Source organism: Leptonotus elevatus, chromosome 3, assembly GCF_054856555.1.
Source record: "Leptonotus elevatus isolate MCC_2025b chromosome 3, RoL_Lele_1.0, whole genome shotgun sequence".
In the NCBI taxonomy this organism is placed as follows: domain Eukaryota; kingdom Metazoa; phylum Chordata; class Actinopteri; order Syngnathiformes; family Syngnathidae; genus Leptonotus; species Leptonotus elevatus.
Window position 1 is genome coordinate 5,273,826 of NC_141241.1, and position 231,815 is coordinate 5,505,640.

The following is a 231,815-nucleotide window of genomic DNA, read 5'->3' on the forward strand; positions in this document are numbered from 1 at the left end:
TTGGATCATTTCCCATAACACCCCTGGTGAGCTCTCACGGCACCCTGCGGGAATTACTGCACGTCTAGATCTTCGTCATCGCAAACTGTGAACATTTGGCTTGTGTATTTAGGGAATTTCTCAAGTTGTTGACATGCATGTTGACTCCCATGTTTGCGGGAGCAGATCAGTGACAGACCGGGCTTGTGGTTCAACTCATGGGAATTGCATTCCAGAACATTTGCATCATGTGAAACTCGGCCTTTGCTGCTGCCCCTTTGTCACTGCCGAGCTTTGCTTCCAGCAAAGAAAAACATGCCAGATTGATCTTGTTTTCTTTTGCTCATAAAATGAATCTTTGTCCCATCTGTTAAACAGAAATTAGCAGCACAATTTAAAAAAAAAAGGTTCAAGATCCAGGGCTAACAAGATTATGCAGATAATATAGTTTAGGTTTTCAATATTCAAATTATAGTCACTTTGAGGGAAAGAGACAAAACCACATGATTGAAAAAGGAAGTTCAAAATGAAATGAATGAGTACTTAAATTCGTGTTTGCTTACCCATATGCGTTGTGCTTATCTTACAGAAGAGGGCGCTATATCCCCAACCATATCCACTGAGCGATTTAATCTACGAGGAGCAGTTAATAGAAAATTAAGAAAATGTCAATCAAATCAATACATTTTCAGCCATCTGAAAAAGACCCGTGTCATCGAATTAACCCAGTGAACCATTTGTCAACACGACCAAATCAGTTTAGTGTTCTGTGGGACGCAGCTCTCTGCATATTCAGTGCTCGATAGGTGAAATAAAATAACATGTTACAATCACCGCTATCACTATTTTTTTTACAAAGCAATTGGGATTTCACTGACATGATACCCCCCATGCATAATTTATCTTACAATTACACCCCCCCTGAGGGGACCCCTGATATAATTCCTCATGTTTTCTTTTTTGCGAATTTAACATTGCTGTCTTTGTTGTTACAATCCTCGTTGGTCCCCAAATATACAGTATACATATATATATATTAGTACTTGTGCAGTGGAGAGGGTGTGTGCGGGAGAGGAGGGGTTAAACTCGGCAGGGTATAGATTGCAGTGGGAGCCCTGGTGGGCCAGGCTGCATTGTGATAGCGACAGATGTCTGAGGGGCACTCCTCAAACCCACACTGCACCCTCGGAGAGCAAGACCGGAATCCGCAGCTGTCACTTGCAAGGCTTTCACCTCCATTATCACATTCAAGCGGAATCTGGAGACCGATTGATCACTCTCCTCACTTACAGGTTGGTCAAACCGATGCTTTTTTTTGGAAATGTTATTTTTGAACGAGATGCGTCGTTGTTGTTTTTTTTCTTCTTCATTTTCTCAATAGAAAGAGAGTGAATGAAAGTACCAGTTCTTCTGTGCAGCTTTCCTATTGTTCTCGCTATTCCTTTTCTCTAATTATGCAAATGAATTTCAATTTCAATAGCCGGGGAGGTTTTTTTCCCCTTTTCTTTTCTTCTCCAGACTGGTTCAGCCTGTGTGCGCTTTACCGGCAGCAGCTCAGATTTTTTATTTTTTTTAAGTAGGCCATCCAATGAATTAAAAATGCACAAAAGAGAAAGCGCAACAAAGTTCTCGAGTTTCGACTTGGTTATATACCGGAGGACATTTTTGCTGAATATGACGTTTGAAAAGACTTCTTTTTTTTTTTTGGTGTGTGCGTGTTCAAACCTGTGAACAAAAAGAGCACAGCAAGAGAGAGTGCGAGGTGGGGGATGGACAGTGGTTGGAAAGTGCTCAGTCTTATCTCCTAATTCCATTATTACTCTCTACCAATTTGTTGTCTAAACCCACTTGCTCTCTCATTCCTTTGTTACCAACCGGCAGACACATTCTGCTTCAATCTTTGAATTCATCCTTCATAAACCAAATGTCTTTCAAAAAAGAGCCGCTGCGCATTATCTTGTTGCTTCCCCATGATATCAAATTGGGTGTTTTATCAAAAATGCTAACTACTGCAATCACACTATTGAACGTGGAGACAAATGATAAATCATCCACATTAAAATGAAGTTGTTTGAGATGTGGTGGGTTTTTAAAGCAGACACAAGTCAGTTTTTAGTGAAATGGCGTAGTGGGGAGTGGCCATAGGTGAAATGGATTTGCAGCCAATCCCAGCACGGTGCTGTGTGGCCACGGTGTGGCTTGATTGCTCCACTGCAGCACTATGGACAGTTCCCTGGTCTTTCAATTTGGTGCCCATATGTTGCCCTCACATGGGTTCTATATGTCAAGTTTGCCCCCCCCCCCCACACACACACATAAAAGTATGGTTGTCATATATTGCCATCATTTTTAATACTGTACTCAAATCGTAATGTAGTATGTTGCTTTATAACCCTATCATCTGACGCAGGTTTGATACAACATTTTAAAACATTGATTCATTCTCACTCGGTTGAAAAGCAGGTAGCAAAATGGAAGGAACAACCAGTTCTCCTTTTTTTTTTTTTTTTTTTTTACACCGAAAGGAAGTCCAGTTGTGTGGTAATGAGCTGCAGCCTTTGATACATCCTCATTGAACGGTCATTGTGCTCACAGACAGTTCGCTCGTGTTGCGTACCAATCTGTAGTTCCCACTGAAAATAAGGCTGTTATATGTTATATTTGTCATCATAAACAATACAATAATGCAAAAATACTGTCCAAAAAAAAGCCATCTAATTTCCTGTTGTAGGGTAGGATGAAGAGAACATTTTCATCGGATTGTTCTTTTGGATTACTGGGACATACAGCTGTGGTGCACAATTAAATACAAACTTCTTTATTTTATTTTATTGAAGAATAAAACATTATTCAAACCTCCCAATTCAAAATAGAGCATGTAATGAATGTTAATTGTGTTATGCTAGTATGGTCATGAGTCTTACATCAAGAGGATCCTGTGTTTAAACTCATGTTAGTCAGGTGAATTGAATTATCTAATTTACCAGTGGAAATGAATGTGATTATCCCCGTCTATTTAATTAAAGTCAAATTACGGCATGTTCCAAGGTTATGCAATGCCTTAATCTTTATCACCTTTTTTTTTTTAAACATTTTTTTTATAGGTGACACCATGGGAGGAAAACTGAGCAAGAAGAAGAAGGGTTACGACGTGAGTGATCCCAAAGAAAAAAAGGATGAGACTGCAGCACCAGCAGCAAGTGCTGAGGAGTCTGGCAAAGGGGACGACGCGGCACCGCCCACAGAAGCTCATGTGACAACTGGATCAGGATCAGTGGAAGAGGAAGCTGTTGGATCGGATGTGGCAGCAGAAACTGAAGCAGCCAAAGCCCCGGAAGAGCCAAATTCCGCTCCACCTGAAGAACGAGCAGCTCCAGTACCCGACGAACCAATCGCAGTGAAAGAAGAAGCAGCTGCAGTACCAGAAGAACCAGTCCCAGTCAAGAAAGAAGCGGCTCCGGTTCCAGAAGAACCAGTCGTAGTCAATAAAGAAGCAGTCTCTGATCCAGAACAACCAGTTGTAGTCAAAGAAGAGGCAGCTCCAGAATCGGAAGAACCAGACACATTCAAAGAAGCAGCAGCATCAGAGGAATCATCTACAGCAGCGCCAGAAGAAGTGGCTTCAATACCAGAGGCAGCAACAGCTCCAATTCAAGAGGAAAAAGCTGCAGTAGTAGAAGAACCTAGCGCAGCACCAGAGGGGGCGGTTTTCATTCCAGAGGCAGCATCACCATTACCAGAAGAAGCTACAGTCAAAGAGGCTGCCCCAGCTGAGACAGAACTGGAGTCTGCAGCTGCACCTGAACCCGTTGAAGAACCTTCTACAGTTAAAGAAACGGTGACAGAAGCAGAGGCCGTTACTACCAGTCCAGAGGAGGCACCCAAAGGGCCAGAACCCATTCCAGTGACTGTTTCAGAGACTGAGATCATTTTGGAGGAGACAGCCCAACCTCCCCTTGCTCAGGAGCTTGAACCATCAGCTGAGCCCGTAATAGCGCAAGAGACCGTTTTGGAGACTAAAATAGAACAGGTAGCAGAGCCTGAGCCAGAATCCGTGACAGAGAAAGAACCGGAGCCAGAGCGGGAGGTTGACGCGCAGGAACCACTATCTGAGGAGCAAGGCCAACAAGATGAGCCTGTTCCAACAGCGGCCACAGATGAGAGCACAGAACTTGAGACCGTAGATGCTGAGGAAATCCATCTTTCAAACGATGAAGCGGCTGGACCACGCCTAGCAGAACTTGCAGAATCTGATGCGACAGCCCGAGCCCCCACAGAAGACGTGCCTTGCCCAGAGAGCGTGGTCGAAACGAAGATGGAAAACGGCGATACAGAGAGCTCTCCTCTTGCAGAGGATGTGACGGAAGTCGCAGATTTCCCGGCCGTGAACGGAGAGCGCACAGTCCCCGCCCACCCGCAGCAATGCGTTAATGGGATTGAGAAGTCGGTGGAGTCACCCGTCAAGAAGCTGAGTGACTTTGAACTGAAAACGGACGTTAACCTGAGTGGGGACGACCAGGAAGTCCCAGAGGCCGTCGCGGACATGGTGGAGGCTCTGAGTACTGAGGTTACACAGGAAGTCTGAGCTTTCAATTTTGAATTTTGACAAAATCTTCCGGCGATGCGAGAAAGGCGTCGAGGAATCGCAAAAGCGGCAAAGGGTTTCCGAAAAACGTCAAAATCATGGTTGAGTTTTTAACGGTAACTCAGGCAACGATATATTTTGTTTTGAGTAAAACACAAACAAACAAACAAACAAACAAACACGCAGTCGCATGATAATAGACACAGCTTGGGTAGCTAGCAGATAAAATCAAAGTACAAGGACAGACTTGTGTTTAGAATTTGAGGGGTGACCCAAGACAATTAAACCACACACCTGAATTAAAATACTGGACAAACGATGGACATGTTATTAACGAGTGAAGTGATTCAATCAATGTCTTTGTGTGTGAGCCCGATTAATATGACAATATTAGCTGACTTTCATATATTCTTTCTATTATGTGCAGAGCCATACAATGCTTTGGCTTTTTATAACAAATGATACTTGTGAGATCTGTTAAATTTAAAATGATTAAACAGAGAATAAAAAGATTGTCATAGCCCACAGTGAGCGTCTTGTCTTTCCGTGTACTTCGCAGCACTAAAGGGAAAGTCCACCTTGAACATTTCTTGACAATAATACGCTACACGTGACCTCACTAGTCTAAACGTGACATTTTGATCAATATTATATTTGTGTAATATGAGTTGTGAAGCAAATTCCAGTTGTTTTTATCCATCTCAGTAGCTCAGGCAACGACCAATCACAGCTCACCTGTTTTCTGAAGCTGAACCGCAATTGGCTGTTACCAGAGCAACTGTGATGTCATTTTCACTCGACAGTAAGTGGCAAAATGGCCGCCATCTGATATTGATAAAAACTGCTAAATTTTTTTGCCGCTTAACTCATATTCCACTAACGCAATATTAACCAGATTACCATATTTAGATTTTTGGGTGGGTTGGCTTCCACTTCAAACAAAATTAACCCCTATCATGTCATTTAATGCAAGTTTATTCAAACTAATCACACCATGCACGAGGCTGTAGAACAACTAAGGTACAAAATACACTAAACATTTTAAAGTACGGTACTTGGTGACATTAGCAACCTTTCTGGTTGTAATGCAGGTCACATTTTGTCTGATAATGGAGAGCAATGTCCTGTCGGTCCAAGCTCACTGCAAATATTTTGGTTTGTGTAACATAGCTGCCCATTGAGGGCTCACTTTCGACTCGCCTTCATATTTAATCTCATGACAAAGTATTCCAACACAAAACTTTGGCTACATTGAAGACTACCAAAACAGGTTTGCATGGCACCAGTTGACAAAATGTTTATTTAAGATAATAAACTTAGCCTTCCTTCTGATACAAGGTTTGTCAGAAAACTTTCAGGAGTGGTGTCACGGAAAATATTTCCGAATTCAGATCCAAAACTACAAAGTGTATCTTACCCAGCCTACTGCCACGCCTTCATGCACTTATGGGAAAATTCTTCTGGTATCGTCTGCAGCTTCGTTGTCAGGGCTCTGATCCATATCTTCAAAACGAGTCTCCTTGATGAGCCCCTCGAGCTTGCTCAGGTGAGTAGGGAGGTTGCTCTAGCACAATGATGTTCTTCTAGGGTATTTTTGTCATGATGTATCCATGAGTTGTCCTACAAGAACTCTCGGCTTCTTTCATCATCTTGCCCACATTTAATAGAAAACTCCCAGTTTGTAGTTTGGCTTTGAAATATCTTTTTGTGACACCAGCTCTGGAAATTTCCTGACACACGTTTGTCACCGCGGCTATAGTTAGATCTCCTTTTTTAGTGAAGGCGGCTCACAGCGCCGTACTGGCATGGATCGAACGGCGACGAGGCATGAATGCGAGCTCGAGTAATGGAGGAAGGGGGGGGGGGGTTGTGCTAGTGATGAAAGGGAGCACTCTGATGCTTCACAGAGCCAGGAAAGACAGTCTGGCTGCACCTCTGGCACGTTCACACTATAGCAGAGTCAAATGAGGCTTTAGATGTCTAATGATGTGCTTTTTTTTATTATTATTATTTTTTTTGTATTGACCATACACTGTATTGTAGGGTTTTAGTATGTTGCCTGACCTGCTGTTCACATCACTGTCAAAAGTCCTACGGTCTTTGTCACATAAACGCTAACGCACGTACATTAGCACGGGGGAGTCAAAATGTGTGTGCACGCTCGCGCGGACAGTTGGGAGGCGAGTGCACACGTGTGTGTGAAGTGGAAGAGAGAGGTGGGAGGAGAAGGGTGATGATCACCCGACCTTGAACAAACGACTGGACCTTGGGTCAAGGCATATAGGAGGAGATCTGATAGGGATCATGAAAACCTCCCATTGCTTCTTGCTAGGCCAATCCACATAGCAGCTCTCTAGTTTCTTTAAAAAAAGAAAAACTTAAAAAAAAAAACTCTGCTGCATATTTATGAAAGGAATGTTGTGGAGAGGGTTTTCAAGGGGGTTGTGGAGGGAGAACTTGCTGACATGTTGTCCTCTCTTTCCCAACATTTATTGGAAAGAATACTTGGCATGCTCGTTGATGGCAGACAATTCTTATTTGTTCTCTGATAATGTGTCAAACTAATCGGGAAGCCACCCCCCCCCCCCACCCCACCACCAAACATAACAAATGCTAGAGTCATTGTCAAAATAAATGTTTTCAACGCAGAAACGACCACCAGTGCATTCACAATCGTACATTTTGTCCGAAAACAACTAATCCCTACATTTCCCTCGATCTTTTCCCCTCAATGTCTTTTGAAACGGGTGAACGGGGCTCTTGTCCTTTGGCTTTTGATTTAAAGTAGCTTCTGTGAAAAGGCCAAAAGGCCAGCTGCACTGCCTGGTTACCCCAACACTATGCGCTCTATATGCAAAGGCCTGCACAAAGCACAGACTGTGTTCCAGCTTCTTTCTCAGCCTGCAGGCGTTAGCTAACGCTGACTGATACTCTGAGAAGCAAACGGGGGGGGGGGGGGGGGAGCCTTGAACTAAATCCAAAGCCGCTATTTGATGAAGAAGAGTACGAGGCACCAATCCACTGTGGCTTCGTTGAAGCTTTTGGGGTGACTATCCCAACGGACTCTGAGCACGAGGAAGGGTACATCCTCGATCTGTCACTCGTCAATCACAGCTCAAATAGCCAAACATCCATTGAAATGCTAACCAGCTATGCTAACCACTATACCACCGTGTTAGCTCGTAGCTAGATTCAGTAAATATGCATTTATTATTGTCAATTTCTTGAATTGAAGGGCACCAACAACCTCAGTTCACGTACAGTATGTTTCTTCCCGCAGCAACGTCGATGTCCTTTTAAACAAACTCATTGTCAGAATGCTCTAATGATTGATTCCCTGACAATGTATAATCCAGTTACAATAGGACATTTTAACCTATTTTAACCTAATGTTCCCTGGAAAATTCGTGACAATATGAACTAACAATGGCTTCAGTGTATTTGTTGGCACACGTGAGACGCAGTCATGTAGAAATTCACCGTTCACGTCGGAATGGCTGACAAATAGTTAACCACAAGCTCTGATTAGAAAATAGCATTGGTATGTCCGGGTGAGTCACAAAATGTTTCCAATGAAGGAGTGAAAAAAGGGGGTGACATATTTGAGTGTTCATAGCAGAATAAATCGGATAAATAGGAATACACAGTATGGACAAAGGTATTGAAGGAAGTTAAAAAGTCAAGTCAATCTTTATTCATATATCATATTATATTCTAGGCATCCCACCAGTCTAAACAGGGCATTCCGATTAATATTTCATTTGTGGAGTATGAATTAAGCAGCAAAATCCACTCATTTTTATCCATGTCAGGGGGGCAGCCATTTTGCCACTTGTCAACTGAAAATGACATCACAGTGCCTCAGGTAACAACCAATCACTACTCACCTGTTTTCTGGGTTTGGTCATGTGACATTCGCAAGCGGCAAAATGGCCCCCAACGTGGATTTTGCCATTTAATTCAGATTCCACAAACTTAATATTGATCGTGTTTAGACTAGTGATGGCGTATAGAACATATATATATATTTTTCAACTTGACTTCGCCTTAGCGCAAGTTCAGACCTCCTCGTTCCATGAGTATTAAGGAATGTTATGGCGTCTGGAGGATGTGAGCAACGTGAAGGAAGAAGAATCGGACTCAAAATGTGGCCAATAGACAATCACAGCTGACCGCTGTTTGTTTTCCAAGCGAGAGGGTGTCAGAAAGAAACGCGCAGGCAAACACGCAGACGGCAAAGCCAAAAACCAAACACCAGACACAGCACACACTCACAAGAAACCATTTTTTATACACATTAGCAGCCTTGTTGTCTTCCCTACTCCGTTAAACAGCTTTTATTCCCCATTTTCTGCTTTTTCTGACCGTGCTTCACCCCCCTGAGTCCATTTGGACATGTGCGCTAATGCTCCGTCATTGAACCATAGCGGGCAGAAGCCTATTAGACCGAGCTTGTGGTCGTGAGGATCAATATTGATCCACGGGGCTGGTCTAATGGATGCTGAGTGTAGCTGTGATTCCCCTCCTTTGTCTGCTCCGAGATCCCCATCACCCTTAACTCCTCACATGTGTTCTTTCTCTTAACACGCGCACACACACACACACACACACACACACACACACACACACACACACACACACACACACACACACACACACACACACACACACACCCCCACACACACACACACACACACACACACACACACACACGCACACACACACACACACACACACACACACACACACACACACAAGCAAGCAAACAAAGACACTGCTTTCTATTCTGTCTCACTCTGCTGATGCAGCTGCTACGCTGACTGGGCACTTTATAGCGGCTCATTTTCTGCGCACTGTGTGTCAGCGTGTGTATGAGTAATGGTAAAGTATTTTCATAAACACGTCGGCCGGTGAGCAAGAATTGTATGGATATTTGCTGTTCTTAGGAAACGCTTGCAAGTCTAGCTATCATAACTAGCACGTTAGCATAGCTAATTTAGCAGTTAAGTTTTCCTCAAAAACAAACAAACTTGATTGAACACACAATCACGTAAAGGAAGTGGGTGTTCTTAGAACGCTTGCGAATATATTGAGTTCAGTATATTTTATTTTTATTTGACAGGTTATGTGTACAGTTAGCTTTATTTAACTGCCACGTTGTCACACATCATTTTAAATGCCGTTTCGATGGCAACATTCATGGAGTATTTGGTGCCAGTAGAGATGACCCTTGAACATTATTTTTCTTTTGTTTTGAGTGACTCGCACAGCTGCTTCACAGCACGAATATTCTGCAATCAAATGAGTCTCTCTAAAAAAATTGTCATCACATGACTTTTCACATATCGGGCCAACAAGTTGCATTGGCTGTGTTTTATCCCCAAAAGGCGAGCAACCCACAACGTCTCCCGAACAGCATTCCTGCGGTACATTGTTACAGCTGCAGTCACCAGAACCGCGGAGGTGTGTCCTCCGCCACGGCAAAAGGGGATGACCTTCACTGTTCCTCTAGTGGCAAATCTGCTGCTTGCTTTGAAGACAACCACTGTGTACTGGCAGCGCAAGCTCTGGTGAATTATTTATTCTTGAAATTATACAACCTCTGATACACGCTGAGAAGGGGGCGGGGGGGGGGGGGGTAAATAAGAACTGATGGAATGAAAACATGCAGTACAGAAAAAGGAAGTTGCAGAAAGATTACGACCTTTGTGTACAGTTACTGCATGTTTGGAAGCCTTATGTACATCCTTTTTTTGGGGGGACAATTTATGATCAAATACTCAAGCGTAAATAACCGACGTGTCAGTGCAGCATAAAGCTGGGGAGAAATCCTCTGTAGATGAATTCCAGAAAAGTTAATGCTAAACTGGCAAAAAAACGGCAAGGTCAATACCACTTCAGCAGATAATGTTGATTACCTAATGAACCGGAATATTGTTTCAAATCAGCTGTAGCGTGTTCTTGGTGTGCTGCTTGTCATGCCGTGTCAACATGCGTTTAACTGCGGAGGACTCTGAAGTGCCGCGACAGATCAGCATCACAGCTTTTCTGCTTGTGCAGTTGTGTTGACATTGTTGAGGAGAAAGAAGTAGACAACATTCCACTAATTAAAATAGGAGGATGGCGGTAGATAGTTGAAAAAAAATAATAATTTGGAAATTAAAGATGATAGAAATAATGTGGACATCTTGTTTTTTTTATTTTATTTTTTACATTTGCAAAAATGAATGACGAGTGTAGTTATACATTTTTTGGGGGATTGTCTTATTTGAAACTAGATTTAAAGTCTCTGCTGTGTGAAAAACACTTATGTCCATATTTTACCCCGATTTTGAAATGTTTACGTTTTGGGATGTCTGCATTCAGTTTCATCCCAAAACATAAAAATGGTAAAAAAAATAATAAATTGACATAAGTGTTTTTCACATAGCAGCGACGATTTATTCATATGATAGCATATTTACTATTATACAAAGATGAATGGTTTGTGTAAATGTGAGAACGGTTCACTTGACACACAAACAAAGGTCCAGTCGAAAACAGGCCACACTGCAACTTGCCTAGCACCTCTTAAAATATTTATGCTATAACTGGAGTGTTCACTTTTTTTTTTTTTTTTATTGAACTGTGCTGAGATTTTTTTTGGTCACAATTTCTCCAAGAACTAAAAATGGACATGAAGGCAGTAAACAACCTAACTGACGGAAAGTGGGGATCAGAGACAAGTGGGGAGGGGGGCCCCATTGTGTCCAAACAACAAGGACTTCAAACCGACTCCTCCCTCCAATGCACTGGGCGAGTGCCGGAACCTCCTTCTGTTGCTAACCCCCCTGCATGCCTCATTAAACCCCTTAACTTTGTCACAGATTCATCGCAAAACACACACGCAAGCACACAAAATGAAACGCATAAGGCATGCAAACCCCCCCCCCCCCTCCCCAAATGACGCCCCAGGCCACGGCATTGCCATATGTCCACCTAACAGGGACTGGCAGCTCCTTGCTGCTTTGTACTCTCTGCTTACAGTTGAAAGATGCAAGACCCCCCCCCCCCCCTTCACTCCCCCTCAGACTTTTGGAGGAGCAGCGACGATTGCTTTGGAAAATGTCGATCAGAGGTCTCTGACGCAACACAGTGTCTACACCGGAAGCATGTTGCTGGCTGGGTCTTTCATCTATTTTCCACATAAGTTAATGGATTATGTATTGCATTTTGGTATCCTTGCGGTATTTTAGTCAAATAAAGAATGCTGCTTTAGAGTTGCAAACTAGTATTCCCATATTCCCTATTCATTTGATTTTATTTAGGGGAAATAATTGGCATCTCATTTAAGAGTGAATGCAATCCTTTTTTTTTTTTAAATATTATTATTTAAAAAATAAAAATAAAAATAAAAAGAGAGAGAGCAATGATGATGACATGTCAAATCGGTAAAATTTGAAAAAGAGGTAATGATTTGACAAAAATAAGTATTTTATCATCTCGGTCATGACAACCATTGACAAGGTGTCAGTATGGACTCTGTTCTAGTATGGAAAAATACAAACTGCGATATAAACCTAAAACCCTAACCCATACTCCATTTTTTGTGCAGTCAAAACTCCGCATATGGAAAGCAAAGATAAACGACTGAACTAATAAACATTTTCAATTTGACTGTAAATTTTGGACCATAAACACGGCTACTGGTTGATCTCATCCACCAAGCGACCCTGGTGGTCTCTTAGCGAGACCGAATACCGGGTAGGATAAGGCTGAATGACTCAGCACCGGGAAGTGATTTAGATCCCGCACTGAATTTGTGATGCCGTACTGTCAGGCAAAGCAGGTCAAGGCTCCATCACTCCAAACTCTCAGCGGCATGACAGAGGCAAAGAAGGAGAAACCGCTTCCCTCTGCACTACTTAGCAAAAAAAAGCCAACTCAGCTGATGCTCAGTGGAAATCGGAGAGGAAGCAGGAGAGAGGTTTTGGAGGGCTGCCCTGGTGGTGTGCCCGCCCGGGCATGTGTGGAACGACTGAGCCTCCCACAAAGATTCCCAATAAACGTAGTTCCCAAAAATAACAAAGAGTTATCCTTCAAAATATTGCTGCGCGGTTACCTGCTGACTTTGCAATGACCCTTACATGGAGGCTTAAGAAGATTGCGCACATGCAAAGGATGCGTTCAGGTTCTGAGCGAACGCGTGATGTAAAAATTCAAACTAATCCGACATTACTGGTCTTCATTGTTTTGTGTTCAAAGCAATTGGACATTGGACCCACGCCGATAGTTGTGTTGCATGGTCACGGGGATGCTATTAAAAATATTTTAAGCATGATAATAATAATTCAATGACTTGATTTCTACAATGATTGAGAGGAGTTGCCCAACACTGCTCGCATATTTCAAAATGAAATACGATGACATCCACCGCACATGTCCACGGAGCTCAGAATCTGTCTGCTTGCGTGTCTTGATCAAATCCACCAGAAATCGCGCTACACTAGCTGCGTCACCACTTAGACCTTGTTTTAGCGAGTCTAAACTCTAGTCTACTTTTTGTCCCCAAATTGTCACGTGCAGAGTGCGTGCAAAAAAATACACCGGAACACCTATGGAGGTGTAACGCAGGCTACCAAACTCACAAACACGCTAAACGAGGCTTGACCCGGCAGGAAAATGAAGATGCGGCCATTTTTACGCACAACGAATTGTCAAATACATGTGGTACGTCCGCTGGAATGCCCAGCAAGGTGCCACACGGTTTAATTAATGGTAACCTACAGAGGAAATTTTTTTGAGCAGTAAACACAAGTGGCAGAGAAAGATAATAATCAATTCTTGTTTTTGTAGGGAACAAATAGCAAAAATCTGCTATTAATTGTCTACTCCGTAAAAATGTTATAATTACTTTACCTAGACATGCCTCAATATTGAAATAGCTTTTGGGCATCAGGTCTTCAAAAAGGCAAATTGATTGAAATGATTAATAACCACAACTCCAAGACAAATAAATAAACGTGAAGAATATAATTTTTAAATCAGTAATATCCTTTTATGTTTGACATCCTCCATGAACTATTAAGTAGTCTGCTAATAATGAACCGATACAAAAAAAAAATATATATATATATATTAGGGGTGTGAATTGCCATCGCCTAGTACCTGGCGATTCATAGGTCACGATTCGATTCGATGCCGATTAATCCCGATGCAAATCTATAAATTGATTATTGCGATTTTTGAAACTAAAATTTAGAAAATACTAATCAGTAAACTTGAACGTGTACACTGTAAGATTTTTATGAAAATGTATTTATTTATACTGTATAATGTAATTCAGGCTTATAACTGAGCCACTGCATTTAACAAACAGGTTGCAGTCTGTTTCATGTTTGAACAGCACTGAAATAAAATATGAAGGCTTAATGTTTCATTAATATAACATTCTTCCATGCTTAATGTGTGAACCCTAACCCTAAGTAAGACGTTTTGTTGAATATTCCCATAAAAAAATGGATGTTTGAAAATCGATTCGGCCGCATATCGAATCAATTCGAGAATTACGCGCTGTAATATCGCGATATATTGCTGAATCGATTTTTTCCAACACCCCTAATATATATATATATATATATATATACATATATATATATATATATATATATATAAACAAACACGGTACACCTGCCTGACAATAGCTTACCCCGAAATGATATTGCAGTTAACCGCAATTTACAAAGACTCGCTGTGCCACTTGATTCGACTTTTCTGCTGCGTTATAATTGTCTGTGTTTACACAGCATGACTGAGGTGATGCAAATGTATTGGTATGCGTGTCTGCATTCGTCTTATTGTCCCTGACATCTGCCGCTGCGCCCTGCCAGACTTTGGGCCCGATTTCATTCCAGCAAAACCGCTACCAACGAGAGGCTTCGACTCGACAATCCCTTGCTGAGGTTTTCACTTCCTCCGCATCTCTCTCACCTGCTCTTCCCCCGCTCTGCATGTTTCGTCTGGTCACACGCGCATGCGTCTATGTGCATAAACGCCGCCTCCCAGAGGACGCTTAACACTGGAACAATATTTCTGGTCAAAGTGTTCTGCTTTTTAGGATTTATAGCGTTGGATACAAGAAGTTGAATAGAATGAGGTAGTGTAATTAAATGCAGGAATCTGAAGAATGTTGTCATCTGAATGCTGATTGACGTTGACCTTAGGGGTGATGTTTGCTGACTATTGTATTCTAACGTGCAACTTTGCGTAATACAAACAGTGGAATCGAATGTTTTTGCTTTTTAAACTCACTTTTAATGACCGAGAATGTGAGCTCTGTTTAGTGTACGTTTCGCAGTGTCTCCATATAGGGAGGTTGCACGCTCCTCTACACCCACAACGAGAGCCCTCGTGTCACTTATCTGAGGAATTTACCCTGAGCATCTCCTCTTAATAAACACTCCCATGTGGAGCTAATCACTCTCAGTGTCTCTCAAACACACGCACACTTCTTCCCTCTGCTTGGGCGACCACCAGGACCATTTGGACGAGGAAAAAAACAAACAAATAGTGATAGCCATCACGCAATTCCTCCCACAGTTCCTAAATGACACCTGGAACTTCCCGAAGCTCGGCTCACATTGTTGACAGTTCTCCGTCTTTATATTTTCAATGCTATCATGGCTCCACCCGGCAGACAGGTGGTCTTCATTTAATGCATTTCTTAAAGAATGAGACGGCGCAAAGAAAACATGCAAGCGTCACCGTGAAAAAGAGATTACATGTCATCATGCTAGCTAGATGCATTTATTTCGATTTGACTTCACAAAATCTGATCTGTTAAAGTACACAAACGGTAAGAGTGTGCTTCAAACGAACAGGCTGAATTTCCCAGCGCCTGGATCTGACTGATGTCGGTGAGTGGGCGAATGCCAGAGAGGAGCGACAGAGATAAGAATGGCACCTGGAGAATGCAAGTAAATCATTCCGTACCAAAGCGAGCACACGCTCACATTCAGCGGTACTTCGGGAATGTTGGCGACTTATCAATGTTAAGGAAGGAACAGATATCAAACAAAAGGAAACAACGTAAAAAAGAAGGCGCACACTGTTTGAATTAGGTCCCGCATCTATTAATCCCCCCACAGTGACTCAATAGGGTCCAGCTTAGCTGAATTCTTGCTAACATGCTAATCTTTACTAGTTTGGTAACACTCACTGGATTACATAGTTAACTGCACCCCTGCTAAAAACAAAAACAACTAGCAGAGGTGGCAAATCCAGGCCCAGAAAGTAAAAACCCTGCCACAGTTTGGCTTTAGCCCCAGGTGCTAGCTAGCTAGCTAGCTCCCTAATAGGTAAACAAGCACCATGGGAGCCAGTTAGGGAGCTAGCTAGCTAGCTAGCACCTGGGGCTAAAGCCAAACTGTGGCAGGGTTTTTACTTTCCTTACCTGAATTTGCCACCTCTGATAACTAGACAGAAAATAAATGTAGTTAGAGCCAATAAACAAAGGAGAATGTTTGAAAGATATTACAGCTGTGTGAATGTTTTTGAAACAATATGTGCCCCATTTATCAGGCTAATGTGGCGTAGAGTGTGTTTATGTCCCCTGAGAGTGTACAGTGTGAACATGTGAATGATGATCTGCTGGTGTGTATGTGATTGTGTGTGTGTGTGTGGGGGGGGGGGGGGGGGGGGCTGAGTGTAATGCAATACCATGATTTCCCAGGAGGGAGGGAGTGTGTCGCTTTTTGACCCCATCTGGACAAACAGACTTCTTGACTCTGTCTGGTTTACGCAAAGCCTACCATACAATTTGTGTAAGCAAATTCCAGTTGTCTGCCAATGAATGACTTAAATACTCAACACAATCGGTTACACCTCCATTGTGTCAGGCAAAAGAGTGAGTTTCAGGTTGCTTCCCAAGTGATTATTGCTGTGTTTCACGTCACAATCGCATAGTCTGGAGCTCGAGTGTCCTCAGTGACGTGTTGAACACAAGATTTGTGATCACAAATCAACATGTTTCAAATGAACAATTTATAAAAGTGGCAATTTTAGGAGCTGATCGGGAACAAATGTTGGCATTTGCTAACTTGGTCAAGTTTTTCTGGGGTGGATTGGGATCAAAATCAGTCCGATTATAGAGCAATTAGTAAGAAAATTATCATTCCTGGTTAGTGCCCTCTGGCTTGTGGCGATGGTTGTTTTAAAGTGCTCTATAGATAATGCGTTTCTAAGTATTTTTATACATTAGCATTAAGCATACAGTATTTTGTTCAGGCATACAACCCTAAAGTAAATTACAATTAATAAATAAAAGTTTAAAAAAAAACTGTAAGATGAAATACTATATACTGTATAGCAACTTTTAAAAGTGGTGGATACAAACAATATTTTTGAATAATTCCAGTCAGGTTTTAGACATGATCATAGTACTGGACATTAGTTCTGCATTTGATACAGTCAACCATATTATTATGATTGATTGGGCTCTCTGGCACCGTTTTGGAATGGTTTATTTCTTACCTATCGAATAGGAATTTTTAGGTTTCCCTTGGTGAATATGTATCCTCAACTGTGCATCTTAATTCTGGTGTACCGCAAGGCTCCATTCTGGGTCCTATTTTAGTCTCAATTTACATGTTACCGCTGGGATCAATTATTCGCCGTCATAAAATAGCATTTCATTGTTATGCTGATGACACTCAGTTATATATCTTAGTAAAACCCACTGATTCTAGCAATGTATTGGTTTTACAGGACTGTTTAACTGATGTTCAAAAGTGGTTGACAAAAAAACAACTGCTCACTAGAAATAGTAAAATAACTCATATCACCCTGATTTTGGCATCTTTACATTGGCTGCCGGTACAATTTAGAGTTGATTTTAAAATTGTATTAATAACTTTTAAAGCACTCCACGGCAAGGCACCAGAATATACTAATGAGCTTTTTAATCCGTATAGACCAAAAAGATTGTTACGATCCGCCAATCAAACATTATTGGCAGTCCCAGAGTCCAAGTTAAAAACTAAGAGCGATCAAGCTTTTGTTAGAAATGCAGAGTCCCTAACATCTTCTAAATACCTATTTTTTTGGGGCTTGCGTTTTCTGATTACATTGTTTGACTTTTATTGTATTAGTACATTTGTATGTATGTCCTTTTTATTTTTTTAATCTTCTTATGTCTAACTGTTTTAACTGCCTGTTGGCTTTTATGTGTTTGTATTTTATTTGTTTGTAAAGCACCTTGTGCTGTGTTGCTTGAAAGTTGCTATATAAATACAATTATTACTATTATTATTATTATATTATCGTGTACCTGTTGCAAAATCAAGAACACTAATTATTGCAAAAGACTGCACCTCAGAGGTATCAAAACGCATCTTGAGAAGATTTCATCACAGAATACTGTGATTGCTTTTGGAGGCAAGAAAATCAGGAAAGACAGGAAATCGTTTTTTTCCACTGCTTCTCCTACAGAACAGCGGATTTACATGGAGAGATCAAACAATCTTTTCCTGATACTCATTTTTTTTTTCTTCCCATGCACGGCAGTGAGATGTCTGTGGGATACATTACCTGATTAACAATGCATTTGGAAAGCATATGCATTAAAGTAGATGAGGCACGTCTTCCACGAAAGACTTGTTTAGGCTGAATTGTTGTAAAGTGTGTAAGAAATGTCACACAGAGACCAGCTGCTAACATATTGCTGCAATTAGGGTTGAAAAATTGTACTCCTACATGTTATTTTAGCAAAATCATTCTCTACTCTAATATACAAATTACAGAATTTATAGTGACTTTATTTTGCTGCAAAACGTGCATCTTTCTTTTTCATTCGTATTGTACTTTACACATTCCAGTGTCACAGGCTCCATCTGTTTGTAGGAAGAATGGAGAGGCCCTCGGCCCGACCCCTGAGAGGTTTAAAGTATGCCGGCCTCCCGCAGTCTCCCGGCAAACATTGAGCACTCTGCTCTGCTTTGGCAGGGTGCTTTCCATTCAGCCTGGGCCTCACGAAGAGGTGAGGGCTGAACTACGTCGTTGGATGACAGCCAGGCAAATGGCTGAAAGTAGCAGAGACGAGCTATCAGGAAGCACGTTCTTAATCGTTGGCGCTTTCTGCCTTTAGTCCTCATCAGCTACAGAGAAAGCCGACCACCTTTATGGCACAATTACGCTTTATGTTTGCAGCTGACTCATCTTGTGCCCGCCCACGTTTCCTCTCCTTTTATTGCTTAAAGCTTCCAGGGAGAATCATCGCTGGCTATGTTGCGCTTTTGCAGGCGGTACCGCTGATTTAGATTGATTTTAACGTTAACTGCCCCTCCCCCAAGCACAAATAGGGATCCAATGGCTTTTCCTGCGGGTTGAAGATAACACGGTTAAGTTCAGTTTATACACTAACATTTTGATCATATGGATGCAAAAAAAGCCAGAAGGCCATTCAAAACTTAATTTAAGATACAATAAGCCTTGTATTGACCTCTTGAGGTCAAAGTATGTATTCATGCTAACAGGGCCATTGAGCTTTTATTATAATTTAACTTTATGATTACTTTATAATGAATCTCGTAGAAAATCACCCTTAATCTCTAATTGTTGTTCAAATCTTGCAATATTACGGACATCTATTGAACGCTAAATTGTGTGCAAAATATGATGACCCTCCTCCTTCCAGTTAATCTGGCAATGCAAATTTTCAATAATACCAAAATCTAAATGTAGCAGCTAGACAGCACAGTCAACTTTATTTGTGTCATGAGCTGACGAGAAGCAGAACAAACAGTAAGTAATAAAGGGAAGTACACCAAAACAGCCAATAACTCCTCTTACAAATCATTATAATGTATGTTTGGCAAAATAACATTATACTCCAGAGGCCATAAAGTTACACATAGATGTTGTTTTATTATCCTACACAATTGATTCAGATCTTTGTTTGGTAGCTACTAGCTAATATTAGCCAGTACTGGTACTCTTGTTTCTGTTTGATAAAGGAGCTTGATGATGACACTTGACACATTCTTTTTAAAGTCGATGACGCACGCAGACATGATAAACAGAGTAACTGTTCCCATTTTGATAGTAAATTACAGTCAGACATCAATAACTGAAAATGACAGCCACCATGTACTGTATGTATAAAACATGAGTTCCGTCATGTCTCAATAGCATAAAAAAAGGATGGCGTGTTAAAGGATTAATTATTGGACTCTTTTTCTACAAAAGTCTGGGAAACAATAGCAATTTCTCAATGACCTTTATATAAAAGAAAATTGAAATACATCTTCGGGTTCTATGGATCACTTGTTAAGTGTACCTAATGAACTGACCATTGAGTTTGAACAGAATGCTAACCGGCGAACGGAAGTGTGCCATCTACTGTTGAAATCCAAGAACTCTCAAATGCTTTGACGCAGCACACCACTCATGTTGCTTTATTTCAGCAGTACACAATCCTGCCTGTTTTCAGTATCTCACTCCACTAACACGCCTGATTTGATGAACAAGGTCGTCATCGGGCTTCTCCAGAGCTTGCCGAGGAGCTGATCATTTGAGCCACCAAGTTCTCAAAGACCAGGGACATTTAACCCTGCTTTAATTTCTAAAGAGAGGAGTGGCTGAGATTGGATTACTGAAGTATTGTGCAGTAATGCATAATAACTGAGCATATTTTGACGCACTAAAGAAAAATATTGGGCTAAACAAGGAAAGTTTGGCAGCTATAAATTATTTTTACAATAAAGTCCTCCTTAATCACACAACAGAGATAGAAACAGTGACACTAGTATAATATCCGATCGAACAGTTATTATGTAACCTACTGTAAATGGTAAATTATATAGTACTTTCTACACCATGTATATACATAGGTTCTCCAAAATGTATTCCCGAATGTTAAATACCGGTTTGGCCAAAATGACGTTCAAGTGCAGATATTTGAGTAAAAAAAGAAAAAGAAAAAGAAAAAAAAAAGCATCCTGAAGGGCAGCAACAAGAAAAAATGAAATCCATAGATGTGTTTTTGTGAATGAGTTAATAACGAGTACCTGTCTCACAGCTGTAAAGTAGCAGAGGTCTGTGACATTGTATTGTAGATGAATGTGTTGCTGAATGGCACAAACTGGTGGCTGATGATCTTTATGGCTTCTTGAGCAGCTGAACCTGAACAGATGCCATGTTAATGAAAAAGAAATGACGGTGGCATATAATGCATTTCGTGTCAGCTTTACATATTACCTCCCATAAACGCAGAAACTGTATGGGGCTCTGCTGCACCATATCGACAGCTACAAAAAAAAGAGAAAGAAAAGAAGAGATTTTAAAACATCACAGCTAATGTCACTTTCCCAATATAAAAAGAAAACCATCCAATAAGGATATAAATCAGCAACTAGGACTTACAACTCGTGCACGTAATCATCCTTAATGTTGACGTTGAGGTTGTACTCCTGCAGTAGGCTGGTGACACACAGCTTCAGCTTGCTGATGTCCTCTTCGACTTGATAGTTATACACTCCTGAAAAACACAACATGTAAACAGAGTCCACCTTTTATTTGCCACCGAGAGGAATCATTCAAAACTTAATTAAACATAACCCCCCCACCAAAGCACTGTACCAGGGTAGCGGGAGTGCTGCTGGTAGAATCGGTCGACGGCTCGAAGCATGAGGTAGAAGACCATCTCGCTATCGGGATTGTCCATGCATGAGGCTGCGGAGAAACGATAATAGTTCATATATTGCCATGTATGAAACCAAACAACAATGGACTACAGTTACTTAAAATAGTAGCTGATATGACCATCATCATATGATGAGCCAAAGAACATATTTTATATCAACAAAAACGTCACATGCTACAAAAATAATCTCACTTATTATTGTGGAATCTCCGCCTGTTAAATCATACGCAAAGCTACAGGTGAATACAGTACACATAAATTAGCTGCACTTTCTGCCACCTTGTGGAAAAGCAATGAATTGTTCTGTCAGTCACAACGTGTCAATAGCATAGATGAGCAAAGATACAATATTTGTAGTTGTTATTATTGTTAATCTAACTGATTGAGTGAATTTGGATACTTTCCCGCAGCACAACTGATAATCTCTCACGGCACATGGGAGACTAGGAATCACAGCGATATGGGAAGTGAGTCTCCAACGTACTGATTTCATCTCTGTTGACTGAATCCACGTTGTACTCCGCTGCTAGAGACCGACAGCGCACCACCCGTAGGAAAGATGCATTCTTGCCTAGACAACAACACACATGGCAACAGGCAGGAATATTCAATCTGCTTGTAGTCAGTGGTACAAGTCACAATTCAAATGTAAAAAATCCGGAAGAATCCGTTTTACAGGTGAGTTAGCGTTAAGTTCCATAACCAAATAGGGACAGTCCGTAACACGTGACGGCTATGTTTAAAGCTTTCAACAGACTAAAACCACGTCAACATTTAACTGTGCTTGCACAAAATATTGAGTTGAATGAATTTTGATAACATGCTAAAACCAGTAACCACTACACATATTGGATGAGTGAGTGATGCTTACAGAAGAGTCTGATGTCACTTTCAGAGATACTTTCAGGTGCCTGTTGAGGGAAAAAAGCTCCAATTAAATACATTATTAGTATTTGGACATCCAAGTCATTCTTTTTTTTTATTCTTTTTTATTATTGCTTATTCTGTTTCTGTGGGCAGAAGCCTGAGTACCAATTTAAGCATAGCATGAACAACCAATCATCTACAAAAGTCAGTCAATCATCACCACGTATTCCGTAAATGGGTGTCAGCAGAAGAATGGAAAGTATTACTTGCAGCATTCAATAATTAGTGTAAACATGTGAAATGATTAGTTTTTCCATATCAGGATTGGCTGCATGCTCTGATTATTTACAACCGATTTGTTTTCTTTTGAACTTTTATGCATAATAATTATGAACACTATTTTTTTTTTCATTTTACAAAAGGCTTTGCTCAATTAAATCAAATAAAATTGTTGATAATGAAAAAACTATTTTGACTTTAAATCACATTGACTATTTAGGATAATGAATACAAATGCATCTAGCTAACATAATCAGGAACACAGCATATAACATTTCTGCAGTTGATAATTTATATTTGACATTGACGCAAAAGCAAACAAAAGGGGAATTCACATTATTGATGTAATGTATTTATAACAGGGCTGTTGCAGGAGGGGAACGCTACTCCACTGCGAACAGCACTGAGACGAACGTGAATGGAATCCGAGCTATGTTATTTTTTCCCTGCGTTTTTACTGAGAATTGTGCCTATTATTATTTGCAACTGTTGTACTGTAGTAGTTTCACACAGGACGATAGCATACCTTCCCAACAGACTGCACCAGACTTTCAACGTATCTGCCAACAGACGCTGCATCCTGTAAGGCCTTTTCCTTGTAACTGAGGGAAAACATTCATTTCAGCTGGAGCGCATACGCAAATATGAAAATACAATGCATGAATTGTTGGATCGTAGTTATTGGCCGATTAGGTTTTCATGTTTTAAATTGCTGCCATGTTCTTGGTGAGTGTTTTTATCGTTACTGATCAAATTATATGAAAATGACTCATATATTGTGAATACTGATCTATACATTCATTTTCTTACACATTTTGAAGATTGATAAACTTCTGGGAGTCGGCGATCATATCTGGGATGGTGCCCCGTACAGGAAGGCTGCCACAGCCTTCATTGTGTACAAACTCCTTTACAGCTCGTAGCATAACCCAAAAAGGCGAAGTCTGTCAACAAATACCAGTGGATTGAGTTCCACCTTACATTTTTACACATAAATGTTTGTATGATTTATGAAAAGCAAGATAAAAATCCCAAACCTGTGACGTTATGTTGTTACATTGATCATCATTGAAGAGATCTTTAATAGCACTTGGGATCTGAAAACAAAACAAAAAAAACAAGCAGCATCTGTATATTTAGGTTTGTAGCTTACTGGTCCTACAGAAAGCTGCCATAAAGATTATTTTTAAGTGAAATAGGTATGCGTTGTAATAGTATGTGATTCGAACTGACACCTTGGTTGGATTTAAAGCAGTATTGACATTCTTAATGGCTTCCTCAAAGTTTTCTTCATCCTCAAGGGCACCATTCGCATTCTTCAGAATTCCTAAAGTAAAACACAGAAGTTATAAACATGTGTAAGAGATGCACAGGTGGGGGATTCCACTAAGTGAAAGACTGCACACAAATACCTTCCCGTATAATCTGTCTGAAGGCCTCTTTTTCCTTGTAATTTCTGGGGAGCTGGGAGTCTTGCTAAAAAAGTACAAGGGCATGTAATAATTGCACATCATTACAAATACAACTACCAGTGTTGTTCAAGAATTGGACTGTACCTCGCTGAGCCATTTTTCAAGAAATTTAGCAATGATGACAATCCAAGGTGTGTGACTGTGATCCTACAGAGCAAATATAAACAACACCATTAGTTGAGCGAAGCAGTACAAAAATGCACCGTCATGAAAAATACGTACCTTTTTGTCCATGCTTTCAAGGTCATAGGAATGAATGTGCTTCTTGAATTCTGCAAAGGGCTGGTCTAACCTTAGATCCTCTAAAGCATTGTCGGGGTGTGACTCAATCACTGCAGAGATAAGTCAAATGTAAACACGACAAAATATAAAGCAGAGGCCACAGATGAGTTATGAAGTACTGTGCTTACAGTATAAGACATCACTCATCTTATGTCATTATGCCTCTGAACGGCAAAATCACACTTGTGTTGAAAGGTGAGAAGTCCATGTGTTCATGCATGTATCTCAAATGCTACTAACCTGTGTGCTCTTGCACAACCAGCCTCATGTAGCCAATGAGGCCGTAAGTTTTACAAATCAGGAACGGTACTGAGGCACTCCACAAAACTGAGCCTAGCCTCAGACTCGTGCTATTAAGTTTCAGGAGAGAAAAAAAAGGAAACAAATGTTTGAGTAAAAAAAAAAAGAAGGATGTTACTGGTTTAACAATAAAAAAATAAAAATGCAATGATCATTTTTTTTAGGCACTGCCGTGGCCTGAAAAAATATTTCAAAGAGATACATTCATTTAAAACTTTTGTCACACAGTCAGAAAATCTACTTAGTGATCTTGTACCATTTTTTCATTCTATTTTAAGGGCAGTAATGGTAAATAGTTACTAAATTTCATACCTTTCAGACAACTGCACCCCAATAACAATTGTAAATCTATGGAAAAACTCTGGATTGTTGTCCAAGAGCATGTCAGGACTCTAAAAATAGGGACAGCACAGAGTGAAAGCACAACGGTTATTTATTTAATTATTATTATTGTTGTTGTTAACATTTCTCATACTGTATTTCCTCCTATTGTTTATCTTTGTGTTATAATATCCACTAACCTCCTCAACAAAGTTGCCCGATACATCAGTGTTCAGTTCTTGGAGCAGCTCGGTGGCAGCCTGTGCTCTGTTCTGCAACATAAACACTCAGGTCAGGGCCCACTGTCATATTGCGAGCATAAAAAAAATGCAAGTACTGTAAACAAAAAGATTCAACATTGGGGAAGTTGTGTATACACGCTTATTAAACATGTACCTTTCCAATGCTGTTGTGGCTTAGGAAAAAGCTGCAAAACAAGATAAAATAGTGATGAACAGACAAAAAACTAATACTGTAGTAAGACCTAAAATCTAAAATGTGTCTTACTTGTGCCCTACATCTTCCCCAGAAACTGTATGACCATCAACTATGGTGAACGCTCCAATACCTGATGAACACAAGTGGGTTACTTATTCTATTCATTGAAAACGTCAGTATTTCCTAGTGCAGTTTATCATTAACCCCCGAAACATTTTACCAGGAAGCACAAGGTTTTTCAGTATCTCAGTCCCAGTTGCTGTCGCATTGATCAGGCAAACATGGGCATTTTCAAGAGCTTCTTGACCGTGGTCCCCCCACAATCTGCAAGCACACAACATGTGTCCATCCATAACAAATTGACGTGGTACTGCTACAAAGAAATTAGACAAAATTAGACTGCAATGGACAGGTGAGACACATTTTTTGAGTAGAGCAAAAAGTCGATGATTCTTCTGGTTCCCAAAAAGTCTGAGCAAGCAGGTGAAAGAAGTGGAACTGTAGTAGTAGTAAAGTAACACATTATATACACATGTATCATGCTATCACGTAACAACAACCTTACTAAACAGTGCGAAAACAAACACCAATCATGGACACTTTAAACTCAACCAATGGCGCTCATAGTAAATAGAGTCGACAGTTTATGTTAGCCGAGGCTGCATGTAGCAACGCGGCTAATGCTAGCACTTCATGTCCGAGCTCCTGTATCACCGTTGTTTTTGTGCAAATCGAAACCACTGGGAAATAATGTTACAACCTAATTCAAATATGAATTACCTGAGTTGCCGGTCGTATTTCTGTTCTTTGGCTGCTTTGGTGGCTGCCATGGTATCTGGCTGGCATCTGTCACTGCTAGGTAAAAGCGAAACCGCTTTCGCTACGTCAGATTCGACACATATTTCCACACAATGTGATTCACACTCGCATTTTCAGCACATCAAGCCGTCTCGATTTTATTGGTAAATTATAATGAAACATTGATTTAAAAATGTTATAGAAAGAGGTGAGACGTATTCATAGCAAATATGGGGAATAACTATATTTCTAAACACAAATTCTGTATTCTGTATTCACTAACAAAAAGGGTCTCATATTTATTTGTTCATTGTGTATCTGTCAAATATATTTTTCGCTAGTGTACCATGTACATTGATAATCATCATAATAGACCCCGTTAATAACAACAACAACAACAACAACAACAACAACAACAATAAAAATAATAATACTAATAATAATAATAATAATAATAATAATAATAATAATAATAATAATAATAATAATAATAATAATAATAATAATAATGTGTGTACAATACGCGTTGTATGGACGAGGTAATTAAAAATAGGGATTTCATAGTCGGTGGCTGTAAAAGCACGTGGTTGGCTCAATTTAGTGGGCGTGAAGGGGGCGTCTCCAGGAGAGGGGGGAAAAAACTCTCTCTCCTCCTGCCTGTTACTCTAAATCTTCTTCATCATTAGCTCCAGCGACTCATCCTAGTCCCACCACATGTGAACCTGAACCCAACGTAATCTTGCACCCTGAAAGCACAAGATGCCGATCAGTAGCTGGGGATACGGTACAGAAAACGGTAAGACGCCAGAGCATCATTTGCTTTCCTACCGTAGTTGCTCGAGTTCGCAGATGACAGTGCGATGGAATTTATTTGACGGGGGCACGTTGTGTTGCTGAGGTTGATCAGTTCAGTTTAGGTTCAATGCGAGATTAGCTGCACTCCAAGGGATGAACTGTGTCCTATGTTCACAGAATCTCTCTTGCACGTTCTTGTTTTGCTTATCGGGATAATGATGGTCTCCTCTTGGGAAAACAAGTCTGAGTTTTTCTAATTTGCATGAACTAAAATGTGCATGTCAATAAAAATAAAATGAGTAGAGACATTTTGTCCCTTCCACATAGTTAGACATACAGCTAAAAGGAAAAACATCTTTGCACAATCACACAAAAACATTGACAATTAACACTATGAGTGTTGTTCGAGTCTGAACTTTACATTTGTAAATGCAATTTTATGATAGTTCTTGCATTTGACCTCATTAGATCAGGGTCTTTTTCTTATGCTCGCTGTGACTACATTTGATTTTTTTAAATGGAGATGTGGGCCAGATCATTTGTGGACAAATTAGAAGTTATAATGTATGTGTAAAACAAATGAAATTGTGTCAAAATATAAAAAATAATTAATTAAAAACAAGCGTTCAGTATATATATATTTTTACTTTATTCCATTGGTATTTAATTATGATTAATTAACCATTATTTAATACAATCAATTAAAAATACTATGTATTTTTGATTTGACTATTTTTTTAAACTCACATTTAATAATCGAATAAGTTTGAGCAACATACATTATGGGGGTCGTGTTCATGTAAATGCTCTGTGGTGGGACAAATGAAAGTATGGAGCAGGCCGTATGTGTGAGCTGGGAAATACTTTGTGTTTTTTTTAATACCACAGAATATTTAAACTGTATTGCTTTATTTGCTTGCTTGTGCTTTGTTTCGGAAAAGGTCCATCAGTATGGCACAAGGATTTCCCTGTAGCCCAGGGAAACAGGCAGTCTCCCATCGATATCATGCCTCATCAGGTTTCATATGACCCGAGCCTGGAACCCATTCTCCTCAACTATGATCACTGCTCCTCCATTAACATCTCCAACAATGGGCATTCTGTTGTGGTCGACTTTGATGACTCAGATGACCGTTCAGGTAAGAAAACAGCTGATTTCTTTAATTTCTTTCGTTCATTTTTAAGAGGTTCAAACGCATACAGTCGTCTGGCATTATGTTTGGTTTCTTAACAGCCTGGTCAATTCAAAGATTCAGTAATTTCTAATCTATACTTTTACTCTACCGTAGTTCAACCTTTTCAGACGTATTAGAGAAATCTATTGAATCGCATCATTTTGCTAGGTATTGTTTATTGTTTCTTGAACACTAAGTGCACATCGGCGTCAGAATCTAAAAACATATGTATGCTGCAACTCACCATAAACAAAGTTTGCATGTGTGCACAGTTTGCAGTTGAAGGTCAGTCCAATCAGTCAGCCAGGCAGTCAGGTCAGTCTAAAGTCAATCCAATCAGATTAAGTGTACAGTATCTGTTTCGTGGGAAAGAGGTATAATAAGCGGAGCTGATCTCTGTGGCTATTATGATCCAATCCTATCGTGCTTTTTTGTGGGTGGGACCATGTATGTATAACCCCATCATAACCATCAATAACTGGCAGAAATATAGGACTTGAAGTTATGGGTGGTTTCCACGCAGCGTAAATGAGTGGTACAAATCCCTTAAACCGGCTGGCTTTGTTGATCTGGTGTGGCTGAATTTGTTGTGAACGTTCTACTTCAACGCGTTCTACATTGTTGTTAAAAGTATTCTTCACGTGCACTTTTTATACAAACACACAAAAAAAAAACATGAGTTAAAATCAACCTATTCCACAACCACTTGCCGAAAAGGATACAGACACTCACATGCTGCATACAGGTAAAAAAATGATCCTGTACTTACATACTAGTTAAAAAATAATACTATAATGATCTAAGAGAACTCAGGCTGGGCACAGAGCATCCATGTGTCGTAAACATCATCTCAAGTAGCCGCCTGCACCAGGACAGGACCACAGGACCCAGCCACAATGAAAACAATGACAATAATAAAATACAAAGTCATTGTGATAATCAATATAACAAAAAACTGTCATAAAAACATGTATATTGGTATAAGTAGTTTCAAATCAACTCTTATGTTTCTGTTCCGTGATTTTAGTCCGGCTATTTCCCTTTTTTTCTTTTTCAAATTTGTAATTTTTTTTTATTTCTACCTCATGTTTATTTTGAGTGTAATTCCACTCTCGGCCACTAAATGAATAACAGTTATTTGTTTTGACACTGTAAATTTGAAAGAAGAAGAATGAAAACAGGAAGAATTTCAACTCAGCCAAATTTTTGCTGAAAATTCATGTCAAATCCTCTTCAATCCTGCTTTTTACGCCTACAGAAAGCGAATGTACATCTTTGGGCATGATTATTGATGTATACTGGATTATGAAATGACAAATTAAGTTTGTTAGCTATAAAAGCATACCTAGGGCGTATCTGATTCTGAATAGGGTATTTCTGTATCTTGACCCTCGTGAGGATAAGCAGTTCAGGTAATTGATGAAATTGACTTATTGTGGGGGTGGTCTGGAATGTAAACACATGCCACGGAGGAGAAATTACTGTATATCTATGTTACCAGTTCAGATGTACATGCAGTCAAGAACTTCTTAGACAATAATAATATTTACACTTGCTCTCATGTCGGTTTATTTTATTATAATAGAACAGATTTAGCCTAACTGTACATTGTTAGATGTATCCGGCCCTTGTGTCCTTTCAGCCAAGATAACAAGGATGTCAGAGACATCAAGCCGAATAACATTCAGGTTAGAATGGTGTGGATGTTCATGCCCAGCAGTCCAGGATCCTGCCACACATAAAGTCTGAACTTTCCCTCGGAAATGCGTTGTTCAGCCACACGATAGCTCAATTTATCAATGGCCATCTTGGCCAGTCGACAGGAATGGAACGTTTGACCCAGCGCAGCGATATTTGACCTGATGTGCATTTTGTTTTTTGTACCTGAATCCTATGGTTGTAAGGAGCAGCTATGAAAATCAACCTGTTTGCCGATACCTGTCGTCCCACCAAAGAGTGAGTATCTGATAAATTGACAAAGTGTCGACTCCTGTCTTTTTGCAGTGATCCAGGGAGGCCCGCTTGACAACCCATATAGACTGAAACAGTTTCACTTCCACTGGGGCGGAAAAGGCTGCCATGGCTCTGAGCACACTGTTGCAGGCCACAGCTATGCTTCAGAGGTCAGTTTTTTGAGAAATGAATCCTTATACGATGCAATGCTGTCAGGTATATGGACGAAAGGATCCTGCAAAGGTCACAAACAATTGGCAACACAAGAATGTCAACCTTCCTACTCTACCATTATAATCTGATTGAATAACTGTCTTTTTGTACTGTAATTTGCATTTCTCAATCTTATGGACATTTACAGTCTATCACCTCCCACACTGTCTGTATAATCCTTCCAGCTTCATTTGGTTCACTGGAATGCAGTCAAGTACAAGACATTCGGGGAGGCAGCAACAGCTCCTGATGGACTTGCTGTCCTTGGTATCTTTTTAGAAGTAAGACACTTATTTTGGGTTTTTAAGACATCCACTTTTAGTTAGGTAAGATTCCATTGAACATTTTTTTTGTTGCTTGTGTAATAGAACTTGTTCCAATCATGACACTCACCTGTAATAATATTTTTTAATACTTAGATTTTTTTTTTTCTGTGTTGCAAGACTGGTGATGAACACAGACGGCTCCACATGATAGCGGATGCACTGTACACGGTCAAGTTTAAGGTGAGTTTGCTTGTTTCTGGCTGGTTCTGCTTCAAAAACGTCAAACAAATATATTGCCTGCTTTTGTTGTTGGTCATAGGGTAGTGTCACAGATTTCAAAAGCTTCAACCCCAAGTGCCTCCTACCAAGCAGCCTCCACTACTGGACCTACCTTGGATCACTGACCACACCCCCGCTACATGAAAGTGTCATCTGGATCGTCCTGAAGGAGCCAATCACTGTATCAGAAAGGCAGGTCCGTGATCACGTGACCACACTATTGACAGCACATGGTTGACAGAAGCTCTCTGGTTTCTTACATCTATACTAATTTTCTTCTTATTTTGCTTATCGTGATAAAACGTACGGTGTTCCACAGGGTTCAATTCTGGGGCCTCTGCTGTTTTCATTGTATCTGCTGCCCCTGGGTTCCATCTTAAGCAAACAGCTGTGGTTGTTTTAAAGTGCTGTATAAATATTGAGTTAAAGCGGAAGTCAACCTTAAACATTGCTTGACAGTAATGTGTTATATGTGACATCACTCGTCTAAACATGACATTGTGGTTAATATTACATTTGTGGAATATGAGTTAGGAAGCAAAATCCTGTCATTTTTATCCATCAATGGGGGCAGCCATTTTGCTACTTGCTGTCACCTGCAGATGACATCATTATTGCAGTGTTGTTGATTGGTCGTTGCCTGAGCCCTGAGCAACATTGATGTCATCTTCAGTCGACAGCAAGCGGCAAAATGGCCGCCCTCTGACATGAGTAAAAACTGCTGGATTTTGCTGCTTAACTCATATTCCACTAACGCAATATTAACCACAATGCCATATTTAGACTAGTGGGAGAGTATAGAACATATTATTGTCCCAAAAAATTTGGGGGGTTGACTTCCTCTTTAAGTGATAGGAGTCAGAACCACAGGATTCACTTCATTGGAAGAAATATTAAATACCAAATTAGATGTTTATGATATACTGTAGTAGTATTTGTAGACTATTGCCAATTGTTCATTTCTGCATCTTAACAAACAAAAACTAATGTTGACAAGACACAGCGGCTTTTACTTTGAAATAACAACTACACAAACATGCTCATCAAAGAATTGAGCATTCAAATGGATGCCACAGAATTACCAGCCTGTTGTGAAATCTGCTTTGCCCCTGCAGGGCGGGTCCTACGAACAGCAAAACATAGTTCGTCGTGTTGCTATGTCACAGGGTTAACATCGGGCCCCTATAGCACTGAAAATAATCACAAAGTTTAGGTGTGGTAAACCCAAGCTGTTGATACCTTAAGCCGACTACGTGATTGACCTTTTGAGCTGTCCTGATAAAGACTACCATCCACTTGGTTGATCTCTACTTGCGCCATTCCTGTGGGAGGAGCCAAGTGTGATCTTTGATGTTTTTTTGTGAATTTGTGTGTGCAGTATGGTTCAAAGTAGGATGTGAGCTCAGAAACCCACAATTTATGATTCAGGGTCTCAGTCCATTGATCCTGCCTGGATGATTACGTTGATGAATGTACGTGTACGTGTTTGGTGACAGGGTTTTAAGCAAGGTCAGAGCAGGGTCAGCGCAAGCATGCAAGCATTATTTTATGACTTCCCCGTACCAGAAACACTGTCCTTATGCCACAGGGCCTCTGCTATTATTGGTGTGTATATTACAATATAAAGTAATAAAAGAATATCATGGCTGACCAAATGTATTGGATTCAGGACGTTACAAATTCGGAGGCTTTTATATAAGGCATCTTTTAATCTATCCCAGGTGTCACTATTGTTACTACAGCTGTAGCTAAACAGTCACAAAAAAAACAAAAAACAGCTACGCCCTTTCTTGAAAACCGCTGCTTTGCTCTAATATCGTTTAAGAAAATAGTCATTTCCAACTGCAAATAAATGCGACTCGGATCAAAAGCCAAAAACAGGTATGACAAGAATTGAGATGACTCATGTTAGTTTTGTTTTTGCATGGACTTCGTAAATAAATACTGCACAGAATTTAATGAACCGTATTGTTTAGATAGCAAGATAGAGCGATACTTAAGGTAAGGGGATTATGCTGTAACGTTCGTTGTAAAAGATGCTTGACTAACCATTTCAACTGTATTGCAGCTGGGAAAATTCCGAATGCTTCTGTTCACTGGGGAGGAGGAGGAACAAATGATACACATGGAAAACAACTACAGGACTCCCCAACCCCTGAAAGACCGGGAAGTGCGTTCGTCCAATTAATGGAAACCTTGTGACGTAGAAAACTCTTGAATGCAACATTACCAGAATCATTTTTTTCCTTTTGACTTTAACTCAGGGCAAGTTGTCAGAGAAATCGAATCATGCATGGCTTGTTCCGCTGGTAAGCTTTAATGCCAAAAGAAATAAGTACTGTAGGGCTGTTTAGGGACTTATTGCACAATAATACTTGAATTACTTGACTTGATGAAGAATTAAATGTTTGAATTTAGACTCCATTGATGTTGCAAATGTTAGAACAAACGGGAGCTCAGAAAGCTACCGAGTCTTGTTTTGTGGTAAAGTATATATTTGTTTTCATGGTTTCATTTAATTTCTTTCTGCTGTTTAAGAGCTTGCACCATACCATACTGCTGCCGAAGCTCCTTGCTGGTGTCAAATGATCCATGTGGCCAGTGATCATTTCCATTGTAACAATCCCAACTGCAGCTGGAATTGGATTAGTGCTGCTAAAAGTGCTCTGTTTGGCTGTACAGTGTTGTAGTTTTATTTTTAATATGTCATCTATACTTCAGTGAAACCAGTGTTTACAATCATTTCTTAATTGTGTACAGAGTTTTGGACCAAATTGTACATGAGAACAAGGGACCTCAAAGCTTATTTTATGAGTGGTTTTAGTTTGAAATACAATATATGCCATGTTTGCTGGCTAAAATGAAATGTTTCAAAAATGGTTTCATTGTTGCTTCTTTTGTTTTACTGAGGACTAATTTCGTGTCATAAATACTGATAACTGAGTAAAAAGGAAAATCTGCTATTAAGATTGCAACACCTGCACCTTGTACCTGGTATCTACGTACATTCTGTTCTTTTTTTTGTTGGATGACAACATTCAAGCAAATGTTTAAACTCAACGTTGCAGATTAGAGAAAGCCCCCAAGGGAGCTTTCCAGGTAATTAGTAGCCAGATTGCAGGGCATTTAGACAACAATCACAGTTAATTATTAACTCAATGTGTTCATTGGGAAACTTGGGAAAAGTCATGAACCATTGTTTAAAAAAAATTATAAAATCTATTTCTTTATTTCTTCACGAGGGAGGTCACTAAATAGTCAGTTTAACTCATTGATTCGGGGGGTTTGAAAAATTAATTCAAACCTCAATTTTGTGTAAAAACAAATAAAGACAGAATACAATGATTTGCATATTCATTTCAACCTACATTCAATTGAATACACTGCAACATTTAAATATTCAATGTTCAAACTGAGAAACGTTATTGTTTTTTTTTTTGTTTTTTTTTTAGAATATTATCTCATTTTGAATTTGATGCCAGCAACACATTTAAAGAAAAAGAAAAGCTGTTGAGGAAAAAAAAAAATATATATATATATATATATTTGGAACATTACACAGGCGAACACATTAATTGGTGTGTGTCATGATTGGGAATAAAAGAAGCATCCCTTAAAGGCTCATGGGTCGAGATTCGTCATTTTATGAACAACTGTGTGATGATTTGGATAGTCCAAAAGTTTAAGAACAACATTTCTCAACGTACCTTTACAAGGGATTCAGGGATATCGTATCTATGGTACCTTAAAATTGTATCATCAAAATAATCAGAATCTGGAAAAATCTCTGCAAAAAAAAAACGTGTCATCAGTTGGTGAATGAATAGTTTATGTATACATTTTGCTGCCTGTTGGAATAATTACGGCCTTATTCCATTTACCATTCAATGGAAGGCTTATACAGTAGTCTACTGTACTGTATTTATTGCTGCGTACTTGAGTCATCCTGTAGATGGCAGCCTCTCCCCGTCTTTATTTGGATGCAGTTGAGTCTAGTTTACCTTTGCAAAGATTAACTGTAATAAGCTGTTAGTACCGGTTAAGTGCCAGATTTGTGTTTTATGCAAATTGGATACCGTGCCCATCAACAGAAGCAAATTGAACTGGCAGGGTCATTTTCAAAACTGTCTATCACGTTTGACCTTGCCATTGTCTACCTCCTTTATATTGTGTATTTATATAAATCCATGTTATTTTTTTTTGCATCGGTTTCCTTAGCATCCAAATACTGATGGCTATGAAAATAAATATGTTAGCATGCTAATAAATAAGGAATGAGAGTGGGCACGTGCAAAGTCAATTTAACACACATTCTCAAATAACCCTACCAAAATAGCACCAGGAAGCTTTATTGAGACTGAGAATACCCGACCGAGCACATCATCCCCGGCCAAAATCGATGCGCTATGTTATAAGATATTACAGTCAGACCTCAGAAATAGAAACAGTCATGTGTATATTTAGCACAGTTTTGTGCTTGCGGGGGGCAATATTTGCTCGCCATAACCTCTGACCAAGTAGTTAAGGTCAGATATGTGATAATTGGAAAGACAAAGACAACTGGTGCCCAAAAATGATGACAAATAGTTTAACATTTTCACCTCATATTGTATCAGAAATGTGTGTATGACACTGTTGAGCTCCCTAATATTCCAAGTTCCAAAAAAAAAGGGAAATAGATTAAAATAAAAAGGCACATTACAGAAGGTAATTTCTAAAAAGTTTTTAGTAATTCACTTTGACAACATTTTCAAGATTAAATTAAAAACATTAGTAATTTATGTAAGCAAAAGTGAGAGTAACTTCTGTAAACACAAGCGTATCACCAAACATGCAAAAAGACGCCAAGAATTGTTCCTTTAAAACATTTTGTTTTCTCAGTATTGGCAAGGACAGCGACTCTATCTGGCAGCAAGAAGAAGTAGTCACAGTGCAGTTGCCGTGGATACAAACAACAGAGCAACAAAGCACAAACTCTGGGCCCACTACTCCTATCTCCCCTACTTGTCTTTAAACCAGTGATCCATCCGCATCACCTTGTCAGGAAATAAAACCATCTAATAATAATATCCAACCCATTAAAATCCTTGTGGTGACAAGTGTTTCTGTTTTCGTTAGGATGTCTTTATTTAGTAGGGTGTGATCTATTTTGTTTGGGTCGATGTTCAGTAAAGCAAGGCCTTAGGTTTCCGTGCAAACCCCCCCGTCCCGCCGTCTGGATGCTGACGTTTTTGGTTCTCAGCCACGTTCAGGGTTAAGTTTAAGGTACAGCGATAACAACTTGCCACATTAACAGTTAGGGTGTGTGTAAACAGAAGATGGCATTAAAGTTGACAGCCAAGGGCCTTGGTTCACTCAGCATTATACAATAAATCGCAGAGGTCACAGAGATGAGTTTCACCCGTCCTTCTCCTCTTGGTGGTCTGTTTAGAGAATAGAGTCATAGAGGCAAGGTCATGATTTGTTATTCCGCCATAAATGTTTTGATCTATGGACTGCTTTTCTTAGACAATGCGGCCTTGGTTTTATTTGATCTTTTTTTCTGGTTGGTCCCTCCAAGTATTGATGGGACACGGTGACCGAATTGTGGGCACAAGTACAACGATCGCACCCTGACATGTGAATGTGCGCAGGTGTCTGGTTACACATGATGTTTGTAGTGGGCCTTGTACATCCATGTGGTCTTTAGGAAACTCTACTGACTTCAATGAATGCCCCCTAAACCTTCCTGAGCAGTGAGTAAGACCAAGCTTTGATATTTGTTCCGGGGTCGCTATAGCAACGCACCCAGAACTGCATTCAAGGCTTATTCATTTCATACATGTCTGTTTCAAATCGTCGTCAAACATATTTGCCTTACAGATTTCACACATGAAACTAAAAAAAGACTTGACAGTCAAATGTATTTATATACATTCTAGGTTGATTCAATAAATGTATTGGCACTACTAGGCCTTCTTAACTCATTCACTGCCATTGACAGCTATAAACGTCAAAAATTCATTTGAACTATTTCTATTAGTTTAACATTCCCCCCCCCACTTTTGTTAACAAGAGTATGAAAACCTAGATTTTTTTGTTGTTGTATTAGAACAGATATAAAATTTGTGATTAATCGTGAGTTAACTACTGAAGTCATGCGATTAATTACGATTACAATTTTAATCGCCGGATGCCCCTAATTTTTACTAATCTTTTCTTAAAAAAAAAAGATGAGTAAAAAAAAAAAATAATAATAATAATAATAATAAATAAATAAATAAATAAATATATATATATATATATATATATATATATATATATATAATTATTATTATTATTTTAAAAAAATAAAGAAAAGAAAACATTATTAAAAATTAGGGGCGTAAGGTGATACATTTTTAAAAATCATAATTAATCGCATAACTTCACAAGTTAACTCACGATTAATCACACATTTTATATCTGTTCTAAATCTACAATATTTTTTTCTAGGTTTTCATACTCTTGTTAACAAAAGTGGAAACAATGTTAAACTAATAGAAATAGTTCAAAATAATTTTTGACGTCTATAGCCGTCAATGTCAATGAATGAGTTAATAACAATTAAGCAGTCTAAAAGGTATCATTATTTTTCCTATGATCATGGAGCGTGCCAATGAGAGTACAGCTTTGTTACCTCTCATGGAAAAACATGACAATAACATAATAATTTGAAATGTTTGAAAGACCTTCATGATATAAAGTAGGATAGTTAAAAAAAAAAATTCAATAAAGATGATAATGATAATAATGTGTTCAATGAATTGATTTTTGCAATAACTCAAAAGGTTTGATATACATTGTGGTCATATTTAAGAATGAAATATAATGTAATCCGCCACACATGAGCTCAGAATCTGTCTGCCTGTGCCTTGATCAAACTCTCAATCTTAGTCTACCTGCGCCAATTCTTAGACGTGATTCCAGCCTGTTTTTCAAGTTTCAACAAATTTTGGCCACCAAAATGTCAGACGTATGCCGCATCCCAGAGAGGAGTGTCAGTTGGGTTTCCATCCACCCATTTTTATTCAAATTCTCAACAAATGCGAAAATAAAACTGAATGGAAATGCTACAAATTCGAAAAGGGCCCAATTTTTATTTATTTCATTTAAGCGTATCAAAAAAAAGGAAAATGCTAATTTTGTCTATTGAAACAGGTTTCGCGAATAACCGCTGGCAAGACCGGATCACGTCACACGTTTTGACCAGATTACGTACATTTGCAGTCTCAAAGCAATGTCGGACAATATAAGGAAGGTATGTTTGGAGGGGGCAGGGGACGACTCTTTTTGGAATTAATGAAAGAAGAGAATTTAAGTATTAAGGGTCAAGAGTCCAGAGCAACGAAGAGTGTGATAAAGAAGGGATGAAGCGTGTGCAGGCAGGCAGGCTGGAACAAGTGTCAGGTGTGATGTGTGATAGAAGAGTTTCAGCTCAAATGAAAAAAAAGATTTATAAAACTGCGGTGACACCAGCGATGTTGTTTGGTCTGGAGACACTGAGGAAAAGACAGGAAGCAGAGATGACGATGCTGAGGTTTCTCTTTGGGAGTGACCAGGATGGATAGAATCAGGAATGGGTACGTACGTCAGAGGGACAGCACATGTTAGAGGCTTTGGAGATAAAGTCAGAGAGGCCAGACTGAGATGGTTTGGACATGTCCAGAGGAGAAATAGTGAGTACATTGGCAGAAGGATGCTGAGTTTCCAAATGCCAGACCAAAGAGGAGGTTTATGGATGTAGTTAAAGAGGACGTGAAGGAGCCGAGGATGCAGAGGACAGGGTTAGATGGAGGCAACTGATTCGCTGCGGCGACCCCTGACGGGAAAAGAAGAAGACAAAAGAAAACTCATACGACGTCATTGCACGACGCAGTCGCTTCCTGGTCTTCTTTTAAATTACTGGTGGATCACATTTCCAAGTTGTATACCGCCACCGACAGCGGCGGAGTTCCCTCTCAATATTTGCAAAAGAAGAACAGATGGAAATGGTCATAAGTTGCATGTCCGTTTTGCGCATTTTCAGTAAATTCGCTTAAGAAAATCGAAAACCATTGGATGGAAACCTGACCGGGGAGATGAACGGAATTCCCAGACAGGTTCAGTGAGGCCTGCGTGGAATGGAAGCGAAAATCAAGATGCGGCAGTATTCTATGAAAATACAGGCCACAGAATATTGAACTTGTATTTTGACATCCATGACACAAGACATTTCAAGAAAACCTTTATCAGTGGCTCATTCCCAGACAAACCCACCATAAGGAGAGGAGGACCATGTGATCACTCTCTTGGACCTTCTCCAGGACATCACAGGATTCTGCCTCATCCGTTATCTGCTGTGACTCCAACAAGGCACCGCACCAACACGTTCAAGTCAGAGGGCTCACTCATGCTCGCAAACGCATCACAAGTTTCCAAGATTACTATCCCGCAAGCCCGTGGGGTAAAAATAGTCCCCGTTAGCCTTTTATAAATCAGAGTGTTTCTATTAAAAGCCTCCGTCTGACCAGAAAGCTGGGCTGAAGCCACATTGCCCTATCTTTAGCTTTATTTATGTCCTGGTGTTGACAGCGCCACTTGCAAGGCTTTCCAGTCACTGTTCATTAGGTCACATGTGTGGCAAACCCTTGGCCCCATGTTGGAAAGCACCGTCCAGTAAAAACGATAATCAGAGGGCCTCCAGTCTGCATGACTTTGAAAAACAAACGGCAAAACAGCTGCCGAGTTCACAGCCTGCTGATTCTTCCCCTCAGATTCTTTCCATCCAATTAGTGCTCATGGAGCTCCGTCCTGCACGGCAGATGAGCGTGCACTTTGTTCAAACCGTGATTGGCTTTATTATAACTGGCCCAAACTATTCTACTGTTACAAAGGCTGTAAAAATAGAGAAACGAACAACTGGGGCTTTATTTAATTATTAGGTCCTCGTGTCCACTTCACTGTCCTTTGTTATGTTTGCTTTTTAGCACATGAAGCTTGGCAACGGGTAAACAAACCTGCGCCCAATTTTTGTTTTAAAATAATATTGATACATTACGCCAGTGAAATGTTTCACTATTAAAGCTGCAGTGCATCCTATTTGCCGTCTTATAAATCTAAACTTTCTTAGTGGCATCAGGGCTTCGGATGAATGATTACTTCAAAAAATTGTAAATATAAATAATATTCACTTATGCATACTTTGTAAACATTGTGACAAACCTCAAAAATTTAAATTGGACCAATCCACTACTTGGGTCAATTTCTAGTTTTTTTTGGTACAAAAATAAAAATTTGGTTTAGTACAAAACTACACTATATATATATATATATATATATATATATATATATATATATATATATATATATATATATATATATATATATATAGATGGTTATGTTAAAGTTAGCACAGGTATTGAGCAATAAACATAACTTACATGCATTTAATAATTTTTTGCATATGACATTCAGAATATTTGTTCATGTCAAACTATTGGGGGTACATTTTTCCCCATTTTAAATCATGCAAATAATTAACTGATTAGAAAAAGAGGAAGATGAGAGTGCAGTGGATCAAAAAATGTTGAAGACATCGACATAACATTGAATGTCGAAAAAATTCACATAACAGGTGGTCTTTAAATTTGGCGGGGAAAAAAACTGTTTTTTTTTATTAAGTGATTAATTGTGGTTAATCAAAATTCTAAAATGTTTTTAATCTGATTTTAAAATACAAGCATTGGCAGCTCTAATTCATACATTAGTTTTATTTGTTAAGATATAGTGCAGAAAATTTATAGTCATTTTACAAAGAATAATATTTATTTTGGGTGTGACATTAATTGAAATGGTAGCACTTCCTTCATATTCCCCAAAAAATGCTAGTTAGCTAAGCTTATTTGAAGATGCTGAAATTGCCCATAGATGTATTCTGAGTGAGACTGGACGTTTGTCTATATGTGATGAGGAAAAACAAGATCACATGGAAGAATGAAAAATATCGAAGGTCTCGTCCCACTCGAGGATTAGTTCATGACTGATGCCAAGGCCACTTGTCTTATCTTGTGTTCACTGACAAAATGGTGGATTGTGTGTGTGTGTGTGATGTCGGATGTTGATTCTCATCTTTAGACAAAGCCACTCTCACGATAAACACTGCAGCGGCCATGTCTCATTGTAGCTGTTACTTTATATGTGTGAATGATTTTTTTGTGGGACTGTGGAAAAATTAGTCACGGTTGCTATTCATAATCTTTTGCTATTAAGCGTGAACAGTGCAGTCATACACGTGCTTGTGCCAAGATGGAAACGTGTCATTGCCTGCAGATGATGGATGAAGGCGGGATGAGGGACTCTGAAACTGATTGGAATGATTGGAGCCCTCTAATATAAAAAAAAAAAAAATACTATAATAAATATAACATATTCCAAATTTAATTAGTACAATACACAAAAGACACTCGGAATAGTAGGCAGCAGTTGGGGGGGGGGGGGGGGGGTATCGTCATGAATATTCAATAAGCCTGTCAGGGGAATCAAACCTGGGCCCTTTGTCCACAGGCCACATTTGTATACACTTCAATATGTATGTGAAGCAACTGTAAATAATTTGCATTACTTGAAAATTACTCCTAAATATCTGTCGCGTGATGCTGCAAGCGCATATTGCAGTGTATGCTGCAGTACAAAGTACAGCTAGATATTTGAAAAAAAAAAAATGAATTAAATGATTAGTTAACCAACTAGAAATTAGGGCTTAGTATCAATTCTAATTTCCTCAATCGATTCGATTTTGTCTCACAAGGGTTCAGTCTGATTGGATTTCGATTTTTTTTCCCCCCGATTCGATTCACTTCGCTTCAATCCGATATTGATTAATAATGGAACATCAGTTTTTCTTAAATATCAAGGATATGATAAAAACTCCACAAATATTAAATTCCAAATTAAAGTTACGCAACATTGACTTCAGCAAGGATCCTAATTTCCTTTCAAATTATTTTTTTTATGGGAAAAATAGATATTAAGATACTAGATTCTTGCTTTTGTAAATCAATATCAGGCTCGAAAAGGAAACTCCATTTGATATCGATTATTCGATTTTTTAAACACAGCGTTACAAATGTTTTTCTCCAAAATGTTATTGTGCTTATTTCAACTACTCCAGTTACTTACTCCAAAAATTCCTTTTTGATTCAGGTTGATTTTTTTTTAAATGACTGATTCTAACCATTTTACAGGTTAGATGCACTGTGCACTAATCTACCGTGCCGAAGCGACTTTTGTTCAAATGAATGTAATTAAACATTAAATAGGTCAATTAAGTTCTGATCTGCCTCTGATTGGAGGTAGTGGGTCGGACTTCCAGAGCGTTAGGCCTCCTGCCCACTTTCCTCGTGCGTGCATTTATTCCTGCTGTGTCTCGATTTAAATTGTTGATTTCCAGCTCCCTGTCTTGTAGTCTGAACGGTAAGAGTGATTGCAGGGTCTAAAGTGCCTGAAATAGCACACGAGTGACGCACGTAGTGTGTCAGATATCCGTTGCGTTCGTCAAGCAGTTAAAAACATTTTCAACAAAATTATGCTGTCACACGGGGAAACATAGTCAGGGTTATAATTGCCTTTTTTTGTGATTTTTTTTCAAAGTACTTTTTTTTTTTTCACAGTCCTCATTATTTGCTTCATTTTTAGATTTTAATATCATGGACCTTTGCGATATGCTTCCTGCGGGTTTCAAATAATTGATGGAACTGATGTAAACAGGAGAAAAGAAAAGGCTATTTATCTACAAAACGGTTGTTTCAAGTTACATTCTTATAAATTATGGTTCTACATTAAACGTTCTTGTATAATGTTTGTTAAAGTTTGTGAGTCCAGATTATTCCAGTATCTGGACAATTACGGATTTCGTACATATTATTGCCGCTAGATTACGAGAAGATTATGTTAATTGTTGAGTGGACTGCTGTAGCAATTCTGCCACTGAATGCATTTTCTGTTGACATGGAAAGTCAGAGTGACCTTTGAACCTCCCCAAATATCAGTAATTGCAGACGATTTAGTCATAACTGACTAAAAGAGTGAGGGCTGGTGAAACGAATGTTCCAAGGGAAAATGTGAATGTTTTAACCTTTTTCGGGTATAATTTGGTAGCTCAGCCGCTTTTGTTCGACAGTTGTCTAAGGGAGCATACTGTATAATCAATATATGCAAATGGTAAATGTATACAGTATTCATGCACCTGATCTCCCCTCTTCAGGACACTACAATGATAACAGATTAAGTCATGAATTTATTTTTATGTCGCCAAAAACATTTTCTTTTAAAAACTATATCGAACATCTTGAGTCTGGTTGCTTGGCAACCTCAAGGTCCAGACTGCAGATGTTTCAGCAAGGATCAAAATACATATTTCTAATATAGAGTATATCCACACAACAACATGAACTTGCATGTTTTTCCAAATGTAATGATATTTACATTCAATCAATCATATACTGCTGTACACAATATGCTGCTGGTGAGCATAGTAAATAAATATTCAGTACTGGTCACAGCCCCAATCGCAGGCAGACTTGGGGTCGTCAACCTAAAATGTTGAAAGAGCCATATTGGACCCAAAAAAAAAACATGCTAATATTCACACCATGATGACTGAGTGTGCCACCATAGAAACAACAAAGCTCATTCATATTCGCACAACATGATAGCCAGCTAGCTAGCTAGCCAGCTAGATAGCTAGCCAGATAGCCAGCTAGATAGTGTTGAGTTATTAACATTGTTTTTCAGTTTCAATTTATATTTTAGCCGTTTTGGATTTAGTTATAGCTGTGTAGCTCAATGAATAGAATTGTCTATTGTATTCTTATCTGTCTCTTTCGCCTGAGAAGAAAAGGGCAACAAGTTCTTTTTACTGTTATCTAGAAGGGAGTGTAGTCTGGTACCGGTCTCAGTCGGAAGAGGGGAGGGACAGGCTGATGTATTATTGTTTTTCTCTAATCTGATTTATACCTATGGGAACTTGCTGAACTTGCTGATGGGAGGAGACTTTTCGTATTCACCCACTTTTCAATAAATAATGATGTGCAGGAGGAGGAGGAGCACACTTTTGAACAGAACACTGTTTGGGTGACTTCATTTGTGTGACCAGAAGCTTCTGTTATAATGATACCTTTGCATAGGGACTTCTTCACCAGAATCTCACCATTCAGTTAATTGAACACGCAAAGAGTAGAATACAAATATTGTCTAGTCTAACAATAGCTAGATAGATAGATGGATAGATGGATAGATGGATAGATGGATGGATGGATGGATGGATGGATGGATGGATGGATGGATGGATGGATGGATGGATGGATGGATGGATGGATGGATGGATAGATAGATAGATAGATGGATAGATGGATAGATATACGTTTAAACATACTTGCAAATATGTTCTAAACTATTTAAATATGTTTGAAAGTACTTGAAAATATGTGTAAAAGTATTTGAGTAAAAAATCTTGCTCCACATTGGCAGTTAAATATAAATCTGAAATATTTGGTATTCACACCCCTTAAATAAAATCCAGTGCAATCAATCAATCAATAAATCAATCAATCAATCGTCTACGGGTACTACGTATACTACCAGCAATCTTCCATTTGCAAGACAATAAATACCTCCACCCCCATGCCGTTCATGTAATGAAAAGAATGTGAAAAGAAAACACCTCATTTGAGAGCCAAGAGAAACAAGTTTACATGCAGGGAGCGCAACAAGGCCAGATTATTGTTTCCTTGACTACAGATGTGTGAGTATTGGGCCCAGTCTGTTATTAAGATTTGCAAATATGTTCTAAATTATTTAAATATGTTTGAAAGTACTTGAAAGCTTGATATGAAAAAAAAAACCATATTAAAATAAAACAAATATTTTCCCCATAAACCTTTTTCCATTTTCTTTTTTAAGCTCCAGGGAGCCACTAGGGCGGCGCTAAAGATCCACATGCGGCTCGAGGGCCAACAGCCATTCACACTCACATTCACACCTATGGACAATTAACTAACATGCTTGTTGTTTTCTACTCCACAAAGGAAGGCTGTCGCCGAGAACTGAACATAAGTACGGTGAGGCACGTGTGCTAATCACAATTAAGACCAAAGTTAATTACAATTTAAAGAAGTTAAGTGATTTTTATTCGAATATTGGGTAACATTTGGCTGAAAACAAACAATAAATAAATTTTAAAAATCTTAAAAAATGCACTCAAAGCGTTTGTTTTTTTGTAAAAACAATGATAATGATGGATATTTTTCCTTAAAAACGAATTTCCTAAAATAATATGCTACTTGTTTTATGTTGCTTATGTCCATAAGACACCTAAACAACCAACCAAATTCATCTATTTTCTATATCACATGTCCTGATCAGGTCCGATGGGCTGGATTTACACTGCATGGTTCATGATTCAATTCCATTTTTTTTTTGTCCTCAAGTAACACAGTTTAGATCCGTGTCATGTTAGCAGAAATTTAAAAGAAGAAGAAGAAAAAGAAAGATGAAAATACCCAGCGCTGTGATGGGAACAGAGGGTGATTATATTTGTTAATCAGCAATGGAAAATAGACCGGCCACTTGGGGAAACGCCAACACCGCTTCCGTCCCTCTGTATCCAACCTTCACCCCTTTTCTCTCTGTGGCACGGCTCATTGCCTCCTAGAACTTGATCCCATGCCACCAACTGCCCGATTCCCCTCTGCCCTCTCATCTCAGTCGAGGTTCTTTTCTTCTAGGGGTATAAATAGTCTATCATAAAAGGGGGATGGCCGTGTGGGCTGTCGGCAGCTTTTGTCAAAATATTTGGTGAGTCATAGCACATTGAAAAATGTGGTCGAAACGTATTTACAGTATATTAATAGATTGGATTATCTACGGTGACCATATTTTGATTTCCAATAAAGATGACAAAGGCCCAGTCTTGAGATACTTAAACAATACTCAAATTTTACTCAAAGATGCCATACATCATACATACCACATCTTTTATTCTAAATATACTTTCTATTTGATGATTTTACATGAATTCCAAGATTTTACTCAAGTAAATATCAGTTAAATGTGTTCAAGAAAAAAAAGTAGAAGCAAAAGTAGACAAATGTGATTAATCGCGATTAATCACGATAAATTATGAAAAATCGTGAGATTAATTAGCTAAAATAATTGAATCGTTTGACAGCGATGTATATTATATTCATATTTCATCCCATTTTAGCAGCAGTATTTTTCGGGCATCCACGTAATCGGAACAAAACAGTCTATCGTTGTAGCTGTCCTAACTCTCACTAGTTGCCGTCTTTTCCGGGTCCTTTTCCGCCATTCGTGTTCATGTCACACTTTGTGTAACAAACACTGTGCACAATTTCAACAGATGCTAATTGATACAATGAAAAACACTAAAAAGTTTTCATGGCTTTACAAAAGGCGCCCGATGAGGGTGTAAAAAAGTGCAGGATCTCCTTGGCAGAGCAGCTCGATCATTTCTCCACCCGGTTTGAGGTGGATGCATCAGTAACTGTCATTCCAGCTTAAAACGCCAACAGCCAGCCACTCATTCTACAGACTGCTGATGTGAGATGTACTCTTCAGAGTATCAATACCCGGGAAGTGCTGCTGAGGTATTCGCTTGTATCTTCAAACTCAGGCCCCGTCCACACGAAAGCCCGTTTCAATGTATCCTCCCAAGTTTCTTACCGTTTAGGCCGTTCGTCCACACAAGGGAAAAAAAAATAAAAAATCTAAATCAAAACTAGCCTTTAATGTTTTCGTTTAATCTGATGATGGGTTTACACCAATTTGTTATCAATTTCAGAAGACAAGGAATAAAGTAAAACTGAAATTGTGCCTAATATAACAAACTACATATTTGCAGCATAAAGAAGGCACAGATGTAAACAACTACACCTAAAATGGCATTAAACATATATAACAAACAGCATCATATCTCAAACAAAAAATTTAAACCTTAACATAGCTTTGACGCCGCAAATACTCTACAATTGATCAGAACTTGAAATGCAGCGTCACTTTCCGAAAGCAGAATGGTTCCATCAGTGCACTGGGTGGACATGATCATATTTAGATAGCCATTTTCAGAGGAACTCTTTCCTGGTTTGTGTTCTCTGGCTGTTTGGGGCTCTGGTAGGACAGTCGCACAAACACAACAACGAGGATCACACCTACGGTAAAAAAATTAAATAAATAAAAATAAGCACAATAACAAAACCAGTGGTAATAACATATCACAATGTCACATATTGAAAGACTATTATGAGGAAAGCATAAAAAAAAAAACTAGCAACAGTATCTGTATTTGACGATAATTGTGACGTTGACCCAATGAATACTGACCTATGACCCCAAATGTACCAAGCAGAGTGCCCACTGCAGACTGGATAGTTGGCATGCCCTGCAGCTGCTTGGCTGCCATTTTGCAGTTCCCCCTGATGTTGCAAGGACACACCGTCACTAAAAGAAGACGATAGAACGACTCGGTCATTGCGCAATAACCATTCGGGTCAGGGGCAGGCGTATGAGATCGTATTAGAGTGATGTGTTCCATTCCAAATACATTCCTTATTAAATTCCTTTATTAAATTTCCTGGAAATACATCATTTTGTTGTTGATGAAAAAAACGTCCTTGTCAGAGGCTCGATTGGAACCCTCCTGCATCACGAGAATAGAACAAGGCTAAACTACCGCACTGTTTTGATTTCCCCCCCCCCCAAGTGTCCTATAATGTCCAAGGCTGTTTGCTCACCAGTAGGATCGTGACTACTACCTGGTAAATTTATGAAGGTGCTCCTAGGAGGAGAACTGCTGTCAGAGATGGTGAAGGGCACCGTGTAAACCTCGGGGGCCAGATACGGTGTGTTCAGGGAGAGGTTGGTGTGAGTATCTAAGGAAGGAAAAAAAAAAAAAAAAAACACGCTTACATGCATAGTCTGCCTGCACTTCCATCACCAAAATAGTTTTACTACCTGTGCCAATACTTAGACATGGTCCCAGCAGGCGTAACGGTTTACTTTGAGCCACCAAAATTGGCATGTGCGACTTGTGCATCTCAATGGAAACGGCCTCGTTACGTCAGACTTGCAAATTCTCAAATAGGCCAAACGGGGCTCGTACCGGCGGCAAAATCAATGATGAATCGACGGCATGCTTGCAGTGCAAACGCACGAGCAGTTGTGCGCACACATGCCCAACTAAATATACACACACACACACACACATCAAAATCTTGCTGTCCGTCAACCCTGCAACAAACTCACTTGACGTTCACTTCGCGACAGAACGCCGTCACCCGCACACTTTTGTGGAGTGTGCTGGATTGGAGCTCTTTATCTTATCGGTGAAAATCAGTTTTAAATACACGGCTGGTCTGTATGACGTGAGAGCGGGCCCTGTAAGGGGAAGCGTTTGAACCCTTATCTGAGCTTCTTACACTTGCACCTTACCGTCATCCCCCCTACACACTTGCCAGTCCAAACAAGCTATGCAACGCTTTTAGAAACTGTTTACCTGTTTAGTTTTTCTCCTCCGCGTGCTATTTCATATGTGGCTTGTACCATGCAGGTTTGTTTTTGTAGGCTTTTACAATGATGAAGGTTGATCACATAAAATGCATCAAATACAGGGTGAGTCATGACCACTTACTGCGAAGGAAAATCAGACATAAGTGGAGCCTCATTTGCATCGATGGGCACGTCGACACAAAAACAGCAGCCATTTGATGGCGAGGTACAACACTTTGTGCGCGATTCCTCTTTTAGCCTCCGTGAGCTGGAAGGAACGACGTCGATGACGCCAAAGAAATCACGCAGTTCAGCTGAAAGTTATCATTACTGCTGCAAGCTCAATCAAAACCAAAAAGAGGAGGAGGCGAAGCGGGAGGGGCGGCACCTGAGAGGAAAGCGGTTGAGATGTGGTAAATGGACTGCTTGCCTTGTTGGCCTACCTGTATATTATTATTATATACTAACTTTCTACCATAAAAATAATAACAATTAACTCATTTCATGCTAACATTCACACCATGATGACTGAGTGTGCCACCATGGAAACAACAAAGCTCATTCACATTCGCACAACATGATAGCTAGATGTTAGCTAGCTAGCTAGCTAGCCAGATAGATAGATAGATAGATAGATAGATAGATAGATAGATAGATAGATAGATAGATAGATAGATAGATAGATAGATAGATAGATAGATAGATAGATAGATAGATAGATAGATAGATAGATAGATAGACAGATAGAGAGAGAGAGAGAGAGAGAGATAGATAGATAGATAGATAGATAGATAGATAGATAGATAGATAGATAGATAGATAGATAGATAGATAGATAGATAGATAGATAGATAGATAGATAGATAGATAGATAGATAGATAGATGGATAGATAGATAGATAGATGTTTAAACATACTTGCAAATATGTTCTAAACTATTTAAATATGTTTGAAAGTACTTGAAAATATGTGTAAAAGTATTTGAGTAAAAAAATCTTGCTCTCCGCATTGGCAGTTAAATATAAATCTGAAATATTTGGTATTCAGAGTCCTTAAATAAAATCCAGTACAATCAATCAATCGATCGATCGATCACTCAATCAATCAATCAATCAATCAATCAATCAATCAATCAATCAATCAATCAATCAATCATTCATTCATTCATTCATTCATTCATTCATTCATTCATCGACGGGTACTACGGATACTACCAGTAAGGGTAATTTGACCAGCATTCTTCCATTTGCAAGATAATTAATACCTCCACCCACATGCCGTTCATGTAATGAAAAGAATGTGAAAAGAATACGCCTCATTTGAGAGCCAAGAGAAACAAGCTTACATGCAGGGAGCGCAACAAGGCCAGATTATTGTTTCCTTGACTACAGATGTGTGAGTATTGGGCCCAGTCTGTTATTAAGAAAAACATCAGTGCTCTTATTGCTCAGCCTTCTTTTCTTTGCTGTCATAATCATTTCAATAGTGTCATATAAAAGAAAGGGCACAGAATGGCTCTTTTTAGGCAAAAGTGCATTTAAAAGCATTATCCCAGCAACAGAATGCAAATACAATATTACACTTTTGGGTTATAAAATGGTAGGTTAGGAAAATTGGCTGAATCTTAAGTTTTGGTGACCAGTAGATGACACTTTATCAGTTTCTTTGGCGCATGGAATATTGTGTTTTTCTTTGTAGTCCTTTATCTGTTAAAGATATCATTTTTACCTTGAAGGTGACAATTCACGTCATTTCTTACCATTTGAAACGGTTCCCAGGTATCTTAATGAGTCTGTGAAATGCATTGCGCAAATTTGTCAAATTGTGATGTCACAAAAACGGGCAGCAAATAAAATATTTACTTGTCCGTTTAATTTCATACTTGATGAGTGGGAACACACTCCCACTATTTGTATACAAGCAATTAAAAAGCCATTATTCCATAATTAGTCTTTAATCTTTCTCAATCAAATGCCTATAATCCACACTACTGTCACCAGCTGTTTAAATGAACTAAAATGAAACCGTCTTTTAATGTCACAAAACGTGAAAAAAAAAGAGTTAAAAAAAAAAAGAAGCATTATCAAAACCAAAAGCGATACCTCACCGTTGATGGGAGTGAGCTTCCAGTTGCGTCGTACCGTGGCGTCGCTCCTCAGCGAGAAGTTGAGTCTTCCTCCGTGTTGCGGGCCATCGCTGTCCCGCGAGGCCAGCACCAGCGCTTGGTCTTCCCAGCGAGGGGTACACAGGTACTTCCAGGAGTAGTCACCCACCAACACTGGACTGTTGTCATTCACATCCAGAATTTGCACCGTGACCAAGGTTGATGCAGATAAGGAGGCGTTTCCTTGATTAAAAAAAAATAATAATAAAATGAATATTCCATGAGTAGATTTAGAACAACTACTAAACACATAATTTAATTTCTTAATGGCATTAATCTACTGTGTACTGTATACAATAATACACATAAGTGTGCATATCTGGTTGGCATGGTGTGCTGGTTGGGGCTGATAAATAAATTACTAAAATTACTAGGAGTGCCACAATTATTATATATTTTTTTTTACGCACAATTAATGAGTAGTTATAGGTTTAATAATAATGCATATAGTTGTGGAGACTGGGGTCAATGTGTATTTTACAATTTCAAAAATGTGCAGAATTTCACAAATTATTTCATATTAAAGATTAGATAGTTCTTAATATGAAAAGAAAAATGCACAGAGCTGTCCAACGTCCTACAAAAGCAATTATGCCATTTAGTGGCAGAAAAATGACCTCAACACAAATCAATATCACATTCGTTTTTTTTACAGTACAGGACATCTTTTTAATTTTACCAAAATTTTTATGAATTTTGAAATTACTTTATCAATGACTAAAAGATGAAGTCATATTTGTATTAATTTTGCCACTTTTATGTTAAGAGTATGAAAACTTAAAAAAAAAACATTTTATTCTACATTTTATTGTACAGTTAGAACAAATATAAAATTTGCAATTAATCGTGAGTTAACTATTGGAGTCATGCAATTAATTATGATTAAAAATTTGCCAAAAAAACCTAAAATGTACGTATTAAAAAAAAATACATTTAGTTATACATACAGTACAAACAAAAGTTTGGACACACCTTCCCTTGCAATGCATTTTCTTTATTTTTATGACTATTTACATTGAAGGCATCAAAATTATGAATGGACACATGTGGAGTTATGTACTTTAAAAAAGTGAAACATTGAAAACATGTTTTATAAATCAAATTTTTTTTTTTCCAAAATAGTCACTCTTTGTTTTGATGATTTTTTTTGCACACTCTTGGCAACAGAATTGAAGGAGGTAAGAATGCCAAGAGTGTGCAAAGCAATAATCAAGGGTGGCTATTTTGTAGAAACTTGAATATATAACGTTTTCAGTTATTTCACCTTTTTTTTACATAACTCCGCATGTGTTCATTCTTAGTTTTGATGCCTACAGTGAGAATCTACACTGTAAATATGAGAATTCAATAAGGTGTGTCTAAACTTTTGACCTGTACTGTATATTGATTATGTATTGGATTAATCAATTCATTGTGGTGCAGTAATGACTGATAATGAAATCCATCTTACGTCCATCCACTGCAATGACCTCCATTGTATATGTACTGTTCTCCTCTCTGTCCAATGCTTGCACAGTTTTCAGCTCACCCGAGTACTTCCCTATTGAAAAGTGCTTCTTGGTGTCCCCCTGAAGGGAATATCTAAAAAAACAAAACACACATTTATCTCTGTGGAACTTCATTGACGATAATTTTTGGGTGAAAATTACCTGATTGGGTGAGAATCGGGGTCATAGCCTCGGATGGTGGCAATAACCCGCCCTGGTTCTTCACCCTCTCTGACGGTCACCTCATAATGACTTTGAGATAGAACTGGACCTTCGTTTACGTCGTCAACATAAATCGATACGGTTGCTGTTGATGAAGGACCATAGCGGCCACGGACCAGAGCTACTGGGTTCTGGGCACTGAGAACCAGGATGTACTCACTCTCACGCTCAAAGTCAATAACCTGCATAACAGAGGGAAAACACAGACTGCAGTTCAGTTGTTCTTAATCGTAATTTTTTTTTTTTTTAAACGCAAATTGTTTAAGACCACTAAAGTGTATGGGTTAGACACTGCAAAGAGTTCATATTTGACTCCACATTTGTTTAAAAGTCAAATGAGATGTAGTGGTGTCAATTTTTAATCCAACGACTTTTTTCTGGTGTTCTGGAGACTTAAATTTGATATTCTACCATTTAACAATACAGGACAAGATGAGGGTCAAGGGGGTCAAACTAATTTTAATTCATGGGCCACTTTCAACCAAATGTGATCAAAATAACCAATAAATGATGACAGATGTAAATAATTATGTGTACATTCTGAAACTATTGTCATTTGTTATCTTACTGCAGAGTAATCTGAAATTTATTAACAAGATTTTTGTATCAAATCCTGAGCAACTGCTTAATTTCAGAATGTCATTGAAGTGGTTGTCAGTGCGCTCTCTAGTGGACAAAATTAGTAACGACAATAATTTTACTGAAAACTGCTGTTTGTGTTGTCCTCACGGGCCAGACTGGACCCCCCGACGGGCCGGTTCTGGCCTGCAGGCCGTATGTTTGACACCACTGGTCAAGACAAAGCATTGAAGTCACGAAGTTATTTTGAGAAGCGATGGCTTATTTCAAAGGGAAAATAAAAAATAAACAAACCAATAGAAGAAAGTTCATTTGTAGTTCTAAAAATATTTAGGGTGGTTTTTTTTTTTACTCTCTTTTTTGCCTCTCTCATAATGATTTTCCTCTCTCCTAATGATTTTCCTTTCTCCTACAGGCCATTACAATTACATACAAATGACCAATTATGTAAATTAGGCGATGATGTCATTTAGTGACTTTTAGGACCGCCAATCACTTTCTTTACTGGGGGAGTTGGCAACACTGATGAGATGTCATAAGTGGGGGAAAAAAATTACAAATATTTTTGGGAGGTGAGAGTTAAGAGCAGGCTAAGTAAGTACAAAAAGGCCAAAAAATAATTCTGAGCGCTTTAATGGTTACAAAATTGGAGGGACGTCAAAAAGGATGTAACTCCAGGAAGACGAGGTAAAGAGACTCTTGGAAGGGGTGACGAGACGCAGCCGGCGCACTCGCAATCACGAACGCGCGCACTCACTCGGAAGAGCTGTGTGAAACAAGATATTATCGAGCAACTGCTGTCTGACATCAGGCTGCTCGCGCCGAGTGCGTCTCTGTTGCCAGGGAGCGAGAACGCAGACCTTTGGCGGGGGACGTATGGGTAACTGCCACTGACTGGAAGTGACGCATCAAACTACTCATTGTGCATCAGCACATTAGAACATCTGTGATAAATATCAGTCACCTAAGCTAAACTCCGGTCCACGGTGGCTTTTACTTGATGCCAAAGGTATTTAAAAACACATAATACAGTATACTGAATCTCTAGCAGTCACTCCCAACAATCAAAAAGCCATGTATGATGTTTGGTCTGTTGCAAGTGTGAATAAGCGTGAATATAAGTGTGAATGGTTGTCTCCACGTGTCAGCCATTGCAACTGGTACACGAACAGACATCTACAAATTTCGGTTGAACCATTTTCACTGCAGATTTCATTTTTATGAGTCATCTGAAGTGTTGAATTCATTTCCATGTCAACTGAATTATTTTTAGATTTATATTCAGCTCTCATTCTCAAAATCCGGCCCTCTGGCCTGTGTGCTTAACTGCCATTAGTCTCTGCACATACAATCGAATTATTCTCTCTGGCTGTGAGCAGAGTGTGATTTCTAGTAATAAATGCGTCTGCCTTCCGGCAACGACCTCGCTTGGTGACGCAAAAAATTAAAGTTAATTTCGAGAGTGTGTGTCATTTTTTCTTTTCTTTTTTTTTCTACTTGTGAAGGATGCATTCAAGTAGTTAATCACAATAAACAAATAGCATTTGAACATTTTCTTTTCCATCTCATTGTTAAAATGCTTACAAACAATTAGATATGGCAAAGCTAAACACTAAAATAAAATTAACATTAAAAACAACAATAAATCAAAGCTATTTGATATCGCCTCTAAAAACAAGTTGTAATCTGAAATGAAAGTTAATTATTAATAATTGAACCATATTTGATGTCCCTGAAATATCCTGAGCAAATGGTGCAGCGTTTATTGAGACTGAATTTCCCTCCTCGATCTGATTAAAAACAGGAAGGGCCGGCAATCGTAAACGTTAAAACACGTTCAATGTCCTTATGTGTGTGGTCATCATCAAGTTGCAGCCAGTCAACCGACTGATTGTCACATGAAACTGAATAATAGCTGCTGGACATGAAGAGAGAAGCAACTGGTGTTTGTATAGCGTGTCTTAAATTATTCGCTATAATAGAAATGACAAGGAGAAGAGTTTGCAACCGCAATGCACAGCATTACCAAATAAGCTAACAGTTATCCTAGCTTGTTTGATTACTTTTGCTTGTCTTCAGTATGGAAATGAACACCACATGAAAGATGCTGACAAACTAACTAACTAACTAACTAACTAACTAACTAACTAACTAACTAACTAACTAACTAACTAACTAACTAACTAACTGACTGACTAATTAACTAACTAGCTAGTTAGTTGATTGGCATCTAACTAACTAGCTGTGTTAGTTAGTTAGTTAGTTAGTTAGTTAGTGAGCTAGTTAGTTAGTGAGCTAGTTGGTTACCAATTGGTTAGTTGGTTATTTAGTTAGTAAGTTAGACAGTTAGATAGTTAGTTAGCATCTAACAAACGTTAGTTAGTTAGTTTGTTAGTAAGTTAGTTGGTTACTAATTGGTTAGTTAGTTAGATAGGTAGATAGTTAGTTGGTAACTAACTAACTAGGTAACTAACTAACCAATTAGTAACCAACTAACTTACTAACAAATAACAATTTCTCCGTTAGTTAGTTAGTTAGTTAGTGAGATAGATAGATAGATAGATAGATAACTAACTAATGGAGAAATTTGCATCTCAGTATTATGAAACTGTCAGCATACATTTTTGATACTCCTGTCATGAGAAGAATCCGAAAAAAATAAAAAGTACATTGTAAATCATGATGACAATCGATTGGAAATCAATACATTTTCAATGTCAACAAGAATATTGAATGAAACTGTTTACCTTTGAAAGGACAAGTGAAACCTCATTTGTTTGCCTGTCTGTCAGCAATGAGAAGACTTCTTCCTCGTTCCCGGACTCTAAACGATAATTCACTTGCCAGCTGTCTCCTCCTCGAACATCAGCATCTCCTGCCAGCACAGCTGTTACTGTGGTGCCTACTGGAGCATCCTCAGAGATGTGGAAGGGTCCATACTGCCCGGAAAATGACAGAAAATGTATTACTGCATATCAACGGTGAGGTTTTACATGGCTAATGATTATTCACTGGCATTGTACCCAACAAAAGTTAACATAAACTCAATGAACACTTTGGAGATTAAATTAGCTTTCTTTTAGGTCCAACATCAATGAAGTTGGCTTTTTTTCTTCTTCTGAAGGGTTGAAGAAAAACGCACCACGGACACTAAAATCTTGTACAAAGTCGTTAGAACTACTTTGGAATCCACAGTCTTTCAAAACAAGTGTCGGCCCACCCTGAATTGTGGCCTGTTGCCCTCCTGGTGTTGGCTAACCTTTATTAACGCACCAGTTTAGACAGCCTTTTAATCTGCCACTCACTAATGTCCTCTCGTGAAGCAGCATGCCTCTGATCTGGCTGCCCCAGCTGCAGGGTGGCTGAACCCAGCCCTGTCACCACTCACCTCCCACATCAGCCGAGTTGCCGCTGCCTTCACAAGGCGATGGAAAATGCTGCTCTGCTCAGGCATGACCTGCTCAAGAGCATTTTCCACCTCACTGTTTGTGTGTAACTGCGGCGGTGACTATGGACTGCAGGATTGGGAATTTATTGGCAAATGCAGTGGGACGTCCTTTTATCTGTCCATGAATTTATATAGAGATTCATTTAGCAGCAAATCCCAGGTGACGAGGTCACATATAGGCGCACCCATTTAGTCTAAGGTCGCGGTCAAGACTCGAACTCAGAACCTCACAAATGTGAGGAATACTTGTGAACCACTTATTACGCCGTGCTTTAAAATGTTTATTTTTTACTGCTCAAAACAAGGCGCAAAAGTGATTTTGACTTTTTTTTTTTACAATTCTATATTATAGTTATTTCAGTCTTTTTTGTTTATTTGTATTAATTGTTTTTGTTATTTTAAACTCCTGTTAAAGGTGATAAGCCAAACAGTTTAGGATTTTTCATGATTTTGGGGTGGCCCACAGCCCTGGCTGTTTCCCACGAGAGTAGATCCGCCCCTGCCCTAAGCACATCTTCATCAAAAATGGACCGATCCACTTTATGTGCCAGTTTGACCCAACTTTCTGGGTTGTTTTATACAAAATGAGCCAATTTTATGACTCAAGTAAAGCATCTGGCCAAGTTGTTTTACACTAAGAGAGCCATTTCTTGACTCAAGACTGACCCCAAGTAGCGGATCTGTCCATTTTTGACCCAAAGTTGGGTTATTTTTGACCCAACTGCTTTTATAGTGAAGTGTAATCGGTAACAAGACGACAATTTTTCAAGCAGCGTTTACTTGAAGATCTTAATTAATAATTAATGTGGCGCACACAGTATGTTCACAAATCAGACCTTGATAGAGACAGCACAAAGTAAATACTTTCGCTTCTGACACCGAACTGTATTCATTTATGAGGTACTTTAAAGAGAAATGTTGTTGCTATTTTCTTTTACTATACCTAGTTTATTTGCATATTTAGAAAAGCTCCATAGGTTAGATTTCTTCGCAGTATCAGGTGTGTCGCGCCCCTGTTGGACGTGGGTGTCGCAATCACGCACACTTTTTCAACACCCGCACGTGTCAAAAGTTATGTTTTACATATGCCGAAAATGAATGGCCCCCGGGGCCGTAAAATTGGACTAAAAGCAATCCAAATAATGAATTTCTAGCCTTCAAGCATATTCTTTCGTGGCTCCAAATGCGCGCGCAGGCTGTCAGAGTGACTCCAGACTGACAAAGAAAAGCAGAATGACTTAACAGCGTGATGGCTCTCCCACGCATCACTCAACCGTCATGACTTTTCTCTTTTCTGTTAAGATGGCACACGTGGGCGGGAGCGCGCGGGCTCCGTCTAACGGCCTCAGCATGGTCCAGCCGTCCGTCGTCAATAACATCCATCCTATGCAGGGGGTCACAGCCTGGAGCCTGCCGTATATCTTTGCTGAGATTGGATGAGAAGCTACAGTCTTAGTTTTTTTTTTTTTTTTTTTTTTTAAGAGCTCAGTATTGTTCATTCGGAAATGTCATCATCATTGCTCTTTTATTATTATTATTATTATTTTTTTTTTTTTTTGTGTGTGTGTGTGTGGGTGAATGTGTATGTGCGTGCGTGCGTGCGTGCGTGCGTGTATTTGTTAGCTCACCAGAAAACCTATTAGAAAAAATCTCATACCGTTCACCTAAACCGAACACCAGGAGACCCGAGGGGACCAAAGAAAACCAAGGAAGGTGAAATCCAGCACCGACCAGACACCCCGCACCAGAACTCCTCCCCAGCCCAAGAAACATCCAGACCCCAACAAATCCAAAAAACATAAACAAAACACAAAACAAAAAACATAAAATCAGGGAGGCCTACAGTCTACAGTCTTAGTTTTGATTCCGATTCTGAAATAATTTCTGATGTCACTTTCAACGTGGCGGTGCTCTGCTGCGGGGTGGTGGGCTGCTCTAAAAATACACCAGTGGAAACTTTCTCTCCAAAGGAAGCTAATGCGATTAAACTATAAGAGCACTGTCTACTTAGAATACAAAGAAGAGAATAAAACTCAGATAACACGTTGCCATCTCCATGAGCCTTGGATTTAGAGGGCACGCTTTATTTAGTTCCCCCGCCAGGAAAATTAAATCAGTGACCTGCAGAGTCATGGTCTTGCAGGCATCGAGCCGCTTATATTGGTCAGGGGTTTGTTTTTGTTTTTCTCTTACCGATGAATATTTTCATTGCAGGCCGTTTTTTGTCGTACCTCGTGTTGGGAGAAGACCGGTGGGTTGTTGTTCTCGTCTTGCACTGTCACCACCACAGTGCATGAACTGTTCAGACCTGCAAAGGGACATTGTTACACCTTTTATTGGTGACTCGGGGTCAGGCCGGAACGCCAATAAAAGATGAGGAAGGAACAGCAAGTACCTCATCTTGCCTCCATCTCATCCTCATGCATGACTCACGCAGCAGATGTTTATACTTCGTGTTTATTGGCCAATCTTTTAGCGGGCTACCCCGCTGTTGTTGATGCGCTGTGATTTGGGACTTAATATTTGATATGTTTGTCTTTTTTCCAATCACTAATATGTTAACGAATTAACCCAAAAACAGTATTTACAGTATCTTTTATTTTTAGGATAATGGCATGCTCTAGGAAAAATTTAGCCGTCATAACTAAGGTAAGAGATCCACAGTAATAACTAATAATTGCGATTCACTCGAGGGAGTTCTTCACATGATCAATCTAGGACTCGACTGCTCCACGGTGACATTCTGTACAATACTTCGAGCTGATTGGTCGATGCGGCATCTTACGCACGTTTGTTTTGACCAATCACGACAACAGATGAAAATGTCGTCTTCGGTTTCGTCTTAGGGAGAAAAAAGGCACGAACATACCCAACAAACATGTATGTTTCACGTTTTGTAAATATTGATGACAAATGTTCTTTTTGTAAAGTTGTACCGGAAAGTCTAACACATTTATTTTTTGATTGCCGCACTTAGATGCTTTTTGGAAGGATATTGAAAATTATTTTATGTGTCAATCAAAAAATATTATATTGGATGGTAAAACCATTATTACCCTTTTGAATCTAAGAATAAAACATTTTCAACTTTGGTCCCTTTGTACGTTTTATTGGGAACATTTTATATCCATAAATGTAAATTTCTCTCCTTGAAACCTTTATTTAAATTATTTTTGATTGAAATTGACAATTATTTGAAGTCTCTTAAATTTGTAACAAACAAGAAATGTTGTTTGATAATTAATATCCATGCAGAATTTTATATATATATATAAAAAAAACTCTTGGAGCTAACTGAATGTTATTGTTTATGTTAAGTTTTTAATTTTATTGAATTTTCCCCCGTTTTTAATTTTATTGAATTTTCCCCCGTTTTTAATTTTATTGAATTTTCCCCCGTTTTTAATTTTAATTTTATTTTATTATGTGGTTTATGTAAATTGGATCAACTTCCTGGTTTCGTCACAGCGGCATTTCCTGCCCTAAACAATGCCTGATTGGTCCGACCTAAAAAAGGTCGGTTGCGAACGTATCAGCGGGAGCGGTACAAGATGGATTCTCGTAGTATTTGTGAACAAATACCGCGAGAATTCAGCTTGCTGGCACGGTTAAGTAATATCAGTAGTTGTTTACAGTGAAATAAATAAAAACTCTTCTGTCACCTTTTGCATCTTCAGCAGTGATGGTGAGCGTGTACTGCGGTGCTGTTCCTTCCATGCTGTCTGCTTGGACCGAGATGACACCCGAGTCCCGGTCCACTCTGAAGAGAGCGCGGGGACTCTCTGGGATTTGGCCAACCAAGCGGTAGAAGATTCGCACATTGTCCGTCTTGGGATCGTCATTATCAGCTGCCTGAACTGTCAAGATCTCCGTTCCTGGAGATAAAGTAAAATATGCGCCAGTCAGTTTTGAGTCTCTGGTCTTTGCAACAGGTTTGGGAGATGACTTTTTCCTTGAAATAATAAAGGCAAATGCCAAAAAAGCTTTTATCACAGGACCTCATGTGTCACAACCCTGTGTGTGTTTTTTAGAAGGTTTATACAATGGATGAACAAAGGGTTTTTTTTATGTACTGTACCTTTCTCTTAAAAGATAGGTTATTTGGTATGGAAGCGTATTGCATTCACTCAAAAAAAACAAACTTTTTCTAACAAATTTTTTGGGGGAGCTTTGTTTTTTTTAGGGGTTTTTTTCTGTTTAATTTAATATTTTTCCCTGTTTTAAAAAATATATATTCTGTTTAAATTTTTTTATATTTTCCTCTGTTTTTCTGATTTTTAATTTTTCTGAGTAATTTCCCCCTGTTTTATAAAATAATTATTTTCTCTTTTTTTGAGTATTTTTTTTAAAGTGGGTTTCCCTCAGAGATCAGAGAACAAACCACAATACAGTATACACATTCATTCCTTTATTGAGAGCCAGTAAGTAAACATGACCATCTTATTGCATACGGAGGTATGCGGGAAAGTGTCTGCTTCCGCTATTAGCGAGTCTGCAACAAGTCACTTGGAGTTCAGAGGTAATTATTTTTTTTACTAATAATACTAATAATTATTCTGTTCTTTTGAATATATATTTTTATATATTTTTTAAATACTTTCCCCATTGTTTTTCAGAGTAATTTTTCCTCTTGTTTTTCAGAATATTTTTTTTCAGCCTGTTTTTTTGAATATTTTTTTGGCAGAAAAAAAATTCAGTAAAACAGAAAAAAAAATCTGAAAAACAGAAAAAAACATATATAAAAAAAACCAAAGCTCCCCCCAAAAATTAGTCAGAAAAACAGGTGGTTTTTTTCCCCAAGTGAATGCATTACGCTTCCGTAATTTGGAATATATTATAAATAAATTAAAAAAAGAAAAGAAAGGTTTGCTGCTGATAATTCCCCAAATTAAAAAAATACTGTAAAAATCGCACAATTATTCAAACGTATTGCTAAAAAAAAAGTTGACTTTTGTCTTTTATTAGAATACTGTACAGCTACGTCACCTATCGCAGTGACACTGTATGGCAGATTTTTCTGTGAGACATACGTTTCTTGAGCTGAAATCTGTTTACAATGGCGCAAAGAAGTGACATGAAAGTGACATAAAAGTGACAAATCTGTTGACAGTGGTTACCCACCTCGAGCAGCCAGTTCCTTGACCACGGTGTGATACTGAGCCTGTGGAAACGTTGGTCTGTTGTCATTGGCGTCACCCACCATGACTCTTAACTCCACCGGCTTGGCGATCTCTCGGCCATCTGGACGCTCCACCACAATGTTGATGAGGAACTGACTCAAGCAAAGAGAAAAAATATTTTCAATAGTTAAGTTCTTTAATACTAAGCCTGTTCATGAATAAATTAGCAACACTAGTCCAAATATGGTGTGCTGGTTACTACTGCTTTAGTGGAATATGAGTTAAACGACAAAATCCAGCCGTTTTTATCCATTTCAGAAAGCGGCCATTTTGCCACTTGCTGTCGACTGAAGATGACATTAGTGTTCCTCAGGTCTTAGGTAACAACCAATCACAGCGCAGCTGCAGAAAACAAATGAGCTCTGATTGGTTGTTTCCTGAGCTCTGAGCAACATTGATGTCATCGTCAGTACACATAATATTGTCAAGGAATGTTTAAGGTTGACTTCTACTTTGAGGATTGACCTGTTATTTTTTCCACAAGTGGAGATGTTGGCAACGGGTGTAAATGTGGTGGACGTCGGATGTTTCAAAGAAAGTTCAGCTAGCTCTGATGGATTTCACTATTGTTTGTACCAATCTTTAGAGCGCGCTGAAATGATCCAGGCGCATGGAAAAGCTGAGTTGAAAAGGACTTTTGTCATAGGTGATATGGCATGACTCCTTCTTGTGATTGACTCCACAAGTTTTACACAAGCCTCTAAAATGTTTACACTAGCATAACAGTTCTTCCTGCCTCCTCTCATTTGGTCTGCATTACATGAGCGCTGTTTTGTGTTCTGGTTAGCAGCTGCCTGTCAGACGCACTATTTTAAGGAGCATAATCATCAATCGCAATTTGTCTCAGGTTTGATAAATCACATTGCGAGTGCTAAACTTGCAAATACTCCTCCCCAGGATGTGCAAAATTAATTGTGCGGCAGAAGCGATCTTGCATGCACCCAGTTAGTGGATCAGTTTCCACATCTGTTCGTGTAAGCGGCAAGGTTTTGTAGACAAGCCATAAAAAGTTAATCGTTTCATGAAGTGTCCCCATTAAACTGTGTGCAGAACAGAAGAAATGTGTAAATGTTTGAAGATCAATAAAACAAATAAATTAATCAACTGACCAAACCCAGAAAACAGGTGAGCTCTGATGTTTGAAATGTGAGCCCCTGGGCACTTTGACGCTAATTTCAGTCAACAACAGGGGGCGGTGCTGCATAAAATGTTTGTGTCCTTGGATAGATTAAAACGTTTGGATTATTCTGCTTAATTCTTATTCCATGGATGCAATATTCATCAGAGTACAGTGTTTCGACTAGTGGAGGCACATTTTTGGACGTCCCCTTCCTAAGTTGCACATTTGTTGTGAACCCCTAATGCACGTGAAAGAAAATAGGTTAGAGCAATTAAATTTAATTGATTTACTGCAATGAATTGGAATGGACTTATTTCAGTTCAATTCAAAAATAACATTTTCCTTTGCCATGGTGTGCTTGTTGGTCATGAAGGGACCATATTTAGACCAGTGGAGCTGCATAGAACATATTATTGCCCCCCCCCCCAACAAAAAAAGGGTTGACTTAGCCTTTAAAAGTGAAAAGATTGTGATTCTTAACTCATTCACTACCATTGACGGCAATAGACGTCAAAAATTCATTTGAACTATTTCTATTAGTTTAATTTTTTTTTCCACTTTTGTTAACAAGAGTATGAAAACCTAGGGGAATTTTTTCCTGTTTAATCGTGAGTTAACTATTTAAGTTAACTCACTAATAAAACCAATTAATAGTAATTAATCGCATGACTTCAATAGTAATTAATCGCATGACTTCAATAGTTCATGAGTTAACTATTGAAGTCATGTGATTAATTACAATTAATTAGTTTAGTTTTAATTGTAATTAATCACATGACTTCAATAGTTAACTCACGATTAATCAAAATTTTTATTTTTTCTAGATTTTCATACTTTTGTTAACAAAAGTGGAAAAAAAGTTAAAATCATAGAAAAAGTTACAATTTATTTTTGACGTCTAAAGCCGTCAATGGCAGTGAAAGAGTTAAGAGTAACATACTTCAAGTAGAGATTTCTGCTGCTTTGGCGCTCACCACAGTCAATGACACAACATTACTACCACACTTAAACAGAGGCTCGTAGCTACATTAGAGTGTTTACATCTTTTAAACATCAATTCTAAGCACAGCATTCATTATTTGGTGCAGGAGATGTTTAGCTTGCAAGTTTACAGACCTGGTCTTGGGTTTCTCTGTCCAGAGGTGCGTTGAGATAAATGACTCCTTCTCTACTGATGGTGAAGAGCATCTCTGGAAACTCCCCCGCGAGACTGTACTCGGCTTGACTTCCACTCCATTTCACCTTGATAAACATACACACGGGGGCACTCAACATGCAGTGTAATTCATTTAAGAAATCATGTTGTGCAACTTTGAAAAGGACACAGCACTTTAGGATAGGACCGCGCTTCGCATGTGTTATAATAAGTGACTATTTATGATCAACTCTTAGAGCAATTCAAGAGGCTCTGTATGCGTAAAGCTAAGCTACCAGTTGTTTACATGATAAGGAGCCAGCTGATGATGTGAAACAGAGAGCGTAGCCAAAACTAACTCTGCTGGCTGAAGGGGATTTTCCGTTCTTCTTTACAGCCCTTGACGGAGTGCTGTGCGGCGTGGCTGAAAGGGCCTCAGACGCAGTCCAGCAGCACCCAACAAGGAGCGGAGGCTAGCGCAGCCAATGCACACGCACAAACGACACAACACACGTGTATCTCCTCAAGTCACCGTCACGCTGCCTCCGCAGACGAGTGGCCAAATGCTTTTGTGTACATATCAAAACATTACCCAGCTGGCCGCCTTTCATTGTTAGCGTGTTTTTGGACCTTTTGACACTAAAGAGTCTGTATTATTGTTTGAAGGGTTCCTTCTGTCTCCCGTAGATAATTTGTGCGTGGGTTGCATCATTTCATGCAGAAAAATGCCCAACATAAAACATACGGGTAACGAGGTAAGCAAATAAGTGTTTTTGTTTTTTCCATTTCATATTTTCAAGATGAAAATAATTTACAGACATAGGGCGGAGGTTTTACTTTATAGTCGTTGAATTAACATGATTTCAACAAATACAATTTAAATTTTTTTTTGTGCAAATAGGTAAGCAATCATAAAATGCAATAAAGTACCAATAAAGTATTAATTGAACCTACTATTGACAATTGACAAGTTGTTATCATTACAAGAGACAGGAGAAATAATTGAGTTTTTTTTTTTAAACAGCTATACCTAATTCAATGACTAGCAATATTATTATCACTGACGGAGCTAAAGTGTTGACAATTGATATTACACATAATTCCAATGAGCATAAAAATGTTCCTACATCTGTCTTTTTTTTCTTACTGCTGTTTTATTTCCTTCAAAACAACCACGCATATCAAAATTTCTACTATGTTATTTAGTCTGCTAAAATGAGTCTGAAACAACTGTATTTTACATTTTATGTGTTATATAATATGAACCATTGCCAAGAGCCACTTTCTTAATGGCATTCATATTTCAGATAGCAAAAAAAAAATTATTCTTAATGCAACTCTGAATCCTGCGTGATGCAAATAGCTTCAGCCGCACACGGATATGAATATCATTTGGGATTTAATCTGAGTTTAAGTGCCGATGGACAAATGTCGAGAGCCGCACATCAATTTTGCTCCCCAAAAAATTGCAGTGGAAGTGATTTAATGTAGTAAAGAACCTTGACTAAACCATTCACAGAGAGCGACGCTTCTCTTCCACTCCAAAGTCTCACTCGATTGCATTACTAAATCCAAGTGCCTTGACTGATTGCTTTCCACAATCACACATTTAGGCAGGAAATTTGACGCTTGTAAATAACAAGAATGAAATAAGTCGTCACAAGCCTGCATGTAGATTTCTATTTCAGTTCAATAACAATGTACATACTGTACTGTATCCATTTTTCCTTGTTCACCTAAAGAGGGAACGTTACGCTGCTATTAACGCCGATGACGGCCAAACCGAAATGAAACATGCAATTATTCGCGTCTATGACAATCAAACGTGCCTACACTTGTGATCCACACACTTTGAGTGGGTGGACGGGACTGTTATACAGGAGAGATGAGAGGCGGAGGGCGAGTGTGGGGGTGGAGACAGAAAGCAGGAGGAGGAAGGGGGCTGTTGTGATGTTCGCTACCTGCTGGGCTCCCTGACTCACATTTCAAGCCATATAATTCAAAACCAGCAGCAATATCGGAAGAGGTTTCTTTTTCATCATAGACTCGATCAAATGACTTTTTTCTTTCACAAATGATTATCAAAGGCCTTGTGAGATATTTATACTGTACACTCTAAACAACAGTTGGGTCGAAAATAACCCAAATTGGTTAAATAGATAAATAAATAAATAAATAAAATTAAAAAATTGACCAATCCACTACTTAGGTCAATTTGACCCAACTTTCTGGGTTGTTTTGTACAAAAAAAAATATATATATATATATATATATATAATTTTTTAGAGTGAAGACACTCTCTAAAAATATTTGGGTAAAAAAATAGCCCAGTATGGGTCAAATAGGTACTGACCCAAACCCCCAGAAAAAAACAACAAATTACAATAATATTTTCCATGCAGCCCCCACTAGCCTCAAAATGGCATTCAGATTTATGTTGCATTTGCGGAATACGAATTAAACAGCAAAATCCACATGTTATCCATCTCAGGGGGCAGCCATTTTGTCACTTGCTGTCGAATGCAAATGACATCATAGTTACTCAGGGCTCGGTTAACGACCAATCATGGCTCAGCTTGCGAACGTCACATGACCACACTCAGAAAAACAGGTGAGCCGTGACTAGTTGTTAACTGAGCCCTGGGCAACTGTGATGTCATTTTCGGTTGACAGCAAGTGGAAAAATGGCCGCCTCCAGAGATGGAGGTCATTTTGATTGATGGATTGCTGCTTAAAGAATGTTCCACAAACGCAATATAAATCTGAATGTCGTGCTTAGTCAAGTAGGGGTGCATAAAACATATGATTCGAGAGGAATGCTTTGGTTTGACTTCCCCTATAACTTCTTTTAATACTTTTTGAGTTTAATACAAAACAACCTCTTTTTTTTGTACACAACAACCCTAGTGTTTGAGGTTATATATTTGGTTATTTTTGACTCAATTGTTTTTAAAGTTAAGTTTGTGGTCCAGTCAGGAATCAGCCATTAGCTGCCGTGATCAGCTACATAAAACTCAAAGCTGTGAACTTGTAGAATGTAATTTGGAACCTTGAATTTCATTTAAACAAATGACATTTTGAATACTGTATGTAAAAAAAAAAACCTCACTGTGGTAGGAAAAGTGATGGAGGGGGAATGTGAATGATTATTGTGAGTTCAAGTGACTCAGTCAGGATGTAGCCTGAAAAGATCCATGGCATTCAAATCGCATCAATAATTCAGAATTTGGTCTTTCAAGCAAGACCCGAGAAGCCCTAAAAACAGCAACCGGAAATGTGATACCAAGATTATTGACAGTTGAGTTCATTGTAATTTGATATCATAGATGCAACTGCACAAACTCTGCAATATGGTTGAACGGAAGATAAAAAATAGCTTGAATGTTGCGGCGTTGGGAGTGTTTCATTCGTTCTCATTGTCAGTCTACTCGATTACAAGCTAATGAGCCGATGGGCGGATTTACCTGAGAGATGGCGATGGGGTACGGGCCCGGGAGGTTCTCCTGCAATCGTACGGGATCAGGTGATGCCCAAGTATTGCCCGTCACCTCAACGGTGACAATGCCAGTGGTGAAAAAAGCGTTTGATTTCCCAGCCATGTCCTTGACCATCACCGATAGTTTATATCTGCCGCACATCTCCGGGTCCAGTGTTGAGGCTCCTGGTAATGATTTAGTTTAAAATTTCATTTAATTGAAAGAGATGGCAGTGAGTGAGTGGTTAGGAATGCGGTCTGTGAATGAAGTTGGTGGTTCAATCAATGGATGAGATGATGAAATGAACCCATGCTTGCTCTCCCTTTGAGTGCCCTTTTATAGTCACAGGGCACTAATTGCATGCAAGTCGATTTGAAAATTATAATCTTACCTTGGCTATTTTGTTCTAAGTGCCATTGAAAATGAAGATTGTTCATGGTTCGGACATACAGTATCGCATAATCAGGCTTGGGGAGTAACGGAATACACGCACCGCCGTTACGTAATCAGATTACATTTTTTTTTTTAACCGTATTCCATTACAGTTACAGGAAAAACATGTAATCAGATTACAGGTACATTTATTAAAAATGGGGATTACTTCGAGGCATTACAATTTCTACGATGAGAAAGAGTGCGAAAGAGGGCGAGAGACAGAGAGAGAGAGAGCGCGTGCACGCCCGCGCGAGTGGGACCGTTGCTACATGTCGGTCTGAACGAACTGACGAGTCGTGTCCTCCACACGCGGGCTGTTTGAAAAAGCTTCACGGACGGGAGGAGGAAACAGCGACCGGTATTCATTGGAATTTACTCGGAGTAAAAGTTTGAGCTGAGAGTTCAGCGACATGCTACGCGCTGTAGCTTTTTAATTACACAAGGATTTTTGCTATTTGTAGGCTGCCCGGGTCCCTATCACCCGCAGGGGCACATTGTATAGAATATATATTGTGGTGATATTTATTTTTATTTTGTCTTCATGAGCATACTCAATATTGCAGTAATCCAAAAGTAATCCAGTTACATTACTTTCATATTATGCTACTTCGATTACTTAACAAAAATTTTTTAGCAGGTAACTTTTAACTGTAAACGGATGACATTTTAAAAGTAACCCTCCCAACCCTGCGTATAATATATGCATGACATTTCCCAGCTGCGACTTTTTATAAGGACTGACCGTCCTCTGTGAGAGAAACCTCGCCAGTGATGGAATCAATGAAGAACATCTGAGGGGAGGGGATTCTGGGTGTCTGCTCCATGAGGCGCAAACGCAGCTCGGCGTGGGCAGTGTTGCGGTCATCACGATCCAGCGCCTCCACCTGCATGAAGGGTATCCCTGAGACACGCACGTGGCGGGTGCAAAGTCAAAAGAGATTTGCATCAATGTGGGTGCCAAGTAAGCACGATAGTGTGAGGTGAGGTATTACATTACAGTTAATTAAATTCATAATAGGCAGGATTCAAAAATATATATATATTTTTTTAAAGTAAATAAATAAATAAATGTGTGTCGGCTGTTGGTTCCCAATTTCTCACGTGGATTTCATTGACTTGTGTGGAACTGTATTGCTGAGCACTGGGGTGTCCAAACTTTTCCATCCAAGGGCAACACATTTTTTTTGTTTACGTATAAAACACAATAAAATAATGGCAAGGCAAAGAAGCATATTTACATAGTGCTTATAATACACAGTGCAGTGCTTCACATAGTTGAAAATACAACACTCAAAGGCAGAACATTTTTGGGAAAAAATTATTAAAAGCAGCATTTTTTATCTGGATTTAAAAGCATTTTGGTGCTAACTTTAGTTATTTGGCATCTAATTCCATTGGAGTGCAGCATAACAGCTAAATGCTGATTCACCATGTCCTCAATCAAACAAACAAACAAACAAACAATTACTATATACATTCTTTACGTAATGTATTTATTTTGGGAGACTGCTTCGTCAAGGCTTTCTGTTAAAGGTCATGAGGAAAATAGTTTCAGATTTTCTAAAATTCAGAATTTTGTTGCTATTTTAGCTGTAAATTTATGTCTTAGCCTATAGAGAAAAATTTAATAGTAGTAATACCCATTACAAATTATTTTTTTGACAGCTACACTTCTGACACTATTTTTTTTTAAACTCATTCACTCCCAGCCATTTTCACTGAAGCAACCGCCTTTGCTCCCGGCTTGTTTTACTGGATTTTGACTGATTCTGCAAGGCCCACAGAATATTATGTTCTATTGCTATAAAAACATGGAACCTACCAAAAGAAAGATTAGAGTCTCTTCTTTCATCAGGAAAGAAAGTATATTTCTATCTGTTTCTGTTTTGCAGCAATTAGCATTAGAATATAGCTAAGTGTCTTCATTATTCACAAATGTGTTTAAAAACTGTGGGTAAATGAGCTTTGTTGCAACATGGCCCTGGTTGATCTCTTATACTCTGCTGCCACCTGCTGGTCGTTTTTGCAATAACTACCAATGCTTCAAGCGTTCTCTTCAGTTCAGAGGCTGCATCAAAGCCTTCTGTATGCTGTAGCATAAAAACAACATTAAAAAAACGTATAAATATGTTTTTGGGACCGTGGTAAATTTACAATAGGACTTACTTATACGTTTTTGGCCCCCGAGCCGTAGTTTGGATGCCACTGGCATAGCTCTTCTTGACGATCAACTTAAACAATGTCAAGCAAAGCCTTGGCAGAGGTATGCACACTAATGAGTACCATTCTAGTTGAAGTGTGTCTTCAGTCAATCGGACGCATGCAATACGTCATATCTACGTAAATGAGACATTTAAATAGCATATTCAAATGTGAGCCTTGTGGGCGGGGCTCCCTTACCGTTCAGAAGGCCCAGCTGCACGCTGCCCCTCATGCTCTCCTGAATGAAAGCGGGCACATTGTCGTTCTTGTCGATGACGCACACTTCGACCGTGAAGCTCTGGCGCTGCCCTGACATTCTGAAGGACACCTTGGAAGACCCAGAAACAGAATCGGTGACTTTCATCTTTGCATGTTCCATTGTTCAACACATTAGTGTGATTTGGGAGTTGTTTATTTTATTTTATGCCATGTCATGACCAAACTTAGTTGGGGTGATTCAACTTTGGAATGTTTTTCACAGTCATAAGGACACACCATGGAAACGGATTGCTTTTAATTACACGGCATTATGTTTTTAAATGGAAGTAGATTGCGTAATTGTGATGTTTTAAGAAACACTTCTTCATAAATGCCTAAATACCTGCAGAGAGTAGGACGGCTGCTTCTCCCGGTCCAGTGGTTTTAGAGCATAAAGAAACTGAGAGTCCACTCCAAAGATCCCTTCATCGTCTCCTGTTACCACCAAGTCACTGTAATTGCCTGGAAGACTGTGAAGCTGAGGAGCACACAATGTTAGTCTGAAAAGCAAACCATCACAAACTCAAAAACCTAAATTTACTTGTCAACGGGGAAAATGTCGTTTTAATCCACTGGATGTTGCCATTTACCGTCGTCACATATTAAAAACAAGCAGAATGCAAAATGTGATGCTCTCGAGTCTCTACTGAACTCAGTCAATTTAATTCAAGATCGGCTTTTAGAAATGTAAAAGTAGAAAGATGATGAAAAGCAAATTTAAACACAGTAGCCTACAATTATTAAACCTGTTCTATTTATAGAACCCCAAGTGGGTTCACTAGTTGAGAAGTGAACAACACCAATTCTTTCCTCAAAACGTGACCGTGATGACGCGAAGCGAACAAATCAAAGTGCCGTATCACAAAATGGTTGCACACATTGCAGGGGGGGGGGGGGGGGGGCGTTTGAGTGACAGGCACGCACAAAATGCCGCCTGCCCACCGGACCAGCTGGACCGAATGAGAACGCTCAGTGAGAATTCTTTAAAGCGAGCCGGGTGATGACGGCAGCGCGCGCACTAATCTTCAACCTTGAGTGCCGAGTGAGACTAAAAGAGGCAGATGCTTTTTTTGTGCCTTCCTATAGACTATTTGATTTGTTAACTTAAAAGGTTTGCAATATTCGGGAAAATTTTTATTCTGCCACTGTTGGATGGATGGTTTTCATTCTGTGAGAAAGGACACCGATTTTTTTTTTTCTCTTATTGTTTTTGACGCTGATGTGGTCTATATGTGGATTCTCCTGCCTCGGTCTATGTACTGTATACCAGATCGAATGAAATTCAATTTAAAAGTTCTCTATTTATTTGATATCTCTAAATTTTTATTGACACTGTCAGAGCTGTATAATATAACCTTGAGTTTACAGTATTTTACTGTATTTTATTTATATATATATATATATATATATATATATATATATATATATATATATATATATATATATATATATATATATACGTATTTTTTTAAATTAAATTTATTAAAGTACATTTTGCACAAATAAGTAGACCCCGAGAAAAAGACTGACAACTTGTTAAGTTGGTATCCATAAAAGTCATGGAGGTCGTAGAAAATACTAGAAGTTGTCGTTTTCGTTGTGGGATGCATTCATTTTTTGCATGAGTTCATTTGATTGAAACTGAACATTTTGTAATCTATGCATTCTATTGCAACCTTACTTTCATATTGTGAGTTAAGCGCATACTCCACAGAACACATTTTGTCAAAATTTTGGAAATAATTGTTCAATGAGATATGGAATAAAATCTTTACATCTTTCGAAAGGGGTTTACTCATATATGCTGAGCACTGTATATATATATATATATATATATATATATATATATATATATATATATATATATATATATATATATATATATATATATATATATATATGATAAATGGATAAATGTAATGTACTAAAGAAAACCGTCTTACCTTGGATAAATACCACGGGAAAATGCCATCGTAGTTCTCTGGAACGCCTATTTTAACATTTGCTCCTAAGCAGCATGCAAATATGTTTATCAGCACCTGGAAAGCAACCACATAGAATGTATTTCGGTAACAATCTTTTTCACACTACCTTTCCTATTCCATGTGGACCCCCCCCCCCCCCACCCCCACCCCCAATAGATTAAAAGGTAAGGATCTTACTGTGAGCGCCAAAATGAGTGTTGTCCCGGCCCCGCAATCAGCCATGACTACCTGTAAATGGTAAAACGGATCGCTTGAGACCCGGAACAGATTGTTCTTGTTACTGAATCACAAGCATCGTATTGTTTCATCAGAACGTATAATAATAATAATAATAAGTAATACAAGTAATCCAAGGGAATCCGAAATATATTCAAGACGACCTTTAAAGACAATGTTTTATTTGATTCCTACCTCCTTCAAAATGATGAGTGCGTTCCCTTTGAGAGGTGTGAGCAGAGTTTAAATTGGCTGGAAAAAGTCTCGTTCTTCTACTCCCTCGGTGGATTAATGGTTAACACAATCAAATATCCCCGCTTAATTACCATGTTTCCTTCCTGTGAAACCAAAGCCAGAGTAGAACCATTCTGCTGATGAATATTCAAAAGGATGCTAATTCTACTAACCAACTTCACTGAACCGAAACATTTTTTTATCTTGCCAGAGGAAAAACAAGAGAGTGTTTTTTTTTTTTCATTTGAAATTTATTGAAAAAAACGCAATTATCCAAAAACAAAGAAAACTTGAATGTCTACAAGACAAATATAACGTATTGCTTCACAAACGGAACTCAGTGTTGTCGTTATTTCTCTCAGCGCTGCAGCTGCGTTTAACTTGTCAGAGGCACGAACCTGCGTAGCGCCCTTCAAGTAAATGCCACTCCAGACTACATGTGACGCTTAATGTCCTTGAGCATAATGAGATGTATGTATGTTTAATTCTTACAATCGCTCCCTTCCAGTAAAATAGGAAAGGCCATATTTGCAATCTCTCAATTTCTCATTCGTGACTGCAACATTTGACGGCGGACAAAAGGAAATAAATACGCAAAGCTTCATGCACGTGAACACCAATAAACATGATATGACAAGTTTTCTATTAACCAAGACTTCTTTTTTTTTTTTTGGTGTCTGAAAATCAAAAATATATTTCTGTACAGCTCAATGAGTCCATTTTAGTGTTCAAATAAAAAACACACAGCGTTGGGTCTTCAGAGGCCAAAGAAAAGAAGGAAAAAAAAAAGTCCTTGTATCCAATCTGGTTTCTCAAAGAACCGTGAGGTCGTGGCAGGATTTGGACTTCTGCCGAAAAGCCATCTTCTTATTCTTGCGTGCGACCATGCGGCCCAGGAATCTTTTGGCTTTCTTGCTGATGCTTTCTCTGCGCCTGCAGTTGGCCATGCGTCGGGCGTTCTCCTCTTTGCTGTCCTTCCTCAGGCGGATTTGCCTGACGATGCCCTCAAACAGGTCCCGCACGTTGTGGTGGAGGGAGGCTGACGTCTCAATGAACTTGCAGTCAAACACCACTGCGCAAGCACTTCCCTCTGGAATAGCAATGAAGGGGGGGGGGGGGACATGTACGTTTAGTTCCAAGAAAATAACTCAATGAGTGGTTGTGGTTTTGTAACTCTTCTTTTAAATGTAAACATTTGCATTGGCCTTAATGGGAACAATTTGTCCAGACCTGAATCAAGTGAGATTTGCTCATCGAACCCTCAAATGATTAACATGGACTTCCTGTTTAATATTGCTTACTAGTCGGCCTATACGTAGCTCAGTGGTTCTTTACCTGGGTTCGATCGAACCCCGGGGGTTCCGTGAGTCACTTTCAGGGGTTTGCCGGCCCTGCTTGGCCATCATTGGTTGCAGGTGATCACACTACATGTATATCGGAACGTAAGGTGTTCCACAGGGTTCAATTCTGGGGCCTCTGCTGTTTTCATTGTTTCTGCTGCCCCTGGGTTCCATAGCGGCGCTTTGTTTTGAATATAGAGTTGAGTCGAATTGAATGATGGGATTCAGCGTCCTATTTGCATGATTTGCAATGCTAACTTTAGCAATTCTAGTCCAGCGCAACTAGCTCGCTAGCAAAACCAAAGGTGTACTTTCTGAAGCTGCTAAATGAAAAGGCTACTCTCCCTGTTTATTTTGGTCACCAGTAAATCCTAACCCCTTGAATTTGAAGGAAAAAAAACTATTAAAAAAAGGGTTCAGTGAATGCACATATGAGGTTTAGCATCTCCAACAAGGCTAAATTGGAAGTTAACCCCCCAATTTTTTTCCCTTCAAAATATGTTCTATATGGTCTAAATATGTTATTCTGGTTAATATTAGTGGAATTGGAAAATAAGTTTAGCAGCAAAATCCAGCCGTTTTTATCCATCTGAGGGGGGCGGCCATTTTGCCACTTGCTGCCAAGTGAAAATGACATCACAGTTGCTCAGGTCTCAGGTAACAACCAATCATAGCTGAGCTTCAGAAAACAGGTGAGCTGTGATTGGCCGTTGCCTGAGCAACTGTGATGTCATCTTCAGTCGACAGCAAGTGGCAAAATGGCCGCCTCCTGAGATGGATAAAACTGGCTGGATTTTTTTCATAACTCATATTCCACAAATAACATATTATTGTCAAGAAAAGTTCAAGGTTGACATCCACTTTAAGAACTTTAAGAACCACTAACATTGTTAATTTTACCGACTTACCATCGACTGACACTTCTCTGGACCGCACCAGGTCACTCTTGTTGCCCACGAGGATGATGGGAATATCCTCAGACTGTCTGGCCCGGCGCAGCTGAATCCGCAGCTCTGACGCCTTCTCGAAGCTTGATTTGTCCGTCACTGAATACACGATGATGTAAGCGTCGCCCATCCTCATGCACTGCTCTTTCAGCCACTGGCTGTTATCCTTCATAGCCACAAAAGATTGCACTTGTCAGCTTTGCGCGGTGATGGTGGATATGAATTTGTGTAAGCGGAAATGATCATGAAGCTCACCTGTTCCCAGATGTCATACAGGATGATGGCTGATTCCTCTTCATCCACCACAATAGATCTATCGTAAGTGTTTCCTGAAAGGGAGGAAATAAATATGTTACACCAAAACAGTCTATTTAGCCTTTTTTTTCCCCCCCTGCAATGTATGTTTTTGGAGGCAATGACAGCTGGTTATGGCCTGGCCTGTGAGCACAAATTTTGCTTCGTGTTATACACTACAGTGATGTGTTTGCGACAGCTGAGAGCAGCCCTGGTGCCTGGCTGGAGATGGAAATAGCAATAATCAATATGTGTACACTCTTGCGTGCGGAAATAAGAAACCAATCCATCAGAGCAAATTTGCCATCGCGGATTCACACAACTGTTAGATGCATCCATCCAACCGTCCATTTGAGCACTTATCATGTTTAAGGATAACGGAGATGGAGCCTATCTCAGCTGAAAGGCAGTCAGAAGAAAATAAGAGAATATTTTTGTATGTATGTATGTATTTTTTTTTTTATTATGTTAGTTTTATTTCTTATTTTTATTTGATTTTAATATTTTCAGAAGAAAATAAGAGACCAAACGCAAGACTCTGGACATTTTGACAATTTAATTTCCTGCAAATTCTAATTAACAAGATTGGCTGATTTACAGAATATTTTTTTCCATTCATTTTATTAGACGTCTCCTGTACATTGTATTGAAAAAAGCAATTCTGTACAGACAGAAAGCTAACACTAATTCACACCTTCACTGAGTGTGACCTGACTTTTTTTTTTTTTTTACTGAGAGAGCTCAGTATTGTTCATTCAGTAATTTTACCGATGCGACATGTCATCATCACTGCTCTCTCTCTTTTTTTATTTTTTATTTTATTTTGTATGTGCATGTGTGACCTGACCTAATGGATGCATTGAAGTCAGACGAGTGAACCACTATACAAATAGCCTATACCTTCCAAACCACTGCGCTTATATCAGAACTCCATAACCCTCTAGCAAAAAAATTTGAATAGTATATGAATTGACCTTTGGTGACACAAAGGGCATGACCGTGAAATGGTTGATGACTCATCCCTCTGCATGCCATCATGTACCTGCTTCATCGCAGTCGTGGCCGGCGTCCTCCACTCCGCCGAAGACGCGCGCCAGGCTCGACTTGCCCACGCCGTGCTCGCCGAGGAGAACCACCTTGTGCACCTGCGAGTCCGGGTCGCTGCCGGTGGAGATGACCGAGTCGGAAGAGTCGGAGGCGCAGCTGCCCCGGTGCTGCTCGTTCTGGGAGTGGGAGGTGCAGCGCAGCAGCTTGGACAGCTCGTCGCTTTGTCCGTTTGGAAGGACTGCGGCGGCGCGCAGGTCCCTGTCGTCCACCGGCATGCTTCTCCGGTGCAGGTGGGTCATGTTCATGGGGAAGGGTGTGCTGCCTCTCCTCTTGTCCATGCTCCGCAGTTTGTCGCTCTTGTTCAAAGTCATCGCTGTTAAGAGGACCTGTGGATACATCGAGCGATTCTTTAGAGTGGTGTAATCCGGTTTTTCCACAATTGTCTTAATTAAAACTAAATAATGTATCAAATCACTTACTAGGTGATGCCAATAAATCCGACGAAGTCCGCTCCAGTAATCCCGCAGTAGTGTCTTTCTTTCACTGGCAGCCGCTCATCTTATTTATACAGAAGCGAATGTGACGTCACAGGGAATCGCGGTCCATGCTTATTATAGTAGTGCGTAATGGCACCATCACCGGAGCGGAGGGGGCCGACTGGAAGAGCGGAGGAATTTCCCTTCCGTAAAGCCAAATGGAGCATCCTACTCCTACGAGGATATTTGTGAAGGGAAAGCCCACTAAAAGCTAGACGATATAAATATTTAATTTTCGAGGTAAATTTAGAGATCGCTGAGCGGCATCTCCTCGTCGTGCTGGCAGTTCATAAAACGCAATGTGCACGTGAGTCATCCGTGCTCTCTTCTCGGCATATCAACAATGGCAACAAAAACAGGCATTATCAGATCGGGTTAAGAACAAAACAACTGCGCAGTGTTTGCATATGTCAAATCAGAACATCTGTTTGCTAATTATTGCCAAATATTACGTTTGGCTGTCTACTCATTCACAACAGCTGCATGATTGATCAAACAGAAAAAAAATGTATTAAAAAAATCGGCCTTTACAAAAAAATAATGCTAAATTTAAATGGACACCATCAATGCTATTGTTGCGTTTGTAATTCGCAGTGACGTACAATGGCAGTGAGTGTGCCACACGAATCCCATTTTACTTATTCTATTTAGCTGCATAAGAGAGGCAAAATCCAAATTTCTCATGTCATGCAATTCTACTGTCATAATCCAGCAGGCTAAGATTTATATTTTTAACATCTTCCTGACGGTGAGCTCAAAGGTAGAATATTTGATGGATCTCGTTTTTCTGGTATACCTAATGTTTCGGCTCGTGAGAATACGTCATCGTTTTGTGTTTTTCTGTTACTGTACTTTACCACTGAGAACCGGTTTGGTGAATGGCTTACTATCAAGTGTGAGCTGTTGCTTCCCTCTTGTGGCAACATGATGTACTGCAAGCCATGCCAACGTGCTGCCAATCATTTCTAACTTTACTATTATTATTTTTAAGTGACACAATGGAATTAGTGGCAATGAAGTAGCTCTAAGTAACCTAACGTTGATGCAAATATGACTATTGGACATGAAGTGTACTTGCATTTCATGTATTATGAGATCTCTAACACGAATTTGATTCAACTTCCATAACAATTTTACAAGTTCTTTAAACACCTGCAGATGATTTGCTATCTGCTGGAAGAATAATAGAACTCAAATGAAAGACCATGTGTTAATCTTGAAATATCTCAAACACACCAATTAAAACGCCCACACCGAGTTCACAGACTCCATGTTTTCTTTTATGTGATCTTTAACAAAAACATTTGATTAAATATACAATATAATAGCAAAAACCATTAAAAATGGTTGGTTTGCCAACTGTTCACAATCATTACAGACAAGGAGGACTAAGCACCATGATTGTACCATACATGGACGTGCAGACTGCTCATTCTTGGTATCGTTGTGACACGTCCCTGGCTGCAGATATCTGGAAATGGGTTACATGGCAAACAGAATGAGGAACGCCACCATCAGACAGAAGAGACCCATGGCCTCGGAAAGAGCAAAGCCCAGGATGGCGTAGGAGAACAACTGTTGCTTCAGAGAAGGGTTCCTGTGGAGAAAAATATGCAGAATTGACATATTAAGACGAGAAAAAAAAAACATCCTCCATCTTTCTTTACACATTCCAAAATATAAATAATCCATGCAAACTGTTAAATATATATATTTTTTTATATTTTGTCTTACCTGGCATAGCCAATGATGAGGCTACCAAACACTGTCCCAATACCGGCTCCAGATCCGGCCACTCCCACAGTGGCAGCTCCAGCTCCAATGAACTTGGCAGCAGTGTCGATGTCACGGCTTACAGCGCTGGTCTGAAATCCACGCAGCGCCACCTGCTGCTGGGAAGCGGCGATTCCCTGTGGTGGGAGGAGTCCAGCAGTCTAGGAAATAATAGACATGCAATTAGCTAGCGCCGAGACCTCAAATATGAAAAGTTTAATATTTCAATAATACAAAACCAGGGTGATATGGATTTTCAAAAAAAAAATTCTTATCAGGCTAGCAGATTTTTCAATAAATAAAAATTACAAATAAAAATTGTAATTTACAAACAAAACTCAATGTTTTTAACCTAGCTATGATCCCATGATGACCCTTACAAGTTCTCAAAAGTAACAGAAGAATTTCCACTTAAAGGACAACCATTCCGAAGCACTTAAGCAAAAGGTGCTGCAAATTGTTTGGAAAGTGTTCCAATTGGTTACTCTGAATTTTGAACACCAAATCCCATCTGACAAAAATGACATTAACCCAACAAACGTTCTATGTTGTCTGCTGCTCACCTCTGCCCTCTTGGCATCTGACACGACAGCTGCTGACAGCGGCCTGTAAAGACCCCGAGATCCTGCACGGACCTATATATATAAAAAAAAAAGGGAACAAAAAATGGTATTGTTTATTAAATCAGTGCTCAAATACAATCATAACCCCACTGCGATCAATAGTCACCAAAATGTATGTGGACATCTCTACGTGTGTCTACTTCCACCTCTGAAATTATTTGGCCAACCTGTTCACTATTTTGGATGTTATGACCTTAAGCTTTTTCAGCATGAAGTGGCATAAGTTATCGTGAGTGCCAACGGAGATGAAGATAATAATGTCCATAAAACCCCAAATTATTAATACGATCATTAAATTTGAAGTTGTTGAAGGTGGAAGTGGTTGTCCTCATCCATTTTGGTTTCGTCGTCCTTGTTCACACAGGCTAACTTTTTAGCAAAGGGTCAATGCCAGAGCAACACTACGAGCAAGTGCTAACAACATCAAACTAATGCAGTAGTAAATAACTAAAAACGACTCATTCACGTGTACACGTTGTCATTTATTTCCATGCACTTTGTGTAGCCTCACCAGAGAGGGCGTTGAAACGAATTTAGCGCAGGCATACATCACGACAGGACGTCCTAGTTGGGTCAAGTGCCGGAGCTGGAGAAGATTAAGATCTGTGCGATGACAAACAAAATCCATATAAAAAAAACATCACAAGGTGCACATTCATTGAGACGGCGAATGTCTGCAACAATTTAGGTATGAACAACGCAAGTACAGAATGCACACAAGTAAGGTCAGCGTATAGGTGCAATCGAAAAGGTGGCTATCAAAATCAAGCTAGTGGAACACAACAGAATAATGTCGCATGTTTAAAATCAATATGTAGCGCAGAGGCGACGCATACTGTTTCTAAATCATAATTTAAAACGCTGTATGGCAGAAGAGATTAGCCCTTACCGGTGACGGGTGGAGGTCGAAAGCACGAGAGGATTGCACATGCGCAAAGTCCCTTTAGGATTTACTTCCGGTGTTATTGGTGATCTATAAAGTACGCGCATGCGCGTCAACAATGTAAACCTAACCGCCATCTTGAACCGGGAGCCCCCGGCCAGTTCTTGCTCCCCCCCCCCTTTTTTTTTTTGCACCAACGTAACTCGTTGATTATTTTCTGACTTTGACACAAATTGTTAAAATATACACGTGGGTCTCATGCATCTAAATTTGGACAGATTTTCAAATGACTATGAAACACTGACTAATCGTAGCCATACTTCATACTCCTGTCCACATTTCGGCGCTATCCACTCTAAAAGTGCATACCAACAACCAGCCTTTAACGTAGAACAAGAAACAGTGACATTACCCATGCTTGATGTAAACTATTTTGTTGAAATTCACTCCTGAGCTTCTGAGGTCTTCATGACATGGAGTATTCAAATGTTTCCATTTCCAGTTTACCTACGGAGGACATTAACAGACAGAAGTGGGAAGCTAACACCGAGACGTCTATGTTCGTCAGTTGATCACGATGCTGTTCTAAAACACAAGCCAAAACAAGCATCACAGGTAAAACAAATTAAAATAAATCACCGACTGTCAATATTACTGTCATTATTTTATGAACCAACGGTTTATTCTCGCTCTCCATTTATTCAATTATATACAAAAGAGAAGAATATATTTATTAATTTCAAGCGTGTCTCCGCGATATATATAATTATATATATATATATTATAAATATTATTAACTGTCAGCGTGTACATGTCGCGTTTCAGACAGTGTCCAGCACGTGTCGCCACTGCATTACTCATTGAAAACTGTAAAAGTAAAAACTGACATGAATAACCAGTACGTAAAAAAAAAAAAATACATCTTCTTCAAATATTTATTATTATCATTATTAATTGTAGATATACCATTACTTTTAGTTTTTTGACTGTAGGACAGACTGTCAGGTGCACAATGACATAATATTTTATAATGCTAATAACAGAATGAAAGAAACGAACTGAAGTATAACATTATTTTGTGTGTTTTTTTTGTTTTTGTTTTGATGGCTCTGCATCACACACTGAGCTGTTACTTACTAATATTTTAATAGATTTAAAAAAAATGTTTGGCAAAGCCCCTTTTTTACTTCTTAATCTGTGGTTCTCAAACTTTTCACATTTCCTTAATAATTCCAGGTACATCTGTTAAAACCAGCATCTGCATTTAAATACTGTTCAAGCAAACATTTAGACAATGATTCAGTTTAATTGCATTGAAAATATAGTTTAATAAAAATTGTGCCCCCCCCCCCCCCCCCAAAATCTAAACAGTTAAAAATGAAATCCAACTGGATTAAGTACACCTGACCTGCATTTAGTATTTCGGCAGTGATTATTTTGCATACCACTAGAGGGAGCCTGCATACCAGTGGCCTGGTACTAGTACAAAATTTAAAGAATGTCAGCATGAGATGTAGCTTGCATAATAATAGTGTCCACTTGTCAGTTTATGTAAATGTACTTTGGCCTTAAACACAAAATACCTGTCTGTCCTTGGAGGAGAATTTTCTGAATGTCAAAATATTTACTTGTCTCCTCCTGGTAGGGGATCAAATAAGGTTACGCGGATGGATGACTCATCCCCGACTATAAACATTCCGAGTGCTATTCCTATGGGATGCTGCTAGTCAATTCCATCTATGATGATATCTCTAAAAAAGAAACTTTTGGCATTCTGTTCATAGCAGGTACTCAGAAGAAATAACAAACAAAGATCGTCATGCCAGCTAATTCTGGACCATTTTGACCATCAGTACAGTGACGAGCTCGGGGACTTGTGGACATCTGTGAGGTCAGTATAGTTGTCGATATTAATGCATTTATTTTTATTGCCTGTATCTTTGCTTACTGGTACTATTTCTGTTTCACAGATCTGTGCTGCTTGACCCTCCTTCTTGGCAGTACGGGGTATTGCTCAATCGCTTTACTGTAGTGACAGACATCAAGCGTGTCCTCTTGTCAAAAGGCTTTTCCACTCTACTGCCTCAGAAAGAATCCCTGACATCGCCTGGTGTTTTGCGCACCGTGTTCACTGCTGAATGTCAAACGTCCAAAGAGTCTCTCGCCAAATGTCCAAGTGCTGACTCCCATCTCCAGCTTGACGACAGCTCTCCAGCTCCCATTCAGCAGGCTCAATCAGAAGCCGGCTTCAGTCCGCCCTCGTCGCCACTGCAGTGTTATATCCACCGCCATCCGCTGCGTTTTCCATCGCAGGCTCACAGGCCCGGCCAACTGAAGCAGTACTACCTCCTCAACGCCGCCTCCTTGCTCCCAGTGCTCGCTTTGCAAGTCCGAGATGGAGAGAAGGTTTTGGATCTTTGCGCCGCTCCCGGGGGCAAAGCTTTCGCTATAATGCAGTGTGCTACCCCAGGTGACTCTGCTTTACTTAAGCGTCCTTTTAAGAATTAATCCTCAAACACAGCTGCGCAACTTTAGTGCAGCACAGTTTGTTCACTTAATTTGGGATTCATAAGTCATATGCGGTATCTGGCCCAGCTAAGAAAAACATAAGCAATTTGAGGATTACTGTTTTGTTTTTCTTGACACGTAGTATCTCATTAAATTGGAATGTTGGGGGAATATTTATTCCATTATTCCATTCCATTGAAGAAGTGAGACTAATGTCAAACATAGATTCATTATACACGTGAGAAAATACTTTAGATTTTTTTCATATAATTTTTTTTTACTATTGTGAGTTTTAAATTGCACTTTTAGAAATAGCGATTTAAAATCGACATTCACACGCAATTTATGGAAAAATTGCGTGTGAATGCTGTAAAACGGAATAAAAAAACATTGAAGCAAATGGAATAATTTGGAATGATAGTGAATGACATGGGATGAGCTGGATATGTTGACTTTGGAATAGTTTTAATTGCTTAATATACGTGGAAACTGGAGGTCAATATGTAAATATTTGGGGCTTTAGAAAATTAGAATCAGCCAAGCAACGTTGAGAGAGGAGTGAGTAATGTAGAATATGTCCTAATATGGCAATCTTTTGTGGTTAAAGAAAGATCAAATGTTTGGTATTGCAAAATTTTGGCATGTTGAAAATTGTTCATAAGGTGAATTGGATAAACAGAATGATTTAAATTTCAAATAGGAACACTGAATCTGGTTGTGTGACTGTACCAATCGAAGTGAATGGTAAATATGCATTGGATGGGAATTTGGCATCCGTTGGAATGAATAGTACATTTTTAGGTGAAAAATGGTAAATTATGGTAAAACGGTGAATTTTTGGAATGGAAAAAAAAATGGAAGCACTCAGGCCAGAATTTTTGGGATATGTTGAAATTGTAATGATGTGAATCGGATGAATTATGAGGAAGGAGAAGGGCGTAAAAAAAAAGGCCTTCAGCCATCACACAATTATTAAAAACACAATCATTAAATATTTATTTAGTTATTTATTTATATTCATAAATATAATCTACTTAACAGTTTTACATTTTTAACTACACCTGAAATAAATTATGTTACACATTATTCTAATGTATTGAGTTTTTCCTGTATATAAATATAATTGGAGTGAACCTAACGCCACATCATCCTACCTTTACCGGAATAGCGATTTTTCTTTTCATTTCTGAAGCATTTATTTAAATGTTTTTATTATAATTGTGTTTCCAGCATTCCTTTGCTGTAATGAACCCGATCGTCACAGACACGACAGACTGACTAAAACCTTGGAGTCTTTCCTGCCGCGCTCATTGAGCAGCAGAGTGGTCGTCTCGGCCCAGGATGGACGGTCCTTTGGGCAAAGGGAGCCGGGGATTTATGACAAAGTAAGCAAAAAACTGCTGTTATGTTTGTATTTTGCATGAAGGTAGTGTTTCATTGTACAAGTAGATTTTCTTTTTCTTCTTTTTTTTTTAGAAAAATAAGAGCAACCAAGTATAAAGTCAGTATTATAAATGATATGTACAATGAGACTGATAATCAGAGAAGATATATTTGATCATATATTATTTTTTTGCATTTTATTTTATAATATAAATTTACCCATCAAGGTAAATTCAGAATTCAGTGCTGCATATTTTTGTTTCAAACTACGCACAGGACTGGACTTAACATGCAAAGAGAGAATTATGGTTATTATTGTTATTAGGAACAGTATTGTGACATTTTCTTGACCTTTGGCTACATATTTAGTTTTTGACTCGGAAGATATTAATACAAGAAATGTCTGTCAGACAATGCATTGTAATTTAAAATCCCCACAAAACAGTACCACACAAATATTTAAATGATCGTCCTGTGGTTTTTCTTTTTTAAGACAAAAGAAAAAAAAGAAAAACCACAGGACCATATAGTTATGTAGACAAGATGATTTTTTTTTTTTTGCCATATTTAAATTATGTTAGTTTCAAATATATAAACATTTGTAATGTTCACTGATGATATACATTTATTTTGCTATGGTGATAACATGAAAGAACTAATAAGAACTGTAGAAAAGGAATTGATCAAGTTAAAAAAAAATTGCTTGATTGTAATAAGTTTAATAATCAGCCTTATTTTTTTTCTAAAGGCAGACTTTTGCACCTTTGTTGGATTATTATATAATTTCGAGGTATATTGATTGCAAAGGTCTTGCAGAGAAATGTATCATCAGAATGTTGCATGAGATTGCATTTACTAAGGATACAGATCAGAGTAAAAAAAAAAAAAAAGAAGAAGAAGTGGGCCAGTGGCAGGATAAATGTGTTGGATGGGTTCTGATTGGGTACGGGGTGTCATATCTTTTCATGTCTGCGAACAGAGCGTGGCTTTGAGCAAACCAATGGAAAAGCTGGATTAGCAACGGAGCATGAACAACATCTCACTTGCATATGTCGCTGTGTGTGTGACAGGTCCTGGTTGACGCTCCATGCTCCAATGACAGGAGCTGGCTGTTCTCGTCTGCTGGCCAGCAGGTGGAACAGAGGTTAAGGGAGAGAGGCAGGCTGCCGCAGCTCCAGGTCCAACTTCTACGGCAAGTCAAAATGTCTCCCGAGTCTTTGAAGAATTGATTTCCAGGACAAAGGTTGTACTTTTGTAACTAACTACTTATTTGCTTTGGTCCAAATGACAAATCATGTACCTGAATGCCCGTGAATCCCTCAGGAAGAAGGATTTGGTGAAGGGTGATCGAGGGAAATTACGTTTGAGTCACTCAATTGCAATCACTGGCCATTAGGTTAATCAAAATAATTAGAAACACGTCAGAGAGGTCATAATTTAACGTAATGTGTTTATTATTGAAGTTGAATCTTGCAGTGCTGTGCAACTGCACTGCATCATATTGAGAGTTTTTGAAATATTAATCAATGAGTCAGAATATTAGAAACAGCTCTCAGCCTGATGTTTTGCAGTAATACATACTGGACATAATATTATTAAAATACATAATACAAAATCCACTTTTAAAGATCACGGGTATCCCACAGGGTTCAATCCTTGGTCCAGTTCTGTTTTGTCTCTATACCATCTGTGTGCCACGGCTACGAGGTCATTATGTATGCAGATGATTCTGTGATTTTTTTATGAAGGGTCCTGACCATTAGGTTGCTACACACATTACAAAGGTCATGATAAACGTTTCCAACTGGCTAACTGTCATTTACAACTTAACTCCTACAAAACTGTTGCTATGTTGTTGTTGTTTTTTAACTAAAACAAATAAATCACTCATAGAATCTGATATTTGCATTTCTGAGCAGAAAATGCAAATTGTAAAAGAATATAAATATTTGGACACTATGTTTGACCAATCTCACTTTTAAACATCACATTGCTAAAGTAAATACAATCCTCAAATTTTTACTTACAAATTTTAGGCATCTTAGAATTCACATGCCGGCAGAAGCTGCCCAAATGTGCATGTTTTCCCTTTGAATATCTCTTATTAAATATTGTCTACCCACTTGGCCCACTGCAAATTCATTCCTCAATCTAAATAGGCTGCTAAGCTGGAAAAAAACCTCGTTATTTTTAAAGATTGTTGTCACCCAACGTTGTCCGTCTTCAACAAACAAACAGAAAAATAAATAAATAATAATAGACATCGGAAAATGAATACCACTCTGAGTCTTATTATCCACTTATATCGGATCGTATTAGATGTACAGTATGCGATCCTATGGTTGGTAAGCATAGTATAAAATGTTGTAAAAAGTTTGTTGTCAGACTATTTGTCTTGAAGTGCACTGTTGATCCTCTCCCTGCAGGTCCGCGCTGTCAGCAGTGCGTCCAGGGGGCTTTGTGGTCTATTCAACATGCACCATGTCCAGCGCAGAGAACTTTGCCGTGGTCGAGGCTGTGCTCAAAGACTGTCCTGAAGCTGAACCCGAGGACCTCTGGGAGGAGATTGCTCTTCCCTTATCGAGCTACTTCACATTTAGCCCTGCTCACCGTGAACCGGTACCTAACACCCAATCTCTGCAGCCACAGTTTGGCCGCGTGTCCTCGTATGACCGCAAACTGGGCATCCTTGTCGTCCCGCAGCCTTGTAAAACCTGGGGGCCAATGTTTTTGTCTCGGCTTAGAAAGAGGAAATGATTTGTCTTCGGTAGAACGTTTTTATGTTATTACATTTTATGCTTTCTTAAAAGCAATTTTTTTGCCATCCAATTTTACTAGCAAGTTCCAATTTTGCACAAAACAATTTTTCATTATTTTAAGGTTAGTCAATAATTTAGAGAAGCTGTTGCATGTATTCCCTTTTCTTTCAATTAAAAGTAAGACGCAGTTACAGAAAATAAATGGAGATTTCCTTTTGTTTGCAGCTTTTGATCATTCAACCCAATTTAAAAGGATCATTCTTAAGGGTTGTGAGCCTTTAGTCAGGAAACCGAGTTGCACTTTTATCAAAATAAAGTGGCACCAGTGCTTGCAAATATGTGAAGCCGTTCATGGGGTTTCTAAAACATGTCCTCTCGTTCTACCAGAAAATGTAAGAGCGGTAATCATGTCAAGAAGTTAAAGCTCCCCTGTGCTGTCCTACACAAAATTAGCACCACTTTTAAGTACCACTACATCAAATTATGCACCCTTCAACAAGTCATCAAGTTCTATCATCCCCCAGAAGCTCATTACCTGAATGCTGTCATGCCAGAGTGGTCAGTGCAAGTCTTAGTCGGGTAGAAATGCTCAATGTCTACTAAATGTCCTTGAATGCAGCAGCATACAACCGCCTGTGTTTTAACTTCCCAACACTAAACTGGCACCGAATAGCGTGGCCCCAAAAAAATCCTACTTTGAATAAGCACCAAATACGACACCTTTGTAGATGCCCACTACCTGATTTATGCCATTTAAAATTCATGCATTATAGCCTGCGGAAACTGAATACGAGTTTGAAAAATATGTGTGGGGGAATCTGTAATCATCTGTAATCCTTAATTCAAACAGCCTTGTAGGCATGGCTGGCTTGTGGTGATTTTTTTTATTTTTTATCTCTGCTTTCTCACTACAAATTTGGCTTGATGAGAAAATGTATTTAAAATGTTTTGTTGACTAGTAGGCTAATTAGTAGGGATATGACGATATCCCAGCGTCACGGTATGATATGAACCTCAAAATACAATAGTTAATATTGTGGGGAGGTTGGTGTTGTTGATATAAAAAAAAGTCACAATAATAACATAATATTGCTTTTGTGCATAATAACAGCAGTGACAAACAAATAGATTTGGCCAGTCATTTCATTGTCATGTCCTCATGTCTGCTTTTTAATATTGTAACATGATGATGATGTGGCAATCTTAATATATATATATATCGCTATATTGCCATTATCGTTACATCCCTGTTAATTAGTTGTAGCTTTTTTTTTTTTTTAAAGTTACCTATTTTTGTAATGAATTAAAAATGATTTGAGTTGTCTGGGCGTTTTCTAATGTTTGGATGATAAGCAGGATACAGATTTTTATGTTCCTGGTATGTAGCCTACCTAAGTGGTTGGTGCCCCAGCAATGATTTTTTTCAAAACGAAAAATGACACAGGTGATAAAGCAGGCCCTATTGAGGAAAACAATCCCCGCATCTGCTCTGTCCACCTTCAATGGGTGAACACACACTGTTGAGTACATTTCTATGGCTATTATTATTGGCTGTTCTATTTTTGCTGACCCACTTTGAAATGTAGCTGATCTCATCTAAGCATGTCTTGCGCCAAGGCAGAAGATATACGGAGATGATACGAGGCGATGAGTGAGGGTACAAAAATGGTCAGCCATCTTGCTGACCTCTGTGTGAACTCTGGTTTGTTGATGTTCCCCATGTTGCCGCGGTTCCTCGAGGGGGGAATCTCTAAGCAGCTTACCCTCCACTTCAAAGAGAGAGAATATAGGCCTGCTTTGCATAATCAGGTGGGGAACAGCTTTTTGCCAGAGAGGCAGGAATTAATTTGTGGCACCGCCAGATGCAATCATTAACACCCTAGTCATCGACAATAACGAGAGGAGGAGGGGAAATTAGAGCAGGAAACGTAGCTTGAGTTGAGAAAGCTACTAACACTCACTTGCCTTGCCAATGAAGTTAATTTGTGTTGCTCTCGATCCTTCGTATTCTCGTCTTTTGCGACAATGTAAAGGAATAGTGTAACATCTACCTCATATTAAAAGGTTTTGCGTACAGATATGCTCTTTTCTTTGCTGACCATCATTTTGTTTGACATACTTAGGACGACTTGCAAAGAAGTGGGACGCGGGTTTGGAGAAGCATTCAGAGAGAAAATGACGTTCTAAGCTGCAGTGTCAGGTAACTCAGGCTGAAATGTGGTCTAATGACCAAAGTGAGTACTTTTTGTTTATGAAACCAGGAAATAAGACACAAAGTGGGTTTAACGTGGGAAATACATTATTATGACTGACAAAAAAAATGTATACTACTGTGATTACGCTTAGTGGCCAACTTAGATCAAATTTGGGTGAAAGTGGCCCTTGATTTAAAATGCGTTTGACACCCCTGAAGTAGATGGAGCTCCGGCGTTCCTCAGTGAAAATGAAAATGTCTCTGCAGTCATTTACCAATGTGACCTTTATGTTGGAGTGCCCTAGACTGAAGCCAGTCCTTATTAAAAGGTGTTTGATTGACAGATACCATGGGAAATAACTTTTCTGAAACCAGTACTGCGCTCTTAGGTGTCACTGTTAAGTGTCATTTAGAAAATGAGGGCCCAACTCCTGCTGTGGTGAACTCAACAAAGTATCGAGTAAAGAGTGCAGAAACTTGGGCACGTTGGAAGATTAATGAAATTTGGTAGGAAAAATTTGGAGGCGGCCGAAGCCTGGTGGCGTGCACGTCTCCCTCACAGCTCTTGAGATTTGAGGATCAAATCGCAGCTCTGGCCTCTTGTGTCACACTCGGACTTTAAGCAACGTGAGAACTCACTACGCAAATTGGATACCAACATGAGAATTGATCGCCAATTGATGCCCTTTGAGATCTTTGGTGAAAGACTCAAGGCTGACTAAAATTACTGTTGGCTTGTTCAGATAAAAAAAAAAACATGATTCAATTTGATTTTTGTTTAGAAGCCAGCGAGGTTGTCTCCATGGGAATGAGACGATGTGTTTTTGGTTTGGTCAGGCTTCTTTTTCTGTCTACATCTGTTATGGAGGTGACTTTTTTTTTCTTTTCTTTTTTTTTTTAAATATGGCATATTAAAATGTATTTGTACAATATTATTCTGGCATCATTGGAAATGTAAATACTCTCAGGTGTAGTGGTGAAAAACTGCTTTGGAAGATCAATAACGTCATCATCCAAGTTTAAAATACAGTCAATAAATCCAACAGAAGCTAACGAGCGAAATCTGATCAGACACACTTGTGTTAGGTTCATTGTTTATACAAGAGTCATGATGTGATAAAGTTTCCAAAGCTTTGTTATTTGTCTGTCAATCCAGCGTTTTTCCAGCCAGTGAGTAATGCTTGACTCAAAGCATTCGAGTCAGTGGATGCGCTGGACAGTTAACAAGTGGCCTCATAGATTTACAACATTTCAGGGCACCCATCGTTCTTTTCAAATGTCGTAATTTGTCAATATTCCATCAGTGGATGTGAGAGACAGAGCTGGCTTCTCGTGATTGATCGTTACATGGCGAACCTCAGAGGGGAGAAACAGCAAGGAATCAATAATGATAGGACTAAAGTCCCACCACATTTGATTTCTGCCTGTAAAACCACAGGCCGCAGTTATTCATTAGGCCATGTTAATTGACAAAAAAAAGGATGTTTTAGCGTTATGTGCCATTTCTTCGTGAAAGGCCACTGGGGGGACCGTCATACCGGCGCCTCGAGCTGGACAGACGTATGATGAATTGGCAGCGTGACACCATCACTTGTTATACGTCCGGGGATGTTAGATCATTTTTAATTTTGTGCTGAGGGAAAAAGAAAAAAGAAAAAAAAGAAACTATGGTTTCAGTTTATGGGACGACACTGAACACTGTTTTCCTTTTTCTTTGGAAGAAAACATTCCTCTTGTGTTTTATTATTGAGACATCAGGTAACATCAATGTCAGCACTGACAGGCGACGCCAGAGGAAAATTAATGGAGAGGAGGGAGAAAGTTACTGATGCAACTTCAAGTTCAAGGAAATGAAAAGACAAACGCCCTCAGTTGGTTTCTGTCACATGCAGACACCAAATACACTCAGATTATTCATTTTCCTGCTCTATTATATGTCGACTGGCCACTCTGACTTGCAGTTGTTTATGAGTTGAATCCAATCCTCCACTTTTCGGTATAGGAAACAAAAACAACTTCACATTTTTAGGTCAGTATCCCGGGCACCGAAATGTTTTAATCAGAATCCACACGGAATGGTTGGAGTGGTTTCGAGTGTAAGGCTGCATCCTTAATTAGCATAATTCAGGCCTACTTTTACTCATCCTCTGCTCCACTTTGCATTTCATTGTGAAGAGAAGATGGCCTACTCTTCAATATACACTAGAAAGAATGCAGGCAAATTCCTTTTTTCCTTTTTTTTTTTTTTTCTTGCCTGCTTAGTTTTATTTTTTCCAATCAATTTTGTTTACTCAATAGATGGATGGAAGTCTGGACGGAGGTAATCTGTAATACCTTTAAGTCTGCAGAATGTGCGCTTTGTCTTCTCATGCAGCTTTTATGGATGTTCTCTCTCTCTCTCTCTCTCTCTCTCTCTCTCTCTCTCTCTCTCTCTCTCTCTCTCTCTCTCTCTCTCTCTCTCTCTCTCTCTCGGTACTATAAATCTATGAGCACACTTTGTCAAGTACAACACTACAGTTAGCCTTGTACGAGCACTCAAAACAGTTCCTGTACTCAGGTGAGTTGTTTATAGTGTTGTATGTGGACATGAAAACGCACACACAAAAACCCCACATAAATATTCATGCTTTAATTACCTTTTGAGTCCGACAAGGGTCGAACATGCAACTGGAGTCTACTTGGGTCTCAACTGCTTTGAAACCTGATTTAATTTGAGACTGCCTTCCTTTAAAACCAGCCCAGTCCTGAATGGTAGAAATCTCAATTTGTTATTATTTTTTAACTTGCTCCCAAACCAATGAAAAACGAATAAGTCTGCAAGTACTCGCATGGCCGCACGCCTTGATATTCAATTATGAAGTATTTGTTATAAAAACACGAGTCTGAAACGAAAGTTCACATTTCATGTCATTTTTATTGCAAGTATGAAGGCTTGGAGCTTGACTTGTGACTATCTCAAAGTTAATAATGGCCATTTAGAATCAAAGGCCACCCCTAATGATGTCAAATACATATTGTAAAAATGGGAACTAGTTGATTAAGTGTGCCTGCCTGGACTGCAGCGAGCTTAGGGTCATTTCCCTTTTGTACCACTTCCCTCTCTCTCCGCTGCGGTCCATGTGAATCTATTCTGGACCACAAAAGGAGTCACGTGTGTAAGACTTTATCCCCGGTGTAGATTGACACACAAATAACGCATTCACCCACAAAAGATGTCAGAAGATTGAGTTCTCGCGTTTCACTTTTTATTTCATTTATGTCATACTTCCAGACTTCAAACATTCTTGGACTGGGCCCTCCTGGTGTGAGAAGAAAGTATGAATAATAGATTCTGAACCCAAAGGGAAAAGGCAGAAAGAAAGTCAAAAAGGACTCTTTTATAGAGCACAACTTTCAGTTTAAAGTAAAAATGTTAGGGAGGGCAATAATTAATAATTAATACAGTAGGTGAAATTACCATTGTTTTCCTTGGCAAAGAATATATACTCACCAAAATAATAGGTAGACACAATTTAGAAGAAAAACAACAATTCACATACATTTGGCGGGATTTCATGCATATTCGTGGACCCGTATGCTATTTTAGACTGAAAATATTTAAGTTTGACATCAAAAGATGAATAATTTTTGGATTTATCTGGACTGAATGCACAACCTAAATGTTTACCATTTGTACATTGTGTTTGAACTTGAAGTATTCGACTGTGACTGATAGGTGTGTTTTGCTGCACAGGTGTCCTATTACTATTGTTTCAATATGGGTTTAGCCTGTAAAAACTACATTTAGCAGTATAACCAACATGAAAACCAGAAAGCTGAGCAATTGCGAATCTGACAGAAAAGATGAAAATGAATCAGTAAATGTGCACAAACATTGGCCACAGCCAATGTAATACTTGAAAATCCCTGAATAAGAAGAAACTGAAGTCAATTTGCCAACAGTTACAGCGATGAGTCTCAAAAAGTTTGGAATCAAGTTTTATGGAGTGATGAGACAAAGATTAACATTGATGAAAGTGATTGAAAGTCTTACATTTTGTGAAAGAAATGATCTGATCATGCGCCAACATTTACAGTCATCTGTGATAATTTCATGGCTAGTAGTTGCATGGCTTCTTCTGGCATGGGCTCATTAATCTTCATGATGGAAGCAGCAAAATGAACTCAGATGTCTCCAGAAACATCAAAGAAAGACTGAATTGATTGGAAGAAGTATACAACTGCACTGTAAAAAAAAAGAAAAAGAGTACTATTTACTTGAAAAAATGTAGTAAAGTTTTTTTTCACTAAGAAATTGTAAGTAAATTTTACAAGGATAGTTTGAGTAATTTTACTGGTTTATATTTAAAAAAAAGAAAAAAGGAAGCTACTCAAGGGTTGAGGAACACACCAATCCTGCTATATGTATATTGATAGTGTCAGGTTAAATCCTTGTACCTCCAAAATACCAGTTTTTGGTCTCATTTTGGACACACCAGCAATGCAGTATATTGGCAAACAGCAAAAGTGGCATGGCTTAGGTGGTAGAGTGGCTGTCTCACAAGCTGAAGGTCATGAGTTCGTTCCTCAACGCTTGAGTAAAATTTTTTTTTTTTTAATAAGATGGTGAAATGTACACAAAACTCCCCTTGTAAAATTGTCTTTAAAAAAAAGACTTTTACTAGAATTTTTCAAGTAAATATTGCTCTTTTTTTTTTTTCAGTCAACGCAACACTTTTGTTTTTGCTCCAATAGATCCGAGACTTGTGCTTTTCCATTTCTCTCAAATATGTTGTGCACGAATCTTTCAAAATCAATGTTAGTGAGAACTTCTTCTTTAACAAAATAATCCAGCCAACATAATTATTGCACAGGTGTGCCTTAACAGCCACTCTAAAATGGTTAATTCAATCCCCAGACTTAAACCACGTGTGTAGCATGCAATTTGCTTGCTTTGACCCGCCAAGCAAAACAAACAACTAATAGGAAAAAAAACGAAAGCCACTCAGTTTAATGTGTTTTGTGTTTTCATAGAGACATCATTAAATCTAAGGACATGACACCATTTGAGATGAAGATGAGATCTTGTACTATTACACAAAAAATGTGAACACGATCCAAATAAATAATCGTGTATGTCTTGGGCACCCAAATATTCCATTTTGACTCCATTATTTGTGCAATTACTACTTCTCTGACAGTATCAGATGAAGTGTTTATTGACTTGTACTAAATGATGCGTAGCGAAAAGTCAGTCAGGGAGATGTTATCCCAGCACAGCTTTCCTAATTCCATTTATCTCCTCAGTGACTTCAATAATAATCTGGATACAGTTTTTCCAACCATTTCCAGAACTTGAAACCTTTTGCTTTGAACTCTTTCCTTATCTCGGCGAGCACCAGCAGTTTATCCAAACCCCCAAGGGACGTCTCCCCTTCACATCACAAGGACGGACTTCATTCACATAACTGCTGGCTGCCAAACTCTGATCTTCATGTTAACATATAATTATAATTACAATATTCCAAACAGTCAGTCTAAAGCCTACATAAAGTTTGCTACTGTATATATTTCTTTCTTTTTCTTTTTCTTTTTTTTTTTACCACAATCATGCACCTTACAGAAAGTTTTGTCTGACTGAGTTGTCAGTGTGCCGGCCATATGCATTCACTGCTTGGCTTTCGCTATGTTTTTCACGAGGCACATACACAAGGTGACACGAGGCCAATGAAGCGCATAATCTGGAGTCAGCAAAGGCAAGTGGCAGAAGGAACATGTCTTCTATTTATCCTCCCTCCCTGTCAGTGTTTTCTTTACCTTCCTCCCCGGCCCCTTCTGTGCTTCTCCCTCTGTCTCCTTGTCACGAGGTAACTTTTTCCCTTTTCCTTCTTCTGTCTGTATCTGCGAGCATCCCTTCCCTCCCTGTCTGGCTCACACAAACTCTCTGATCTTGCAGGGCCATGCGCAGAGGCTGACATTGACGTTGCCTGGCTTTTCTCTCCCCATTAATGTCTTAAGTCTTACCCGGCTCCGCGGTGCCGCTTTACTAAGACATCACTTCCCCATGCTGCACTGTCTAAATGACAGGCGCGGACATCTCCAAACTCAGGGAATCTTATACGAGCTGTGTACGAAAATCTTCCTATAATCAGGAATATTCAAAGTAAATTTTTACATTTTGTTACTGCGATGCATCGTACTGAAAGTTGTTGGTTTGGGTTAGTTTACTTACAGCTTTGACCTCAATTTAAATAATGGATACTTACAGTAAGCATGTTCTACATTTTTCACACTTCCAAAGGGCCTTAATTACATATCTGTGGTTTAAAAACAACCACCGCTGTTTTCTTAAGATGGAACCCAGGGGCAGCAGATACAAAAAAAAACAGCAGAGGCCCCAGATTTGAACCCTGTGGAACACCATACATGTTTATGTGATTAATATTGCACATATTTGTCCAACCACTTTCTTTTTCTTTGCTCTACATAGTTTGTATGAATCAATTACAATAATAAAGAAATCACTTAAGTACACCAAATTCAACGCAGCACAGATTGGCCAAGCAATTTAGTGTGATCAGCTGCAGCCAATGATGGCCAAGCAGGGCGGATCATCAATCATTTGAGTTGGATGTGTGTCTTTACCTCCACCTTCGATCGAACCCAGGTTAAGAACGACTGGCTTAGAATAATGGTGTTGAAAAATAAATAAATACATAAATTCGTAAAAAAAAAAAAAAAGAAGCAATTTGACCATAAAATTTAAAGTCACAAATCAAGGGAATTTTACTAGGAATATTACTATCAAAAAATCTTATATTGTTTTCTGACTATTAAAACATATTGCTGCATCAAGCTAAGTAAAGATTGATAACAAAACTCAGATGTTATAGGCTTTACATTGGTAATAATGAAAAGGGGACGATTTCATATAATGTGTTACGGTACAGTAATTTTAAAAGGTTCAAATTGTTGCTAAAGTGTTGACAAGCTCTGAAAAGACAAAGTACAAAATAAAAAAAAAGCTTTCAAAAATAAAGTACTTGTTAATAAAATAATTTAAAATAAATTAACTACAGAAAAAAAGCACTACGTGGGTATATGTTTATTTGCTAAAATGCAATACAGACGAATGCATTTGCACTGCCACTTTTCAGGCCCGTTTTCAAAATGGAGGAGAAAAGACTGTACAAGCTTCTGCGTTAATATTTAGGGGTCAAAAGTAGAGTCTTTCCCGGATGAATATTAAGCTATAATATCAGCAAAGTTACTTTACTGATGTATTTTTAAATTGCACCTCTGTTTTCAACAAAGCCATCAATTATACACAGCATTTTTTTTTCCCCATTCATCCATTTTCCAACGGCACATTCTTCTCCTTTTTGCCCTAATACCTTCAACTCCTTTCCATCCTCCCTCGATCCCCTCTTACCCTAAGTGCTGACTCCCGGCTGCGAGCCTCGGGGATCCACGCAACTTGATTGTGTTTTGATGTTCTTGTGAAACTCACAAGTGCACTCAGCACTCAAGACCCATAACATACATTTTCAGGCCCTGCACCCAGAGGAGAAGAGACTGAGGACCAAGGAAGACTATTTACTATGACTCCAGTCAAAAGCGTGTACAGTCACAGGACCATAAATGAACTCAGTGTATACACGCGAGAGCCACAGCAAACACCATGTACAGTATAATCATTGACAGTATGCTGCTGTATGGATCCCTGTCACTCCTGTGTAAATAGTTGTTGCACTGTGAACTGAGTGAACCCTGAGCACTTAACTTGTGCGTTATCTCACAAAAATCAGTACACGCTACACATTTCTGCAGATATTTAATTGGAGCTTTTCACGGGGCAACATTGAACCAATGAGACTTTGAGACAATAATTCAAAATACGACCATTAATCGCTAACCCCCTTGCAACAAAAGTGGGTAAACCCCTAAGTGAAAATGCTCAGAGTCTCAATATTTTGTGTGGCCGCCATTCTTTTTCAGCGCTGCCTTAACTCGCTTTGGCATGTTCACAGGATAATCGCAGGATGCCACTGGAATCCTCTTCCACGCCTCCATGATGACATCCTGGAGCTGGTGGATATTTGAGACCTTACGTTCCTCCACCCCATCGCCACGCTTGACCGAAGGTAAGACACACTTGTCTTTGCACCATCTGAACCAAATAAGGATATATTGGTCTCATCAGACCACAGCATTTTAAGAATCTTGTATTAGGTTTTTGCATCGATTGAAGATAAATTAAACATTTGATTTGGAGAGCAAAGGAAATTAGCATTTCCAGTAATTAAAGTGGTTACTTGGATTGATCCTTTCTGAATTCATCATTGTAAAATACATTTATCAGCCATTTAAGTGTTATTTTGGGAATGAGTCTTTACATTTTATAATTAAATCCTACAAATGTTTCCTTGATAGCTAGAAGACTGAGAAAAAAAACCTTATTTTACAAGATACAAAACTTGAAATTGCAAAGGTACAAAAACATACTTTTAGACAACAAACAAAACCACAAGTTGATGTTTCTTTGCTTTTCCTCCACACGACCCAAAAAACACAACCAGCCTTCATTTACTGAAATCAAACATGAGATGAAACAAAAAAAAAAAAACGTTTTGTTTTATGTTTTAATTTGTGTCAAGACACTATATCAGGCAAAAAAATAGCACCTTGGGGGTAGCACGGGTGTAATCAAAAGAATGAGAGTGAAAACATAAACAGACACTTCTTCTGGAGTTGCTGCTGATTTGCCACATTCATTATGTGCAGCTCATTCACATGAATAATGCATACGAATAAATGGTTCTACACAAGTACTTCAGTTATCATCATGAATAATAAATTTATAATCAAAAGGTGCTTGGAGATTTTAGTGACACACTTAGGCGGTGTATAATTATTCTCAGCGAGCCTTATCTGTGTCAGCTTTTCAAAACTTTCCACCTGTTGCAAGGTGAAACAATAACCAGGAAAAGAGGATCATTAAGAGTATGCGTGGTTTCTTACACCAAATGCCCTTTTTGACAACCCATTCTTTTTTTTCTCGTCCAGTTTTGGGGTTAGCCAATCAAATCCACACTATTTATTTTCACAAAAGGAAGCAGCATGTTGCAAGTGTTTTCTCTACATCTTACCCTCCAGATTAGCCCAATTCCATTGCTTAGCTGTAGAAAGACTGTAGTAAGAAAAGAGCTGATTAGAATTGAACTCATCTACAGCAACTTGTTTGTGCAGTCGCAATTGAGAGGTGTGTGTAGCTCCCAATAGGTCAGTACTATCAATATATGCTCACAGAAAGCTAGCATATTAGCAATTAAGAGAATTAGTGTTGGCTTTTCTTTTAACCTTATAACCAAGGGCATACCGTTATAAACAGTGTTGGGAATAACGGCGTTTAAACTAACAGTGTTTTATGAATTAATTTTTAATTTTATAAATGGAGTAATCTAACTGATTATTTTGTAAAAGTAAAAAAAATAATAATATACAGTAATAATATAAAAATTATTTTTTATTTTTATTTTTTAAAGTAGTGAAATATAGTTTCTTGCCTGGTAACAAGTTAATTTTATTATGAAGTAATTCAATTACTAACTCAGTAACTTGAAAAAATAATGAGTAACTATAACTTGTTAGTTTATTAAAGTGACGTTCCCAACACTGGTTATAAGTTTTATTTCATTTGAAGCTGTTGTTTTAGTTTTCAGAGCTTGTACCTATTCCATCTTTTACAAGAAAACACGGGGATCCTGCAGCTCCAAAACTTCATGTGATAGAGAAAAACTGAGATTCGTTTTCGATTCCTAACACAAAATTAGTTCAAAGCAGCTTAGACTAAACTCAAAAAAATGTTTGGTCACCAGTGTAATTGTCGCATTCTTGCAATAACATAAAAGTGCAAAAATATTAGAGGTGTTAGATGATTAAAATTTTTAATCGCAATTAAGCGCATGACTTCAATAATTAACTCACAATTATTCGCAAATTAATCGCACATTTTACATCTAAATTTACAATTACATGTACAGTATGTTTTTTTTCTTCAAATTTTTCCTACTATTGTTAACATAAAAGTGGGAAGAAATGTTAACCTATTAGAAACATGGTTGCATTTTTTTTAGTCACGGATACAATAATTTGATACTTCATAAGATTGTTTTAAAATGAGAAATATGTAGTGTACTGTAAAAAATATTTTTTGAAATATCGTGTAATATCCATCTATCACTTTTTTCATAACCGCTTGTCTTGTCCAGGTTCATGAAACACACACTGGAGTGGTCAGCATTCAATCAACAGGGCACATACTGTACAGCATCAACGCTCACATTCACACAATCCCTGAACTCACTGAAGTCAAGCGAGTGAACCGCATTTCTATGTTGCAGTTTTTTTTTTTTTTGCTCACATCAGGAAGAGCTAGCGGAAGAGGAGGGATTGCGTACTCTCTGTTGTCTGGGATTTGGAGCATTGCTCAAGGGCCCCTTGGCAGTGCTCAGCAAACAAACTGGCATCCTGTTAAGCTGCTAAGTCTATGGTTCGCCTTTACCCAAATTGAGCTGGATTGGCTCCGGGGTGCCCTGCGAGCATGGATGGACGGCGTACTGAATGATTGAATCATTTTTTTAATAGAAAATACCAACCACCCACAATACTTTGCTATTTCTAGACCTAAAATATTGAACAGCTTGACTCCTTTGGTGTAGGTAGGAGCTTGCTGAGAGATGCTGTGTCGGCTGTCTATGTGGTCAACGAGAGGGCAGGATCCTGCTGCCACCATTTAAAGCTCTCCCCCAGAGAACAGACACACGGGTCTCACTGACTCTTCTTTATCAAACCGACGCTGCGGCTTAATCCTCATCACAGCACATTGCTTGGAGAGGGAGAGAGAGAGCGCAAACAAAGAGAAACAAAGCTGCCAAGGGAGCTTTTCAAAACGGACAGGTCTACCTTGTGCTTTCTGCCATTCAACTTTAAATAAACAGAGCTGCTGTGACATATAACAGCAACATCCTGGACGTTGCGGAGATTGCCTAAAATGATTGTATTCAGGAATTGGGCACCATACATACAATGTAGATGAATCCCTGTAAATCATTTACATCCAGGAGTCAGGATACAGGAGTTGCCAAAAATGTCTGTCAAAGATGAACTCATTTGCTCTCAAAAACTTATAAATATGTTATTTTAAATGTTTTAAGTGTCCCAAAGACATACTTATACGTTATTTATTATATTTTTTTAATGCTAGATCATACAGAAGGCTTTGATGCAGCCTCTCAACTGCACGAAACAGTTGAAGCAATGGTAGTTATTACAAACGCGTCCAGTAGGTGGCAGCAGAGTATAAGAGATCAACCAGGGCCATGTTGAAAACAAGCTGATTTACTCACCATTCTAAGCAGATTTGTGAATATTGATGAGACTTGGCTATATTCTAATGTTAATTGCTGCAAAACGGAAACAGATCGAAATATACTTTTTTTCTGATGAAAGAAGAGACTCTTTCAATTTATTTTGGTAGGTTCCATGTTTTTATAGCAATATAACACAATATTCTATTGGTTTTGCAAAATCAGTCAAAATCCAGTAAAACAGCCGGGAGTGAAGGGGATTGCTTCAGTGAAAATAGCTGGGAGTGAATGAGTTAATGATTTGTGTTTCAAGTTTTGAAGGGCACAAAGCCTTTCATATCCCATAATCACAGGAAAGTATTTACCATCCTACTGGGCAATTTGGACACAGCGACAGTCAAAAGTCTTTAACCACAAATCTTGCTTTACTTCCTGCTACCAGGATCGATGTTCAAACAACAGGTGCCCAGATCTGGTCGCACATCGACTGAAAGCCTCGCTGGGCTTTAGAACAAAGGCAATCAGCTCAGTGGGACACAGAGAGGGAGGATCACACTTTATATCAGGTCCTCTGGAGAGCCGATGTGTCACCTTGACGCTTCACTGTAGCTAACGAGTTGAATACCGAAAATGTCCTCTGGCCATGAGAAGGATAGAAAATTTTGAATTCAGACATCAAGTCTGAACTCTCTTATGATTCAGCACACCTATTCAGTCGACTATTTCATACAGAATCTGTGTTTTTTTTGCAATGTAATTATTTGCTGATCGGTTAATGACGTCATTGATCGGAACCGCAAAATAAGACACTAAAGCAGTCCTTTTCAAGCAGCCCCCCCCTCCTGTCGGTGTGTGGTGCGATGCCAGCGGCGACATGTGTGACCTCAGTGAACATTTATTTTTTATTTTATTTTTTATTTTTTGCCGTACTAGAGAAAATTGTAATTGCACATCCACTGCAGTAGGTGGCAGTGGTGCTTTCATTGTCAGAGTGCGCAAGGAGTATTCGCTCCAATGATGAGGTGTAGTCCGGGCAATTTTATAGACAAATGAAGCGATTAATAGTTGCAGTGGGGAGTTGAGTGGGGCGGGGGGCGCAATGTTTTCTTCTTCCTGGGAGGTGGGGGCGTGACAAAAAATAATTGAGAAGCACTGCGTTAAAGCAAATAGTCTTCTTCACTCCAGGGACGTTCTGTGCTGCCGTTGTTAATAATCCGAGGTTTGTGAGTATATACAGCCCAATTTAAAAAAATAAAATAAATATAAAAAATACAAATATTTTTCAATCATTTTGTCTCTTCTTGGTGTCGGGGTTTCCCCCCATTTTCCGTGGGTTGAAGTTTGTCAGCGTTTTGGGGAATTTTTTTCCTCTGTGTTATAATTTTTTTGCAACGTATTATCATTTCAATTAGGATACATTGATCCATCTTCTGATTGGATCGGAGATCGGTTAGTGTTTTAGTTCATGCTTGAGCAGCACAGTGGCGGAGTGGTTAGCACGCTTGCCTTACTGTTCTGAGGATTTGGGTTCAAATCTTGACTACGGCGGGTGTTCTGGCTTCCTATCACATTCCAAAAATGTTAAGTTAACTGAAAAATTGTCCATAGGTCTTAATGCATGGTTGTTTGTGTATATGTGCCGGTGATTGGCTGGCAACCAAATTCATCTTGGCCGAACTCACACATGACCCGAATGAGGACAAGCGCTACACAAAATGGATGGACGGATATTTGGCGCTGATCCTGGAACACGATCATGACACAACAACCTTAAAGTGTGGATATGTCATGTCGACATCTTTATACAGTATTTACCGGGATAACAAAATAAAACACATACAAGAAAACATTGACAAAATGTTAATTGTGACCTTTTTGTTTTTAAGAAAACTGAAATATCAACCTGGAGGGAGGTAAAGTACATGTTATATTAATCAAAGTCTTCAGCCTGGCAAAAGGGCACCATGATTCTTATGGCTATGAAACTCAACGTACGGATGACTTTATTTAGTTTTTTTTTTGTGGTAATAAACACATTCTAATGAGAACAGCTGCAGAGATGTGAAATCTTGGCTCTTACTGTGAGTCAAATCAAAGCTCGTCATTGCTTGAACAAACAACACTGCCTTTTACACTATAATTTGGCGCAAATACCGGTGACACGTGACAAATAGGTGACAGAAAGTGGACTAGACCGCTCGGCTAAAAGCAGGTCTAAGTTGTGGCGTTGGTGGTGTAATGCGATTTGGTTGGATATGTTTCAAGAGTGGGCCAACAGATTCTACTCTCCTCTGATATGCGTGGTGAATGCCATCATATTTCATTCATCGATATGATCAGTGTGCATGGAACCCATTGAATCATCGGCAGTGGCGCGGCTTTTCCCTCTTGCAGACGCTTATTTGGAAAATTACCAACATCGAGTCTAACCCGCCTCTGCACAGTTATGCTACGTGCTTCACAGGATTTACGCCAGTCTTGAAAATAGACTCCAAAGACTCAATATTAGCCTTGTTGACCTGAGCTCACCCACCCATTTTGTGTCCGATGTTTCTCAAAATGACCCATGTTCTTGTTGGGATGCGGGACAATAATCAATTATTGTCTGAAGATTATCAATTGAGTAATGTGACCAGTAGAATGCTGACACGAGGCATCCACAGACACATTGGACTGGGTCCATAACCTTCCCTCGGTCTAACTCTAGTACTTTGTAAGGCTTGTCTGTAATAATCATGTAAAGTATGGAAAGTTTTCCTCCACTTTAAAAGCAAAGCAAGCATGAATTGATCGGGCATTGTCTCTCGTCACATTTAGACTTGCAGGTGGTGAGAATATGAAGCCTGGGGATCACCAATGTCATTAGCATTCATTCAGTGGCCACCAAGGGTATCTGCACTGATGGAAGTAAATCCACTTTATAATGTGATGAATCTGTAATAAACTTAACCCAACCTATTTTCTTCTTTTTACTCACACATAAAGCAAGACATGCCATCCAAATGATTGCTACTTTTCTCTCACTTCTCCATTAATAAAATACAATTATTTCTCTGAGCTTCTCTGTCAACTTCCCCAGAGCCTCCCGCACTTGTCCTTCTCTCTTTGCCGAGCTCCACTCCTCCTTGCGTGTCCTCACTCTTCTGCATCACCGCTTCCATGTCAGCCCTTAATTGTGTTTTGATGTTCTTCCAGACCTGCAATTGAGCTTCACTTTTGCCAGCCAAAATAGAAAAGACATTTGCCAATGTGAGGCCTTCTTTGCCCTCCACCTTCAATTCCTGTCTTCTGACCTATCTACCTGTCTGTCTGTCTTGTCTTGTCTTGTCCTGTCCTGTCTGTCGATCGTACACTAGCTAGCATCTATATAGCTACAGAGGGAGCTGTCTGTCTATCTGTCTGGAGAACTTGCTAGCTCGCCATATTAGTATCCATTTACTGTATCTATGTGTCAGCCTGTCTGTCTGATTGCACCAGTTAGCATCTTTTTAGCTACGTAGCAAGCTGTCAGTCTACCTGTCTGCTAGCTAGTGACATTATTTCTGTCTTGTCTGTCTGTCGATCGTACACTAGCTAGCATCGATATCGCTATAGAGGGAGCTGTCTGTCTATCTGTCTGGAGAGCTAGCTAGCTAGCCATATTAGCATCTATTTACTGTATCTATGTGTCTGCCTGTCTGTCTGATTGCACCAGTTAGCATCTTTTTAGCTACGTAGCAAGCTGTCAGTCTACCTGTCTGCTAGCTAGTGACATTATTTCTGACTTGTCTGTCTGTCTGTCGATCGTACACTAGCTAGCATCTATATCGCTACAGAGGGAGCTGTCTGTCTATCTGTCTGGAGAGCTTGCTAGCTCGCCATATTAGCATCTATTTACTGTATCTATGTGTCTGCCTGTCTGTCTGATTGCACCAGTTAGCATCTTTTTAGCTACGTAGCAAGCTGTCAGTCTACCTGTCTGCTAGCTAGTGACATTATTTCTGTCTTGTCTGTCTGTCTGTCGATCGTACACTAGCTAGCATCTATATCGCTACAGAGGGAGCTGTCTGTCTATCTGTCTGGAGAGCTTGCTAGCTCGCCATATTAGCATCTATTTACTGTATCTATGTGTCTGCCTGTCTGTCTGATTGCACCAGTTAGCATCTTTTTAGCTACGTAGCAAGCTGTCAGTCTACCTGTCTGCTAGCTAGTGACATTATTTCTGTCTTGTCTGTCTGTCTGTCGATCGTACACTAGCTAGCATCTATATCGCTACAGAGGGAGCTGTCTGTCTATCTGTCTGGAGAGCTTGCTAGCTCGCCATATTAGCATCTATTTACTGTATCTATGTGTCTGCCTGTCTGTCTGATTGCACCAGTTAGCATCTTTTTAGCTACGTAGCAAGCTGTCAGTCTACCTGTCTGCTAGCTAGTGACATTATTTCTGTCTTGTCTGTCTGTCTGTCGATCGTACACTAGCTAGCATCTATATCGCTACAGAGGGAGCTGTCTGTCTATCTGTCTGGAGAGCTTGCTAGCTCGCCATATTAGCATCTATTTACTGTATCTATGTGTCTGCCTGTCTGTCTGATTGCACCAGTTAGCATCTTTTTAGCTACGTAGCAAGCTGTCAGTCTACCTGTCTGCTAGCTAGTGACATTATTTCTGTCTTGTCTGTCTGTCTGTCGATCGTACACTAGCTAGCATCTATATCGCTACAGAGGAAGCTGTCTGTCTATCTGTCTGGAGAGCTAGCTAGCTAGACACATCTAGATCTATCTATCTATCTATCTATCTATCCATCTATCTATAAAAAGTCATCACAGAGAGGGTGAAATGGAGCTGTATCATCAACAATGTATGATGAGACCAAAGTCCTTCGCTCCCCTCTGGGAGTCATGTCACATGTAATCACTGTTACATAGATGACACACACACACACACACACACACACACACACAGTTTGTCCCGACACTCAACTAAGCCCAGTTCAGAGCGTAAATATTTGTGCTGTGCAAGCTCGAGACAGGCTCCTCACCTCAGCACTTCGCCACCAAATCATGAAATATTCAGAGCGAGAGGGAGGCAGAAAAGAGCGGCAGCATAGCGGGCGAGAGGGAGAGAGTTCATATAGAAGAGAATAAGATGGACTGAGGGTAAAAAGTGTGTGGGCAGGTGCCTCGGCGCTGCAGCAGAGGATCTGAGGGGAAGGAATGGGTTGTTTGTGGAAAGGAAGAAAGAGGGGAAAGAAGCGCAGAGGAAGGTGCTGAGGGAGGCAGGATGAGCGAAGGCTGCAAAGCGAGAGAATAAGACGCAGCGAGGGGCAAGACAGAACGAGGGGAAAGAGCAGGGGGGAGCGGACGGGTGGCTTCTTTAATATAGATATCAGCTGACAAGCCGATGAGATCCGTAATAATCAGGTAGTACATGCACTTCATGGTGCACTTCAGTGAATAAGGGAAGTGAAGGTAGCCTGGTATGGTCAGCAGTTGAGTGGTAATAGTGCCAAAGCTTTATTTTGTCACAGGTCACAGGTCACAGGTCATCTTGCACTTATATCTTAACAGCTGTCACAGTTGTTCTTTAGACCACCACTGTGCCATCTTTAAACCAATCATTAGCTTAATTATTGTCATTTAAGATCTTATTCTTCGGGTCTCTCACAATGACCACGAGTGGAACTTTATGCATAGGAGTCATGTTGGATTGAACGTAGCATTGTTGTGATGGAAACGTCCAACACGCGAAGACTTCTGAAGTTATTTTCAGTGAAAGTACAATATTGGCATGTCAGCAGAAGAAAACAAAACAAAACAAAACACGTGCTTTTTTTTTTTTTAACGCCCTCATTTATTGATTCGTTTACACGTGTTAGCACAACTGCTGTGGATAAGCACATTTGAATCATTTGACGATTCTATTTCTGTGCAGAGAATAAGACGGCCTTATGGAAATGCAAATATGGTCGCTGACTTTTGCATGAAGTGGCTTTGCGCCACAATGCGCTGCAGACGTCTCACACAGCTCCCGAATTGGTCAATTACAGCAAAGCTGTCTGTCAACAACTGCTTCCCACACAACAGTGCATGAGAAACATGTTCGCAATAGGCAGGTGCAGATGCTTGTGTAATTCTGGAGCAGGCGGATCCAATTTCGATTCAAAGGTATGACATCGTTTCAGCTACGAGGGTTTTGGCGAGCTGATGTAAAATGACTCTCAACCACCGGGGAATGCAGGATTGATGATTGACATTCCTCCTTTTTTCAAAGTGCAAACAAAACCCAAGATGTATTTTCTAATCCATAAGTATTGGAACAGTGAGGCCAATTCCTTTATTTTTGGTTAGACTGAGTATATTTGGATTTGACATTGAACCCATTGAAAGCTCAAAATCTTCATTTCCGCCACCGCTCGCTCTAATCCGTACATCAAGGCTGGCCTTACTACTTGTCTTTCAAACGAACACCCCTGACACCTTTCTCCACCCGTTCCAACCTGCTTGGATCCGTTTTGGTCACCTCCTTGCTCTGGACTGTTGACGCTAAAGCTCACCTTTTTAAGTCCTCCGCACTTGCTATGTCTTCACTTTGTAGCCTCACCCCTCCTCCATCTCTTACTTCTGCTAATTTTGATTCCTCTCCTTTCCGGCGTATGCCCTCATCTTTCTAAATGACTATGTTTACATGCAGTCAATATTCCTTGGATCCATTTTGTCTAGCTCCATCCAAAATTTCTCTTGATCTTATACTTCCATAGCATCCTTGATTTCAAGTTTCAGCCTCATCACACTCTTTTCACTTCCAGGACATTCTTAACTAACTCTTCCTCTTTTTTTTTCCTAGAGCGTAGAGAAGGCTTTGATGCAGTCTCAGAACTGAAGAGCATGGTTGAAGCAATGGTAGTTATCACAAAAAAACGGCCAGCAGGTGGCAGCAGAGTATAAGAGATCAACCAGGGCCATGTTGCAAAAAACTCTTTCCCCCACTGTTTGTAAATAATGATGAAACTTAGCTATACTCTAAAGCTAATTGCTGCAAAACGGAAACTAATAGAATTTTTCCTGATCAAAGAAGAGACTCTAATCTTTGTTTTTGGTACGTTCCATGTTTTTACAGCAATCGAACACGATATTCTGTGGGCCTTGCAAAATCAGTCAAAATCCACTAAAACAGGAGCGAAGGGGGTTGCTTCAGTGCAAATGGCTGGGAGAGAATGAGTTAAGCTTTTAGCCTCACTGCCTCTCCAACGGGTCTTCTGAACACACAATATATCTACCTTTCTCCTAATTATCATGTCAACCAAACCCCCTAGCTTTTCCTATCATAGTCCAAACATTCAGATATGTTTGTCTCTGCTTTCCACCTCTCCGTTATCCCCGACCCACAGCTGCTGAATTTCCATTGACGCCTCGTAAGTTACTGGCGCTGATGGCGGTCGTTGTTAACCCAGGCCGCGACCGATCCGATAGGGATTTTTCTTCGGATGAACTCTCAAAATTGTCTGTCAAAGTTTTAAAGACGGTTGCCATCCCGACGCAACCTTCTGCATTTATCCGGGCTTGCGACCGGCCTATAGTTTGCACTTGCTTGTGCACCCCGTAGGGCTGCATTAATACTTTATGCTTGTATCAAAACACTACACAAACTTCGGTATATTTTTCATCATACAGTCTGAACACAAAGAACAATGTGGGGTCAAGGTGCAGGCAACACAATAGAAATAGAAATACAAAAGGCGCTTTGCACCCAAACAATAAATAAATCCCTGCTTGTAGTTAGTGAGGGCTGCAATATTTGTCTGCTAAGAGCATTATCAGGAGCAAGCCTTAAAAAAAAAAATCCACTGTTTCCGCAGTCAAAAAGGCCTCCACAGAAATCAACTGGCAGTGTGCCTGTTTCTTTTGTTTGTGAGGAAAAGGCTATTTTGTTCTCTTTTGCGATGGGAAAACTCATTTGAAATTGTCACATCCTCCACTAAGCACCATTGGCCTTGGTGTGCATGTTTATCTAATTTCATTCACGGTTTACAAAACATCTCCACGTAACTACATTGACCGTCAACATTGAAACATGTCTTTACTGATCACGACTATTCGCACATTTCTTACATCAGTTAAAATGCCATGCTGTGAACAAATGCACAGATCCAGTCATACATCTGCTCAGCCACTTTAAGAGCAAAAAATAGAATTGAATGAATACAGCATGTAGGTATGCTACACAGCAGGAATTAATTGGCTTGGAATTGACCATTACAGTACCTAACTACATGCTAATAGTCTCTCAAACAGCAGGTACACCTTGGAGAGGAATGAGCACAATTTTGCAGTGAAACAAGTCGTTTTTTCTACACTATTTAAAACTGTTCCAAGGTCAGGAATATGATTTTGTCTGAAATATCCCTGAGATCAAGAATGAGAGACACATCGATTTCACGCTTAGTGTGTCGGCAGTTCATTTTGCAAAATATGTCCACTTTTTAAGGTCCATTTTAGCCTAATTCTTCTACTGCCGTGTGTCGCTGTCCCTGGTGCTGAAAGTCCAAATGTTCTCCGAGTTGCCACAAAGGTACCTTTGGAACAAATGTGACAAGTGGCAAAGATAATAGTTGGATATTTTAGTGAATATGATCATATTATATGAATGAAACTGTGAATTAATTGACATTAATTACACAAAAAGAAAAGCCTCAGCAAAAAAAAGTCTCACATTTTTTATTTAGAAACGGTGCCGAACTTAGACATAAAGAAACCAAAGCTTGAATAAACATTGTGAGGGTTACTCCGTGGCAGGAAGGGCCCGGTGGGCATAAACAAGTCGAGATGCACGTGTCAATCCTTATCTTGTTTTCTGTCACAGATCCCCCAAAGTCACTGCTGATATGATCAAAATGTTGACCAAATGCTTCTTCATCAGTGCAGTGCCGTTATCCCAAACACACGACAAACAGTCACTTTATCTTTATTTGTCAATAATATGATTTCAATTGTTTAGCAAGCAACAGTAAAATAAATGTTTGGGAAAAGGTCCTATTTAAGCATATACTTGATCACCAGTTTAATTTGACATTGCATTGTGTGTGCGCGTGTGTAAAAAAAAATATATTTTCTGTTCTAACTTCATGGCGTGCTGACGCTGGTGATAGAATCATATGCATGGCTTCACATTCAGCACTGCCCTTTTTACTCCTGGGTGACCACACATGACTGTTTGCACACAAAGAGAAGCGCAACAACTTTCTAGAATTTACTAATGGATGATTGGATCTCCGTTGGAAAGCAAGTTGACTAATTGCCTTGCAAGGGGCATAGCGCATGTTGCACGTACAGCTTGCAAACACAGTGTGATGCAAATGGTATCTGCTTGTCCGTGTTTAGTGCCAAGTCCCGAACACATCCCTGCTCTAAAACTACAAAATTGAAGTGAACATATGGATTATTATTTCCATCCTTCACTAAAATAGAAACCCGTTGTGTCTCGATTAAATTATTCGCGTGCTGTAAAGCAGAAAATGCGAAAGAGAAATAAGAGAAATAACATCACGTTCGTAGCCTACTTATTCGCTTCTGTTCGCGTGGAGGGAGCGAGAGGGGAGAGAGCGAGGCAGAGAGAGCGAGAGAGACAGACAGACAGACAGAAAGACAGAGAAAGAGAGAGACGCGGTAAGTCGGGGGTCTTCGTCCTTGTTCTGCCTCTTGCTTGTTTCTACTTTTTGGATAAACTCCTTCGAATGACAGACGCTACTTTGCCCTGAAAAGTTCGCCGTTGATCAAGACTCCGTACGAGCCCGCCAATTCTTTTATTTTGGAAGTTGCTACGCCGAAGTATTGTTTTTTATTTATTTTTTTATTTGCGCGCGCAATGGCATCGCGTTTCCATCGGCTGTTGGCTAGCCTCCACCTGGAGCTCCAGATGGGCGACAAGCGATAAAAAAAAACACAAAAAAAAAAAAACCCAACTCGTGTGGGACCCGACGACGACCTCGTGCGCGTGGATACAACGGCTTCTTTTCATGTAAAAGCCCGCAGCTTTTATTTTGGAGGGTCTTTTGAGGGCTCCGAGCGCGGCTTTGGCGGCTCCAGAGCTCACCTGTCTGACTCAACCATGTTCTCCTGTGGGAAATACTGCCTGCTCCTGGTCCTGCTTGCCAAAAGTAACCTGGCCGACCAAGGAGTCTCAAATCAAGGTGAGAACACGTGTCCTGCAACCGTATTGACATCAATTTAAGTCCGTTCAAATAAAACAACAAAGACACAAACAGACTAATTTACCGTAACAAGTCTCTGTGTTCATAAATAATGCTATAGCATGTTATATGTTATATGTTATGTTATATAATCCCACTGAGACGCATGATTACATTTAACAATGATCTATGTTTCTCTTTACACTATGGTTCACTCATCATTTATAATGTGCGCATATAGGCTACAGTAGCCTACAGGGCTAATGTGTAAGGTGCGTCTCAATAAATTATAATCTTGTAGAAAATTTGTTTCAGTAGTTAATTCAAAAAGTGAAACTCGTGCAAATTCATTAAATAGGAAAATACAAGGGATTTCGCGTGGCCAATTAATACCTATTAATGCATTAAAATCATTTGGATTGTTTCTTTTGTGACACTGACATATACATTTAATTGAGAAGCACCTGTACATATATACACTGACTGAAATTGAGGAGGCGGTAGAGAAGGTAAATAATAAATACACAAATATGGTCCTTTAAGCATACTAAAAAATGTACCTTCCATTTAGACCTCAAAACGATTACAGTTAGGTTACATTTGACTATATCTATTTAGTAGCACAGGTGCGCACCATGTCTACCTAACAGTCAGGAGGTCAGGGTTCGAATTTTTTCTGAGTACGTCACTGTGTGGCGTTTGCATGTTCTCCCTGGGTTTGCAGTTTGTTACGCATAGGCAAAAAAAAAAAAATGCTTCATACAGTTAATAAATTAAATTATTATTATTATTATTATTATAGCTAAGAGTCAGCTGGGATTGACATTAGAAAATCTCTTCTTTTTTTTCCTATGAAATATTTTCAAGATTGTGCTCGATAAAGTGGCCGTTGATCTCCACAAGGACGCTGCGGGTTAAATGATGGGAAATGCCATGACATTGTTCTCCACCTCTCAAAGTCTCAGGGCAGAGAAACATTGTTCCAATGACAGGGAGTGCGAGAATAAACGGAAGCCTCTGGCGACTTGTCAGTTCCTCCGATGCTTTGGAGCTGCCTTTTCCCACCTCGGTGCCAATTTTGTTGATATCAGACGTGTTGGCTGCTGCAGTCCCCGCAAGAATCCCCTCACAAACTTGATGTCACCTTACAGAGGCGGATTTGAACGTGACCGTCTATTTGCGCACTTTTCGCAACATATTGCCAAGCCAACGGGCAGTACGAGTTGCATATATACGAGGAAGGATCAGATATCGTGATAAAGTTATCAGCTCTGACTTGTACTCATAAGCCACATGAGTAAACGGTCCCCCTTCATGTAAATCTCCTCTCGAAAATCTCCCACTTCACACATTGGCAGAGGTCAGTTTAATATTCCCGGTCGAGGGTTTTGATGTTTAGGATACACATTTTCAAAGAGGACAGACAGCTCCTTTCACTCGCCAAATGTCAGAGTCTCCTTCACTTCATCTTAGTGTGCACATCACTTTATGTAAGTGCGCCGAGTTTTCCCCACAGGATGCGTGTCTGCCTGCTCGCCTGCCTGTGCTGGAGACAGGCTTGAAGGGGGAGGGAAGGCATATGGGGGGGGGGGGGGGGAACTTGATAAAACTACAACGTGAGGAGTTTCAAATGGACTCGCAAAGAGGCAATACTGACGAGGTGCGATGAGTCTGGAATATGAAGTAGGTGGGATGCGTTTGGGGGGAAAAAAACCAGCTCCGAATTCAAGTAATTAGAAAGTCAGCAACATGTTTTTTTCAAGCACTGAAAAAAAAAAGAACTTTTAAAAAACTGAAATAATCCATCACACATAGCATTTTTTGTGGTTTTCTTTTGAGTTTCCTTGTAAATATACATTGCAGTAATGTAAAAAAAAAAAAAAAAAAAAAAATTCAACCATCAACATACATACATTAGAAAATTGACTTTAAATGAGCAAACTAATCATTTTTCAATAAATGTCTCCTTTTTTTTTCAGTCTATGACCTTTTTACTCAGCGATATCAATAAACGAGTACGTATTTCAGTTGGTCCATTTCATAGTTGCTAAGCCGTCAAAAGTCAAGAGCGTGTTGTACCAACACAAACATGAAGGCTTTTATGGGGCAAGCAACCACGTTAGGTAAAAGTGAGGACCCTCACTGTAAAGCAAAACATACAGTATGGTACTGATTACTGAATACAGTAAAGTTTCTTTTTCATATCAGGTGAAATTTAAAAGCGCTAACTGGTGAGTACTAGTACCACTACTACTAGCAATATAAAAAAAAAGTGGCAGATAATATTGTCTTTTCTTCCAGTAAGGTCAATAAATAGCAACCAGTACTTTTATGTGTCATGCGTGCGGTCAGTGAGGAACAGTTCAAACAATGAGTCCATATAATTTTTTTTTATTATAGTGCGTTGTGTGATGGTGAATGCGTGTTCATGACGCATCGGCAAATGCATGATTAAATAATGTTTGGATTACATGACCATGTACTGGTATTATTCAGTGTTAAAAAAAATCGAAAATACAATAATAAGATTTTTTTTATTTTTTATTAATATATATATATTTTTTAAACTATTCAATTGCAGTCCATAAGGTAAATACTGCAGTTCATCTCTTTATCAGAAATGTTTACACTTTATGATATAGCAATAAAGCAGTATTGGTGGATCCCCCCCCAAAAAATAAAATAAAACTTATTTTTCATTTTCCAACACAGACATGACCTCTTGTTTTAGTTTGGCATAAATATATGCAAGTACAGTTGCAGCTGCAGTCCTTCAATTAAATCATATTATATTTGAGCACAATCACAATTTGGCCGAAAACAGCAAACATCTGCTGGTGCCGACATCTGTTTCACGTCTACATTCCATTGCCTCTTTGTGAAGGTTTTCACACACGTTATCTTGCTGTAGTTTTTTTTACATACAGTGGTTAGCATAATATAATATAATGTGATATAACATTATGGAACGTAACATAACACAACACAGACCAGACGAGGCAAAAACAAATACATAGAAGGAAAAAAATGAAAATTAACCTAAATAATAAATAATTTAAAATGCAATACGTATATATCTATCGGAAAAGCACCTTAGATGAATGGAACTGTTAAAAATGTAATGCCATTTGGAATTTAAGTACTTAACGGGTCCAATTAAATCATTTTCAGAGGTCATTTTTTTCTTCTGAACAGCGCAGTTTTGTTAGCAGAGGGAATGCAACACAATAAGTTTACAATATAGAAGTCCTTTGTACAAACAGCCTCGGTCAGAGCAGATCAATGCCAGAGTTCAATGATCATTATCAGTGAGTGTTTCTCACAGTTGGTGATGGAAGCCGAGCGGCCCCGCATTATCTTCGTACTTAGGGGGCCCGCGTCCTCCCAATGTTATTTGAATTGACTGATAGCTCTTAAAGAATGGGGTCATTGTAGTATAAAGGATGTCATTGATTGGAAGAGGTAAATAAATTGGGTGAGTGTTACCTTCTTAATTGGATTGATTTTCCCTGTCCTGAACATGGGGGAGTTGAAGTTTGCCTCACTTTGAGAACAAAAATTTGTAACATTCCCGGTCACCCTCGGCAGATGAAAGCTGATCGGGTAACTTTTTGTCGTTGTTGTTTCTTTGTTGAGTTTGCACTTATGGCCTTTTTTACAGTCAAATATTTGTATACAGTAGAGTTGTTGGTTACCGATCAACAGTGCGTATGCTGCACAAGTTAATGAGATTCAAAGGAATAATTTTATCTGAATGTTTTATTTGAGACTTTTAACTCATTCACTGCCATTGACGGCTATAGACGTCAAAAATTCATTAGAACTATTTTTTTTATTAGTTTAACATTTTTTCCACTTTTGTAAACAAGAGTATGAAAACCTAGAATTTATTTATTGTACATTTAGAACAGATATAAAATGTGTGATTAATCTTGAGTTAACTAGTAAAGTCATGCGATTAATTACAATAAAAAAAAATTAATCGCCTGACGTGATTTAAAAAAAAGATTTTTAAAAATTAGGGGCGTCAGACGATTACAATTTGTAATCGTAACTAATCACATGACTTCACTAGTTAAGTCACGATTAATCACAAATTTCATATCTGTTCTAAATGTACAATAAACAAATCTAGGTTCTCATACTCTTGTTAACAAAAGTGGAAACATTTTTAAACTAATATAAGTAGTTCTAATGAATTTTGGGCAATGAATGAGTTAAAGAGGTGTTCATTTTGGAATATATCAATATCTTTGTTATTGTTGGCTCTAGCGCAAAACTGCACTGAAACATACTTGAGGGATGTTTCTAATATGTGCCCCTTTCATAAAGTCAGATTAGATTACCGAAATATTGAAAATATCTGTCAGTATGCTCATTGCAAGTCACGGACACAAACTTTGGTAATATCGCTCTGACTGTCAATTAAAACAGTTAAAAGTATTGTGTAACAGTAAAAACATTCATTGTGACAATGTACTGTACTTCAAGTTGTGGCTGATGAACATGTAATATCTGCATTCATTCGAAATTCCAATCAATCAATCAACATTAAAACCAGATACGATCTTTGGTAGTAAATTAAATGGTATAGAGATATAATGATTCTTTCCGGTAAAGTTTTGTCTGGCGTTCCTGTGCGTCAATGTTACCAGGGGCTTACACCATTTTTGAAATGTATATTTATGAAGCCATCACGAGTGCCAATTTTGACAGCGATATAGACTTACCTACTTGCTGTGGAGTATTCTTGACGTCTGCTGATGTAGCGAAGAGGTTTGCATCACCATTGCCAAGTCAGTAGCCCGACCTTAAGCCGAGAGAGAGTGGACAAAAACAAAGGCCTGCGGAAAAGCAGAAATTGAATGTGGGTTCGGTGACGGCAGGCAGCCAATGAAGACATTTTAAAGGTGGTTTATTATGGATTTACAGTTGTATAAAATGGTTTGAAGCCCCGAATAGTCAATTCCAGATTTACGATTTGACGGTTTTTGATACTTGGGATACTTGGGGTGCGAAATGATTCAAGGACGGAAATTGGAAGTGGAATGATTCGATTCGACTCAAGGGGATTATGATTCGATTCGACACAGTACGGCTCAGTTTGAGAGGGTATGATGCAATGACTTTTTTTGTTGTCATTTGATATATATATATATATATATATATATATCTATATATATATATACATACAAAGCATTATATGAGCAAATTATTGGCACATTGCCGGCGTTTTTTTCTCTCCTAAATAACGACTAACTGCTTGATTTAGCCTTACAAAAGGTTATCGGCTGTGTTCTGCGCAACCAGTGCATTCATCCACATTTGGAAAATCCAGCTGTAATGCCGGAGTGGCAGGTCATCTGAAGATGTGACTCTCCGGTCTATGATGTCAACCACTGAAGTGGGACTAGCTTTATTGATAGACATTGGAATTAACTGTCTGTGTAGAGACAAAGGAAATTGCACATTCATCATGTCAAATTGGCTCACAGGGCTGAGCCAGATAATGAATCTCTTCAAACCTGAGCCGTGACCAGAGAGCTGAGCTCCAGATTATTCTTGTTTGTACTCGTGCATTAAGAAAAAAATAAGTTGTTGACACAACTACCTAGTCCTAAGGCAGACATCGTTTAACTCATTCACTGCCATTGACGGCTATAGACGTCAAACATTCATTTAAGCTATTTCTATGAGTTTCACATTTTTTTCCCCACTTTTGTTAACAAGAGTATGAAAGCCTAGAAAAAACATGTATTATACATTTAGAACATATATAAAATTTGTGATTAATCTTAAGTTTAAATAATTAAGTAATGAAACAAAAAAGAAAATATCTTTTAATTGTAAATAATCACATGACTTCAATAGTTAACTCATGACTGATCACATTTTATATCTGTTCTAAATGTATAATACATGTTTTTTCTAGGCTTTCATACTCTTGTTAACAAAAGTGGGAAAAAAAAGTGAAACTAATATAAATAGTTCAAATGAATTTTTGACGTCTATAGCCGTCAATGGCAGTGAATGAGGTTTGGGGTGAAGATGATAGTGCACCTCTGTGATTAAAAATGTACAATATATTTTTCTAGGTTTTCATACTCTTGTTAACAAAAGTGGAAAAAAAATGTGAAACTAATAGAAATAGTTCAAATAAATTTTTGACGTCTATAGCCGTCAATGGCAGTGAATGAGGTTTGGGGTGAAGATGATAGTGCACCTCTGTGATTAAAAATGTACAATATATTTTTCTAGGTTTTCATACTCTTGTTAACAAAAGTGGAAAAAAAATGTGAAACTAATAGAAATAGTTCAAATAAATTTTTGACGTCTATAGCCGTCAATGGCAGTGAATGAGGTTTGGGGTGAAGATGATAGTGCACCTCTGTGATTAAAAATGTACAATATATTTTTCTAGGTTTTCATACTCTTGTTAACAAAAGTGGAAAAAAAAAGTGAAACTAATAGAAATAGTTCAAATGAATTTTTGACGTCTATAGCCGTCAATGGCAGTGAATGAGGTTTGGGGTGAAGATGATAGTGCACCTCTGTGATTAATACTGGATTCTCTCTTACATCAATTTTGACAAAGTGAAAATGTATGTCGCGTGCTTCATTGAACAAACTGGATTTTTGAGGCCAAATCACGAGGTAATTACCATCTTTATTGGCGCTCTCGTTTTCTGATTGGACAGCTGATTGCTTTTGGTTTTGGTCCAAGAGTCTCCCGAGAGGAAGAACAACACAACTACTGGTACGCAATAAAAACAGGGAATAGTGGAGTTCAGAACATGCTACAAAACCTACCTACAAGTCTAACGAGGGTTCATTCTGAATTTGCCACCTGTGCAATAACAAGGAGACGAGAAAAGACGCTGTTTGGACGCTTTGTTGAATTATTACCAAGAGAAACACTTAGACCCGTAAAATGTAAATACACAGACCTGAAGTTATAAATAAAATGCTCTTATGTGAATTTAATATAAAAATGTACACTAATTAAAGTACTATATTTTGTTCATCACCATTTTTTTGTCCATAATTAATATCACTGCAACTTCTGTATACAGCATCTTAGTGACGCACTCCTTTAAAGAATTGTGCTGCGGAGGATATTCCCAGTTATAATAATCATAGAAAATAAATCATAAAAAAAAACATTAAAAACAAAACATCTCATCAGTGTGAGTATTGGATGTCAACAAATGGACTTTCAGGTGATTGCAATAGCCTAATTTGCAAACGCTATTTGCAGCAATGACCTGAGAGAAATGGAATGTTTGTAATTTGCAGTAATTGTCACTGTAAATGCTTAAGAGCGCTTTGCAATTTTGGATTTGAGAAGGCTTTTGTCTAAGCGTGGATCGCATATGCAGTCCGGGCTGGCTCCGTACATTTCATACTGTCGTGAATAGATGTATTTTTAGCGGAACGGATTCTGCTGCGTCTCACTCAGACACAAGTGCTGCCTTTCTGCAGTCTCGTCTCACAGACGGCAGTGAAAAGCCTTTTTCCAGTCACATTTGTCTGCTTGGATGACGTTTTATTGGAAAAGTCATGGCGGATTAAAATATTTGTTATTTATATGCGGTTGAATGAGAGTCTGGGTGCAATGAGTCATTTTTGAACCAGTAGTCTTTCTAGACTAACTAGACTAAGTGGGAATGCTGAACGTTGAATGCTAATGGCTGAATGCTAAGATGAATGCTAATGAAGGAAATTGAAGGACAAATTATGTGAAAATTATCAAATAAATAACTATTAATTACTAGTAATAGTAGTAGTAGTAGTATTAATTATTAAGTAGGAACTTGTAGTAACTCAAACTGCAATCTGGTGAAGGTGGGATTCCAACGAAATGATAATGGAAGTATTTCTGAATTAGCTGTATAATTATTTAGCAAAAGTAAATTAAAAACAGCAATTAACATTGTGATATAGTAAATGTTATGTATATTGTATAGTGATGTCGTGTTGCCCTTATAGGCGGATGTGTACGATACCTTATTGATACATTTTTTGTTATTGGACATGTGTGCTCGCTGCGTAGTTGTTAAATAATTTTCTCTCTGGACACGTATTAAATTAGCTCTCTGTGACGCAATTACAGCCACAATTCTGTCAAAAGTGAACTGTACAACCTAAGCACTTAATATGCTGTTTCGCGACATCATTACTCGATAGCTTGGCAGTTAGCATGGCTTCCCGTTAATTACTCTTCGTCCTCCTATAATAAGAACAACGCTTGTCGGAAATGTTGCTTATTTATGCGCCACGGTGGTGATGATTATGGAGTATTACTCAGGAGACTTTTTTTTGGTTCCTGTCCCAACTTCCACACTGCTTCGCTCCATTCCCGAGGGATGTGCCACTTCCGACTTCCGTAAGTCACACACCTACGCTGTTTCCGGCTGCTGTTGCGACTTGTCTCAGTTCTCCGAAGCACTCCGAGTCGCACTTGGAAAAATGAGACTCCCTACACACTCCCACCCAATAACGGGAACAATTGAGGGGCACAAGGGTGGCAGTGCGAGTATTGGGACACGGCCTACTACGTCGCAACAGTAACCGGAAACAGTGTATGTTTGTGACTTACGGAAGTTGGAAGTCCCACCTCCTCCGTGGCATATACCCCATTGGTCAACAATTGTAAAGCGGCCACGCCATCGCCAACTCCTGGAGTCACGATGCCTCGGCTGGTTCTTTCCTCTCCCGTATTACAACATCCACACTGCTTCGACGGCTCGGCATGGGCCGATATTAGATTTTGATGGTATGATAACTGCGCACAAAATTTTGTGGTATTTGTTATTAAAATTATAGCTCTAAAATGACCTTTTTTATTTTATATAATCGTCTTTTGTTTTGATTCTTCTTAGTAAATCACAGTGTCCCATTACTGGTGAGCTACTTTTAGAACACACCGGTGGGCTACTCATGTTGTCCTCGGGGTGAACTAGTACCCACTGGCACCATAAAAAAAAAGAAAAAAAGAGTATAATGCACATTAATCAGAGTATTGTGCAGTGTCTCTTCCATCTTGCTCATTAACCTCCTCCGTGTGTCACCGTTATCTGCTGCTGCTGAGAAGGGGGACAAAAAAAGCTAATTGGAAGAAATTAACCTCAAAGACGGACTGCGGACAGATACGACGTTGTCATCAACAAAAGTTATCACAATTGGTCGATTAAAGAAGCATTAAGGAACTTTTCAACCTTAATAAAATATTTTCATAACTTTTCTGATGAAACATCAACTTAAAACTAGTTGAATGGTACCTTTGCCATGGCCTGAGGGGGTCTGTATCATTTTTACTGGCAAGAAGCAACTTTGAGGAGGATGGTAGGAACACTGCCACACAAAAAAACTACAAATTGTCAAGAAGGCCAAGTTTGGTGGAGGACCCAGTCACAGGGAAGCAGGGCAAGGAGGCAAAGGTGATGTCTAAAAGGGACTTTAATTACTACAAAACAAAAGCAAACTCCAAATGGCAAGAGAAAACAAAACGTGGGGAGGACAACAAGGCAAAAACTGGTAGCATGACGGGAGGAAAATGACAATGAACCCACACAGACAAAGGGGAGACAGGAGACTAAATACATAGACGCTAATGACACAACAAGACACACCTGGGGCAAGACACAAGTGGCCGAGGGCACTGATTGGTTGACACGAGGGAGGGCAGGATTACACTTAACAAGACCAAGGGAGACACACAAGGAAAAACAGAACCCAAACATGACACAAATGTGCTTACTGCTTTATGGCATATGTCACTATCCCCTTTCCCCATTCGTTACAAAGACGGTCAGGCAGAGAAGTCAATTTGAATGTCGGCGCACAATTACTGCTTTCCTGGCAGAAGCTGCAGAACAACTAAAAAGTTTTGTCTGAGGAGACACCAAAAAATTTGGCCCGGCTTTCACTCGCTGGCGTGAGCTAAAAAAAACAACGCAATGCGCTTGTCCTCATGGGAAATGTGGTCTTCCTTCAGGCGTAATAACATTACCGCTTTTGTCCATATGGCGCCGCCATAAACAACGTAAACTGAAAGTTCTTTGGTGTAGCTTTAAGTCCAAATCTATAGCAAGGACCAGATTTATACCGACTTCGATTTATAGATTTACACCTTTACTTTAGTCTTTCAATCTTACATATTTTTGTTCATCCGATTTGGAGCAATCCCCCCCCTGACCACTTCACGAGTGTTCCTGAGTTTCTCTCCAGACGGAAGCCAGGCGTCTATTAGAGCTGTGTTGTCCTAGACCTTGAAAAGAGCTGTTATTTCACCCTTGGTTGAATCTGTTAGTGCCGTTACGACTCGTTCTGCTGCTCATTGACAGCTTGATAAGTATTGTCTATTCTTTTCCCATTTTGTCGTTTCCATTACTCTTCTCTTTAACTTCCTCATCCAAGCCCTTTCGCATTCGCCCTCTTCGTATTGTTTGTTTTTTTCGCCGCACTTGTGCCGCTCGCTGCGTTTGTCCCGCCGTGCTCTGGCTCTTTCTTTCTTTCTCCATTTTACATGACTTCCTCTCTCGCTGCTCTGCTCTTTCCAGTGATTCTTTTGGACACCACTGCGGTGCTGGGGGAACTGGACTGGAAAACCTATCCTATCAATGGGGTGAGTGACATTAGCGTCGATGGAAGAAGGAAACCCCGAGTTGAAAACCTCCACCACTCGATAGACTACAAACGATTGAGATGACCCAACTGCTAAAAAGCTCCCCGCTTTATGTAAACACACGATAATGCTGATATGTCTAATGGTCATCTGAACTTGCACTCGGTTTTGTACATCAAGAGCAGACAAAATATCCAGACATCAAGGTGACCCCCCCCCCCCCTTTTCTCTCCTCAGGCAATGATTTAGATGAAACATTTTCAGAATATCACATGTCATATCATCCATCTCTAAAATAGCAGATCTTATGAAGCAACATCCAAACAGTGAGACATCTTAGATTCAGCTGATTCAGGAGATATTGCAGGGTTGATGACTTTTATCTTCTGGCATGATGTTCCCATCACGTGGACACGTAAATGTAGTTACGCACTCGTTGGATGCTACATGTCAGGTTGACGTGCACAGTGTAACAATATCAAAAACAAAAAGTATTAGCATGACTTATAAATGTATGCTACGGTAACTGACGAGACTACGAGGTACACCTGGACAAGAGACAAAAGGCTAGAGGGAGCTGATAGATTAATGAGAACAGGTGGTGGTGGGGGGGGGGACTAACGAGCAAGACGGGAAAAAGGCACGCAAGGAAAACGCAACAAAACAAAGTCAACAAAAACACATGGAGCAAATTCCATTCAGGAACCGAGGTTCCAATCTATTGGGGTTATTTGTTTGTTTTTATCGTTCTGTTCTTCAGATGATTTAAGAACGTATACATTGATTCACAGTGCTGCTTTTGATTGTAGAAATTGAGAAAAACAAAAGCAACTAAAGTATCAACCCGTTGTAACCATTGTTTTACCCACAATCACTTAATTGGTTCTTCTTTGGCTGGCAGGTGTACTTAATGGTATTCGTTAGGATTTAGGACACAATACACTCATATAAACATTGCACTAGCAAGTGTAGTCTACCCTCTTTGGGTCCTTTTTGCACCTGGCTGGACGTTTCCAATGGACCGATAAAAAAGAGACGGGGATTTTAGACTCAATAAAACCAGGTCTATCTTGTGGCGCAGGCGGCATAATGAGATTTTGGTGTGTTCGGCCGAGGCACAGGCAGATGGATTCGACGTTCCGCAGACGTGTGGTTGGATGTCGTTACATTTCGTTCATAAATATGGCAACAATGTGAGACAATCCCTTACGAATCACTGCAGAAATCAATTTATTGAACGAATTATTATCATTATCATCTTAAAATCTTTGCTTTCTTTACAAAATTCTAAACACTCTGTACATGTTTGAAACAGCGACAGAATAAAAGCACCTTAGCATCTTTTTTTTTCAGCAGGCTTGGAAAAAGCTCAACTTAATGAGAAATCACAGTTGATTTCATTCTCATCAACGTATGAAGATGAAACTGCAACCATCGGCACAGAGCAGCAGTAATTCTTCTAAAAATGTCAGGTCTAATTTAAGGCATGTAATGATAGCTGAACATTTTGTGCGCTTGGCTTTTATTTAAAAAAAAATATTTATATATATATTATAAATATTAAATCCTTTGCAGCAAAGCCAATATGTAGAAACAACATACAGAAAAAAAGTTTGTGGCCAACTGCTGTAGCCTTTGGAGAAGAACGTCTCTCAAAAAAAGCAACTCGGGAGGTTTGGCGGCTAACGTTGGCTGTAATTGGTTGAACAATAACACAGAACGTCACCACGCAGATTCACATCAAATCAATAATTCATCACAACTGCAGAGATTTAACGTTATTTTCATAATGTTTCTCTCGCTCCCGCCTGTGGGGAGACGATGACAAATTGGGCTGTTGTCATTTAAATCTCACTGCTCTTTGCCAGGTTGACTTGCTCTACGGTTGTTATTGATATAACCACTGTGTGTGTGTGTGTGTGTGTTAAACTGAATATGAATAGTAAAGTCATACATAACCTCTCTATCAATTAAATGTCTAATATCTTAATCACGTTTTTTGCATAATTAGGTTTATGATTCATAATCTGTCAAACTTCACTTTTTATGCCTTTCCTGCCATGATATTATTGCGAGGATAATCAACGATAATAATATTGATAATAGTAATCTTATTTATTAGTCTCATTTATTAGGCCTTCTTTAGACACTGATATTTGTCCTTATTTAAAAACTGTTCTAAAAATTGAATATGTCACTTTATTGCTCGTGCTCAATTCCATCATCCAAAATATTACGAGTGTGTGTGACTTTAAAGCTCCATCTCATTCAGTTTCTTGCCAGGAAGAAACTCTTTGTTGTTTGAGCTGAGTTGTCAAAGATCCCTTTCGCAAGCTGGATCTTACCACAGTTTGTTGGAAGTTTACAGAATTTGAATGTTTGTACAATGATCGGACTTAATTTCTTCCCGACGCCACAAAGAAGTCTCAGAAGAGCGCCATGAATTTGAGGCCACATTTGAGAGAGAGCATTAACGCGTCAGAAAGCAATCTTCTGGAACAGCCTTGTCTTAATGGAACTAATTCCACTTCATGGAGTGCTAACAAATCGGGTGGCCATTTTTCATTTTGTGTCGCCGAACCGTTGGCAAAAACCTTGCTAACTCGCGTTCAAGCCATTCTGACTGCTTCACAAAAGCAGGCCGCTAAATTGAAACAAAAAAATGTCATCTTTGGGAAAGTGGCTGAATTATAGATTCATGAACACGTTGACAAAAAATAAAGCTGTTAAAACTGATGGAGGCGCATTTTTGTAAATGCATTATGATACTTTATTATTGTACTCCACTGCTGATTATGAATGTAATAAAAATGTCAAATTAATAACACCGAAAGAAAACAACAATTATTTTTGTAAAAAAAAAAAAAAAAGTTGTTAGTCGTATTGGATTTGATGTGTATACGTGCGCGTGTGCGGGTGTGTGTGTCGAACGGTTAATAGGCTCCGTGATTAGTCGGTGCATATCTGATGCAGCCCATCTTTCAGACGAGGTGTCAGAATTGTTTTTTCCCTTCCTTTTTGAACTATGTCACATCCCAAGGGTGCATTTTGGAACGCCGAAGAACATACAATAACAAATCATAGTCATTTTCACTTTGAGAGCATAATGGAACTCGCATTACTTAATGCTGAACTTATGCAAAGTGTCTGACATCCTATCTGAGTGACTCTTTTTTTTTCCTAGAGAAACAGTAGTGTAGTGACTAATTAGCAACATTTACTAATAGTTATTTTGATTTGATCGACCTCTTTTGGTTTATGAAATACATATGACTCAAGCCTTCCAATAACAAGACCAAATAAATGGTATAAAGTCATTCTGAAATTTAATCTGGTTTTTCTTTAAAAAAAAAAAAGTAGGTCACTTATTTCCATTGACAAAGCAGTGAAGTGCGCAGAGACAACTGCCAGTCAATCTGACTATTTTCATCTCTTCATCACTTCTAGGCTGTAAAACAGACAGATAAGACCCTCAAGGTGTAAAAAGCTTGCATGGTGAGAAAAGGGGAAGCTATTTAACGGTTAGCGAGACAAGCAGCTGATTTGATTCAACCCCTGCAGCGATGATGTAAAAAAAACTTGAAGCCGCTTTTTAAATAATCTTTATGTCACAGTTACCACAATTAGAATGTCATTCAATTCACTAAACACATCTGGAAAGCCAGCAGTACTTGGTGATGAGAAATTTGCTTTTATTCAAACCCTATATGCACGTTGCATCAATGTGAATAACTTGCAATTTAATTGTATACATCAGCGAAGTCTTTAAAGCTACTAATAATTTATAGCTAAGAATCTCAAATGTGGCTTAGGAAAAAAATCAGGAAAAAGTAATAGTAGACAAAATGTTGTCGTTTTTTTTTTTTTTACTTACCGCAATCAGTGTCTTCCACGTTAAACTCTTCACGGGCAAATTTCTCTGCAGTTGAGCGAAATATCACAACACTTTGTCATATTTATCACGTGACACGTTGCAAGATTGCAAGATTAGGATCAGGAGACGCGGCTGGCTGGCATGTAAATCTGATCCGGTGAAGAAAACATCAATTCCGGGCGCAGATCTCAATTGATCCTGCCGCTTTACAAGTGAGATACCCCCCCCCCCCCTGGATTATTTTAGTCACAACATTGTAACCTTCAAGACGTTAAAGTGTCATCTCAGCAAAAAAAACAAATGAGTGAATAAAATATAAGAATTTCAATGATGAGCCCATTTCCAGTATGTGTCTGTGTGAGTATTAGTTGACGGCATTGAGAGGCTGTTGGACTCCAGAGACACTAGTAGCGAGTAGCTACTAGCTTCACATACCTGCTTACTGCCCATCTGTGTCTTTTCATCAGTTTTGACTTTTTATACCATTTGCCTGACAGAATCATTCCTTAATACGCCACAAAAGTGCATATTGATTAACAATAATACATTATTCTTAGTAAATAAATAATAATTCTGGAGACCAATTCATTAAATTGGGGCCCATTTCCCGTGACACAACTGATGACAGCGCATTTCACAGAGGTCCGGAATGATTAATCTAAACAGACAAGAGCACCAACAAATGCAAAAACTGTCAGATTTGAATAAAAACAAGAGGATTCCAAGAAAAGAAGGAAAAGAAAGCCAGAACAGGAAAGAACTACATGCCATACAATCCTACTTGCATTGTTTAGAACACCGTGATTGTGTGAACCCCACCACACACACACACACACACACACACACACACACATAAAAAAATAAATAAAAAAAAAGTGTCTACGGTGCAACATACCTGAGCGGAGAGACATTTCATCAATAAACATTTGGTTTCATGAATACACACTGTCGAAGTAGAGCAGACAAATAAGATCTGGCTGATGCAACGTCTTGAAAACATTGGTCAAACTGACCCAAAATTTTGTTTTAACATTTCGACGGAAATGACAAGAGGGAGGTACATGAGTTGAACATTTCATACACGTTGGCATTTTTGACATTGAGGCAGAAAAATAACGTGAAAATGCCGCATTCAAGTTTGGTGGCCTTAGTGAGTGGCAACGTAAGATGGCCGCCTGTGGCGTCACTTCTCCCAACAGCAAATAAGCGGCATTGTTCGTCCATTCATACGGTTTCGACCTGGTTGAAAACGAACCGCGCAATCAAATTTGTTTATTTTCTGTGACATATTCTCACTCTTCAGAAAATTCAAAATGGCGTGCTGCAGACTATTTTTTTAAATTTTTTATTTAGCATTAAACTCAGTTAAATGACCAGAAACATAGTGTCATTAAAAAGCCTATTGTAGATAACGTGTGCCAAAAGCGCGAGAAGTGAAGTCACCTGCAGCCATCTTAAGTCGCCACCTGCTAAGGCCGCCTAACTTGATTGATTTCTCCACGGTGTTTTCACGTTATTTTCTACCTCTACGGTGAAAATGCCACCATGTTTGGCTGTAATAATAAGACTGGGAAAATATTTGTTCACTAACTACGGAAAGTCCATTAGGTCAAAATATGTAGGACATGCCCACAAGTCACGTTTCTAACGTCATGCCCAGCGCCCGCTCTCCACCGATTGGCGTTTTTTCCCACCGTCGACTTGATCGGGTTTGCTTCGTCTCAGAAATGCGCTTGCTGTGACCAAACTCATTCGCTGCTCCAGCGATGAGTCTGGTTTGCAGGCTTGATGACTCCTTTCTTACAAAAAAAAAAAAGTGATGCTCTTTTGATATCTTTTTTTTTTGTTCTCTGCATAGTTGAAGCCCCTCATCCCCATCCACGTATTTCTATTTTTCTTCTCTTTTTTTTTTTTTGCAGTGGGATGCAATCACCGAGATGGATGAACAAAACAGGCCAATTCACACCTTCCAAGTTTGCCATGTAATGGAGCTGAACCAAAACAACTGGCTTCGATCTGGATGGATCCAGCGACAAGCAGCGCAGAGGGTCTGGGCTGCTTTACACTATTAATATATCCTCGCTGTTCGTCTTATCAGAGCGTACGGTTTAGGTTGGTGGTCTGCGAAACGAATCAGAGAAGCAACGTTAGCTTGGGTGTGTCGCAAAAAAGTGTCATATTACCATTTCATACACTCATACATACATTCATACGCGTACTGTAATTGTGTCGCTTAGAAATTCATAAATGCTGTGGGAGGACATTGAAAATATAAACTCCAAGCAAGGGAAGGCCGCCTTCCAAGTCATCTATCAGAAAAGAGATTATGCAAGCCTATGCCAACGTATACAGGTTCATCAATAAACATAATTTTAAATCATTCATGGCACAGGAAGTCTTCACTAATGGAGTACAGCCCAGCTTGACTGAATCTTAGCCGTATAACACATTTTTACAAACCTAAGCATTTAAAGATATGACAAATGAATCATTTCGCACACCTCCAATATTTTTTTTTTTGATTCGTTTACTAGAAATCTTAAGTTTAAAAGTGATCAATCATCTTGGGGCGATTTCAGCGAATCCATATTTGCGTTTTTTCCTGGCAGGTATACGTGGAGCTTCGTTTCACTCTGAGAGACTGCAACTCGATTCCTTGGGTGTCTGGCACCTGCAAAGAAACCTTCAACCTCTTCTACCTACAGACCAACGAACCGTTGGCTTCAGCGACACGTTTTCGGCCTACTGACTATGCCAAGGTTAGAATCCCCAAAAATCTTGTGTTAAAAAAATTAATAAAAAAAAGAAAAAGCGCCTGTTTGTTCTATTAAATGTTTTACGATTACTTCAAGGTTGATACCATTGCGGCAGATGAGAGTTTTACTCAGACAGATCTTGGCGATCGGGTTCTCCGTCTCAACACTGAAATCAGGGAGGTGGGGCCATTGACACAGCGGGGATTCTACTTGGCCTTCCAGGATGTTGGCGCTTGTATTGCTCTTGTTTCCGCCAAGGTCAGTAGAAAGCATTGAGCTATGAAACGTCTCCTTTTATTTATCTCGCATGGCCCGACTGACCTATACCCTATTTAACGGTTTGGCTTCAGGTGTTCTTCAAACGCTGCCCGTCGACTCGGCGCAATTTGGCCGTGTTTCCCGACACCGTACCGCATAGGGACTCTTCCTCGCTGGTGGAGGTTAAGGGCGCCTGCGTGGAAAACGCAGAAGAGAAAGACACGCCCAAATTGTACTGCGGCGCTGATGGAGACTGGTTGGTGCCACTGGGTCAATGTGTATGTAGCATTGGCCACGAGGAAATGGATGGCTACTGTCAGAGTAAGAACTTGTTCTTGCATTTTTGTCTGTCTGGAGTCCTGCAATGTATATTTTCTTAAAAATGCTTAGGAACATTCATTTGAGTGGCAAAATAACTGTAAAAACTCCTGGTCTGCCATGTATACATACAACAAATAGACAGTTTTTTTTTAAAATGTATAACCCCACACGATAACCCCGATGCCTGGCGTAGAACCAAGAATGACCTGTGAGAGGCAGCATAGTGCCACAGGTCATTAAGAGTGGCGCAAAAAAAGCAGAGAAAATAGATGCTATGCTAACCTTTAGCTGCCGTGGTAATTACATTGTCGGGGCAAACTCCTTTCGTCATTTTTTTTTAATTTTTTTTTTATGTGGTGAGAACGTTTTTTTCCAATTGTTTCAGGCAACAATGTAAGTATCAAATTGCTTCTTAATTTGCTCTCGTTCTGTTTAACAGCACAATCGGGGAATTCTTGGCTCAAGCTAAACTCAATGTTTACCACACACATGAAGAGGGATGTACAATAGCAAATATTGAACATCTTTAACTTTTGTGATTGTCACCTCTGGGCATTTTTCAAGAAGATTAGAAAAGGAAAGATCAATCTTAACACATCCCCCACCACGAGATCATCAAGATAGTCAAATCGGATTTTTTTTTTTAACTGATCAGGAAGTGGGTAAATTGTTCAAATTAATGTGTGTACACTGCAAAAGAACTACTTAAAGAGACCACTGTAGAGGTTCTTATTTTCTTATCAACAAATTGTTTTTCATTTGAGATGGATTAGGCCCAATTTAAATCTGATGAAAGCGTTAAGCAAATAGGTGAATAAAGCAAATACAACAAATAGGAAGCTAGCAATTAGCAATTCCGATTTATTCCATGCTAAATTAGCAATCTTAATTTTGCTTTATTCAATTCTTAAACATGATCCAGAATTCATCTGACTAGCTAAATTAGAATTGTTACGATGATTTTGTTGGTGGAGAAAAAAAAACAAAAAAAAAACATAAGCGCAATAACCTTCCATCACATTAAGAGACCTCACCGGTCTTCTGGTTCCTGGCTGAGATCGACTTAAATAAACTGTCTGTCCCAAAGGATCTTCTCAGGCTCCCCATTCCACCTCCCATCATAATCGCTTTTTCCCCCCCTCTTGATTTACTTTTTGCTTCATTCTCTTCCCTGTCCTTTTATTTTGATTCTCTGTTCATTACCCTATTCTCCCCTTCATTTGCATGGTTACTCATGACCATTATTTTATCTTTAGAAGCCAAAATGTGGCAGTATGTCAAAAGTAGCACATTGTCTGACATTTTTAAATCGCGACTTGCTCCGTAAGGACGTCTCCACTTGTCACATCAAGGTGTTTATTTGTCCATTTTTACAACAATAAATGCCGTGCTGTTGGAGCACCCGCATCCGTGAACTATTGTTATGAGACCGGAGAACGCTGATAAATACCACAAGGTTTCTGTAAAAGGCTTTTTGGGATATGGAAGTCTAATTAGTTGTATCAGCATTACTTAATGTGCCCCGAGAGTCCGACGAAAAGTTTACCACAGCTGTTGGGTTTGCTCTGGATAGTTGCTGGCCTGGTTTCTCAATTAGTGCAGACAGAGTGAGGGGCTAGCTGGCTAATTGCCTTCATTTGTTAGTTCCACTGCTAATTTAGCTTGCGTCTTGTCCTTTCTGGAAGTCCCCCAACCCTCTTTTTCATTTATAAGGCTCATGCATACTGTAGTAATGAAGGCGTGCGGTAAATTAAGATGCCCGGCATGCTTACAGTTGAGGTGCGCATACTGTCATTTATTTTACAGACTGAAAGAAGAGTCTCAGCAGGCCCGGTTGAAATTCAGATGCAAACCCAGTGGCAATGCAGTAACCGCAGTTATTACAAAGAGCCAACGGTCATTAGCGCAGCTCGTATGTAGGACAAGCTACTGTGTTTGTACGTATCGTTCCCATTTATTCTCTGTATATTTATGACACTTTAAAGTGCGGTTAAACACCGCAGAGGCCCGTCACAAGTGATCACTGATGAGACGAGAGACCGTGCCCTACATTTATCCTCCCTTTTGGGTGCCCCCTGCTGACAGTAGTTTGACATTCTCTTTTGTACCGGAGTTGCACCAGAGTCAAGCGAATCTTGACAGCCACTTGAGTGAACAGGACAGTAATTCTTGTGGCGTCAAATCACCTGGCCCTTGCAAAGTTGCAGTACATGTTGTTAGCCCAGGAGCATAAATGTCATTTTTGACTGTTTTTAGAAAGCAAGAAAACAAAAGAGTCCAGTTGCCTCGATTCAACCTTGGCAGATTATCATGACATGAATGACTGGGGGGAAAAAAACACTTTTCAGCAAGCATGTTAGTATTTTTTTTTTAATTTATATTGTGACAGCAAATTGAAAAACTTGCGCAATAATGCTATTAGCCTAACAATGCATTTATTAAAAAACATATACATATTTTCTAATTTAAATCTTTTAAGTGTCCCAAAGACATATTTATATGTTTTTTTAAATTATTATTAATTTTGTTTTTTATGCTAGAGCATACAGAAGGCTTTGATGCATCCTCTCAATTGCGGAGAACGGTTTAAGCAATGTTAGTTATTACAAAAACGGCTAGCAGGTGGCAGCAGAGCAAAAGAGATCAACCCGGGCCATGTTGAAAAAAGCTAATTTACCCACAGTTCTAAACAGATCTGTGAATAATGATGAAATTAATTCAGCTATATTCTAATGCTAATTGCTGCAAAACGGAAACAGATAGAAAAATGTTTTTTTTTTCGTGATGAAAGGAGAGACTCTAATCTTTCTTTTGGTCGGTTCTATGTTTTTATAGCAATAGAAGACAATATTCTGTGGACCTTGCAAAAATCCGTCAAAATCCAGTAAAACAGCCGGGAGCGAAGGGGGTTGCTTCAGTGAAAATGGCTGGGAGTGAATGAGCTGATGTTCCTTGTTGGCCTCGATTTTGAAATGTTGCAATAATATTTATAATTGCATAAGGTAGTCCTTCAACAATAGTGGGGTGGGCAGGGTCAGGGGTGACACCAAGTAACATGTATTTTTTTATTTTTTTTTTTTTTTTAAATTGCACATCCAATACCGTAGGTGGCAGTGGTGATCTCACCAAGCATCCACACACACAGCACTCAGGAATAATGTAAAAATTTAAAAATATTTAACAGGGATAAAAAGAAGGCCACAGAAAGACTAAAAACATGAAAGTTAATACATTTATTATTTCTTGCAAGTTAAATATGAATACGGACATAATGTTATACAGATATGTATTTATAACAATTTCATAGACAGACGATACTATTTGTAGTCAACGCAAAATATATATTTTTTCCCATAACAGAAAATAATTAAGAAGCACTGGCATAAGATAAACATATTTTTCCACTCACATCTTACTATTAGAGTTAAAAAACATTTTGAAGCGATAAAAAAAAAAAAAGCGATATAACTGTGGATTAATTGCAATTAAATATTTTAAGCTTCTTGTTTTGAAAAACATTTACTAATTACTGTATATCTGCCAAACCCCTGCTTGTTATGAAGGGAATTGATACAGTGCTTGTATTTGGCTCTATCTGTGTGCGTGTGTGTTAACTATTATTTTTTGGCTTATAATTGTCACAACACAATTTTTACATCAATGCCCTCATTCTAATAAGAATAATTTCTATTAGAAAATGTAATCAATTGTAATCCTATCGCGTTGCCTTTTAACGAGTGATTTCGTTGAAATTAAAAAATTGTCATTGGACTTGGTTAACTTCTGCGGCAAAAAGAAGAAGAAGAAGAAGAAGAAGAAAAAAAAGCAGTGCACTTTGCAAGTAGTTGCAGGAAGTTTAGGCGTGAACTTGCGATGACTTCTGCTTTCTCCTCGTTTTCATTTTGGAACACTGCTTCAAAGGGAGCTGTGATCAAAGCTGTCTGAGAGGCAGCATGGGGAACGAGTGAGAGCCGGGGAGAGAGAGAGAGAGAGAGAGAGAGAGAGAGCGAGAGAATAGGGAAAACCCCAGCGCTCCCTAATATGAGCACAGCTTCTCTCCAACATGTCCGTCTCTCCCTCCCATCAGCCCAAACAAAGGTATCAGCCCTTATCAAACCCCGCTTTCCAACCCGATAGCACCCCGCCAGACTGTTTTGACATCTCTGTCGAGTGCCTGATTATTCTATTCCTTTCATTCAGCGGCAGCCGCTAGAGGATTACTCAAAGATAGGCTGGTTATATCATGACCTAGATAAGGCAACATCATAGTATTAATGCTATTTGTTCCATATCCTTTCATATCGTATCATCAGATTCCAGAGGAGACCCTGAACGACAGGGGAAGCTAATAGAGATGTCTTTTGGAACATGACTTGAATCCCAATATAGATGCAAATAAGAGCAAAAAAACCCACAAGCGTGCTAAGCGATTACGCGTTTTCACATCCGCATATTCCGGCTGCGGCCTTTTCAATGTCATGTTCTGCGGCTAACAGCTCACATTTCATTTCCAACAGACGATATCAGTCTCTGCCATGCTTCTTCTTATTGTCGAGCCTCGGGAGCCTCTCTGTTTTTTTGCACAGTAATGATTACAAATGAGGCTTTTTTCCTTCTTTTTTTTTTTGAAGCATCATCTTCAGCATAAGTTTTACAATACTCATGCCAGTGAAATAGAGTATATTTTAGTCCAAAGGTAGTGCAGTGTTTTCTCCTTACTTCACGGTTCAGTTATTGCGAATTTACTGTATCGCAGATTTTCATTTGTGACCAATTTTTGATTTTGATTTTTTTTTGATTAAAAAGAAAACAATTATTCTATATTTAGCATGCTTTAAGTTACTAGAGATGGAACGATATTTTTTTTTTTGCAGCGCCGATACCAATGTTGATTATTAGTAGTCAAGAAGGCTGATAACCGATATTTGGAGCTTATATTCATTCAGTCAAAAAAAATTAAAATATAAATGCCAATCTCCACTTTGTAATGTCTTAATTAAAGCATGTTTATCGAACAATTTTTAAGACTTCAAAATGTAGAAGTTTTTTTTTTTAATCTTCAAAAATAGACAATCCTTTTAAATTTCTAATAAAATGTTAAATAGAAACTTAAACATTTAAATCCATAGCTCTCTATAGTTTAATACAATAAATATTTTTCCTAAAATTTAAAAATACATGACATTTGAAACTTTCGCATTACTTTGTTTTGTTTTTTTTCTTACTTTTTTTTCTTTCTTCTTTTCTTTCTTTCTTTTTTCTAAAGAGCTCAGTATTGTTCATTCGGTAATGTCATCATCATTGCTCTCTTTTTTCTTTTTTTCTTTTTTGTTCGTGTATGTGCGTGCATGCGTGCGTGCGAGAGTGTGTGTATTCGTTAGTTCACCAAAAACCTATTAAAAAAAATCCCATACCGTTCACCTAAACCGAACACCGCCGTCAGGAGACCTGAGGAAGGACCAAAGAAAACAAAGGAAAGTGAAATCCAGCACCGACTAGACACCTTAGTTAGACGCATTACTTTGTTTTAATGTCGAACAAAAACAAAATGTTCAGAAGGTTCCCAAAGTCAGCAGCATCGCTTATAAAGTTAACGGAAAATTTCAATAAATAGTACCCTGAGATTAAAATGGTTTTAGATTTACCTTTTATCGGCCGTCAGATTTTTTTTTAAAAAGGCCGATAACGATATTCATCAAAATGCCCGACATCGGCACCGCTAATCGGCCGATTATCGGTCTATCCTTTAAAGTTACATTTATTAAGTGTAACAAGTGTTTTGAAATGTTGAGGTAGGATTGGGGAGGGAACCTCGACTTAAGGGAAATTCACCTATCACCAAAAGGTGTCAATGAATTTTGAGCGTCCGTCATTTGGCAATCATCACCAGTCGGGACAACCTTCCGTCATTGTCAAGCCGTCAATATTTCAAATCGAAACTCATTGTAATCATCAATCCGTCATATTTGTCAATGTTGCCATTCGAAGCGGCCATTGACGGATTGCCAAATTGATTTACATTGACGGATGAAAACCCCTTTCCGGCAATTCTTAGTTGGTCAATTTTTCGGCGGACGTCCGTCATTGACGCACCGCTGAGATGAACGCTAACGCCGATTACCAACGTTCCGCAATCAAACCGACGTAAGCGTCAGCTTACCTCACTTATTTCGCAGATCTGCTCGCCTCTTGCGCCTCGAGGCGCGCCGATCGATTAGGTTGGATGAGCCATGAGGAAATCAATACATTCTTCTAGTTGTATCTGAGCCATTGTCCATTAAAGCGCCGTGTTTACTCCGACCCGGAACGCCATCCTCCCCAGACCGGAGCATCACTCATTCTCTGTGAACTCCCCATCTGCATATCAAAGCTGGGAGACCAGCGTAAACACACTTTCTGGCGCCATCTGTTTCTGACAAGCAAAAGCCAAGAGAAAACTTCCAGCTCTTGACGTCCAAACAAACAAACTCTTATCAAGTGTGTCGTTTACGTTCGTGCAAATGCGCACGATGAGCCCCGAGGCAGGTGATCTCGTTTAATCAGCGCGTTTTGTCACTGTCCATAAAAGTCTCGTCCGTTTTCATGCGTGACCTTTTTCGACCACAATTTCACAGTAAACAATGTTATGATTGCACCATAAGTGACTTGATGAGACCGTTTAGACCGCAGGGGTGTCCAAAATCCGGTTATGAGCTGCCCCCCCTTTTGTCACTGCATAATTTGTGCATTGACTCCAAATGAAAACACGTCTCGTCGTTTTGTTATCGGTTCATTTGGAACTGTAAGCTCGTTCACAGATTGACAGAGCAACAGCAAGTTAGTCAATCTAAATTATATTTAGGGGGCACATTATGGTCTCACCTCCATTAAAGAAGTTTCTAGCCTCTTAAGCAAATTTGCATGTATTTATTTATTTACGAGGCTACTATTGGTTTGCATTGTGAATACATTTATTTATTTATTTATTTATTTTTTGGGGGAAAATTGTGCCTTTCATGAATAAGAATGCCCTGGCTTATAAAATGCCTTCGAAGTGATAGTGAACAAATTGGATTGAAATTGCTTTCTGAAGGTGATCTTCGTAGCTTCTCGCAGAGTGCAACAAACAGCCGCAAACTCAAATCTGTTTCTTGCCTTTGGCACAACCTCAACGTAGGCCGGATGTAACATGCAAATGAATATGGTTGAATGGTCAGCGACTGGTCGACATTACAAAATAGCTTTTCCCATTAGGAGTGTGCGCGGGGGGGGGCGTGATTTTGAAGACTTGTCTCAGCACAGATGCAGATGCTTCAAATCATTTACACGTTGTTTTGTACATTTACTTTTGCGGTCTCACATTTGCCCTTTGATTTGGAATGCGCGATAACTATCGGACCGATATTGGGAATAAACTCAAGGGGCGCATGGAGGAAAATATATTACCAAGTGGGCCGGATTGGTAAAAAAAATGGTATATAACTTAAAAACAATTAAATATTGATTTTCGCTATTTTGCGGGCCAGCCCTAAATCACGGAGCTCAACTGCAATCGTATTGTTCCCAAAAAATAACACGAGTGCAACACTTTGTCTATATGTGTTCAATCGACCTGTTTTGCATATATAGTGTTCCCAGAATGCATTGTGTGACGCAAGTTAATGAAGTCATAAGGACGTTAATCCTTGTCATGTGTATTTGTGCTCCAAGTAATTGAATTTGTGTCATATTTAACACGTTTATTATGCCGGTCTATGATTTTATTTTTTAAACAAACATCACGTCAGGTTGTGTGTAAAAGAATGACATCCAGGACGAAGTTGCATTGCTCATCTGAGGACCGCTTGTGAAATTGGGAATTTATATGTTTTGATTGTGGCCGGCTGATTAATTGGTCTGACATTACAATTATTTTTTTACTTTCCAGAATCGTTTTACGGGCTGGATTAAACCCCTTTGCGGGCCTAATCAGGCCCACAGGCCGTATATTTGACACCCCTGGGACTTGTCGATCTTTTGTTGCATGACGTAGTAGGTAAATATTCGATGAATAAAATGGACACGATAGTTCTTTTGCGGACTTCATGGTTAGGGGTAGGGGATGCACGATAATACCGGTGGCCGATAATTACCGGCAATTATCAACCACTTTAACATCCTGCAAATAAACCTGATCTTTTTTTGCTGTTGAATTTTTAAAACATGACTTGTTTTGTTTTGGCAAACTCGAAATGAGATATCAATAAAGTTCTGCTCATGGTGCTTTACACAACGTTTACGTGTATTCGTCTATGTTAGCGTTATAGTAGGACTCAAAAGTATATTTGTATTCAAGTAAATTTTGCACACAATTATCGAGTTACTTATCGGTTATGGACATCGGTCCTTTCTAAATGATTGGTTTATCGATATCGGTTGAAAATAGCATTATCGTGCATCCCTAGTTAGGTGTACAGTACACGCGTGTTAGTTTACTATGAACGGATGGTTCATGTTTCAGTCATTCAAAGTGGGCATCCATCAATGTTCTGTCAATCCGTCAGCAAAATGGGCCGTCCGTTAACGACGGATTGCCCAATTTATTGAAGATTACATCGACGAACAAACACTCTCCCGTCGATACTTTGTCCGTCAATTTTTCGAAGTTTCCCGTCATTCGTCAAAGAAATGTGTGCCCGTGATGAATGGATTGACGGACCGTCCGTCAATATTGATGGAATGCCCACCTCTGTATGTGTGTGTGTGCATACGCAGTACAAAAAAGAAAGGCATCAGTTTTCAATAAGAAGCATGAAGTTATCGGCTTACTTAGCGCCTCTCCATATCTAGCAGGCGTCACTGGTGGTGTGGCGGTTCACTCGCCTGACAGGCGGTGCGGGTTCAGTTCCCACTCAGTGACGGTGTGAATATGAGTGTGATTTTGTGCTTGTCAGTCTCAATATTTGGCCTGAGGTTGACTGGCGACCAGCCACTCTTTTGTCCAAAGTCAGCATAGGATGGCTCCGGCTCCCCGCGACCCTAAAAATAATAAGTGGTGTGGAAAATGGATGGATGGATGTTTATTGGATGTTAATTACGATTCATTATTAGCAAATCAAGTCACAAGTAAGTGCCTTAAGGTGCAACCAAAATATGATCACATCTTTCCAGCATCAAGAAAATCATCGACGGATGAATCCATGTATTCATTTCTAGTTAAGTGAGATGATGCAATATTGCATTAATACATGTAACTAATTGTGATTTGCTGTAGGCTGATTCTGATCATTGGAAAAGGGAAACTTACACTCTACGACACTCTTGTTGAATAATATTCTAATGATGAAATAATTATTCATGAATTCATTTGTATGTTTTTCATTGTGTGTTTTTTTTTTTTTTAGATGCATAATTATATAACCTACAGTTTATGTACCATCATTTTCTGACTAAATTAACCGTGCCTGCAATATTAGTGGTCCATTTGTCTGCCAAGATAAGATAAGGAATTAATCCACAATGTTGTTGTTTTTTTCCTGTCTTCTGATGGAAGCAAAGGAGAGGAACACGTTAGGAAAATATCAAAAAAGGTGGAAATTGTGGCCGAGAAAAATGATGTGATAGGAAAAGGAGGGCTGGTGGAGGAAATGGAAAAAAAATAATAGACAACCGAGGGAAAATGTGTCTGAGAATGACCCATAATAAATATGTGGATATATTTTGAGTAAAAAAGGTCTTAATGTCAGGTTATTATTATGCTAATAGCTTTTTAATGTGCATGAAAACATAAATTAGAATACGAAATGTTTTGAAATGTGAGGGTCTACACTATTATTTATGCAGCGTTTGAGTTTCTACCTATGAAATAAGCCAATACCACCGATAAATAAACTGGTGACTGTCAATCACTTTTTTTTTTTCCCAGAGAGAATATTCACAGTCATTCCAGTATTTCTGACCGGGTTTGTTCTACGCTGTGTGTAGAAAACATCGGCATCATGGGATGGATATTTGTGGCTCAGCGTAAAATATCCTTGCAATATTCAGATGGACTGCTCTGAATCTTACATCAGATATTCAAGGTTTAGCCTGCGGAGCATACGGCAGGCCTTTTATACATTCCATTATAACACGTTCCAAAAGAAGTTGTCAACAAAAACTTTGGGCTTCCTGCAGCTAAACATTGTCAATCTCCTGCTCAGTTTGCTGGGTTGTTAAAAGAAAAAAAGAAAGGTTGTCAAGGGAATTTGCCAAAAGTTAAGAGCCATATTACCTTTTTAACTGGATGTGTTTTGCCTGTGCAAACCTTATGCGAGTGTCCAAACTCTCACTCCGCGCTTACCAGAAAGTCAGGAATTTTTTCAGCATGCGCCACAAACACTGCGGATATCACTTACCTGTACATTTTCCCACACAAGCTCACAAAGTAAACTGAATTTTAACTGGATTTTTTTAGGCTTTAGTGCACATTTTTTCTATTTTTTTTTTAATTAGCTGAGTGAACTTTTTTTTTAGAATTTTGCCACAACACACTAAAGTGTGTGCTAAAAAAAATGGATACGGGTTTATATTGTTAACAATAACACAAGAATTGATGTTGCAAGTCCATTCATAAAGTTCCTGGCGTGTCTCTGAAAGCTGCTTGTTGCTGTGCAATGTGCACATATTTGACGGTAAAATGGAAGAAGAACACCAGCATGATAAAAATATAATTTGGGACCGTTTTCATAAAAGTGTACCGTATGTGAAATAAGGTAAATGATGTAAAAATCGATTCGGCAATATATCGCGACATTACAGCACGCAATTCAATATGCGGCCGAATCGATTTTTAAACATCCATTTTTTATGGAAATATTCAACAAAACGTCTTACGTAGGGTTAGGATTCACACATTAAGCATGGAAGAATGTTATATTAATGGAACATTAAGCCTTAATATTTTTATTTTGAATGCAGTGGCTCAGTTATAAGCCTGAATTTTCACATAAATAAATGCATTTTCATAAAATCTTACAGTGTACATGTACAAATTTACTGATTTGTATTTTCTAAATTTGAGTTTAAAAAAACGCAATAATCAATTTATAGATTTGTATCGGGATTAATCGGTATTGAATCGAATGGTGAATCGAATCGCCAGGTACTAGGCAATTCACACCCCTAGCAAAAATACATATCGCCTTGAAGGATCGGGATACACGACGCATTGTATTGTGATGTTGTTGGCAATATGTAATATGGCATTTGCCCTTTGGGGTTTACCGCAGTTTTATGTTGAGTACCCCAATTTTTTTGTATACATCTGCAAACTGCTATACCGCAGTGTACGTAACACACTGCCTCCAACATGTTTTGACACACGACGTGTTACGCTTAACTGGTGTTTTTACATACTTGTCCAATAAAGATGATTGGGATTCTGTTTATCATCTCAAGTATTAGAAAGTAGGTTTTGCCATATTTTTGTGCAACCTATGCTGAAAGTCAACACTTAAAATAGTTTTATTTCAATTCCATGCGATCCTATATAAATACAAAATCATAAAAACTCTCACTTGACTAATCCACATGCGAAATATCCATCCATCCATCCATTTTCTGTACCGCTCGTCCTCACAAGGGTCGCGGGGGTTGCTGGAGCCTATCCCAGCCGGCTTCGGGCAGTAGGCGGGGTACACCCTGAACTGGTTGCCAGCCAATCGCAGGGCACACAGAGACAAACAACCATACTCACAATCACACCTATGGACAATTTGGAGTGTCCAATTCACCTGCCATGCATGTTTTTTGGAATGTGGGAGGAAACCGGAGTACCCGGAGAAAACCCACGCAAGCACGGGGGAGAACATGCAAACTCCACCCAGGAAGGCCGAAGCCCGGACTTGATCTCACAACCTTTGCACTGGGAGGCGGTCGTGCTAACCAGTCAGCCACCGTGCCGCCCAGAAGACTTTAACCTGAGCCATGTGTAGTTCTTGTTAAAAAATAACTTTTAAAAACTGATTACAGTATGTTTTTTTTTTTTAATTCATGTGATAAAGGAAAAAAAAAAAAATTCTGACTGATGTTCTCTTCTGCTTCTCCTATTTCCCAGCATGTATGCCTGGCTTCTTCAAGCCGTATGCCGGGAACATGAAATGCTCCCAGTGTCCTCTGCATAGCTCCAGCCACGACCAGGCCGCCACCATGTGTCACTGTGAAAAAGGCTTCTACAGGGCTAACAAGGACCCGTCTACCGTGGCCTGTACAAGTAGGTACAGTTTAAGTAGCTGCAAAAGAGTGAATCATTGTGTCTCTTTTGCAACAGCCCTTCGCATTACAATAATCCCTCCACCTGCTTTATGTTTGTGCTTTCCATGTTTTACATCACTAGAATTGCAAACAATGTAAATATGCGGCTTCATCATAAGCTCTGCATGAGTTGATTATTTTTTTTTTTTGTAAATATCTTTGTAATTGGCTCCTGCAATGTGCTGGAATAAAAATAAATACTGAATCTTCTGACCGCCACCCACCAGCTCACCCACACACGGCACTTAAGTGCGCACTTGCTGCTTTTAGTAGTATTCACTTTTGCCAAATAAGATACTTCATCACCGGGTAAGATGCATTTCTCGGTTTAAAATTAGACTGCTGAATGCTCAAAGGCCTTTGTTTTATTTTGAGAGTGTGAATAGATTGATACCAGAACCTCCTCGGCACACCGTTCCTGTAAACACCTTCCTACTTAAAAAAAAAAAAAAATTCAAAGTCGTCTTGAGTTTCAATAAAAAGTGCGGATTGCAGCTCATTTCATCATTATGGTCACCTCTTGAAAGGTGATGTCGCTCCAGTTTTTGCCGCTTAGGTTGTAAGTGTATTTACTGACAGTGTCGTGGTTCACCGTCATCTGGCTCCAGTGGACCGTGTGAATGCAAATGTGAATGGTTGTCTGTCTCTTGACAGCGTTTCCCAAAAAAGTGAGTTCACCCTTCACATTTCTGCAGCTATTTAATAAGATCCTTTCATAGGACAGCACTGAAGAAATGACACTTGACATGCAATGTAAACATATATATATATATAGATATAACGCTGTAAATTTATTGTTCCATCAAAATAGCTCAAAATGCAGCCAAGAATAGCTAAAAACCTGGCAACAAAAGTAGGTACACCCCTAAGTGAAATTGCCCAATATCAAAATTAACACTTTGAATCTGAACCATATTAGTTTGTCTTGGTCTCATCAGACCACAGGACATGGTTGCAGTAATCCATGCCATCAGCCTGCTTGTCATGAGCAAACTGAGTCCAAGTGATTAACTGTGCTAATTTGGACATTTTCACTGAAGGGTGTGCTCACTTTTGTTGCCAGGATTATAGCTATTGATGGCTGTATTTGAGGTTATTTAGAAGGAACAGGAAGGCATTTACGCTGTCATATAAGCTGTACACTGACTACTTTTCATTGTGTCATTTCTTACTTTTTGTCCCATGAAAAGACATTGGAGGGGTGTATTCACTTTTGGGAGTTATTGTATGTGCCTTATATGTGATGTTTTCAGGAAAAGAAAAAGAGAAAGGCAAAAGAAAAATGCACTGAGCTGTCACCAACATCTTACAAATGCAATTATGCCAACTAGTGGCAGAAAAATGACATCAACACAAATCAACATCACACCCATTTTTTTTACAGTACATCTTTTTAACTCATTGACTGCCATTGATGGGTATAGACGTCAAAAATCATTTAAACTATTTCTATTAGTTTTAAAAAAAAATCTCAATTTTTGTTAACAAGAGTATGAAAACCTAGAAAAAAAATATTGTCCATTTACAACAGATATAACGTGTGATATAACATGCGATTAATCGTGAGTTAACTATTGAAATCAAGCGATTAATTAAAATTTAAAAAAGAATAATCGCCTGATGCGATTTTAAAAAAGAAAGAAAAAATTATTAAAACTTAGGGGCACCAGGCGTTTAAAATTTTTAATCGTAATTAACCGCATGACTTCAATAGTTAACTCCATGATTAATCACAAATGTTATGTTTGTTCTAAATGTACAATAAAAAATTCTAGGTTTTCATACTCTAGTTAACAAAAGTGGAAAAAAAATGTTAAACTAGTAGAAATAGTTCAAATGAATTTTTGACGTCTATAGCCGTCAATGAGTTAATTTTAACTCAATTTTATGAATTATTATGAAATTACTGTATCAATTAGGCTACTAAAAGATGAAGCCACATTTCTGTCTGTTTAGCATTTTTCCACTTTTATGTTAACAAGAATATAATTTTATTGTACATTTAGAACAGAGATTAAAAAAATTTCAATTAATCGTGAGTTAACTATTGAAGTCATGTGATTAATTACGATTGAAAATTTTTAATAATTTTTTCTTTCTTTTTTAAAATTGCATCAGGCGATTATTCTTTTTAAAATGTTAATTAATTTAATTAATTCATTTTAATTAGTCGCTTGATTTCAATAGTTAACTCACGATTAATCACATGTTATATCACACGTTATATCTGTTGTAAATTCGCCTGACACCCCTCATTAAAACACATTTTAATACTACTGCACATATTTTCTTTTTCCCGGCAGGGCCTCCCTCGGCACCCAGGAACCTGGTGTCATTAATCAACGACACGGCCCTTTTCCTGCAGTGGATGCCTCCAAGTGACACAGGTGGCCGCAGCGACATCACCTACAATGTCCTGTGCCAGCGCTGCGATGGCGACGGCGGCGGGATGCAGTGCGACCCTTGCGAGCCAGACCTGAGATTCATCCCGCGGCCGTTGGGTCTGACTGGGATCTCGGTGGCCATACTAGATTTCGCAACACCCGCCAACTACACCTTCCTGGTGGAGGCAGTGAATGCCGTATCTGGGCTCAGTGTGGCTGCACGTGCGCTGATTAACGTCACCGTCAATACACACCAAGCAGGTGAGTGTCTTTTTTGACGACGCGAGGAGTTTGTTTGATTGTCTTTGGGAAGTTCAGCTCAGGCTTGTACCATATAATTGGATGAGAACCATTATTTGAGAATTGAATAATACATTTTGTATGGAAATATTGCCGAGGCGTCTGATGATGATGATTTGGTTTCAAATGATTAACATTCATTTCTAAAAGGCTGCAAGTACATTTTTAATGAGTTAATCCTATAGTAGTCCAAAAAAAAGTGTCATTTAAATTTTTAATGACAAAAACACAAACTGAAATTAAATTTCATACCTGGAATGACAAAACAAACCTCGTTACTCATATGCCATCACTGTGCCACTTTCAGGCTTCACTCTTTGCATGTGGCCAGTTCTGGTAAAAGATTTCATCATCCAAGCCTCCCACTGAATTACATAAATGACTGATATCAAAATTCAATATGAGCTCAGACTCGGACACTTCCATTGGTCCATTGTGACGTGTTTGGTAATTTCATTAGTCAGATGTGGCGAGACTATTAATAAATCTAATGGCGGCATAAAGCTCATCAGTTTAAAGACAAAACAAAAACGTAGGGTTCAAAGTGTGGGGAAAAGTAGCGGCTTATTGTCCAGAAATTATGGTAATTAATTTGTGATTTTAGTTTATTTTTAAATATCTGAAAAATTGGCATGGTGGGATAAAGAAATTATGGTAATTCTTTTTTTATTTTAGTTTATTTTTAAATACCAGAAAAATTGGAATGGTGGGAAAAAAATAATTATGGTAATAAATTTGTGATTTTTGTTTATTTTTAAATATCAGAAAAATTGGCATAGTGGGATAAAGAAATTATGGTAAGTAATTTGTGATTGTGGTTTATTTTTAAATACCAGAAAAATTGGCATGGTGGGATAAAGAAAAAAAAACACTTTTCAAATTAGCAGGGAATGAAACAATATAATTTATATATATATATATTATTTATTTATTTTTTGTTGTGCAAATCTCCATCCAATCACTGCCAAAATGCGCACTGCACACTCAATTACAAAATATTCCACATTGGGTGTAATACAAATGTGCCTGCAAAATTGGGTCATCATTTTAGGTAGCATAGAAATCACAATCATGAATATTCATGTTAACATCTTTTTCTGTGACATACTGTATGTATGCCGGCAGACATTTACGTATTTGTCGTGGAGCCACACTTGGTCTCTGGAGGTTTATGTTTTAGTTAGCAGAGTTTCTCTTTCTGTTTTGTGCTGATAATGTCAAAAGGTGAAGCCCATTTTGCCGCTCGGCTCGGTCGTCGTGGCGTCGAACTTTGTCTTCATTTGCAGATCCCCGCTGATCCGAGGTCATCAGCCGTGTGTGCAATCCTCACTGCTGCCTTGTCTTGGCCTCGAATTAGGAACCCAAAGTTCACGGGAAATTTGAACTCTCTATTCTGTGGAGACAAATATAGATTGAATAATTGATAGATCAGCATAAACTGCGGAAAAGATGGAGAGTTGATGAATAAATTATAAAGGTTGCATTTACAGTACATGTTACTATTGCACTTTTATATGTCTCAAAGTCAAAGTGAGACTTATTTTTTTCTTGTTTGCGGGAATAGGCAAATAGAGAGTTAAAGTTTACCTTTAATATCTCAGTTGTTATTGCATACTTTCATCAGCTTTACTAATGATCCATTTATTTTTGAGGGGAACACAATTCCAATTGTCCTGAATTTTGCCCTCGTAAGATGAAGGAACATATTCATGAGTTTTGTATTTTTCCAAACTGAAATGTTCTGCTTTTGGGTTGTCGTCATATGGAAGCCAGATGTCAGGCATGTGTGTCGCAAACCATCCTGAGGCCACCAGACTGACAGGAGGAAGTTGGGATGCAAAATAATCTCTGGAGAGGAGAAGCGGCCCGGGGGGATGTTCCCATTAGGGTGCCGAGAAAGGATTAACTTGTCAAACTGCCTCTACTCAATTGACATACTGTACATACACACACACGCACACACACGCACACACACACACATTCAGGCATTGACACCTTTGCGCTCACCGCCTACAGTTTGCATGTGTAGTAAGACAGCAGCCCACCTGCTTTCTTTATTAGCATACCGACCTTATACTGTATATACGCTCCCTGTATTTTCCCACTTGATTTTATATAGAGAGTCACCCTGTTCGCCAGGTGCCATAATGAAATGGAAAAAGCAGATGAAAATTGTTTCATTCCATTATTGAAAGTTAGGGAAGTGAGAAACGAGAGAGAGAGAGTCCAAGTGTAATTGATATTTCAATCTGACAGCAGAATGAAGAGGATGACATCGTCCTGTGAATTAAGTGCGTCCGGTGAGAAGGAGGCTCCTTTTCAGGAAGCTCGAATGAAAGCAGATAGCTCGAGAAATCTTCAGCGGGGGCCAAAATTTGAAGGGAACAGCGAAGGGAGGAGGGAACCGTTTCAAGAAATCAATCAATCAATCAATCAATATTTATGTAGCAGTTTTCATTTAAAAAAATGCAACTAAAAGTGCTTTACATGATTGAAAAGCAAATCCCCAGCTAGAGCTGTCAAAATTAATAAATTAATCAGCAAGTAATCTCTTATCAAATTAATCGACAACTATTTGAATAATCGAGGCGTAGTTTGGAGCCATTTGTAAATTGAAAATTTTAAAAATTCTAAATTCTGGTTGGTAACCCGATGGGTAGTGGGTGATGTCTGGTCGGTGCTGGATTTCACTTTCCTTTCTTTTCTTTGATCCTTCCTCGGGTCTCCTGACAACCTCACGACTCTAGCTGGATTCTGAAGTATTCGGTTTAGGTGAGCGGTATGGGATTTTTAATAGGTTTTAGATGAATTAATGAGTACACACTTACACGCACGCACACAAATTGAGGTTTTCATAAAAAAAAAATTATGAAATGAAAAAAATGTTAAGCTAATAGAAATAGTTCACATTAACTTTTGACGTCTATAGTCGTCAATGGCAGTGAATGAGTTAATATCGTGACATGACGACGACGATATTGTGGCACTTTTAATATCACAATATTGCCTCTATTGTTACATCCCTAGTCATAAATGGTCAAATGAAAAGGCTGCTATGATAAAGATATTTTTGGGCAAATTGTTACAGAGATCAGCTTTAACCTCCAGGATCTCTCGCCAACTAATTTTCTCTTAGCTCAATAAATAATGCATATAGCATCTCAATGTAAGGGAATGTTTGCAGTTTGCAGTTTAGGCTTGAAATATAACTTTTTTGGACATAAGTTATGTCACAGACCAAATCTGTGTCCTTCCCATTCCATTCCTTGTCTCGATTGCCCAATAATGACTAATCGTCTAGCCCCGCCCCTGTAGATGGAGACAATTACTATGGGAGTTGAGTCGAGTGAAACTCGACATGTTTGGAAAGAATCCAGACGGAAACAAAAGACATGGAACAGTGACAGCTTGACAAGTGTTTTTGATTCCAGAGGGGTGATGTGTCTGATCTGGCTTTCCTATGTGGTCAGCATACTAAAAATGTAGACGCTGTACTTTCTACCGCCACACCAACTGGACGCGCTGAGTGAAGGCAACACAGGAAGAAACAACAAGCCTATTTGCATATATAGACACTGTTATGATTCAAACCTGGTTGAAAGTTTCTTTTTGATTTCCTTTTGGTTTATTAGGTTGATGGTAACACTTCTCAATGCAAATGCGCATGCAGAGAGTGCAGGACAATCGCTTGAACGCATTCAACGGTGAACAGCACTCTGCTCGCTCTAAATATACTTCCATTATTGCTCAGCAAAGCGTTATTCAAGATATATTCAACCCTCAAATTTCACTGCACTGCGAAAAGGCACGCAGAGACGGCATAATAATGCCTTCTCGGGGAGTGCCAAAAAATCGATTCTCAGGAGAATCGCGATTCTCTTTTAGTACGATTCAGAATCGATTTTAAATGTCCCAAAATCGATTTGATTTAAATTATTTCATACTGTTTTGCCTTTGTCTGTGTTTGCTTTTATTTGGAGCGCTGTTCGTGTTGTACCCGATTTGGCCACTTAGGGGCAGTGTGGTTCCACGCGGTCTAATACACTGTTAAGTTGGAGCCACATTAGAGAGTAGAAGGAAAAAGTCACGACCAAGTTATTCCAATAAAAGTATTTTTTTTGCAGCGTGGAGCCGTTCTTTTGAGTGATAAAAGTGCAGCGAGTAGCGCGCTAATTAGCATTAGCGAGTCGGACTGGAGTAGATCATTACGATTCCTTGCACATCTATAGATTGCAGCAAAAATCATTGTCAATCAAATCATTTTGAATCAAAAATCATTCTCAATCGAAAATCGATTCTGAATCGAATCGCAGACCCAAAAATCGGAATCGAATCGATTCGTGAGACATTTAAAGATTCCCACTTTATGTGTTTAAACAAATCTTTATGTCAATTAAAAATATGAATTATTGGATTAAAATTCTATAATCTTTCGAGAGGCAGAATAAATACAATTTCTGCATAAATTGCGTGGGAATGCTGGAAACTGAATGCTAATAGCCTAATGCTAAGCTGAATGCTTATGAAGAAAATGTCAATGTAAATTATGTGAAAATTACACATTTTTAATAAGTAGTTAAATGACAAATGAATTACACAGATACAAAAATAAATTTTTCAACATGAGGCCTGATTTCGCTACGAGTGTATCCTGCATGCATTCGCACCTGCGCTGCAGCTGTCCACTTGTGTTCAGAGCCCCCAGGACACATGCTTATCCCAGGTGGGAACCAGGCCATACATATGCAATGTAATGTCATGTTAAATGTGGCCAAAGTTTCAACTAACGAGGTCATGTATTTTTTTTTTTTTTTTTTTCCTTCTCAGCGTAATGTGTTGTCCTTATTCGAGGGATTTTCTCGCTTTTGCTCATCGCTTTCTTGCTTTTCTCTGGTGGGCTCGCTTCTGTTTTCATCAACCTTCCGTTGGGAATAAGGCCGACATCTATTTATATGCTCAGGCGCTGTAGAGATCCAACCCCATGGGACATCTTCACAGCTCTCATTCGCTTCTTCTTCCCTTTCCGCCTCCTGTCCTTTCCATATACTGCAACTATTATCTCTGTCTATATACTCCGTGTGGAAATGACTCTTCTATTTATCCTCAAATTATGAATATATCATTTTTTTCCGCTTAATTCTCATAAAAACGTATAAAAATGTTCTATTTTAAATATTGCCATGGTCACAAAAACACTTTTAGACTTTTTTTTTTTAATGCTAGAGCATAGCATAGTTATTACAAAAACGGCCAGCAGGTGGCAGCAAAGAATAAAAAACAGGGCAAAAAGGCTCTTTTCCCCAGTGTTTGTTTTCAACTGTTGGCTCCACTCATTGACCCCCCACCAAAACTGCATTGCACCACCTGCGCCGCAACTTAGACATGCTTTTTGCGAGTCTACTATGTGTCGGGGGTGCAGCGCAGTGCACAGTGCATAACTGTAAAAGTTCCAGGATGCTATATATATATATATATATATATCAGAATTTTATCAAATGTAACCATTTTAATCAGTCACTGAGAAATGATGAGAACTTTCACAATGTCCATAGGCTCTCTTCTCTGTAAAGTTAAATGGAAATGATTTTGCAGCTAACTATCATACCTAACCCCCTCAGAGCGAAAAAAGCCCCGCATTTCAAAATGCGGTGATATGTATGCACGGTGATACATTCATAACAGTTCCCTGCGATGAGAAATGTGGATTTTGGCAGAGATTCTTCTCCACCAAGCCGTGTGAGCGATGCGTTTTTATTTACCCAGACACGCTGAAAATCACTGCAGTGGCTTATTTTAGCATAACCATGATGGGTGATGCACCTGCTGAGAGGATTTTAAATCTGATCTCGCGTCTTTGTAAAATGCTGTGTGTTGTATTTACTTGTGTAGTGGTAATTGGTATTCTGTTTGAGATAATATTGACAGAAAAAACGAGAATGTGTTTCGTGCTGATAAGCTTAATTATGATGATATGTTTGTTTGCATGTTCTGTGCTGGCGTTTCGCTCACAAATTGCCCATTGGTGGTCCGAGGTGCGAGTTGCCTCTCACCCTTTCCCCCCCCGTGACCTTGCAAACGGGCGGACGCTGATGTGAAAACGATATGGAAAATAATTTCCTGCCAGCTTCAGGCTGGCCTCAGCATCCAGCTACAGTTGCGCATCGTGTTCGCAGGACGCGATCACATGCATCCTGCGCAGCGTCGTGCTCGACAACAAAAGTGAGGTCGGTTCTAATTGGCATCTGATTGAAATAAAGGATCGTTTAGGGTTGTAGCGTGAGCAGCTATTTCCCTCAGGATGGGAAAAAAAAGAGAGAGTTTGACTCAGTCTTTTTCTGTGTAAAGTAGTCCAAATATGAGTTAAATGTAAATAAATGATATTGTCTGATTATGCGTAAGGCAGCGTGCATTTGTTTTCATCTGAAAATGCTCTGAACACACACTTTTGGATGTGATTTATGGTGCATTCAAATGTGTGGAGTGACGAGGAAACTATACGGCATGAATTTAATTTCACGTCACCCACATTAGCAAAATAACTAGATAATAGTTTTTTTGGTCCGTTATTTTTTATTTTTTTTTGCACTTGTGTATTTATAGTGTTGAGCGAGCCATTAATAACTGCAGCACTCGACTGGACTGAGATACTGCGCGTCTCCGTTACCACCTCCCTCCGCGACAGGAGAGGTGTGTGTTACCAAGAATACCAGACATCAGCAAATGTGTGTATAATCAGGCCTTTGCGATGCGTAATGGAAAACAACTGGTTTGCTTTCAGTAAATGACCCATTTTGGCATGAATTGAATTGAGTTTCAATTCAAGATATGATTTCTTAAATTGAACCTAAATTTGCTTGTTTTGCTCTTACAAGTTATTTTTTTAACTTAAAATCAGATTGTCAGACAAGATCATTGTGCTTATTTTAAGATATGTATTACTTAATTATTTTTATTTGATTAAGCAGTCTTGATATCGAGTTTTAAGTACTGTGAGGCTTAAAACAAACTGTTTCCATATTTTAAAATGACTAATCAACATCAAAGGCTCTGAACTGGGGTTTCATAAGTTGAATTTTCTTAAAAGTACAGCAACATAGCTCTTTATTATATATTTTTGTTGGGAAAATCAGTTTATGAGGGTTTTGTTATATTTACTAAGCTCATATTTCCTTTTTCCAGTGGTCAGCTCAGTGGTCTAGTGGTAGAGTGTCTACCCTCAGGCTGGAAGGTTGTGGGTTCCATTCCTGGCAATACAAAAGGCAATAATTACGGGACCTTTAACTCCCTGCTTGACTGTCGGGCTAAGTTGGCAAAATAAATATTATGTATATATTTTAAGAAAATAGTTCTATATATTACAGTTTGAAAAAAAGTCAATATTACTTGGTTTTAGTCTAAAAATAGAATTTTCAAGATATGGGCCTAGTATTATTTTTCTTATTTTTTAAAAATCTTACAGATAAATTTAGGTAAAATTTGTTCTGTTGGCAGATAATTTTGCTTATTTTAAGTAATAATTTTACTTCTTTTTTTTCTACCATTCTTTTTGCAGTGTTTCTATTTACTGAGTAATTCTAAATATAAAAAAATCTGTATTTGTCACAAGTAGCCTACTGAATAGTCCTAATTTCTCCTGTAGAAAGTCGATACAGGGCAAACCTTACACTAACATATTTTTCCACCTTGGACGGCAGTTTTGCAGCAGTCAGCATCAAACTTCTACATTCAGTGCTCGATTTTGCTTTAAAAATAGCTGCGGCGGTGGAGCTGCTGAACTGTGAAGCGTCGTGTCGGGTTGACTTGCTGCTGGAAAATCTCCGTTTCAGGACAAGATGTGAAGTAGCGCCTGCACCCCACTGCCTGCGACTTACTGTGATGCATCACCTCTCTCAAAGTGCTGATTTCTGGCTTTGGGCCTTTTGCATCTTCTCGGTCATCTCCGTCTGCAGATGATGATGACTGTTTAGAGATGTCACTCCAGGCCTGAATTCGTATTCAAGTAATAAACTCCTGAACAGCTTGCGTGGCAAGGCTGCACTTGGATCTTTTCGTTTGCTTGTATTTAGTGAGGGTTTTATGAATAATTGATGGTAAATATTTGGTTCTCTCGTAGACATTTTTTTTTTGCATCTCTTCTGGCAGCTTAGTTAAAAAAAAAAATCAACACAAAAAGTTAAGGTTGGCGACAGTCGTGATGTGCTTAGCGAATTTTAACATGGCTACAGCAGACAATGTATCAATCTTTAAATTGTAGGCTATTATTATGTAACACCGATGAATCCTCCAAGTCATCCCATTTGTATTTTTCGGATAGCGACTGAGGGTTTGCGATATGTATGTGCCAGCGGCACTGTTTTGTGTGTGTGTGTGTGTGTGTGTGTGTGTGTGTGTGTGTGTGTGTGTGTGTGTGTGTGTGTGTGTGTGTTTTTTTTTGATTCATGAAAACTTTTTACTCATGATGTCTGAAGATGCTTCAGAAATGATGTTCTGAAAGCACCTCTGAAACACTTTAAATTCCACTTCAATCAATGAATAATATCTGATGTGGGTTTCTTAGGACATGTTTGCAGACTACAGTCAATTTTCCTGCTTTAGATGTGTTCTTTGTACTTTTTGTCAGTATTGACTACTGCATATGCACTTAACGTTCACATACATCAAAATGGGATATATTAACTCATTCACTGCCATAAATTCATTTAAATATGTTCTAAATGTACAATAAAAAAAATCTAGGTTTTCATACTCTTGTTAACAAAAGTGGGCAAAATGTTTTGAATGAATTTGACGTTTATAGCCGTCAATGGCAGTGAATGAATAAAAAAAAGAAAAGAAAACATTATTCAAAATTTGGGGCGTCAGGCGATTAAAATTTGTAATCATAATTAATCGCATGAGTTCACTAGTTAATCACAAATGTTATATCTGTTCTAAATGTACAATAAAAAATATATAGGTTTTCATACTCTTGTTAACAAAAGTAAAAAAAAAAAAAAAAGTTAAACTAATAGAAATAGTTCAAATGATTTTTTTACGTCTATAGCCGTCAATGGCAGTGAATGAGTTAATATTTACATATATTTTCACTCAAAGCAATGATTTTTAATGATGTGAAGGCTGAAGGAACATACAGTATATTATTCCTATTTTTTTATTCCTCCCACTATTTTGACATGCATCTACTTCCACAGAATTCAACTGATTTACATCATTACAATGTCAATATATTCGAAAGATTCACACCATGGGGGCTATTATTTGTCTCATCCCAAATCTTCACAATTTTCCAAAATTCATCATTTTTCATCCAGAAATTCATCATTTACTCCCAATTATGCCCAATTTTCCCCAAAGGTTGTTCACCTTTGATTCCCAATGGTGCATTTAACATGACATGCTTACATCTTCAATTCACATTGGGAACAATTTTCAACATGACAAAATTTCCATTGACCAAAAATTCACCATTTTCACTTTAAAATACCCACAATGAATTCCTTATTCACTCTCAGTAAGACATTCAATAAAACAGATTCACATTGTGGCCATTTGAAATTAAAATTATTCAGCTCATTCAATTCACCTTTGGATTGATTTTCAACATGCTCTAATTTTGCACATATAAAAAATTCCACATTTTTCACCACAAAAAAAATCCTCTATTAGGACATATTATTCCCTCCTCCCTCAACATTACTCGACCGATTCAAACCACTCCAACTTCAGCGTGTTCAGATCATTCAAGCCATCTTATTTATTATTCCCATTCAAAAATATTCACATTTAGCTTCTAAATATTTAAATATTCATCTCCAGTTTCCATGCATATTGACCAAATTTCAACATATTCGGCTCAATTGCAGACGATTGTATCATTCTATGTCATTCAATATCATTCAGCGATTCCAAATAATTCCACATCATGCTACATCGTCCATGTAGAGATGGGTACACATCATCTCATGTCATCTCCGTGGTCACATGTGTCCTCAGGTCCTGCTCTGGTGGGCGTCATCAAGAAGGACTGGTCCTCTGATAACAGCATCGCCCTCTCCTGGACAGAAGAGGAACATCCACCCTTAGACATTATAGACTATGAAGTAAAATACTACGAGAAGGTGAGTCAATATTCTGTTTTACCCTCTAAAACTCCGTAAATGCGTTAAGTCAATTCAATAAGTTGGCCTCAAGTGAAACAATATAACATGCATAAGTAAGTGTTGGCCAGTTGCTGGATAGTTTATTTTGCATTTGCAATGCAGACCGTACATCGAAACCTTGATATGTGACGTATGTACATCCATATGTTTCCTCGTCTTTTTTTTTCCTTTTTTTTTTTTTTAGGAACAAGAGCAGTTGAGCTACTCGTCAACACGGACAAAGAATCCGAGTGTGGTGGTAACAGGGCTGAGACCCTCCGCTGTCTACGTCTTCCATGTGCGCGCTCGAACAACCGCCGGCTACACCGCATACAGCTCCAACTTTGAGTTCTCTACTGCAGCCGAAGGTGTGATCAACAACCATTTTAAGTCACTAATGACAATTTACGGCCATTCTCTTTGTATGGATCAGTGAAACTCATCAGTGCTTCTTCATGCATGATCCATTGCTTTTGAATTATTATAAACTAGAAGCTCAATTCAAGCTGGGCAGCTATACTTAAAAATTGTTTTCATGCCTATATAATGCCCTCCTGATTCTAAAGCAAAACTGTCCAGTGGTGCAAATCTTCCTTCAGGATATTCTCTGAACATTTCCATACAATGAAACACTCCCACGCTCGACACAATTATGTAAACCTGCAACGTGAGATCCAAAACAAGAGCTGCACCAAAATAGTTCGGGCACTTTTAATTGACACATTTATTTATTTATTTATTTATTTGTTTGATTGTTTGTTTGTTTGTTTATTTATTTAATTGCTTATTTATCTTTTTTATTATTATTATTATTTTTTGATTGCTTATTATTTTATTTTATTTTGTTATTTATTTATTTATTTGATTGCTTATTTATATATTTTTATTTATTTATATATTTTTTTTTGATTGCTTATTTATTTATTTGTTATTTGATTGCTTATTTATTTATTTTTTTATTTTTTTTATTTTGGGCATTTGTGATTTACAACTGTACCGTATAAATTCCTAATACTTGTCCCAATCATGTGACTAACTAAGGTAACTGAAATGTTATGGAATCATAACGTGAACACAAACATAAAAACAACCATTATGGTTCAATCGCTTAGCTCGTCGTTCATAGCAACTTTTTTCTTCCTCTTATTCAGATCCTGATGTCGCTGATCAGGGTCAAGTTTTGGTTGTTGTCACTGCATCGGTTGGCGGCTTCTCACTTTTGGTCATCCTCACACTCTTCCTCCTCATAACTGGCCGGTGAGGCACTTTGTGCATCTTACCTGCACGTACGCACACGTGACACACACACACACATGCACACGCTGTGTTGCATCACAACCAGAAGTCTCCTAATGGACTCTCTTTTACCACCAAGCAGGCGCTCTTATTTTCCAAATGACTGAACAAATTTTCTGCTTAATTACTCAGCATGTAATGCACCAACCAGCCATTTGATCCATTCCATTAGCTCCCTCTGGTTAGCTCAGATTCGTGTTATTAGTGAGCCTGTGGTTCGCAGAGTTTTGTCATTAGCAGCAGTTCATAGTAAACAATGAAAAATGACCAAGAAACAGTCAATAAACTTTAGCTGTTTGAAGTGTAATCTGAGTTGACAGTTTTCTTGAACATAACTCTCTGCAAATGTAGGAATTTACAACGTGTTTCACTTATTACAATAATAATAATAATAAACAACTAAAAGAAATGCATTATTTTGGGGATTTTTTTTTTTTTAATATTGAACAAACATGACTTGATTTGGTTATAGCCTACATAACATTGTAATTCTTTTGAAAGGCAGAAATGACTCGCTATACATTTATCGCAGTGCTTGTCAATTATTTTTGAAAATATTTAGAGATACCCCCCCACCCTCAAGATTATTAATAGATTAATTTGTCTGTAAAATTGTTGTAAGTACACCTCCGCAGAGAGGTAATACTCCCAGCGCAGTACCTGACAACGAGCGCGCCGCTGCCACCTACTGTAGTGGATGTTCAATTACACTTATTACTTACTTATTCTAGCACGCCCTTTTATTTGAGAAGGGCTGGTTTGTTGTTGTATTTTGTAATGAATGTGTTGACTCTCACAGGTGTCAGGGGTATATCAAAGCCAGGATGAAGTCACAGGAAAAGAGGAGGACGCGATTCCGTAGTGGGCATGGTAATTAATAATCTGTTTTATTTTATGTTGTTTTTATTTATTTATTTTGTTTCGCTAGCTTAGCTTTTTTGTTCAATTTTTTTTTGATGCACTTGATTTTCCCTTGGCTTCAGTAATTTTGTAAGTTTTGTCCTACGCACCTCCTACATATGTTCTTAAACTTGTGCTGACAAATACATTTCTTGTATAATGTGGCGTCAGGAATTGCACATGAAAAAGGGTGTAACATCCTATTTTTTGCAGAAAAAGATTAATATAATATTTCATTGATTATTTGATACCTTGGTAATTGGGCTTCGATTTTATTATTCTGTGTACTGTAGGGGATTCAACCAAAATAAAAAATAAAAAGCTTCTGTTATAGTGCTGAGTGTCGTCACCCTGGAGACGCAGAGCCAAGTCTAAACTGGAATTGAGGTTAGGAGCCCGCAAATCCTTTTAGTTTGAACGGACGCTGCTGCTGTAAGATATCTGAAGTCTACAGAAAAAGTTTCGATACAGAGCAGCGTGTGCGCTGCTCGCTGCTGCAGGGATTCCGTCCTCTGCTGTTGCTTGAGCTCGGCAGCTCTATTGTTCTCTTTTTGCATTCCTCAGAAGCATTTTTCCGAATGCTATTCTCTGCACTTCTTGACGATAACAGAAACATTTCTCAATATCAACAAGACAAATAAATCACAAAGGTTCGCTTAGATAAACAACGTTTTCTTGGCAGAGCCTTCAATTAAAGTAGAACAGGAACTTGTCTGGCTTCACAATAGATAACTCAGATGGGTGAGATCAAATGGAGTATTGTAAAATGTGTTTTGTTTTTTTTCCCTTAAAAAAATAAGTATTTTAAGCACTGACACAGTTTGACGTTTTCAATTGATCATGTTGTTTTTGTTTATGTTAAATTGCATGTCGTGTCAATTTTGACGTGTCGCGTTTCTTCTCCGGCCAGTTCCATTCTCCGGGATAAAGACCTACGTGGATCCTGACACGTATGAAGACCCCACTCAGGCCGTGGAGGAATTTGCTAAAGAGATAGACCCCTCGTCTATATGCATCGACAGGGTGATTGGCACAGGTGAATGTAAATATTGTGGACAGACAGGTGTCAAGTTCTGTATAATCATATACTTTATAGTACTGCGTATAAAGCGACCCTTGTCGACCTGAAGTATTTTGCACACAAAATCCTGCAAAGATGGAAGACATTTTTCTTTTCACCACCTACGTGATAAGATATATTTAAAAGAGAAATTATACTAATTCCGGTCAATATCAGAGCAGAGGATTTTGATTCTTTTTTTTTTTGTGAACATAGCGCCATCTGCTGTGAAGGGTTTGCCAACTACAGCTTGTTTTTTTTCTAACAAATTGGAAATGAATAAATCAACCGACAGTAACATTGCAGGATCCACATTTGTGAATATACCACCATTAACACACTTTAAACGAATAAACTTTCTGTCTGCCTCACACTCTTGGGTTTAACCATCAGGTATACAGTGCATGACCGCATGCAACGGTATTCATATTCATGAAACTTCTCCGCCAGGGGAATTTGGCGAGGTCTGCAGCGGTCGTTTGCGCATACCTGGAAGGCTGGACATCGCTGTGGCAATAAAAACCCTGAAAGGCGGCTACATGGAGCATCAGAGGCGAGACTTTTTACGTGAAGCGTCAATCATGGGACAGTTTGACAGCCCCAACATCATCAGACTAGAGGGGGTGGTCACCAAAAGTAAGCCTGCTTCTGTTTGTGTGTGGGAACATTTTACAGCAGTGGTTCTTAACCTGGGTTCGATCGAACCCCAGGGGTTCGGCAGAGGTCAAGTTAGGACTTGAGCGTCCTAACTGCGTGATTTGCAATGCCAAGCTGAGCAACTCTAGTTCTGCACAACTTGTTACTGTATCTAGCAAAACTAAAACAGATGCGTGGAGGTGGGGAATACAAGAACACAACACTTGGTGAAGAGAGCCAGATTGGATGAAAAGGCTACTCTCCCTGTTTATTTTGTTCACCCGTAAACCCTATAGCAGGGGTCAGCAACCTTTACTGTCAAAAGAGCCATTTCCGGGCCAAATAAATAACCGAAACGAATCTGTCTGCAGCCGCAAAAACGTTTGAACATTGTGCTGAAGGAAACAGTGTTAGTGTTAGTCTCATGTACTGAGGACCAACGAGCTAATTAGAGCTGCACCATAACAGAGAAATATGCAGCATCCAATACGTACGTACCTTTCATCTTCCATTTTTTTGATTTAAAAAAAAATGTATGTATGTATTTATTTATTTATTTGGTAAGACTTTGTTTTTCATACATTTTTACACTGTTTTGCGTTTCTGTCAAATTTCTATCATATTTGGCAATTTTATAAACATATTATAAAATTGTATGTCTTATCTTTTTTTCTATCCATTTTCTGACAGATTTTTTTGGGCAATTTTGTGGTCATTTTATGGTAATTTGGGAGATTTCTTCTTTTGTTTCTGGATATTTTATAGTTACTTTTAAAATGTTTTCTTACATGCCTTTTTCACAAATAATTTCACTATATTTTGTGGTAATTTTCTGCCTTCTCTTGTTTTTGGACATTTTATGGTTACTTTTAGAATGTTTTTTTATTATTATTAAATTTTCTAACATTTTTGGCAATTGGATGGACATTTTATGGTAATTTTCTGTTTTTCCTCATCCTTTTTGGACACTTTATAGTCATTTTTAGGTCACTTTTAATTTTTTAAGACTTTTTCACCTACCATTTGTCTCATTTTTCTGACAACATTTGAACTGGCATTTTTTAAATATTTAATTATGCATGTTTTATATATAAATCCTTAATCATCAATAAAAAATAATGTTTTAAAAAAAGAATTTCTACTAACTTTTTTTTAGATCCACTGGGTGCCACAGGAGGGGGGGCTAAAAGGCCACATATGGCAAAAAAATAAAAAATAAATGACATTTTGAATTTGCGGTGAATACGCCTAGGAAACTGGTGGGGTTCAGTACCGCCAACAAGGTTAAGAAGCACTATTAAATGTCTGGATAGAAATGTTTTCAAATTCAAACTTACCTCGCCTTTCATACCTTGCGTGTTTCCTCAGGCAGGCCTGTGATGATAGTGGTGGAGTACATGGCAAATGGAGCGCTTGACTCTTTCCTTCGGGTTTGAATATATAATCACCTATTAAATCTTTTGACACATTCTTCCTACTTACTTATTTACAATACCGACGAACCTTTTTATATTCCTCTCCAGGCACGTGATGGTCAATTCACGGTGCTCCAGCTGGTCGGAATGATGCGTGGCGTGGCAGTGGGCATGGCCTACCTCTCCGACATGGGTTACGTTCACAGGGACCTAGCGGCTCGCAACATTCTGGTCGATGAGAACTTGGTGTGCAAGGTGTCCGACTTTGGCATGTCCAGAGTCATGGAAGAAGACACAGAGGCAACATACACTGCCACAGTCAACGTGAGTGTTTTGGTTAACGTTACCTGCAGGTTATCTAACTCTGCTTAAGTTCTGCATCCTCAAACGATTATTCAGTCTTACTTTTATCATCAGGGAGGAAAGATACCAATACGCTGGACAGCGCCAGAGGCAATCGCTTATGGAAAGTTCTCCTCCGTCAGTGACGTTTGGAGTTTTGGCATTGTCATGTGGGAGGTGATGTCATATGGCGAGAGGCCTTATTGGGAGATGTCCAATCAAGATGTAAGAACATGAGATTAACACAGCACACCTTAGGCAGAGAATCATTCTCTTTCCAATGTCCTCAGGTCATTTTATCAATGGAGGAGGGATACCGATTGCCCGCTCCAATGGACTGCCCCGTCACGCTGCACCAGCTGATGTTGCACTGCTGGCAAAAGGAGCCGAGTCAGCGTCCGCGATTCAACAATGTGCTTTGTTTCCTGGATAAACTCATCATCAACCCCAGTGGGCTCCTCACGCTGGTGAACGAGTCACATAAGTACGTATCAGCTGGAGCAAGTTGAACAGCAACATACAATCACGTACACTCGCAATATTATGAGATCCAATATGTGCTTTTATGAAGGTAGCTAACGTAGATAATAGCATTCCGATTTAGTGTTCATTTCGTTAATGTAAAAAAAATAATAATAATTTTGTCAACGCACACATGGACATTTTAGTTCATGAAAAAAAACAAGATTTAAAATTACATGATTTTGTAAAATTTTGTTTCTGCTAATCTGTCACTCTGACACTGTCATGTGACACACAGTGACACACCCCCTTTCAAATCTGCAGCTAGCGAGTGTCGAGTGCAACATGCAAAAACACATGAAAGGTTAGAAAAAAAGTAAATTCTAGTTAATAACGTAACATTAATCCAACAGCTATAACGTTCCAATAACAATGTTAATCCGACCGCTAACTAATGTTAGCTAACTTACTAGCTCTAAGCATGAAGCCATAATAGCCACTTATTTATATACTGTAATTGTGTGTCAAGTTGTTTTTCATCAAAATGATGATAGAAAATTTTATGTGAAATAGTTTTATATCCGAAATGTTTAACATAATCTGCTGATTTTTTTTTTTTATACATGGGTAAAATGATCGTCCTGACTAAAACGTTGAGTTTTTGTTGACTAAAACTAGACAAAAACAATTATGTTTTCTTGGACTAAAATGCTAGATTTATAGTAGACTAAAAATTGAATAAATTGATGATGTTGACTAACTATGATAAAAACTAACAAGCGTGATTGAAATTGGACTAAAACTGAGACTAAATTTAAAAATGGCGGGTAAAATCAAAAACTATTCCGATGAGAGACCAGATCTACATAAAAACATGTCCATGTGACTTGATTGCGTGAACGAGGATGACATGCAGGCCATACTGTTCCACTCCAGCCCTGTAGGTGCAGCGCCATCTGCTGTATCTGCTTGGTCACTGCACCACATGGCTCCAATGCAAGTGGAATGTAATGGTGAAAAGAGAAAGGCATTATTATCAGAGTAAGTACAGTATAGTCAACATTTCTACCTGGCTTTTTTTTTCATACAAAATAAGGTGATATTTAAGTTGGGGGAAAAAAAGTGGGGGAATTACTCTACCAAAAGGATGTGCTTCTGAACATTTTCTATTATGTTCTCTCAGTTTCCCTGATTCACCTGATGGCATGCCCGACTACCCTCTCTTCATCTCTATCGGAGACTGGCTTGATTCTATCAAAATGAGCCAATACAAGAACAATTTCATCGCAGCAGGATATACAACGCTGGATTCCATTTCAACAATGAGCGCAGAGTGAGTGAATTGTAGGATTTTCTTCACTCTCTGAATTTACTTTTTTAAATTGTATTACTACAGGAGTGCTATTTACTCCGTTTTTCTTCCAATGTTTATGCTGTATTCTGAGCTGACAAAATCATGTCTCTCAAAGGCAGTTTGGCTTTAGCACTTTGTGATAGCTAGCTAGCTAGCTAGCTAGCTCCCTAGCAGGTGATAGAAAACGTTCTCTGTTTTCTTGCGTGTTGAAATAAAACTCAAAGTTGAGATCAAGTGGAGAGGCTTTCTTGCAAGAGATTTTATTTAGAAATTTCTAAAGTCATTTAGGACCCTTACTGAATCAGAAGTGGTCGCCAAATGTGCCCTCCTTCTGGGCTCATCCCAACTTATACCAAAACAGTGTTTACAGAAAATAGTCTCCCCCTCCTGTCTCCTGTCCTTGTGGGAAGAGTGAAATACAAAAACAGATAATAAATCTTCAGCTCGTATCTTAGTCCACTCCAGATGTAGGAAAATAATTGGTCCCGGCACCTCCTGGACCGGATAATTTATGGACAGAAACTTTGCTTGCACTTCCAAACATATACTCCTTTAGATAAGAACAGAAACCTTATTAGACATTTCTTTCCCAGAGAAGAGAACAAAGGCACTATACATCGAATAACATTTGAATTTAATTGTTGTCTTATTATTACACAACTCTAACTAAAATCAAAACGGTTAAGATATAAATTGAAACAGTAAAAAATTTTCACAATGTTAACACAGGTAAACAAGCACCCAGGGAGCTCGCTAGCTAGCACCAGGGGCTAAAACCAAACTGTGGCAAGTTTTTTTTCTTGCCACCTTTGCTCAAAGGGAAGCTAACCCAAACATTCTCTTTGAATAAAGCAGCAAAATCACCCGTTTCTGTCCATCTCAGGGGGCAGCCATTTTGCCCCTTGCTGTCGACTGAAACTGGCATCAACGTTGCTCAAGGCTCAGGTATTGACCAAACACAACTCAGCTTGCGAATGTCACATGACCAAAGTCAGAAAACAGATAAGCCGTGATTGGTCGTTTTCTAAGCCCTGAGCAACTCTAATGTCACTTTCAGTTGACAGGAGGCTAAGTGGCAAAATGGCCGCCCCCTGAGATGGATGGATTTTGCTGCTTAATTTGTATTCCACAAACACAATATTAATCAGAATGCCGTGTTCAGACTTGTGGGGGGGGGGGGGGGGGGGGGCACAAAAAACATATCAATACATAAAGTATATTTTTAGTTAACTTTCCCTTTCTATGAGTTGTACTGTCTTCCGAATTATTCTTTTTGTGCTTTTCTCCCCAGTGACATCCGGCGAATCGGGATCTGTTTGATCGGCCACCAGAGGAGAATCATAAGCAGCATACAGTCTCTGCGCCTGCAATTTCACCACATCCAACATAGTGGCTTTCAAGTGTGAGGCCATCACATAAAGCCAGACTGTGTGCATAACATTTGATGAATTGCACACCAGACTGCTGGGTTTTCGTACGTGTCAACCACTGCTGATGAGAGCAATCCGGAGCTTGACAATGACACACCACGTCACGCGGTCATGGAGTCACGGACCATTGTCAACGCGGCCACTCGACAACAACGAACCTCAGTCAGTTCTGGCTAAATGTGATCTCATTCATATTAGAATTCATTTGAATTGAAGACTTAACAGTATTTTCCTCCAGTGTTGATTCAAGTGCCAGTCAATGCCTCCGCTCTTTCCAAGTGACAATCCAATGGTTTTCAATGACTTCGAATGGTCTCTTAATTGGATACCTCAAGACCAGAGATAATGTGGAGAGAACATTAGGTAATGTATGCCACACTAGGACGTTTTAATAACAAGTTTATTAAATATTTCACCAGAAATACGAATTGTCAATATGGTTACCACAATCCTCTTTTTGAACTGAAGACGACTGAATGTCAAAAGATTTTATAGAAATATGTTCTATCCTCACAGTATTGCGGTGTGTCTTGTAATGAAAGTCACGTGAAAGGTGTATGTTTTTCTTCCTTAATAAACAACTCTATTTTAATGCGTTGTTCTTATTTGTGCGACTTCAAACACACACACACACGGCGACAAAGGTATCCATGGACGCAACACACAAGCGCCAGCACAATTGTTTCCTCTTGACTGTCTCCCAAGAGACTGACACGTTTTCTGGACATGAAGAATTGTCAGGTGAGTTTGTCAATGAGGTGCTTATGTGGGGCATCAACGACACTTTCGGCGTGAGCATTTAAATGACGTTTTGGTTGCAATGTACTATCACTTGCTCACAAAAAGTGAACATGTCATATTTGGCTTTGGGTTAAAAGTTCAGGACAAACCTAAAAATTTGCTATAACCTTTATAAGTGTGTGTGTGTGTGTGTGGGGGGGGGGGGGGGTCGTCTTAAGTGTATTTTAGTGCATTGAAGATAATTTCCATTCCTAAAATGTGTTTTTCTTATCGTATCTTGGTTTTACTGACAACGTGATCGTATCGATTTTATCGATGAGTATGACGTTGAGGGTTTACTGACAGCTACTTTAATGGTTGTAGTAACTTTGGGCTTCAGGCTTAACAGTACCTTTGAGTCGAGCTCAGTTGTCACCAGCAACACGGTGTGAATTAGAAACTACAGCACTGAATAAAACACAGACGTACATCAAAATTCATGAAAGACTTATAGACATGTATTTACGAAGACAAAGCACAAAACGATTTTGTCACGTATGGGCGTTCTGTTAGCGGTATACTGACTTGGTACAAAAAAATCCCGATTCACCTGAATGCAGCACAAGTAAAGAGCGTCTCCTGGGCACCATGGAAATGTGCACGAGAAATGAATGAAAACAATGGACAAGACACGCTGGTGATGGAATAGATTAGCCCAGACTGCGGTTCTGTGCACATTGGCGTCAAGAACACCACGTTTAATCAAAGGTAATATCCAGCACGTATAAACAAAAGCGCCTGTGTGAGAGTTACAAGTTGCATGCTAACTAACGTTAGCGCAGCTAGCTCTGACGTTAGTCGTTTATGTGGCATCGTTTGCATATTTCGAGGAGGATTTTTGAAAGTGTTGGAGCTCATGGGGTGCACATTTAGACGTTGCTTTACATAGCTCCCGTGCTCATATAAATCATCTGATCCGAAGCTTAGAATTGGCGCTAATGTCAAGGGGTTAGCTTGGGGCTAACCTGTATGGTGACAAGAGCAGAGAAGATTAACTAAATAGGACCGTGACTGTTAATTACGCTACAATCTCTTTAGTCGGAGTTAGCGGCTAACGAGCTAATAAAACATTACATGTTGCCGATGAGGCTGCAGCCGGCAGTATCTGCGCGCGTTATGTAACACGCCAGTTGCATAAATGAGCATTTAAGAAGGCAGATTTTCTTGTAGTTTATCATCTTAAAAGTGGGACGACGTTGAGCAGTTATGACCAGCATGCAACTTCAGTTGCGATCTTTTGACGTATTTAAAAATAGTCGCCGTCGAAATGCTGTCATTGAGGACTGAGACCAATCATCACGTCATTGCCACGTTGTTCTTAACGCATCAAAGAAATCTGATTGAATTATTTTAAGAAGTGCCATGAACTTTCTTTGTTAATTGTTGATACATCATAGCAGAATTGGACTATCTTGGGCATCTTCGACTTAATTCACTTGGCCAAAAATAATATGAGAGTAAATGTGAAAGACTCATTGTAATAAGTAGCAAATTATTAGGTGCAGTGGGAATATTTTTTTCTCCCTTAACTCATTCACTGCCATTGACGGCTTTAGACGTCAAAAATTCATTTGAACTATTTCAATTAGTTAAAAAGAAAAATCCACTTATGTTAGCAAGTGTATGAAAACCTAGAAAAACGTTTTTATTGTACATTTAGAACAGATATAAAATGTGTGATTAATTGTGAGTTAACTATTGAGGTCATGTGATTAATTACAATTAAAAAAAATTATCGCCCGACAACCTAATTTTTAAGTATTTTCTTTTTTTGAAAAAAGATTATTAAAAAAAAAAATAGATTATTAAAAATTAGGTCGTCAGACGATTACATTTTTTAATTGTAATTAATCACATGACTTCAGTAGTTAACTCGCGATTAATCACAAATGTTATATCTGTTCTAAAAGTACAATAATTTCCCCCCTAGGTTTTCATACTCTTGTTAACAAAACTGGGAAAAAAATATTGCACTAATAGAAATAGTTAAAATTATTTTTTGACGTCTATAGCAGTCAATGGCAGTGAATGAGTTAATAAAGAAAATCACCATTGACTGCCTTCTACTGTATGTTTACTTGGGTTATATTTGTCTTTACATTTGTTTGGTGATCTTAAACATTAAATTGGAGAAACTATGCAAAATACTAATAATTTAGAATGGTAAAATACTTTTTAATGGCACTGTATATCGCACCCTTTATTCAGGAATAGCAGGTGGAGTGTTTTTAGAATCTGGGGGACGCAGATGGACACCCGCCTGAAAGACTGCATCTTCTCAGAAGCTTAGGAATTGTAATCAATAAAAATATTTTACGATGGTCTAACAGTCGATCATAGGATCAATTCGCACCTTTTATTATCACGTTGTGGTGCAACTTCCCCACTAGCAAATAGAAAGCAAAAGTCACGATCACAAGCTGGCGAAATAAATAATTGGTTCTGCACAAAATCCTAACTCTCCTGGCTAATGAAATAATCTAGCCCCTATGATTAAATGTAGGACAAAATGATCTATATATTTTTTTATAAATGTACAGTAAACAGTTCTCTCCGCATTCGCACGTCATTGTCCTTTGTTGTAGAGGGGGCAACAGTGGATGGTTGCTGCCAATGGGGCTGTTTGACAAGTTGGCAGGATGGCTGGGCTTCAAGAAAGAGGTGAACGTGCTCTGCCTCGGCCTCGACAACAGCGGCAAAACCACCATCATCAACAAACTCAAGCCGTCCAATGTAAGTCCACCTGTTGAGGGGGTTGGGGGGGGGGGGCTAAGTTTTGAAGAATATAGTTCAGTCGGACGTACACATTCCAACGTCAATGCCCAGGTTCGATAACATTTGACGTATTTAACTCGCAGGCTCAGGCACAAGACATCGTCCCAACCATCGGTTTCAGCATCGAGAAGTTCAAGACATCCAGGTCGGTTTGCGTCATAACAAAGTAGCTCGATTGCTGCGTATTCATTATTGAATGCCTGTCTTTGTGTAGTCTTTCCTTCACAGTGTTTGACATGTCAGGCCAAGGCAGATACAGAAATCTGTGGGAGCACTACTACAAGTCAGTTGGTCACGTTGTAAAACATCGCTGTTATCCTGTTGATGTTTATTATAATATGGCTCAAAATGTGTCGTTCAGGGAGGGCCAGGCTGTCATATTTGTCATTGATAGTGCGGATAAGCTCAGGATGGTTGTGGCCAAAGAAGAATTGGACACGTTATTAAATCATCCTGGTAAGTTTTTATGCGTGTGTTTAATGTTTTCCATAGTGTGTGTGTGTGTGTGTGTGTGTGTGGTACTGTTAGATTATATTTGTTGCTTCCCTCCATCTCACAACCTCCCTGCCTGTCTCGCAATAGACATTAAACACAAGCGAATTCCCATCCTCTTCTTGGCTAACAAGATGGATGTGCGAGATGCCCTGTCTTCAGTGAAAGTCTCACAGCTGCTGTGCTTGGACAATATCAAGGACAAACCGTGGCACATCTGGTAGGACTACAGTTGCAGTTGCACTGCAATCTGCTGTAAAATCTTGTTGGCGGTGTTTGTGGACATGCGTCGATCCTCTTGTTCGAGTTGGAAATTGAACCACGACGGCAAAATACACTACTACGCTCACTGACATAGGCTTGGTGGGGTTTTTATTAAAGACAATACAGCACATTAAGCTTCCCCAAAACGCAGGAAAGGATGTTCTGAACGTCCTGAAAAGCACTTGGGCTATAATTATTCCAAAATGTAATCTACCGCTCGGTTTTAGATGTTCATCATTTAACCAGTAGAGGGCAGTCGTGTACTAAACATGACCAGAAGAAGACATGACCAGGAAGTTATTGACCTCATGTAGCTAACAGCTAGCTGTACCCGCGTTTACTCAAAATAATAATGTAGACACATCTTCTGTAAGTGACTGAAACGACATTATGTCATGTTTAATGTAGATAATGATGATGTATGTGTGAACTAAATGGTTAGTATTTGTTTACCATAAGTGGTAACCGCTAGCGCGCTAATGCATTTGTTAACCGTTTAGCATAGGTTTGTTTACTCATGGAATAATGCTGAAGCATCGTCTGTAAGTGACTTTTAAGACCCTGTTACATGTGTAATATAGATAATAATGATATATGTGTGAACTAAATGGTAGTACGTTTGAGGTGCTAGCGGGCTAATGCTAATCGCGATTGCTAACCGTTTAGCATTGGCTAATTCTGTTGGTGTATAATAATGCATATGTATGGGAGATAGTAAATTATCAATTCAGTTTACATCCAACCTTCATGGATTACAAAAAAAATATATAATAATTAGGGAGGGGTATTGGGGGCAATTACTCAATTATTTGATGGAATAATCAATAGGATAATATGTTTTAAAAATATTCGTTAGTGACAGCACCACAATTTTGTAACATTCCGGGCTATGCTTCAATAATAAAAAATTAGTGAACTTAATTTCTCAGCATTACTTCTTGATAACTAAACGTAAATGTTATATTTACACGTGTGGAGTCAAGACCTTTTATTTTAAAGCGCTAGCGCAACATTGTAGCGTCCTCTTGCAGTCACATGAATAAGCCTTTTCATATTTGTAACTGACATTTGTGGTCTTAACATTGAGCTGCTACTTGTAACTTGTTTTTTCAATAACGGACATCAAATATGTTAACATCAGCTATAACATGAATATTTGTGTTTGTTTTCAGTGCTACTGATGCGCTGAAAGGAGATGGTTTACAGGAGGGTGTGGAATGGTTACAAGGTAAATAAATGAGTTGCTGTATGTGTCCAAAATTAGTACATAGTATTTTAAAATAAAGATGATGTATTTTCTCTAAATCTAAATTAGTATTTATCTGATTGGTTTTACATTTTGAATGCTGTTTTCAGATCAAATCAAATCGATGAGAACATGAGGGTGTGAAGCATCTTTCGCAGGCGGAGGTACCAAAGACATTTTGTCGACATCTGTCATTTACTTCTGAGCGCATGTTTTCATTCTCCAATTCCAGAGATGACAAAGTCCAAGAATGATAAGACGTTATCATTTCGGGAAAAAATATTATTTTACAAATGTAATGTTGCTCTTTTGGATTTGTTTTTCTTTTAATTTCACTTGACTTCTGTAGATGCTAAGTGTGTGCAAGTTATCATTTACGCACACCTGTATTGAAGTTTATTATATTATTTTATTTTTGGTATATGTGTGTTATTATAGATATATATATAAAAAAAATCATGATTATTTTTTTTAATCAATATTATTATCACAATTATTCATCATGTTAGAAAAAAATATATATATATTTTTTAGAACAAATGAAATCACAATGAGAAAAATAAAATTTACACAAGAATTTAATACTTTGACAATACAGAATCTTATTATGGAATAGCCAAATATTTCACTTATTCAGAGACACGAAATTATAACAAGAATGAACCAGCAATGTAACAAATTGTGCCAATTTATTCGTACACTAGTCTTACATATATCATAATTATTTATATATGAAAGAAATCCATTATTTGTACTATCAAGGTTTGATTTATTTCTCTCCTTCCTTTTATTTTAATTTTTTTTGTTATCTTCTGGATTGTGTAATGATATCAGCCTGGCAGTCACTGAAACTTCCAAAAGCATTGTCATCTACTCGTTTACCAAGTCTTTTAAAGTTTGCGTCTATTTTCATATGTTTTCTATACACTTGATGGTTATTTAAGAGATGTACACTTGCCATCATTCAATTATGAATGTCTTTTTTTAAACAGTAAGTAGCGGACAATAAGCAGTTTAAAAAAAAAAGTTCTGCAGAGAAAGGAAAGAGAAGGTTTTTCTGACACTGTAGATTTGATTCACTGATAAAAGTGATATCAGTTTTAGTTAGCGGGCCGGACAGGGATCCATCATGCATGTGGTAAAGCCATCATTCCATCATTCACTGCAGCTAATACTTGTGCAGCTTTCTTTTCAGATTTCTAATGCTTCCTTTTTATGTTCTGCTTTTAGAAGCCGTCACTAATTTCAAAGCCCACTAGTTATGTTGTTCACAAGTAGGCTTTATCCGTTTTTAATTTTTGCCTTATCTCAATGGCACAGTCCAAGTTAACCTTCACATGTGTGGTTAAAAACAGGTCAAGTCCGGTTTTTAAAATGTGTTTTAAACTGAGGGTTGTTTGACTCCTGAATGTTGTCATCAATTATCCAAGCTTGATTATCCAGTTTGGTTTGTTATTGAACACAAGACAGCACGCAGAGTTGCTGTGTTAAGGGTAAAATACTTCACATCAATCGTGGTTGATGGTGCAGTTTGTGTAGCTTTCAGCTGAATTCTCAATGTCCTCAAATGGCATCTGTATATGACTGAGTGCAATGCGAAGTTCTGTCCAACACTTAGAGGATTCATAGACAGCAAATTGTTTGTAAAATAGATTTTATATGTAAATAAGCATCTAAGTACAATGTTAGGATAATATAAGATCATCTCTTAATGATCTTAAGTATGTACTGTATCATCTTAAGAAGCTGTATGTATTTTATTTCAGTGTAAATGTTTTCAAACAATAAAAAAAAAAAAGTGTTTTTCTTTTTGGGTTTTGGAAGATTTTGCACGGTGGTCTCTTCCCGTGTCTCATTAAATAGGTAATGTATGTGTGCATGTCTTGTCTCCGAGCTCTTGCTCGCTCGTCCATCCGACAGCCCTGCCAGCAACAGCTGCTCATTAAAGGTCCAGCCAGCGGGCTCTCTCTTCAAAATAGTTCCAAGAGCTCTATCATTTTAATTCTAAATTAAGTCTGTGCGGATATGTTGTTGGTATTTTGATACAGTATACAAGTAGCCAGTTTTTTTTTCCCGTTTGCCTATATTGGTAGACAATCTTCATGCTGCGTCGAGCTTTGTCGCGATAACGTGTGCCTCTGTCCCAGGTACTGAAACCGTTCCTGTACTTTGCCAGCAGGGGGCACTGCGTGTGCTAAAGTGTCGCGTCCTATCTTTCAATTAGGCTTCTGAGCAGCAATATGGCTCCAGTTTGTATGCGTCTGCTGAGCGGGCACCCGTCGGTGTGTCTGTGTGTGTGTGTCTCTCTGTGTGTGTGTGTGTGTGTGTGTGTGTGTGTGTGTGTGTGTGTGTGTGTGTGTGTGTGTGTGTGTGTGTGTGTGTGTGTGTGTGTGTGTGTGTGTGTGTGTGTGTGTGTGTGTGTGTGTGTGTGTGTGTGTTTGCCAGGAAGAAAGTCAGATGTGTCATGAGATATCTCTCCCCGCTGCTCTCCAGGAGTCAACCTAATTGGGAGCCTGTCAGCTTTGACACGACTATCGTACATTACACGCAGGACGCCATTAGCAGGTCCACCTAATTGATGGACTTTCGAACACTACATCCTGAATTTAAGAGGCACACGTGGTGCTTTTATACAATCTAGAATTGCGTAGGTGTTAACCTTCAATCTCCACTCCATGAAAAGGAAGGGGTTTATTTTCGTTTGATCAAGTATGCGAAGATTAGGTTCAATTTAGCAACCACTTTATGTATATCTGCACAATCCAGAGCAGTTTTTCCCACAAACTTTATTAATCCAAGGCACATATTTTATATTACACAATGATTTAATGGCACAATTGGAAGATATTTAATTACTGGTTTATAGATAGTTGAACAATATTTATTATAATACCAGTAATTGAAAAAAAAAAAAATAGGAAAAAAATAAGTAATCTCGTTTTCAGAATATTTTGATAGTTTTTAGATTTTAGATTGCTCATTTTGCCACTGTTTAGTGTCCTCATATCAAATGATGAAAAACATCTGATGAGACAAAAAAATTCTGAAATGCATATTGGCGAGTCGTAATGGTTGTGCAAGGGACTATGTGTTCTTAATGCTTGGCAAGGTTGGAGCACTTTGCTCATGAGTAGTTTGCCAAAATATCTGTCCAATGCCAAATTGCCTGGCGAGTCATGCTGAAAGTCTCGTTGAGAGTCACACAAATCGTTTGACTACTGAATTTTCCTCAAAAGGCTGTGCAGTAAAATATTGAGGGTAACATGCAGCTCGTTTTCTTTAGTTTTTAAGGATTATTCTGCTGGACCACATTAGAAGTACATTGACGTTTAATCTCATTAGATTGTGCAGGTGCACCTCGTGAAATAATTGCTTCTTGTTAATAACAAATAAATTTAAATGAAGTTGAAAAAGTGTTGCATTTGATAGTCTGCCATATTTCGCAGTGTGGATGCGTCAACACTACAAAACGATTGCAGTGAGTCAGCTAATTGGCCTTGTGAGCAAAATGTGACAAAAAAAAAAAGAAGTAGAGGCCGCGAGCTGCCCCCAATGGAGACGTTCATGCGTTCATAACCAATAATGCATGAAGGACTTACTGTCATGGTTTCAGCCATATTGACATGTTGACTGCAGCCCAGAATTCAAGATTGCAGACGTACTTGAATCTAGGCACGCATGACGTGTCCCGTTGCATGCGCGAGTTGCTCATTGAGCGAGGTGGGAGCCATTCGGTTCCTCTGACGTGTGTTACCAGTCCTCTGACGGCACCTGCAACCCCCCCGCCCCCCTTAAAAGCCCACCAAGTCACTCAAGAGACATCCGCCATTGTCTCATTGGAGCGCTCCTCGCAGACTTTGGACCGACCCGCCCCAGCAGCCCGCACATGCCTCTGGAAACTTTTCAGGTACGTTTGAAAGAATAGTTTAATATCTCGTCAACTTTTCTTCTTCTTTTTTTAAGTTTCACTTCATTAATATTTTCTGTGTACAAGCGATTTGTCGTGCGTAATTAAGAAAATCAAGCAGGTGCGTGTATATCCTACAATAAACCGTCCTTGCATATCTAGTTGTTATTAATTATAGCGTTATTTTATAAATCTCATCTTTAATGGATTTTTTTGTGGCTCGCCCGGCGCACGCATTCCTTTTGGACTTTTATTCATACGCTAGAGACGTTTTTTGTTTTTAGTTATCCATTGCACTCGCGTTCGCTTCATGTCGCAAAGTACTTTAAAATCAGTACTGTGCGTTTTACTTTGCAAAAGAAGATCCTCACTTTTTTTTCTTTCTTTTTTTTTTTTTCACGCGCGCCCCGCTTGCAGGTCTCCAATGCGTCCTCGTTCTTAGCGCATGCAAGACCGGCGCGACCATGACCATCCATGTCGAGGGGCTTGTGGCGATCGCGTTCTTCTACCTCCTCATCCTCTTTGTGGGCATCTGGGCGGCATGGAAGAACAAACACTCCGGGGAGGCCGAGGGGACTGACCGCAGCGAAACCATCATGGTCGGAGGCAGAGATATTGGATTGTTCGTCGGAGGGTTTACCATGACAGGTAAATCGCCTTTCGAAGTCCCCAGAATCTGAAATGAGTGGTTGCAAAACTTGAAAAGTTGGCGACACCTTCTCTTAAGATCAAATCAGTTTTTGGAAAAAATATAAATAATTAAAAATGTTTATTATTTGTTTCTGTACAATGTTATTTATTTATTTATTTTGTCCCTGGTCATTTCAGCAACTTGGGTTGGAGGAGGATACATAAATGGCACAGCTGAGTATGTTTATCTGCCCGATTATGGTTTGGCTTGGGCACAAGCCCCCTTCGGATATGCCCTCAGTCTTGTGGTCGGTGAGTGAGCCTTGCATGTATGTTCGTGTTATCTTGTCGTATCGCTGCTATATTTGAACTTGGCCATTTGTACGTTGTGTGCATTTTTTATTTATTTTTTGCCAACCAAATGTGATACAGCTTTTTTGTTGATTTGACATGATATTGAAATTCTTCGTCTGTGTATGACGTGAATGTGTTCAATTTTGTCTTAGTCCTGCTGAGGTGCAGTTAAAATGGCGTGTGCCTGCCCTTACATTTTTGTTTCTGTATTGGGTACATCATATTTATCTGGCAGTATCAGTTTATATTGAATATAACAAAACACCGCGCACTGATCCCCATATTTGAAATTCAGCATTCGTGAATTCACCTATTCACATTTTTATTTTTTTATTTTAATAGGAGTCAATAGGATTCTACCCTTGGTTATTTACTGTTTTGTGCTCCATGTGGTGGCATCTTTGTGCCAAAGAAACAATTTTATCAAAGTGGAGGAGCTTCAGTTGGACAAAAATAGTCTTGTGGCATCCATAAGCTATTACAAACCTCATTATACCTGATTAAGTGTCCAGTATTTATATACAGTAAAGCATTTATGGCTGGTAAACTTATTTTGTACCGGTCAATTTCAGACCCTCCTTTACACTCCTACTTAAAAGACACAAAAACACGTTTGTACGACGGCGTATTAGGGCCACGTATGAATGTTTTTTTTAGAGGGTGAAGGGCAATATTCCGGAAAAAAAACTCGCAAATTTACCACTTTATAAAGTCGCAAGTTTGCAAATTAAAAAAGTGGCAAATTTGAGAGGATTATTTTTTTTTTGCAGATTTGTGACTTTATAAAGTGGCAGATTTGCGAGAGAGAGAAGTCAGAAACTTATGAGAAATACACGTAGCGTAGTTATAGTCTAATGTGAGGATGTTGGTGGTTAATGGGACACTGTTTATAAAATGAAAAGGCAGGATGGAGATGCATTCATTCTTAATTTAAACTTGACTCGTCATACACGGCAGCGACAACACTTCCTGATCAGCTGACTGAACACTAACCAATCAGAAGCTAGCATACTTTAGGTAAATGCAAGTGAATGACGAAGAGCAGCAGATTCGACACATCAACTTGTACAAAATATACCAAAATGTATGAATGTGTAGATAATAATTCTAGAAACATAAATGTACAAATAAATATTTATTTTAACAAATTAGCCACTTTATAAAGTCGCAAATTTATGAGTTTTTTTCTCGCAAATTTGCCACTTTGTAAAGCGAGTTTTTTTCTCGGAATATTGCCCTTGCCCTTTAAAAAAAATATATATATATATATATAATTATATGTGTCCCTAATACGCTGTCAAATGTTTGGCTTCTTTAAAGACATACAAATATGTACATGCATGTACAGTAACATGCTAGCATTGTGTGGTATATAAGTTTTCCTTCTATGACACCATTTTAATTAGTTGAACCACTATATACAGATTTTTGGACCTGTGTAAAATATATATTTTTAACCATTTATTTATTTATGGTAGCTGTTCCATCAAAAATGTTGACATGTTACAATACATCCTGTAGCATCTCCGTGTGAAAACGTGCATTCTTTGTCGAACAGGAGGACTTTTTTTCGCCAAGCCCATGCGCTCAAGAGGTTATGTAACCATGTTGGACCCGTTCCAGCAGCTGTACGGAAAACGCATGGGCGGCCTTCTCTTCATACCCGCATTAATGGGGGAGATCTTCTGGTCCGCCGCCATCTTGTCGGCTCTTGGTAAGTTCATAAAATCCACGGTTTGTGTCTGCGTGACATCATCTGTGTCTCGTCATCCTCCCACCTGCGTTTGTGACCTCAGGCGCCACGCTAAGCGTCATCGTGGACATCAACATCAAAATGTCCGTGGTTATCTCGGCCCTCATTGCCATCTTTTACACGCTGGTGGGAGGACTTTACTCGGTGGCCTACACTGACGTCGTGCAGCTCTTTTGCATCTTTGTTGGCCTGGTAGGTACTTTTTGAGAGAATGTGGAAAGTAAATAATTGGAATATGAATTTATTTAATACAAATTTTAAAGTACTGACTAGCATAGAAATTAATTAAAACAAGATTATTACAAGTATCACTCATCATTAGCTACGCTTCAACGAGACTTCAGGTCTTTGATGTCCTAACATTTTTATGATGGGTAAAGTTTTTGTTAGCATACAGTTGTTTTCAGTGCATTATTAGGCGTAATCCTCCAGCAACAAACCATCGCTTTGCATTGCCGCCATTTTTTTTGTTCTATTCCGTCATTCTGCTGGTTCATGTAGCAATCTATTAAGGCTAGCATCAATCAGGCTACCTGAAGCTAGCGACATGATGCTAACACTGATTCATGCCCCGTGCCAATTTTTTTTTTAATTATTGCGTCATCACACCTGTTTCTGCTGTGTTGTTTTGTTGATAAAAAGTATTTCACTTTTGGGCTATTTTTAGCATCTGTGTCTTAGAAATGTTGTTAAAGTCAAACCTCGCTTATTGGACACTTCATTGTAATAAGATTCTCGCCATGTCGCTTCTTACCATATTAGGCCATATACTAGAAACACCTGTCAGTTTAAGGCCCTTCTTCACCATCAGAATTTAGAGCCCTCAAAATATATAAACTAGGGGGTGTCAGGCGATTAAAATTTTTAATCGTAATTAATCACATGGCTTCAATAGTTAACTCACGATTAATCGCACATTTTATATCTGTTCTAAATGTACAAAGGATGTGCAATAAATGTTTTCCCCCTAATTTTTCATTCTCTTCTTAACATAAAAGTGGGGGGAAAATTAAACTAATATAAATATGGCTGCATCTTTTAATACAGTAATTTCATCATAATTCATAAAGTTGAGCTAAAATGAAAAAGCTGTACTGTACTGTGAAATATTGTATGATATTGATTTGTGTTGAGGTCCATTTTTTTGCCACTAGATGGCATAATTGCATTTGTAAGATGTTGGTGACAGCTCAGAGCTGGGGTTAAGAGCTATCGTGAAGAATTTCTGCACATTTTTAAAATTGTAGAATACACAACTTGATCCCAGTCTCCACAAAAATATGCATTATTTTTCAATTTATTACTGCAAAATTTTGATGTGGACGTGTCTGCTGTGTTGCGACTGGAATTCATCCAGTACAGGCTTTCCAAGCAAGGGGCGTTCATTAATCGCGCGTTGAAAAAAATTGTGGCGTTAAAGGAACTTTAAATTAACTCAAAATTAACGCACTCATTTTGACCCCCCCTAATATAAACGATCGTACACGTAATGTTACGACTGCTGTGTTTTCACGCAATGTTTTTCCACCTTCAGTGGATCAGCGTCCCATTTGCTCTGACCAACGCAGCCGTGTCAGACATCACGGTGACTGCAGTGAAGCACGTATACCAGTCGCCATGGAGAGGCAGCGTCAACAAGAGTGACACCTGGGTCTGGATCGACAATTTTTGCCTCCTGGTACTGTGGCCCATGTCTGTTTTTAATGATAATGATGTTTATTTCTGAAGTTAGTCACGTTTGAATTTCGGGATGTATTTTATTGCTGTGTAATTTAACCCCAGATGCTTGGAGGTATTCCTTGGCAGGTGTATTTCCAACGAGTCCTATCCGCTTCTTCTGCTACCTACGCGCAAGTCCTCTCCTTTATCGCTGCCTTCGGATGCCTCGTCATGGCCGTTCCCTCCGTTCTTATTGGCGCCATCGGGGCCTCCACAGGTGAGGCCGCTCACACACAAGCAGGCGTGTGTATGAAATATTTTGTGTGTTTGTGTTCGTGATTGGTGTGTGCCACACAGGGAGGGTCCACGTTGCCTTTAGATCTAAGAGAGTTGGGTAAATAGCAGCTGGTTCCACTCATTCATAATGTAGCAGCCATCCGCTTTAAATGTTACCTCACAAGGAGGCAAGGGAGCAAATTAGTGGATTGCTCTCCAGATTTTGGATTCATCCATCAACACAGAAATATATAAATATATGTATATATATATAATGTAATCAAAAATTGTACTTAAGAGTACTGTTACTTTAGAATATGACTAAAGTAAACATAAAAAGTAGTTAGCAAAATAATTACGTAAGTATTCACTGGGGAAAAAATACTTTTGTTTGTTTGTTTTTGTTTTCCTAAAAACACTTAAAAAAATTAATTCCGGTAGCTTAATTCAGGTAGCTTGATATTACACTCTAAAAAGAGTTAGGTCAAAAGTAACCCAATTATGGATAAAAAATGAAACGGTCAATTTGACCCAACTTTCTGGGTTGTTTTATTCAAAATGACCCAATTTTTTGACCCAAATGAAAAATCTGAGCAATATTTATGAGTTGTTTTACACTAAAAGACCAACTTCTTGACTTAAAGTTGGGTCAAATGGACCCAAGTAGAAGATTGGTCAATTTTTGACCCAACTGTTTGCTGGCAACCAGTACAGGGTGTACCCCGCCTACTGCCCGAAGCCAGCTGGGATAGGCTCCAGCAATTCCCGCGACCCTTGTGAGGACAAGCGGTACAGAAAATGGATGGATGGATGGATGGATGTTTTTAGAGTGTACCGTATTTTTCGCACTATAAGGTGCATTGGGTTACAAGGCGCACCTTCATTGAATGGCCTATTTAAAAACGTTTTCCATATATAAGGCGGATGGGGTAGCATCCACTAGATGGAGCTTACTTAACTATTATTGATCCGCATATAAGGCGCATCGGATTATAAGGCGCACTGTTGGTTTTTGAGAAAATTAAACGCTTTTAGGTGCGCCTTATAGATCAGAAAATACGGTATATTTGAAGCAAATGATAATACTTGTGAATAAGTGTGACGCATGTCCCTCATTCAGACTGGAACCAAACAACGTACGGTGCCATTTCTCCGAAAGAGAAGGACGAGGCCGATATGATCCTCCCCATCGTTCTCCAGCACCTCTGCCCGCCGTTTGTGTCTTTTTTTGGCCTGGGTGCGGTGTCTGCTGCTGTCATGTCATCCGCCGACTCGTCCATCCTGTCAGCGAGCTCCATGTTTGCAAGGAACATCTACCAGCTGGCCTTCAGACAGTCGGTCAGTGTGTTCGTGTTTTTACACTCCATAATCAACCTCCATGAATTTTTGGGGTTCGAATTGTGTGTCCGCTCCTCTTTGTCTCCACAGGCATCGGATCGCGAGATTGTGTGGGTCATGCGCATCACCATCTTTGTGTTCGGCGGTCTTGCCACGTTGATGGCGCTGGTCACCGGGACCGTTTACGGGCTGTGGTACCTCAGCTCGGACTTGGTTTATGTCATCATCTTCCCCCAGCTCCTCAGCGTGCTCTTCGTCAAAGGCACCAACACGTACGGCTCGGTGGCCGCGTACCTGTTTGGCATGTTGCTGCGTATCGGCGGAGGCGAGCCCTACCTGCAACTGCCCCCGTTCATTTATTACCCCGGTTGGACCGTCGAGCAGCGCAAGCACCACATCACCGGAGAAATGGAGGATATCGTCGTTCAAAAGTTTCCTTTCAAGACCGTGTCAATGCTGGCTTCCTTTCTGGGCAACGTTGCCTTTTCCTACCTGGCCAAGTACCTGTTTGAGAGCGGCAAGCTGTCTCATAAATACGACTTTCTCGACGCCGTCGTGTCCAAGGACAGTGGCGAGATCATGGATAAGACCACGCTGGTGACCCGTGGCAACAACATCGGGCTGTCCGAGATGGCGCCCGTCAAACCGCGGCTGAGTGTGACCTTGGCGGCCGCCTTCACGCGCCGTGACACGCTGCCTACGGACACTGTGGAGGAGGAGGAGGAGGAGTCAAGCCCTGACTCCTCCCACCACGATGAAGAATGAGTAGATCAGGATGTCGTTTTTGGGAGACTGTGAAACAACTGGGACGCCTGTCAATCAAAAAGAAGACGATGAGGTACAACACTGATTGGTGGTCGCTGGGACACTAGGGTTAATTTCGGAGCAATATGCGCTCACAAATATAGCTACAATTTAAAATTAACTTTTTATTTACAGTCACTGCATCAATACTTAGTGAAGCGTGCAACTGCTAAAGCTTTTTTGACTGGCAAGTACATTCGAACGTATTTAGGTTAATGTGACATTAGGGCGTTCCAATGTCGTATCCCTAATCAGTTATCTGATGTTATGTATACAGTAATACAAAATCTAATTTGTAATCAATACAAAAAGCAGCAAGTTTCAACATCTTCTGACATTGCTTCTCATCAGCCAGTCTGCCATCCAATAAATTGGGATTATATTGATATGGAACATATATTATCACACTAAAAAATTGCGATTACGCAAATAAAAAACATTAATCCTACAAAGCCTGAATCATGAAATATATGAGAGAAAATTCCAATTCTTTGTAAATGGAGTATATAATGGTCCTTTTGAACAAACTTTTCTTCTTGAAAATCAACTTCCACATATGACTTTTGATTTGTGTCACATTTGATACATACGGTCACAATGCTTTAAATTTGTAGATTGATAACCGTCAAAAATATTATAATAATAAACACACGTATCAAACTTATTAGTATTTCCAAAAATCAGAAAGAGCATTTCCCACAATTCATAAGTATAGGTGTCTCTCCTTTCTCAATCGGGGTGATCTTGAAAGTCATCAACTGGGTGATACTGCCCTCTAACGGATTATCCGTGCAATGCATGTGTCAGATCATATACGTCAGGGTTTTAATGGGGGGGAAATATTATAGGCCTACTCATGAAAAAGAGGGCTCAGAATGTCTTGTATTTAATATGATATCGTTTGGCTTTATAGGGTTAAAAGTATTAACCAGCTCCCAAAACTGATTTTGCTACTGACTACTGATTTAAAAGATAACAATGACTGTAAATCAACAGGCAACTCGTCCATAAAGCTCAATAGAACTTATACAAGCAATAGTGAAACTAGTTGACCTCAAGCATTGCAGTAGTTCTCTTTGAGAAGCCGATTTCACGTGACGCATCAATGTAAACGACACTTTTATTATTCTGCCGCCTTAATGTAAATCATGTGAACAGATGTGTGAAATTCCACAAGACCAGACTGTCAAAACCGCAGTGAAGAAAAAAAACAACAACACTTGAATATGAATGTAATCTCAAATCATCTCGTTATATCAAACGTGTAATTTACTGTTTGTGCTTTTTTTTCTTTTCAAGTCGAGTAGTCGCAATATCGTGTGTCAGTTATTTTTTAATTCTGGATCTGTAATGTGCGTGTTCATGGCCGTGTACGGATTATTTTCTCGGTGGCGTGTATGTTTGTATATCTATATGGGAGCAAAGGCGTAGAAATAACAAATTGCTGTTTAACATTAATCATGTACGAAGGAAGGATGTTATCTAAATGTTTATTTATTTTTGATGTTATATCAAATGTAACAATAAAAAATGTAACATTATAATGTAAAAAAATATATAAAATCTACTTTGGTATAGTAAATTGTTTTATTATTGATACTTTTGGATTGAATTTAAAGCTTTATTTAAACTGTGTTATATATGTTACTTTTATGAACATTTTTTATTTTTCAAAAATGGAAATTTAATTATGCAGTATACAAACCCTCATGTTTTCATATTTAATGACATTTTAGTGTTATGTCAGTTTTTTAATATATTTTTTTACACATTCTTTATTTCCCTTTTCCTATTTTTTCCCCAGGTATTTCAGTTTGTTGAGTTTCTTTCCAGCATCTCTTACGTCAGGACTTTCTTTTCTTCTTTTCTTTTCCAGTTTGATTGTAGACAGAGAGCGCGTCTGAAAACGTGAGTGAAATTACGATCGCTCGGATTGCGTCTTTGTCCGCACCCGTGGTCGCGGTGAAAGGCGATGTCTTAAAATAGCTCCCCCTCCCCGGTTATTTACATTACCTTAAGTGCTGTACTCTCGTCTCGGACTGGAGCGGGAGCCACTTGGGTTGGGCGGGGCCGATGGTGGTCACTTCTGATTCACGTGGATGGGAGGGGGAGGGGGGGGGCTTAGCATCCTGGCGCCTGTTGCCATGATCTCCACCAATGGTAATACGCAAAAATGACGAGTGTGCCCCACCCGTCCCCCTGCACCTCCTTCATCATAAGTGTCCTGTTTTGTGTCCTTGAGAACTAAGACCAATCCCATAAAATGGACCGGGTGGGGGAGGGAGAGAACATCGAACATCCCATCTCCATTCATCGTGGGTGCCTCACTGAGCACTCTCCATAATTAACAATTACGAAGGAAAACTGTCGCTTGTCCGAGTCAATCCATTTATTTAGTGCTTTGCAGACGAAATGGGGGGGGGAGGGGCGGTTTTCGTAGGACTCTGACGAAGAGAACGTTTGGATCGGAACCAAAAGAGTCATTCATTCATGAGGACCGGATATATTTAGGATGTCCTAGAGCATCTTTATCGGAGTCATTGGTTGTGTGATCGAAGCAGATTTTTGTTTTCAAATTTCGCTGTTCAGCAAAGAACAAAGAGTTTGTCCGTCAAGTCCGCTGAGCTTTCAACCAGGATGCAAACTGGTTGAAGCCCGATAATCAAAACAACCAATCAAGTTGCATCAGTGTTAGCATCATGTCGCTAGCTTCTGGTAGCCGGATAGATGCTGGTTTTCCATGTCTCCCACAAGCAACACAGGTGTTTCAAACAATCAGCTAATCAGCAAGCTCCGCATGAGGCCTGATAACGATCCTCAGCTGTGTTGGCTAGGGAGATCATGGAAAACAGGCTGGATCGGGTTACTCGACGGCCAGCGGATTACTTCATCCATGCCTCCATTTTCTCACACTGAAGGTCACATGGGAGGTGAAACCTATGCCAGCTGATTCAAGTGGATAGACACTGGACTGATGAAGGTGAATTTAGAACAGGGGTCTCAAACTCAGGTCAGAGTCTGGACCACATCAAGTATTAAAAAAAAAAAAAAAAAAGTACAATCCATCCAATCTTCTCAATCTTTATTTATAACGGTGCAGAGCAACAGTGCTTCGGAACATCAACAAGATTGCTGACCCGGTCCTTCTCTCTCATCTCTTTATGGCAGGTTTTGAAAAAGACAACAGAATACCTTTTCTTTTTATATGGTGTCACTTCAGGATTACGTTGTACTGATAGCTGTCATAAAACTGAGCTGCGGTAGATTATCTATGGACGATCATAAGTTAATTTAAATAAATAAATAAATAAAAAGCCCATGGCAACGACGTGGCGAAAAATGCCGGGGTCCACAATATCATGATGTCAAGTCGGGGCCACAAAAGATCATCCTGTGGGCCGCAGATGGCCCTTGGGCCACGGGTTTGAGGCCCCTGAGTAAATCCACACAATCTCACTATTCAATTCAAATCAAAGCTCTTAGGATATGTCAAGTCTTACTAGTTTTGTCTTGAATTTCAGCGACTTGATGTGATTTAATAGGGGCGCAATCCTTGCGTGGACATTTGATTAATTTAACAGTTGAGTGCACTCTTTACCCCCATTCCAACTTGGATTTCAAAATAACATTCCTTCCCCTCCCGTTTTGCCATATTGCAGTAAATTCCAGAGAACATTGCCTATCTGTTCATTGAACATGAGCGATTGCTTTCTGGAGCCAAGAGATTCCATTCTCTTATCTCATCTGGCGCTTCGCTATCACGATTACCGACCCATGATGACTGGCCTGTATTTATGTCCCTTTTAAGTCATGTCCTCTCTAATTTAATTGCCAAGCTGGTCCTGGAAACATAAGACGGAAGAAAAGCACATATATGTGACGCGGATGAAAGATAGCATTGTTGCTGAGAATTCCAAAAGCGTTGCATATCAAATCCGAGGTTTTATAAAAAAATATATCAGTGCATATATCGCACAGCGCAAGATACTGCCATGTCTTATTGCTTCCCATATATCTCTCCATCTCCTCCATTAGCCTCTCCAAGCAGCTGAGGAGAATCGTCAGCTGAATGAATGCAGCGGCTTCTCTAATGAAATCAGCCAGGAGAACCTAATTATCCAACCGGCCCCAGAACCACTCAGAGTGGCTGCAGGTAGACGGGCTGGAGCTTGAACACGCCAATTGGCTGCAGATTTGAGCCAAAAGTCAGAATCGCGGGGAAGAGGTTCAATTACATTTGTTTGAAGGGTGTTTTCAACCTTACACATTTTGTGACAATAATATGTGGTATGACTAGTCTAAACACGACTTTGTAATTAACTCATTTACTGCCACTGACGGTTATAGACGTCCAAAAATTAATTTGAACTATTTCTATTAGTTAAAAAAAAAAAGTATGAAAACCTAGAATTTTTTTTATTGTACATTTAGAACAGATATAACATTTGTGATTAATTGTGAGTTAACTCATGAAGTCATGCAATTAATTACAATTTTAAAAAATAATAATAATTGCTAGACGCTCCTAATTTTGAATTGTAATTAATCACATAACTTCAATAGTTAACTCACGATTAATCATAAATTGTATATCTGTTCTAAATGTACAATTTAAAAAAATCTAGGTTTTCATTCCCTTGTTAATAAAAGTGGGGGAAAAAATAACGAATAGAAATAACCGTGAATGGCAGTAAATGATTTAATATTACATTTGTGGAATATCAAGCAAAATCCAGCCGTTTTTAATCCATCTCACAGGGCGGCCATTTTGCCACATGCTGTCGACTGAAGATGACATCACAGTTGCTCAGGGTTTAGGCAACGACCAATCACAGCTCACCTGTTTTCTGAAGCTGCGTCGTGATTGGTTGTTACCTGAGACATGAGCAACCGCGTTGTCATTTTTCACCCGACAGCAAGTGGTAAAATGCCCGCCCACTGAGATGGATAAAAACTGCTGGAGTTTGCTTCATGACTCATATTCCACAAATATTTGGACTAGTGGGGCTGCAGAGAACATATTGTCCAAAAGACAAAATACAGCCATTAATTGCTAAATCCCAGGCAACAAAAGTGAGTGGACCGTAAGTGAAAATGTATCAATATTTTGTGTGGCCACGCTGGGGGGTAAAAAAAAGACTCTGCTCAATTTGAACTTTTTCCAGTTAGGGGTGTGCTCACTTTTGTTGCCAGTGGTTTAGTTGCAAATGGCTGTATTTTCAGTTATTTTGAGGAAACAATAAACTTACTTATATAAGATGATTACTTTTAATGGTGTCAAATTATTATACATTGCATGTTCAATTCCCTTTCCACTGACATTACTCGACAATTTCTGACATGTAAGTACTGAAATTGTTTACTGTGATGTTATGATGATGATAGTCGTAGCTACAAGCTAGCTTCAGATTTTGTGCGTTTCCACCAGTGGACAGTCTTGTCATCTTCCTCACAGCGCAGCGCTTTTATAATGACAAAAAGGATGGGCAGCCTCTTTCTTTTCTTTTTTTTTTTCTACCCGGCCCATAGAAATGCAGTGGGGAGAATAATATAGAAAGCACACGCACATACAATAGCACATATTACCCCCTGGGGACCGGTTCACTCTCAAATGGAGGCTGAGAGGAGCACGATGGATGGGACCCATGTGAACCCTTCACATTTGTGCACACAAGCGATACAGTGGGGGGGAAGTAAAGATGTCATATTTATCATGAAATGTTTTCGTTTTTAATGAACGCACCATACGTGTAAAACGTGCAATTGTGTTATAAATGAGTGTCATTTTGCACAACACCAGCAAATAGATAAAGAATGGAAGAGATGGTGGGATGGTCGTCACACCTCTTAACTCATCACGACACACAGTGGCCACAAACCACGCCCTGTTCTGGATATGCGCATCATAATCAGTGCCCCAGCTGAATCTGAGCCAGAGGATCCATTAGAGCTGATTGAGGAGCACAAGGGTACAGACATTACCCTGAGAGAAGGTGACAATGACAACACACACACACACACACACACATATACACACACACGCCCAGTCACATGACTTCGGAACATTTGCTGTTCACGTAGATGACACACTTAAGAATTTGCAGATCTCAGCTCTTGGAGCGAATTGGATGATTGATGAAAATGTGGCGGATGTAAACCCAGGAGCAACTTGAAAACGAAAATCCTCATAAAACAACCATTACCAATAACGAGCAATAAAACCAGAGTAAGTAAAACTACTAATTGAATTAGGCGACAAACAATGTTTTGTAAGTGTACTTTTACTGGTTATTGCAAGGTATTTTATATTGCCACAATTAATATGCTACATGTACGTGCCTAGCATCTTTAAAACACGGTACTCTGATTAATATTACATGCTGGAATGTAGTAATGACATTTATATTCATTTCAAAGAATATAGATGATATAAGTGTTTTAAGTTATGTGTGGAAAGGTTATTTTAGTTAACGAAAACTAACGAAAAAACAAACAAAAATAAAAAATAAACAATTTTGATAACTAAATAAAATAAAAACGAAAAAGCTTTTTAAAAAACGAAAACTAATAAACTACATTTTATGTTCACAAAACGAACTAAAACGAACTATAATTATAGCGAAAATGTCCTTTGTTTTAGTCTTTGGTAAATTAATTTAAGACATGAGCCTTTGGGGATGATTTCAAATGTGATTTTAAGTATATTCATTAACCGGAATAAAGACATTTGAAAGTGGGTCACGCAGAAGTGATGTCATCTAGCAGCAGCCAATAGAAAAGCACCTTCAGATGACGTCACCCCTCGGCGACAAATTTGCCTGTTGACTTTTGGCTACATTTTACACCATTTTACCATGGTGTTTATTAAATATTGCGCATTTTAAAAAAAAAACTAATACTGAAAGTAACTAAAACAAAAGTAAAAGTAAGCATTTTTATTTATTTACAAAAACTAATAAAAAAACTAACAGAACCACCCTAATTTTTTTTTTAATCAAAACTAACTAAATTAAAATAAATAAATAAAAAACTCAAAGCAAAATAAAAACTAACTAAAATGAAAATTCCAAAACTATAATAACCCTAGTGTGTGGCTGTGGAATAAATTAAATTTATATTTGAGTTGACCACATTACTCAGATTCTCTATGCACAGAGCAAAAATATTTCATGATGTCATATTTATTTGTGATGATTATATCGTACCACTAATTAAAACAAAACAAAAAAAAATAGTCTCAAGAGATTGGAACATAACAAATGAATTTTGAAAAGCCTTCTGAGAAGTATTGCATTAAATGATTACATTTCTGTTGCAATTCTGAAATCAACTTTTCAATGATTTTCTGATGTATTGAGCTTCACCGACCTGTGTGCTGTAACATTGAAGATGTGATAGCCAAGAAAAGAGACAACACTGACGGAATGAGGGGCGTAAAGAGCATAAAGATTGTTGGAGAGCTCACACTCCAGTAAACTGCAGACTGACAGGGTTTGACCGCAGGGAGTCACATCAGAGGGGAGGGATGGTCACAGGAATGTTAATATCATCTCTCACAAACCCACGCGCGCGCGCGCACAATCACAACCTGCACTCCAACAGAATTCAGTTGCTGAACCTTCATGCACACAATTGCCCAAGCGCAATTACAGTACACATTAATTTCTATGCAATAGTTTCTATAGGTCACAGTTGTTATTGTCTGCATCCCTACTTGTGAGTGTATCTGTGTGTGCTCCAGTTCTTTGTGTTGTGTAATGCGTACGACGTGCACTTTAGTCATGCCCAGAAGGTTACATGCCATATTTGGGGATTTTAATAATTTAATTTAATTATTCTTGTTTTTCAGGGTTATGATGTTTAGAAAACAGTGTTAAGAAAGTGGCAATGAATATAAAGCAACACCAACCATTTGAAATGAAATTAAGCATTTACTTGGCTAAAATGGGAAAGGCAATAATTCATATACGACAGGCCTATTTCCATTTCTGCTATTCTATTCCTCTTAACCTTAATATTGTAATTGGCACCCTACCTCCTTCATCCAATTATCTTCTGCCAGACTGTGAGAGAAGGAAAAAAAAGTGACCTTTAACGGAATTGACATGCACACGATGGCTTGTGTGTATGGGGAATTAATAATTTACCATTAATTCACGTTCCAACAAATTGTAAATAACGGCTTTTATTACTTCTTGATTAGCTGTGTTGACTCGTATGAAATCAGAGTTTTGGTTGTACTTTACTATAAACGATTGTTATTATTGAGTGCAAACAATCAGATATTTTGGATTTATCCCCCCCCCAAAAAAAAAATGTTTATTTGGTGCTCTTCAGTGGAGGGGAAAAAAGCATTTTGAAAAAAGAGAGAAAACTGAGGCACTCAAAGGTGTTCCAAGTAAAAGGCCTTTATTGTCACATGGCCAGTTGATTAAAAAATTGCCAACGCGTTTTGGCCTTGGTAGGCCTTCGCTTGCCCTTTTTTTTTTTTAACTAAACAAAAACAAACGATTATTATTATTATTACCCATTACTTTACAGTACTGTACTTTTTACCTATGGTGCACCTTCGCAAAAATTCCACTAGATGTCACTACAATACAACGATTATGGCAGTACTGCGTCGGTTCTTGGGAGAGGTACTCTGACTGTAAAGAAACTATGTAGTAGACTCAAGTAGAAGTTTTTTTAATAATATAAGGAGTTATGTGAAACTGTATGAGTCATAATTATACTGCCAATGGGGGGCGAATATTGGTCTAATTCTTGAATTGTCTTGTTGAATGAGTGGCAACAGGTGGATGCCTTTCGGTCTACCTATATGCGGCGAGAGCATCGAATTTTTATGACTCGCTGTCACTATCCGCTGACAGATAGCTAAACTTTTTTTTATAATGAAATAAAGAAATTATGCAACTTTACGAGCTCTCAGTTTACACTGGAGAACAACCAATTAAGGGGATACGCAATAAATAATGTGTACACGTAATTTTATAGCCTACACTTTAAAAAAAAAAAAAAAAAAAAGTGCTATTACATTACATTCGACTGGATATGCGTGTTGGTGGAAATGAAGATTTGGGAGATCCAATCATTAAACGCAGCACGAACTCCCACTGAACAGTTAAAAGCGATGTTGGCTCTCGTTGCGCTTCTCCTCCCACTCAGCCGAACCCTATAAAAACCCTTCTCGAAAATTGGGAACGCGACCCAACTCGCTTCCCCCCTTTCAACCACGACCAGCGATGGCAGACACCGAGAGCCAAAGCTCCACTTTCCCCGACATCGTGGAGCTCAACGTGGGCGGCCAAGTGTACGTGACCCGGCTCGACACGCTGACGGCGGTGCCCGACTCCCTGCTGTGGGCCAAGTTCAGCCAAAGTTGCCCGGGCGAGCTTCCCAAAGACGGCAAGGGTCGCTTCTTTTTCGACCGAGACGGCTTTCTCTTCCGCTACATCCTGGACTACTTGCGGGACTCGGAGCTCTTCCTGCCCGAGTTCTTCAAGGAGAGGAGGCGGTTGCAGAAGGAGGCGGACTTCTTCCAGCTCCCGGAGCTGTCGAGGCGCCTGGCGGGCCCCAGCAAAGGAAGCTCCCCGACGGAGGACGGCGAGGAGTCGGAAGAGGTTGAGCTCGCCAGCCCGACCACCACCACCACCACCACCACCTCCTCCTCCTCCTCTTTGTCGGACCGAACCCTGCGCTCGCCCGGGTCCGGCGCGGGCTACATCACGGTGGGCTACCGAGGCAGCTACACCATCGGCAGAGAGATCCAGTCGGACGTCAAATTCCGCAGAGTGGCCAGGATAACCGTGTGCAGCAAGATCTGCCTCGCCAAAGAAGTGTTTGGGGACACGCTGAACGAGAGCCGGGACCCGGACCGAACCTCGGACAAGTACACGTCCAGGTACTACCTCAAGTACAACTTCCTGGAGCAAGCGTTCGACCGGCTGGCCGAGGCCGGCTTCCACATGGTGGCCTGCAACTCCACGGGGACGTGCTCGTACGCCAGCAGCGACCCGGGGGAGGACAAAGTGTGGACCAGCTACACCGAGTACGTTTTCAGTCGGTGAACTTGAACGGCGGGTTCAGTTTGGGACTTTTTGTTGTTGTTGTTGTGTGCCACTTTTATTTTAGTGACGTATGTTGTGGGTACAGTTTGTAAACCAAAGTGAGCTACTTCACGGGTATTAATTAATTAATGCAAAGGACTCCATTGTTTGACACACTTCTAATTACTTCCTATAATATTCCTAGAAAATAATGTCCCATCAACTTGTACTTATTTTTTAGAACTGGCCCACAGGTTACTCATGTGCCCGCGGGCACCATGTTGGTGACCCTCAGCAAGGACAACATATGAAGCATGAACTGTAAATTCTGTATGTTGGGTTTGGTGTTTAAAGGCCCATAACTTGACATGTATTTTTTTAAATCGTAACTGCTACACAACTTTTAGAATTTGCTTTGCGAATAATTTTTAATCTTTTTTTTTGCGTAAAAGACAAACTATAGTAATAATCTTCAAGAATTCAGATTGGCTGCTTCTGATTCTCAAAAAAAAATTAATAATAATTAAGTAGGCTGTGATATATATATATATATATATATATATATATATATATATATATATATATATATATATATATAATGAGCTGTATATATATTTAACCATTAAATAAAATGTGACTTGGCAACACTGTACCACTCTTTCATGTTGTCGTGACTTGAAATCTGATATTCAAACCCATATATTTCACACCACCATCACTTTAGATTAGATAAATAATTTTACCTGCACACTCTGATGTTATTTAAATGTTATAGCTTGTGTTCACAGCGACAACATGCTTGTAACCGAACCTGACGCCATCAAGATATGCACTTAAATGGGGCCTTTGTTAATGTCATGTGAGCACATATACATTTACAATCCACATTTCTACAAAAGCTGCACGTTTGAAATGTGGGCTCTTATTGAAAATACTAAATTAACAGAAAACTCTACTCCTTCACAAAGGATTCATTTATTTCCCCTGGGCCAAAAAAAACACAAAAAAAAAAAAGCAAGATGAAGTCAAATATTGTGAAAGTGAAAGATTGATCTATTCAGTCAACATAAAGCAAAGTGGCAGCAAAGCAAACATTTTGAAACCATCCCAAATGTCCATCACCGTGCGTAAACAAATTCAAATCTATAAATGTCCAGCCAACAGGCAAAGCTCCCTCCTACACAAAGCAGCATCGACACGAGCGAGCTCAAATCTGCTGTCATCTGACCCTACCATCTGGGCCGGAAATAAGGAAGGATGACTGTGACTTTTCAGAGGTCTTTACACAAAGGACACGATGGTCCAGAACCGCAACCGTCAACTTAAAACAGCAGAAAAAAAAGAAGAAGAAAAAAAATACTGCAAAACTGTCAGCCAGACGCTGGAAACGGACGTGCACAAAGCCAACCACTCACTGGTGGAGGAGGACAAGCGAGTGAGCCAAGACCATTTGCAGATTTTGCTGGCATTCCTTGAATCGGCTTCTATGCACCAAATCTTTCACACTTATTTTCTCACAGCCTCTGCCGCGAGCTAACTGTGACCTGCGTGTCTCTAATTCTGTTTCATTTTCATACCTTCTGTATCGCCTCTGATATTATAACATCACATCACTTTGTGTTCACAATAGCCCTGTTGCATTTGTTCTTTGATTAAATCAGACACGATAACAGAAAATGAAATAAGAAGGTCCCTTTGGCTACGTAAGAAACCACTCCTTAAATTGTTACATTACAATACGGGACAATGTGACTCGACCACTTTGGTCTATTCCTAGAAAACATTTCTATTAACGAAAATAAATTATATATAATAATTAATGAAAATAAATTCAAGTGATGTGTTTGGGTTTTTAAGTTGAACTCAACAATGTAATCATCTTCGAAGTGCAGACATATTTTCAACTGCACGCTACTCTCAATGACGAACAGAGAGATCTGTAAACAGGACACGGAAATACGGAGCGGCCTTACAAATTAAAAGCATAGATTTCTAAATAAGATATAAGTAAACATCACAGTAAGCAACTTACGGAAGCGTATTGCATTCACTTGAAGAAAAAAACAACAGTTTTTCCTGACAAATTTTTTTTCTGTCAAAAAAAATATTCAGAAAAACAGGCAGAAAAAAAATATTCAAAAAAACGGAAAAAATGTATTCAAAAAAAAAATTCCCCCCAAAAAACTGAAAAAAAATATTCAGAAAAACAGAGCGGGTGTTCTGTTTTTCGGAGTAATTTGTATAAAAAATGTTTTACCTCTGAACTCCAAGTGACTTGTTGCAGACTCGCTAATAGCGGAAGCGGACACTTTCCCGCATACCTCCGTATGCAATAAGATGGTCATGTTTACTTACTGGCTCTCAATAAAAGAATGAATGTATATACTGTATTATGGTTTGTTCTCTAACCTCTGAGGGAAAACCCCTTTTAAAAAAATTCAGAAAAACTGAAAAAAATATTCAGATAAACAGAGTACATAAAAAAAAGAGAAAAATATATTTAAAAAATATTCAGAAAAACAGAGTACATAAAAAAGAGAAAAAAATATATAAAAAACAGGGGGGGATTACAAAAACAACAAGATTTTTTTTCAATAAAACAGAAAAAAATACTCAACTATTGACATTTATAGCAACACTGTTAGTTAGCACAACAAAACAAGCAAGCTGTTTGCTCCAAAACAATTTGCTGAGTACAAATTCAAATAGGTAGTTATTATTCTTCGCAAAACACTTCCCAATCCCTTTTCCACTGTGTTCCTTTGAACCACTCAAATGTTTGGAACCATTCGTGAGTGTATTTTAATTCAACTCTTGACCAAAAGACCACAGCTATCTTCATTCTTCTGACTTTACATTTAATACGAAACGTTACACTTATACACTAGTTTGTTTCACGAGGCTTTGCTTCATAAACCCCCATGAGGAAGAGTTGATGGATTTCTCCCTGAATAATCAGATTAAAACCGTCAAATACGGTTAGCAGGACAAGCAGCCATGTGTGTCATGTCTTTGAGGAGAAGAGTGAAAACATTCTTTCGACCGAAACCTTTCAGTGTGACTTTTTTTTTTCTTTACATGAAATGTTGTTTAGTTCTGCTGCTGTCAATGGACATTTGTATCAGCCATAACCACATCTTTATGAAGTGTTGGAGGCCATTTGTTAACACTGCCTGACATGAATAATCAATGAGCGTCACAAGGTTAGAAAAATGTCTCAACACCTTAAAAATAAACGGGTGTTTTGTCGAGACGGCCAATATTCTGAATATCTTTGACCTTTCCCCAATATTTGTTGCATTGCATTAAAATCATTGCTTCTGATATCCATGTCCTGTTTTAACTCATTCACTGCCATTGATGGCTTTAGACGTCAAAAATTCATTTGAACTATTTCAATTAGTATAAAAAAAATTCCACCTTTGTTAACAAGCGTATGAAAACATAGAAAAAAGTTTTTACTGTACATTTAGAACAGATATAACATTTTTGATTAATCGTGAGTTAACTTTTGAAATTAAAACATTTTAATCCCCTGACAACCTAATTTTTAATAATCTTTTTCTTCTTTTTTAAAATAATCTTTTTTTTTTAAGAACAAAATATTAAAAAATAGGTCATCAGGCGATTCAAATTTTTAATTGCAATTAATCACATGACTTCAATAGTTAACTCACAATTAATCACAAATTTTATATCTGTTCTAAATGTACAATATTTTTTTCCCTCGGTTTTCATACTCTTGTTAACAAAACTGGAATAATTTTTTTTTAACTAATAGAAATAGTTCAAATGAATTTTTGACGTCTTTAGTCGTCGATGGCAGTGAATGAGTTAAAATGATAGACTGCTGCGTCATCTCATTTCTTGAACCAAACCAGTTTCCTATTTACATTCAGTGAATGTATGTAAACCCTTCTTCATTGAGAAATAAAATATATTTTTTATATTTTATTTCCAAATTCAAGACATTCTACTGGCGAAGAGGATTAACAGGTAGAGTAGCCTTTTCATCGAATCTGACTCTTTTCACCTTGAATTCAGCAAGTGTTGTGTCCGGCATGTATTTAGAGGCACGTTGACTCCCATCACTCATCTCATCAACCCTAACCCTAACCCTAACCCTAACCCTAACCCTAACCCTAACCCTAACCCTAACCCTAACCCTAACCCTAACCCTAACCCTAACCCTAACCCTAACCCTAACCCTAACCCTAACCCTAACCCTAACCCTAACCCTAACCCTAACCCTAACCCTAACCCTAACCCTAACCCTAACCCTAACCCTAACCCTAACCCTAACCCTAACCCTAACCCTAACCCTAACCCTAACCCTAACCCTAACCCTAACCCTAACCCTAACCCTAACCCTAACCCTAACCCTAACCCTAACCCTAACCCTAACCCTAACCCTAACCCTAACCCTAACCCTAACCCTAACCCTAACCCTAACCCTAACCCTAACCCTAACCCTAACCCTAACCCTAACCCTAACCCTAACCCTAACCCTAACCCTAACCCTAACCCTAACCCTAACCCTAACCCTAACCCTAACCCTAACCCTAACCCTAACCCTAACCCTAACCCTAACCCTAACCCTAACCCTAACCCTAACCCTAACCCTAACCCTAACCCTAACCCTAACCCTAACCCTAACCCTAACCCTAACCCTAACCCTAACCCTAACCCTAACCCTAACCCTAACCCTAACCCTAACCCTAACCCTAACCCTAACCCTAACCCTAACCCTAACCCTAACCCTAACCCTAACCCTAACCCTAACCCTAACCCTAACCCTAACCCTAACCCTAACCCTAACCCTAACCCTAACCCTAACCCTAACCCTAACCCTAACCCTAACCCTAACCCTAACCCTAACCCTAACCCTAACCCTAACCCTAACCCTAACCCTAACCCTAACCCTAACCCTAACCCTAACCCTAACCCTAACCCTAACCCTAACCCTAACCCTAACCCTAACCCTAACCCTAACCCTAACCCTAACCCTAACCCTAACCCTAACCCTAACCCTAACCCTAACCCTAACCCTAACCCTAACCCTAACCCTAACCCTAACCCTAACCCTAACCCTAACCCTAACCCTAACCCTAACCCTAACCCTAACCCTAACCCTAACCCTAACCCTAACCCTAACCCTAACCCTAACCCTAACCCTAACCCTAACCCTAACCCTAACCCTAACCCTAACCCTAACCCTAACCCTAACCCTAACCCTAACCCTAACCCTAACCCTAACCCTAACCCTAACCCTAACCCTAACCCTAACCCTAACCCTAACCCTAACCCTAACCCTAACCCTAACCCTAACCCTAACCCTAACCCTAACCCTAACCCTAACCCTAACCCTAACCCTAACCCTAACCCTAACCCTAACCCTAACCCTAACCCTAACCCTAACCCTAACCCTAACCCTAACCCTAACCCTAACCCTAACCCTAACCCTAACCCTAACCCTAACCCTAACCCTAACCCTAACCCTAACCCTAACCCTAACCCTAACCCTAACCCTAACCCTAACCCTAACCCTAACCCTAACCCTAACCCTAACCCTAACCCTAACCCTAACCCTAACCCTAACCCTAACCCTAACCCTAACCCTAACCCTAACCCTAACCCTAACCCTAACCCTAACCCTAACCCTAACCCTAACCCTAACCCTAACCCTAACCCTAACCCTAACCCTAACCCTAACCCTAACCCTAACCCTAACCCTAACCCTAACCCTAACCCTAACCCTAACCCTAACCCTAACCCTAACCCTAACCCTAACCCTAACCCTAACCCTAACCCTAACCCTAACCCTAACCCTAACCCTAACCCTAACCCTAACCCTAACCCTAACCCTAACCCTAACCCTAACCCTAACCCTAACCCTAACCCTAACCCTAACCCTAACCCTAACCCTAACCCTAACCCTAACCCTAACCCTAACCCTAACCCTAACCCTAACCCTAACCCTAACCCTAACCCTAACCCTAACCCTAACCCTAACCCTAACCCTAACCCTAACCCTAACCCTAACCCTAACCCTAACCCTAACCCTAACCCTAACCCTAACCCTAACCCTAACCCTAACCCTAACCCTAACCCTAACCCTAACCCTAACCCTAACCCTAACCCTAACCCTAACCCTAACCCTAACCCTAACCCTAACCCTAACCCTAACCCTAACCCTAACCCTAACCCTAACCCTAACCCTAACCCTAACCCTAACCCTAACCCTAACCCTAACCCTAACCCTAACCCCTAACCCCTAACCCCTAACCCACATGCAGCAGATACAATGAAAACAGCTGATGCCCCAGAATTTAACCCTGTGGAACACCATCCGCTCTGTTATACATTTGAATTCATATTCGTTCAACCACTTTTTTTGCTTGACATAATTTTAGTATGAACGATGAAGGGATTACAATTATAAAGAATTCACACGACGTACCATCACAACAGCCACAAGTTGACGACTGAGAGGACCAAAATTCCTACAGTACATATAGGCCAAGTAAAATTGTTTGCATAAACAAAGCTGGAAAAGCAGCGACATGTCCACAGCTAATAAACCTTCAACTTTTTAAACAAGGCAGCTGCTTTGTGTTGTATTTATCTTGCCAGCCTCCACTGAGCAGCTCTCGGCACACAGCGGCAAACCGGAGGTTGGTGCAAAAAGCTGAGCCTTAAACTCGACTGGTAAAGCGTGAGGCTAAAGGCCTGCCAGCGTTCGTCAGCAGCAGGCAACAGAGAGGGCGAGAGGGAACATCCTCCTCCCCTGCTGCGGCTGCTTGGGCTTCCTCTTCACACCAAGGCCGCCCCCCCCTCACCTCCCCCCACGCCCCCATCAACCTCCCGCACACCGTCAGAGCTTTCTCAAAGGGCAAGACACGAAGGAAGCTGATTAGAAGTCTAGCAATGATCTCACCATTGTGTGTGCTTCTCAAAGCTGAAGGCATTTTTTTTTTAAATTAAACAAAAATGTCGCATTTGTTTGACATGTTTTGTAATGTCAATCGTATACTCGAAACATTGTGTTTATGATCCAAGGTGGTCAGTCGTTGGTTTAGTAAAAAAAAAAAAAAAAAAAAAAAAAAGAGAGAGAGAGAAAAAAAAAGGATGTTTTGAGTGGTTGCTCTGCCATCTGGTTGTGGTCTGAAACTGAAAGTCCTGTACGTGTTTGATGCACACTAACGACAGCTGAGCAAGTCGGTGAGAAGTAAAACATAAAACAATTGGTTGCTTTGTAGTACTGAGAGTAGGTGGGTAAGAATGCAGACTATCACATCATAGTAATAAGCTTAAATAAATAAATAAATAAATCGATCGACCAATCAATCAATCAATCAATCAATCTTTCTGGTTGGAGTTCTGCAAGCTCAACCTTAGAGTCTCAAATTAACACATTCACTGCCGTTGACGGCTATAGACGTCAAAAATTCATTTGAACTATTTCTATTAGTTTCACAGTTTTTTCCACTTTTTTAACAAGAGTATGGAAACCTAGAAAAACATGTATTGTACAGATAGATAAAATTCGTGATTAATCTTGAGTTTAAATAAAATAAAAAAATTAAGTCATCAAACAAAAAAGAAAATATTATTATAAAATTAGGGGCATCAATCAATCCATTTTTAAATTGTAATTAATCGCATGACTTCAATAGTTAACTCACAAATTTGTAATAATCTTTTCATTAAAAAAATCATTACAAATTGGAAAATAATACAATTATTTTAATTATTTATTTAAAAAAAAAGAAGATTATTAAAAATTAGGGTGCATGACTCACGAGTTAACTCACGATTAATCCAAAATGTTATATCTGTTCTAAATGTACAAAAAAATGTTTTCTAGGTTTTCATACTCTTAACAAAAATTGAAAAAAAATGTAAACTAATAGAAATAGTTCAAATGAATTTATGACATCTATAGCCATCAATGGCAGTTAATGAGTTAAGGCAAGTCACAAGAGGGACCATTAAGACTGTTTAGGAAACCATTAGGACTGCTTTTTATTATTATTATTACTTTGTCTTCAGAAGCCTTTACACTTTATCGGTATGTTCATAATAAAGGGTACCAGGAATCCGGGACCTTATTAAGAAGGGGGAAAACTTTTTAAGAGTGATTTTGGGGGGCATATGGGTGCTTTTTCTTCACGGAATTTTGCAATATACTGTATATGGATCACGTACACGCACACACACAAGATGTGTTCTGTTCATGCATTGCCATACAAAAGCAATATTATGTTGCCACATTAATAAACTGCAAACATCGCTTCTGGCATTTTACAGTTCATCATTTGTAGAGGCATCAATTAACTCACTATAGGACACAAATGAAAAATCTGCCCTCCCCCTCCCCATCTAACTGTCGCCCCTGACAAACATTTTCTGGGAAATGTTGAGCAGAGATGTTCCACTGCGAGGACATTTGCCAGATATGCCGCTGCTTCCTGTCTTTTCAGCTACTTAGGAGGATATGAGCTCGTGAACACAAAGTGAGCTCATACAAGACTGAAGACACTAAAACCACAGCTGCCTGAATTTTCAACACAATTTGAACAAAAAATGTCTCTCTCTTTCTACTATTTCCAAATAATCACACTTTAATGTTTCACTCATCATTTAATGAACCCACAAACGTCTAGCATTCTGTAAAGGCCCAAATGGGAAATGCTAGACTCAGTTTTGCATTTTTTCAAAGTAGCTTTTCTTTTAAAGACTTGTGTAACTTGAAGACTTTCTTTACAAGAGCTGCAGAGATAGTCCCGTAGCACTAGATAAAAAAAAAATGAAGAAAATTCAAACATTTGCAAAGATAAGTGGGAGGCTGGAGCAGGAAGGAGTCGGCTCACAGATGATAAACCTTTTAAGGAGAAGTCAACAGTGAGAACAACTTTTTCTTTCAACTCAAAAGTACCATAAAACGAATTTAGGGCATCTCCCATGAACATTTGATTAAAAAAAAAAAAAAAAAGTATTCACCCATGGGATCTAACAGGGGGGGGAAAAAACAACACTACTCCCAGGATATTCTGCCAAAACAAAAGTTGCAAGTCGATTATGAGGTCACAAATCATAAAAACGACATCAGTTGTGGAAACTAGCCTCACAATGCTGACTGAGGATGGGAACATGTGGCTGACAGATTTATCTCCATAAAATGTCATGACTTGTTTTTCACCCATTAAAACATCATCTTAGATTGTTAACAATTGTCTTCTTCTTGTTTGTGCTCCAAAAGCTTTCTTTAACATTTTCAATAAAAAATTTTGTCATCCATCACAATAGTGGTACTGAAAATTTGAACGTTACAGAGATTGTTTACTTTGGCACTTTCAGAGGTAAGAATAAGATTAGCTTGTTTACATTTATGTCGACCATTTGTAGATTCATCAAAGACATGTTTTGAACCTCAAATACGTTTAACACATTCATGTAGCTAAAAAAAAAAAAAAGTAACCAAAATATTATTTCCATGTCAGGAGTTCATCATAGATTCAAGACCATCCAGAGCATTTGGAGCAGTTTATGTAGTAGCCGACTATAAATTTCGTGGCCAAACAGTTTATAGGCACGATTAATACGGTTTGCTGTGTCACAATGAAACTCTTGAATAGATTTAGAAGAGACCGAAACCGCCACAGAACAGCACTTCCTCATTTATGCACCACAGAGCACAAAAACTCTACCGCCTACCATCTTGCTTCATTTCCCGTAAACATAGTTCCAGACTTTGTCGCAACATCTGACTTTTTGAGTTGCATTCACAGAATGTTAACAGATAAGGACTGTTGCTCAGAAGCGACAAAAATGTACAACAAAGTCATTTAAATGTTGACCAACCTATTAAAATATTCAGCTAAAAAAAAAAGAAAAGAAAAAAAAGTTTAATCTGCAATATATAAACATTTCCAACCTGCAAAAGAAACGCAATTTTTAACGAGATATTTCCTACAGTATTTTTGTGCTCTAAACATTTCTACAGACTATACAAAATGTCATTGTAGTCTAAATACTGTATTGCTAAACACTGCAACTACAATCCTAAGAATTGACTAAATATAGCATGCACTGCATCAGGAGCAAGCCAGGGTTCGTAGTCATTAGTCACTTTCACTAGTCAGTCACGAGATTTGAAAATAAAAATAAAATAAAAAAATAAAAAGGCACAATTTTCTAATATTAACTGATGGGAAAAAAACAAAAACAATAAAGGTTAATTTGTTCCAGTCTTGTGATTTTATTCATGACAAAGCAAAACAGTAGAATTTATTTAAACCTTTAAATGACAAGAAAACAACTTTCCATTGTACAAATCTTGGAGAAAAAAAAGCAGAAAAAGCGAAAGAGAAAAAAAAGCAACAAAAAACACAGACAACATATTTTAAATCTGTTACAGCGTGAGTGCAATACTGTACTAATATTTGCACCAGCTTCGAGTGGCAGTAGTATTGCCTTGTTAAGGAAATGCGCCCCCTTGTGGTACACATGAATGACAACCCAATTTTTAAAAAATTACACAGTACACAGTGCATTGAAAACATTGCAGTTGTCAATGTGTCATAGTACTGATCTATACCAATGTGCGCATGGTGAGATAACGTTAAAAAAAGGGCGGGAAAAGTGCCCTTGTACAAGTAAGTCTAAACGTGCTTCCAAACAGGGGTTGTACACAACATGTGGCTAGGTTTTATCTTCCACAACAAAAAAAAAACAATTACATTTGTATGAAAATAAACACAAAACATTTTATTGGATAATACATTGAAATTGATCAAATGTTCTACTTGTCATGCATTCCTCTCCTTTGTCGAGTTTCCCCATTCCGGAGCATGAGTTCTTTGTTCTCGTCACATGAATGGGGAATTGGTTGCTAAAATGTCAAACAAAGTATATTTGGTTTGACACGATATAAAAACACAAAATGTTTGTTAGTCACCAACCAGATCATTTCTAAGACTGAAGTTACTTGCACGTGAAATGATATGAGATGGCCACTATGTAAAAAAATAACTAAATACTCACACTTCAGTTGGAAATAACAGGGCTCACAGTATGGTTTCTTGTTTCGGACTCGAACCTGTACTGCAGTGTCTGTTTTTCCAAGATATCGCTGGCAGCCCACACACTGAGGAGGCGGGAGAAGTGAGAAAACAAATGAAGTCCAGATGACAAAAATAGAGGCCTTTGTTTTAATACACACACATATTTGACTTTTTATATTTTAAATAATGACATAACAGCTATAATAGCATAATAGCTACGTGAGCACTTTAGGCAGAGATCTCATATGATTGCTAAGAGAAACTCGTCATATTAAGGTCTTACATAGCTGAAGGTTACAAAAAGGTGAGTCAAGTTTACGTCTACATTCTAATTAGGTTTGGTCAGCTCAAGTTAAAAGCCAACTTCCCCCTTGTGACATTTTGACAACTGCCATCTAAAAAGGACAAAGTTGACAGGCACAGGTTTCTTCCTCCTCACTAATCAAGAGACTGAAACTTCAGTTCTACACCACCGCTGATCACGAAAATGGTATAAATTAAAAAAAAAAATGTTTGTGGAAACTGTACTCAACCAAAACCAACCATTTTAAAGGCCCGTGGGGAAAAAAATCTGTTAGCATTTAATAGGGTTGTTGTTATAAGGCTGATGTTCACTATGTAACACAGCAGACTACTAAAAAATAAAATATAAAAAAATCGCAATCAAAACAAATAATCTTTTATCACGGTCAAATCGGTATTAACAGTGGTGGACTATAACATTTGGTACCTGAGCCTTCAAGTGGGGACTTACCCAGGAGGCAACTATGCCATCTGGAGCACTTCAGCATTATTATTTATCTAACATGACAAAAACTTAACCATTTGAGTAAAATGCAATCATACTGTATTAGTTTGTCCAAAATCATGTTCTAGCACTGGACGTTCTTTTACCAATAGTAATTTCAGTAAACTGCTTTATATTTATATATGAAGATTAAAAAAAAAAAAAAAAAAAAAAGATGAAAGTTTCCTTCACAACTTTACAATTGGTGCCGTGACCCGGATACCACCCTCAGACAGCTTTAATCATAGCTGAGCAGTGCATGGAGCAATTTTCAGCGTGATTCTATCACAAGTGTGTACACGGTGTGGAAAGGACAACTATACTCGTGAGCCACTCTTCAACCCAGTGGGAAAAAAATCCCGTCATCTTAAAATGAACAGAGGAGAGGAAGTGAAAAGTGCCATTGAAATCAGAGTGCATATTTTTCCGGTGAGCACACCACAACAACCCCAGAGCTTGTTGACCCTCTCACCTGAAAACAGGCAAAATGGAAGCAGAGACTAAGGGCTTCAATAACCATGGCTGCCCCACTACTCAGGTGACCGTCACACATACAGCAAGTTCTCCTTCCACTGACCGTCCTGGGGCAGCACACGACGCACACAAAATAAAATGACGATGATGGCAAAAGGGTTCGACCGTTTGCGTTACCTGCCGGGATCAGAGTCTGCGGGTGTTTTTCTCTGGGATGACCTCAATCCGGTATTGGAACCGGTTGACGCGTTTCTACTTGGGCCGCAAAAACCTGCAGCGGCCGAATGTGGTCGGGTATAACCCGCCGTGAAGGTTGAACGAGGCGTTCCGAGGGCGTCGAGAGACTCGTACCTGCGAGCACAAGAGGCGCCGCTGATGATCATATAGCGTGACAAATGACAAATGACAGCACCTCAACCTCTTAAGCGGCGTTCCGATGTAGATCGGCTCCTTGTAAAAAGTGCTGCTGCGCTGCTGACGTATCCAACTGTTGTCAGTCAGAAGCTGAGTTCTCTTTTTCATCTCCTCCAAGATTTGCTGCCTCTCGAGCTCAGCTTTGGAAACAGACTCTTCTTTCCTTTTTCTCACATCACCTGGAACAAAAAAATAAATAAAAATGGATTGAGCATATAACAGGAAGAATATGTGGAGGACCAAAAAGTGCCAAAATTAAAAATTAATTAATTACTAAAATAAATAAATGAATAAAAGTGAAAATAACAGATATAAAAAATATAATTCAAAATTTAAATACCAAAAAATTATTATAAATGGAAATAAAAGCAAAAAAAAATAAAATCCATATATGAATAAATACAAGTAAAGAAAAAAAACCAACAAAAAATATATAAATGGAATTAAATATCAATCTATAAAATAAAAACGCTCTGCTCTCATATTTATTTATTTCATCGGCGAACAAGGAAGCCTCGCCGGCTTTTTGCAAGGCAGATTGCAATGGTGGAGTCCAACCCAAGACACGCTTAGGACCGCCCCCTAATTTGAATAACATTTCATCCTGACAGAGCGTCTGCAGCATGAAATACATGTGAGAGCAGAGCGTTTTTATTTATTGATTGATATTTAATTCAATTTATGTCTTTGCTTATTTATTATTTATTTCCACATTTATTTTTTTAAACCTTGTATTTTTTTTTGTATTTTTACTTTTATTTATTCATATATGGAAATATATATTTTGTTGTTGTTATTTCTATTTATTTTTTGTATTTAATTTTTGAATTATATTTCTTATATCTGTCCCCCCCCAACACACTTTTATTTATTTAGTCATTTATTTTTTAATGTTGGCAGTTTTGGTCCACCATAAGAATATAGATAGTTTACAAGGAGAAGTTGGGCTCAACACCTTTTGGCTGTTTGTATGAACCAGATAGCGCTGGAGTAGACATCGACTTCGCCCTAAGGGAGAGGAAGAGACTCAATATTTTGCAAACATTGGCTGAAAGACTTGAGTGAAATAAAATGTTGCAAATAAAACATTAGCTGATAAGGTGGCCAAGGAAGGGAAGTCCATTTGTTCTGACCTGTGTGCAGAAGAGAGCTGCGCAAAGCCAGAGGTGCCGTCAGCCCTGAGGTGTCATATCGGCAGCAAGTTGCCAGGAGGGAGGGGGGGGAGAAAAAAAAAAAGTCAAATGAGTCGGCTAACCAGTCTAAAGTCATATTGTGCCAATCAGCATTCTTTAAAAAATTTTTAATATCAAACAGACGTAGTTGATATGAAATATGCGGCACAAAAATAGGGTTTTACCAGTCCTGTGTGCCTTTATGAGGTTTAAACCCGAGTTCCTCAGGGCTCTGCTCCTTTATTTTTGTCAACCCGCGCGGATGAACCCCCCCTGGAGGGGTCTCAACATCGTTGCGCATTCCAAAGTTATTCTGAAACAACAAATTACATTTCTGTAGAAACTCTTGACACATGGTATCAAGTAGGCTGCAAATAAATACATTTTAAAACGGGGGGGGGGGGGGGGGGGGTGAGCAAGAAGGAGAAAAAGGAGAGAAACAAAGAGATACAGAGAGAAGAGAGCGAGGAGAAAAAGAAAGAGGAGAGAAAGAGATTGAGAGAGGAGAGAGAGAAGGAGAAAAAGAGGGAGAGGAAGAGAAAGAAAGAGAAAAAGAGGGAGAGGAAGAGAAAGAGAAAGAGAAAAAGAGAGAGAGAGAAAGAGAGAGGAGAGCGTGGAGAAAAAGAAAGAAACAAAGAGAAAGATTGAGAGAGAATGACAGAGACAAACAGAGAAAGTGAAAGAAAGAGAGAGACAGAGAGAAAGAGAAAGAGACAGAGAGAAATAAAGAGAGAGAGACAGAAAAACAGTTTAATTTGAGACCTTCCATTTAATCAAACATTGGTTCATTAAACCATTCCAGCATGGATGACTTCACCCCATTGATGAGAAAAAAAAAAAAAAAAAAAAAACGAAAAACACATGCAGGATGCATGTAAACCGTTTGGCCACACAGGAATAAGCATCTCAGACTGATACCCTCGTTTCCAGAAGTAAATGTAGGCCTACATCAAATTAGAAAAACAACTGTGACAACCGCATCAGAGGCAACCCTCCTAACACACCTCCTCAATTGCATCGTGTTTCGCCTTCTGCCACTCAGCCTGCAGCCTCCGCTGATCTCGCTCATATTGCGCCTGAAACGCCACAACAAGCACAAAAAAAAAACATCTCGCACGCGATTGCGATTGCATCTTCACGGAATTCTCCAGGCTGCTGGTTGCCATTTGTACCTGCAGGAGGCGCTCTTGTTCTTCCTGCCACTTCTGCTGACGCTTGTGGTCGCCTTCCAGGTCCCATGACCAGCCGGATGAGGAGGGGGTGAGGGATGGCACCTGGAGCTGCACAGACAGACTGGACATGATCGCTCACACACACACACACAAGCCTCCTTTTGTCAAATGGTGGAGACTTACATCTGATATTGCAGATTCAGAACCGCCTGTGTGAGGGGGGGAAAAAAGTGACAATTAAAAGAAAAACTGAACAGATTAATAATCAGTAACTCATTCACTGCCATTGACGTGAAAAATTCATTTGAACTATTTCTATTAGTTTAACATTTTTTTTTCCACTTTGTTAACAAGAGTATGAAAACCTAGAATTTTTTTTATTGTATTTTTAGAACGGATATAAAATCGTGAGTTAACCAGGAAAGTCATGAGACAATTTTTAATCACCTGACGCCCCTCATTTTTAATAATTGTATTCTTTTTTTAAATATATATATAAAAAAAACTTTCAATTTTTAATATTTTTCTTTAAAGAAAGGATTATTAAAAATGAGGGGCGTCAGGCGATTACAATTTTTTATCGTAATTAATCGCATGACTTCACTAGTTAACTCAAAATTAATCACACATTTTACATCTGTTCTAATACAATAAAAACAAGTCTAGGCTTTCATACTCTTGTTAACTTAAGTGGGAAAAAAAATTTAAACTAATGGAAAAAGTTCAAATTAATTTTTGACGTCTATAGCCGTCAATGGCAGTGAATGAGTTAAAAATCATCCCAAAGTTGTTTGATCGGGTTGAGGTCAGTCAATTGTTCCACACCAAAACACCAGCACAGACTTGCCCAAAATGCCTTGTTAGATCATTTAACTTAAGTGGTGCTAATACGTTGTCTCTATTTATTTTTTTTTTTTACTAATGATGAGGCATGCAATGTGTGATTTCATTGTCCCACCTGCACTTTTGTTGAAGCAATTCACTGAGTGCTTAAAAAACAAGAATGCTCAATAAAACAAGGCTTAAACCTTGTAGACAGTTCATTTTAAAAGACCGAGCCAGTCATCGACTCCTCCTAATCTGGGATCATGATGCCAGGATCTAGAAATATGTGCATAAATCAATGTACTAATATAGCCACAGTTTAATGTTCCGGCAGGTGAAACGCATTTCAAATAAAGTATTGCTCCAGTGTGACTTAATTCAAAGTGGATTTGCTCAGGCTCAGTTGTTGAGTCACAGAAAAACAAAAGTTTAAACGTATGTTAAGAAGAAGTCTTAAAAGCTTTTCACACAACGTGTACATTACCGCATAAGTAAACCCAAGAGCCGAACCCTGCAGAGCCTCACACTTTTTTGTGTGTGTACTTTTTCAGACTCCATTTTTAGACTTTATCTTTCTGTCAAATTTACGACATTTTTGGCAATTCTATGGACATATAGTAAATTTTCTGACTTCCCTTTTTTTTTTTTATATATAAATCTTTTATGACTTTTTTACATTCTACCTTTTTCAATTTTCTGACATTTTTGGCCATTTTGTAGTCATTTTATGAGTTTCTTTTTTTGGGGACATTTTCATGGTTACTTTTTCAAGATTTTCTGTCTTTTCTGAAAAAAAATTTCAGACAATTTTTATTGACAATTTTTATGGTCAATATTGTAGACATTTTATGGTAATTTGGGGGATTTCGTCTTGTTTTTAGGCATTTTATGGGTACACTTTTTGAACACTTTCTTTTCTGCCTTCATTCAGTTCAGATGGTAATTTTAAGGTTTTCTTCGTTTTTGGACATGTTTATGGTTACTTTTTGAAGATTTTCTGAAATCAATTTTATAGACATTTATGGTCATTTTTGGGATTTCATCTTATTTTTAGCCATTTTATTGGTATACTTTTTGATTTTTTTTTCCGGCCTTCATTCAGTCTAGATGGTAATTTTAAGGATTTCTTTGTTTGCAGACATTTTTATGGTTACTTTTTGAAAAATTTCTTTCCCGTCTTTTCTAAAACCAATTCTCTGACATTTTTGGCAATTTCATGAACGGTTAATGGCAATGCTTTTCTTGTTCCTTTTTGGACATTTTATGGTCACTTGAAAAAGTTTTAAAAAGCAGCTAAAAATTTCATTTACCTTTCATTTATTATTCTGATAACGTAAAAATTTGAACTGTGACAATTTTTGAATATTTTTTAAAATTATTTTTTGATGTAAATGATTAAATCAATCTAAAAAAAAAAAGAAGGAAAATATGTAAATTTTGTAAAAATGCATTTTTTTAATTATTATTATTTTTAAGAGATCAACAGGGAGCCACATGTGGCTCCACAGCCGCAGGTTGCAGACCCCTGGTTTAAGCAAACGTAACGCACACGTGCATGAAGCATCACATTGGCTCATACTGGACTCAAAAAGACCATCATATAAGCTCACCCTTTTTTGCATAACGTGGAACATCCATGGTACGAGGCCCAATTTGCAGGACAGATGCCATTTTCTCCTCCCACGGGCTGGAGCTCATGCGTGCCGCCAGATCGCCATCAACAGTCAGGAACTCGTCATCTGCGCACAGCTGGCAGAGCTCCGCTGGGCCGCCTGTCGCGAGAAGGACGGCCGTCAAGAAAATGAAGATAGATAAGGGCACACACAGCACAACACAAACAAGGTACCCCGCTTTAGAAATGATTTGCTCAAACCAAATGGAGTCAGAGTGCCGGGAAGAAGGCTGCTGCTCCAAAATGTTAATGCCCCCAATTTCCAGAAAATGCTTCTACGCTTGAAAGAGTTTCATCCGTAAAATATTTTTTTTTACTTTGAATAAAAGTCTTTTTGACTGCATTGTTTTGTACTATTGATGTGCAGATGTCTCCCCCCCCCCCCGCCCCGCCCATTCATGCAAAAAAAGTCTGCAGCTTCCACAAAACAAAACAAAACTCAACTGTTGAAAAATTTATGGATGATCGGCTTCTAAATATCTCTCTAAAAGCCATGTTAAACATACAATAAAAACTGGAATCAAATCTTAAATATCATATCAGGCTAAATGCATTATGATCTTGCCAATAACAACATTTGTGCAAAACTTCCTAAAATCTTATTTAGGTCAAAATAATACAAGAGTACAGACAAACATTTTACCTGGATGAGCACATTTGACATTTTTTGCTTCAGAAGCTTCCCAATGTGGCTGGAAACCGAAGTCCGGTCTCCTGGTTGGTAAAGGAGCGAGACAAACCTTCATGTCTCTGTGGTTTACCTGAAAAACACACACACAAAGCACATGCGTGCGCACACACAAACTTCAAGTTGATACCCACGGATCCAATGTCATGTGCTTCCGGACGGAAATTAGATACTTGAAGGGGACTGTTGTAGAAGTAGAGCAAATTTAAAAGTAGGCGAGTCGCTACTGTACATGAAAAAGTCTCGTTTATTTAACTTCTCATTTTGTCTTTAATCTGGCTCAGTTTGATCAATGGGTAATATTACTGCGATAACGTACTAGCGTTGACGATGCTGTTTGATTCAAAGATGACTTAAAACCGAATCGTTGAAAATTAGCTAAATCATGAAATTGAATTTTGTCTTCTGGATTATTAAAAGCTGCTGTTCTTATGTTCTGTTGCATCCAGATGTTATTGTGCGTTGTAATTTTCCACAAGTGGCAGAATGCTGGATGGGTGGTTTACAAGAATAAACCAGCTACTTAATTGTGGCAATTAACTCATTCCCTGCCAATGACGGCTATAGACGTCAAAAATTCATTTGAACGATTTCTATTAGTTTTACATTTTTTCCATTTTTGTTAATAAGAGTATGAAAACCTAGAAAAAAAGTTTATTGTACATTTAGAACAGATATAAAATTTGTGATTAATTGTGAGTTAACTATTGAAGTCATGTGACTATTACAATTAAAAATTTTAATCGCCTGACGACCTAATTTTTTTAAATCTGTTGTAAATGTACAATAAAAAAAATGTCTCTAGGTTTTCATAATCTTGTTAACAAAAGTGGGAAAAAAATGTTAAACTAATAGAAATAGTTCAAATAAATTTTTGACATCTATAGCAGTGAATGAGTTAAGCACAAACTATGAATGTTAAGTTTTTGTTAAAACGGATTTAGAATCAGTATATTATTATTGTTGTCTGAATATTTTGCACAGGAATTATTTGTGAATAAATTAAACGTTTGTTGGGTTTATTGGATTAAAATCGGAATAGTCCTAAATGACTGGGAATAAAAAAAAAATTAATTAAAAAAAAAATCAAGATTAGATTTTTGGGCCCTATTGCCAAACCCTATATTTGTCAAAGATGTTAAACTGATCAGCAGCAATAATTAAACATACCATGGCGATGTCACTTGGCAGAGTTGTGGGTTCACTGCGCTGGGACTGAAGCTGACGGCAATTGGTCCGGTCAGACAGGCTCGTCCACTCTACCTCCGCTAAAGCGGTCCGCTCGACACGGTTGACTAACTGCACTGGATCGCGATGGTGCGGAACTCTCAGATAAGACGTGGCGGTCTGTCTTTTGAGGGTAGCACTAGCAGGCGGGGAAGGAGTGTCCCCTCCTTCACTAGCCCTCGTCAGGCTCTGGTTGTCGTTTACCTGAGTGAAACCCACATTACGTCAACAGAAAAGAACAGCACAAATAATAAACGCGCATTTATAGCCTTGGGGACGCTAATAAGCAAGATATCAAAGACTTTCTGTCAACTGACACGGCTGCGTATATTATTAATGAGGGGAAAAAAGTAGGTAATTCATTCTCGCATCTCACAGACCAAAGCAGGCCATCCACGTACAAAAAAAAAAAAAACACTCATTATGTTAACTGCCATGAACGTAGTCCCGCATTGATGTCCAGACTTGTTTAATAATGAGCGATTAAACATAACCACATTTTGGGTCAGGGCAGGACATCGTTCCTGTTTGATTAAATCAGAGGGTGAAAGTCAAAGTCAGGCAAAACCATCTGCCTGTGATAAGAGGAAACAACAGTAGTCAGAGCACAGGCCACACTTTAGTGAGGATAATGGGGCGTGACTTGCACAGGTACAAAATGGAAGCCCAGAAGCACTGATGTGTAAACTTGCTTTGCTGTCTGATTGTTTTGTCGAGAGTTCCAAAATATATTATGCAGGCAATTTTCACTGCAACATCGCAGACCTAATAGTAGGCTAGAAGTTGGGTGGATGTAACAGAATTCTGTTATAACCATTTTAATAACAATAATAAATAATTAAAAAATCTGATTTATATAGCGCTTTTCTAGACACTCAAAGACGCCTTACAGTAGGGATGTAACGATAACGGCAATATCGTGAGATTGTGATATTAAAACTGCCATAATATGTCACGATACTAAAAGCAGCACATCTATTAAAAAAGTCGTTTTAACTATTTATATTAATTACCTTTTTTTTTCCACTTTGAAATTATTATTTTTTTTGTACATTAACAACAGATAGAAAATTTGTGATTAATCGTGTCTTAATTTGTAAAGTCATGCAATTAATTACGATTTAAAAATTTAATCGCCTGACGCTCCTAATTCTTAATCATCAATTTTTTTTAAATGCAATTAATTATTGACTTCAACAGTTAACTCATGATTAATCATAAATTTTACATCTGTTTTAAATGAACAAAAAAAATGTCTCTAGGTTTTCATACTTTTAACAAAAGTGGATTTTTTTTTAACCTAATAGAAATAGTTCAAATGAATCTTTTACGTCAATAGTCGTCAATGGCAGTGAATGAGTTAATTTATATTTGTGCAGTTCAAGCACCCTCTGGTGGCTAGTTTTTTTCCCGTGTAGTTTAATTTCCATAAGGCATGTTTTGGCCCTTCTATGTTTAAGATGAAGGGGAACGTAAAATGCTTATGAAGCGAGTCAATATGTTGGAGGAACTCAATGTGTTAGCAAGTGCGGGCCTCAATATTAAGTGTTTTTAGAGATTGCAGATTGTTTATATGTATTGCTTTTTTTTGTAGGAACTAATTTTTTTTACAATATTGTGACTTTTTTACATCACCAATCTCCCCATAATATTGTGATAATTATCGTTTCGTGACCATATTGAAATGATAATAATAATAATAATAATACAGGCACCACAACACTCACATTGTACAGTGTGGACGTCCTGGACTGCTTGGTCCCAAAGGGCCGAGCCGTGATGACAGATGAGAGGCGGCAGGAACCGTCAGACCGTTTGAAAGCACGAGGAAGGCTGGCTGAGCACGACCAAGAAGCAGCTCTGGTCAAATACTTTCTGGCGCCTGCGGCAACCCGACATCCACTTTTGTCTCCTGACATTTCCGAAGGGCTTTCACGTCGCTCCAGTTCAGACAAGGGTTTCTGCTCGGAAAGGTCTCGGAAAGCAGCGGCGCTATCCGATGGAGGAACTGCGCCGAGAGAAGAGATTTGGGTCGCATGTTTTTCTGACCGACTCGCGAGAGTTACAGGATGAACAGGAGAAGAAATGTCTCGAGCTTTGAACCGAGTTTGGGAGCTAAAAGTTTTCTCCTGAGTTGGCGGGGTTACTGCTGCTCCATTTAATGCCAAAGACGCAAATTGGTTTTCCACTCCCATGATGTTCCAATCAGAGGCCGGCACCGTTCCAACTGAGCGCGTCTGAATGTCAACAACCAGAAAAGAGACATTACAGCACTGATATTGCAAGTGAAGTAACGATTTGTAATCTTCGGTGGATATTGCACACGACTATTTGATAAACTTGAATATACATAACAGCAGTTTTTTTTTTTTTTTTTTTTTACAATGACAACATTTGACAATGTCCCCTTTAAACTCAAGTCACAAGATTAATAAAATACTGAATTAAAACAACAGCAACAAAGTACGAACCTACACTTTCCTACACTTTGTGCAGCCATGGAGCGTGTGGAAGATAATTTCAACACTAATCACGGTTTTACCTTACTTACCATTATGGCTCACACTATTGATATCTTCACCACACATTGTTGAAATGTAATCGTTACCATGAAGTCAATCCTTAGAAAGACATTTGACTCGTATAGCCATTCTCAGCATTACAAAGTTAATATTTTGTCTCCAATTAATGTGATAACTAGAGCTGTCAGAATTAATCCATTACTTCACAAGTAATCGATTATCAAATTAATCCACAACTATTTTAATAATCCAGTAATCGTTTAGAGCCATTTTTTTAATAAAAATTGTCCAAATGTCTGATTTAAGCATCTCAACAGGCATTGTTGACTAATTTCTGTTGTCCTTCATTGAAAGAAGACTGATTATATTCCGTGTTTAATTAATTTGCAAACATCTGTTTTATAATTTGGAAAACTGACCGAACCGGTAACATAGGTCAACATTGAGGCAGTTGTGCTGAAGAAGTTTTACTGAGCAACACAATTTTATTCGATTGCTTTTAAGATGTTTAGGAATTAAGGTTTTTCCTGCCATTTTTTGGGGAGCTTTGTTTTTTTTGTTTTTTTTTCTGTTTTTCCTGAATATTTTTTTCGGTTTTACTGAATATTTTTTGTCTGTCCAAAAAATATTCAGAAAAACAGGCTGAAAAAAATTATTCAGAAAAACAGAAAAAAAATATATTCTAAAAATCAGAGCTGGTGTTCTGCTTTTCGGAGTAATTATTTTTTTTACCTCTGAACTCCAAGTGACTTGTTGCAGACTCGCTAATAGCGGAAGCGGACACTTTCCCGCATACCTCCATATGCAATAAGATGGTCATGTTTACTTACTGGCTCTCAATAATGGAATGAATGTTTTTACTGTATTGTGGTTTGTTCTCTCATCTCTGAGGGAAAAAAACTTTAAAAAAAACAAAAAAAAAACTGAAAAACAAAAAAAATATTTTATAAAACTGAAATAAATATTCAGAAAAACAGAAAAAAAATATCTGAAAAACAGAGGGAAATATATATTTAAAAAATGGGGAAAACATTTAAACTGAAAAAAACAAAACAAAGCTCCCCCAAAAAATTTGTCAGAAAAACTGGACTTTTTTTTTTTTCTCTCAAGTGAATACAATAAGCTTCCATAGTTGTACACTGTGCTGTTGACAAGGTGTGATCTAGCTTCAAAAACATTACGTCAAATTTTAACAAACATTTGCAGTCACAGCACGGGAAAAAAAAAATAAAGAAGAAGAAGTCAACTTTTACCTGAGCGGGGGAAATGTCATGGTGGCTAAAAGAAGAGGCGGGGCTAAAATGCACCTCAGTGGCATAGCTTCGAGCCAGCGGAGCTCGACTATGTGTCCGGAGAAAAAAGCTGGAGAACTTTGATGGAGGAGAAGTGGAGTGAGAGCGCGGGGCAGGGCTGTGCCTTTGTGCTGACAGCTGCTCTCTGGGGAATCGGGATGTAATGGAAGAGGAGTGAGAGTAATGAAGGCGGCAGAAAAGATGGAGGATGTGTCACATTACTGGAGTTCACCGTGGCATCCAGACAAGTGAGGTCAGCAGCCTCTCGCACAAGTTACAAAACATATGGGCACATTTTGCTGGCTATGCCTGCAGCTTTTTTATTTTTATTTTTTTACCCCTCCAACATCAACTTACCTTTCTAACTGCACAATGCGGTGGGTTTCCTTCTTTTCAAGGTCGTTCACAGCTCCATCGGTCATCTTGTTGATGACATGTTCTCGGTCGAGAGACTTCCTGCGGAGATTGGACTTGGTGTTCCTGCGATGGTTCTTCCACTTTGTCAAGGCCTGACGTGGGCAAACACGGTATAAATATTAGGGATGTTTGATACCACGCAAGTACTCAACTCGAGTTGTAGTACATAATGTCTCCATAAAAAAATTTAAAAAAGCAATGAGAGCTCATTTTAAAGATTACTTATATATCCCAATTAGGCTTGGGGAGTAACGGAATGCATGTACCGCCGTTATGTAATCAGATTGCAAAAAAAACATTACAGGTAACTTTTATTAAAAATAAGGATTACAATTACGATGAGAGAGAGAGTGCGAGAAAGAGAAAAAAAGAGCAAGAAAGAGAAAAAGAGAAAGAGAGAGAGATAAAGACCGGTATTCACTGGAACTTACTCGGAGCGAAAGTTTGAGCTAAGAGTCCAGCGGCATGCTACGCGCTGTAGCTTCTTGCTAGCTAGCCCGCTAGCCTACAACCATAATGTGACCAACCATTTTGCCACTTTGCTGTCAAGTCAAAATAACATCACACTTGCTCATGTCTCAGGTTACAACCAATCACGGCGCAGCTTCAGAAAACAGGCGAGGTGTGATTGGACGTTGCCTGAGCTCTGAGCAACTGTGATGTCATCTTCAGTCGACAGCAAGTGGCAAAATGGCCGCCCCCTGACATGGATAAAAACAGCTGGATTTTGCCTCATAACTTATATACCACACGTGTAATATCAACTCATTCACTGCCATTGACGTCAAAAATTCATTTGAACTATTTTTATTTTTAGATTCACATTTTTTCCACTTTTGTTAACAAGAGTATTAAAACCTATAATTGTTTTATTGTACATTTAGAACAGATATAAAACTTATGATTAATCATGAGTTAACTATTGAAGTCATGTGATTAATTACAATAAACATATTTAATCGCCTGAGGCGATTAAAAAAAAGAAGAAAAGATTATTAAAAATTAGGAGCGTCAGGCGATTATTTTTTTTTAATCGCAATTAATTGCATAACCAGTTAACTCACAATTAATCACAAATTTGATATCTGTTCTAAATGTACAATAAAAAAAATCTAGGTTTTTATACTCTTAACAAAAGCGGAAAACATTTTTAAACTAATAAAAATAGTTCAAATGAATTTTTGACGTCTACTACCGTCAATGGCAGTGAATAAGTAAATCAGGACGTCATGTTGAGACGAGAATAATAAATAAATATAATTTATTGTAAAGACTTGCGTGTATTAGTTACTTAGCAGACAAGACGGTACGCCTTCTGCAAGCCCAGCTTTAACGCAAATCAACTTAATTCCTTGTAAACGTACATCTTGCCACCGGACCTCACTGTCCCTGCTCGCACTGTGGCTCCTCCATTTCTTGTCTTGGCTCCATTTAACTGCACCAGCGGCCTTGCTTGAAGAACCTTTTTCTTCGGAAACCTTGCGTGAAGGGTAAAGCGTTGGGATGTCACTCAATGATTTGCTCCTACTGCGCAGAAGAAAACACAAGAGAAAATGTATTACAATATTATAAAGTTAGCAATGAAGTGGTTGGCAACATCATCCATGAGAAACGACAGTTGAACGGATGTCGCATTCTTTTCCAAGGAGTATTTAACAGGCGGAAAAGAAAGATTCCTTGTGTAAAAGTGGATATCAAACTTTTTCTTCATTGTAAAGAAAAAGTGGAATATAAATCGTTTAAACCCGGATTAAGAGCAGAGAAGAAAATGTCATGCTAGCATATTAGCACCATCTACTGGCTAGCTCTCAAACGTTGCATGAAAACAAATCCATGCTTTGTACAAAAACAAAAACAAAAAAACTCTCCAACATGATAAATAATTGAGAATTGTTCTGAAGAGGGCGACTTTAAAGCAACTTGTAATAGTGTAACTTGACTGACTCATATCATTACTGAAAATGTGTTTTGGGTCAGCTTCTTGTAAAAATACAACATTTCTGCATAGTGACCTCTATGAAGATGTGGATTGGATTACTAGCAACGCCCAGTTAACATTTATTCACTGCCATTAATAGCTACAGATGCCAAAGATGAATCTAAATGTGAGGGTTGACAGTAAATGAGTGTTAAAATGCTCAAGTTACGCTTGCTCATCAGCTATCACTAACTGAATAAGAATTTGATCAAAAATGGTAAATTAAGATTAAGCCGTCACCAGACACCAAATGTTTCACACTGTGACAAATCATGTAGTACCTGCTAAATGAAGTCTCTACTTTTCCATTTTCCTCTTTTTGTTTCCTCCGTAGGAGAGGAGGTGGGAAATCGCCTTTGGGCTGCTGCCGTGTGGTTTCCATCCTAAATACTTGCTCAGCTTCCGCATCACTTCCACAACCTTCGGAGCACAATATCACATACAGATGAGGGCTTACGTTGGCGCGTGCTGCCTTTTAGCTGAAGCAAGCACACGGGGACATGCACAGTTTTTGTTTCTATTACTGTTCAAGTGATCCGCATCCTACAGAGCTGTATTCCTAATATTTGAGTCACTTTTTTAACAAATTGAGATGAAAATACAAGCGTAAGCTACTGTGCAAAAATCGTAGGCATCGTTAAAGATTCGCTGTTTTAGCAATTCCATAAGATGTAACGTAAATATAAGTGGGGAGCGCCATTTGTTCGTCGTCATGCTCTTTACTGCAGCAGGTTACTTTCTGGTTCATGAAGGACGACTAACTAACCCGGCGATTCTTAGGGGTGTGGCCCAAAAAAATTTTTTTTAATTCTCATAAGAATCGCGATTCTCATTTAGTACGATTCGGAATCGATTTAAATGTCCCAAAATAGATTTTATTTAAATTATTTTCTACTGTCTTCCCTTTGTTTGTGTGTGCCTTTATTGGGAGTGCTGTTCATGTTGTACCCGATTTGGCCATTTAAGGGCAGTGTGGTTCCACGCGGTCTAATACACTGTTAAATTGTAGCCACATTAGAAAGTAGAAGGAAAGTCACGATCAAGTTATTCCAATAAAAGTTTTTTTTTTTCCCCAGCGTGGAGCCGTTCTTTTGAGTGAGAAAAGTGCCGCGAGTAGCGCGCTAATTAGCATTAGCGAGTCAGACTGGATTCCTTGCACATCTATAGATTGAAGCAAAAATCATTGTCAATCAAATTCAAAATGTTGAATCATAATCGTTCTTAATCGAAAATTGATTCTGAATCGAATCGTGCACCCAAAAATTGGAATCGAATGGTGAGATTCTAAGATTCCCACTCTTAGTGTTTCCATTAGCATTGTGGAAAGTGGGTTATAGTTTTATATAAAACTTCAACTTACAAACACAATGAGTTACGAGAGGCTGTTTGTAAGTCGAGACACATTAGATAATGTTTTATCACATACAAAAAATATTAAAATCAAATAAAATTTTATTAAATTAAAATATATTAAAAATAATTACATAATCTATTATATACAGTATACCATCTACATAAATTTGAAAAATAATTTCTTATGATTTTGTTTTATACAGTACACCATAATAAAAGCACCTAAAAAATATTAACTTGCAAGCACAAGACGGTAATTTATGACATTGATGGACAGTCAACCTTTGTTCGTGTCTGTCAAATCGAAGTTCATAACTAGGAATTGGAAAATCCAGTCAGATGGAACAAGGCTTTGAGGGGACTGTGAATAAAGTGAGAATAGAAGCAAAAACAAAACAAAAAAGACAAACAATGCGACACGGGAGTCTGGTTCAATCTGGGACAGGAGCACGACAACCTGTGAGGAAGTAGAGGACAGGACAGGACGGGACGGGACAGGAGGGTTTCTAGTGAGCCTAGCAGTGCAACTAGACAGTGGTGAAGTGGAGAAAATGCTTTACAGTTATATATAAAAAAAAAAAAGAAAAGAGAGATAAAGTCCAAACTTGCAATGGGTGTCGTCTCAAGTCACTTTTGAAAATGTGCTGCATAAAAGCAAAATCATAACAAGCAGATGCTTGAAAAGAATAAACTATAGTACAGACATAAACGGACCAGCTGTGCTCATTTGAGACAGGTTCGTTATGGACTATTGACTGCTCCGAGTACGACCGATACAAACACGCACCTTCACTGTTTGCACGAGGGGCTCTGAACTCCGCGGAATCCAAGCCGTCCACCGAAGTCGCCCTCTTATAACTCATTTCCCTCCCTGGATGACTGCACTCTCCGTAGGCAGCGTCTTTCACAAGCGCAGTCCCGCCCTCGTCGAGAGACTGACGGAAGACGACAGCGTTAGCCGTTTCGCTCAAATACACAAAACGACAAATGGATCCGACCTTGGACAAAGCCAATCCTAACAGTCCTTCAAAGGCCTTGAAGTTGAGCTGAGCACCGTTGTAGCGATCGTCGAGGTAGGCCTTACGTCCCAACCAGTAGACCGTGATAAGAACCTGAAATTGAAGAGACAAACGAGGGCAATCACTTAGAAAATGTGGAGCCGAAACAAAGCAAATTCCATGTTGGAAGAAAAAGCTTGCCATTTGCCAAATTTATTTGTTACTCGGCTTGCAAGAGTGCAAAAAAAACAAAACAAGTTTGCTACTTTTGGAAAATATGTATTTTCGGCAGACGAAAGACTGTGACCTAAAAAAAAAAAAAAAGACGAAACCAAAAACAGACACCACCAGTATCCTGCATGAAGATATCACAAGGTGTGTGTGTTTATTTTTTATTTTTTTAATTTATCAACTCATTCGCTGCCATTGACGGCTATAGACGTCAAACATTCCTTTAAAGTATTCATATTAGTTTAAAACTTTTTTTCCAATTTTGTTAACAAGAGTATGAAAACCTAGAAAAAAATTATAGTACATTTAGAACAGATATCAAATTTGTGATTAATCGTGAGATAACTATTGAAGTCATGTGATTAATTACAATTGAAAATTGTAATCGCCTGACGCCCCTAATTTAATATTTTTTTCTTAAAAAAAAAAAGAAGATAGATAAGAAAAATGTCTAGGTTTTCATACTCTTGCTAACATAAGTGGATTTTTTTTTTAACTAATTGAAATAGTTAAAATTCATTTTGACATCTAAAGCCGTCAATGGCATTGAATGAGTTCAAATAAAACAAAAAAATCTTTTAACGTTGCCGGAGGTTCGACAAGACAACGTTTTCTTTCCTTGAGTTTTTCTTACCCAAATTGAAAAGGAAGCACGCTGAAAAATATCTCGGCAAAAGCTGCGCCGTTTCATGATCAAAATTTCATATGGAAAATAAATAAAACGGGATTATTGCGCACATTACTTAGTTATACAGAGTGTGAGTAACGTGGCATCAGCACAGAACACTGCAGACACCTTTGAGGAAGGAAATCCCTGCAATATAAGTCAGTTCCTGGGATGTGTTGTTTAGACTGTTTAATGGTTTAACATGACTTTTACGCAATATTTTATGTCACAACTGCAGTCATAATTGGGGAGGGAAACCTGCAAGACCAACAAGCCAAGTGGGGAAAAAAAAAGAAATAAAAAAAAATACTTTCTCTCAGTGCACTCCACTGCTCATTAATTTTAGAATGAGAAATTATTATGATTAAAAAACTGGTTTCATACTAGAGATGTGATGAAACATCTAACATTGAGGAGCATACCAAACATAACATAACATAAAAAGTGCATGAAAGAATACCTTCATCTAACTGGATTTCAATGGACACAAATTGACCCCAATTGCCTAATAGAAAAAAAAGAGACTGGCCACTAACAAAGAGCCTCATTAATGTGTGCATGTGGTCAACCAGTGTGTGAATTCAAATGAGGCTTCTGACGCAACTATGCGGCTCCACCAGCTGAAAAACATGTAAAACAACAACCGTGCATGCGAGTCGGCACGTCCGTTTCAATGCCTCGCAATCAAAAGTTCATGTGCTTCCTGCTGGGAGAAGAGAGGCCACGTTATAATTCTATACAATTTAAAAAAATAAAAAAAACATATTATGGCACCTTTATTCAATATATGCAAATTAGATGGCAGTGCTGCTGCTACAGGTTGGAGATTAAAAGCGTGGTTTTCAAAATGTGACAGAATTGAGAAATCTGGAAAAATAAAGTCAAGTACATTTACTTACATTTTTCAGTCTTCGACTGCTGTCATTTCGCCTACAATAAAGAAAAAAAAATATTGTCTGAAAAAAATGGATCATGGAGACAAAAAAAAAACATGCAAGTCCCTCATTTACATGGCACATTTTTGTATCCTTACAGTAAAGCAATGCTTCTTTTTTATTGGTTTCAAATCTTCACAAAATATTAGGGGTGTGCAAAAAAAAAAAAAAAAGATTCTCATAAGAATCGCGATGGTTACTTTCTGGTTCATGAAGGACGACTAACTAAACCGGCGATTCTTAGGGGTGTGCCCCAAAATAAAAAATAAAAAATTCTCATAAGAATCGCGATTCTCATTTAGTACGATTCAAAATCGATTTTAAATGTCCCAAAATCGATTTTATTTAAACTATTTTATACTGTCTTGCCTGCCTGTGTGTGCCTTTATTTGGAACGATGTTCATGTTGTACCCCATTTGGCCACTTAGGGGCAGTGTGGTTCCAAGCGGTCTATTACACTGTTAAGTTGTAGCCACAGAGAGTAGAAGGAAAAAGTCACAATCAAGTTATTCCAATAAAAGTAGTTTTTTTGCAGTGTGGAGCCGTTATTTTGAGTGACAAAAGTGCCGCGACTAGCGCGCCAATTAGCATTAGCGAGTCGGACTGGAGTCGATCATTACGATTCTTTGCACATCTATAGATTGAAGCAAAAATCATTGTCAATCAAATTATTTTGAATCAAAAATCGTTCTTAATCGAAAATTGATTCTGAATTGAATCATGAGACATTCAAAGATTCCCACGCTTACAAAATATGAACAGGTTGAATAACTGAATTTACAAAGTTAAGGAGCATTGTGTGTTAGTCTAATAGTTATTTTTTATTTTTTTGCCATACTAGAATGCGATGGCAGGTGGTTGCATAGGTTGGGGGGGGGGGGGGGGGGGGGGGTCGTGTGATCCTAGGGATTATTTAATAAAAAAATAAAAAATTAAAAAAAATTAATTTTTTTTTTATATATATATATATATATATAAATTTTTAAGCCTTTCAGACATGTTTTACATCTGTAAGATGATACAACAGTGTCGACAAGCGCACCTGGCTATTGCTCGAGTTGACAGATCCTGCAGGTCTCCCGGGTGAAATAGTTGCGACTCGTTCAATCCCAGTTCCCCACAAGCTTTTAGAAACACGTTTATGTTATCCTGTGGATCAAAACAAAGAAACATGAGCAACTGAAGACAACATTGTAACCCACTTGGAAATCGAATGTGTGCCAAATCCACAATTAATTTAAATTTGTAAAATGAAAATCACTACATTAAAGATGAATCAACACGAAATGTTTTACAAATTGCTGGCAAAAAGGACAATTATTGCTGTACATTTCTAGACGTCTTTGTAAATGTGGTATTTGTGCAACTGGTCATAATGTGGCTGGTCATCGCGCGCACACTTCTGCGCACTACAAATTGCCTGTGGACACGTGTAGTATATTTCATATGAATGGGTCGATTATTTGCAGCGTACGTCCACTTTCACCCTGAACATCTCAACCACATAAGCCTCGACTTTTGGCCTGTCTATTTATCGGCCTTGCTTGTTGGCACGGCAATTGATTTCCCCCCCCCCCCCCCCCAACCCCCAGCTTGCTTTGGGCAGTTCTACAAATTTGAATTAAACCGTGTACACAGCCCGGAGCCAAGATCAGAATCGAAATCTGGCTGCGTTAAAAACAACTTAACATATTCAGACGTTGGGATCGTCACCCTAAAAAGGACGATGACAACGATTTGCCCAATTGCAGCTCAATTTCTCCCGAGGCGTTGGACAGGAAACTACAACAAATGTCAAAGCTCCCTCGTGATTAGGTGCAATCCTACTTGAATAGTCAAATAAGCATATTTGCCACAAGCTTAAACTGGAAATATTGTTTCTAACACTTACCAAGCCAGCGATGGGAGTAGCAAGTCGGTTCAGTTTCTTAATGATTCCAGGTTTTAACTGGTTGATCAGGCTAAGAAGAAGAACAAAACAGCATAAACCCTTCAGCAACATTTTATCAGTAAAACAACAAGCAAGGAAAAAAAAATAGAAGAAAGCCCATAAATTCAACAGCTACTCACTTTCCATCGTTGGGAAGTTTGTGCTTATATAGCAGTATCCTATTTAAGCATCTCAATAAGTCTGACATGTGTGCCTCCCAAAAAAAAAAAGCACTTTGATCACATTCCTTGCAGTATGCAAGGACTGGATTTTAAATCTACAAAATGTTATACCAAAAAAAAAAAAAAAAAAAAAAAAACATGCATTAAGCGTATGAAGAAGGAAAAAAAAAAAAGATTCTCATAAGAATCGCAATTCTCATTTAGTACGATTCAGAATCGATTTTAAATGTCCCAAAATCGATTTTATTTAAATTATTTTATACCGTCTTCCCTTTGTTTGTGTGCGCCTTTATTGGGAGCGCTGTTCATGTTGTACCCGATTTGGCCACTTAAGGGCAGTGTGGTTCCACGCGGTCTAATACACTGTTAAGTTGTAGCCACATTAGAGAGTAGAAGGAAAAAGTCACCATCAAGTTATTCCAATAAAAGTAGTTTTTTGCAGTGTGATGCTGTTCTTTTGAGTGATAAAAGTGCCGCGAGTAGCGCGCTAATTAGCATTAGCGAGTCAGACTGGAGTAGATCATTACGATTCCTTGCACATCTGTAGATTGAAGCAAAAATCATTGTCAATCAAATCATTCTTAATCAAAAATCGATTCTGAATCGAATCGCAGGCCCAAAAATCGGAATCGAATCGTGAGACATTCAAAGATTCCCACCCCTATTTAGCATGGCAAGTTTTTCAAAAGTTTATCAAAACTTGGTTCCAAAACTTTGATAGGATCTCCAGGTAGATGCCACGATTACATATAAACAGAACACGAGGACTCACTCGCAAAGCAGGACTCCATTCTCAAGAGCTGCTCGGAAGTCGCCGCAGCCAAAACTTTTTCCAGTTACCTCCTAAAATACAAAGCAAGACAAATTGTGTAGTTCAAAATACCAGAATACTTTATTGATCCCAACAGGAAGTTTGGTCTATGGTCTGCAAATTCTTCAATGCTAACCAAAAAATGTTTAGTTTAAAAAAGGACCAACTGCTGAAGCATCATTTTTATCAATCCATGCCACATAAAAAAAACAAAAAAAACAAGAGCTCACAACAAATTCAAATATCAAATTCTCCCATCACAAACGTGACGTCACACGCAGCACATTAAGTCAAAAAGCTAAACTGCTTATTTATGCTGACAGAGCTAACATAAGACACGATAAATATCCTATCATTTATACAGTCTCAATTACTGCCTGAGCTTGAAGCCCGGAAAAACTACAGAAGAATTGTTGTGGAAATGTAACACGTGACGGGAGAATGGGCTCGTAACTCAACAGGCTGTAAAAGAATGCAAAAAAAAAAAACACAAAAAAAAAACACTATTACTTCAAGTGCAGAAAAGTGAAATAAACCCAAATTATTAACGAGTGCAAACGAGACGATGGGTCTCAGTAATGAGGACACAAAATGGGATTCAGCTCCACAATTAACAAGAGGGCCTCAAAAGACTATTCTTTTCTTCATCCAGGAATCTGCAAACACTTTGTGTGTGTGCGGTTTTTTTTTTTGGGGGGGGGGGGGGGTTCTTAGTGGCCTTATTAATAAGGCAGTGCCAGTGGCAAGCAAGATTATGCTTCCTCGATCACAAACGGATGCCACTTCAACATGCACATGCATTCATATCAGCAGTAGTTATGCCCCGAAATATATATATATATATATTTTTTTCAGTTGCTGCTGGGACCTGGGTCCCCCCCCGTTATATGCAAATTAATCTATTAACGACCACTAACAATACATGCCCCAAATACAATTCTGTAGACGAGTGGAGAGGAGTGGGTCCTTGTGTTGCTGTGGATTGCACTCCCCCCTCCCAAGGCGGATGCCCTGGGGCCACAGCCCTGTTGGTCTTGCCCTCTGCACGCCCCTGGGCAATACCACAATTATTTATGCAAATCAAGTTGTCGTCGTAATCTACTGAGGTTACGGCACCAATCTTAAATTGGTCAAAAATCATATTAGACAATGAATGTCTACTTGTTGACTGAAAGCTGCAAAGTTACCAGTACATCCTAAAACTGCAAAAAATACCTATATTTTCCAGACCCCCCCCCAAAAAAAGCTATTTAACTAATTCACTGCCATTGACGGCTATAGACGTCAAAAATTAATTTTAACCATTTCTATTAGTTTCACATTTTTTTGAGTGTGACAACCTAGATTTTTTTATTGTACATTTAGAACATATAAAAAGTGTGATTAATCGTGAGTTAACTATTGAAGTCATGCGATTAATTACAATTAAAAAATTTAATCATCTGACGCCCCTAATTTTTAATAATCTTTCCTTTTCTTTTTTTATTAGGGGCATCAGGCGATTATTATTTTTTTTATATTGTAATTAATCACATGACTTCACTATGAATTTTATATCTGTTCTAAATGTACAATACATTTTTTCTAGGTTTTCATACTCTTAACAAAAGTGGAAAAAAAATGTGAAACTAATAGAAATAGTTCAAATGAATTTTTAATGTCAATGGCAGTGAAGGAGTTAACTATTTAAATCCAACATTGATCAGCAAACTGAACTGTTTCATATTTTTAATCTGAATAATCCCCTCCCACAATTTACAAAGCACTATTTCACAAATTCTTGATGGGGTTTGGCACAGGGTCTATTTAGAACAACATTCACCAACTAATTAGAATCAATACGCCCTGGTTTCCCCTTCTGCCTGATACACGCACGCGCACGCGTCCATCCTTTTATTGGGCATGAATGCAAGATTGGCATGGACTTGCTGCCAACCGGCACAGTGCGCGTTCTCATTATGATCCGCGAGGACAACTGACAGTTGGTCAACATTTACTAGGGTTCGTTCATTTGAATTGATTGGTTGTCATGGAGTTGACGGTTTGCCAAAATGTGCGATGCTTGGACAGCAAGCCAGTTCAAGAAAAGTAGAGCACTTGAAACCACACCAAATACAAATACATTTGTAACAATCACTCTATCCAAAAAACAGTGCAGCAAGTTTGATTGAGTAATACACAATAAGCAATAATTACAGAAATTGTAGTATGCATGAAATAATAAATTAATTTATCCCGTCATCATAAAGCACACTTATCGGGTTTCCCAACGAACGAAATAAATGTGCACGTGACCGCTTGTGATTTTTGTACGAACAAAATAAAGCAGGGCAAAATTAATTGAACATCTCACTCACCTCAATCCAACGCTGAGCCTCATCGAAGGCATCCGCGCAGCTGAAAGTGCTTTGCTGGCGCCACTCCATTTTTTTTGCTTTGGCTCCCAACGAGCAAATCACACAAGTCCACAAAAAGTGCACGCTGGCGCACACAAGACAAACATTGGCAACAGCGTTTGTGCCTCACCGGGCAAAATGATGGGATCAAAGTTGTATTGGCGTTAAGCGCTCACCAGTTTGTGTTCCCCGCTAATTGGCGTCCACTTTGGTCAAGGAAGTGCTCGTGTTACGTCAAACCAATCGTGTCTCAAAAATAACGATTGGAATTTGGAGGGCAGGCCACCGCCCACTTTGAAGTTTGGAGCGTGAAGTGGAACAGATTCCCCTAGTGGCCTCATGGGGTATAAAATGTGACGCCTTAAATTCCACGTAATATATCACCTGCTTATAAATTCATGTGCTTTAAAATCGCAACCATCCTCATAAACTGGCGAAACATTTTACACCAAGTACTGCACCACCTCAAAAATACATTAAATTAAATAAAATTTAATACAATTTAATAAAATTAAATACAATTAAATAAAATTAAATTAAATTAAATTAAATTAAATTAAATTAAATTAAATTAAATTAAATTAAATTAAATTAAATTAAATTAAATTAAGATGTCAGAATATGTTGTTACCTGTAACACATTCTGACAGCTGAAAATATTCTGCCAGCTGAATTTTTCAACTCAATTTTGTAACCACTGTTAAAAATCGAGATCCTGTTGGGGAGCCAACCCTCCTTTGAAACCCTACTTTAAAACCCGACTCCTTTAAAACCCGAGGTCACCCATTCTGACAGCTGAATTTTTCAACTCAATTTTGTAACCACTGTTAAAAATCGAGATCCTGTTGGGGAGCCAACCCTCCTTTGAAACCCTACTTTGAAACCCGACTCCTTTAAAACCCGAGGTCACCCATTCTGACAGCTGAATTTTTTAAACTAAAATTTTGTAAGCACTTTTAAAATGTGGGCCTCTTCTTGAAAGCCAAAACCTCCTTTAAAACCTTACATGTAAACCCTGACTGATTTAAAACCAGAGGTAACACATTTTGACAGCTGATTTGTTTTAACTCAATTTTGTAACAATTTTCTTGAAAACCTATTTTAGAACCTTACCTGTTTTAATCTCTATTATTATTATAGAAGCTGATGTCAATTTTTGTGATTTTTTTCAAAGGTATATTAATTGCTCAGTGTACATAGTGTTGTTTTATGATTCACTTAAAAAAAATAAAACCATGTTTTATCCTGAAATCAAGCTAACAACATTGTCTATGCATTTAATGTGTTTCATAATCGTATTACATTTACGTAATGTCCAGCTCTCGGCTCTTATTTTGAAGAGGAAGAACTTGTGTAGATCGCTTGTCAAGAAGCGAATTGCAGTAAAAAGGTGAACGTGAAATGAATTTCATTCATGCATTTTGTTCTACTAACATATCTGTTGCATTATATCTGACTACCAGTAGGTGCTGCTGTAACGCTGCATGAATTATCTTAGGGGCGGGTTAGGAGGGTGTGCGGGGGTGTTATTATGTTTTGCTGTATTGTACATTACGCTTCGGTAAGGATAATGGAGCTGGCAAACCGGCGAAAATGGACAATGATGACAGTCTGGTTGCGTCGGGATGTGAGGAAGTTGTATGCCGTCTTTTCCATTTGCCTGCTCTCTTGGGCCTTGTGTTCGAGGAGGGATGCAATCCAGTTTGCAGGACTCACTTTTCAGTTGCATCCTCTGTCGTCACTATTATCAACATCGACAGCTACTCTCCTTCAAAACAACAGAACTATACAGTAAAGTGAGATTATTTATTTTCAGCACAGTTTTTTTTTTGTATTTATGAATCTCTCTGTGATGTAGCTAATCATGTGTCCATTGTGTTCTGTTTGCTAAATCAACCACCGCCTTGTAAAACTGACTCGGTAAAATAAAAACCCAAAAGCTACCAGGTTTAATCACATTAAAGATATCGTTTGCACTGATACATACGCCGCACTTCATTACTAACCTGATACGTCTGCAAGCAGGGTTTGTATGAGATATTTTACACCACGAGTGAAGTAATATTATACTTTAGTGCGGGAGACTGCATTAGCAAATCATTAGGGTCACGCTACTCACATTTGAGATCATTAGCTGCAGAGTTGACCTCCACACTACCGTTTGCGAAGAGTGTGAACATTGAGGGGGCAGGCCAAGCTTGTCCTTGAGCACTATAATAGGCTATTATCACAGTTTATATGTATGTATCATCCAGGGGGGTTTGAATTTGAAAGCAAAATGAGATATTTCAATATATAGGCTACACACATCAAAAAAGAAGGCAGATATAAAACAAGTCAGACGAGGAGGTAGAAATCAGCAATGTGCTTAGGAAAATTGCAGCGTGAGACGCAAATTCATATTCGCACAGACTGTATTAGAAAAAATGGATGTGCGCTTATTATAGCCTATTATAACACTTATTAGAGCAATTGCAGAACCAGAAGCTTGGAAGCTGTGCTGAAGTCTGTAAACATATTGATAACTCATTATTCACTGACACCAGTCACGGTGGCAATTTTTTTTAAAATGATGATTTATATTGTACATTATAGCAACTTTAAAAAATTAGGGATGGACGATCGGTATCGGGTTGATACCTGGCCTTATTCCAAGGTATCAGTGGATTTTTGCCCGTTGATTTGCTATCCACATTTCCCGGCAGTTCCAAATAAAAAAAATATAGGGACGCTGTCCCTCCATAAAAAGTACAGCTTCGCGAGGGCGTATTTGCTATGAAATGAAAAATTAAGCACCTACGTAGCCTGTTGCTAGCTTTAGAGCAGAGGTGGATTTGTTTTTATCACCACTTAGCCTGGGTGGGTGGCTGCTCTGAGATAACTAAGAGCATTCTGCTCTGCTGGGAGAAAATACTGGATTTATATAAGAAAAAAAAAAAGGCACATATATACAAAGACGGCCTTTTGAAACGGCTCCCAAATATTTGTTAATCTCTATAATATACTGTAAATTCCTGAAGCATTTGTGTTCATTTGCGTATGTCATTGGAGTGGTTCAGTTCACATGGCGTGTGCGTAGGAAGTGATGTCACGCTCACTGGCGGGAAGCAGAGACTACAACTTGTGGCGTGTATCGGATTATATATTTCCTTATTTTTTTAAACTAAATTATGCTAACATCGTACTTCCTAGAATATTACACATTGGAGTTGTGTGGCTCAGTGGTAGTGTGATCCTCTCCCATCTGTGAGGTTGTGGGTTCAATCCTCACCCCTGGTGACCATGTGACCATAATGTCAGGCATTGTAAAGTGCTTTGGGCACCTTACAGTGTAGATAAAGTGCTATGTATTTATCTTTTTTTTTTTTAAAGCAGTCAATTTAAAGTGTTACCCCAAAAATTTGATGGAACTGAATGCAGAATCCTTCTGCAAAATGTTTAATATTGCCAATTTCAGTTTATGGTCATGTTTGCAAATTTTGCAATGTTTTTGCAATGCCTTGAAAAGCATGATAAATTAAAATGCGCTCTAAACTAGTCTGACTATAAATAATCTGCTTACAAATTAAAAATGCATTGGGTTGAATTATTTTAAGCACATAAGCTTAATGCATTTCATTTAAATAGCACAAGCTGCATTACATTTTTATTATTATTATTATAATTTTTTTACATCACGTATTTTAAATCAATGGAAATTTGACATGAAGGATGAGGTTAGTTTAGAATAAATAAGGATTGTGTTTTTTTAAAAGGCTGATTTGTCTGTTTAGACTGGAGAGAAATTAGATTATATAAAATTGCCTATTTATTTATTTTAGTCAATAGAGGTATACGAATAGCTCAGCCGTGTAGCTCCATCAATTGAAAAAAGAAAAAGAAAGAAAGAAGAAGAGATTAGTTTAAAATCAATAATCAGCCAACATCCTGATTGATTATTATTCTATGTGTATTATTTAGCGGTGCATTTGTAATCAATACATTCACACGCGTAAAACGAGAAGTGTTGGATTTTCTTGAAAATAAAAGACGTAGTTGAAGTACAGTATATATCAGGTGAAATTGGAGGGGGGGGGTGTTAGTCAATATTGCACCTGAACTTTCTGTCTGTTTATGATAAGACAATTCAACTGAAGATGTTCTGCTGTGAAGAAATTGTGGCTTCTAGACTTGTTGACTCGTCTCAAAAGTTTAAAGACACTTTTATGTCACGTGGATTGTTATTTAAGGGATGAGCGCTGCTTGGGGACACTTTGGTCCAATCGGAATATTTTCTTTCCGTTTGTAGATGTTGTGCTGTTGATACTATACCTTTCAGGTGAAATCATCTTAAGCCATTGAAAATGATGCCACTGTTACTTTTATGTTACTGTATTCATTAAAAACATATTTTTTTACCAAAAACAGTTGTATGCAAATTACTTACATTTACAAAGGCACAATAACAGTAGGTGGTTCACTAGTATAAAATGGGACAGGAACTGCAAGCCGTAAACTGGTGGCCTGCGAGTAGGCGGACGTTATGTGATTCATGTCCAACTTGTAATGAATCTAATCACGCTGAACTTGGAGATCTAACAACTGGGGGACAAGAATGATTCAGGCGGGAGTCTTCCACTTTACGTTTTGTTTGTGGGAAGCAGAAGCAGGCCCTGCTCAAATAAAGGGTTATACGTTCTGAAAGTAGATATCAGTTGACTCAGAGCAGAATTTTAACATACACATTAATAACATCAGCAGCTCTTTACCATTTAAAAATCATCGCAAAAATCATCGAACAATAAGTGTCCAAACCTGACGGAAGAGACTAATCCATGCATTTGTCTCCAGCAGATTGGACTAAAACAATCCCGAATACTGACGAGAACTTGGCAGTACAACCACATTAGCCCAGTTCTCGGAACAATTCTGCTTGTGTACATACAATTCCCTTGGTGGTCTCGTGCCAAAGTACAACTCTGACATGTATGAACCTTCTCGGGCTGGGAGAACCTCAGGGAGTGGTCTCCTGTCAGGACGAAATATGGTAAAGCCATGTTTCAGTTTTATGCTGCTAAAATATTGAAAAGTCTTCCAGCTGACGTGAGATAAGCCTCGACTCTGACAATGTTCAAATCCAGGCCGAAAATAATTCCATTTACTCTGCACTTGTTACTTTCAATTCTGTCAATGATTTTTATTCTTGATTTTTTTTAAACTGATTTTTAATGGACTGTTGTTGTTTTTTTAAATCTACTGTGTGCTTTTTTTTGCTTTTTTTTGTACTGCGCACTTTGACATTTATTTTTAATTTTTCAAGTGTGTTATAACAAAATCTATTATTATTAATTATTATTATTATTCAATTGAATTAAGCAATTATTTTTTTCTGTTTTATGGAACGTGAATAATTTTATCTGCCTTGGTGCGATTTTATGAAGCACCTCGAATTGCCATTCGTACAGTGTGCTCTACAAATAAAGTTTTTTTTTCTAGGTTACACTAGAATCAGGTCTACAAATAAACCTCTTTCTAACGCATTTTCAGTATACTTAGTAATTGGGATTTTAAAATAGTAATCAGAGTAAAACTCAATGCCCCGCATTCTCCACATTTGTCCTTGTTGATGAATTATTGCCGACAATGTCATTTAACACAGCATCGCGTTGTACGATCAGATTTTTGTCTTTGTGGTTTGTTTCTTCTTCGGAGCTCAGAGACTGTGCACCTCATTAAAACGAGCATGATTAATAGATCAGAGATTGCTCCGGAAAAATGTGCAGTCCCATGGAAGACGGCCAGCCTCTTATGTATAATGGGGATGTTTATATATGTCATTCTCATGAAGAAAAATGAATAGAAAGCCTGAGGCACAGTGCATCAGTTAAGGTTTTCAAGGAAAATGTAAATACCTCTTGAAAAAAAAAAAATACTCTGACTGGTAAAACCTTGACATTTAGGGAATCTGACAACTTCTTACATCTTTATAACAAACACGATGATGCTCCCTCAAAATGTCCAAGCCGTTGTATGTCATGACACAGAGACACTGCAGCTGGGATATTTGGAATTTCCGTGACCACATGACAAAAAGATGATTGTTAGGTGGCTAAACTCTGCGGAACTACGGCACTTCATCACTTGCATTTGTTGTACTTGTGATGGCTGCTGACCAAAGGGCAAGCATTGATATATTTATCCTTGTCACATCCTCTCCACATAAAACAGCACTAATGAGTGATTATTCCTCTGAGTTCTCTCTCTCTCTCTCTCTCTCTCTCTCTCTCTCTCTCTCTCTCTCTCTCTCTCTCTCTCTCTCTCTCTCTCTCTCTCTCTCTCTCTCTCTCTCTCTCTCTCTCTCTCTCTCTCTAACTCTCTCTCTCTCTCTCTCCCCACACAAATCTTTGCTAAATGTGGCTCTCCATCATCCCTGACAGAGCGCGGGTCCCAAGGTTCTGCTGTTGGCTTTGTGTCCACCCCATGAGCCCAACAAGGTCTGGCTAAATGCCACAATGAACCGCCACACATTTCCAGAACAATTACTGTGGCTGAAAAGTTTATTGTAGGTGAAATTTTAATAGTCCGTTCCTCATGGTCTCTAAAAATATTTTATTCAGTTAAAATTTGCATTTATAAATAGGGACCGTTGAGCTCAAGTCAAGTCAACACCAAAAATAAGCAAATTTGACAATAATATGTTCCGTGCAGCCCCACTAGTCTAAATGCAATATTTTGCTTAATATTGCGTTAGTGGAATATGAGTTAATCAGCAAAATCCAGCAGTTTTTTTTTATTAATATCCGAAGGCGGCCATTTTGCCACTTCTTGTCGAGTGAAAATGACATCACAGTTGTTCAGGTCACAGGTGACAACCAATTACAGCTAAGCTTGAGAAAAATAGTAGAGCTGTGATTGGTCGTTACCCGAGCAACTGTGATGTCATCTTCAGACGACAGGAAGTGGCAAAATGGCCGCCTCCTGAGATGGATAAGAAACGGCTGGATTTTGCTGCTTAACTCATATTCCACAAATGTAATATTAATCAGAATGTCATGTTTCGACTAGTGAGGTCACATATAACATGTTTAACGTTGACTTCTCGTTTAAGGTGTAAACAAACAGTCATCATTACAAAGTGTCATCATGTGATTAATAATACAGTAAATAAATAGCTCATGGCATCTTGCAGAAATTACATTTGTTGATTTGATGGAATGATATGCCGTGCATAGAGAACATTTATGCACATTGTTAATTAGGGAAATAACTACTTGAATATAATGACGCACAGCGCTGCAAAGAGCCATCAAGTGATTCCTCAAAAGTCCGTGAAGTGTAACAACTCCAGGAAAGTAGCATAATTTTATGTGTTTAGTGGCAATTTACTTCTAATGAGGTCATTGACACTTATCTTTAAAAAAAAAAAACACAACAAAGCCTTAAAATGACACAATAGCTCTCAAGTGTATTTATATAATTATCCTCATCAATTCTAATTCCGTTTTTGTCATCATGATGAGATTAGAAATAATCATCTCAGCAGGAATAAGCTTCTCTCAAGTGCAATCTCGTCCGCAGCTCCCCAAATGCCACTCTCCAAGCTGACCTTCTAAAATAAATCAACCTTTCTCTAACAAATTCAATTAAAGCGGATATTTTTCATCCTCATGCAGGATAAGAGCAGTTTACAAAAATTGCTTTTCTCCTATCTGTGTGCTGAACGACGTGTCAAACTAACGTATTGTCAACACCGAGATGAGCTCATGCTTCAATTGAGCCCTACTGACTTCTTATTTACATACTGGAAGACAGAGGAAACCTTCAAAATGCCGAGTGTGATGTCATGTTAATTATTCAAGATAATCGGGACCGTTTTGAACCCGATCCCCCACACCCCTTCCTGCCAAAGTCAGGCTATTGCACATCTCTTAACATTATCCTGACACATTTTAAGGGTTGTGGCAACATACTGCCTCTCACAGGCCAGTCCAGGTACTACACCCTGTGCCCACTCAGACACGTCTTCCTACAGTCGTTTTATCAATACAGCTCTGTATCCATTTAAGTGGTCATTAGTTGTTGCATGTGAGATGCTATGCTCATCAACAATGTGGTGAAGGAGCGACGACTCCAAGCTATAAGAGTCACGAATAACCTCAAAAAAATGTATAGAAGTGATGCATTTGTCGAGAGACAAAAATTTGTAATTGGACAATATGCACTTCTTCCGCCAGTCCTAATATTAGCATTCCACAGTTTTAGTCTATCAGAAAATTATACAATCCATGTGCCCAGAGTAGTTTGTCTGGTC

At 38.7% G+C, this 231,815-nt stretch overlaps 12 protein-coding genes across 20 annotated transcripts; 7 read left to right on the plus strand and 5 right to left on the minus strand.

The window, feature by feature from the left end:
* Positions 1-1,080: 1,080 nt before the first annotated feature.
* Positions 1,081-5,091, plus strand: LOC147176722 (uncharacterized). Its single transcript, XM_086072314.1, has 2 exons — positions 1,081-1,271; positions 3,084-5,091. Exon 2 carries the CDS (start codon positions 3,092-3,094, stop codon positions 4,562-4,564), a length of 1,473 nt encoding a protein of 490 aa, XP_085928440.1. The 5' UTR covers positions 1,081-1,271; positions 3,084-3,091; the 3' UTR covers positions 4,565-5,091.
* Positions 5,092-19,279: 14,188 nt separating this feature from the next.
* nae1 (nedd8 activating enzyme E1 subunit 1) lies at positions 19,280-26,091 on the minus strand. Of its 2 annotated transcripts, XM_086071289.1 has the most exons (21): positions 25,982-26,091; positions 25,422-25,525; positions 25,271-25,331; positions 25,160-25,190; positions 24,964-25,035; positions 24,755-24,834; positions 24,383-24,492; positions 24,083-24,192; positions 23,945-24,007; positions 23,801-23,864; positions 23,624-23,715; positions 23,426-23,485; positions 23,199-23,332; positions 22,915-22,990; positions 22,114-22,153; positions 21,727-21,813; positions 21,179-21,271; positions 20,963-21,077; positions 20,798-20,847; positions 20,608-20,722; positions 19,280-20,162 (listed from the first exon to the last, which is right to left on the minus strand). In XM_086071289.1, the coding sequence occupies exons 1-20, from the start codon at positions 26,029-26,031 to the stop codon at positions 20,613-20,615; spliced, it is 1,602 nt and encodes a 533-aa protein (XP_085927415.1). In that variant the 5' UTR covers positions 26,032-26,091; the 3' UTR covers positions 19,280-20,162; positions 20,608-20,612. The 2 variants fall into 2 exon arrangements, with proteins under 2 accessions (XP_085927415.1, XP_085927414.1); XM_086071288.1 differs by having other exon boundaries at positions 19,280-20,722.
* Positions 26,092-26,652: 561 nt separating this feature from the next.
* On the plus strand, positions 26,653-34,299 carry ca7 (carbonic anhydrase VII). The gene is made up of 7 exons (XM_086071976.1): positions 26,653-26,795; positions 27,736-27,933; positions 29,974-30,092; positions 30,321-30,416; positions 30,579-30,641; positions 30,721-30,876; positions 32,749-34,299. The coding sequence occupies exons 1-7, from the start codon at positions 26,759-26,761 to the stop codon at positions 32,866-32,868; spliced, it is 789 nt and encodes a 262-aa protein (XP_085928102.1). The 5' UTR covers positions 26,653-26,758; the 3' UTR covers positions 32,869-34,299.
* Positions 34,300-46,466: 12,167 nt separating this feature from the next.
* cdh16 (cadherin 16, KSP-cadherin) lies at positions 46,467-72,155 on the minus strand. Its single transcript, XM_086071343.1, has 17 exons — positions 72,111-72,155; positions 71,892-71,987; positions 70,292-70,426; positions 69,889-70,018; positions 68,231-68,389; positions 67,042-67,238; positions 63,559-63,684; positions 61,264-61,414; positions 59,805-60,017; positions 58,374-58,450; positions 55,442-55,633; positions 52,056-52,297; positions 51,857-51,987; positions 50,350-50,589; positions 47,510-47,626; positions 47,079-47,195; positions 46,467-46,906 (listed from the first exon to the last, which is right to left on the minus strand). The coding sequence occupies exons 1-17, from the start codon at positions 72,153-72,155 to the stop codon at positions 46,806-46,808; spliced, it is 2,469 nt and encodes an 822-aa protein (XP_085927469.1). The 3' UTR covers positions 46,467-46,805.
* A 498-nt stretch (positions 72,156-72,653) lies between these two features.
* Positions 72,654-76,818, minus strand: rrad (Ras-related associated with diabetes). Its single transcript, XM_086071599.1, has 5 exons — positions 76,491-76,818; positions 76,007-76,397; positions 74,926-74,999; positions 74,632-74,836; positions 72,654-73,473 (listed from the first exon to the last, which is right to left on the minus strand). Exons 2-5 carry the CDS (start codon positions 76,380-76,382, stop codon positions 73,196-73,198), a joined length of 933 nt encoding a protein of 310 aa, XP_085927725.1. The 5' UTR covers positions 76,383-76,397; positions 76,491-76,818; the 3' UTR covers positions 72,654-73,195.
* Positions 76,819-77,805: 987 nt separating this feature from the next.
* LOC147176727 (ATP synthase F(0) complex subunit C3, mitochondrial-like) lies at positions 77,806-79,903 on the minus strand. Its single transcript, XM_086071967.1, has 5 exons — positions 79,833-79,903; positions 79,455-79,546; positions 78,884-78,955; positions 78,282-78,481; positions 77,806-78,144 (listed from the first exon to the last, which is right to left on the minus strand). Exons 2-5 carry the CDS (start codon positions 79,491-79,493, stop codon positions 78,030-78,032), a joined length of 426 nt encoding a protein of 141 aa, XP_085928093.1. The 5' UTR covers positions 79,494-79,546; positions 79,833-79,903; the 3' UTR covers positions 77,806-78,029.
* A 325-nt stretch (positions 79,904-80,228) lies between these two features.
* Positions 80,229-89,000, plus strand: nsun3 (NOP2/Sun RNA methyltransferase 3). 3 transcript variants are annotated; one of them, XM_086071966.1, is made up of 7 exons: positions 80,229-80,441; positions 81,611-81,717; positions 81,797-82,296; positions 83,565-83,719; positions 84,788-84,909; positions 86,144-86,336; positions 88,600-89,000. In XM_086071966.1, exons 1-7 carry the CDS (start codon positions 80,295-80,297, stop codon positions 88,678-88,680), a joined length of 1,305 nt encoding a protein of 434 aa, XP_085928092.1. In that variant the 5' UTR covers positions 80,229-80,294; the 3' UTR covers positions 88,681-89,000. The 3 variants fall into 3 exon arrangements, with proteins under 3 accessions (XP_085928092.1, XP_085928090.1, XP_085928091.1); XM_086071964.1 differs by lacking the exon at positions 88,600-89,000 and having other exon boundaries at positions 86,144-88,441; XM_086071965.1 differs by lacking the exon at positions 88,600-89,000 and having other exon boundaries at positions 81,614-81,717; positions 86,144-88,441.
* Positions 89,001-109,617: 20,617 nt separating this feature from the next.
* On the plus strand, positions 109,618-162,580 carry LOC147176729 (ephrin type-A receptor 6-like). Of its 3 annotated transcripts, none has more exons than XM_086071961.1 (21): positions 109,619-110,182; positions 120,745-120,809; positions 126,603-126,731; positions 127,293-127,442; positions 127,536-127,697; positions 127,790-128,018; positions 140,074-140,229; positions 142,574-142,915; positions 152,948-153,072; positions 153,299-153,461; positions 154,245-154,350; positions 155,189-155,259; positions 156,200-156,325; positions 156,800-156,985; positions 158,354-158,415; positions 158,509-158,724; positions 158,800-158,967; positions 159,033-159,226; positions 160,141-160,245; positions 160,388-160,537; positions 161,850-162,580. In XM_086071961.1, exons 1-21 carry the CDS (start codon positions 110,101-110,103, stop codon positions 161,962-161,964), a joined length of 3,102 nt encoding a protein of 1,033 aa, XP_085928087.1. In that variant the 5' UTR covers positions 109,619-110,100; the 3' UTR covers positions 161,965-162,580. The 3 variants fall into 3 exon arrangements, with proteins under 3 accessions (XP_085928088.1, XP_085928087.1, XP_085928089.1); XM_086071963.1 differs by having other exon boundaries at positions 109,620-110,182; positions 158,818-158,967; XM_086071962.1 differs by lacking the exon at positions 160,141-160,245 and having other exon boundaries at positions 109,618-110,182.
* A 743-nt stretch (positions 162,581-163,323) lies between these two features.
* On the plus strand, positions 163,324-169,348 carry arl6 (ARF like GTPase 6). 2 transcript variants are annotated; one of them, XM_086072320.1, is made up of 9 exons: positions 163,324-163,476; positions 165,354-165,501; positions 165,627-165,688; positions 165,758-165,826; positions 165,905-165,999; positions 166,126-166,255; positions 167,472-167,527; positions 167,656-167,709; positions 167,778-169,348. In XM_086072320.1, the coding sequence occupies exons 2-8, from the start codon at positions 165,382-165,384 to the stop codon at positions 167,679-167,681; spliced, it is 558 nt and encodes a 185-aa protein (XP_085928446.1). In that variant the 5' UTR covers positions 163,324-163,476; positions 165,354-165,381; the 3' UTR covers positions 167,682-167,709; positions 167,778-169,348. The 2 variants fall into 2 exon arrangements, with proteins under 2 accessions (XP_085928446.1, XP_085928445.1); XM_086072319.1 differs by having other exon boundaries at positions 167,656-169,348.
* Positions 169,349-171,366: 2,018 nt separating this feature from the next.
* On the plus strand, positions 171,367-179,848 carry LOC147176731 (high-affinity choline transporter 1-like). The gene is made up of 9 exons (XM_086071281.1): positions 171,367-171,452; positions 171,870-172,100; positions 172,281-172,394; positions 173,995-174,150; positions 174,233-174,381; positions 175,724-175,867; positions 175,972-176,125; positions 177,245-177,462; positions 177,553-179,848. The coding sequence occupies exons 2-9, from the start codon at positions 171,917-171,919 to the stop codon at positions 178,225-178,227; spliced, it is 1,794 nt and encodes a 597-aa protein (XP_085927407.1). The 5' UTR covers positions 171,367-171,452; positions 171,870-171,916; the 3' UTR covers positions 178,228-179,848.
* A 7,520-nt stretch (positions 179,849-187,368) lies between these two features.
* On the plus strand, positions 187,369-188,847 carry LOC147176732 (BTB/POZ domain-containing protein KCTD12-like). The gene has a single exon (XM_086071411.1). The coding sequence runs from the start codon at positions 187,512-187,514 to the stop codon at positions 188,334-188,336; it is 825 nt and encodes a 274-aa protein (XP_085927537.1). The 5' UTR covers positions 187,369-187,511; the 3' UTR covers positions 188,337-188,847.
* A 9,679-nt stretch (positions 188,848-198,526) lies between these two features.
* LOC147176733 (uncharacterized) lies at positions 198,527-223,757 on the minus strand. 3 transcript variants are annotated; one of them, XM_086072423.1, is made up of 26 exons: positions 223,702-223,757; positions 223,487-223,610; positions 221,091-221,161; positions 220,098-220,167; positions 219,249-219,355; positions 218,170-218,200; positions 216,373-216,486; positions 216,162-216,309; positions 214,303-214,441; positions 213,408-213,570; positions 211,984-212,135; positions 211,588-211,771; positions 209,540-210,049; positions 207,756-208,016; positions 206,541-206,658; positions 205,836-205,997; positions 203,584-203,609; positions 203,401-203,508; positions 203,233-203,304; positions 202,414-202,541; positions 202,190-202,234; positions 202,012-202,064; positions 201,061-201,235; positions 200,820-200,993; positions 199,362-199,464; positions 198,527-199,209 (listed from the first exon to the last, which is right to left on the minus strand). In XM_086072423.1, exons 2-25 carry the CDS (start codon positions 223,553-223,555, stop codon positions 199,365-199,367), a joined length of 3,180 nt encoding a protein of 1,059 aa, XP_085928549.1. In that variant the 5' UTR covers positions 223,556-223,610; positions 223,702-223,757; the 3' UTR covers positions 198,527-199,209; positions 199,362-199,364. The 3 variants fall into 3 exon arrangements, with proteins under 3 accessions (XP_085928549.1, XP_085928548.1, XP_085928551.1); XM_086072422.1 differs by having other exon boundaries at positions 223,487-223,741; XM_086072425.1 differs by lacking the exon at positions 203,233-203,304 and having other exon boundaries at positions 198,528-199,209; positions 223,487-223,741.
* Positions 223,758-231,815: the final 8,058 nt, after the last annotated feature.

Bases quoted from the DNA above. Each gene is read 5' to 3' on its own strand.
- arl6 (XM_086072319.1), top strand. From the start codon at position 165,382: ATGGGGCTGTTTGACAAGTTGGCAGGATGGCTGGGCTTCAAGAAAGAG. The intron at 166,000-166,125 runs GTAAGTTTTTAT...GTCTCGCAATAG, and splicing joins CACGTTATTAAATCATCCTG to ACATTAAACACAAGCGAATT. The intron at 166,256-167,471 runs GTAGGACTACAG...GTTTGTTTTCAG, and splicing joins GACAAACCGTGGCACATCTG to TGCTACTGATGCGCTGAAAG.
- LOC147176732 (XM_086071411.1), top strand. From the start codon at position 187,512: ATGGCAGACACCGAGAGCCAAAGCTCCACTTTCCCCGACATCGTGGAG.
- LOC147176731 (XM_086071281.1), top strand. From the start codon at position 171,917: ATGACCATCCATGTCGAGGGGCTTGTGGCGATCGCGTTCTTCTACCTC. The intron at 174,151-174,232 runs GTAAGTTCATAA...TTGTGACCTCAG, and splicing joins CGCCATCTTGTCGGCTCTTG to GCGCCACGCTAAGCGTCATC. The intron at 176,126-177,244 runs GTGAGGCCGCTC...TCCCTCATTCAG, and splicing joins CGCCATCGGGGCCTCCACAG to ACTGGAACCAAACAACGTAC.
- LOC147176722 (XM_086072314.1), top strand. From the start codon at position 3,092: ATGGGAGGAAAACTGAGCAAGAAGAAGAAGGGTTACGACGTGAGTGAT.
- LOC147176729 (XM_086071961.1), top strand. From the start codon at position 110,101: ATGTTCTCCTGTGGGAAATACTGCCTGCTCCTGGTCCTGCTTGCCAAA. The intron at 127,698-127,789 runs GTCAGTAGAAAG...GTTTGGCTTCAG, and splicing joins TTGCTCTTGTTTCCGCCAAG to GTGTTCTTCAAACGCTGCCC. The intron at 156,326-156,799 runs GTGAATGTAAAT...CTTCTCCGCCAG, and splicing joins CGACAGGGTGATTGGCACAG to GGGAATTTGGCGAGGTCTGC.
- nsun3 (XM_086071964.1), top strand. From the start codon at position 80,295: ATGACATGGAGTATTCAAATGTTTCCATTTCCAGTTTACCTACGGAGG. The intron at 82,297-83,564 runs GTGACTCTGCTT...TTGTGTTTCCAG, and splicing joins AATGCAGTGTGCTACCCCAG to CATTCCTTTGCTGTAATGAA. The intron at 83,720-84,787 runs GTAAGCAAAAAA...TGTGTGTGACAG, and splicing joins AGCCGGGGATTTATGACAAA to GTCCTGGTTGACGCTCCATG.
- nae1 (XM_086071289.1), bottom strand. From the start codon at position 26,031: ATGGCAGCCACCAAAGCAGCCAAAGAACAGAAATACGACCGGCAACTC. The intron at 23,865-23,944 runs GTACAGTCCAAT...GTACTTTTTTAG, and splicing joins TTGAAAAATGGCTCAGCGAG to CAAGACTCCCAGCTCCCCAG. The intron at 20,723-20,797 runs GTAATATGTAAA...GCATCTGTTCAG, and splicing joins AGTTTCTGCGTTTATGGGAG to GTTCAGCTGCTCAAGAAGCC.
- LOC147176733 (XM_086072423.1), bottom strand. From the start codon at position 223,555: ATGGAGTGGCGCCAGCAAAGCACTTTCAGCTGCGCGGATGCCTTCGAT. The intron at 203,509-203,583 runs GTAAGTCTCCAC...CTGTCTGTGCAG, and splicing joins CTGAATCTGCAATATCAGAT to CTCCAGGTGCCATCCCTCAC. The intron at 199,465-200,819 runs GTAACGCAAACG...CCGCCTCCTCAG, and splicing joins GCAGACTCTGATCCCGGCAG to TGTGTGGGCTGCCAGCGATA.
- cdh16 (XM_086071343.1), bottom strand. From the start codon at position 72,155: ATGGCTGATTGCGGGGCCGGGACAACACTCATTTTGGCGCTCACA. The intron at 68,390-69,888 runs GTAAGGGAGCCC...TGCGTGTCTCAG, and splicing joins GCAGCTGGGCCTTCTGAACG to GGATACCCTTCATGCAGGTG. The intron at 67,239-68,230 runs GTCAGTCCTTAT...AATCATTACCAG, and splicing joins GGTTTCTCTCACAGAGGACG to GAGCCTCAACACTGGACCCG.
- LOC147176727 (XM_086071967.1), bottom strand. From the start codon at position 79,493: ATGTATGCCTGCGCTAAATTCGTTTCAACGCCCTCTCTG. The intron at 78,956-79,454 runs GTGAGGCTACAC...TTATATATATAG, and splicing joins TCGTTTCAACGCCCTCTCTG to GTCCGTGCAGGATCTCGGGG. The intron at 78,482-78,883 runs GTGAGCAGCAGA...ATTATTTCCTAG, and splicing joins CAGATGCCAAGAGGGCAGAG to ACTGCTGGACTCCTCCCACC.
- ca7 (XM_086071976.1), top strand. From the start codon at position 26,759: ATGCCGATCAGTAGCTGGGGATACGGTACAGAAAACG. The intron at 27,934-29,973 runs GTAAGAAAACAG...GTCTTTTTGCAG, and splicing joins TGACTCAGATGACCGTTCAG to TGATCCAGGGAGGCCCGCTT. The intron at 30,642-30,720 runs GTGAGTTTGCTT...TGTTGGTCATAG, and splicing joins TGTACACGGTCAAGTTTAAG to GGTAGTGTCACAGATTTCAA.
- rrad (XM_086071599.1), bottom strand. From the start codon at position 76,382: ATGACTTTGAACAAGAGCGACAAACTGCGGAGCATGGACAAGAGGAGA. The intron at 75,000-76,006 runs GTACATGATGGC...CCTCCCTTTCAG, and splicing joins CCACGACTGCGATGAAGCAG to GAAACACTTACGATAGATCT. The intron at 73,474-74,631 runs GTAAGTCGGTAA...TTGCTATTCCAG, and splicing joins CAGAGAAGTGTCAGTCGATG to AGGGAAGTGCTTGCGCAGTG.